The 249,317-nt window shown below is 56.5% G+C and overlaps 11 protein-coding genes across 72 annotated transcripts; 6 read left to right on the top strand and 5 right to left on the bottom strand.

The window, feature by feature from the left end:
- Positions 1-12,418: 12,418 nt before the first annotated feature.
- On the bottom strand, positions 12,419-15,156 carry SLC52A2 (solute carrier family 52 member 2). Of its 5 annotated transcripts, none has more exons than XM_016946336.4 (5): positions 15,081-15,156; positions 14,268-14,507; positions 13,198-14,068; positions 12,978-13,101; positions 12,419-12,888 (listed from the first exon to the last, which is right to left on the bottom strand). In XM_016946336.4, the coding sequence occupies exons 2-5, from the start codon at positions 14,395-14,397 to the stop codon at positions 12,676-12,678; spliced, it is 1,338 nt and encodes a 445-aa protein (XP_016801825.1). In that variant the 5' UTR covers positions 14,398-14,507; positions 15,081-15,156; the 3' UTR covers positions 12,419-12,675. The 5 variants fall into 5 exon arrangements, with proteins under 5 accessions (XP_016801825.1, XP_016801823.1, XP_016801826.1 ...); XM_016946334.4 differs by having other exon boundaries at positions 14,626-15,134; XM_016946337.4 differs by having other exon boundaries at positions 14,268-14,503; positions 15,081-15,133.
- On the top strand, positions 15,138-18,378 carry FBXL6 (F-box and leucine rich repeat protein 6). 3 transcript variants are annotated; one of them, XM_003311962.7, is made up of 9 exons: positions 15,138-15,655; positions 15,901-16,059; positions 16,185-16,230; positions 16,566-16,697; positions 16,772-16,879; positions 16,974-17,087; positions 17,156-17,387; positions 17,595-17,841; positions 18,131-18,378. In XM_003311962.7, the coding sequence occupies exons 1-9, from the start codon at positions 15,138-15,140 to the stop codon at positions 18,276-18,278; spliced, it is 1,704 nt and encodes a 567-aa protein (XP_003312010.2). In that variant the 3' UTR covers positions 18,279-18,378. The 3 variants fall into 3 exon arrangements, with proteins under 3 accessions (XP_003312010.2, XP_063673546.1, XP_528267.2); XM_063817476.1 differs by having other exon boundaries at positions 16,185-16,248; positions 16,974-17,006; XM_528267.9 differs by having other exon boundaries at positions 16,185-16,248.
- Positions 18,379-18,477: 99 nt separating this feature from the next.
- On the top strand, positions 18,478-20,565 carry TMEM249 (transmembrane protein 249). Of its 2 annotated transcripts, XM_016946338.4 has the most exons (6): positions 18,478-18,971; positions 19,046-19,196; positions 19,462-19,556; positions 19,644-19,839; positions 19,930-20,015; positions 20,266-20,565. In XM_016946338.4, exons 2-6 carry the CDS (start codon positions 19,046-19,048, stop codon positions 20,443-20,445), a joined length of 708 nt encoding a protein of 235 aa, XP_016801827.1. In that variant the 5' UTR covers positions 18,478-18,971; the 3' UTR covers positions 20,446-20,565. The 2 variants fall into 2 exon arrangements, with proteins under 2 accessions (XP_016801827.1, XP_054513052.1); XM_054657077.2 differs by lacking the exon at positions 19,462-19,556.
- A 16,680-nt stretch (positions 20,566-37,245) lies between these two features.
- On the top strand, positions 37,246-43,142 carry SCRT1 (scratch family transcriptional repressor 1). Its single transcript, XM_016960112.3, has 2 exons — positions 37,246-37,668; positions 39,608-43,142. Exons 1-2 carry the CDS (start codon positions 37,554-37,556, stop codon positions 40,537-40,539), a joined length of 1,047 nt encoding a protein of 348 aa, XP_016815601.1. The 5' UTR covers positions 37,246-37,553; the 3' UTR covers positions 40,540-43,142.
- A 3,697-nt stretch (positions 43,143-46,839) lies between these two features.
- Positions 46,840-59,196, top strand: DGAT1 (diacylglycerol O-acyltransferase 1). Of its 2 annotated transcripts, XM_016960108.4 has the most exons (17): positions 46,840-47,255; positions 52,267-52,354; positions 54,611-54,651; positions 54,759-54,844; positions 54,929-54,981; positions 55,114-55,219; positions 55,318-55,419; positions 55,511-55,585; positions 55,663-55,766; positions 55,858-55,896; positions 55,968-56,009; positions 56,092-56,136; positions 56,235-56,347; positions 56,428-56,493; positions 56,654-56,741; positions 56,849-56,911; positions 57,055-59,196. In XM_016960108.4, exons 1-17 carry the CDS (start codon positions 47,056-47,058, stop codon positions 57,208-57,210), a joined length of 1,467 nt encoding a protein of 488 aa, XP_016815597.1. In that variant the 5' UTR covers positions 46,840-47,055; the 3' UTR covers positions 57,211-59,196. The 2 variants fall into 2 exon arrangements, with proteins under 2 accessions (XP_016815597.1, XP_016815598.1); XM_016960109.4 differs by lacking the exon at positions 55,318-55,419 and having other exon boundaries at positions 46,931-47,255.
- On the top strand, positions 58,219-58,839 carry LOC104007801 (uncharacterized; the record flags this gene model as incomplete). Its single annotated transcript, XM_009456227.5, is given in 1 exon segment — positions 58,219-58,839. A coding segment is annotated over 1 exon segment (621 nt), but the record flags the coding sequence as incomplete, so codon positions are not given.
- HSF1 (heat shock transcription factor 1) lies at positions 59,062-82,343 on the bottom strand. Of its 8 annotated transcripts, none has more exons than XM_063816080.1 (15): positions 82,008-82,295; positions 81,264-81,400; positions 64,804-64,912; positions 64,227-64,363; positions 63,922-64,046; positions 62,541-62,616; positions 62,408-62,469; positions 62,189-62,285; positions 61,954-62,090; positions 61,546-61,827; positions 61,079-61,162; positions 60,174-60,279; positions 59,869-59,934; positions 59,726-59,795; positions 59,062-59,655 (listed from the first exon to the last, which is right to left on the bottom strand). In XM_063816080.1, exons 3-15 carry the CDS (start codon positions 64,832-64,834, stop codon positions 59,450-59,452), a joined length of 1,479 nt encoding a protein of 492 aa, XP_063672150.1. In that variant the 5' UTR covers positions 64,835-64,912; positions 81,264-81,400; positions 82,008-82,295; the 3' UTR covers positions 59,062-59,449.
- A 64-nt stretch (positions 82,344-82,407) lies between these two features.
- On the top strand, positions 82,408-113,434 carry BOP1 (BOP1 ribosomal biogenesis factor). Of its 2 annotated transcripts, XM_016960107.4 has the most exons (16): positions 82,408-82,610; positions 84,582-84,791; positions 98,816-98,896; positions 110,060-110,214; positions 110,300-110,417; positions 110,515-110,616; positions 110,694-110,906; positions 110,989-111,150; positions 111,219-111,299; positions 111,372-111,441; positions 111,523-111,655; positions 111,732-111,912; positions 111,996-112,284; positions 112,861-112,945; positions 113,030-113,137; positions 113,220-113,434. In XM_016960107.4, the coding sequence occupies exons 1-16, from the start codon at positions 82,512-82,514 to the stop codon at positions 113,371-113,373; spliced, it is 2,241 nt and encodes a 746-aa protein (XP_016815596.3). In that variant the 5' UTR covers positions 82,408-82,511; the 3' UTR covers positions 113,374-113,434. The 2 variants fall into 2 exon arrangements, with proteins under 2 accessions (XP_016815596.3, XP_054513593.2); XM_054657618.2 differs by lacking the exon at positions 84,582-84,791 and having other exon boundaries at positions 82,441-82,610.
- On the bottom strand, positions 106,645-108,672 carry SCX (scleraxis bHLH transcription factor). The gene is made up of 2 exons (XM_024345382.3): positions 107,946-108,672; positions 106,645-107,022 (listed from the first exon to the last, which is right to left on the bottom strand). The coding sequence occupies exons 1-2, from the start codon at positions 108,510-108,512 to the stop codon at positions 106,984-106,986; spliced, it is 606 nt and encodes a 201-aa protein (XP_024201150.2). The 5' UTR covers positions 108,513-108,672; the 3' UTR covers positions 106,645-106,983.
- A 173-nt stretch (positions 113,435-113,607) lies between the features above and the next one.
- On the bottom strand, positions 113,608-227,403 carry MROH1 (maestro heat like repeat family member 1). Of its 46 annotated transcripts, none has more exons than XR_010159351.1 (44): positions 226,671-226,879; positions 214,250-214,343; positions 211,493-211,570; positions 206,625-206,770; positions 195,411-195,542; positions 194,712-194,874; positions 194,529-194,627; positions 184,206-184,357; positions 183,286-183,426; positions 182,740-182,832; positions 177,570-177,648; positions 176,228-176,341; positions 155,980-156,053; positions 153,451-153,573; positions 137,219-137,326; positions 136,903-137,047; positions 136,739-136,779; positions 136,350-136,491; positions 135,952-136,004; positions 135,428-135,535; positions 134,994-135,113; positions 134,597-134,761; positions 133,597-133,743; positions 133,484-133,510; positions 132,505-132,627; positions 132,178-132,257; positions 131,767-131,881; positions 131,564-131,659; positions 130,843-130,947; positions 128,710-128,845; positions 128,467-128,579; positions 127,101-127,253; positions 125,762-125,916; positions 120,594-120,759; positions 119,867-120,063; positions 116,625-116,762; positions 116,185-116,315; positions 115,481-115,627; positions 115,164-115,352; positions 114,706-114,861; positions 114,497-114,631; positions 114,322-114,424; positions 114,189-114,254; positions 113,608-113,883 (listed from the first exon to the last, which is right to left on the bottom strand). XR_010159351.1 is itself a non-coding variant. In XM_063816707.1 (44 exons), the coding sequence occupies exons 3-44, from the start codon at positions 211,512-211,514 to the stop codon at positions 113,798-113,800; spliced, it is 4,926 nt and encodes a 1,641-aa protein (XP_063672777.1). In that variant the 5' UTR covers positions 211,515-211,570; positions 214,250-214,343; positions 227,307-227,402; the 3' UTR covers positions 113,608-113,797. The 46 variants fall into 46 exon arrangements, 38 of the variants coding, with proteins under 38 accessions (XP_063672777.1, XP_063672771.1, XP_054513587.1 ...); XR_010159352.1 differs by having other exon boundaries at positions 114,497-114,623; XR_010159347.1 differs by having other exon boundaries at positions 114,497-114,623; positions 116,185-116,299; positions 226,671-226,878.
- Positions 227,404-234,560: 7,157 nt separating this feature from the next.
- On the bottom strand, positions 234,561-237,555 carry HGH1 (HGH1 homolog). The gene is made up of 6 exons (XM_520011.8): positions 236,839-237,555; positions 236,660-236,760; positions 236,454-236,552; positions 236,197-236,288; positions 235,986-236,108; positions 234,561-235,909 (listed from the first exon to the last, which is right to left on the bottom strand). The coding sequence occupies exons 1-6, from the start codon at positions 237,429-237,431 to the stop codon at positions 235,730-235,732; spliced, it is 1,188 nt and encodes a 395-aa protein (XP_520011.3). The 5' UTR covers positions 237,432-237,555; the 3' UTR covers positions 234,561-235,729.
- Between the last annotated feature and the right edge of the window lie 11,762 nt (positions 237,556-249,317).

Below are 249,317 nucleotides of genomic sequence, written 5' to 3'. Positions count from 1 at the left end.
GGTATCCGCCTCTCTTTAACACTCCGTGCTATAGTGTGATTAGCGTGAATCTCTTTAACCTCAGGACTCCAACTCACCACCTGCCTGTGTGAGGGCCAAGATGACGCCCCTGACTGGGAACTGGAAGACAACCAGGAGAGTGGCCAAAGGGGTCCTGGAGCAGCTCCCGTGCCCATGGGGAGACCTTCCCAGGGCCAGGGCTTCAGATTCTGGGGTTCACTTTGCAGCCACCCTTGGTCCCTGTCACTTAGCTTCTTATGGGAACGTCAGTGACGTCACAGCCTCCTGCAGTGCCCTAGGCTGCTGCTACTCACTCTGTGACAGCCCTGGCTGGGTAGGGGCCCAGGCCCGGGCATGCCACGCAGCCAGCAAGGCTACTGCTGGACTGACGACCTCACCGCTACTAGACTGACCTCACTGCTACTAGACCGACCTCACCGCTGCTGGACTGACCTCACCGTCCCCGAACATGCCAGGGATCCTCCGGTGCCAACACGGGTCCTGGCACTTACTGCCTGGAAGCCCTCCTAGACCCCACTGTGAGCATGAAACAAAACACCATCCTTGTGGAATCCACGAGGGCTCCTGAGTCAGCTTGGCCTAAGGGTGCCACAGTAGCTGAAAGTGGGAGGTTTTCAGGCCTCAAGGCCTTTTCACAACTCTCAGAAGTGGCCCCTCCTCCTCCCACCAATGGCCCCTCCTCCTCCCACCAGTGGCCCCTCCTCTGCCCACAAGTGGCCCCTCCTCCTCCCACAAGTGGCCCCTCCTCCTCCCACATGGCTCCTCCTCCTCCCACCAGTGGCCCCGCCTCCTCCCACCAGTGACCCCTCCTCTGCCCACAAGTGGCCCCTCCTCCTCCCACCAGTGGCCCCTCCTCCTCCCACATGGCTCCTCGTCCTCATCTTCCTACAGTCCTCTTGCTCCTCCCACTGGGACTGAACCCAGAGGCATCTCTTCAGTGGGGTGGTCCCTGCCTAGGGAAAGCCGGTGCCTCCAGCCCTTTAGTGCCCCTTCTGTTATGGCGTGTCTCCTGTGAAGTCTCTGTCATCCCCAAGGTCAAGTTTGCTGGGCTCAATGATTCTGTGTGCCCCGCATCACTTTGCTAGCAGGACAGGGATTGGCCTCCAGTCTTCAGTCCCTCATCCCCAAAGCCCAGACTAGAACTTCACAGATGGACCTGGGGCCCCTCCCGGAGCCGGGCTTTCTGGAGTGTTCTCATTTGCTAACATCTGCCTCCCTCGGCAACCTTTCCTGTGTAATGGAACAGGTCCAGAAGAGCCATGTGGGCTGACACAGTAAGGCCTCCAGGCATCTGTGCCGTGACGTGAGCAAAGTGTGAGCTGCATGGTGGGATATGCCATGCCTTGCCTAGGGGCCCGGGCACTGCCATCACAGGGAGGCTTGGCCACCAACCGACATGGCTGCCCCAGGTGGGAAGGGTCGGGTGGAGGACTCTGCCACCCACTCTTGGGAAACACCCCCAAAATGAACGAAGGGATGACCTCTGTCCTGTTTTAGCATCCCAGGAGACACACTGTGGCCTAGGATCCTGCCCGGCTGCAGGGCTCTGGATGGGGCGTGACATCCTGCCCCCGAGGGTGTGGCGGGGAGTCGATGTCACACAGCTGAGCCACAGGGCCCAGGGATGTGGTGAAAGCTTTCCCCAGGTCCCAAGTGCCCACAGCCCCTGCCCCATCCAAGACCCAGAAATGCAGCTCACTCTAGCCCTTCAGTGCGGGCCCGCTCTCAAGCCTGTCCGTCACCCCCCAGAACTCCCACGTTCCCAAAACCCTGTGTTCCCAGTCTGTTTGGTCTCCAGAACTGTCATTAAAGAAAGAAGGGGCTAGGCACAGTGGCTTCGCGCCTGTCATCCCAGCACTTTGGGAGGCCGAGGCGGGCGGATCACCTGAGGTCAGTTTGAGACCAGCCTGGGCAACATGGTGAAACCCCATCCCTACTAAAAATACAAAAATTAGCTGGGTGTGGTGGCGGGTGCCTGTAATCCCAGCTACTCAGGAGGCTGAGGCAGGAGAATTGCTTGAACCCGGGAGGCAGAGGTTGCAGTGAGCCAAGATCAAGCCATTGCACTCTAGCCCGGACGACAGAACGAGACTGTCTCAAAAAAAAAAAAAAAAAAAAGAAAGAAAGAAAAAGAAAAAAGAGAAGGTTAAATAGGTGTTAAGAAGCGTGGCTCTCACATAGCTATAAAATGAGCACGTGTTCATTTCATGTCTCCTGGGCTGAGCACTGTCCCCCAAAAGAACACTGTCCAGGCCAGGCACGGTGGCTCACGTCTGTAATCCCAGCACTTTGGGAGGCCGAAGCGGGTGGATCAGGAGGTCGGGAGATCAAGACCGTCTTGCCCAACATGGAGAAACCCTGTCTCTACTAAAATACAAAAAATTAGCTGGGTGTGGTGGCGGGCGCCTGTAGTCCCAGCTACTTGGGAGGCTGAGGCAGGAGAATCCAGGAGAATTACTTGAACCCGGGAGGCAGAGGTTGCAGTGAGCCGAGATCACGCCATTGCACTCCAGCCTGGTGACACAGCAAGACACTATCTCAAAAAAAAAAAAAGACACTGTCCTAACCCCTAGAGCCTGGGAATGCAAATTTATTTGGAAATGGGATCATTACAGATGAAATTAAGCCAAGGGTCTTTAGACAAAGTCACTGTGGGTAAGGGCAGGCCCTGAATCCAATGACCGGTGTCCTTACAGGAGAAGAGAGAGGGAGATTTGGGACACAGAGGGAAAGGCCACATGAAGGTGGAGGTAGAAACGGGAGAGGATCACAGCCGAGGCGCCCGGAGCCAGCAGCTCCACAGCAGGAAAGAGAACTGGCAGGTTCTTCCTCAGAGCCTCAGAGAGAACCAACCCTGTTGACACCTTGATTTCAGACCAGTGTTTTTGTTTGTCTGTTTTGTTTACACATACACAGCACTGCAATTTCAGACTTCCGGTTTCTAAAACTGTGAGATAATAAATTTCTGGCTGTTATTTTTTAATTTATTATTATTATTATTATTATTTTGAGACCGAGTGTCACTCTGTTGCCCAGGCTGGAGTGCAATGGCGCAATCTTGGCTCACTGCAACCTTCTCCTCCCGAGTTCAAGCGATTCTCCTGCCTCAGTCTCCTGAGTACCTGGCACGATCTCAGCTCACTGCAGGCTCCGCCTCCTGGGTTCACGTCATTTTCCTGCCTCAGCCTCCCATGTAGCTGGGACTACAGGCGCCCGCCAGCACACCCGGCTAATTTTTTTTTGTATTTTTAATACAGAGTTTCACCGTGTTAGCCAGGATGGTCTCGATCTCCTGACCTCGTGATCCGCCCGCTCAGCCTCCCAAAGTGCTGGGATTGCAGGCGTGAGCCACCGTGCCCAGCCCCTGGCACTATTATTTTTATTTTTTTAAGAGACAGGGTCTCACTCTGTGGCCCAGACTGGGGTGCAGTGAGGCGATCATGGCTTGCAGCAGCCTGGACATCCTGGGATCAAGGGATCCTCCCTTCTCAGCTTCCCAAGTAGCTGGGACTATAGGCATGCACCACCACACCTAGCTAATTTTTAAATTTTTCTGTAGAGACAGTGTTTTTTTTTTTTTTTTTTGAGACAGAGTTTCACTGTTGTTGCCCAGGCTGGAGTGCAATGGCATGATCTCTGCTCACCGCAACCTCCGCCTCCCGGGTTCAAGTGATTCTCGTGCCTCAGTCTCTCAAGTAGCTAAGATTACAGGCATGCACCACCACACCCGGCTAATTTTGTATTTTTAGTAGAGACAGGGTTTCTCCATGTTGGTCAGGCTGGTCTCAAACTCCCGACCTCAGGTGATCCGCCCGCCTCGGCCTCCCAAAGGGCTGGGATGACAGGCGTGAGCCACCGCGCCCAGCCCAAGACAGTGTTGATTGCTTGAGTCCTAGTCTCAAGCAGTCCTCCCCACCTCCGCCTCCCAAAGCGCTGGGATTATAGGCAAGAGCCACTGAACTCAGCCCTGACGTGTTGATAGCGACAGGAGGCAGCCAAATGCATAGGCAGATAGGGCGGGTCCCCGGTGAAACCACACCTCCAAGCCAAAAAGACAGCCTGAAGCCTGAAAGACAGAACTGCTGGTCTGGGATGAAACTCGAGACCCAGAGCGAGAACTTCTGTTCCTGTTTGCCTGCCCTTTCCTGATGGGTTCTTTCTGAATAATGCTTTTAGTTTATATTATTATTATTATTATTATTATTATTATTATTATTATTATTATTATTTTGAGAGAGAGAGCCTCACTCTGTCACCCAGGCTGGAGTGCAGTAGCACGATCCTGGCTTACTGCAACCTCTACCTCCTGGTGCAAGCAATTCTCATGCCTCAACCTCCCCAGTAGCTGGGATTACAGGCGAACGTGAACGCCACCACACCCAGCTATTTTTTGTATTTTAGTAGAGATAAGGTTTCACCATGTTGCCCAGGCTGGTCCCAAACTCCTGATCTCAGATGATGATCTGCCTGCCTCAGCCTCCCAAAGTGTTGGGATTACAGGCATGAGCCACAACACCCAGCCTGAATAATGCTTTTAACCAGTTGAATGTTGCCTTCTCTAATACTACCTATGACCTGCCCCTCCCCAATACTGAGCCCATAAAAGCCCTGGACTCAGCCACATTGAGGGGACTTTCCTGCCTTTAAGTAGGGGGACCACCCCCACATCGCCTCTCTGTTGAAAACTGTTTTATCACTCAATAAACCCCCCACCTATTGTATCACTCAATAAAATCTCCACCCTCACTCTTCGATTGCCAGTGTATCCCCATTCCTTGTGGGTGCAGGACAAGAACTTGGGAACCAGTGCACAAGCCAGACTCGGCCCAGGTGGGGTGAGTGGGCGAGCTGTCTCTGCAGCAGGTATTGTGGCCCAGCGAGGACCAGGTGGGGCATCATCGGCTGGAGGTCCCTGGCTTGCAAAGTGACTGAGAATAAAATTGTTCATCAATTTTAAGTCACTAACTTTGTGGTAATTTGTTCTGGCAGCCCTAGGAAATGAGGACAGTGTGTCAAAGGTTCATTTAACTAATTAATTTAGCTGGGTGTGGTGGCTCAGGCCTGTAATGCCAACACTTTGGGAGGCCCAGGCAGGTCCTGAGGTCAGGAGTTCAAGACCAGCCTGGCCAACATGGCGAAACCCCGTCTCTACTAAAAATACAAAATTAACTGGGCATGGTGGCGCATGCTTGTAGTTCCAGCTACTTGGGAGGCTGAGGCAAGAGAATCACTTGAACCCGGGAGGCAGAGGTTGCAGAGAACCGAGATCTCGCCACTGCACTCCAGCCTGGGCAAAGAGCAAAACTCTATCTCAAAAAAAACAAAACAAAACAAAAAAAACTGACCACAGTGGCTCATGCCTGTAATTCCAGCACTTTGGGAGGCCGAGGCAGGCAGATCACCTGAAGTTGGGAGTTGCAGACCAGCCTAACCAACATGGAAAAACCCTGTCTCTACTAAAAATACAAAATTAGCCAGGCGTGGTGGCCCATGCCTGTAATCCCAGCTACTCGGGAGGCTGAGGCGGGAGAATTGCTTGAGCTCAGGAGGTGGAGGTTGCAGTGAGCCGAGATTGAGCCATTGCACTCCAGCCTGGGCAAAAAAGTGAGACCTTGTCTCAAAATAAAATAAAATAAAATAAAATTAAATTAAAATTAAATAAAATAAAAAATAAATCACACTGGGCCGTAAAATGAAGCTGGTGTCAGCAAGTGTGGTCCAATTCTTTACATAGGTGCAGAAACAGTGCAAATATCCCATATAGGCCACCTTACGTTTGCTTTGCTGGAAGTTTTCATAAGAAACATCAGATTGGGGCTGGGTGCCGTGGCTCACACCTGTAATCCCAGCACTTTGGGAGGCTGAGGCAGGTGGATCACTTGAGGTCGGGAGTTCGCAACCAGCCTGATCAACATGGTGAAACTCTGTCTCTACTAAAAATACAAAAATTGCCGGGCGTGGTGGCTCACGCCTGTAATCCCAGCACTTTGGGAGGCTGAGGCGGGCGGATCACGAGGTCCAGAGATCGAGACCATCTTGGCTAACATGGTGAAACCCCGTCTCTACTAAAAATACAAAAAAAAAAAAAAAAATTAGGTGGGCATGGTAGCACGTGCCTGTAGTCCCAGCTACTCGTGGCTGAGACAGGAGAATCACTTGAACCCGGAAGGTGGAGGTTGCAGTGAGCCAAGATTGCACCACTGTGCCAGCCTGAGTGACAGAGTGAGACTCCGTCTCGAAAAAACAAAACAAAACAAAAATTAGCTGGGGGTGGTGGCAGACGCCTGTAATTTCAGCTACTCGGGAGGCTGAGGCAGAAGAATCGCTTGAACCCAGGAGGCGGAGGTTGCAGTGATCTGAGATCACACCATTGGACTCCAGCCTGGGTGACAAAAGTGAAACAGTCTCAAAGAAAAGAAAGAAATATCAGAGTGGACCTGTATTGTTTGCTTCTTTGCAGAGGCAAGAAACGCAATACCTATAATTTGGGTCAATTTCTATGTTCCTGGTCACCTGCAAGGCCTGGGGTCTGCACCCTCAGGAGGATTTGCAGGCACTCCTTCATAACAGCAACCCAAGGTCCGCAGCAGCGGCTGGTCATCCCCAGTGAAAGAGCAGAGCTCTCCATATGACAACCTGGACAAGGCCTTGGTGACCTAACCAATTCATCCAATTGTCTTCTGTAAAAGGAGAAGAGTCTCTTAACTGAATCTATGTGCTGTGGTTTGAAAGTGTCCCCCAGAGTTCATGGATTGCAAACCTGATCCCCAGTGTGGCAGTATTGGAGGTGGGACCTTTTTATTTTTTTCTGAGATGGAATCTCACTCTGTCATCCCAGGCTGGAGTGCAATGGTGCGATCTTGGCTTGTCACAACCTCTGCCTCCCAGGTTCAAACAATTCTCCCGCCTCAGCCTCCCAAATAGCTGGGATTACAGGCATGTGCCACCACGCCTGGCAAATTTTGTATATTTAGAGAGACGGGGTTTCTCCATGTTGGTCAGGCTGGTCTTGAACTCCTGACCTAGTGATCCGCCCGCCTCCACCTCCCAAAGTGCTGGGATTACAGTCGTGAACCACCACACCCGGCCAGAGGTGGGACCTTTAAGAGGGGATTAGGTCTTGAGGGCTTCGCCCTCATGAAGGGATTAATGCCATTATTTCGGGAATTGATTCCTTATAAAAGGATGAGTTTGGCCCCTTTCCGTCCAGCCACATAATGCCTCCTGGCATGTTATGTGGCAGCAGGAAGGTCCTCATGAGATGTGGCCCCTCCCTCTTGGACCTCCAAATCTCCAGAACCAATAAATCCCAGTTTATTATCAATTACCCAGTCTGTGGCATTATAGCAGCACAAAACGAACTAAGACACTGTAGGGTCCAGCCCTACGGGGCTAAGCGGGTGTTGTCCCCATGTGCAGAGACGAGAGATTGTAGTAAATAAAGACACAAGACAAAGAGATAAAGAGAAAACAGCTGGGCCCAGGCGACCACTACCATCAAGACGCAGAGACTGGTAGTGGCCCCGAATGGCTGGGCGCGCTGATATTTATTGCATACAAGACAAGGGGGGCAGGATAAGGAGGGTGAATCTTCTAAGTGATTGACAAGGTGAAGCAAGTCACATGATCATAGGACAGGGGGCCCTTCCCTCTTAGGTAGCCGAAGCAGAGAGAGAAGGCAGCAAACGTCAGCGTTTTCTTGTATGCACTTACAAGAAAGATCAAAGACTTTAAGACTTTCACTGTTTCTTCTACCGCTATCTACTACAAACTTCAAAGAGGAACTAGGAGTACAGGAGGAGCATGAAAGTGGACAAGGAGCGTGAACATTGAAGCACCACAGGGAGGGGTTTAGGCCTCCAGATGATTGCGGGCAGGCCTGGATAATATCCAGCCTTCCACAAGAAGCTGGTGGAGCAGAGTGTTCCTTGACTCCTCCAAGGAAAGGAGACTCCCTTTCGCAGTCTACTAAGCAACGGGTGACTTCCCAGACACTGGCGTTAGGGCTTGACCAAGGAGCCCTCAAGCAGCCCTTATGCGGGCGTGACAGAGGGCTCACCTCTTGCCTTCTAGGTCACTTCTCACCATGTCCCTTCAGCACCCGACCCTATACCCGCCAGTTATTCCTACGTTTTGTTAGTAATGCAACAAAGAGTAATGGTAAAAGCTAATGATTAATAATGCTTATAATAATGATTGATAATTGTCCATGGTCATCTCTATATCTAATTTGTATTATGACTATTCTTATTCTAACTATTTTCCTTATTATACTGAAACAGTTTCTGCCTTCAGTCTCTTGCCTCGGCACCTAGGTAATCCTCCGCCCACAAGACACCATGCAAATACCTACGTTGCCATGAAAACTGAGGAGGCTCAGTAAGAGCCTTTGAGAATCAAGGGCAGGAGGTGAAAGGACAAATCTCTGGGGAATCTCCAAAATCATGTATTTATTTTATTTAGAGACAGAGTCTCGCTCTGTTACCCAGGCTGAAGTCCGGTGGTACAATCAAGGCTCACTGCAGCCTAGACCTCTTGGGCTCAAGTGATCCTCCTGCCTCAGCCTCCCGAGTAAGTGGGACTGTAGGCTCTCACCACCATGCCCAGCCAATTTTTAATTTTTTGGTAGATATGGGATCTCACTATGTTGCCCAGGCTCAAGTTTTTTTTTTGAGACAGAGTCTTGCTCTGTCATAGCCTAGGCTGGAGTGCAGTGGTGCAATCTCAGCTCACTGCAACCTCCACCTCCCGGGTTCAAGCGATTCTTCTGCCTCAGCCTCCCGAGTAGCCGGGATTACAGGCGCGCGCCACCACGCCCGGCTAATTTTTGTATTTTTAGTAGAGACGGGGTTTCACCATGTTGGCCAAGCTGGTCTCGAACTCCTTAACTCAGGTGATCCGCCCACCTCAGCCTCCCACAGTGCTGAGATGACAGGTGTGAGCCACCGTGCCCGGCTAAGGGTTTCAGTTTCTATCAGGATGTTTTCTCATATCTAAAACCATCTTGGGCCGGGCGCCATGGCTCACACCTGTCATCTCAGCACTGTAGGAGGCCGAGGTGGGCGGATCACCTGAGGTCAGGAGTTCGAGACCAGCCTGGCCAACATGGTGAAATCCCGTCTCTACTAAAAATACAAAAATTAGCTGGGTGTGGTGGTGGGCACCTGTAATCCCGGCTACTCGGGAGGCTGAGGCAGGAGAATCGCTTGAACCCGGGAGGCGGAGGTTGCAGCGAGCTGAGATCGTGCCATTGCACTCCAGCCTGGTGACAGAGTGAGACTCAGTCTCAAAAAAAAAAAAAGATCATTTGAGTCCTCGACCTCACTTGAGCCTCAGGCCTGGGCAAAAGAACGAGACCCTACCTCTAAAAGACAAACAAGACCGGGCGCAGTGTCTCACGCCTGTAATCCCAGAACTTTGGGAGGCCGAGGCGGGCGGATCACAAGGTCAGGAGATCAAGACCATCCTGGCTAACACAGTGAAACCCCATCTCTACCAAAAATACAAAAAAATAGCCGGGCGTGGTGGCGGGCGCCTGTAGTCCCAGCTACTCGGGAGGCTGATGCAGGAGAATGGCGTGAACCCAGGAGGCAGAGCTTGCAGTGAGCCAAGATAGCGCCACTGCACTCCGGCCTGGGCGAAAGAGCGAGACTCCTTCCCAAAAAAAAAAATCAAGGGGTACAACTGTTCCTTAACCCCATAGTCACCTGCACCCATCTAGGGGCTAAGCTGGGCAGAGAACTACAGAACTGAAGGATGGGAAGGCTCTTAGGTCAGCTGCTCAATCACAGCCAGCGAGGCTTGTCCCCACATACAGAGGATCAGCATCACATGGGATGACCACATACCTGGGACAGGCGGCTGCACGTGGTGGCCACGGCCTGGCTGGCCCTTCACTGCTGGTTTTTTTCTTTTTTTGAGATGCAGTTTCGCTCTTGTTGCCCAGGCTGGAGTGCAATGGCGCGATCTCGGCTCACTGCAACCTCTGCCTCCCAGGTTCAAGCAATTCTCCTGCCTCAGCCTCCCGAGTAGCTGGGATTACAGACACCTGCTACCACGCCTGGCATATTTTTGTATTTTTAGTAGAGACGGGGTTTTGCCATGTTTGCCAGGCTGGTCTCGAACTCCTGACCTCAGGTGGTCCACCCGCCTCGGCCTCCCAAAGTGCTGGGATTACACGCATGAGCTACTGCACTTGGCCCCTTCTCTGCTGGTGAGGAGCCCAGGAGACCTTTCCTTGTGGAGGGACAAGGAACAGTGAGTTGCAGGCTTTGCTCCTACTCAGGGGACCACAATCTGGGGACGGTGGGGGGCGTCAGGTCCGGCTCCATTCCTGCCTTCCGGTGGAGGGTGGAGTCTCCTTCAAATTCCTCTTGGGCAGGGTTTCGCGCTTCAGAGCCTCTGGCCACTTGCTGTGCAGCTGGTGGTGGTGGGCATCCTCGCCCCAGCAGGCCCTGCGTGGTGGGCTATCCTGCCTCCCAGGGGCCCAGCTTTGGCCCTGGACTCAGCCCCGGGAAACTGTAAGTGAGCAGTGCTCAAGGCCTCGGCCCTGAGGCACCTTCCTGCCATTATGATTCTGACCCCTGCCCCAGTTCCTACTGGGCATGGGCAGGAAACTCACAGAGACTTCAAAAGGCAGCGGATTCCTCACTCAGGCTTGTGCACCTTGCTCCTCTGCGGCCTGGGGGAGTGTGGCTCATGTGTGGCACAGAGCAGAGCCTCCATGGATGCCTTTGATCGCTGGCCTATGGGAGGGAAGATAGAAGAAGCTGGGAGGTGGCTCCACCAAGCCTGCAGCCCAGGGTGGACAGGAGAGGGCAGGCCCCAAGCACCGGTGCTGATGGGGGTGGTGGCAGAGCGATGAGGGGAAGGGGGCAAGCATGAGACCAGGAGCCCTGTTGCCCACAGCCATGCCACCAAACCACCCACCTTGTCCCATCCTTGTCCTCATCCTCCCTCAGAAGCTTTCTTCTTTTACCAGGCGACTTCTGAAGCTCACACTCAACCTTCAGCCCCCACCCCCTAGAACCCTCAGTACCTGCAACCCCCAAAGGGAAGCAGCCGGGTCAGCTGGGCAGGGGCCCAGCCTCAGGCGGCAGCATCCTGGAAGGCTGGAGCTGGCCGTGGCCTCTGCACTCAGAGTTGGGTGGTCCTGAGCCCCCCTGGGAGCTGGCCTGCCCCCTGATGTTTGATGGGGCCCAGACCAGAGGCTTTCCGGGTCACGGGGGCTCCTTCCTCCTCTGATGGTCCTGCCAAGACAGGAGGGAGCAGAAGTGGGGAGGAAGACCAGGCCTTCAAAGGCCCGTGTGCAGGCCAACTCAAGGACAATCAGAAAGGGCCTCCGGAGAGCGGAACCGTCGCAGAGCTTGGGCAGCAGGAACAGACCCACCATCCCCAGTGCCTGCACGCTCCCTGTAGCTGCAGGGGCCCTTCTGCAGAAGTGGGGCCTCTTGCCTGGGAGAATGGGCCTTGCTGCCAGGCCCGTCATACTGATCACAGTTCGGTGTCCTGCCTCCCTGCGGTGGCGGCCCACGAGGTGAAGAAAGCCAGGCTCCTACCTTGGCGTGGTCTCTCCCAGCACTTTCTTCCAGATCCTTGCTCCCAGGCTCAGGGGCTCCTCTCAGTTAGTTCCTTTGCAGCTCCAGCTCTTTTTGTGGGAGCCCAAGAACCACCCAGCCCAGGATAGACCATGGTCAGTGCTGAGGTCCTGCTCCCTGCAGATGCCAACACATACAGGCCCAGGCTGCTCAGGGCCAGGGGCAGTGTGCCAGCAGCCCAGGGAGAAGACAGCTGTAGCCAAGTCTGCCTGAAGAAAGAGTTTGGGGCCTTTGGGGGTCTGATTGCAGGAGGAGCTGTCACTGAGAGGGTGGAGGCTCAGGGGAGTGGGGTAATGCTCAGGCCAAACGGTCCCGATGGGCTAAAACCTTAAACTCTGACTCTTCTGAGTCCCCCTCACTGAGTACCCTGGTGCCTGCACACCAACCCCCTGGTGTAAATCCCTAGCAGGATACTCCTGGGAAGCTAGCAGGCAAACAGTCACTCTAGGGCTAAGGGTGGACAGGGGGCTCGGCACATCGCAGCCCCATCCGACTGACCCTCAGCCCTTGAGAGGTGCTCGTGGAGCAGTGGCCTTGCCGGGAAGAGGCTCCTCTACTCCTCTGACCACCGAAGCTGGTAGCTCGTGTGGGCCCAGAGAGCCCAGGGCAGTTCCAAGAAGCAATGTGGGGTAGTCTGGGCTCAGAGGGCATGACTGTACAATCCGTGAGACCAGCCTGCGGTGGGTAAGGACCTGCCCAGGGCCTGGGGAGAGGCAGCCTGTTAAACAGGCCAGGCCATGGCTCTAGTTCAGGGAAGCATCCACACAGAGAGATGTGCTCAAAGAATTAATGCCAACTCATTAAATAAAAATGTTTTATTACACAAACCACATGTAGGTCCCAGGCTCAGGGGCTTACCCTACAGCCCCCACTGGTCCCTGGCTCCAAGCCTGCTCCTTGCCCTTGCCCGCCCTGGAGAGCCAGAATCTCCTATGGAGTGCGTAGGTGTCCACGAGTGTACCGGTGCGCGGGCCTCCTGGGCTGCAGGCACTCAGGCATGGTGGCAGCATTGAGGGAAAGACAGGTGTTGGGGAGCGGGGTCCCCACCTGCCCAGGCTCAGGAGTCACAGGGGTCTGCACAGTCCTTTCTGCTGTGGAACACGTGATAGATGCTGGTCGGGGGGAACATAGCAACAGCGCCGAGCAGAGAGCCCACCTGGATGGCCACGCCGGCTGCCAGCAATGCCGGCCGGCCCCCGCCATGCAGCAGGGAGCTGGCTGCCACCTTCACGTAGGAGAACACGCCAAGACACAGCACCCACGACAGCACCTGAGGGGGACACAGCACCAGCTGAGCGTGAGATGTGCCTGCTCCAGGGCAACGCCCCCCCACCCCACTTCATGTCCCCCTGTGCTCACCACGAGGACCACCCCTGCCGAGGTGCCCACCAGGGGCGGGCAGGGGCTCAGGACTGCCAGCGCCATCAGGTAGCCCCCACAGAGCACGCCCAGCAGAGAGAGGCCGCCCAGCCCTGCCAAGGACCTGCAGTGAGTGAGCAGAATGTCAGGGCTGACTGCGCCAGGACCTGGCTCCCAGCCCTGAGTTCCACCCGCACAGGGGCTGGGGGTCCTTGTGTACCTGCACAGCACACCCATGGCCAGGAAGCAGGCCAGGGGATTGGCAGCACTGCCCAGCACCACAGCCAGGTGGTAGGCCAGACGCCCGTAGGGTAAGCAGGAAAAGCTCTGCACAGCAGGCAGCACGCCGTTGGTCAGCGCGTTGGTGGCGGCCAACAGGCCCAGCAGGCAGGCACTGCGGGCTGAGAGAAGCTGATAGGCCTTAGGGTCTGGACCAGGGGTGGTGCCTGCTGCCTGGCTTGGTGGCTCTTGCAGTGGTGAGGACTCTTCCACCTCTTCCTCTGCTCCTGGGGCTCCCACCTGGAGGCCTGATCCTAACTCCCCTGTGGGTACAGATGGTGGTGGCGGCAACAGCAGCAGAAGACCCTGGAAGGCAGCAGCTGAAGCGACCAGAAGGGCAGTCAGTGCCCAGAAGAAGGTGCTGGCGGGAAAACGCTCAAGGAAGTCGAGCGGGGGGCCAGGGGTGCCGTTGATGGGGGCTGGCGGGCACTCGCGGCGGCCCACACCCTGCACTAGGGCCAGCACGCAGGGCAGCAGGGCACTCAGGCCTTGACCCAGGAAGAATGACCGTAAGAAGCGAGGTGGCAGGTGGCTCAAGAAAGGCAGGAAAGTGACATTCGAGGCACAACATGCCAGTGCCAGCACAAAGGCCAGTGCTAAGAAGGCCACAGAATGCAACTGTCCTGCCACTGGGGCCACATGGTGCCACAGAGAGGCCAGCAGGGCTGTGCCCACCATGCCCAGCACCTGCACCACCCGGATGGGGACCTGCTCGTCCTTTCCTGGGGCCAGCCTCCTCCAGAGGGTCACCACCAGCAGACCCAGGTTCCCCAGAGCCACAAGCACAGAGACGTAAGAGGGGAGGCTCCAACCTGCAGGGAAGGGAGGAGGCCATGTCAGGGGCATGATGCCCAAGGGAAGAAGAGTGCCAAAGCCCACCTTCCTGGGCACACCTGCACCTCCTCCCACTCACCCTCTGGAAGCTCTCTGACCACCACAGGTAGCTCCACCCAGATCCCACTGACCGCAGCCCAGGAGTCTTGGGCACACCTGCACCTCCCTCCCACTCACCCTCTGGAAGCTCTTTGACCACCACAGGTAGCTCCACCCAGATCCCATTGACCGCAGCCCAGGAGCCCATGCCGAAGAGAGCCACCAGCAGGTGGGTCAGCACCGGACGGGCGGGCGTGGGTGCTGCCATTCAGCCCAAGGCTGGGCCCTTCCAGGTCAGGGCAAAGGTCACAGCCAGTTCTTTTCCCACCTAGGGCCAGACACGCTTTGGCTCTCCTGGGAACTGAAGACCTCTTCTAGCTTGAAAGAAACAGAGAAACAGATAGGATGCAGAGCCGGAGTCAGAACAGGGTGACACCAGGGGAACTGGGGGAGCCCCGGGCAGGAGCGCAGATGGGGAGGATTGGCTCAAACGTACCCAGCGGGACCGCCGGCAGGCAGGGAAGCAGGAAGCCGGCCCGAGTCGCTGCGGCCCCAGGGGAGGAGGCCGAAGGAGCGAGTGGAGCCCTCCTCTCCAGGGAGAGGCGGGGCTGGAGTCAACGCCACCACCACCCCAAGCCGGACGCCGGGAAAGGGCGTCTACCAGGAGGAGCCACGCACACCCCAGGGCTTCACGGTGCCCGCGACCGCAAGAGCCAAGTCAGATCCCAGGGGAGTGGCCGGGACGGCTCTGCTCGGAGGGGCGCCGCCCTCTCGGTACTGTCAGGTGGGCGACTCGGGAGCCGTCCGGTCCCTGCGCCTCCCGGTCCCGCGCCCAGTGCGCTCCCGCTCCAGTGCCGGCTTCCCGCCACGCCAGGACACCGCCGTCCGGCCCAGGGACGCCACCTCAGTCCAGAGCGCGCAGGACCCGGCAGCAGCCACGACCCGACTCACCCGTGGCGGCTCCGGGCCCGCCCCCGGCATGGCCCGCGACCGGAAGTCCCGCCCCGGATGCTGGTTGGCGGGCGGGCGTTGAGAGGAACCGGGGGTTTGTCGGTCTATAAGCCTCGCCCGTTCCGCTCCCTGGGGCTTCCTCGAACGCCGTCGGTGGTCATGGCTGCCCCAGCCTCCCGGCAGGTCCGACGCAGAGCTCGGGCAGCGCCGCGGCCCCGCTCGGCCGAGGACTGGTGGTGGGACCGGCTGGCGCCGAGGGGCTCGGGGTACCACCTGCTGCAGTCCGACAGCATGCTGCTGGTGCTGTCCGAACCCGGCCCCGCCCGGCCCCGCGCACAGCGGCGCGCTTCCCGCCGCACTCCCCGGCAGGCGCCCCCGGGCCCCAGCGCCGCGGCCAAGCCCAAGGCCGGGCTCAGGCCCGAGGCGGCGGCCGCGCCCGCACCCGCACCGGCACCCACGCCCACGCCCGAGGAAGGACCCGACGCGGGCTGGGGAGACCGCATTCCCTTGGAAATCCTGGTGCAGATTTTCGGGTTGTTGGTGGCGGCGGACGGCCCCATGCCCTTCCTGGGCAGGTAACGCTGGTGCCGGGCCCGCCGCCGAGCGTAGCGGATTGGGCCAGACGTGGTCCGAGCGGTGGCCCGGGCGGGGGCGGAGGGCGAAAGCATCGGAGCGCGCACCCCTCAGTCCGAGAGCGCAGCCCCTTAGGCGCCCAGTTGGAGTCCCAGGAGCCCGGCTTTGAGCCGGGGTGTCTACTGCGCTGCGAGAGGGGGGCATCACCTACGGAGGGGCCGGCACCCTCAGCACGCTGTCCTCCCAGGGCTGCGCGCGTGTGCCGCCGCTGGCAGGAGGCCGCTTCCCAACCCGCGCTCTGGCACACCGTGACCCTGTCGTCCCCGCTGGTCGGCCGGCCTGCCAAGGGCGGGGTCAAGGCGGAGAAGAAGCTCCTTGCTTCCCTGGAGTGGCTTATGCCCAATCGGTGAGGGGTTCCCTCTCTTCCTTACCCCTGGCTCCAGGCTCCTTCCGTCTCCCTGCACCAAGGTGTTGGGTGGGAAGGACTCGTGTGGGAATATTAGTGCAGCTCTGCCTCTGCTGTCGGCCCAGGTTTTCACAGCTCCAGAGGCTGACCCTCATCCACTGGAAGTCTCAGGTACACCCCGTGTTGAAGGTGAGAGCTCCAGGCTGTCCTGCACATCAGCTGTGACACTCTGGGACTGTTCAGTACTCTAGGAAGTGGGTCAGGCACCTTGGGGGCCCAACGCTGCTCCGTGGGGATGTCTGCCTGCCTGCCTGGTTCTCTTTTCCTGCTGTTTCCTCCAGCAGGGAGGTATCAGAGGCAGGGACACCCAAGTAGGCCTGGCATGGGCAGAAAGGAGGTCACAGCTAAGGCGGTAGAGTGGGGTTGGCACCAGCCACTTGTCTGTTTCCCTTGTGGATTTTAGCCTGTCGTCTCCCAACCCCAGCTGCCCCTCTGTCTCCCCGCAGCTGGTAGGTGAGTGCTGTCCTCGGCTCACTTTCCTCAAGCTCTCCGGCTGCCACGGTGTGACTGCTGACGCTCTGGTCATGCTAGCCAAAGCCTGCTGCCAGCTCCATAGCCTGGACCTACAGCACTCCATGGTGAGCCCTGTGTCCCAAGGGGCCCTGAAAAAACCCAGGCCGGGGTGACGGGTGCTCTTGTACTGGGGCCCCAGGTGGAGTCCACAGCTGTGGTGAGCTTCTTGAAGGAGGCAGGGTCCCGAATGCGCAAGTTCTGGCTGACCTACAGCTCCCAGACCACAGCCATCCTGGGCGCACTGCTGGTAAGTTGGCATTGGTGGGAGCAGAGGCAGAGGCTGAGCTGGGGACTGCCAGGCCACTGACCCTGTGACCCACCCCCTCCCCCCATCTCTGCAGGGCAGCTGCTGCCCCCAGCTCCAGGTCCTGGAGGTGAGCACCGGCATCAACCGTAATAGCATTCCCCTTCAGCTGCCTGTCGAGGCTCTGCAGAAAGGCTGCCCTCAGCTCCAGGTACCTGGCGCCCTGCCTCTCCCACCTGTCACACCCTCCCCCATCTATAGCCTGGGCCTTGCCCCCAGGTGCTGCGGCTGCTGAACCTGATGTGGCTGCCCAAGCCTCTGGGACGAGGGGTGGCTCCCGGACCAGGCTTCCCTAGCCTAGAGGAGCTCTGCCTGGCGAGCTCAACCTGCAACTTTGTGAGCAACGAGGTCCTGGGCCGCCTGCTCCACGGCTCTCCCAACCTGCGCTTACTGGATCTTCGTGGCTGTGCGCGCATCACGCCGGCTGGCCTTCAGGATCTGCCGTGTCGGGGTCAGTTGTTCTGGGTTGTGGCCAGGCACGTGAGGTGTGGGGGCCCTTGTGCCGTGCCAGGGTCAGTGGTCCTGGGTGGTGGCCGGGCGGGTGAGGTGTGGGGGCCCTTGTCGCCGTGCCAGGGTCAGCAGCCTGGGTGGTGGCCGGGCGGGTGAGGTGTGGGGGCCCTTGTCACCTTGTAGCTTATGCTCACTCCTTTCACTGCAGAGCTGGAGCAGCTTCATCTGGGCCTGTATGGCACATCAGACCGGCTGACTCTAGCCAAGGAGGGCAGCCCCTTTTTGACCCAGAAGTGGTGCCATACATTGCGAGAACTGGACTTGAGCGGCCAGGGGTTCAGTGAGAAGGACCTGGAGCAGGCCTTGGCTGCCTTCTTAAGCACCCCTGGGGGCTCACACCCAGCCCTGTGCTCTCTTAACCTCAGGGGCACCCGGGTCACACCAAGCACTGTCAGGTCAGCATCCCCTACCCCAGTCCCTGGAGCCAGTGTGGCTGTCACTGTGTCTGCTTGGGGCCTGGAAGTTGTGTCCTGCCTGGCCTGAGACCTCCAGGGGTCAGAGGGGCATGCATACTGTCCAAGCCCCTGCGTGGGGTGGGCCTGAGGACACCAGGGGAACTGGGCTTGGCCTTGGTGGCTATGGGTGGCAGAGCCAGGTGTCGAACACCAGCAGGCACAGCTCCCTAGCCTGGCCCAGCCCTTCTGAGGCAACAGCTTAACTTCCTGTGGTCTGTCCTCTCCACAGCTCTGTGATCAGCAGCTGCCCGGGCCTGCTCTACCTCAACCTGGAGTCCTGCCGCTGCCTTCCCCGGGGTTTGAAGCGGGCCTACCGGGGCCTGGAGGAAGTCCAGTGGTGTCTGGAGCAGCTGCTCACCAGCCCCTCACCCAGCTAGGCAGCCACAGACCTGGGACACCTCAGCCAGCTTGCCCACCCTCCACCTTTGCCCAATTTCAGATATTTGAGCATTTTGTTAAAATAAAACATTTTTAGGAGTTCTGTGTGTGTGGTCCTCAGGGTAGGGTTGGGCAACAGGTTATGCCTGATGGAGCCACTGGGGCTACAGCCGGCCCAGAGCCTGTGTGTTGTGGGGTCAGGGTGGTCCCATGGGCTCTTGAGCCTGCAGGTGGCCATGCCTTTGCCTGCCCACTGCTGGGTCCAGTGTGTGTGTTCCGTCCTCGGGGACACTGGTGAGCTTGTCTGTGGTTGCATGTGGGTGGGGGGTGGGGGGTGGGGGGTGGGGCCCCGCCCAGCTGTGGGGCTCACTGAGTGGTCGCCGCCTGCAAATTTCTCTCCAGCTCAGGCCTGGGGTGTCCACCCATCCACCCTTCACATGGGGACTGTGAACAGGCCAAACAGGGGGCCTCCAGTGGATGGACTGGCCAAGAAGTTAATGCCCACCGCAGGACCTCACCCTGGACTCCCTAAGAGGTGGTCAACAGAGCAGCCCCTTCTAGAACCTGCCCAGAACTTCTAGAACCCATCCGCGGTCCACCCTGGGCCGCTCCCTGGCCTCGCTGCCCTGTCAGTCGCCTGTGAGCTCCTGCTCCTTCCTGGGCCTGCAGCCCTGGAGAATTTGCTCACCGAGGTAGGAGTGCCGCTGTGGGCAGTGGGCGGCGGCAGCGGACGAGCGGCCAGGCTGACCACCTCTGCCTGACTCAGATGCCTAAGGGCCGGGCCGGCAGCCTGCCCACGACCTCCATCGGCTGGCGCTTCCAGCTGTGGTCCCTAGGACTCACCTGCCCAGAGCGCCACCTGGCCAGACGCCTCAAGAACAATAGCTTCTACCCATTCGTGCAGCAGGAGCCAAACGGTGCGCGCGAGGCGGGGCGGGGCGGGGCGGGGCGGGGGAGGAGGGAGACGGGCCCGAGGCCTGAATGGGGCGGAGCCAGGTGGGCAGAGGCAGGGCCAGGGCCCTGGGTGGGGCCGGCCGGTGCTCCTGGGGACGGAGAGGCCGCAGGCGAGACGTCGCCTCCGCGAGCCCTGCGCGGACCCAGCTAGTCCGGGCCAAGCCTTGGCACCGCCACCCCCGGCTGCGGGCAGGGCCGGGGCGTCCTCACGCGCCGCGCCTCCCCCAGTCTTCGTGCTCGAATACTACCTGGACACACTGTGGAAGGGGATGCTGTTCTTCATCATCAGCGTGGTCCCGGTCAGCTTCAGCTCCCTGAGAGAGGTGTGAGCCCCTGGGCCCGACCCCCACCGCCCTCCTCCCCTGAGGGCCGGCCCCGCGCCGCTCAGACGCTCCCCGTGGCGCCCGCAGGTGCAGAAGCAAGAGACCTGGGTCTTCCTCGTGTACGGCGTGGGCGTGGGCCTGTGGCTCGTGATCTCGTCGCTGCCGCGGCGCCGCCTGGTGCTGAACCACACGCGCGGCGTGTACCACTTCTCCATCCAGGGCCGCACCGTGTGCCAGGGCCCCTTGCATCTGGTCTACGTGCGCCTGGCGCTCAGCTCCGACGGTAACGGGCCGGGAGGGTGCGCCAGGGACGGGGAGGCAGCTTGGGAGGTCGGAGGGGCGGCCAGGCTGGCTAAGTCCGCTCTCCCCGCAGCCTACGGAAGGCGCTTCTTCCACCTGGTCCTCGGCGGCCACAGGTTGGAGCCCCTGGTGCTGGTGCAGCTGTCGGAGCACTACGAGGTGGGTCCCGCCCAGACACGCGCCCTCCTCAGGACACGATGACACCGATCACTGTTTAAGGTCTTTGGGTGGGGCCGTTTCCGCACGCAGAGGGTAAATACAACACGGTCTTCGGTGCTGGGGGCCATGGAGAGGGCGCCGGGGCTTCGGGCAGGACTGGGGATGCGGCCTGGTAGGGGAAGGAGACGCCTGGACGGCGACTCGGGTCTGTCCTGTCCCGGCCCCAGTTGAGCACCACCTGCTCCCACAGCAAATGGAGTACTTGGGCCGTTACATCGCCCGGAAACTCAACATCAACTACTTCGACTACCTGGCCACCTCCTATCGGCACGTGGTTCGCCACTGGCCACCCCCTGGCGCTGGCACTGTGATGGGCAAGAGCCCCATGGGTCACAAGCCCAGTTCCTCTCAGTCCAGCCTGGAGGTGTGACTCTGAGGGCCTCCCCCACCTCGGGACTGTGTTCTCGGTAACCTCCCAGCCCCACTCTGGGGCAGATCAAATGTGAGTCCCACTCACTGGCCTTCCTTTCAATAAAGCTGCCTCAGCTTCCACACGGATCATTTTAGGGGGCAGGGGAGGCCCTCTGGTGCCTAGGTCTTCCACTGTTGCGCACTCCTAGGACCTCAGAGAGCCTGTGCCTTCCAGCTGACTGAAGCAAACCCCACAGCTTGTGTTCGAAGACAGGAACAGCTGAGAGCAAGGGATGGCATATAGCCAGGCCTCTGAGGTTCGGCCCATCACTAGAGAGGCTGGGAACTCCGTCCCCTCTTAGCCAGCAGCACTTAACTTGTCCTACCTGACCTCAGAGGTGCTGACCAATGCATGGAATCCAGGAGTCAGAATCTGGCCCATTCTGGACCCGGTGCCTGCTGCTACTCCAACCAGCAATGGGGTGGGCTGCGGCCAGAGAACAAGCCCTGTGCCTGGGGTGCATGCTTGCCCCAGTACCCACAAAGCTGCTGCCGCTTGCCTCCAAGGGGGTGGGCACGAGAGTCCCGGGCCAGGGTGCAGGGCCTCCTAGGAGGGAGGATGTGCAGTGCCCTGACACCCGCTCGCCATGCCCGCTGGAACCCCAGGCCCGCGCCCCTGACACCCACTCGCCGTGCCCATTGGAACCCCAGGCCTGCGCCCCTGACACCCACTTGCTGTGCCCGCTGGAACCCCAGGCCCACACTCTCCTGTCCAGTGGATCCCCCAGCTATCACTGCAGCACCTGAGGCCTCCTGAGTGCTGGGGGCTGTTGTGGAAGCCGAGAAGGCTGTGGGCCATGGGGTCCCAGGGAAAGCAGCACCTGGCTCTCCGGATCTTCAGGCATTATCAGCTGAACGTCCCTGCAACCAGGAGCAGCTACATAATTTGCAGGGTTCCATGCCAAATGAAAATTTGGAGCCCATTGTTAGGAAGTTAATAAGTGGGGTGCAGTGGTGTATACCTGTAGTCTCGGCTGCTCAGGAGGCTGAGGTGGGAGGACAGCTTAAACCCAGGAGTTCAAGGCTAGCCTGGACAACATAGTGAGACCCCCAGTCTCTAATAAAATAAACAATAAAAATAAAAATAAAGTTATTAAGAATTTCAAGATAGACTGGGCATGGTGGCTCACGCCTGTCATCCCAGCACTTTGGGAGGCCGAGGCGGGCGGATCATCTGAGGTCAGGAGTTCAAGACCAGCCCGACCAACATGGTGAAACCCTGTCTCTACTAAAAATATAAAATTAGCTGGGTGTGGTGGTGCATGCCTGCAATCTCAGCTACTCGGGAGGCTGAAGGAATAGAATCGCTTGAACCTGGGAGGCAGAGGTTGCGGCGAGCGGAGATTGAGCCATTGCACTCCAGCCTGGGTGACAGAGTGAGACTCTGTTCCAAAACGACAACGACAACAACAACAGCAACAAAAACCCAAGTATGGGGCCTTTCTGAGCCTGGGGCCCTGTGTGACTGCCCAGGTTGCAGGCTCATGAAGCCAGTTCTGCCTGGAACCATGACTTAGAGTCTCTACTTGACCCCCAATCCCAAGGCTGCTCAAAACTCACTGGGCACACAGGCACCCTGGCCCATCTCTGGGGCAGGATCTGGGGGCTACTGAAGTGGCTTTAGGTAATCCCTGGAAGCAATTGTTATTAACAGCACAAGTGCAGGGACCCCCACTCCCCAGAAGATGGGGCTCAAGGTGTCCTACAGTGGCAGCACCAAACTTAGGTTTGGGTTGAGGGCTCTGTTTCACTCAGGCAGGCAAAGTCCCTCCTCCCTGGAGCTGGTGATCTAAGAGGGACCCAGAATGAAGAGTGGTTGGAGGGGCAGGGTCCCTCTGGCTGGGGAGCTTTGGGGGAAGGGCATCCTGGCAAAGAGTAAACACAACACAAGGGCGTGATATAGGACTGAGCTGGGTGTGCTGGAGAAGCTGCAAGGGGATTGGGCTGGTCAGAGTAGAGAGGACAAGGGAGAAGGAGGCCTGAGATGAAGTGGGAAGGGCAGGCAGCGTCCTTGGAGGCCATAGCTCAGAGCTTTAGTCCTGTGTGCCATGGGAATCTGCTGGAGAGCTGTAAGCAGATATGCACTAAGACCCAGGGAGGGAGTGGTGGGGAAAGGCCAGGAGGCTGCAGGAATTGTGCATGGAGGAAAGGGAGCTGGAGGGGCAGAGGGGAACAGAGAGGAGCAAGGACCACAGGCAGTTCTGAGCTCCGGCTCCGTGGAGGGGATTTGCTGCTGGGCAGGAAGTGGGCCGGGAAGAAAAGTGACTCGGGAGTCCAGAGTTTCTGGCCTGGGCACTGGGGCTGGTGGCTATGGGGAGAGGGGTTGGCAGTCAGGAGTTCTGAATTAGACAAGGCCTGAGGAGCTTACAGGACCTTGTGGGGGAGATTTTGAAAAGGCAGAAAGGCCCTGGGGAGAAAGGAAAGGGAGAAGCACAGACCTGAAACCATCATGCCCTGGGAGGTCCCTAAAGCTAAAGCACTAGATGAGATGTCTCTGGCAACGCAGAAGATGGGGGAGAACAGGAGGAGGGCCAAGGATGGAGCTCTGGCATCAGACACAGAGGCAGACAAGGGGCCACGGGGGAAGAGGACCCAAACAGAGGGAGAAGGAACCCATGTTGAGTAAGATGGGGACTCATAAGAGGCACGAACGCCCCTGCAGGAACAGCCTCAAGAAGGGGCCTCAGCAGCACAGAACTGGGGCAGGGAGGAGGGAGGGAGAGAGGGTGGAAAGAAGAGGAGAGTAAAGCTCACACAGCAAGTTTCACTGTCATGGGCAGAGAAAGCAGGGGGCAGCTTGCAAGAGGAAGGTCTTGCTTGTTGGTGTGCAGGTGCGCATGGCCTAATAGAGATTTTATTTATCTATTTATTTATTGAGACCGAGTCTTGCTCTGTCACCCAGGCTGCAGTGCAGTGGCAATCTCGGCTCACTGCAACCTCTGCTTCCTGAGCTCAAGTAATTCTCCTGCCTCAGCCTCCCGAGTACCTGGGATTACAGGCATGCGCCATCATACCCGCCTAATTTTTGTATTTTTAGTAGAGACGGGGTTTCACCATGTTGGGGCCAGGCTGGTCTTGAACTCCTGACCTCAGGTGATCCACCCGCCTTGGCCTCCCAAAGTGCTGGAATTACTCTGTCTCAAATCAAACAAACAAACAAACAAACCGATAGAATTAGGGAGCTCTATGAGTGTAGAGTTGCCCTACTAGTCCTGCATGGCTTCTAATGGACTCTATTTATGTGAAAGAGACAAATTTCCAGTTTAAGCCACTGTAATTTACATTTGTTGTTGTTGTTGAGATGGAGTTTCGCTCTTTTGCCCAGGCTGCAGTGCAGTGGTATGATCTCGGCTCACTGCAACCTCTGCCTTCCTGTTCCAAGTGATTCTCCTGCCTCAGTGTCCCAAATAGCTGGGATTACAGGTGCCCGCCACCATGCCTGGCTAATTTTTGTATTTTCAGTAGAGACAGAGTTTCACCATGCTGGCCAGGCTGGTCTCAAACGCCTGACCTCGTGATCTGCCTGCCTCAGCCTCCTAAAGTGCTGGGATGACAGGTGTGAGCCACAGCACCCGGCCTATTTGATCCACCTGCCTTGGCCTCCTAAAGTGCTGGGATTGCAGGCATAAGCCACCGCACCCGGCCTATTTGATCCACCTGCCTTGGCCTCCTAAAGTGCTGGGATTGCAGGCATGAGCCACCGCGCCCGGCCTATTTGATCCACCTGCCTTGGCCTCCTAAAGTGCTGGGATTGCAGGCATGAGCCACCGCGCCCGGCCTATTTGGAGTTTTCTAACAGTTGCTGGCAAGTGTGATTCTAACTAATAAGATTATTAGGCTGAACGTTGTGGCTTGCACCTGTGATGCTAGCACTTTGGGAGGCTAAAGCGGGTGGACTGCTTGAACCCAGGAGTTCAAGACCAGTCTGGGTAACATGGTGAACCTTGTCTCTACAGAAAATACAAAAATTAGCCAGATGCGGTTCTGCACACCTGTAGTCTCAACTGCTTGGGAGGCTGGGCTGAGGCAAGAGAATCGCTTGAGCCCAGGAGTTTGAGACCAGGCTAGACAGCATAGTGAGACCCCATCTCTTAAAAAAAATGGTTGGCCGGGTGCAGTGGCTCACGCCTGTAATCCCAGCACTTTGGGAGGCCAAGGCGGGCGGATCACAAGGTCAGGAGATCCTGGCTAACACGGTGAAACCCCGTCTCTACTAAAAATACAAAAAAAAATTAGGCGGGCGTGGTGGTGGGCACCTGTAGTCACAGCTACTCGGGAGGCTTAGGCAGGAGAATGGTGTGAACCCAGGAGGCGGAGCTTGCGGTGAGCCAAGATGGCGCCACTGCACCCCAGCCTGGGCGACAGAGCGAGACTCTGTCTCAAAAAAAAAAAAAAAAAAAAAGGTTATTAGCTTTGAAGGTGGAGGGGATTAGCAGGTTTTAAGTCAAGAAGACGAGGTGTGAAATAGTCTTCCCAGGGAGCAGGAGAGTAACTGGATAGGGAAAGTATAGTAAGATTGTCAGGCAGTGTGGGGTGCTCAGTTGAGATGCGTGTCACACATGTGAAGGGTGAGTGGATGTGGTTGTTTTTCTAGGGCAAAGGTTTGCTGCTTAGATGCAGGTGTGGAGTAGGCAGTTAGTTGGGTCAAACAAGGGTAGGTGGCCGGGCCTGGTGGCTCACGCCTGTAATCCCAGCACTTTGGGGGATCGAGGTGGGCGGATCACCTGAGCTCAGGAGTTCGAGACCAGCTTGGCCAACATGGTGAAACCCCATCTCTACTAAAAATACAAAAATTAGCTGGGCGAGGTGGTGGGCTCCTGTAATCCCAGCCACTTGGGAGGCTGAGGCAGTAGAATCGCTTGAACCCAGGAGGTGGAGGTTGCAGTGAGCCCAGATCACGCCACTGCACTCCAGCTTTGGCAACAAGAGCGAAACTCTGTCTCAAGAAAAGAAAAGAAAAAAGGGCTAGGTGTGGTGGCTCACGCCTATAATCCCAGCAGTTTGGGAGGCCGAGGCAGGTGGATCACAAGGTCGGGAGTTCGAGACCAACCTGGCCAACATGGCAAAACCCCGTCTCTACTAAAAATAGAAAATTAGCCGGGCATGGTGGCAGTTGCCTGTAATCACAGCTACTCAGGAGGCTGAGGGAGGAGAATCGCTTGAACCCGGAAGGCAGAGGTTGCAGTGAGCCGAGATTACACCACTGCACTCCAGCCTGGGAGACAGAGCAAGACTCCGTCTCAAAAAAAAAAAAAAAGAAAAGAAAAGAAAAGAAAAATAGTAACTTGACAGCAGAAGAATCTGGCAGATGCCACGTTAACCAGGTGACTGAGGTCAGCCTCACCAGTGATGTCACAGTGACGTCACAGGAGCCCTGCGATGATGTAATGAGAAGACCACATCGCCTCCGTGGTCTCCTCCCCACACCCCAAACCCTCATCACGAGAGCACATCAGACAAACCCCAACTGAGGGACATGTTACCAAAGACTCATTCAATCTATAAAATTGAGCAGTGCTCCTCAAAACTGTCAAGATCATGAAAAACAGGGAAAGACTGATAAATTGTCACAGACCACAGACTAAAGAGACGTGATAGCTAAATGCAAAGTCGTATCTTGAATTGATTTCTGTAACAGATAGAGGATGTAGATGGAAAAACTAGTGAAATCCAAATAAAGCCTGGAGTTAGCAGTAACGTATCAAGGTTGGTTTCTTTTTTTTTTCTTTTTTTTTTTTTTGCGACGGAGTCTTACTGTGTCACTGAGACTGGAGTGCAGTGGTGCTGTGTCAGCTCATTGCAACCTCCGTCTCCTGAGTTCAAGCAATTCTGCCTCAGCCTCCCGAGTAGCTGGGATTTCAGGCACCCACCACCATGCTAGTTTTTTTATATTTTTAGCAGAGATGGGGTTTCACCATGTTGTCCAGTCTGGTCACAAACTCCTGACCTCAGGGGATCCACCCGCCTCGGCCTCCCAAAATGCTGGGATGACAGGCGTGAGCCACCACGCCCGGCCCAATGTTGGTGTCTTAACTGTGACAAAGGAACCATAAGCATGGAAGACAGGCCGGGCTCAGTGGCTCACAACTGTAATCCCAGCACTTTGACAGGACAAGGCAGGAGGCTCCCTTGAGCCCAGGAGTTCAAGCCCAGCCTGGGCAACATGGTGATACCTCGTCTCTACAAAAAAAAAAAATTTTTTTTTTAAGACGGAGTCTCAATCTGTTACCCAGGCTGGTGGGCGCTGGGTGTGATCCCAGTTCACTGAAATCTCCACCTCCTGGGTTCAAGTGATTCTCCTGCCTCAGTCTCCCCAGTAGCTGGGATTACAGGCATGCATTACCAGGCTGGGCTAATTTTTGTATTATTATTATTATTTTTTAATAGAGACAGAGTTTCACCATGTTGCCCAGGCTGGTCTTGAACTCCTGACCTCAAGCGATCTGCCTGCCTCGGCCTCCCAAAGTGCTGGGATTACAGGCGTGAGCCACCATGCCCAGCCAACTTTTTAAAATTAGCTGGATACAGTGACATGCACCTGTGGCTGAGGTGGCAGGGTCACTTGAGCCCAAGAGGTCAAGGCTGCCGTGAGCTGTGATTGTACCACTGCACTCCAGCCTGGACAACAGGATGAGATCCTGTTTTTTTTTTTTTTTTTTTTTTTTTGAGATGGAGTCCCACTCTATCGCCCAGGCTGGAGTGCAGTGGCACGATCTCGGCTCACTGCAAGCTCCACCTTCCAGGTTCACGCCATTCTCCTGCCTCAGCCTCCCGAGTAGCTGGGACTACAGGCACCCGCCACCACGCCCAGCTAATTTTTTTTGTATTTTTAGTAGAGACGGGGTTTCACCATGTTAGCCAGGATGGTCTTGATCTCCTGACCTTGTGATCCACCTGCCTTGGCTTCCCAAAGTGCTGGGATTCCAGGCGTGAGCCACCAAGCCCAGCCTTTTTGTTTTTGTTTTTTTTTGAGATGGAGTTTCTCTCTTGTTGCCCAGGCTGGAGTGTGATGGTGTGATCTTAGCTCACTGCAACCCCCGCCTCCTGAGTTCATGCATTTCTCCTGCCTCAGCCTCCTGAGTAGCTGGGATTACAGTACAGGCATGAGCCACCACACCTGGCTAATTCTATATTTTTAGTAGAGACGAGGTTTCACTATGTTGACCAGGCTGGTCTCGAACTCCTGACCTCAGGTGATCTGCCCACCTCGGCCTCCCAAAGTGCTAGGATTATAGGCATGAGCCACCTCGCCTGGCCGACCCTGTCTTTAAAAAAAAAAAAAAAAAAAAAAAAAGGCCACCCTACTCCACCATCACTTGAGCTAATGAAATCTGCATGCAATGGGCCTATTTCCCAATATTGTCATATTCTGAGATATTCTGAGACACTGTGGATTAGGGCTTCAACACATTCTTATTTGGTGGCTGGGCATTTCATCCCATACCAGGCCCCTCCACATTTTTGCCTGCATCTCGTGGCCCAGAACCCAGCATCAGGTGCAGCTGTGTCTCCAGGTTGCTGTGGCAACGCCTCTCTGGACTCCTGCTGACAACGGCTCATCTTCCTCCATCCTCCTCGTGGGCTCCTTCATTCCCAGTCTCTGTTGACAGTCTCCTCAGGCCTCTGCTTGCCATGCCACCCAGTCCTGGAGCCAGTGCCACTGATTTTAGGTATTTGGTCCAGCAGCACCCCGCTTCCAGCTGCCAACTTCTATTTCAGTCACCTATCTGCTGTGTAAAATGTAGACGCTAGTAGCAACTTTTTTTTTCTTTTTGAGATGGAGTCTTGCTGTCACCCAGGCTGGAGCACAGTGGTGTGATCTCGGCTCACTGCAACCTCCGCCTTCCTGGTTCAAGCGATTCTCCTGCCTCAGCCTCCCAAGTAGCTGTGATTACAGGCATGTGCCACCATGCCCCACTAATTTTTATTTTGTTTTGTTTTTGAGACAGAGTTTTGCTCTTGTTGCCCAGGCTGGAATGCAATGGCACGATCTCGGTTCACTGAGACCTCTGCCTTCCAGGCTCAAGCGATTCTTCTGCCTCAGCCTCCCTAGTAGCTGGGATTATAGGCATCCACCACCACGTCCAGCTAATTTTTTTGTATTTTTGTAGAGATGGGGTTTCACTATGTTGGCCAGGCTGGTCTCGAACTCCTGATCTCAGGTGATCCACCTCCCTCAGCCTCCCAAAGTTCTGGGATTACAGGTGTGAGCCACTGTGCCCGGCTAATTTTTTTTTTTTTTTTTTTTTTTTTTGAGATGGAGTTTCGCCCTTGTTGCCCAGGCTGGAGTGCGGTGGCCATCTTGGCTCGCCGCAACCTCCGCCCCCCAGGTTCAAGTGATTCTTCTGCCTCAGCCTCCCAAGTAGCTGGGATTACAGGCATGCACTACCACGCCCGGCTAATTTTGTATTTTTAGTAGAGACAGGGCTTCACCATGTTGGTCAGGCTGGTCTCAAACTCCCAACCTCAGGTGATCTGCCCACCTCGGCCTCCCAAAGTGCTGGGATTACAGGTGTGAGCCACTTGCACCTGGCCTAATTTTTGTATGTTTTAGTAGAGACAGGGTTTCACCATATTGGCCAGGCTGCTCTTCAATGCCTGACCTTAGCTGATCTGTCCGCCTCGGCCTCCCACAGTGCTGGGATTACAGGCATGAGCCACCGTGCCCAGCCAGTAGCAACTTATTATTTATCCAATCTTTCAGGCTGACTGGCTCCGTGGGGCAGTTCTACCCCAAGCATTGTAGCTGGGGTTACTTGTGTGACTGCATTTGGCTGGGAGATCTGCTGGGGCTGGACCATCTGTAGCACCTGTCCCACAGAAATGCTCTGCGTGGCCTGTCCTCAACAGCCCCGTCGGAGCTCTTGCCAGCCGTAGCTGCAGGCATCCCAAAGTGAGCGAGAGCTCTGGAGTCACCCCACGGTGTGCGTGGTCACAGCCTTGGTTTGCACCATTCTTGCTGATGCCCACAGCCGGACCCAGGTCAATATCGGAGGGGGCACCTCAAGAGCTATGCCCGGAGGAACAATTCCTGGGGCTCCCTGAGAGCAGCGGCCATAGGCAGAGAGACGTGGTGGGGCTGAAGGCTCTACTAAGTTTGAGGTGTTGGAGTGAGAGTACCAGGGTAGAGGAGCTGAGGGTGGGAGAGGGCAAGGAGATGATGGGGTTCCTGGAAGGAGCCTTGGGCCCCCCTGCAGGGTGAATAGGCATGAGAAGAAGCCCAGGACGGCTGGGCCAGGGTGAGGAGTAGAAACGGTTGTTGCAGAGGCACTGTCCCCAGGGACTTTTCAGCCAACAGGAGAGTGTGGAGAGGACCATCAGGCCCAAATGCCTTCAGGGAACCTGGGGTAGGGGAGCATGGGGGCTAGGGGGTGGAAGTGGGGACAGGAGTGTGAACTTGGCTGGAAAGATCACATTCCATTGGAGGGAGCAGAATAAAGCTCTGGGAAGGGACTCTGAGCCTGAGTTTGGAGCTCCAGGACATTTACAAGACTGCCCTAGGGATGGACGTCTGTGGAGGGAGGGCGAGGAGGTCAGATGAGGCCGAGGGAGGAGTGATGGCCACCCAGGAGCAACAGCCCCTGCTGGCCCCCAAAGGCCTGAGCCGAGATCGCCCATCAAGGTTGTCCTGCCTCAGGCAGGAATGCCAGGGCCTCCATCAGTCACCAGGTGTGGCCACCCCTAGGAGGGTGTGGCCCTGGGCGAGGGGCTCTGCAGCTGCAGCCATCCCTCAAGGCTGCTGGTGACAAGACTCCCAGCAGCTGGGACAGCAGGAAGCCACACCACGGGCAGGTCCAGGAAGGTGAAGGTGGGGAGGCTCATGTTGCATCAGGAATTAGGAGGCTGCATAGGAGGCCGTCGACACTGGGCCTCCACTGTGCAGGCAGGTCAGTGCCCCCCGGCCACTTCCAGAGCCCTCCTCATATCACCCTGCTAGGAAAGAAGTGAGCCCAGCTGCCAGGAATGCTTGCAGTGCTTAGGTGGGGCCCGGCTGCCCTGGTGGAAGCCCTTTCCTCACCCTCCTCTGGAGTCACCTCCTCCGCCCCTGCCTCTTCCTCCCCCACCTCTTTCCTCCTCACATCCCCCGTCTCTGCCTCCTCCCAGGCCTCACTCTCAGGTTCCCCTAGCCTCTTCTCAATGTCTCCTTTATAACTTTATACCTGCCCCGAAGGACCATCCTGTAGGGCATGGAAGTATCCTGTGTCTCTGTAGGTGAGTGGGTTACAAGAGAATATGTGTTTTTAAAGCTGATGGAATTCTACATTTAAGATATTTTACATATGAAAATTGTATCTTCAGTTGGCCGGGCGCGGTGGCTCACGCCTGTAATCCCAGCACTTTGGGAGGCCAAGGCGGGTGGATCACAAGGTCAGGAGATCGAGATCATCCTGGCTAACACGGTGAAACCCCGTCTCTACTAAAAATACAAAAAAATTAGCCAGGCGTGGTGGCGGGCGCCTGTAGTCCCAGCTACTCAGGAAGCTGAGGCAGGAGAATGGTGTGAACCCGAGAGGCGGAGCTTGCAGTGAGCCGAGATTGCACCACTGCGCTGCAGCCTGGGCAAGAGCAAGACTCTGTCTCAAAAAAAAAAAAAAGAAAAGAAAAGAAAAAAAAAAAGAAAATTATATCTCCAGTTTAGAGAAATTAAGTGACCCCTGCCTAAAGCTGAAGGTCTGAGCAGGTCAGGCAGTTGGACCTCTTGGAAGGGGGTGGGATTTGGGCCACTTCAGGGCTGCTGGCCTCTCTGCTATGCAGCCAGGGGGACACAGGAGACTGAGGGGTTGCCCTGCTGAAAGCAAGAAGGAGGCGGGGTCCAATCCTGTCTCCAGGCACCCCCAGCTCAAGCTGGGCTGGGCCCAAGTAGGAGCCTGAGGACCAGCTCTGCAGCTCCTTAGCTGCACCCCCACCCTTGCTCATGTGTACCGCTCATGTCTTTATCAAGAGAAAATGGCCGTGTTGTTTTTTGTTTTTTCTTGAGACAGAGTCTCGCTCTGTTGCCCAGGCTGGAGTGCAGTGGTGCAATCTTGGCTCACTGCAACCTCCGTTGCAGTGAATTCCTCCTGATTTCAAGGAATTCTCTGCCTCAGCCTCCCAAGTTGCTGGGATTACAGGCGCCCGCCACCACACCCGGCTAATTTTTGTATTTTTAGTAGAGACATGGTTTCACCATGTTGGCCAGGCTGGTCTTGAACTCCTGACCTCCTGATCCATCTGCCTTGGCCTCCCAAAGTGCTGGGATTGCAGGCATGAGCACTACACCCGGCTACACCTGGCTAATTGTGTGTGTGTGTGTGTGTGTGTGTGTGTGTGTGTATATATATATATATATGATTTGTTGTTGTTGTTGCTGAGGCAGAGTCTCGTTCTGTTGCCCAGGCTGGAGTGCAGTGGCGCAGTCTCAGCTCACTGCAACCTCTGCCACTCTGGTTCAAACGATTCTCCTGCCTCAGCCTCCCAAGTAGCTGGGATTACAGGCGCTTGCCACCACGCCTGGCTAATTTTTTGTATTTTTAGTAGAGATGGGGTTTCTCCATGTTGGCCAGGCTGGTCTTGAACCCCAGACCTCAGGTGATCCACCCACCTTGGCCTCCCAAAGTGCTGAGATTACAGGCATGAGCCACCACGCCCAGCCAATTTTTGTATTTTTAGTAGAGACGGGGTTTCACCATGTTGGCCAGGCTGGTCTCAAACTCCTGACTTCAAGTGATCCACCCACCTCAGCCCCCCAGAGTGTTGGGATTACAGGTGTGAGCCACTGCGCCCCACCAAAGATGGCGTTTTGTGATGCCATGTCTGGGATTTGCTTCAAAATGATGAGGGAGTCAGGGAGGAAGCAAGATGCCTATAGGCTGTTTTTTTTGTTGTTTTTTGTTTTTTGTTTTTCAGACGGAGTCTCACTCTGTCGCCCAGGCTGGAGTGCAGTGGCGCGATCTTGGCTCACTGCAAGCTCCACCTCCTGGGTTCACGCCATTCTCCTGCCTCAGCCTCCTGAGTAGCTGGGACTATAGGCACCCGCCACGACGCCCGGCTAATTTTCTTTTGTATTTTTAGTAGAGAAGGGGTTTCACCGTGTTAGTCAGGATGGTCTCTATCTCCTGACCTCATGATCTGCCCGCCTCAGCCTCCCAAAGTGCTGGGATTACAGGCGCCCAGCCACCCATAGGCTGGTCTTTAGTGAACATGCTTATTGGGCAAGAGGGGAACCTGCATTAACTGGCTCTCTGCACATCTGTGCATATTTCATATTTTCTGTAATAAAACAAGAAAAAACCCTGAAATTTGCATTTTGTCCTTTAATTTGCATGTCTTTGATTCCTTTTTTTTTTTTTTTTTAAAGACAGAGTCTAGCTCTGTTGCCCAGGCTGGAGTGCAATGGAGGGCAATGGTGCAATCTCAGCTCACTGGAACTTCTGCCTCCCGGGTTCAAGCAATTCTCCTGCTTCAGCCTCCCAAGTAGCTGGGATTACAGGTGTGTGCGCCACCACGCCCAGCTAATTTTTGTATTTTTAGTAGAGACGGGGTTTCACCACGTTGGCCAGGCTGGTCTCGAACTCCTGACCTCAAGTGATCCACCCGTTTTGGCCTCCCAAAGTGCTGGGATTACAGATGAGCCACTGCACCCAGCCAGCATGTGTGTGATTCCTAATAAGATCTCTTATTTCTTCTGTAGTCAATCACCTGCTAAGCCCTTTGGAGTCTCAGCATCTTTGTTCTGTAAAAAGTTCATTTATACCAGTTATTTCTCCCGACAATCAGAATGTTAACCTGTTGTTATGTTTAGTGCAGGTGTTTTCTGGCACTGACACTTGCCCTCGCTCTCTGCTTCTGGTTTTCACACGCACATTTCCAGTTGTGCTGCAACCTTGCTCCTGTGGGTCCTCCAAAGCTCCTGCCCAGCAGGGACCAAGTCTGCCCACCCGGCTTTTCTGGGCCACTCTTCACGCCCTTGTCCCCATGCCTACCCCCCAACCCCACCAGAGCCATTTTGGAATACAGACCCACCCCCCATCCTGAAACCTTCCCCAGGGGCTCCACCCCAGCGACCCCACGTCCTCCCTGCTGAGGGCCCTCCTTCCATGCTGTCCCTCCCCACAGTCCTCTCTGGGGGCTGCTTTCTCTCTCCCCCAAATACTCCTGTGCTCCTGGCTGAGGCCTGCAGACCCCAATTCCCTCCTCTCCTTGAGCGTCCCAGCTGGAGCACGTGTCATTGGCCACCAACCACCCAGCAGCAGCTCTCACTATGGCTTCGCCCCCACCCATCGCTGCCTGAATTCCTGGTGGTCTAATGTTCTCGTGGATGAACCACCGCAGACTGCCTGTCCCCTCCAAGCCTTGATCTCTTCTCCAAGTCAATGTCCTCATCTTCTAACCCAACTGTGCTCCATCACCACCAGTAACTGCATCCCACACCTGTCACCTCCATTCAACACCCTATTCTCTGCCCATCGCTTCTGTCCAGCAGGGTGGACCCTCGGATCTGGGCTGTCCACTGATTTCCTGGGTTGGAGCCTCAATAGGGCAGGGGTGGGTGAGAATGCAACTGCAGGATCTGAGGGTGGGCACACCAGGGGCTCTGGCTTTGCTGAGGGTGGGGTGCTGGAGACACAAGAGCGGGGACCCCTGACCCTTATGGCTGACCTTTCCACAACATGGGGCCTGGGAGGGGCAGGGAGAGGTGCGGCCAGCAGCAGAGGGCACAGAGGGTTCAGAGTCAACACTGCACCCACCCGAAGGGACAAGGGGGCAGAACTGGGGCTTGCATCAGGGCGGCAGGAAGAGACTCCCCAAGAGGGGCTCTGCAGAGAGTGGCTATGGGGACCAGGACTTTAATTGGCTGGGGACCAAGGCAGCCTTGCCTGGGGACCCTGACCATCTCCTCTCCTGCAACAAAGCCTCCCAAGGCCCCAGCTCTCAGTAAGAGACTCGGGGAGGCCTCCCATGCAGGAGGGCTGACACTTTTCCAAAGCGTGAGAATCGTCCACTGTCCTCCTCCAGCCTCTCCTAGCTGGGGCCCAGGACTGGGGCACCACAACGACCTCCTGATGCTGGGGGTGAGGGGGAAGGGGGGGATCAGGATGCTGGTGGAGGGACGGGGCGAGGAGGCCCAAGTAATTGCGCCCGGGTCGCATGTGCGCTCCGCACCCCGGTCGGTGCAGACTGATGGCCAAGGCCTGGACCCAGCTGTCCCTCCCCGCCAGGGGTCCCGGGGGGCTGCGGGCTCCACCCGAGCGAGAGCAAGGGCCGCCCCAATGGTTCCCGCGGGAGCGCCTGGCCACGGGACACATGTGTGCCGCTGTGATGCCTCTTCCGTCAAGGGGGCTGGGGGCAAAAGGGGCGAGGAGCTTGACAGAGAGAGGCAGGTATGTGCACAGAGGCAGGAGAGGAAGGGGCTGAGAGGGTGGATGGAGGGACAAGGAAACGGGGTGAGTGCAGGGCGACAGGAATGGCGCGGGGAGAAGGGACGAAGTGGGAGGAGCAGAGGAGAGAAACGGGGGGTGGGGGGACAGGGCAGACGAACGGAAGAATGGGGGAAGGGGACAGAGTTGGGGGTCGGAGGACCCGGAGGGTGGGGACAGAGAGGCAAGAATACTAGGACGAACGGAGGAGGCCAAGGATGGAGTCGAAGGACAGAGTTGAGGGCGGGGACAGGGTCCGGGAGGAGGCGGTGAGCGCTGGGTGATGAGGGGATCGCGCCTGGCACGTCCCGCCGGCGCCCCGAGGGTCTGCCGGGTAATTAGGCCTCGGTCCAGATGGCCCCCCAGTCCCGCAATCAAAATGTTAATTGGCCCCGCGCCTCCGGCTGTGCCTTGGCCCGGCCCCCCCTGGGAGGGAGCCAGGACCCGCGCGGCGCGGCCGAGGGGGATCCCGCCCCCGCCCCCACCGCGAGCCTAGCCGGCTGCCGCTCGGAGATAAGGGGGCGGCCGCGCCCCGCCCCCACCCCTCGGGAGCGCCTGCCACGCAAGATGAATGTCCCGCCGCTGCCGGGGCCGGGGCGGCTGGCACAAAGCGGGTCCGTGGTCTCCGCCGCACCCCCCGCGCGGGCGGGCCGGGTCACACCCACCCGGGCTCCGCGCGGGGCCGGGCGGCCGGGGGCGGGGCGCTGAGCTCAGCAAGTGCAGCGCGCCCCCGCAGGCCGTCTTCCCCGGGGCCCGCCCGCCGCGCGCTCCCAGCCGCTGTCCGCGGGTCCGCCCCGCGCAAGGTCATTTTGCGCCGCAACGAGCGCGCTCCAGTATCGCACGCGCTCCCGGCACACCCGCGCCCGGACGCTCCCCAGGGCCGCCCCCGCGACCTTGGTCCCCAGCGGCAGCGGGGCGCGTGGGAGCGCGCTCGGAGCCCGTAGGCCCGGACCACCGGGCGGGGCGGGTGAGGGGACAATGGCGGCACCAGGCCCTAATTGGGGACAGAGGCACCCGCGCGCGGCCATTGTGCGGCCCGGAGCCCCGGAGCCCCCGCGCCCGGCGCCCCGCCATTGGCCGCTGAGCCTGACGTCATGGGGGCTGCAAACGCTGGGCGGGCGGCCGAGGAAAGGGTTATCCGCCTGGTTGCGGGGCTGCCGTGGGGAGCTGCAGCCGCGCGGAAGGGCGGAAAACCCCCAAAGCAGCAGAATTTCTGGAGCAGGGTCGTGGCAGCCCCTCTCCAGCTCCACACCCGGCTCGCAGCGACGCCGCTGCGCCGCACACCCGCCCGGGGGGAGAGAGGCGGGGGCGGGTAGGCCCCTCCAGCGTGCACGGGGTCAGCCGGGGTGACCGAGCGGCGGGAGCCACTGCGGCACAGGGCGCGCGCTGCGCTTTCGCTGCCTCAGCACTTGCTCCTTCGGCTCCCGCCTCCCCCGCCTGCCCCCGCAGATCCCGCGCCCCAGGCCCCGAGCGAGGCAGGAGGGACTGGGGTCCTCCCTGCGTTCCTCCCCACAAGACCCCGAGTCCGGGGCGCTTGGGTCCCAGGCCTGGCTCCATTTCTCCCCACCCGCCCGACAATGCTGCTGGCTGCCGGGCCGCGGTTCCCCGAGCCGCGCGGGGGAATTCCCCACTCGCGCAGGCTGAGGCATCCCCGGGACCCCTCCCAGGAGACCCAGGCCGGGGCTCGGCCCAGCGCAGCCATTTCCGCCGGCCTCTCCCCCACCTCCCTCCCCCTCCCCCAGCTCCTGGGCTTTAAAAGCCAGAGGCTGGGCCGGGCCGCAGGGAGAGGCGGCTGCGGGCTCTGGAGGCCGGGCCCAGGAGCAGTCCGAGCGCCGAGCCCCGCCCCCGGAGCCCCTGTCCCTCCCTCCCTCCCTCCCTCGGCCCGCCCTCCCTGCGCACCCCTCCCCCCAGGACCCCCGCCCCCCGCCCGCCGCCGCCGCCGCCGCCGCCGCCGCCGTCGCCACTGCCGCTCGCTCCGGCTGCAGAACAATAAAGCAAGCCTCCCAGAGACCCCCGCCGAGGACCCCTGCCCGGCGGCCAAACCCCCGCGGACCGCCCCTCTCCGCCCGCGCCGGTTGAGCGCGCCCGGGCGCTGGCCGCGGTGCTGCCCAGGCCGGCGCTGGCCGCGGTGCTGAAGCTGCCGGCGCTGCCGCTGCCACCGCGTTCTCCGGGCCCGGCGCCGCCGCCCCCGGGGGCATGGGGGGCCGCTGACTGAGGCTCCGCCGCGGCGGCGGGGGGGGGAGGGGAAGGGGGCCACCGAGCCGGGCCAGCCCTGCACCCACTCGCAGCCTCCAGGCCCGGGACGGAGCCGCTCCCCCCCTCTCCGCCCCCCCAGCCTCCTCCCCCGCCTGTCCAGGGGCGGCACTGCGGGCTGGGAAGCCGGGACCAGAGGAGGGAAGGAAGGAAGAGGAGAGGAGAGGAGAGAAGGAAGGAAGGATTGAAGGAAGGAAGGAAGGATTGAAGGAAGGAGGAAGAAGAGGGATCCGGAGGGGCAACGGAGGAGACGCAGGGCAGCAAGGAGAGAGGACACCACTCGCGCGGCAGCATCCAAAGGCCAGAGTGGGGACCCGCGCTGCCTCCGCCGCTCCTCGGATGGTGACGGGGCCCTGCCGCCGCAGCCCCCCCAAGCCCCGGCTCCGCAGGCCCACAGCGCCGGAGCCCCGCAGGAATCATGCCCAGGTCCTTCCTGGTCAAGAAGGTCAAACTTGACGCGTTCTCTTCGGCCGACCTGGAGAGCGCCTACGGACGCGCCCGCAGCGACCTCGGCGCGCCACTGCACGATAAAGGTGAGCGCTGGTCTGAGACCAGGGCGCGGGGCCTGGGGCTTTGCTGGAAGCGGTGGAGGGCCAGAGTGTGGGGGCGGAGGGCAGGGCCCGGGGAAACAGACTGAAGGGAACCAGAAACGGCAAGAGTCTGTGGCTGGAGCCTGGACAGTAGAGGGGAGGAAGGGGAACACAGAGGCCAAGGCTGGGCAGGGAGAGTGTCGACGTTGGACAGAGGGTGGGGAAGAGGATCAGGAACTGAGGTACCCGAACGCACACATGGACCCACACCCTGACCCACGCTGGGACAGACACAGCCGCATGGACGCTGCCATGACGGGACCCAGCCATGCCGGCACACACAGACCCACACTCAAGAGACCAGGGCCGCCTCGCCACCCTCTCCTCTTCCTTGACTGCACCAGGACACCTGCTAGGGTTAGCTGGGGAATGCAGGGAGCTCCAGGGAGTAGGCAGGGGGTACAACAGGGCCGCCCACCTGTCAGAGCAGAGGGCCAGCAGAGGCAGCAGCAGTCTCTTCCCTGAAGCCTGGGTCAGGGAGAGGAAGCAGGGAGGAGGCTGTGAGCAAGGGACGCCCAAGGTGTGGGAGGCAGGGGGAGGCTCTTTGTGTAAGGGTGCCCAAGTTCAAGGACAACTGTCAGCATGCAGGAGAGGGGGACGGGAGTGCCAGCAGCATGGGGTGGCAGAGCAAGTGTGACCTGCAGGAGTGTGAGCCTGTGTGGGTCCATGTGACTGTGTGTGGCCATGTGACCGTGTGCGCTTGTGTGTGACCCTGTGTGTGTGTGTGCTTGCCTGTGTGCCACTACATGGGACCATGTGACTCTGAGGCCGCTGTGCACCATGTGACTTGAGAGTGTGTCCGAGGTGACTGCATGTGTGACCCTGCGTGAGTGAGGAGGTGGTGAGTTCGGCACATCAGTGTGCAGCCCACCCTGTGAGGGCACACAAGGGCTGATCATGCTGGGAGACTGGGTGTAGCCCTGAAGGAGGCAGAGCGTCGCGAGGGGCGTGCATTTGTGACTTTGAGGTTATGAGATCCATCTTGTGCCTGGGGAGCAACTGCAGCTACCGGTATAAGTGATGCTGCCCTCCTGCAGCTCGTCCCTGTGAAAGTGGACGCCCTGGCCCTCTCTGCACCGTTCAGGGGCTTGGGAAGGCCCTGAAAGGGGTTAGGGTGTGAGCAGGAGAGGGCAATGTTGAACAGGGTAGGACCCAAGGGTGCAGGATGGTGAGAGGGAGTTCGGGGGAGAAGCAGAGTGCATGGAGGAGCAGGGAGGGCAGGGTCAAGTCCAGTGGGTGGCAGGAGAGCTGAGGAAGGTGCTGGTGAGGCCGGAGGGAACTGGGGGAGGGAGACGTCTTCAGGGCTTGTTGGAGGAACCAGAAGGCCAGAGGGGGGTCAACATCAAAATGGAGCGCACGTTCTGCAGGCCAGAGGGAGAGCCGGCCAGGACCCCGGAGAGGTGGGACAGACGGGGTCCCTGGGCCGGCAGTCCTGGCTTTGTGCGCCGCGGGTCTGCAGTGTGTTGCATAATCAGGGAAAACTGCTGAAGTGGGGAGAACCCGAGGGGGAGGGGAGGGTGGGTGGGGGAGGAGGGAGAGGAAAGCGCCGCCCCTCCCCCCTGACCTTGAGGCTCCGCGGAAGGGGGGCAGCCGCGCCCGAAGACGCGCCTCTCTCCTCCTCTCTGCGAGGGTGGGGCGGCGGGGGCGGAGCGTGGCCCGGCCCTGTCTCATCCTCTCCTCCCCTCTCTTCCCCTCCCTGCTGTCTCCATCCTCCCTGCCCCGCGGTCCCTCGGCCTCCTCTCCTTTGTCCTCCTCCCTGTTCGCCTCTCTCCCGGACCCGGGTCTCCCGGTCCGCGTCTGCTGTCTCCCGCCCCCCCACCCCCCGTGTGTGTCCTGCCGCCGCCCCATTCCCTTCCCGCTGTCCGTCCGCCTCGGCCCGCAGGGTACCTCAGCGACTACGTGGGGCCCTCGTCCGTCTACGATGGCGACGCCGAGGCTGCGCTGCTCAAAGGGCCGTCGCCGGAGCCCATGTACGCAGCAGCTGTGCGTGGAGAGCTGGGTCCGGCGGCTGCAGGGTCTGCGCCGCCGCCCACCCCGCGCCCGGAGCTGGCCACCGCTGCGGGCGGCTACATCAACGGTGACGCGGCCGTCAGCGAGGGCTACGCGGCGGACGCCTTCTTCATCACCGACGGGCGCTCGCGGCGTAAGGCTTCCAATGCCGGCGCTGCCGCCGCTCCCTCCACAGCCTCGGCGGCGGCCCCCGACGGCGACGCCGGAGGCGGGGGCGGGGCGGGCGGGCGCAGCTTGGGATCCGGGCCGGGGGGCCGGGGCGGCACGCGCGCGGGGGCAGGCACCGAGGCGCGCGCGGGGCCAGGGGCCGCAGGTGCTGGCGGCCGGCACGCGTGCGGCGAGTGCGGCAAAACATACGCCACGTCGTCGAACCTGAGCCGCCACAAGCAGACGCACCGCAGCCTGGACAGCCAGCTGGCGCGGCGCTGCCCGACGTGCGGCAAGGTGTACGTGTCCATGCCGGCCATGGCCATGCACCTGCTCACGCACGACCTGCGCCACAAGTGCGGCGTGTGCGGCAAAGCCTTCTCGCGGCCCTGGCTGCTGCAGGGCCACATGCGCTCGCACACCGGCGAGAAACCCTTCGGCTGCGCGCACTGCGGCAAGGCCTTCGCCGACCGCTCCAACCTGCGCGCGCACATGCAGACGCATTCGGCCTTCAAGCACTTCCAGTGCAAGCGCTGCAAGAAGAGCTTCGCGCTCAAGTCCTATCTCAACAAGCACTACGAGTCGGCCTGCTTCAAGGGCGGCGCCGGAGGCCCCGCGGCTCCTGCGCCGCCACAGCTCAGCCCTGTGCAGGCCTAGGGCGGCGGGGCCTCCCCCAGCCAGGTCGGCTCTCAGCAATACGGCCCCCCAGGGAAGTCTTCGCTGGCGTCCGGGTGGAGGGGCCGGAGGGCGGGCCCCTCCTCACAGCAATAGGGGGAGGGGGGCCCGGTCCCACCCCGCCCCGCCCGCCAGGGGCCTTGCCGGCCCCTTCAAGCAATAGGGTCCCGAGGGGAGACCCACCCCGAGCCCCCTCCCCTCCCCTCCAGGGTGCCCCCGGCTTTCTCCCAGCAATAGGGTCGACGAGACCTAGAACCGAACCTCATCTCCGAGTTGGGTCTCTGAAGACGGGGGTGAGGTGAGGTAGGGAGCGCCCTCCTTCTCCCGCCTCTGCGCCCCTGGATCGCGTCGCAGGGACTCAGGTCTTCCCCACCCCTTCCCAAGCCTTCTAGCGCAGGGCCTGCGGCCCAGACGTCCAGGGAGCCGGCCCCTCCCCGGCAGCAGGCCGGGGCGGAGCAGGAGCGGGCGGGCCTGCAGGGACGCCCCTGCCTAGTAGTCTTCGCGGAACTCCTGGCAGTGTTAGACGCGTTGTGGGTCGGGGAGAGGGGCGGACGGCGGCACCCCCTCCCTCGGGTTGCTTCTGGGGCCTCAGTCGGAGCCGCCCTCCTACCCTCGCCTCGCATCCTCTGCCAAATCCGAATTCTTCCAGCCCAGCTTCCCGGGCTCTGTCCTCCATATCGAATAATAATGACACATATCGAATCGCATGGACTTATCCGACCTCCTCAGACCCCGCTTCCGCCCTGCCCCGGGCCCCCACCCCCCCGCCCCCGTACCCCAGGCATTCGTGTTGGAGGACGGATTCCCGGGGCCGGCAGGCAGGCCTGGGCGCTGCCCTCTACACACCTCTGTCTTCGCTTTGCGGGTAAAGCCCCCTGGGGGGGTTGCGGACGCGTCGGGTTTCTTTCTTTCTGTATTTGTACGTTTTATTTATGAACGGATTGCACTCGGGTCAGGGAGGGGGCGCTGAACCCCCATCTTGCCCGCCGACGCCGGGGGCTTGGGATGTCCGGGATTACTTTCCACGCCCCGAGGCCCGCCCCTAGCTGGGAGCCTCTAGGGAGCCTCAGGCCCCGCCTCTCCGAGGCAGGCCCCTCCCCTGAGACCCAGGCCCCGCCCCCACTCGGTTGCCAACTTTCGCCCGTCTATGCCAAAGCCTCGGCGGCGACCCCGCCCCAAGGGCCCGCCCCATTGGCCGCCGCCTTTGTGACGTCACTGCATGCAGCCCCACCCCTCCTCCCGATCCTACCCGGGGCTGCCCGCTCCCCCTCCCTCTTAGGTAGTCCGAAGCCGACTATAGAGCAATAATGCGCACTGCATGCGAAGCTGCCGCCGCCTCTAGAGTTACTGAGAATCAGGTATCCCCTCGCCCTACCCACCCCATAGGCCCCTAGATCAGGGACGCTGCGCGGGGCCGGCCGCGCAGACTTTCTCCCCACCCCTCCCCGACCCCCACGGCAGAGCCCGGCGGCTGTAATGGTTCCATGGGCGGGGGTGGGGTGGTTGCACCCAAGACCCCTCCTTCAGGCATTAATCATTCACTGACCGTTCATTGAGCACCTACTATGTGCCAGGCCAATTGCTGAGTCCGCCAGGAGCGCAGCCACCTGCTGGGAGGTGTGTTTGCAGGACAGGGGTCCAACCGGCTTGGGTGGGCCAGGGAAGAACGGCAGATGCAGAGAGACCAGGTCCCTAGGCTCAGATGCCCCCTACACTCCTCCCCACCTCAGCCAGTCCCTGCTGGGCACAACTGGGCTCTACCTTTGAGTTAGGCCTTTTGACTCCAGCTGAGGGGGACAGATCCAGGGCTCCTGGGCCCCCACACAGGTGGCCACTTCTCTGATCCTCTGGCCAACACACATCTGCCATGTCCAGCCAGGGGCAGAGCCATGGCTGGAGAAGAAGGTGCCAGCTGTAGCCTATGGTGTGGCCAGCCTCACCCCCAGCAGCAAGCGTGGCTGCCCCCACAGGGATGACCCACCGCTCTGCACAGCAGTGCCCACATCCAAACACCCTACACAACCAGGCGTGGTGCCTGCACAGCTCCCAAGCTGGGGCCTGCCCACCTGTGCCGCATGCACACGCACACACAGGCGCCCCCACCTCACCCCACCCCATACTCCTGTCTACCTACCTAAGGAGAAAGCTGGAGGGCTGTGGGCCCGTCAGGGTCTCCTGCTTCCCCCTACACCCCGCCGCCGTGGAAAGCCATGGGCCCCCTCCCGCCCCCATAACTAAGCAGCACAATAACCGACTTAGCGAATTCAGGTAGAAGGAACGTTTAGGTAGCACCTATTTTGTACTGATTCTACAAGTAGGGCCCGAGGTGCGGGGGCCCTCGGGTGGGGGCTGCAGCCGCCGGCCCGCCCGCCCCCACCCCCGCCTGTGCCCCGCCGCCTTGTACATATTCCCACCCGGAATAGGCCGGGATTTTTACTCGGGCCGTGCCCCTCTTCCGCCCCCATTTGGGGCCAGGCCGGCCGGACAGACGGACGGACGGACAGACCTCCTTCCTAAGCACAATAGCACCAGCTCCCCGGAGCACCGCACCTCCACAAGGAGAATAAATGCCACTCTTGATAGAATTTGGAGTGTCGGGCTGATGTGTCCTGGGCTGGGCCCACGCTGTTGGGTGGCTGGGAGGGTCTTCCCAGTCTGGCAGTACCTCAGAGGCTGGTGCTGCAAGGGTCAGCCTGAGGCCTTTCACAAGGCGGCCCTCTTCTTCCACTGGGGAGGGCAGGCTTGGCAGGCCCAACCACAGGAGCATCAGGTCTGAAGGCAAAGTAGTTGGTATCTCCCCTGGGGTAGGTGGATCTGCTCCGCACCGGGAACAGGAGCACTAAGGGGCTCCAGTCTAAAGTCAGGCCAAGCCCACGGTTGGAGCAGAGTGGGCAGGGTAGGTATAGCAGGAGCTGCCGTTCCCCAGCCTGGGTGCCTTCGCTCTTCTCTCCCTGAAGGAGCTTTATGCTGTGATGGAAGGCCTGATAGCCGCCTCAAGCCCTCTGAGATGCTGTTGCAGGAAATGGGGACAGTGGAGAGTTCGAGGTCTGGCCCTTTTCCTGTGGCCTGTTGCCCACATTCTGACCCCCAGGCTTCCCAGATATGCTCCCCTAGTGTCTGCGGATGCCTCCATGGATAGCTGGGTTGGACCGGTTCCAGGGAGGAGGTGCCCAGGGGGCAGAGAGGCTTCTGCAACCATCGCCCAAGGGCTCTAGACAGAATGAGTAGTGGGGGAGATAAGGGACAGAAACCCTTTGCCCAGCAATGTCCCCTGGTAACCAGGTAGGCAGGCATGAGCCGAGAGGCCCAAAGTCTTCGGGCACATACATTCAAACCAGGTCAGTCCTAGATCCAGGGCCAGCAAAGCTGCCCACACCCTGGCAGGGACAGGGGACAGACCTGCCCAGACTCCACTAGGGTGGAGAACAGGGGAACCAGGTCTGCAGCATGTCATGGCCTGTGTGCCTGGCACTTGGAGGGGCTGTGGTGCAGGTGGGAGAGCACTACCAGCAATGACAATGGCAGACAGCAATGGCCAGGAGGAAGGCTCCTAGCCTCACTCCTTCCAAAGGACTCCAACAGCGACTGGCTGTTTCTACTTCTCCAGGATTCTGATGTGTAGAGTGGGTGGAAGGATGGAGGTGGCCTCCCTGAGGCCTGGGATGAGCTCGACCCCCCAGTTCCTCCCAGCCACAGACACAAGTTTCCCTCTGAATGAGCAGCACGGGCCACAGACCACCACTGGCTGTGAACTCTCCTGGGACCCTTGCTTCTCACAGGTCTCCTTGGCCCACCCATGGCCCCTAGGCCCTGGAGTCAGCCTGAGGCCCCAACCCACTTCCAGCCCTTTATTCCACTAGCCCTGGAAGGCAACTCGCTTCGGGCTTGGGCCACCTCATTTGTTGCTGCCCCCAGCAGGGTGATCTGCATCATGCTTTCCTCGATGACCCAGCCATACACACCCTTGTCCCCAACCAACCTCACCTACCCTGACCATTCCCCTCACCCTAGATCCCAGGGTATAGGGCCTGTCTGGGCAGGGCTTCACCCACCTCTGGAGCTGCTGCCCCGCCACGCCCCCACCCCCGGTGGCAAAGCCCTTCCTTAATGGCCTGCCCACAGCCAGTGCTTTCCCCATTGGCTCCAAGCCTGGCTCTGCTCACCAGGCCCGACCCATCCTCCCTGGTGGTCCAGTCCACCCTCCCATTGTCTTTCTCCTGTGGCCACTTGCCGGCTTTGAGTTGGGACGCGACCACAGGTTGAGTCGTTGATCTCCTCTTCCTAGCATGAGGTGCTCCGTGGCCAGGTCCAGACCTCTCTGAGCTTGGTGTCAGTCCATACTCAGACAGGTCTGGGCCTACCTGGCCACAGAGTGTGTCTGCCAGCGACTGCATTCAACAAATGAATATTCTGAGAGACTGGGTAGGAGATGGGGCTGGTCCTCACCGACCAAGGCCCATGTGTGAGGGGCTCTTGGGTCCAGTGAGGGCGGCCCCACTCGGCAGGCTACACAAAGGGCATCTGCCAGGTAGCTCCAGCCTGCCTGATACCTGGTTGGCAGCAACCCACAGCGGCCTGTGGTGACAAGAATATGTCACCAGGGGGGCAACCAAGGGGGCAGCCCTACTGGCCACTGTTGGTGGAGGTGGTGGAAGAGGACGGAGCTCAGAGGCGAGGCTGTGACCAGCCCACAGGAGAGGACCCCACCTCAGGAGGAGCACCTGTTTGCTTCCAGAGAAGTGCTGCTTGCCCCTGCTCACCCCAGAGGAATGAAACTGTTTCTAGAGTCAGAGTCCTCAGTGAACCCTGGCATCCTGAGATCCAGGATGTTCTCACTCCATGCCCTGTGCAATATGCACACCAAGCCAAGGTGGGCTGCAACTGTGGCTGTTACAATTGATTAGTTGCTTCATTTAACATACAAGATGTCTGGGGCAGTGGCTCATACCTGTAATCCCAGCACCTTCAGAGACCGAGGTGGGAGGATTGCGTGAGGCCAGGAGTTCGAGACCAGCCTGGGCAGAATAGCGAGACCCCCATCTTTAGAAAAAATAACAACAGGCCAGGAGCGGTGGTTTGCGCCTATAATCCCAGCACTTTGGGAGGCCGAGGTGGGCGGATCACGAGGTCAGGAGATCGAGACCAGCCTGGCCAATATGGTGAAAGCCCGTCTCTACTAAAAACAGAAAAATTAGCTGGGCGTGGTGGCATGCGCCTGTAGTCCCGGCTACTCGGGAGGCTGAGGCAGGAGAATCGCTTGAACCCAGGAGGTGGAGGTTGCAGTGAGACGAGATCGCGCTACGGCACTCCAGCCTGGCGACAGAGTGAGACTGTCTCAAAAAAAAGAAAAAAGAAAACAACAAAAAACAACAGGGCGGTTGCACAGGCCGTGCAAATGCACAGAAGCCTCTTGAGTCCCGGCGATCCAGCGGCCCAGACTTCTGACATCCTGGAGAGGCTGGCCCACGTTGGAAACTGGGAGGCCCTGAGAGTTGAGGGACGTGGAGCTCCTTGTGGAGAGAGTGGGTGGGCTGAGAAGACACCACCAAGGGGCCTGCGCCCTCGCCCTCGCCCTCCTCTCGCCGGGCTCTGCAGGCGGGGAGGTGGAGAGCCTGGGAGTCGCGGGCAAGGCAGGCGTCCCGGTGACGCAGGGCCTGGTGCATTTCTCCAGCTTGGTCTTCTGACCTGGCCCTTGTCTGACGTCCCCCTAAGGCGAAGAAAAGGAGGTTCCTGCCGGGGTAACCAGAGGGCTCGCGGAGCAGAAGCGCGCCAGGGACGTTACTGTAAGCTGCGCGCGCAGAAACCAACGCGCTGGGTGGCGGGCGACGCGAGCCGCCGCGGACACCGGCCCGGACAGCTGGACCGTGGCGCACTAGGCGCTTCCTAAATGATTGCCCGGAGTGACTCGCCGAGACCCCGTGTGTACACAAGTGGGACGAGGGGCGGGCGCACAGCGGCCAGGAAGTCGGGGCCCAGCGCACCCCTCAGCGGACCATCCCGCTCCATGGGGCCGGACAGGACCCCGGGACCACGCGGGAGCGATGCAAGGTCCCTTCCCGCTGCGCGCACTTGCGGCCCGCAGCCCCGGCCCTGGGAGCTACCACGGCTCCCAGGGTGCTCTGCGCCGGTGCGGCCGCGGCGACTACGACTCCCAGGGTGCTCTGCGCCGGCGCGCCCGCGGCGACTACGACTCCCAGGGTGCTCTGCGCCCCATCAGCCTCTCCAGGCCCCGCCTCAGGTCGGCCGCGGACTACAAATAGACGTGAGAGGCGGCCGTCCATTAGTTAGCGGCTCCGGAGCAACGCAGCCGTTGTCCTTGAGGCCGACGGGCTCGACGCGGGCGGGTTGAACGCGCTGGTGAGGCGGTCACCCGGGCTACGGCGGCCGGCAGGGGGCAGTGGCGGCCGTTGTCTAGGGCCCGGAGGTGGGGCCGCGCGCCTCGGGCGCTACGAACCCGGCGGGCCCACGCTTGGCTGCGGCCGGGTGCGGGCTGAGGCCATGGGCGACCGCGGCAGCTCCCGGCGCCGGAGGACAGGGTCGCGGCCCTCGAGCCACGGCGGCGGCGGGCCTGCGGCGGCGGAAGAGGAGGTGCGGGACGCCGCTGCGGGCCCCGACGTGGGAGCCGCGGGGGACGCGCCAGCCCCGGCCCCCAACAAGGACGGAGACGCCGGCGTGGGCAGCGGCCACTGGGAGCTGAGGTAGCGGAGCGCCTGACCCCCTAACCTCTGACCCAAGGGCCCCGCGACTTTCCGGGGTTGGCCGAAGCGCGAGCTCCGAGTCCGAGAACATGGGCCCTGGGCTAAGCGGGGATCGGTGTGCCCTATGGGCCCTGTGGGGAAACTGAGGCTTGGGGAGAGTCACCTGACAAGGTCACTGGGTAGGGGCTCTGGAGCTGGCCTTGGCCAGGCAGAGGGGAGCCGGCAGGTGTCCCGCATCCAGATCCTCTTGGGTCTGTGCATCCTCAGGGGCTCCTGAGGAGCTTTTCGAGGGGCGGGCTGGTGGGGGCCCGGCCCTGTGCAGTGTCCCCTTATATGGAAGGAGTCAGATAAGATCTGGGCAGTTTGTGGTGATGGGTTCCTTCTTGGTGCTATGAGCGGTGCCTTGCGGGTAGGAAAGGCTCCCAGGGGAGGGCTGGCCTGCCAGGGAGGGGGCCAGAGGAGCCCAGGCCTGTCCGAGGACAGGGGAATCAGCAGCTGCCCCGGACAAGGGGCAGTGTTAGAGGCGTTCTTGTCCTTGCAGACCCTCCTGAGAGTGGCTGCGTGGCCCATTCATTTCTCCAGTGGTTAGGCTGGCCTGGAGCCCTGCCGATGTTGCCAGAGCCAGCGTCTGTTGTAGGGACAGAGAGTTGGGTTCTGTGTTGGGACTTCCATCCTCCAGGTGGGGAGTGGGGTATGGGGGTGGTGGACACATCTGCAGGCGTGTGCCTTAGCTAGATGACTGACAGAGAGGGGTGGAGGGAGAGAACCATGACCGATGGGAAGGACTTGGCCAGCCTGGGCATTGGCTTCCTCCACCAAGCTGGCCTTGAGCAATCCCCTTGCCACCCTCCATCCCCCCTTTATGGCCTTTACCCTGGCCCAGGGGCCCTCAGGGCTTTGTTTTAGAGAGCAGCTGAGGGCCTAGAGGTTATCAAGGCAGAAGTGGGCTGATTTTGGACATGTAGTTGGCAATGATTTGCTCTCTCAGTGAGCAAGAACAGAGCTTTCCTTCACGGGGCACCATGGGGAGGGGGTTGGGGGAGGGCAGGCACTGTCGTGGCCCTCAGGGTGCTCAGTTCATCTGGGAGATAAGATAACCTCAGCAAGAGTCAGGCATGGAGCAACGTGGACAAAGGTCGGGCACGGAGGCCTTGAAGGGGCCATGGGGAGGAGGGTGGCCCTCCTGAGAGGGGTGCTTGCCTGCTGTGGGCCTGGGGTGCTGGTGAGGGAGGCTGGCCTAGGCACCTCCTACCTGAAAAGGAGGTGTGGCTCCTGGAGTTACCCTCTCTCCAGGAGGCAGGGGGATGGCTACGTGACCTGTGGAGGACGTGGGAATTGAGATTTCTCTTTTTTTCTTTTTTTTTGAGACTATTTTTGCTCTTGTTGCCCAGGCTGGAGTAAAATGGCACATTCTTGGCTCACTGCAACCTCTGCCTCCCAGGTTCAAGTGATTCTCCTGCCTCAGCCTCCAGAGTAGCTGGGATTAGAGGCACCCACCACACCTGGCTAATTTTGTATTTTTAGTAGAGATGGGGTTTCTCCATGTTGGTCAGGCTGGTCTCGAACTCCTGAACTCAGGTGATCCACCTGCCTTGGCCTCCCAAAGTGCTGGGATTACAGGTGTGAGCCACCGCGCCCGACCGGGAATTGAGATTTTTTTTAGTGTGAGATGAGGGTAGTCCCAGCTTTGGGCCAAGCCGCCACCTGGGGGTAGGCAGGGGAGAGCAGTCACCTTCCTGCTTTGCAAACCAGCAAGGCTTTCCTGTACTTCTGCTGGTGTGGGATGGGTGCAGAGCTCGTGGGAGAGGCCTGGTGAGTCCCTGTCCCTGCCGTGGAGGTCGGGTCTCCTTGGGAAGAGGGGCAGTAGATGGAGAGGTGAGGCCTTCATGGGGCTGGAGGCTGAGACCGAAAGTCTATCTGCTCCTGGGTCTCCAGGACTTGCAGGCTACGTGTGCTTGTCCCTCAGACCTAGGGATGCAGCAGGGCTCGGCCACTGGCTGTGGACACTGGGCTCTTCTCCCTGCTGTCTGCGTCAGGCCTTGCTCTGCCTGCCCTCCTGGGACTTGGCCTCTAGCGCACCCCCTTGTCAGCCTCACATGCTCCCCTCCCTCCAGCTTCCTGCTGCTCTTGGCCCAGCCCAGCCTTTCCTCTCCCGCTTCCTCATTACTCCTTGAGCTCGGGCCTCCTCCCCTCACGGACACTTCCTGCTCACCTAGGGCTGGGCTCTGGGTGTGAGCTCCTTTCTTCCGGCCCCGTGGCAAGGTGAGGCTGTGAGGCAGGCAGGGGAGGGCACCCCTTTCTGCTCTGCTTGTGGCTCACTCCCGCCAGGCTCTTTGCACACACCCACCAGCCCTCTGCTCACAGGCACCCCAGTGGGGCCATCCGGTTTCTGGCTTCTCCCAGGGTGTTTTGTCCCTGAGGTGTCCTCTCTGACTCTCCCTTTCTCTCTCCAGCAGGGTCTGCGAGGTGCAGGGAGCCTGCCCCAACCATCTTGAACCCAGGCCCAGCCCAGAGGCCAGAGTGGAGGAGGCGGCAGCGAGCAGAGCTGGACTCTGCCCCCTCCTCATTGTGCTTGGCCCTGGAGCTGCACTGTGTGGGCCCCAAGTGTGGGACTCACTGGGACCTGTGCCTTTGGGCACACTTTGAACCTGGAGACAGGGTGGCGGGTGGGCATGTGCCAAGGTCTCAGTGTTGCCGTGAGACTGAGAGGATCCTGCTGGCTGGGTGGGCCTGGGGGCTGCAGGAGGGAGGGCAGGCTGCTCCGAGTCTTCTTGGACTAGGGAGTGGGTATAGGGGCAGCTGGAAGGTGCAGAGGCTTGGGCAGATCCTCCAGTCAGTGAGAGGGTGATAAAGGTGCTCTAGGCACAGGGGCAGATCCCGCCTCCCCATGCCGCTCCATGCAGCCTGCCCTGTAGCCCACATGCCACTGGCCGCACTGGCTGCTTGGAGCTCTGTGGGCACTGGTGGAACGGGGCTTCCTCCTCATGGGGGCCTGTGAGGGGTAGCGCAGTGGGGGTGCTGCCTCTGGGTGGGGCTGGTCAGGCCTGTGAAGGGCCTGAGGTGAGGCTGTGGCTGGGTTGAGGAAGGCCTTGGAAGCCTGTCAAGGGGCCCCTGAGAAAGCTTGTGTAGGATTGTCTGCAGTGAGCTTTGGGAAGCACCACCCTTTCCCGACTCCTGTTTTCATCTTGGAGATGGGCATGGATAAAGCCAGCATGGTGTCCTTGGTGGCTCAAAGGGGGCAGGGGTCACACTGTTGTGAAACAGCTGTGGTTGGTAGGTCGTGGTACAAGAAGGCCAACCCTGAGGCTTGGGATTGTTCTGCTGAAAACAAATGGGCTCGAACTTGGGGAAGAGGGGGCAGTGGAGAGGCCCCCAGACAGACAGCCCAGAGAGGCTGCTGGGCAGTTGGGCCTCGTGCCCCTGCTGCCGTCACGGTGCTGGGGCTCTGGCGGTGTCCACACCCAGCCTCCTGGTTGTGGGCAGGCAGTGAGTGGAGTAGGCTGGGGAGATGAGCCAAGGGCCGTGGTCAGTTGGGAAGACAGCTGCCAACTTGGGGAGGAGGGAGGCTCAGGTGGAGACCACAGCCTCACTGCATGGCCCAGGATGGACCTGGTGGGCGGATGCAGGGCGCTCAGGCTGGAGCTGGGAGAGGCAGGGGCTGGGTGGAGCTGCCTGCCCCTGTGTTCCAGTCTAGATGGGCAGAGGGAAAGGTGTGAGCATCCTCTCTGCCTGGGGGTCTTGGGGACTAGTGTAGACTTGTCCAGGAACTGTGTAGGTGTAGATGGGGCATGTGTTGCACCAACCTTGGTCTTGGGGGGCAAAGGTTGGGCTTGTTGGCATTGCCTCTCGGCCTCCCTGGCCCTTTGCCTCCTGGGCAGGGCCGTCTGACTGCCGACCCCAATCCTAGCCAGCTTGCCTTGGGTGCCCTGAGGGCGTCTGCCTCATGGGGCTCCTGCCATCGCTCTCAGGCCCACTCTCCCTGCCTAGGGGCTCTGAGGGGCAGATGTGTGTGTGCGGGAAGGAAAGGGAGGCTCTGGCCTCTCCTCTTACAAAGTTGAGGACTTGCTCAATGCTGTGTGTGGTGTCCCAGTGGCACGGCAGATGGGGGGTGAGGCGGGCCTGCAGCTAGTGTATATGAGCCAGCACTGCTTCCTAGGATGTGTGGGGCCTGGCCAAGCTCTTGCTGTCCTTGTCCTAGCTATATGGCAGTCCCTCTATTGGGCTGGGTGCCCTCTTCCACCTGTGCAGTATGCTGAGGACCAGGCAAGGTCTGCCTGTGCCCCTCCAGCGCTGGTTGGGAGATCATGGGTGGGTGCCTGCCTCTGTTGGAAGCCTCTCGGCCAGCAGGCACCTAGCCCCGGGTGGGTTCCTTTCAGCCCCCTCAGCCTGGGCACACATCACAAACAAGTGGAGGCTACACCGGCACACGAGGGCTGGATCCCTGCCTCTGGGAAAGTGCATGTCAGGCTGGTGTGTGGCTGGCGCTTGGCCTGCCTTTGCCAGTTTGAGCCTGCACGTCCAAGTGTGGGGACCCCTTAGCTCCCGGGTGCTGGGATGGGCCAACTGAATAGGGTGGACTCAACCCTCACCACTTGGTCCCCACAGTGCTGGGCAGCGCCCCCTGGTCCATCCCCAGGTTGGACCCTGCTTGTGGCCCCAGTGCTAGTCCACAGCCAGAGTACATGGCAGTGGCCAGAGGCCTCTGGAGAGTGAGGCCTGGAGTGTCCAAGCTCCATGTAGGTCCAGTCCGGGCAGGGCCAGCTGGGCTTGCTTCTGACCCTGACGTGCTCGTCCCGCTGCCTGGAGGTGCAGGCTCGGGGGGTCCGGAGAGCTTTGCCCACTGTAGGTCTTGAGGCCACAGTGTGGCTCTGCCTGGCTTCTCCTCCTGGTTGTAAATAAGGAGTGGGGCCTGAGGGCAGACGAGGACACTGGGGTGGGGGCCTGGATCCTGTGGGGGTGGCGCTGCCCTGCTGGTGCCCACTCAGGGGGTGCTTGTGTTGTGCTCTGTCAGGTGCCATCGCCTGCAGGATTCTTTGTTCAGCTCTGACAGTGGCTTCAGCAACTACCGTGGCATCCTGAACTGGTGTGTGGTGATGCTGGTGAGTGGGACATGGTGTCGGGAGCGGGTCTAGGTCCAGGTGGGGCTCTGTCCCAGGCTGGCCTTTGCCTGAGAACAGGCTCTGTCACCCAGGGTGTCCGGGCTGGAGCCCCTGTGGGCTGGGGTGTGTGGAGCAGGCTGCACCTCCATGTGGCTGCCAGCACTGGACTGTTGGGGAGGGGAGTGGCAGTGGCTGCCCCTGCTGTGGTCACTTGGGCGCCCATGCACCACATACTTGCTGCTTCCCATTGGATCCCAGGAGAGCCCTGCAGATGTGGTGTGGGCGTGGGGAGGCCGAACAGTGCCTGGCTGGAGCCTGTGTGTTGTGAGCTGGGCCTGAGGGGTGCAGGGCCTCCATGGAGGGCAGGGTGGAGGGGGTCTTGCCCTGGGCTGGTGGGAGAGTGGACTGCATGCTCTGTGCACACAAGGCCTCTCTGGCAGGGGATGTGAGAAGAGCTTCCTGTGCTACACCACATGGCCTGTGTGGGTATGGAGCCCTGCAGGCCTGGCCACCGCTCTGCAGTCCTCCTGGCCCCTTCCCTCAGCTGTGGGTCCTAGGAGCCCCCCAGGAAGGTGATTAGATGGAGCCCTGTGCCACGTCCAAGGCCTGCTGCCTCTGGGCCTGGTTCCCACTGGCACTTTGTGGGGTGGGGCTGCCAGCCCCACCCCAGAAGTAGTTGGAGTCTAGGGCTCAAAGGGGCACCTGCAGGGCAGGTCGGGGACAAGGGCTATCTGGGCCCAGCCTCCCCAACTCAGGGCTGATGTGGCTCGAGGCCTTTGACCTTCACCCAGGCGTGTCTGTCTCTGGCCTTGGGTGCTGCTCCTGTGGCTACCCACGTGGAAGGGGCTCCACGCACATCCACATCCCCCACCGCCCATGGTCCTAGAAGGTTCCCTGGGGGTGGTCAGCTGTGGAGGCCCACGAGTCCTGGTGGCTGAGAAGCTGGCCAGGCAGGAGGACAGTGGGCCCAGCGCCAGCCCAGCACTCAGGAGACGCAGCCCATTCCTGGCCCAGGTTGGGCCTTGTCCAGCCCAGGCAGCACTGTGTGTTCTCCCCAACCCCTTGGGCCTGCCTGGCCCTTTGGCCCAGCCCTGAAGCCTTTTCCCTGCTTTGGCTCCCCCATGCCCCCACCCCGGGCATGTGTCCCGCTCTGGGCTGCTTGTTGCATTCCTTCTGTGGCCTGGGCCTGGAGGTGGGTACCGTCCGTCCATTGGCAGCTTTGGCTTCTGCCTGCTGTCAGCCCTCAGGAGAGGCCAGTGACAGTGTGGGCCACGTGTCCGTGCAGAAGGCCTGTGTGTCAGCCCTGCGGCCGGGGGAGGCGGGGCAGTAGCCCTTGTGTCTCTGAAGCAGTCTTCTCTCTCATGAAGCCTTCCCTGACCACCCAGGCAAGACACCCTCAGTGTTCCCTTGCCAGCGACCCTTTTCCCCAGCACCAGTTCACTACCGCATGAGGCCCGAGCTCCGGGTGGTCGGCCAGGTCTGCGGCATTGGGGCCCAGCTTAATGGAGGTGTTGGTAGTGCTTGTAAGATGGAGGAGGAGGTTCCTGTCCTTGCAGAGGGAGGCCAAGCACCCAACTCTAGGCTAGTCCCAAGAGCCTTATTCCATGGGGGCTCAGTCCTGGGAAGTTGCTTTGGAGCCAAGTGTCCAAGGCTTAGAGGGCTGCAGGAAGCAGAAGAGGCAGGCGGGGCACAAGCCCTGGGAAGCACTCCAGGCCCAGCCCCCCTTGCGACACAGCTGGACACTGCTCCTGCAGAGAAAGAGTAGACAACTCCCCCTCTTCAGCCTGGGCCACCAGTAGGGACTGGTTCCTTGGGGCTCAGCCGTGGGCAGGCCTCCCTGGGCAGGCCTGTATTCTGGGGCTGTCTCTGTGGTGTGGTTGGCTGTGGGAGCCTTGGGTCCCTCACTGGCTCGGCTCAGCAGGAGGGATGTGAGCAGATCAGCAGCTGGTCTTTCTGCTCCTGAAGACCCAGGCGTCTGGCAGGGTTGGTTGGTCTGGCCGGTTGGTTCCCTCCATGTGGGACCGTCTGGTGTGATGGGGACAGGGAGGGACTTCCCCTTACCCAGCACTGGTGTTGGCTGAGGTGGGTGCTGAGTCTCGGAGCTTGGCATGGAGACCAGACAGGGCTGGGTCTGCAAGCCTGAGGCTGCCGCCCTGAGCTCGGGCTGGGACGTGCCCAGAGGTGTTGGGAGGATCTGGGGTGAGTACCCTGTGGCCAGGACTAAAGGGGCTGCACCCTCCTGTCCATCCCTCGCAGATCTTGAGCAATGCCCGGTTATTTCTGGAGAACCTCATCAAGTGAGTGCCTTTGCCAGGTCCCACCCCTGCCCCACCCATGGCCTGTCCAGGCCCTGCCCCACAGCCCCACCTGCCACCCACTCAGACCCCCATCCCTCCACCCCCAGGTATGGCATCCTGGTGGACCCCATCCAGGTGGTTTCTCTGTTCCTGAAGGATCCCTATAGCTGGCCCGCCCCATGCCTGGTTATTGGTGAGCTGGGCTCTGAGGAGGGCCTCGGGTGGGGATCAGGCTTGACGTGGCCCTAAACCTGCCTCTTGGTGCTTCTGTCCACAGCGGCCAATGTCTTTGCTGTGGCTGCATTCCAGGTTGAGAAGCGCCTGGCGGTGGTAAGCAGTGCCCCTCACCTCTGTGTGTGCTCACCCTGCTGTGTGCGCTCCTGGGAGGAGCTGCTCCCCAGGCCTGGCAGCCCTCTCCCAGGCAATGGGAGCCCTGGTTGAGTGCTCTGCTCCCCACTCCAGGGTGCCCTGACGGAGCAGGCGGGACTGCTGTTGCACGTGGCCAACCTGGCCACCATTCTGTGTTTCCCAGCGGCTGTGGTCTTACTGGTTGAGTCTATCACTCCAGGTGCGCCCCCATCCCACCCTGCCCATCTGTCTCGGGCCAGCCATGGGCATGGCCTCCGGCTGTGGCACTGTGGAGGCCTGAGTCCACCTCTCCTGCAGTGGGCTCCCTGCTGGCGCTGATGGCGCACACCATCCTCTTCCTCAAGCTCTTCTCCTACCGCGACGTCAACTCGTGGTGCCGCAGGGCCAGGGCCAAGGCTGGTGAGGGGCTGCCAGGGGCTGGGGCTGCCCGCTGGGGGGCTGGGCAGCAGCAGGGCCCCACCAGCCCCCTCCCACTCTGCTGTGCTCGTAGCCTCTGCAGGGAAGAAGGCCAGCAGTGCTGCTGCCCCGCACACCGTGAGCTACCCGGACAATCTGACCTACCGCGGTGAGGACCTCTGTGGGCCTGAGGTGCGGGGGACAGGCTAGGCCTGTTCTGGCACCAACCCCCCATTCCCATTCCAGATCTCTACTACTTCCTCTTCGCCCCCACCTTGTGCTACGAGCTCAACTTTCCCCGCTCTCCCCGCATCCGGAAGCGCTTTCTGCTGCGACGGATCCTTGAGATGGTGAGGTTGGGGGCTGGGGGCAGCCACTGGAGGCTAGGGGGCCTTCTGGCTAGCCAGGGCCTCAGCTGGCTGCTCTCTGTTTCCCCCCCAGCTGTTCTTCACCCAGCTCCAGGTGGGGCTGATCCAGCAGGTAAGTGGGGTAGGGCAGGGTTGGGTGCAGCTGGGCATGGCTGGGAGCTGACGTGGTGCCCTCCTTTGCAGTGGATGGTCCCCACCATCCAGAACTCCATGAAGCCCTTCAAGGTGAGTGGCTCAGGTGCTCTTACAGCTGGGGTGGCTGGGGAGTGACCAGGAGCATGGCTAGCTGAAGGGCTTGTTTCTGCAGGACATGGACTACTCACGCATCATCGAGCGCCTCCTGAAGCTGGCGGTGAGTGCGGACAGGTGGCGCATGTGCAGGACAGGAGGGGACAGTGGCATGTGGGGGAAGGTTCTAGAACTTGGTGCCCACCCCCACCTCCCTGCCAGGTCCCCAATCACCTCATCTGGCTCATCTTCTTCTACTGGCTCTTCCACTCCTGCCTGAATGCCGTGGCTGAGCTCATGCAGTTTGGAGACCGGGAGTTCTACCGGGACTGGTGGTGAGTGTCCCTGGGGTGTCCCTGGGGGCTGGGATGGGCCATGGTGTGCTCTGATCCCCCTGTGGTCTCTTGGCCCCTAGGAACTCCGAGTCTGTCACCTACTTCTGGCAGAACTGGAACATCCCTGTGCACAAGTGGTGCATCAGGTAGGTGGGGTGTGTGTGTGTGTGATGTGGAAGATGGCTGTGAACCTGAACCACTTTTCACACTCCCCCTCTGCAGAAACCAGGTGGTGTGTTGTGTGTGTGTGTGTGATGTAGAACATGGCTGTGAACCTGAACCACTTTTCATACTCCCCCTCTGCAGACACTTCTACAAGCCCATGCTTCGACGGGGCAGCAGCAAGTGGATGGCCAGGACAGGGGTGTTCCTGGCCTCGGCCTTCTTCCACGAGGTCAGTGCTCTTGGGGGGCATCTTGCCTCATCCCTGGGCAGGGGTATGCCCACAGCAGGGACGGCTGACGCCCCACTCCCTGGCATCCTCTCTCCCTCCCATCTCAGTACCTGGTGAGCGTCCCTCTGCGAATGTTCCGCCTCTGGGCGTTCACAGGCATGATGGCTCAGGTGAGCGACCCCCACGTGGCCTCCTCACTCGCCCAGTTACCCCGCGCCTGAACCCCTCGGCTGACCTTCCCCATGCCCAGGGACCCTGAAGCCCCCAGCCCTGTGGTCACCATGGCCGACTGACTTGGCCCCTCACTCCCTAGATCCCACTGGCCTGGTTCGTGGGCCGCTTTTTCCAGGGCAACTATGGCAACGCAGCTGTGTGGCTGTCGCTCATCATCGGACAGCCAATAGCCGTCCTCATGTACGTCCACGACTACTACGTGCTCAACTATGAGGCCCCAGCGGCAGAGGCCTGAGCTGCACCTGAGGGCCTGGCTTCTCACTGCCACCTCACACCCGCTGCCAGAGCCCACCTCTCCTCCTAGGCCTCGAGTGCTGGGGATGGGCCTGGCTGCACAGCATCCTCCTCTGGTCCCAGGGAGGCCTCTCTGCCCCTATGGGGCTCTGTCCTGCACCCCTCAGGGATGGCGACAGCAGGCCAGACACAGTCTGATGCCAGCTGGGAGTCTTGCTGACCCTGCCCCGGGTCCGAGGGTGTCAATAAAGTGCTGTCCAGTGACCTCTTCAGCCTGCCAGGGGCCTGGGGCCTGGTGGGGGGTATGGCCACACCCACAAGGGCGAGTGCCAGAGCTGTGTGGACAGCTGTTCCAGGGGCCAGGAGGCCTGAGGGTCCCAGGACCTGCCGGGGAGCAGCAGCTCCACTGCAGCAGGGCGGGCATGGCCGGTAGGGGGAGTGCAAGGCCAGGCAGACGCCCCCATTCCCCACACTCCCCTACTCAGAAAAGCTCAGCTCAGGCGTCCTCTCCTGGTGCTACTCCTGCTGGGTGTGCGGGAATCGGCACTCTGGCCCTCAGTGCAGGACGGTCAACTTGCACCCACCGTGCTCAGCTTCAGCTTGGGAAGAGGTCGGCCCTGAGTTTGCGGGAAGTGGGCTCCAGCCAGGATGGCCCAGGGATGGGCAGTCCACAGGGCCTTTCTGGTGTGGGTCTGGTGAGCCGAGGGGCTACGGTACACAATGGCTATGTCCATGGCTATTCGCCTTGGGGCAGGGCTCGGTTTGGCAGCCTCTTTCCTTCACTTGGAATCTGGGCAGCCAGGTGGGCTGGTGGCTCTCAGCTGCCCTCCACGAGGTTGGGGCACCCCTGATCCCCAGGCCTGCCTTGCCCTCTGCTCTTCTGGCACCAGGCTGGGCAGTGCAGACAGTGCAGCCCTGCAGCCTTCAGGACACCTTGTTCCCAGGCCCTGTAATCCACCAAGCTGGATAGATGGGGCCCCCCTTGATGGTAGCGGGAGGTCAGGGGTAACCCCAGGGCCCTGCTGCTGCCTTACCTTGCTGGGGTGACTGCTTGATTAAAGACCCCAAGACTGGACCAGACCCTGGTGTCCCCAGACCTGCAGCTATGGCCCAACAAGGCAGGTGTTTGAGGAGGCCCTGCACAGGGTCCCAGGACTGCACCAGGGGCCTCATCAGCAAGCTGCTGAACTGGTGGTGTGAGGGGAGGGTGGGCTCCCTTGGTGGTATCCTCCCTCTACCCCAGTGGGGGCTGGTGGGCCCTGAGATGGAGGCATCTCCTTGGGCCCTGCTGAGGATGGCAGTAGTGGGTGAGCTCCTGATGGGGGGATGGGTGTGGGGCCGACTCCTCCATCCCACATGCGCTCCTGTGCCTCTCCCTATCAGTTGGCCAATGGAGCTCCAGAACAAACTGTTGCTGCCAGATAAAGCAGCAAAGCCTGCTCCACTGCCCACCACAGGCCCCCTTCCCTTCCTCCACCAGGCCGAGTGGAGAACCCTGAAGCTACGGGACAGGCTCCCGTTCCCCGTGCCTACGTAGGGTGCTGGCTCTGGCAGAAAGACAGTGTGCCTGCCCCGCATCACCTGTCTGAGTGCGAACACCTTGGGAAGGGGGTTCCTGGTGGTCTTGTGACAACCAGAGACCCCCAGGGCCAAGGTGCCCACCCCTGGTCCCTCAATGAAGAACTGCAAGCAAACGCTGGTCCTGGGGAGTTGGGCAGGCACGGGGCTAGCTGCAAGCATCTGTCTTCCCCCAGGAGGCCACTGCAGCCTGGCCCTTCTGTGCCCTGGGCCCCTCCTCATTGCACCACCACCCACCGCACCACCCTGGGACAGAGGAAACACATGGAAGCCATAGCATAGAGCCTGTTTATAGATCTCTGCCTGTCTTGTCCGTCCATCCACTGTGTGTATATATCTGTATATCTCTGTGGAGCGGGGAACGGGACAGTTGTGTAAAAATCCAAAATACAATTCTGACTATGAACAACCTGCAGGGTCAGTCCAGGTGTGGCTGTGAAGCCCCAACCAAACCACAGGACACGGGGTTGGGGGAAGGCAGACTGGCAGGCCAGGGTGACCCTCCTGACCAGAGGTGCTGCCCAGACCCGAGCCCGTTTGTCCTACTGGGGCTATGGCGGCCGACCCACCAGTGCCCAAGACCGCGAGGCTGCCCTGCCTCCCCAAGACCAGCCCTGCACTGGGGCTGGGGGTGGGCGGCTGGCCCAGCTCCTCCAGGGCCTCTAGGAGACAGTGGGGTCCTTGGCTTTGGGAGGCTCCGAGCTTGTCAGCAGGGAGATGGTGGGGTCCTCGGCGAAGCCGTCCCCTTCGGAGAAGTAGGAGCCCTCTCCCAGCTCAAACAGCACCGGCAGGTCGTTGCTCCCGGTGTCCACGGAGCCGGGGTCCAGCAGGAACAGCGGCTGCGCTGTGTAGTGCACCAGCTGCTTCCCTGCGGGGGTGGGGGTGTCAAGGCGGTGGGGGGTTGGGGGCAGAGATGGGGCTGGTGGGACTTGGCTCACCTGAATCCGGGCTGCTGTTCTCTGCCTCGGGAGGCCTGGGGGGCTCCTGGGGAGACAGGAGCTCTTGGATCTGTGGGGTGGAGACGGTATTGTGAGCACTCCCGCTGGTCTCGTTCCCCCTCACCCCCCGCCCGCCTACGCACACTGGCCAGGCTGCTGTCAAGGTCAGGCAGGCTCATGTCGGGCACGGTCACCGAGGGGCTGAACAGCTGCGGAGGAGGGAGGGAAGTCAGAACAGCACCCGGGGGTGGGGCGGGGCTGCGCGGGGAGGCGGGGCTGCGCGGGGAGGCGGGGCTGCGCGGGGAGGCGGGGCTGCGCGGGGAGGCGGGGCTGCGCGGGGAGGCGGGGCTGCGCGGGGAGGCGGGGCTGCGCGGGGAGGCGGGGCTGCGCGGGGAGGCGGGGCTGCGCGGGGAGGCGGGGCTGCGCGGGGAGGCGGGGCTCCACTCACGTCCAGCAGGGCACTGGTGTCCACGCTGAAGCCGTGGCTGCTCAGCATGGTCTGCAGGTTATCCAGGTTGGAGTCCATAGCATCCAAGTGGTCACTGAGCTCATTCCTGGCCCGGGATAAGGGGGTAGCTGAACCAGTGCCCCAGGCCCCACACCCCAATGCCCTCCTGTGGGAGAAGGGCTCCCCTTGACTGTACCCCCCAGGCTGCACCCCCGTGTACGCCTGCACAGGCTGGAGGGGGCAGCGCATTCGAGGACGGCCTGGAAGGCAGTGGAGGCTCTGTGCCCTGCAGGGGTGTGGCTGGGCCTATGCTGGGCATCCCTTTGCCATGAGGGCCTGGAGGCCTTGGTGGCAGTGGACCCAGGAGACAAGGGGCGTATTCAGCTCCAGCACAAGGATCAGGGATTTCAGTTTTCAGGGTTGGTGAGGTTTCCCGTTGCACTGGGAAAACGGGTGGGGCTGTGCTCAGTGTGTGGGTGGCTCAGTCCCTGTCCTGGTGCTGCTGTGGGGATGAGACCCACGGTCTGGTGGCTGTGACCAAGAAAGCCCTAGGCCACAGGGCACACCTGGGCTATGGGACAGACAGCCAGGCTGGGTCCTGGAGGTGCCCTGGAGACCCTGCCTGACAGGAAGTGCAGTCAGCACCGCAGTCTGGATCCTGCCAGCACCAGAGGCCGTGCCAGAGCAGGGAGGCCTGTCCCTGTCATCCCTGTCACAGGCAATGACCACAGGCCCGTGGCCAGGGGAGCCATGACGACACTGAGCCCCCGCCACAGAGGGGTCTCGGCTGCTGCCGCCCAGGCCCGACGCTCATGCCCGGCCAGGCTGGGTCTGGTCCACGGCTGTGTGGGAGGGCCCGAGCTCTGGCAGAGCCCTCCTCCCTCCCCAGTGGGGTCAGCGCTAACCCTGGCTGGACTTGGCCATGCGGAGAGGAAGAGGGGCAGGGGAAGAGGCGGGCGACCCTAGACATCTGTGGAGTGCGAGCCAAACTGCAAGATACAAAAACAAGAGCCCCCATTGCAGGCAGGGGCTGGGGGTGTGGAGGCCGGCCCTGCTCACCATCTCCTGCCATGTGTCTGGGCAGCACGACCTGCCAGGACCCGTGGCCTGTGGCGAGGGTGGCGGCAGCAGGAGGGGTGGCTGAGAGCAGGGCCGAGCAGCCTGTCCGGACATGCCCGTGGCTTCTGTGGCGTTTGGGACTGTGGGGTGATCTGGCTGGCACCTGTCTCCCTCCCCAGCCCCGAGCTCCGAGGTTGGGGGTAGGGTCCTGCCTCGCCAGCTGCCCTGCTCAGTCCACTGGGACAGTCGGAGCTGAAGCCCAGGGCTGTGCGTCCAGGCGCTGTGGGTGGGGCCAGGGGTGGGCGGCACTCACTTGTCCAGGCAGGCTACGCTGAGGCACTTTTCAGGGGTGGAGGTGGGCGGGGGGGAGGGAGGCCGGCCCTCGGTGTCTGTGTGGCCCCTGGCGTCCGTGAGGGCTGTGGCGGAGGCGGGGGCAGGTTCACTCTCCCGCAGGATGGAGTCAATGAGGGCGGTCGGGGACAAGAGGGTGTCCACGGAAGATGGGCGCCCGGGACTCGCCTCCTCTACCCGGGGGCTCTGAGGCGGGCTGGGGGGCTCCTCCTTGACACGCACCAGGGGGCTGCTGGATAGGGGCCTGCACACGAGGGGGGCCAGGTGAGCTGGCGTCTTGGCCAGCCCCACCTCATCCCCAACTCTGCCCTGGGCCCACAGAGGCTCGCCTCATTGGGGGACAGGATGGCTGGGGTGATGCGGCCCCCACCTCTCGTCTATGCTCCCGCCGGGGGAGGCCACGGGGCTGGCAGGAGCCAGCTCGGTGATGTCGGAGATGATGGGTCCAGAGCTGGCCACAGCATCAGGGCCGTAGAGGCTGGAGCTGCTGTAGGCTGGGGAGGGGGCCTGCAATCAAAGGCAGGAGGTCCATGCAGTGCTGGCAGGGGCAACCCACCCCACTGCCGCCTGCATGCCTGGGCGGGTGCCCTGTCTCCGGCACTCACCGAGTAGGGGCCCGAGCCGTGGACGTGCTCCAGGGAGAACTGCCGGCCGTACTTGGGCATGGAATGTGCTGAGCCACTGTCGTTCAGCATCAGGGGGCTGTGGGGAAGGGTGCAGGTCAGCCACCACCCCCCACCTCGGGGTACCCGGGGCACAGCTGACAGAGAAGGGGGACAGCCCTGGGCCCCGGGTGGTGGATGCAGGCATCCCCAAAACCTCACATCTTTCTCTTCACCCCCAGGATCCGGTTTGACTGCACCAGTGAGATCAGGAACTGAATGAGCTGTGGAGAGAGAGGACACAGTTACCCCGGCCCTTGTGGGGCCCCCGCCGGCCCTCTGGCCCTGCCCCCACCTTGTTGACGACTTTCTGTTGCTGGGCATGCTTCTGCCGAAGGCTGGCCACCTCCCGCCACAGAGCCTCATTCTCACTGCAACAGACCAGGCTGGGTCAGTGGGGCCCAATCCCATGAGCCCCAGGGCTGAGGGAGCCCCACAGACCCTCCCTGTCCCCCATGCAGGAGCAGGGGTAAGTGTGACCATGTCTGGCCTGGCCCACCCCAGGATGAGAACTTGTGTGTGGAGGGACTGGGGGCCAGGGCCAGGGCTTGCTGGTCCCACTGCCCCTCCCTGCCGGGGACACCTGGTGTCAGGTAGGGTGTTGGGGATGGATCCATGCGAGCCAGGTGCACCCGGATCCTGGCATCCATCCTGGCAAACACCTGGAGGGCTGCCTTGGACACAGGCCAGGAGCAGACCCTTGGGCCGCCCTTCCAAGGCCTGAGCAGCCAGGTTAAGGGAGGACGGTTCTTCAGGCTGCGACACTGGCTGTCCCACGTCCTGTAGGTGCTCAGGGCCCTCGCCAGGCCTGGAAGTGGCTCAGAGGTGGCCCCAGGCCTGGAAGTGGCTCAGGGGTGGGGAAGAGCTGTCCCCAGCCAGGTGAGCAGGGCCATGACCGCGCTCCTGCTCTCTGGGAGGCTGGGCCCTGTCAAGCCTGTGAGTCTTCTTGGTAGGCCAGGTCCACATGGCCGGACTCCAGCAATCACAAAGCCGGTGGCTCCTGCTAGACCCCATGCAGGAGAGTCTGAGGCCAAGGCCTCCTCCATGACGTGGGGGCCAAGAGCGCCTGCTGCACGGAGCCGAGGAAGCCGTACTGGCATTGGGGTTCCCGCATGCCTGGAGCCCCAAAGTGGACGTGAGACCTGAGCTGGCCTTCCGAGGTGGGCTTGCTTCAGTTTCTCAGGTGCCACTGTGTGTTAGGCTCCTACTAAGGTTTCCCCAGAGCCGCAGGGTCCCGGTGAGGAGGGGCTGGGGGCTAGCTCCATGGGCCCAGGCGAGTGTGGGGCAGCGGTTCCAGGAAGGGCCTGAGGTGGGTCTGACCCCAGGCCCGAGGCGGGTGGGACGGGTCTGCTGTGCAAGGCTTGTCCTCAAAAGTAGGCTGGTGGGTCCCGCCAAGCTCGGAGCCAGGCAGAAGCCAATGGCCCAGAGGGCGCTGGGGATGTGCAGAGCAGGGGACCCTCCCAACCCCCTTCTGCACGTGGAAAACGGCTGGCCCCAGAGCTGTTGCATCAGCCACGGGCGGTGGGGCTGGGGCAGAGGCCCAGGGTAGATCTGCGTGGAGCGGGAGGGTGGAGCTGAGCACCTGGCCCCGGTCAGGGCCCTGCCCCCACAGCACCCGGGGCCTCTTGGTGGGCGCCAGGACCCGCTGTGGCCCACAGTGCTGGTGTGGGACCTACTGCTTCATGGCCAGGAGCTTGGAGTCCATGCACTCCTGCTTCCCCTTCATCAGCTGCACGTCCGTCAGCAGCTTGGTGACGCTGTCCTGGCGGATCTTTATGTCTTCACTCTTCAGGGTGGACACCTGGATTCCCGAGAGGGACAGGAGTCACTGGAGCAGCCTAGGAGCTTGGCAGGCTCAGGCTCGTCCACTGCAGCCAGGTCCCTCAGGAAGGGGCAGGCTGGGGTGGGAGCCCTCAGGGAGGGGCGGGCGGGGAGAGCTGTGGCAGGTGAGACCGGGCAAGGGTGCGGGGCCGGCACTCACACTGGTCACTTTCCTCTTGATGTTCTCAAGGAGCTGCTCCTGGCCACGCAGGAAGCATGGGTGCTGGAACTCCGTGTCGTCTCTCTCTGGCTTGACCAGGCCGCCCTGCTCGATGTGGACCACTTTCCGGAAGCCATCTGCACATAACAGGGAAGGGGGCAGCTCTGCCTCAGGGCGGGACCAGAACCCCTGAAGAGCGGCCACTGCTCCAGGAGGCTGCTGCGGGGCTTGGCCACGGTCAGACCCTGCCCTGCCCCTTCAGTGCCCATGCCTGGGTGGCCGGGTGGCCTTGGTCTAAGGGAGACCCTGTGTCCCCACAGGGCTCCCTGTGCCCGACATACGTGGAGTACAGCTCCGGCTTCACGGTTCTTCCCTGGGGACCCCAGGTTCATACCCACAAGGGCCCTCCCCCATGGAAGAGGCGGCTGCTCCCCGGCCCCCAGGCTTGCGGGGTCCCACGCCATGCCCTTGGCCAGCACAGGACGCCCCGTCCTTCATCACAGGGTCCTCCTGCTGGGGTCCCGCCATCTGCAGGTCTGCCTCCTGCACCCCTGCGCTGCCTGGAGGCAGCACTCACACATGTTGAGCTGCCGCACGAAGCTGGCCATGTTGTTGTGCTTGAAGTACTTGGGCAGCACCTCCTTGGCAAACTGGCCCTGGTCGAACACGTGGAAGCTGTTCCCGCTCTGAAAGGGAGACACATGGGTGGGTCACGCGTGGTGGTGAGGGGCAGCGTGCCCAAGCCGCCCCTTCCCCAGGCCGCCCCTTCTGGAACGCAGGTAGTGCACGTTCCACCTGATGGGGCTGGGGCCATGGGAGGCCCAGGGGGCTGGCGGGAGGCGAGTTCGTTCCTGGGACCACCTGCCACACGGGCCTCATCTGTGCAGCGTGACCTGCATCCTCACTGTGAGGCCCAGGACTGGGCGGTGGGCAGATGCGGGGCCTTCCTCTCAGTCGGAAAGCCCCTCCCCAGGGGTTCCAGAGAAGGCCACGTTTCCACTCACAAAGCACCTGCCGCACTCTGGCCACGTTTCCACTCACAAAGCACCCGCCGCACTCTGGCCACATTTCCACTCACAAAGCACCTGTTTAAGCAGGACATTTCCCTTGGGAACAGCGAAGGAAATGGAGCCCTAATTTCATTACTCCCGAGGAAAACACAGTCGCGTTCAGAAATCCAAATTCAGTCTTGTTTTGTGACGTGAGACAAGAAACAGAGACAGTCAAACACTGCATATACCTTCCTCTTCCATTTCTCTACCGAGCTCAGGCCCAGAGCTATCAGGAGGCGCTGGTGAGGGAGGCATCCCTGTTGGCCGTGGCCGCGGTGGCTCAGAGGGGACAGCGAGAAGCCCACACGGCGGGGAAGGGGGGCCTGAAGCAGGGCCAGAGAGGGGTGAGGGGTGTCTGCGTAGGAAGGGGCGGCTGACTCAGTGAAGAAACTGGTGAAGGGCAGTGGGGCAGGTTTCTCCCTGCCAGGGAAGGGAGCTGCAGATGCAAACAGGGAAAAAGCCAGAAAGACCCCCGTGGTGTGGCACTAGAAGTGGAGAACCTCTTTCCAACACAGAGAGATGTGAAATACACAGGGATGTACACGTGTCAGGGAGGGAAACGGTCACGGAAAGGACCCCAAGGCAGCAGGAGAGAGACGGCGAAAAGCGCCAAGCCAACTTTCCAGAACTCTGAAAGTTAACCAAAGAATTACAGTAGCACGGGGAGCATTTATTCAAGAAAAACAGCTGAATCTTAGTAAGAACAGTGGGCTTTGTGAACTTTTTTTTTTTTCTGAGACAAGGTCTTGCTCAGGCTGCAGTGCACCAGCACCAACATGGCTCACTGCAGCCTCTGCCTCCCAGTCCAAGCGATTCTCGTGCCTCAGCCTCCCAGTTCAAGCGATTCTCGTGCCTCAGCCTCCCAGTTCAAGCGATTCTCGTGCCTCAGCCTCCCGAGTTCAAGCGATTCTCCTGCCTCAGCCTCCCGAGTAGCTGACTATAGGTGCCACCACGCCCGGCTAATTTCTGTATTTTTAGGAGAGGTGGGGTTTCACCATGTTGCCCAGACTGGTCTCGAATTCCTGACCTCAATCAATCCGCCCACCTTGGCCTCCTGCAGTGCTGGGATTACAGGCGTGAGCCACTGTGCCTGGCCAGGCTTTGTGGCATTTTACATGCCCTATTCCCACTCCATCTGCAGCCTTAAAAACCAACAGCTGCAGTCCCCGTGGGAACAGCGTCCTGGCAGCCGCTGCGGGGTGGGCCAGGGCTTGGGCTCCTCCAGGGCCCCATTCCCAGAGGACTGTCAGCATCTGACCTAAGAGTCCACTCCCAAGGCTGTCTCTGATTTGACTTGAAGCTCTCCTGAATAAAAAAGCTGTTTGCCGAGGTGTGCCTGTTGAAACCTTTACAGGTGATTTTTGAACGCTGTGGCTGCCTGAGGCAGTGCCTGGCAGCTGGGGAGAAGGAGGTGCCACTAGGGGCTCTGAAAAGCTCTGAGATATTCCAGGACATCTCGCAGCCGTGTACACGTGTGAGCCGTGCCCATGCTCAGGAAAGACCTGAGCCAGCCCCGAGCTCTCACTTCTGGCTGACCTTGAGGCTCTGTGTAAGCAGGAAGTCAGGCATACAGTTGGGTTGTCCACTGCCTGGCCGAGTGCTGAAGGCGTCCCCAACACACACACACACACAGCCCCCGGAAAAGATGGGAGACTCACTGGCCCCAGGCATTCAAGAACATTTCTGCCCCATCACCACCTATCTCAGTTAACTGAACAGAGACGGCAGTGGCCATAAACAAGAAAGAACGCAACCTTTACAGAATTAGTGCCGAAAAGCTACCTGACAGATAACCATGACAAACAGCAGCAATGACAAATCCTGGGGAGGTGGGGGAGTCCGAGCCCCAGAGCTGCCACTCTCAACCGATGAGAGTTCCAGTTTTCCAGCCGGCTGCGCTGGCTCACGCCTGCGGTCCCAGCACTTTGGGAAGCCGAGGCGGGTGGGTTGCTCGAGCTCAGGAGTTGGAGACTGGCCTGGGCAACATGGCAAAACCCCGTCTCTAGAAGAAATACAAAAATTAAATGGGCGTGGTGGCGCACACCTATCATCCCAGCTACTCAGGAGGCTGAGGAGGGAGGATCCCTTGAGCTCCGGAGGTGAAGGCTGCAGTGAGCTGTGATCAAACTACTGCGCTCCAGCCTGGGTAACAGACTCAAAAACAAACAAACAAACAAACAAAAAACTCTAGTTAAAAAAAAAAAAATTGAGATATGCAAAGAAACAAGAAGCTAGGACCCATACCCCATACACAGGAAAAAAAAAAAAAAAGGCAATCAATAGAAACTGTCCCCAAAGAAGCCAAAACATTGGACACTGGACTTACAAGGCAAAGATTTTAAGTCAATCATTTCAAATATGTTCAAACAACTAAAGGAAACCACATCTGAAGAACTAAAGTATGAGAATGACATCTTATCAGAGAGTATCAATAAAGAGATAAAAATTGTAAAGAAGCACGAAATCAAAATTATGGAGCTGAAGAGTATAATAACTCAGATTAAAAGTCAACCAGAGGGGCCGGGCGCGGTGGCTCACGCCTGTAATCCCAGCAGTTTGAGAGGCCAAGGCAGGCGGATCACCTGAGGTCAGGAGTTGGAGACCAACCTGACCAACATGGAGAAACCCCGTCTCTACTAAAAATACAAAATTAGCCAGGCGTGGTGGCTCATGCCTGTAATCCCGGCTACTCAGGAGGCTGAGGCAGGAGAATTGTTTGAACCCGGGAGGCGGAGGTTGCAGTGAGCCGAGATCGCGCCATTGCACTCCAGCCTGGGCTACAGAGTGAGACTCCGTCTCAAAAAAAAAAAAAAAAAAAAAAAAATTAACCAGAGGGGCTTAAGAGCAGACCTGACTAGGAGAAGAAGGAGTCAGCAAACATGAAGATCAGTCAATTGAGGTGCTCCAGTAGGAGAAAAAAAGACAGAAGGAATAAGAAGGAGGAGCCGGCCAGGCGCAGTGGCTCACGCCTGTAATCTCAGCACTTTGGGAGGCCAAGGTGGTTGGATCACGAGGTCAAGAGATCGAGACCATCCTGGCCAACATGGTCAAACCCCATCTCTACTAAAAATACAAAAAAAATTAGTTGGGCATGGTGGCATGTGCCTGTAATCCCAGCTACTTGGGAGGCTGAGGCAAGAGAATCGCTTGAACTCTGGAGGCAGAGGTTGCAGTGAGCCGAGATTGCACCACTGCACTCCAGTCTAGTGACAGAAAGAGACTCTGTCTCAAAAAAATAAAAACAAAAACAAAAATGAGCAGAGCCTCAGAGACCTGTGAGACACCACAAAAAGTGTAACACAGCCGGGCATGGTGGCTCACACCTGTAATCCCAGCATGTTGGGAGGCTGAGCCAGGCGGATCACCTGAGGTTAGGAATTCGAGACCAGCCTGGCCAACATGGGGAAACCCCGTCTCTACTAAAAATATAAAAATTAGCCGGGCACAGTGGCGGGCGCCTGTAGTCCCAGCTACTCGGGAGGCTGAGGCAGGAGAATCGCTTGAACCCAGGAGGCGGAGGTTGTAGTGAGCCGAGATCACCCCACTGCACTCCAGCCTGGGGGACAGAGTGAGACTCTGTCTCAATAAAAAAAAAAAAAAAAAAAAAAAAAAAAAGGATTAAAATGCCTGGTGTGGTGGCTCATGCCTGTAATCCCAACACTTTGGGAGGCTGAGGTGTGTGGATCGTTTGAGGTCAGGAGTTCCAGCCTGGCCAGCATGGTGAAACCCCGCCTCTACTAAAAATGGAAAAATTTTAGTGTGGTGGCTCATGCCTGTAATCCCAGCTACTTGGGAGGTTGAGGCAGAAGAATTGCTTGAACCCGGGAGGTAGAAGTTGTAATGAGCACAGATCGTGCCACTGCCCTCTAGCCTGGGTGACAGAGCGAGACTCCATCTCCAAAAAAACAGAAACAAAAACAAACCAAAACAAATAAAATAAAAGCATTAAAATAAAAGACCCTGCCACTCAATCTTTGTATATTGGCCGGGTGTAGTGACTCATGCCTGTAATCCCAGCACTTTGGGAGGCCAAGGCAGGAGGATCCCTTGAGCCCAGGAGTTGGAGACCAGCCTGGGCAACATAGCGAGACCCCATCTCCACAAAACATAAAAATTCAATATCCGGCAAAGCTATGCTTTGAAAATGGAGAGATTTCCACTTCTGGAACAGCAATGTGAGGAAGTTCATGGAAGTACTTCCTGTGAAACAAGCAAAGCTTAAACCATTTAAAGTCTCAAAACTGTCCTAAACGCATATAACAGGTGAACACTTACGGAGTAAAATCTACTGACACCTGGTACGAACATTGAGCCTGGTGGCATCTGAGCCTCAGCCTCCTCTTTCCCTCTCACCCCAGCTCGCCATGATGGGTACTACACTCAGGGAGAGGGGAGCAGGAAGATGGGGACCCTTCTCCCCTCAATTCCCAAATAAGGTTTCCTGGATCTCATGGGCTGGGCACACCACCAGAGTTTCACATCCTCACCAACTCCAAGTTGAAGAGACTAAGATCCTGGTGCACGTGGCCAAGAAGCCAGGGGCTCCCTTCCTCCACCTTGCCCACGCCTCAGAGAGGAGACTACCCCCGGCCACAGCAGGCTGAGGACACCCAGGCCTCTGATCACCCTCCTCACAGCTCCCACCTAATTAAAGCATTTTCAAAACCACAATTTTTTTTTAAATTTTTTATATGGAGTCTCGCTGTCGCCCAGGCTGGAGTGCAGTGGTGCCATCTTGGCTCACTGCAACCTCCGCCTCCTGGGTTCAAGCAATTCTCCTGCCTCAGCTTCCTGGGTAGCTGGTATTACAGGCATGTGCCACCACACCCGGCTAATTTTTATATTTTTAGTAGAGACAGGCTTTCACCAGGTTGGTCAGGCTGGTCTTGAACTCCTGACCATAAGTGATCCACCCACCTTGGCTTCCCAAGGTGCTGGGATTACAGGCATGAGCCACTGTGCCTGGCCTTAAAAACCACAAGTTTTAAATACAGTTCAGGCGTTCTAGGTTAAAACAGTAGGGTAGAGCACCCATGCTGGGAAAGCCAGGCCAAGAAGATCAGAGGCTGCTGTCTTACCCAGTGCCCAGAGGGGTGGTGCAGAGAAATCAGCCTGGGGAGAGAGGCCGTCCATAAGGAAAGAGCTCTGAAGCTCCCCGAGGAAACTCATTTTATTTGAAAGTTCAGCCCAAGACTGCTCTTGGGAACAACAGCTCCTCTAAGTTAAGAGAAACAAGTGAAACCGCAGGCTTGTTCACCTGCACAGGGAAAGCTACGAAGAGCCCTGCTGGGGCCAGAACAACCCTGACTGACCTCAGACACTACCACTACTCAAAAACCCCAAACACGCCTGCAACAATAATCCAAATAGCGAGACCCCCATCTATACCAAAAAAATGATAGAAGAGACGAAATCATAAAGGACCCCCAGTGGAAACTCTGGAGTAGAATAACCAAAGCAGAACTGCTGGCCGTGTGGTAAATGCTGAATTTCACATGCAACTCCCAAGCTGCTTTCCAAAGCGGATGCAGCATTTGTGTTCTCAGCAGCACGGGTGAGTTCCAGGGGCTCCGCACCCTCCTCAGCACCTGGCTGTTCTAGTCGCTGTCGCTGCGGTTTTCGTGTGCATTCCTCTGACAATGAACGATGCTGAGCACCTGTTCAAGTGCTTATTTGCTATTTGTCTATCTTTTTTTTGATGTATCTGTTCAAATCTTCTGCCTTTTTCAATATATGTTTTTTCGAGACAGAGTCTTGCTTTGTCACCCAGGCTGGAGTGCAGTGGTGCGATCTGGGCTCACTGCAACCTCAGCCTCCTGGGATCAAGAGATCCTCTCACCTCAGCCTCCCGCGTAGCTGGGCCCACAGGAGCACACCACCACATCAGGCTCATTTTTTTTTGTAGAGATGGGTCTCCCTATGTTGCCCAGGCTGGTCTCGAACTCCTGAGTGGAAGCAATCTACCCGCGCTGGCCTCCCAAAGTGTTGGGATTACAGGTGTCAGCTACCATGCTCAGCCACTTGCGTTTTATTTATTATTATTATTATCTTTTTTTTTAGATGGAGTCTCGCTCCACTGCCCAGGCTAGAGTGCAATGGCGCGCTCTCGGCTCATTGCAACCTCTGCCTCCCAGGTTCATGCAATTCTCCCACCTCAGCCTCCTGAGTAGCTGGGACTACAGGCACCTGCCATCACGCCCAGCTAATTTTTGTATTTTCAGTAGAGACGGGGTTTCACCATATCGGCCAGGCTGGTTTTGAATTCCTGACCTTGTGATCCGCCTGCCTCGGTCTCCCAAAGTGCTGGGATTACAGGCATGAGCCACAGCGCCCGGCCTGCCTTTTATTTTTTTTAAATGGTTGTCTTCCTGAGTTGCAAAAAAAAATTTTTTTTTTTGGAGACGGAGTCTCGCTGTGTCGCCCAGGCTGGAGTGCAATGGTGCAGTTTCGGCTCACTGCAGCCTCTGCCTCCTGGGTTCCAGAGATTCTCCCTCCTCAGCCTCCCGAGTAGCGGGGATTACAGGGACCTGCCACCACGCCCAGCTAGTTTTTGTATTTTTAGTAGAGACAAGGTTTCACCATGTTGGCCAAGCTATGTTGCCCTATCTGGAAGCAATCCTTCCACCCGAGCCTCTGAGTAGCTGGCACCACAGGCGCCACCACCGTGCACGGCTCTTCTGGATGCTCGTTATTTTTTTTGAGATGGAGTCTTGCTCTGTCTCCCAGGCTGGAGAGCAGTGGTGCGATCTCGGCTCACTGCAAGCTCCGCTTCCCGGGTTCACACCATTCTCTTGCCTCAGCCTCCCAAGTAGCTAGGACTACAGGCACCCGCCACCACGACCAGCTAATTTTTGTATTTTCAGTAGAGACGGGGTTTCACTGTATTAGCCAGGATGGTCTCGACCTCCTGACCTGGTGATCCGCCCGCCTTGGCCTCCCAGAGTGCTGGGATTACAGGCGTGAGCCACCGCGCCCGGCCTCTTCTGGATGCTTTTAAGATTTTCTCTTCACCAGCCTGTTCCAGCACTTTGATTATATAATGTACCTTGATATGGTTTTGGTTTTATCCTGCTTAAGACTGATATTCTTGGATTTGTGAGCTTACAGCTTTTCAAAAATTTGGGAAAAATTTTGGCCATAATTTTTTTTTTGAGACAGGGCTCTGTTGCCCAGGCTGGAGTGCAGTGGTACGATCATGGCTCACGGCAGCCTCCACCTCCTGCGCTCAGGTGATCCTCCCACCTCAGCCTCCTGAGTAGTTGGGACCACAGGCAGGCACTACCACGCCCGGCTAATTTTTGTATTATTTATAGAGACAGGGTCTCGCTATGTTGCCCAGGCTGGTCTTGAACTCCTGGGCTCAAGCGATCCACCCACGTCAGCCTCCCCAAGTGCTGGGATTTCGGGCAGGAGCCACCGTGTCCGGCCTTTTGGTCATATTTCTGTATTCTCTTCCCCACTGTTTTCTGGAACCTCAAATACGTTAGACCACATGATATTATGTCCTTGAAGCTCGGCTGAATTTTTGCAGTCCTTTTTCTCTCTGTACATCACTGTGGACAGTTTCCATTGCTTTTAGTTCAGGAATCTTTTCTTCTGAAGTTTCTAATGTTTTGTTAAACCACTCCGGTGACTGAAGAACCACCTTTTTACTTTAGAATACATGCCCTACACCAGTGTCCCCCATCATTAACATCCTGCCTTTGTGCGGTACAGTTGTCTCAAGAACATCAGACACATTGTTAACTAGGACCCACATTCTAATTAGATTCCTTAGCTTTTAACCCAGTCCTTCCTCTGCTCCAGGACATCATCCAAAATCCATCCAGTTGTCACATCTTCTTCAGTCCCACTGACTCTGACACCTTTCAGACTTGCCTAGTTTTTGAGAACCTTGACAATTTTGAGGACTCGTCAAACAGTTTGTGGAATGTCTCTCAATTTGGATTTGTTTGATGTTTTTTCATCATTAGCTGGGGTTACGTATGTTTTTGGGAGGAAGATCAAAGAGGTAGAGTGCTGTTCTCATCATCCTGTCAAGAGTACACAACAGGCCGGGCGCGGTGGCTGACGCCTGTAATCCCAACACTTTGGGAGGCCAAGGTGGGCGGATCACGAGGTCAGGAGATTGAGACCATCCTGGCTAACACGGTGAAACCCCATGTCTACTAAAAATACAACAAAATTAGCTGGGCGAGGTGGCGGGCGCCTGTAGTCCCAGCTACGTGGGAGGCTGAGGCAGGAGAATTGCTTGGACCTGGGAGGTGGAGGTTGCAGTGAGCCGAGATTGTGCCACTGCACTCCAGCCTGGCAACAGAGCGAGACTCCATCTCAAAAAAAAAAAAAAAAAAAAAGAGTACACAACAGTGATACGCATGTCACTGCTGATGGTGAGCATGGTCCCTGGTGGGGCTGTGTTGCTGGAGGTCTCCACTGGAAAGCTGCTCCTCCTGCTTCTGTGCTCTGCTCTTTGGAAGGGGGTCACTAGGTAAAGCCCAGGCTTCTGGAGTGAGGAGTTAAGCCTCACCTCCTCGAAGGCGAACTATCTCAGTAAACAATGTGGAATTCTTCTACTTGGGAGATTAGTTCCAGTGACATTTTGTCCAACTTGCTTCTTTTCTGTATCTTCCATTTCTCAGTCATGTTTTCTTATTTTTTGAGACGGAGTCTCGCTCTGTCACCCAGGCTGGAGTGCAGTGGCACGATCTTGGCTCACTGCAAGCTCCACCTCCCGGGTCCAAGCAATTCTCCTGCCTCAGCCTCTGGAGGAGCTGGGACTACAGGTGCCCGCCACCACGCCCGGCCAATTTTTTGTATTTTTAGTAGAGACGGGGTTTCACCATGTTAGCCAGGATGGTCTTGATCTCCTGACCTCGTGATCCGCCCACCTCAGCCTCCCAAAGTGCTGGGATTACAGGCGTGAGCCACCACGCCCAGCCCTCAGTCACATTTTTGTGTTATTTCTTTGAGCACAGGGAACATTTTTATAATTGTTTACTGTCTTTGTCGGCTAATCCTATCAAAACCGGGCCTGCTACTGGACCCCCTCCAGTGACAAGTCCATTTTTCTGCCTTGGCTTGTCTGCCCGTGACTGATTAGATTCTGGACGTGAATTTTTTTTTTTTTTTTAGACGGAGTCTTGCTCTGTTGCCCAGGCTGAAGTGCAGTGATGCGATCTCGGCTCACTGCAACCTCTGCCTCCCGGGCTCATGTGGTTCTCTTGCCTCAGCCTCCCAAGAAGCTGGGACTACAGGCGCCCATCACCACACATGGCTAATTTTTTGTAGTAGAGACGGCGTTTCACCATATTGGCCAGGCTGGTCTTGAACTCCTGACTTCAGATGATCCGCCTGCTTCGGCCTCCCAAAGTGCTGGGATTACAGGTGTGAGCCACTTCGCCTGGCTTCTGTCTTCCTCTCAAGAGTGCTGTGTGTACTCCGTGCTAGCAGGCAGCGGTGTTTCCAGGGCTTGCCTTGCACTTGTTTCCGCGGCATTGGAGTGGCCTTTCCTCTCCAGCTTATTCTGCGCCACTTCCAAGCTGTGTTTCCTCTAAGGTGTCATGAAAGCTCCTTGTATTTCAAGTGGCTTCTATACTCTGGCTGGTGGGAACTGAAATAACCACGGCCCTGTGTGAGTCCTGCTCATCTGTCCCCTCACACTTACTCTTCCCCTTCACGTTGCTCTTGGTCCAGCTCCACGAGGTTTCACTGTGTGCACCGGCAAATCGGATCCAACCCGAGATGCAAGCGGGCTCATGCGCAGATTGCCGGAGCTCTTTGTTTTGGGCGTAACTCCTTCCTTTCTGGTACCACACCCCACACATTCTAGCTGCCTCAGCTGCCCCAAAGTCTGGGTTTGTTGGGTTCTCTGCACGTGAGTCTGCAAATTCCCTCCACATAGAAAGCCTGGACAATTTTGTGGTTTACCTCAGTCCTCGCCGGTTTTCTTTTTCTTTTCTTTCTTTCTTTTTTTTTTGAGACAGTTTCTCGCTCTGTGGCTGGAGCGCAGCGGCGCAATCTCGGCTCACTGCAACCTCCGTATCCCAGGTTCAAGTGATTCTCCTGCCTCAGCCTCCCGAGTAGCTGGGATTACAGGCACACACCACCACGCCTGGCTAATTTTTTTTTTTTTTTTTGTATTTTTAGTAGAGACGGGGTTTCACCATGTTGGTCAGGCTGGTCTTGAACTGCTGACCTCAGGTGATCCAACCGCCTCAGCCTCCTGAAGTGCTGGGATTACAGCCGTGAGCCACCGTGCCCGGCCCTAGTTTTCTAACGTCTGAACATTTTCAGTGGCTTCTTATGCCTTAAGGGTTAAATCCAAGTTGAACACGTCAGGCAACCCCTACCTTAGGGGCCATTATGAATTTCACAGGGTCTGCTGGTGAACCCATCAGAGAACCCAGTGTCTCTCTCATCTTCCTGCCTCAGTGGAACAAGGTCCCTCCTCTGCTGACCACAGGCACCTCTTGGAGGAGTCACCGGTCATAACTGGATATCACGAAAACCTGCCACTGGAAATGGGAGGCCCCTGGCTGGTGCGAGATGCCACATGCTGAGAAGTGTAGGTGTCAGCAAACCCCGCAGCTTGCAGTAAACTTGGAGCCTGTGGCCTCATTTTCCGCAGCACTGTGAAGGACCTGAAATGTGTGTGAGATCCTGCCTGTAGGGACACCTTACATAGAAAGTGTCTGTGTCTCTGAGTATCTTCTCAAAGGGCTCCCTGGCCCAAAATGTGAACAGTGCCGTATTCTACAAGGTGGCCCCACAGCCCAGGCCACAAGCCTCTTGTTCCAGCCTCCTGCCAAGTCAAAGCTGTATCTGCTGACAGGTGATCTGGGCTCCTGGGCTCGGCTGGCCAGCTGTTCCCTCTCCGGGTCCCGGGAGTATTGGCTTTAGGAGCAAAGGGAGCGCGTGTGTGAGTAGCTGCAGCCCACGTGTGGGGAGCGGGGACCACCGGAGTCAGGGCATGGAAGCAGTGAGGCAGGCAGGAAGCGCGAGCAGGTGCAGAGAAAGTGGCTTACTTTGTGGCCCCGTTCCCTGGTCTGGTTCTGTCCACATCTGAGCCACCTGCACCTTTCTCATAAACACTCTTCTTGTTTCCGCTCTGGAGGAGCTTCCAGCGTGTTCTCGCCACACAAGGACCAAGAGCAGCACAATCGCCCTCATCTCTCATCACATCTCGTCACTGGCTGCCGTGCACAAGTGTGGTGGCTACTGCTGCTCACCATGGCCCACAGGGTCACAGGGAGGAGGCTGAGGCAGCAGCAGCCTGTGCCGCCAGGTGCCTTGAGACATTTGGGACCACCTCCTTTCCTTAGCCTCCCCTCCACCTGCCAGACCTTGAGGAGACCCTGGAGCCAATGGCCCTCAATATACCCTATGGGAGCTGCTTGCTTCCTCTGGGAAGGCACTGTGAGCCCCACTGACCCCTCTCCAGCTCGCCCTCCACACAGGCTGACTCCTCCAAAACTGAGAGACTTTCAGGGCCAGGCTGTCCATCCCTGGTCCCTCAATAAAGGACTGAGCAAACACTAGCCTGTGGAGTTGGGTGGGCATGGGGCACTGGAGGCATCTGCCTCCCCCCAGGAGGCCACTGCAGCTCAGCCCTTCTGTGCCCTGGGCCCCTCGTCACCGCACCCGCCCCCCCACCACACCATCCGGGGCAGAGGAAACACAGGAGGCTACAGCACAGAGCCTTTTTAATTTTTTCTGTGCTATGCACAGAAGCTGTATGAGGACAGATGTGTGCCTTCTTTTTTTTTTTTTTTGAGATGGAGTCCCGCTCTGTCACCCAGGCTGGAGTGCAATGGCGCGATCTCGGCTCACTGCAAGCCCCGCCTCCTGGGTTCACGCCGTTCTCCTGCCTCAGCCTCGCAAGTAGCTGGGACTACAGGCACCCACCACCACGTCCAGCTAGTTTTTTGTATTTTTTAATATAGACGGGGTTTCACCGTGTTAGCCAGGATGGTCTCAATCTCCTGACCTCCTGATCTCGTGATCCGCCCACCTCAGCCTCCCAAAGTGCTGGGATTACAGGCGTGAGCCACCACGACCAGCCCCAGCTGTGTGCCTTCTTATGGCCACAGCAGGAGGTACTCTGATCCGGGCACACATCAGGCCCTCCAGACCCTGTAGCACTTCTCACAGCTGCTGCTGTGGGGCCTCCAGCATCTTGGGCCAAATACCAGATCTTCCAGGGTGGGGCCAGTGGGCCTGCTGGGTCTTGGCGGCTCTCAGAACCAGGGAAGCAGGGGTGGCCCTGCCTGCCGTGGGAGCTCCGGACACGATCTGTGGCCAGGGTCTGAGTGACTGAGCGTGGCCAGGTCGGCTCTGCTTCTGCAACTCCTCGTGTGCTTATGAGTGGACGCCCTGCCCTGCCTTACTTCAGGGACCCCTCACGCCCTGCCCCCTGCCTCACTGCAGGGACCACTCTGCTCCCAATTGTCCACCCAGAGACCCTCCACAGCGGCCATCTGACCACTGGCTTTCAATGGACCTCTCTCCCGCGATAGGCCGAGGGCCTTGGTGACCTCCAGCTCACTCAGTCTCAGGGAGCCCCAGGGTTTCAGCACATCCTTCTAGAGTCTTTCCTGCTGCCATAGAGAAGGGAGCTGCACCCGTGAGGCTGGGGCCAGGTGAAGACAGAGAAGCATCCAGGAGCCCACATCTAAGGAGGCCCCCACTCTCAGCGCCATCCAGATGCAGGTGGGTCTTAAAAAGGAACGCCTCAGGGCCAGGCGCGGTGGCTCAAGCCTGTAATGCCAGCACTGCGGGAGGCTGAGATGGGAGGATGGCTTGAGCCTGTGAGTTCCAGACTAGCTTGGGCAATACGGCGAGACCCTGTCTCTACTAAAACCTTAAAAAAAAAAAAAAAAAAAAAAAAAAGCCAGGTCTGGTGGTGCAAGCCTGTAGTCCCAGTGACTCAGCTGAGGTGACTGGATCACTTGAGCCTGGGAGGCAGAGGCTGCAGCGAGCTGCAATCATAGCCCTGCACTCCAGCCTGGGCAACGGAGCGAGACTTTATCTAAAAAAAAAAAAGTGCTTCCTTAAATTTTGCACCCAGGTGCCCCCTCTGGCCTCACCCTGATCCTGAGGCCTCCGTCTACCTGGGTTCGTTCTAACCTGCGTGACCATCATTCTAGCATTTGTCTGGCACAGGTCATGTGGCTGTGCCTTGTTCTCAGGCTCCTCAGCCAGCTGGGTGGCTCCTGGGGCTGTAATCTCACCATCTCAGATGTCGAGATTACTTTTCATACCTCCTTATCTTGTTAATAAAGATGGGACAAAATCATAGCTTGTAAAAAACTGGGATGATGGTGAACCCAGTTCTGAGGCTTCACTTTCTGCTTTTGTTTGGTTCTCCATGCTGTCAAATTCTCTGAAGAGGCTGTTGCCCTCCTGAGTCAGCTGCAGCCCAGCAAGGCCCTAGAAGAGCCTCCGCTGGTGGAGAGAGGAGCTGCTGCATGCAGACGAGGAAGCTGGGCTGAGGGCCGGCACCAGGGCACGGGGCAGGGAGGCTGCGGGTCCTGGGTCTCATGGGTCTCAGTTCTATGGAGCTGCCTGTCAGTCCAGGTATTCAGTCCCCCAACCCCGTCTTTGGGTCTCAGTGGTACTGGATCCAGGTGCACCTTTGGGAGAAGCTGTTGAGAAGCTGGCTGAGGGAGGACCACCCACATGCACGCCCATGCTCTTATGTGGATCCCCGGGATCATAACCTTGTGGCTGACACATTTCCTCTCCAAGGCTGTGCTGTCCTCCACAACTTGCTGGGTCCCCTCAAGGCCCTTGCCTGTGTGGGTGGGGTGCTCATGGGAATGAGGGTCTTGGGAGGCGGGGGTGGGAAATCAAACAACACAGGGATGGGGCAGCTGCCACAGTCCCCACCAATGGGGTCTCCTGGGCAGTGACCCGGCATTCTGCCTCCAGTGGCCGCAGTGGGAGTCCCGATCTCAGGCCAGGGAGGGGACGTGCAATGGTTGTCCAGACCTGGTCCCATTCCTGGCCAGGCTCAGTAAAGTTACTGGCCAGTTTCTGGGCCTCGGTCTCCCCCAGGTTATTCAGCCTTGAGAGTTAGTCACCATGCCTGTGATTCTGCCTCATCTTCTTGTGTCAAATAGGGAGGGTTTTTCTTGGCAGAATGGTGGTAAGACTCTGAGCCAGAAGGAGACTCTCCCAGAGAAGGCAGCAGAGAGCAAGAGCACCAGGGCCTTCTCAAGGCCTCCGAGAGCCAGCTGGGCCTGGGCAGTAGATTTGTGGGAGGGTGCCCTGTTGGGACTCTGCTGACAGGGAGTCCTCAGGGCTTGTGTGAGTGCTCTCAAAGTCACAGGATGGGATGATCAACTCCTTTCTCCAGGCCAGGCAGCCAGCGCCAGAAAGCTCTGCAGCCCCCTGCGCGGCCTGGAGAAGGGCTTCCTTCCAGTTTTAAGTCAGTGTTTCTGTCTCATTGCCATGCTCGCCCCCAGTGCTACGTCCTGCACCAACCATTGCCACTTCATACTGACCAGGTGGAACCAAACACTCACATTCCAGTTGGCTCCCCATCCCTCCCCAGGGAGAACAGATCCACAGGTGGTGCACCTGTGAGTGGAGTGGAGGCTGGCCACGGGCCTCATCACACCTGCCTTCCTTGCTCAAAAGCCCTGCCCAGAACATGCCTCGGTCCCAAAAAAGGGTACACTGGGCCCTAACCCACATGCCTCATAATCTTTAAGCAGAAACAGCAAGCAGATTACGGGACAGGACAGATCACGCTAGTAGGATTAAGCTTAGAATATCCCAGATAATCTCGGATGCCCCTCCCCCAATGGGGGAGTTATTCCCCATAACTTCTGAGGATTAAGGGGAATAAGAAAAAGAAGAAGGGCTGGGTGCAGTGGCTCACACCAGTAATCCCAGCACTTTGGGAGGCCAAGGCGGGTGGATAACTTGAGGTCAGGAGTTCCAGACCAGCCTGTCCAATGTGGTGAAACCCCGTCTCTACTAAAAATACAACAATCAGCCGGGTGTGGCAGCATGCACCTGTAGTCCTGGCTACTCGGGAGGCTGAGGCAGAATTGCTTGAACCCAGGAGGTGGAGGTCGCAGTGAGCCGAGATCGCACCACTGCACTCCAACCTGGGTGACAGAGCAAGACTCGGTCTCAAAAAAAAAAAAAAAGAAAAAAGAAAGAGACGGATAAAAGAAGACAGAAACGTGGGAGTATTTCCTTTGCACAAGAATCCAAGGTCTAGAATGAAGAGATGGTGAAATGAAGCCAGCCTCCAGGAAGGTGCACTGTGCCTTAATGGGACCTGGGGATGGGAAGGCCAACACAGAGGTGTCAGCAGGACAAACACAAAGTGTTTCTAACAAGAGCAAAGATTTCCAGTCTTCTCTTTATTCCCAAACACTCTGTAGGTAAAGCAGAGCCTCAGTAAACCCAAGAAGCAGAAAACCTGGCCTCCTGCCTGGGGCAGCTTCAGTTTAGACTTTTCTTCATTCCTAACAGCATAAAGAGGCTGTGCAAATGGGAGGCACTCAGCAGAGCCTGAAGAACTCTGGGGTCTTAGCTCCTGGGAGGCCACACATGCTTGGTGGCACCCTGCCTGTCACGGTGCCTCCAAAAGCTCCCAATGATCAGTGGCCTTTCTTTCTTCTTTTTTTTTTTCTTAGACAGGGTCTCACTCTTTGCCAGGCTGCAGTGGCGGGATCTCGGTTCAGTGCAACCTCTGCCTCCCAGGTCCAGGGAGTCCTCCTATCTCAGCCTCCCAAGTAGCTAAGACCACAGGCAAGCACCACCACGCCCGGCAAATTTTTTGTATTTTTAGTAGACTTGGGGTTTTGCCATATTGTCCGGGCTGGTCTCGAACTCCTGGCCTCAAGTGATCCACCCGCCTCCACCTCCCAAAGTGCTGGGATTACAAGCAAGAGTCACCCCACTCGGCCAGTGTGGCCCTTCTTCAGGTCATCACTTGCCAGCCGCAGGCGGTGGCTCTGCCCCTCACCGGACACGACGTCACAGCCGGGATGTGAACAGCAGATTCTGATCTCCAACTCCAGACAATCACTGATTTACTTCTGCAAACCGGAGCTGTCCGGTCTTGCAGGGTCGGACCATGTAAACAAGCCTGCTGCCAGGCAACTGAAGACAGAAACACGAATAAAGATGCCCCATAAGGAATGAAAAACAAAACTCCTCTTGGGAAACCCAGATTTGGGACTCGGAAACGGGCTTGAGATCAACCTGAAGCTTCATGACGTCTTACTGTTTCCACTGCCTTTCCTGTTCCACTACAGCAACGCCCTCCACTTCACGTGCCAAGTCCTGACTTTCTCCTAATAGTTGCCGACCCAGCACCCCGTAGGCTGTCCCCTGGGGACGCCGATGTCCTCTGGGGCATAGCGTCCGCTGGCGAAGCCGGGTGCTTGCCCTAAGCGCGGACACTTCCGCAACCGCCCAACAGTTGCAGAAGCCCAATTCAAGAGACGCCCCATTCTCCCCATCCCAGGGAAACTTCGCTGGGGCAGGGGTTGAACCGAGTGTGGGTCTCGTAGCCGCTTTCCCAACTTAAGGCTCTGGGTCTGAGCAGGCTCGGGACCCGCCGCCCTTCTCTGGTGGGGGCAGGGCAGGCTCACCGCGCGTAAGCTGAAGTGCGGCAGGGCCCCTCCCGGCAGCCCTCCCGCGCCGTCCGCCGCGGCCCTGCTCCCTCCCGGTCACCACGGGCCCCGCGCCCGCGCGCTGCCCTCACCGGGCTCCAGCAGATGAGGGCGTCGGTGTCCGGGTCGCTCACGAGGGTCCACAGCTTGGTCAGGAAGGCCGGGACGTTGCTGGGCCCCGCCGCGCCGGGGCCCACGGGCAGATCCATCTCGGGCAAGGAGGGAAGAGGCGGAGGGAGCGGCCGCAAAGAGGGGCCGAGGGCCGGGCTAACGCCGTCGCCGCGCCAGCCTTCCGGGCCGTGCCGCCGCCCGCTGCGCACACACAGCCCCGGGGCCCAGCATGGCCGCCGCCATCTTGCAACGGGCGCGCTCCCGCCGCCGCCGCTGCCGCCCTCCCGCGTCACCCCCGGCGCGAGCACGCAGGCCCCGATCCCGCCCTGGTCCCCGGCCCAGCCGCGCGCCTGCGCGCGTTGGTCCCGCCCCCTTCACTCCGCCCGCCAATCGGGGCCGGGCTGGGCGGGGCGCGTCCTCCTGCGCACGCGGCCCGGTCGCTGTCGGAAGCGGCTGTGCGGGTGGCGGCCGGCGCGCGGTGGGGCATGGCGGGTTCGCAGGGTGCGGGGCGCACGGCGGCGCCGAGCGTGCGGCCGGAGAAGCGGCGGTCGGAGCCCGAAATGGAGCCTGAGCCCGAGCCGGAGGTGACTGTGGCGATGCGGGGCGGTGGGGCGCGTCCCTAGAGGGCCCGGCGGGCACGTGGCCGCGCTGGGGCGGGTGGGCCCGGCTTCTGTCACCTGGGCGCCCGCGCCCAGTGAATCGGTCTTGGGCGTGGGCGCAGCTCCTCTATCGGGGGGTCTCAGGCAGAGCGGACTGCGGGGTAAAGGACGGCGTCCGGGAAGCAAAGAAACGGGGGAGCGGGGAGTGGGGACGGGGCGCCCCTTGCAGCAGCCTCTCCAGCCGTTCCATTTGTGCATCCTGCCAATAAAAGGGCTCGGCTTGCGCTCCCAGTAAATGCTTAACCTACGTATGCGCTAGTTAATTGCGTTTTTATGCTCATGGGATAGACTTGAGAATAAGAAAACCTGAATAGAACCCAGTGCCTGCTGCATTTGCTGTATTAGAACTCACTGTTGCTCTCTGCTAGCTCAGCCCTGTCTTGGTTGTGGGGATCATCAAATTGGGTGGTGGAGGGGATGGACAGCCAGCCCCTCACAGCCCCCTCGGCCGCGGCCGCGCTGGGTTGTTGAAACTGCCCCATTGCTTTGTGAAGCGAACTCAACTCATCCTGGCTCCCATGGGCTGAATGGCCCGCAGGCCACTCTAGGCGCCAGGTTCTGCGACTTCCACCCTTGGACTAAACGGTCCTCAGGAGCCAGTTGTTTGCGCCCAGGCCATGGATGCCATTTCCACTAGTTATTGTGATTGTGTAGCCGACTGAATACCAAGACACATCATGACTCTGTGTGAGAGAGGCATTGTGTGAACACTCGGTATGCAATAGCTAATACATGCAGGTCGTACCTTAAGTGAGACTTGTAAACTATTAGGAAAACAGTAAAATCTAGAATTCTGCATTCAACTGCTTCCTTTTTCTTTTCTTTTCCTTTTCTTTCTTTTTTCTTTTCTTTTTTTTTTTTTGAGACAGAGCCTTGCTCTGTTGCCCAGGCTAGAGTGCAGTGGTGCAGTCTTGGCTCACTGCAGCTTCCACCTCCTGGCTAACTCAGCCTCCTGAGTAGCTGGGATTACAGGTGCCTGCCACCACCAGCTAATTTTTGTATTTTTAGTAGAGATGGTTTCACCATGTTGGCCAGGCTGGTCTTGAACTCCTGACCTCAGGTGATCCACCCGCCTCAGCCTCCCAAAGTGTTGGGATTACAGGAGTGAGCCACTGTGCCTGGCCTTCAACTGCTTCCTAAGAGTCTAAGTTCTTGTTCCACCCTTTAAGGCCAGTGAAGGACCCAAACACTGTGTGTGCCGGTGTCACACAGCCAGCAGGGCTCTGCTCAGAGGCAGCTGTGGTCCTGCTCAGAGAGAGGAGTGGGTGGGTTGGTGCGTGGTTGCGGTTAGAGTCTGTATCATTCCTGTGACTCGTCAGCCAATCCTTTCAATTTACCGATCAATCGTTGGTCCCAATCTGGTTAAATGAGGAGGCGTCTGCTTCAGGTGGTAAAAGCCCTTTGGGGACCCATTTCTCTTCCAGCCCCCAGCCCCTTTTCTAGTGACCTCTTGGCTCTGGGGCCTTGGATGCCAGGGTGAGGTGTGGAGAGGGCTCAGGCAGGCTGTCTGAGGGACCCAGTGGAGTCCAGCCCGGCCTGACCGCACAGGGCCTCCGGAGTGTCAGCGGGTGGTAGAGAGCAGTGTTAGTTTTGCGATGAGAGCTGAGCTCTGAGAGCAGGAGGTTGTCTTTGAAAAGCCCCTTCCCTGTGAGGTGCTAGGAATTAAAATGTCGATGGCAAAGGCAAGAGGCTGTCTTGTCAGTGGAGGTAGAAGATGAGGAAGGCTCAGGTTGGGTGGATGCTTTTGGTGGAAGTTTGTGACTGGAGGGGTGTGGTCCTGGAGGCCACATGGAGCTGCTGGTGGGTGCCTGGAGGGGCGAGAGGCAGCACTCCCTGCAGTGTTCAGTGCCCCGTGCCTGGAGGGGCAGTTGTCACCAACCCAGTGTTTCCTTGCAGCCCCCCCTCCTCTGCACCTCTCCTCTCAGCCACAGCACCGGCAGCGATTCTGGCGTCTCCGACAGCGAGGAGAGTGTGTTCTCAGGCCTGGAAGATTCCGGCAGTGACGGCAGTGAGGATGATGACGAAGGCGACGAGGAGGGAGAGGCCGGAGCCCTTGATGACGAGGGCCACAGTGGGATGGAAAAGACCACTGAGGAGCAGGTGCAGGTGGGTGAGCGAGGAGCCCCCTTGAGGGCTGTCCCCCATGTGCAGGTGGCCTTGGGCTTTCTGAGACTGCCACTGTACTGCCTTCTCCACCGTCCCTCAGAACCCCAAGGCCGGCGTCCCTCCTTCACTGCACCTGGGGCACGCTTGGGCTCTAGGACGCTGGTTTCCATCCCCAGTTGCGTGCCGTTCCCAGGAACTCTGAAAATCCACATGCCTAGGCCCTTCCCCGTCAGACGATGCTCGGGCAACCCTCCTGGCAACAGGCTGGGTTTCCTCGAGGTGGGGATTTTACTGCTTGGAATCCAGTGGCAGGACCCAGCTGAGGAGGGAGCTGAGCAGCATGGCAGGGCTCAAGCAGGCGGCATGGGGGCCCCAACGGAACCCAGCCGGGCCTGACCCCACAGGGCTTCAGGGTCCTGAGCAGCCGACGGGTAGAGGGTTTAACATTGTACCTGTTGCAGCGATGGTGGGGGAGGATGCACCCTACTCTTATTGAGAACAACAGGAGAAAAGCATAATTTAACTAAAACACAGCATTTGTTATTTTTTTTTATTTTTTATTTTTTTGAGACAGAGTCTCACTCTGTCGCCCAGGCTGGAGTGCAGTGGTGTGATCTTGGCTCACTGCAACCTCCGTCCCCTGGGTTCAAGCAATTCTCCTGCCTCAGCCTCTCTAGTAGCTGGGATTACAGGTACATGCCATCACGCCCGGCTAATTTTTGTACTTTTAGTAGAGACAGGGTTTTGCCATGTTGGCCAGGCTGGTCTCGATTTCCTGACCTCAGGTGAGCCACCACGCCCGGCCTATTTTTTTTTTTTTTTTCTAAGACAGAGTCTTGCTCTGTTGCCCAGGCTGGAGTGCAGTGGGGCGATCTTGGCTCACTGCATCTTCCACCTCCTGGGTTCAAACAATTCTCCTGTCTCAGCCTCCTGAGTAGCTGGGATTACAGGTGCCCACTACCAGGCTCGGCTAATTTTTTTTTGTATGTTTAGTAGTGACGGGGTTTCACCATGTTGGCCAGGCTGGTCTCGAACACCTGACCTCAAGTGATCTGCCTGCCTTGGCCTCCCAAAGTGCTGGGATTACAGGTGTGAGCCACCGCGCCCAGCCCAGCATTTGTTACTCTAAACATTCTGGAAATCGTTTGTAAGGATTTACTCTCCCAGTAGTTTCGGTGTTCTGGAAGTTACGGCCTTGGCAGAGGTCCCCGTGATAGAAGCCAAGGAACCATGGCTTGTTCATTGCGTGCTAGCTGTGTTGGGTTGGCTTGTTTGCTGGGAAGAAAAGATTTAAAATCACACTTAATTCAGGCTTTAATTATACCACTAACATACACAGAGAAAAAATGATGTGCTGTGTTGGCAGTGGTTTGTAAGATTATGGACAACTACGTTACCCCTTCTTGAGTTTTTAAAATGATACAATACCGGGCCAGGCACAGTGGCTCATACCTGTAATCCCAGCAGCTCGAGAGGCCAAAGTGGGAGGATCTCCTGAGCCCAGGAATCCAGGTCGCAGTGAGCTATGATAGAGCCACTGCACTCCAGCCTGGGTGACAAGCAAGACCCTGTTTCAAAAAAAAATTATGAGATATAACATCCTGGAAAATAATGTAGATATTGTAGCAGCACCATTCAGTAGGGTGGAAGCTCCCACTCAGGGCCCTCACACCTAACCCGTGAGCACAGTTAGTGGTCTGATGTACATCTTTCTGGGTCTTCTATCCCTTTTTAAATTAAGGATTTACACATTTACATGTTAACGATTTTTTTATTAAATTCTTTAAGCGGGCGTGGTGGCTCACGCCTGTAATCCCAGCACTTTGGGAGGCCAAGGTGGATGGATCACCTGAGCTCAGGAGTTCAAGACCAGCCTGGCTAACATGGTGAAACCCTGTCTCTACTAAAAATACAAAAATTAGCTGGGCGTGGTGGTGCGTGTCTGTAATCCCAGCTACTTGGGAGGCTGAGGCGTTAGAATCACTTGAACCCGGGAGGCGGAGGTTGCAGTGAGCCGAGATCTCCCCACTGCACTCCAGCCTGGGTGACAGAGTGAGGCTCTGCCTCAAAAACCAAAACAATGTTTTCTCATAATAACATATCCAAGTACTTGAAAGGTACTAGAGGTGTCTGTGGAGTCTGGGGAGGCGCCATCTTCTCTTCTCGCTGCTTGTCTCCTGGCCCCTGGAGCACCAGGTCCTCTGCACTGCTGAGTGTGTGCTTGCCCTGCCCATTGCCCTGCTCGGGTTTCTGTGACCGCGTAACTGGCTGCCCCATGCAGGGTGTTTTCCAAAGCACCGCTGTCTGTGGTCTATGTGCTCCGTCATCCAGCAGGGCCTGAGGCGGCAAGGCCGGCCGGGCTGGTGGGCCGGTCCTCAGAGTTCCCCACGCTGCTGGCTGGCCCAAGGCCCTGCCTGAGGCCCCGCCCTGTTGTGGCGCCCGTGCACCTGCCTGCGTGTCCTGTGCTTTAGCTGAGGGGCCGAGGCCCTGCCCTGCCGTGGCGCCCATGCACCTGCCCTCATGTCCTGTGCTTTAGCTGAGGGGCACCTTGGGCTCTGTCAGGGTGTTTTCAGTTCTAAAGTGTGATCCTCATGACTGGGTTTAAATTCTTCCAGGTCAGGAGAATGAATTGATGAGGTGGGGGTGCTTTCAGCTTCTTAGTGGGAACCCCTCCCTTTTCCCCCCTGTTCATCAGAAGCCACCCAGGCACCTTGGCCTGCTGAGCGGCCACTCCCTCCCGCCTGCCCTCCGCGCCCCTCTTGAATGGTGGGAGTCCTTTCCCATCGTGCAGCCCTGCAGGTGGAAACTCAGCCGGCAGCCCAGTGCTGCTTCCTGCATGTTCTCTTGGCTTCCATGAGCGTGGCCACGTGAGGCCTCCCAGGGTGCCGCCAAGATGGCCCCGTCATGCCCAGTTAGTGGCCTCAGGTTAGGCCTGTTTCTGTGTCATCCTGAAGGCAGTCCAGGACTCCTTACGCCTGTATCTCCGCCACCTCCCACTCGCATCGTGGGTCCACGGGGCCGGGCCACCGGGGGCTCTGCCAGACACCCTCGCCCGCCACAGCCATCTGGAGGATTCTGCCCCTGATGCCCCTGCCAGTGGTTTTGGGTCCTCAACCCAAGAGCCCTTCCGTTGAGCGGCTTCTAGAATCAGTGCCCCTTGGTTCTGGGAATTCACCCCACAGCGACACAGCAGCTTCTCCTGCTGCTGAGTGTCCTTGCCCTGCACTGGGCGCACTTGGGATTCCGTGGTCCTGGCCACGGCCACTCGTGTGGTCTTGCAGATAGTTCATGGGCCTCGGTGGGCTACTTGGTAAGTGAAGGTAATGTCTGCCTGGCAGCCCCTGAAGGACGAGATGATGTTTTTGCTAATTTCTCTTCTGCCACGTGCTTCTGCCTGTCCCCCCACTCCCTCCTGTCGCTGTTTCCTCCACAGTAGTTGGCAAGACGTGGCCCCTGTGGCCTCTGCCTCATGCGTCTGAAGGACATCCCAGCCACAGCATCACATCAGACTGGAACAGTGGCGGGATGGGGCTGGGCATCAGGCAGCATGCGTGTGTCATGTCACGGACACCTCAGGGACACACGAAGTCAGGCAGGGCGAGGGCCTCACTCCCCAGGCCGCCTAGCCCTCGGTGCATATACCCGGCCCCGATGGTGCTGTGAAGAAGGGGCTGTGTGACTGGCATGGGAGGGAGCTGCGGCTTTTGTTCATCTCTGCCATCCTGGCAGCGATGTGGCTGATGGGTCACCTTCAGAGAGCCTCCTCCATAAATCTGATTCCAAGTGTGTGCCCCAAACCAACCCAGACAGGCCAGGGGCGTCCTGCTGAGAGCCCCACAGTGGGAGGCCCTTGTAGCAGGGAGCCCGGTGACTGCTGGGGGTCAGCTGCTGGCGGCCCCTGTGGAGACCTGCCAAGGGCTCCGGACCTGTCTGGGTGGACCCAGGGTGGGCGTGCTTCTGGCTTCAGGGCCGGGCCACAGGCTTCCCTCTGGCTTTCTGCCCTCAGGCCTTTAGCATTGACATGCACACGACCCTGCCTCCTTTCTAAGGACTGTGTGGAATTACGTGGCATTCAGTGAGCAGCTGCACGTGGTGTTCTAGGGCACCTTTGGATGCTCAGGTGCTCCTGAGGGGTGTGCCAGGGAACGAGTCTCCTACCCTTGCCTCCTGGCTCCTGTTGCTGCATTCAGGCAACTACTGTTTCCAGTGCTGAAGTCTCTTTCCAGGATGTTCTAGACATATCCAAACTCGCACAGAGTTTTTGAATGGTGGTTTCTTAAGAGAAGGGGCAGCCGTGCGCTGTCTCAGGATGGTTCTGTCAGGGAGGCCATGGCTCTGGTTTGTACAGTGCTTGGTGCCCGCAGAGTGCCTGGCAGCTCGGCCTCAACAGCTCCAGTGGGTGGGCAGTTGCAGGCTTTTGCTCTTACAGTTGACCTGACAGTAACGTGCTGTTTCTCACATGTGCACACCATTCTTGGGGAAAATTCCAAGAGAATTTCTAGGTCAAAGGATAAATGCTTTTTTTTGTTTGAGACAGGGTCTCACTCTGTCACTCAGGCTGGAGGGCAGTGGTGCGATGTTGGCTCACCAAAACCTCAACTTCCTGGGCTCAAGGGATCCTCCTACCTCAGCCTCCCTGGTAGCTGGGACTACAGGCTCCCGCCACCATGCCTGGCTAGTTTTGTTTTGTTTTGTTTTGTTTTGTTTTTTGAGACAGAGTCTCGCTCTGTCGCCCAGGCTGGAGTACGGTGGTGCAATCTCGGCTCACTGCAACCTCCACCTCGTGGGTTCAAGTGATTCTCCCGCCTCAGCCTCCTGAGTAGCTGGGATTACAGACGCCCGTCATCACGCCCAGCTAATGTCTGTATTTTTAGGAGAGACGGGTTTCACCATGTTGGCTGAGCTGGTCTCGAACTCCTGACCTCAGGTGATCCACCTGCCTTGGCCTCCCAAAGTGCTGGGATGACAGGCGTGAGCCGCTGCACCTGGCCGTCAATGCATTTAATTGTGAAGGTGCTTGGAGCGTCCCTCCGCTAGGCGGTGATGCCATGCACTACTGCAGCCGCCCCTCAGCTGCTTTCCTGCCACCAGCCTCCCTCATGGTGTTGCTGCTTCATCTTTTTCTCTTGTTTAGTGATGTTTTTCTTTCTTTAAGAATGAGGCTTGCACAGCTGGGCTTAACTGAAAAAATAAAAATAAAAAGAATGAGTCACAGGCTGGGCCCAGTGGCTCACACCTGTAATCCCAGCACTTCGGTGAGGCCAAGGCAGGTGGATCTCTTGAGCCCAGAAGTTCAAGACCAGCCTGTGCCATGTAATGAGACCCCCATTTTTACAGAAAATTTAAAAAATGAGCCAGGCGTGGCGGTGCGTGCCTGTGGTCCCAGTCCCAGAAGCCCTTCTGTCTCTTCCCTGTGGCGGCATCATCCATGCACTTAGCTGGCTGGAAACCCTCATGGCTGTTGCCCAAGGGCAGGACAGCTAGCTGGTTCTTGTCATTTTGGTCTGAGCTCCCTGGGCCAGGAGCCCTTTGCTGTTTTCTCTCTGTTTGTTTTGTTATCTGGCACCATAACAAACTGCCCCAAACCATGGAGCCTTTCTTTTTTTTTTTTTTTTTTTGAGATGGAGTTTTTTTGCTCTTATCGCCCAGGCTGGAGTGCAGTGGCACGATCTCGGCTCACTGCAACTTCCGCCTCCTGGGTTCAAGCGATTCTCGTGCCTCAGCCTCCTGAGTAGCTGGGATTACAGATGCCAGCCATCACGCTCGGGTAATTTTTTTTTTTTTTTGTATTTTTAGTAGAGAGGGAGTGTCACCATGTTGGCCAGGCTGGTCTTGAACTCCTGACCTCAGGTAATCCACCTGCCTTGGCCTCCCAAAGTGCTGGGATTACAGGCGTGAGCCACCGCACCTGGCCACCATAGTGCCTTTCAACAACGAGCATTTGCTGTCTGTGTTTCTGGGGTCAGGAGTCCTGGTGTTTTGTGAGGTGCACTCAAGGAGCAGGGTCTGGCTGTGCCCTTTGCAGCTCCTCCCCTGACTGTTGGCACAAGGAGCTCAGGAGTGAAGGTGAAGAAGGGTACTCTGTGTCTGGGGGGTGGTCAGAGGATAGGGATGAGGACAGGGACAGGGCCCAAGAAGATGGGGTGGGTGCTGTACCTCCCTCTTCCTTCCCTGGGGTATCTGGTCTTGGCCACGGCAGGGCCCACAGCTGTTGCTAGTAGCCTGCTTGGGGCCAGTGGGTTTGATTTATTTTTGTGTTTGTGTGGTTTGAGGGCAGGCATCCCTTCCCCACCCTTCGCGTCCCTGCTACAGTGACCCCTCTTTCTGGGTCCACCTGCTCTGGCAGGAGCTTGGTGGGCCAGCCTCACCCCAGGGCCCACCCCATCTCCAGCCTCCCTGCCTCGGGCCTGGCAGTCCTGCCTCTTAATTGTGTTCTGTGCCACCTGATGACCCACGAGTTCTGTCTCCTGGCCTGGTTCCTACTCCCTGGGACCTTCTGCAGCCCCTGCCCTTCCAGCTGTTGACTGTGTCTGCGAGCCATCCCACTGGAGGGGCGCCCTGGGCTGTGTGCTCCCTGCCCTGCAGCACCCCTGACACGGGTGCTCCCAGCCCTCCACTGACCAGCCAGGGAGGAAGCTGCCTCCTGCCGGCCTGTGCCTCGCTCCCTGTCCCCTCTCCAGCAGCACACGGCAGCGCAGGCCGCGGGCTCACCGGAGTGAGGACTGGTTGCAGGGCCTTCTCTTTATCGCTGGTGTCTAGTGGATCTGTGGGGTCTGTGCGCTCAGAGCTGTTTTTTCCTTTCTGTGCTCATTTAGATTCATTTTTTTCCCAGCTTTGCTTGGTTTTGTCTTTTCATTTATGTGAGTTTTTTCTTTTTATTATTTTGTGCAGAAGTTTCTGTTTTTATCAGTTTAATCTGCTTGTCACAGTCAAGAATGTGAGAAAAGACTGGGTGTGGTGAGCCAAACCTGTAATCCCAGCACTTTGGGAGGCCGAGGTGGGCGGATCACTTGAGGAGTTCGAGACCAGCCCGGCCAACATGGTGAAACCTCATGTGAATTGCTTGAGCCTGGGAGGTGGAAGTTAGAGTAAGCTGAGATCATGCCACGGCCTCCATCCTGGGTGACAGAGTGAGTGGGACTCTGTCTTAAAAGAAAAAAGCACTAGTAAGAGAAGGCCTAAGACCTGGTATTAAAGTGAGAGAAGGCCAAAGACCTGGTATGAAAGTGAGGGAAGGCCGAAGACCTGGTATGAAAGTGAGAGAAGGCCTAAGACCTGGTATTAAAGTGAGAGAAGGCCTAAGACCTGGTATGAAACTGAGAGAAGGCCGAAGACCTGGTATGAAAGTGAGAGAAGGCCTAAGACCTGGTATGAAAGTGAGAGAAGGCCTAAGACCTGGTATGAAAGTGAGAGAAGGCCTAAGACCTGGTATGAAAGTGAGAGAAGGCCGAAGACCTGGTATGAAAGTGAGAGAAGGCCGAAGACCTGGTATTAAAGTGAGAGAAGGCCTAAGACCTGGTATGAAAGTGAGAGAAGGCCTAAGACCTGGTATGAAAGTGAGAGAAGGCCTAAGACCTGGTATGAAAGTGAGAGAAGGCCTAAGACCTGGTATGAAAGTGAGAGGAGGCCTAAGACCTGGCATTAAAGTGAGAGAAGGCCTAAGACCTGGTATGAAAGTGAGAGAAGGCCGAAGACCTGGTATGAAAGTGAGAGAAGGCCGAAGACCTGGTATTAAAGTGAGAGAAGGCCTAAGACCTGGTATGAAAGTGAGAGAAGGCCTAAGACCTGGTATGAAAGTGAGAGAAGGCCTAAGACCTGGTATGAAAGTGAGAGGAGGCCTAAGACCTGGCATTAAAGTGAGAGAAGGCCTAAGACCTGGTATGAAAGTGAGAGAAGGCCTAAGACCTGGTATGAAAGTGAGAGGAGGCCTAAGACCTGGTATTAAAGTGAGAGAAGGCCTAAGACCTGGTATGAAAGTGAGAGAAGGCCTAAGACCTGGTATGAAAGTGAGAGAAGGCCTAAGACCTGGTATGAAAGTGAGAGAAGGCCGAAGACCTGGTATGAAAGTGAGAGAAGGCCGAAGACCTGGTATTAAAGTGAGAGAAGGCCTAAGACCTGGTATGAAAGTGAGAGAAGGCCTAAGACCTGGTATGAAAGTGAGAGAAGGCCTAAGACCTGGTATGAAAGTGAGAGAAGGCCTAAGACCTGGTATGAAAGTGAGAGAAGGCCTAAGACCTGGTATGAAAGTGAGAGAAGGCCTAAGACCTGGTATGAAAGTGAGAGAAGGCCTAAGACCTGGTATGAAAGTGAGAGAAGGCCTAAGACCTGGTATGAAAGTGAGAGAAGGCCTAAGACCTGGTATTAAAGTGAGAGAAGGCCTAAGACCTGGTATGAAAGTGAGAGAAGGCCAAAGACCTGGTATGAAAGTGAGAGAAGGCCTAAGACCTGGTATGAAAGTGAGAGAAGGCCTAAGACCTGGTATTAAAGTGAGAGAAGGCCTAAGACCTGGTATTAAAGTGAGAGAAGGCCTAAGACCTGGTATGAAAGTGAGAGAAGGCCTAAGACCTGGTATGAAAGTGAGAGAAGGCCTAAGACCTGGTATGAAAGTGAGAGAAGGCCTAAGACCTGGTATGAAAGTGAGAGAAGGCCTAAGACCTGGTATGAAAGTGAGAGAAGGCCTAAGACCTGGTATGAAAGTGAGAGAAGGCCTAAGACCTGGTATGAAAGTGAGAGAAGGCCTAAGACCTGGTATTAAAGTGAGAGAAGGCCTAAGACCTGGTATGAAAGTGAGAGAAGGCCAAAGACCTGGTATGAAAGTGAGAGAAGGCCTAAGACCTGGTATTAAAGTGAGAGAAGGCCTAAGACCTGGTATTAAAGTGAGAGAAGGCCTAAGACCTGGTATTAAAGTGAGAGAAGGCCTAAGACCTGGTATTAAAGTGAGAGAAGGCCTAAGACCTGGTATTAAAGTGAGAGAAGGCCTAAGACCTGGTATTAAACTGAGAGAAGGCCGAAGACCTGGTATGAAAGTGAGAGAAGGCCTAAGACCTGGTATTAAAGTGAGAGAAGGCCTAAGACCTGGTATTAAACTGAGAGAAGGCCGAAGACCTGGTATGAAAGTGAGAGAAGGCCTAAGACCTGGTATTAAAGTGAGAGAAGGCCTAAGACCTGGTATGAAAGTGAGAGGAGGCCTAAGACCTGGCATTAAAGTGAGAGAAGGCCTAAGACCTGGTATGAAAGTGAGAGAAGGCCTAAGACCTGGTATTAAAGTGAGAGAAGGCCTAAGACCTGGTATGAAAGTGAGAGGAGGCCTAAGACCTGGCATTAAAGTGAGAGAAGGCCTAAGACCTGGTATGAAAGTGAGAGAAGGCCTAAGACCTGGTATGAAAGTGAGAGAAGGCAGAAGACCTGGTATGAAAGTGAGAGAAGGCCGAAGACCTGGTATTAAAGTGATGATTCCAGATGTTTTTTTTTTTTCTGAGACAAGAGTCTGTCTGTCACCCGGGCTGGAGTGCAATAGCCTGATCTCAGCTCACTGCAGTCTCCACCCCCCAGATTCAAGCAGTTCTCCTGCCTCAGCCTCCCACTGTGATTACAGGTGAGCGCCACCAAGCCCAGCTAATTTTTTGTATTTTTAGTAGAGACAGGGTTTTCCATGTAGGCCAGTCTGGTCTCGAACTCTTAACCTCAACTGATCCGCCTGCCTCGGTCTCCCAAAGTGCTGGGATGACAGGTGTGAGCCACTGGGCCCGGCCTTCCCAGATAATTTAAGGAGAGTTTGGCCTGTGCCGGAGCATAATGCAGACTCTTGGGCAGGGGATCCCGCCAGCGTCTCAGCGAAGGCTCTGGGAATGGCAGGTGGCAGGGCGTGTTGCTGCAGCGTGGGAACCCTGGGCTCGGGCCCCCTGTCGCTGTGGTTCTGGGGTCTGGGTGCTGGTGCCGTCTGCTGGAGAGTGGTCTGGAGCTGCAGCTCTGTGGAGTCTGGAAAGGGGCTGCCCAGTGATTCTCACCAGCTGGTCAGTGGTGAAGAAGTTGCCTGGGTGTGGACCACAGAGCTGGGGATGGAACCAGGGGCCAGGGCTGGTGGTAAACTCCGCTCTTGCCTCTGCCTGTGGCCTTGCTTTGGGTTCTTTTGAAGACTGCCAGCTCCAAGCTTCTTGGCCCCCATGGGGGAGTCAGGCAGCTGTTCTGCCACCTGCCCTGGCACTTTGCAGCATCAAACAGATATTTTGTAGCATTCTGGATTCGAGGGGTCAGAGTTCAGGCCGAAAGCAGCAGGGTCAGTACACCCTGAGTACAGTGTCATGCTGAGGGGCCGGGGAGCCCCAGAGGGTTCTGGTACATTCCACCTGAGGAAGATTGACACTCAGCTCACATCCTGTGCTCTGGGACTTGGGTGAGGATCTCGGGTGAGCACAGCCGGGCCTCTTGTGTGTCCAGACCACCCCTGACAGCCATGTTCACAAAGGGTACCCCTGTCCAGCTGTCCCCTCTCCCAGGGCTCGGGGCTGCAAGGACGTGGTCTCCCGTGCCAGGCAGAGCCACACGGCCTTCATGACCTCAGCCCAGAATCCTGTGGTGTCAGTGTGGGCTGCCTCCCTTGGGTGGGTAAAGCAGCCACAAGCCCACCCAGATTTGCGGCGGGGGGGACATAGACTCTGTCTCTTGATGCGATGAAAATCAGAGGTTTGTGGCCGTGTTTTAAAGTGGGCACAGTCACCCTTACGCTTGCCAAATAGTCTCTTCCCCCAGCGCTCCCCAGAACCTCATTCCACTGCCAGGGTCTCATCTACACCAGGCCTGGCAGATGGGGGTCCTTGGGCCCCTCTCTGCACAGCTGTCTGCAGTGGGGCACCGAGTCACAGTGCTGTGGAGTGGTCTCTGGTCTGTGGTGGTCCTAAGGTGGCTGAGCACATGGCTGGTGGTGGTCTTGGCCATGGTGGTCTTGGCCCGTGGTGGTCTTGGGGCCTGTGGTGGTCGTGGCCCATGGTGGTTGTGGCCTGTGATTGTCAGGGCCCATGGTGGTATAGGGGGCCTGTGGCAGTTGTGGCCTGTGGCGGTCGTGGCACGCAGTGGTCTTGGGGCCTGTCCTTGAGACCCATGATGGTCTTGAGACCCGTGGTGGTCGTGGCCTGTGGTGGTCTTGAGGCCCATGGGGGTCATGGCCCATGGCGGTCGTGGCCCGTGGTGGTCTTGGGGCCTCTGGTGGCAGCACACATGGCCAGTGCCTCATGCAGGGTTGGCCTCCATGCCTGGGAACGACCCTGCCACTCTTGGGCTCCTCCCCCGAGTTACCTTCCTTTTCCCTGAGTAAAAAGGGATGTTTTTCGGCTGTATTTTCTCTGGGCTTTTCAGTTCCTGCTGAAGTACTTTCTTTAAAACAAAATGTGGGTTTCCTAGGTACCTGTTGATGAGTCGTTGCTGTCACACGAGCCATCGGCACAGAGCTCTTGGATACCAGCCTGTCTCTGTGCTGGGCACCCTGCGGCTAGCGTGGGCAGGGCCCTGGGGAGCCTTGGCCGTGCTGAGGTGCTGGGTGTGGGGTCTTGGTGCAGCGCTGGGTTCTCTTGGCGTCCTTGGCACCCCGACAGCGATGTTCTGGCTCTGGTCTCCGGGCAAGTTAGGACTGCTTCCCTCCTGCTGTCCACGTCTCCAGCAGAACCCTCCTGTGGGCAGCCCTGGGAGCAGAGTTCTCTTCCCACCGAACCAGGACACCGCAGCTCTGTCACCATCCTCTCCCAGGAGGTGAGGGCAGAGCCCGTGTCTCATGCCTGGTTGGTGGCAGTGGGGCACGGCCTGGCTGGCCTGATGCTGGGGAGGGGAGGCTCTGGTGTGGTCACAGTAGGGGGCTCATGTGCTTGGACACCATTTCTGGCTGGCTGAGCCCACTGTGGGTTTCTCCCTTTGGTCCTCATGGTGACATTCTAGCCCTGGGGCTGGGCAGAGGCCACACAGGGTTCAGGGACTGCAGCAGCCTTTCCTTGGCCCCAGTGGCCCCGCCTCCTGCTGGCACTGCCGAGCTCCTGGCACCTCGTCCTTGCGCTCCCCCTCGGCGGCTCCCTGCCCACCCGTTGGTCCTTCAGACCCGCCTGCCTCTGCCCAGTGGCGCTTGCCTGCCCATCTCTCAGCTTTTACTTCACCCTCACACAACTCTCGCGCTCCATCAGGCCCGACCCCTCCTCAGGGACCCCTGCACGTGGACCCCGCATCCCTTGTGTCCCCCCAGCAGCGGAGGTCCTCGGTCAGGCCACGCACACTGCGGGTGGTGCTGGAGACCCTGGAGAATCTGGGCTGACTCCAGGCATGGGCGTGGCGGGAGGAGGTCCTGTCCCCAGGAGTCCGGAGCGTGGCGTGGGCTCGTGTTCTGTTGTCTGTGTCGTTAGGGTTTTAGTGGCCTTTTCCTCTGATTTTTAAATTAAAAAAAATACGTTCAATGCCCCACAGCATCTGCCTCCAAAATCTGAAGGGGCCTTCTAGGTCAGGCAGTTTCCAGCAGTGGCCGCCCCTGCCCACGTCGCCCCTGCCTGCACCGCCCCTGCCCTTCGGGCGCTGGGCCTGGCTGAGCGCTGTCGCCCCCTGGTGGACTCTGTGCCCCACAGCTGTCCCACGGGGATGCTGCACCCCTGGGAACCCAGCACCTCTGAAGGCCACCTCTGCCCCCTGCCCAGAGCCTGCCTGTGCCGTGGCCTGTCCACATCCAGCACAGGGGCCACGGGGCACAGAGCGCTGGGTGACAAGTCTTTTGTCACCTGCCAGGACCCTGGGACTGCGGCCCATGAGCAGTGAGGCTGGGACTCCAGGTTGCGGTGCTTCAGCCCTGGCCACTGTGAGGGGTCAGGAGCCCAGCCCGGTACCCATCCGCAGAGGCCAGGCGGGGGCAGCCGACCGCAGCTGGGTGTGGAACTGCCCTTGTGCACGTCTGTGGCTTGGGGCTGGGGTCACGGATCTGCTGCGGCTGTGGGGGCTCATGTGCTCCAGGCAGGGGCAAGAGCTCCGTGTCACTGAGCGCCCCAGGCCACTGTCAGCAGCAGGGGGAGACGTGGAAACTGAATCCTTCCTTGTTCCTGGCCTGGGAAAAAACTTAGTCTCCCATCTCTCTTTATATTGAAGGAAAAAACAGGCAGGGGAGGAGCCCGGGCCGGAGAGAAGAGGGGCTCGGGGCGGGGGTGGGGGTGTGCCCGCCCTCGCTCTGGGGTTCCTGCGCCCGAGCACTTTACTGCCCCCACGGGTGAGAGGTGGGCCTGTTTTCCCCATCAGCCTTGGTTCCGCCAGTAAACCCGATCCGGTTGGAGCCATCCTCACCTCCGCAGTCGAGGGCAGAATCTGTTTTCCAGGTTGGGATGTGAATTCTCAGTGGCGCCCACTCTGTGACCCGGCGGGATGGGGTCAGCCTGGGCTGTGGACGTGGTGGGTGGGAGAATGCTGGGCAGGCCTTCTGAGTGTTCGGGGCCCTCTCTGGGCCCTCTGCTTGCTGGACTGGCCTGTTCGTGGCCCCCGGGATGGGTGGACAATGTGTGTCCCCCACCCCTTCAAGAGCATTGGCCCCAGTGACCCTGCTGCGACGGCTGTGTCTCCTTCTTCCCCCTGACCATGTTGCCCCCGTCCCAGGAGGGGCTTGGCAGGAGCGCCATGTGGGGCCTCTGGGAGGAGTCCTGTGGCTTTGACATGAATGGGGGTACGGGGTGGTTGGCGGTGGATCTTAGTTCTCAGCTGGCGGCTTTGCTCCTGACTGCCCCAGTGGCCTCCGTGTCTAGCCTGACACCCGTGTCAGCCCAGGGACAGAGGCCCCGGGAGGCTGCAGTCCAGCCCTCACAGAGGACAGGGCCGTGGGCAGGACCTGCGGCGCCAGGTGCCAGCCACAGCCCCCAGAGGCCCCCTTAGAGCTGGGTGTTTTCGGCCTTGTGCTGAGGCCTGGGCCAGGCTGGAGCTGCTCGGAGATTTCGGGGTGGTGGGCTTCCTGGGATCCCCCCAAGGTCAAAGGGTACCCTGTATCCCCTGAAGTAACCATTTTCTCTCTCTCTCTGCAGGCCAGCACCCCTTGCCCGAGGACAGAGATGGCGAGCGCCCGGATTGGGGATGAGTATGCGGAGGACAGCTCTGATGAGGAGGTAGGACTGGGGCTGCTTCCCACTGGGCAGGGTGGGGCGGCTTCCATCACAGCCTAGCAGGTGCTGGGGGTTGGGGCCGGGGTTGCCCTGGGGGTGCTGGGACCTGCCGCAGGTGGGCCGCACTGTTGGAGCCGAGGCCCACGTGGGCGTCCTGCTTCCCCATCTGCAAGAGCAATTTCGGGGTCTGGGACACAAGACTGCAATGTATGTGTGTCATCATGGCTTGTGAAGGGGAAGGACCTGGGTGTGGCTCCGTGCCCCTGTGTCTGGCCTGTGGACGGGCTCTGGGGGCTCCTGTGGCGTCTGCAGGGTGGCCGTGGGCTCCCTGGGCGTGGCGTGCATGGTCTGGGTGGGGGTCATGGTCGGGGTGGGGGTCACGGGCATGGGTGGTGCCCCTGTTGTGTGTGCTGTGGGGTGGGCCACAGGTTGGCTGTGGGCCAGGCGGGCAGAACAGGGCCAGGGCCACCTCCTAATGTCCTGATGTTCTGGGCAGCGGTGGCCCTTCCCTTCCCCTGGGGTCCCCCTGCCCCCTACCCCTGGTGGTGGCTGATGTGGGCTGGGGCCGTTGCCTCTGGACCTCTGACTGGGTCCCAGGAGCACATCTCAGGAGGGGCAGGAGGTCGGCTGTTTCTCATAAGGAGCTTGCAGGCGAAGGGGGATGCGTGCTGCTGGGCTGGGCTCCACCAGCGTGGAGAGGCTGGCACCGGGCTGGGCTCCGCCAGCGTGGAGAGGCTGGCACCGGGCTGGGCTCCGCCAGCGTGGAGAGGCTGGCACTGGGCTGGGTTCCGCTGGCGTGGAGAGGCTGGCACTGGGCTGTGTCCAAGAGCAGATTTGGCTGCGGGGGGCTGCCCTCATTTGGGAGGGGCTGGAAGCTCTGAGAAGCTCTGAAGCCAGAGGCAGTGCCTGCCTATACCCTCCTCAGTGTGGCCTGGCCCCAGGGTAGGACTGTGGTCCCAGTGGAGCACCTGGGTGTGAGGCGGAGTCCCCTTTGGGCCCTGGGGGCTGCGGGGGAAGGAGAAGGCTTTGGTGTAGGGCCTTCCCGAAGGAGCTCTTCCTGCCTGCCTGTCAGGAACTGTCCCCGGGGGGCCTGGGGGAGACACGCGCCCCCCTCCCCCCAGGTTCTTCCCCCATCCTTCGGCTCTCTTGGCTGTGGCTGCAGGAGCCTTGGCCGCCCGCCCGATCCGGTCTCTGCTGCGCGTTCAGAGAACAGAGACAAAACAAAATAAATTGGTTTCCTGGCCGGAGCAGCGGGCTCACTCAGAGCGGGGGGGCCACGCCGCGTACTCCCTGCCTGTCTCCCCTCCCCCTCCCAGGGGCTCTGGCTGTCGGCAGCCACATCCTGTCGGCTACTTTTTTATATTTGGTATTTTGAGAAATCGATGATGATTGTAAACGGAGTGCGGAGGCCGGGGGAGGGGCCTCGGCTGGGCCTGTGGGACCCTGCTGCCCCTGGGGGTGCTTTGCCAGGCCTGTCCAGTGCCACCGCCGCCTGCCGGGTGGGCAGCCCCCTGCTGTGCTGGGAGGAAGCCGGCCAGGGATGTGGGGGCTGCTTCCTCCAGTGATGACTATCCCATATGTTGGTCTGAGTGACAGCGAGGGAGCCCGGGTGCTGCCCGGTGCTCCTGCCAGCACAGCCGGCCAGCGGCTCGAGGGGGCGGCAGAGCTCAGCTTTCAGGAGCCAGGCCAGGCCCGGACAGATGCCTCCCGTCCAGAGAAGTCCGCATCTGCCTGGGCCTCTGTTCCCTTGGAGCAAAGTGGGGTGGCCCTAGGGGAGTGATTTGGGGCCACAGGTGGGCAGGAAAGAGGCTTGGGAGGTGGGAGACAGCCTGCAGCTCTCCCATGAGACAGTGGGGTGAGGAGAGCAGGGCCCGTCAGGCAGCCCCGTGTCCTTGGAGGTGGCCGTGGCACCAGGACCATGGTCCTCCTCGGCACTGGGCAGAGCTGGCTTAGAGAGGGCCGACCTCACTGCCGAGGCCCTTCAGGGCTGTGGAGAGGGCCCCTGGTAGCAGGGCAGGGAGGGCACCGCTGGGGCGTGTGCTCCTGCGAGCGTCGATCTCAGCTGGAGCGCGTGGGTGGCAGTGGCTGTGATGCTGAGAAGGTCTCGGGCCAAGCTCCTGCTGGTGGGAGGTGCCTCCCTGCCACCCCCTGCCCACCTACCTCCCCTTCTCCTCAGGCCACTTCCCTGCCCTTCCTGGGTCTGGATCCAGGGCCTGGACCTGGATGACACTGGGGCTTCAGGGCCTCTCACCGCTTCAGGGACCCCCTGCTGGACGCTGACTTTTGAAGACCTGAGCAGCCCCTCACAGGAGAGCTGTACTCCAGCTCTTGGTGTCTTATTCCCCTCCCCCAGGTGCGCAGGCAGCAGCGAGCAGGCGGAGGGAGGCGGGCGGAGCCCCTGGAGGAGGCGCTGGGCCTGGCTGGGGTCCTGCCGCCGGCAGTGGGGGGCCCCCAGGAGCCGGCTGAGCTGCGGCTGCCCCGCCCCCGCATGGCCACCTCACCCCTCTCCCACCGCGCCTGGAGCTTCACAGACGTGATCTCATCCAGCCGCTGGGACCCCCGGGGAGGTGGGCCGGGGTGGAGGGGCGGGGCAAGGGGGCTGCTCGGCCTTTGCAGAAGCAGCCCCTCCGCTTCGATTTGAGCGGTTGGGAGAAACTGAGGCCGGGTGGCCGCTCAGGCAGAGGATGCAGTCACCCACCCTCCCCCTGCCTGTGGCCGTGTTTGTCAGGAAAGCGTAGCAGGCTGAGGGATCTGGGTGGCCGTCAACTCTGGCCGGAGGAGCCGCCCTCTGCTGTCCCTTTCCTGTGCCCCGTGGTGCTGGCCTGGGGCCGTCCCCCACAAGGGCCTCCACTGGGGTCTGGAGTCTGGGGCTGGGGTGCAGCCTTGGCGGCTCCCCGGTGCCCCTGACCCTGCCTGGGCTGTGAGTCAGGTTCCCGCAGGGATGCAGCCGGGCCTGTCTGCGTCCAGAGCCCGTGGTCCCCTCTGCTCTCGCGCCAAGCGCCGTTAATGGCTTCTCCCAGCTACTGAACCAGCAGCTGCCTCCAGTGCTGGCGGCCTCCGCTCCTCCGGGCCGCCCCCGCCCCCGCGTCCTGGCCCCGCGCACTCAGGCTTGCGTCGCTGCTGGCAGCGCGGCCTCGGCTCAGGTTTCCCGGCGAGCGAACGGCCCTCCCCACGCTGCTTGTGGAGGGCGCCCGGGCCTGCAGACCGCCCCAATCTCCCTGGCGGCCATCCACCCCCGCGGCCGCCTGCATGCCTGCCTCCGAGGGGGCTGCTGACTGGGCTGGGGCTGGCCCTCGGGTCTGGTCCCTTTCCACTGAGGAGGGAAACGGGCACGCCCTGCTACCCAGGCTGTGGGTGGGTGTGTGTAGCCTGACTGCCGCATGCCCCTTGGCCGGCTTGAAGGCCCTCCTAGGCCTGGCCTGCTGCACTCAGTTGTCCGGTTTGGGAGAGGAGAGACCCTGGGGTCAGTGATGAGGGGCAGGGAAGCCAGGGCCCTCATGGGGGTACCCTGGGCTCTCCAATGAAGCAGGGCCGGGCAGTGGCTGGCAGGTGGGAGTGGCCTCTTCAGAGCCGCGTCCTCCTGCTTGTGGGCTGCAAGGGTGGTGGGGGCCCTGGCCTGCTGTGCCCACTCGGGGCCAGTGTCCTTGGCAGCTGGAACCCGGGTGGGCAGTGGGGGGTGCTCTACAGGGCTCTTGAGCGGAGGCTTTGCCCTGGGGCTGGCAGAGCAGCCTGTGGAGTGGAGCTGGGGAAGGCATTGGAGGGCAAGGTCTGTCGGGCAGGTGGTGACGGCTGCAGGCTCTGGGCCCTCTGGGGAGGCCGGCTGGGGAGAGCTGGGTCTGGGTGTGCGTCCCAAGGCCGGGGCTGTTCTGCAGGGGACGGGAGTCCCAGATACGTGTGTGTGCACGGATCAGGACTGGGGGAAAAGTCTCCAGAATGAGATTTTGGAGGTGTCCGGAGTTGGGGGCTGAGCGGGTGTGGACCTCTAGAGCCCTGTCCCCACCCCACCTGGAAGTTGTAGCTCTGAGTTGTGGGGCTCAGAGCAGGCCGAGGAGGGGTGAGCACTGGTGGGTGTCGGTGGGGGGTGTTTGGGGTGTCATGCCCCAAGCCTGTGCCCCACCCCCAGCATCCTGGAGTTTCTGGGAGCCCCTGCTTATGAGATGCCAGGCGTTGGGGTGCTCTGCCTGGGAACAGCTATTGTCCCTGGGCCATCCCCAGCAGAGACCGAGGCAGGCCAGGTCTGGAGGAACCCCTGGGTCGGTAGTGGCTTCTCTCCAGCCTGCAGACCCCCAGGAGATGACTTGCTGCCCTCCCAGCTGTGGAGGTGCAAGGACCCCTGGGTCAGTAGTGGCTTCTCTCCAGTGGTGGAGGTGCCGGGAGAAGGCCGAGCTGTGTGCCCAGCCTCTAGAAGGGCAGATGCGTGGTTGGCGGGAGCCGGGCCGGAGCTGAGGGCGTCTGGGCTGGTGGCTCCTCCTGCCTGGGGCCCCCCCTTGGGCTGGGGTCCGCTCAGCTGGTTTGGACTTTGAGGAGGAGGAGACTAAGCAGGACCTGGCTTTCTCCCCTCTGGCCCTGGCGCCGGGGCCCAGCACCCCTGCTGGAACCTTCAGTAGGGTGAGATGCAGCAGGTGAGCCTCCCGCCCTGGCCTTGCCCTGAGCACTTCGACAGATAAAACCCTGAGGAAGAGGAGGAGGCGGCGGCCTCACGTCGCACAGGAAGGCCGTGTGGCGCTCCGAGACAGGCGGGCGTTTTGTGCAGGGGAGCGGCGCGAACGCTGAACACTACCCGCATTGTAATCGGAGAGGGGCTGGGGAAGAGAGAGACGGAGCGAGGGCGGCTGACCCCACGCTCCCGGGGGACAGGTGGGAGAGGCGGAACGAGGAGAGAGTGAAGGATTCCAGAGGTGGGCCGGCTTCCTCTCTCGCAGACAGACACGGGAGGAGGCGGGCAGCGGGCCAGCCCCATACCTGCAGTTCCAATCTGTGGTCCTGACAGCTGCAGCCACTTTGGGGAGGGGGAGGGAAGGGGGCTCATCGAGAGCGGAAAAATCCCAGCCGACACATCAGCCGGTTGCAGCCTGTGTCCGGTGCAGTCTGGGCTGGGGGCCTGTCCTTGGGGCTGGGCGGCCCCCAGGAGAGCCCTGATGCTGGGTCTGTGTGTGCCCCGGGCCGGCCGGGGCTCTCCGTGCGGGGCCTGACCCGGAGGGGTCACATGTGTTTCCTGGCAGCCCGCAGGTGCTGCGCAGGGCGGGGCGGGTGGTGGGCGCAGGCGGCCGTGATGAATCATGTGTCCCGCCAGCAGCTCGTTCCCCAGGCTGGGGACAGGAGCTGACAGCTGAGGCCCAGCAGAGCGTTTCCAGCCCAGCTCGGCTCGCAGGGGCGGCTGCTGGCCCAGGGTGCAGGCTGGGGCCCTTTCCGTCCCAGCTGCCTCTGTGGGGCACAGGCGGAGGGAGCCCTGGGTCTCTGTGGAGGTGAGGCCAGCACTCTGGGAAGGGAGCCAGGGGCTGTGGTGGGCAGGGAGCACCTGCCACTCGTCTGCCCGGCGGCTGTGAGCTACGAGTGGATTCGGGTGGGCTGCCGCAGGCCTGGGGGTCAGCCCACGCCACCCCCGGTCTGGTTTGAATTTCTGGAGCAGTGGAGGGTGACGGAGTGTTCCTCCCCCGCCCCTCCCCTCTTGCTGGCTGGCGGGCCGGGCCCTCGGCCGCTGCTACCGGTGCAGCTCAGGGAGCGGCTGGGCTGGCTGCCCAGGCCTGAGGCTGGCCAAGCTGCAGCCGCGGTCGGAGTCAGGCCCGCAGCGGAGGGCTTGGCTGTGAGTGCTGCACCCCAACCAGCAGGGCCCTGGGGATCCTTTCAGCTCCGAGGCCTCCAGGTCGTTGTTCCCTGTTCACTTTCTTCTAGCCTCGTTAGACACCCCAAACTCTGACCCCAGTCCACGGGGGGCTCTGACGTCTCTTTCCCCTGCACTCCCTCTTGACCCTGCCCAGACCTCCCCATCCTGGCCCGCACCTTCCCACCTGCTCCTGTCTGGCCTCCTGCATTCCCGCTCCGAGCTGGCTCTGCCCTGTCCTTGGTGCCGGCTGCCGACGCCCCGCACCTGCCCGCTCAGGCCAGCAGCCCCTGGTGTCCCTGCCCTGGAGACTTTCACTATCTTCCATCCCATTTGTCCCCAACGCTGACCGGCCACTGAGGTTGGGGGTTCATGTGGAGGTTTGCAACCCCCACCAGGCCCAGGTCTGGAAATGGGAGGCCTGGAGGTGAGGGGTAGGTGGGCTATGGACCCTCCCTACAGAACTACACCCAGTGCTCAGTGGAGGGAGGGCTGGCGTGGGCGCCGTGGGCCTTAGGGTGCTATGCAGAGTGCCCGGCCTGGCCATGCTCCTGGGTCCACCCTGCTCCTCACTCACCAGCGCCTTGGTGCCTGGGAGGGTGGTGGGGCGGGGGTGTGAGGAAAGCTCCCAAGAAGGGAAGGGGCTGCGTCAGCCCCTAGCTGCATGTCCGTGTCCCCTGGGCCCTGGCTTCCCGGCGGGCGGAGGCTTCTGCAGTGACTGAGCTTGTCCTCTCCTCCCCTCCCTCTGGCCAGCTGTGGGCTCCTGCAGGATTAGGGAGAGGAAATTTGGGGTTGGGTTTCTCTCTGAACGAAACCTGCCGTTGTGACTTTTTATCCTGTTATATTTCTATCAGATTGGACTCAGCCCCCCTCTAGCCCTTAATGGCTCTGGCTTTGAGAATTTCCTCCAAAATTACACCACTGCTTCCTGCTCCGCCATTCCCTGGAGCCTGTCTTTGCAGAGGCGGGGCAGTCCTGGGCCAGCCCTGCACCGATGCCCACGTGGGCCACAGCACCTGGTCTCCCCCCGAGGGTGCGTCCCTGCCTGTGCTAGCGGGGAACTGGGGCTGGCCGCCGCCCTGACGCCCGCACCTGGCACCATCAGCCATTGTCCACCCAGCCGGAAGTTAGGCTGTGGCCTGGCAGGGTTGGGGGGACGTGGTCCACACAGCACCACCCTTCTTCTCTGTGCCTACTGATCTCACACCACTCGACGGTAATTGTCACCTGCAGGGTTTTAATGGCCAGCCAGCTGTGCACAGAGCACTGTGGGGGCTAAACCCACCTCCTGTGGTGGGCGGGGTCTTCAGGGGGCTGGATGGGATGTGGTGGTGGGAGGAGGGTGGCCAGGGGTCCTCCTTCCCACGTGGGCAGTGCTTCCAGGGGCCAAGTGGCACTGGTGCATGAGGAGATGCCCCTCTCTCCAGTCAAGGCTCGTGGAGGCAGGACACCCACTGCCCTCGCTGGGGCTGGGAGCCCCCCCCCCCTCCGCCGGGCAGCACAGCTCGCTCCACTCCTTGTGGCCACATGGAGCGCCCTCCTCACCCTCAGGGCCCCCGGGTGCCCGACAGGCCTGAGTCGGGGGCACCCTTGCCCTGCTGCTGCCTCTGTCCCTGCCTTACAGCGTCCCTGCCTTGTGCCTCGCCCTCCCCATCTTCTGCCACGCAGCTCCTCCCCCACCCTCTCTCCCGGCGTGGCTCCCTTGTCCCCACCCCACAGCTTCCCGATATGAGGCTCTGTGGGTGAGCCAAGCCCATCCTCACCGCCTCAGCCCAGGGAGGGGTGGCCCTTAGCCTGGAAAGTGGGGGCTTCCCAGGGAGCCGGGGTACTTGGCCCAAGGAGGATGGGACCACCAAGGGTGGGAATGGAGGCTCAGGCTGGGGGCTGGGGGTGGATTCTGAACCTTTCATGAGGACAGTTGGCCTCCATATTTGGAAGATACTGTTTTGTTTTTAATTATACAAAATTTTCAGACTTTATATTATCATATCAAAAACACAAGATGCCATCACACAGTGGCCGGAAGAAAACCCAGCGCAGAAAGTTCCAGTGGGCCCGGGCAGGTGCTGGGGCCAGCGCAGAGTCCCGCTGCCGGCGCCTGTCTGTACGTCCGTCTGTCTCTCGGCCCCGCTCGCAGCCAGGGCTGGCCTGGGGGCATGCTTGCGGTGGGCCTTGCCCAGCTCAGGTCCAAGGTGGGGGCTGTCTGCAGTCACCCCGGGCGTCCACCTCCCCCAGCAGCGTCTGCCTCCTGGCTGCTGCCGGCCACCTCCTAACTGCGAATCGCTGTCTTTCTGTCGCGGTCCTTGCTCTGCAGAGGGGAGGGAGGAGTGTCAGGCCCCGGCAGAGCCCAGCGCCAGTCTGCGCCTCTTTGGCCTCCCTGCTGGGTGCCATCTCAGGTGGCCAGCGCCAAGGCACCTCCTTCCCGGCTCTCCCCAGCTTCCCTCAAGCGTTTTGGGGAGGGGAGCATACTGCTGCACAGCCGAAATTGTAAAATTAAATTTCCCAGATGTTCAGGCCCCAGGAGCTCGCGCGTGCTGTCTGGAGAGGAAATGGGGATTGGGAAAAGCCGTGCCGTATTTTCTCCCTGCTCACCCTGCTTTTCCGGTGCCACCAAGCACAGCAGGAGCTGTAAATCACAGCTGGCCAGCGTCTCCTGCAGGGGCCCTCACCCCCAGCCCCCACATCTCCTGCCAGCCTCTGCCTTCGTGTCCCATGGCCCACGTCTCGGGCAGCCCTACAGGACCTGGTGTCTTGGTGTGCGGCCTAGGTGGGGGACGGACAGCAGGTGCCCAAGATGGCTTAGGCCAGTGCTGGGCCGCAGGGGCTGAGAACCCGGGGTCCTTCCTCTCTTGCCTTGCAGCCTCTTACTTTCTGAACTCAGCTGTTTTCACTCCGCCTTTCAACTTACTGAAAAGGGAAGCTTGCAGCGGCCTGGTCCAGCTCCCCAGCCTCCCCGCCCTGGGTGGGCCCCTTTGGCCATCCCTAGCTCTTAACCCTCATGCAGCTCCCTGCAGGGGACTCCACACTCCACTGGGAGCTGAGTGTCCTAGGGACGCCCTGGAGAGGAGCCCCAGGAGAAGGCCCCAGCCCCCCGGCAGGCCTGTGTTACAGGTGTGCCTGCCTGTGCCCTGTTGGGGAGCCCTGCCCGTGTGGCCTTGCCTCCTCTGCCTGGCAGGTGTGGGCTGAGGGGCGCGTTGGAGGCCCCCTCGGCGCCCCACGGCCCGTGCTCACCAACTTTCTCTGGTTGCTGAGGCAGAAGGTGCAGATCTGTTTGGGCTGGGTGTTCTCGCCGTCGCGGGCGGGAGGCGGCGGGGGCGGCGGTGGGGGGCTGCCGGCGCGCGCCGCGTGGAAGAAGGCGGGCCCGGAGTGGCAGGGCTGTCCGTCGCCGCAGGCCTCGCCCGCCAGCAGCACGTTGCCCAGGTGCGAGATGTAGCTGGAGGCCAGGCGCAGCGTCTCAATCTTGGAGAGCTTGCGGTCGGCGGGCTCGGTGGGGATCAGCGTGCGCAGCGCCGTGAAGGCCGTGTTCACGCTGTTGGTGCGGTCTCGCTCGCGCGCGTTCGCCGTGTGCCGCTGCCGGGGCTCACGGCCTGGCCGGCCCCCTGGCCCCCCGCCCCCGGCCCGCCGGCCCCCCGCCCTCCGCCGGGCGCCCTGGAGGCCGCAGCGCGCCGCGTGCACGCGACAGGGTTTCTCGTCGGAGCCGGAGCTGTCGCTGCCGCGGTCCTCGTCCTCCGACAGCGGGCTCACCTCGGGGTACAGGTAGCGGCCCGGCGGCGCCGGGCGCAGCGTGGCGAAGGACATGGGGCCGGCGGGGGCGCGGCGTCAGCTCTGTCGCGCGCTGCTCATGCCGCCTCCTGCGGCCGCCGCGGGCCTCGCGGGCCGGCCGGGGCGAGGCGCGGGGTCTTGGCTGCGCCCCGCGGTGGCAGCTGCCGGGCGCCGCGCGCACATGTGCGTCCCGGGCTGGAGCGGGGCCCCGAGCTGCGCCTTTATAGCCGCGTCCCGGCCCCTCCCCCGCGCACGCCCCGCCCCTCTCAGCCCGGAGGCTCCTCGAGCAGCGCCCGCCGCGTCCCTCGGCCTTCTGTGGCCACGCTTTGGCGGTGGGCGGGGGGGGGCCGGGGGGCTGGTCTTTGGGGGCATCGTTCCGTCTCTGGGGATGCAGAGGAAGTGGGAGGTCGCTTCTGGGCTGTAGTTACTCAGGGCCCCAAAACTGCAGTGCCCCCCGTCCCCGGGAGAGAGGAGGAAGATCAGCGGGACCCACCACCCCGTTTTCTCCCGTGGCACAACTGAGTTAACCCAGCCGCCCTGGCCCTGCTGCCTGACCGCACCCTGTCTGTCTTTGCCTCCCATGTGCGCCAGCGCCTGCCCTGTGCCAGGCCGTGTGCAGGGGGCGGGCACAGGCGAGTATTCAGGGGCCTAGAGCTCAGTCTCTCCTGCACCTGCCTCTCCAGGCTTGGCACAGACCGTGCCTCCTGCTAGCTGGCCAGGTCCCCTGTTCTTGAGCTGTGTGGACCTCTCACCCCGTCGGTCTCCTTGCCCCTTCCTCCTTCCCCCGTTCCTCTCCAGGGCCACCAGGTCCCTCAGGAAGCACACACATACCCCCATTATCCAATTTGGGGATGGCCCCCTATCTCCATGGGGAGGAGAGGGAAGGACCTTCAGCAGGGGGCAGGGCCCAAGGGGTCCCTCCTGCAGCAGGGGGCCCGGCAGGCTCCCAGCTGTGCTCTGTCTTGTCTGGGCCCCTCCCCGTGGCTACTGTTGCAGGAAGCAGCCGCCTGGGCAGCGGTCCCCAGGCTGGAAGGAGCGAGGGTGGCGGCTGGCAGGGGCTGCAACCAGGAATGTACGTCCAGGAACGTGGCTGTTCTGCCTGGGGAGGGGCCGAGGGCAGACGGTGGGGGGTCCCCCACAGAGAGGTCTTGGCTTCTGCCTCTCTGTGGAATGGGTCAGTTGGGGTCTTCCCCGAGTCCCCGTCTTACAGCTGCCCACTTCTGCCTAAGGCCCCTGCCAGGGGAGGGAGCCCGTGGGTGATGAGGTCATCCCTGTCTGTGGCTGCCCAGAGCCCTGGCCAAGGAATCCAGTGAGGGGGGAGCTCTGGGGTTGGCACCACTTCAGTGGAAAATGTGAAGGTGCAGCTCCGGCGCCTCCGAGGGCGGGGGTGGGGGCAGCGTGGCCGCCATGCCACGTCAGACCCCAGGGCTGGGGAACGGGCGTAGGTCAGGGCCAGTGACCTCAGGGCACTTGAGGCTGGGCCTGCACTCACCCTGCAACCCCCTCACCTGCTCCCCTGGGCGGCCCGAAGCGGGGGTGGGCCTTGTAGGATCAGATGCCGACATGGTGGCCCCCGGCTGCAGGACATCCGGAACACGGTGGGCAACGTGCCCTTGGAGTGGTACGATGACTTCCCCCACGTGGGCTACGACCTGGACGGCAGGCGCATCTACAAGCCCCTGCGGACCCGGGATGAGCTGGACCAGTTCCTGGACAAGATGGACGATCCTGACTACTGGTGAGGGCTGGTGGGGTGGGGCCAGCAGCCAGGGTGGGCCCGAGGGGTGGGGCAGGGCTGGCGGGGTCTGACTGGCGGTCTCCAGGCGCACCGTGCAGGACCCGATGACAGGGCGGGACCTGAGACTGACGGATGAGCAGGTGGCCCTGGTGCGGCGGCTGCAGAGTGGCCAGTTTGGGGATGTGGGCTTCAACCCCTATGAGGTAGGTGGCAGGGGCTGGCCCCTGGGGGGCGGGGGTCCTGGAGACACCAGCAGGGCCTCAGCCACTCTGGCCCACACGTCCACATCTTCTCCCCCAGCCGGCTGTCGACTTCTTCAGCGGGGACGTCATGATCCACCCGGTGACCAACCGCCCGGCCGACAAGCGCAGCTTCATCCCCTCCCTGGTGGAGAAGGAGAAGGTGGGGCACACGGCCCCTGGGGCTTGGCCTGGGCTGACCGCCCCGCACTGCGCGTCCTGACCCGGCTGTCTATGCAGGTCTCTCGCATGGTGCACGCCATCAAGATGGGCTGGATCCAGCCTCGCCGGCCCCGAGACCCCACCCCCAGCTTCTATGACCTGTGGGCCCAGGAGGACCCCAACGCCGTGCTCGGGCGCCACAAGATGCACGTGCCTGCTCCCAAGCTGGCCCTGCCAGGCCACGCCGAGTCGTACAACCCACCCCCTGAATACCTGCTCAGCGAGGAGGAGGTGGGCCTGCATCCTGGGGGCCGGGACCCTGTCCCCATGCTCCCCTGTGACCCTCCCCACCCCTGTGTCTTGGTCTCCACAGCGCCTGGCGTGGGAACAGCAGGAGCCGGGCGAGAGGAAGCTGAGCTTTTTGCCACGCAAGTTCCCGAGCCTGCGGGCCGTGCCTGCCTACGGACGCTTCATCCAGGAACGCTTCGAGCGCTGCCTTGACCTGTACCTGTGCCCACGGCAGCGCAAAATGAGGGTGTGTGGGGGCGGCACACCGGGGGGTGGCACGGGGGGCAAGGCTGACCCGGCGCTCTCCCGCCCCAGGTGAATGTACAGCCTGAGGACCTCATCCCCAAGCTGCCGCGGCCGAGGGACCTGCAGCCCTTCCCCACGTGCCAGGCCCTGGTAAGTGGAGACTAAGGGGCTGGGGTGGCACCCTCCCGGTCTGACTCCTCACTGCCACCGCCTCCTCCTCAGGTCTACAGGGGCCACAGTGACCTTGTCCGGTGCCTCAGTGTCTCTCCTGGGGGCCAGTGGCTGGTTTCAGGTGGGTCCGAGCTGGGGGCAGCCTTGAGCTGGGGGGCAGGTGGGATGGCCAGGTGTTGAGAGCTGTCTCTGCCGCATCCAGGCTCTGACGATGGCTCCCTGCGGCTCTGGGAGGTGGCCACTGCCCGCTGTGTGAGGACTGTTCCCGTGGGGGGCGTGGTGAAGAGCGTGGCCTGGAACCCCAGCCCCGCTGTCTGCCTGGTGGCTGCGGCCGTGTAAGTGGAGGCCCTGGGGACTGGGGAGCCAGGGGTGGCACTGTGCTTAGGGGCTGTGTCTGGGCCTGGCTCACAGGGAGGACTCGGTGCTGCTGCTGAACCCAGCTCTGGGGGACCGGCTGGTGGCGGGCAGCACAGATCAGCTGTTGAGCGCCTTCGTCCCGCCTGAGGAGCCCCCCTTGCAGCCGGCCCGCTGGCTGGAGGCCTCAGAGGAGGAGCGCCAAGCAGGCCTGCGGCTGCGCATCTGCCACGGGAAGGTACGTGGGGCGCCTTGGGGGTGAGTGAGGCTGCAGTGGGAGGGGCCCGGCTCAGCCACTCAGCCAGCCTTGCTCTTCTGCAGCCAGTGACGCAGGTGACCTGGCACGGGCGTGGGGACTACCTGGCCGTGGTGCTGGCCACCCAAGGCCACACCCAGGTGCTGATTCACCAGCTGAGCCGTCGCCGCAGCCAGAGTCCGTTCCGCCGCAGCCACGGACAGGTGCAGCGAGTGGCCTTCCACCCTGCCCGACCCTTCCTGTTGGTGGCGTCCCAGCGCAGCGTCCGCCTCTACCACCTGCTGCGCCAGGAGCTCACCAAGAAGCTGATGCCCAACTGCAAGTGGGTGTCCAGCCTGGCGGTGCACCCTGCAGGTGAGGGGTGGGGGCGGTGCACCCTGCAGATGAGGGGTGGGGGGGCTGGTGCACCCTGCAGGTGAGGGGTGGGGGGGCTGGTGCACCCTGCAGGTGAGGGGTGGGGGTAGGGGCAGTGCACCCTGCAGGTGAGGGGTGGGGGTAGGGGCAGTGCACCCTGCAGGTGAGGGGTGGGGGTAGGGGTGGTGCACCCTGCAGGTGAGGGGTGGGTGGGGGTGGTGCACCCTGCAGGTGAGGGGTGGGGGGGCGGTGCACCCTGCAGGTGAGGGGTGGGGGGGCTGTGCACCCTGCAGGTGAGGGGTGGGGGGGCTGGTGCACCCTGCAGGTGAGGGGTGGGGGTAGGGGCAGTGCACCCTGCAGGTGAGGGGTGGGGGTAGGGGCAGTGCACCCTGCAGGTGAGGGGTGGGGGTAGGGGCAGTGCACCCTACAGGTGAGGGGTGGGGGGGCTGGTGCACCCTGCAGGTGAGGGGTGGGGGGGGGCGGTGCACCCTGCAGGAGAGGGGTGTAGGTGACGGGCGGGGCAGTGCACCCTGCAGGTGAGAGCGGGAACACCTGCATCACAGCCTTTGGCCCTAGGTGACAACGTCATCTGTGGGAGCTACGATAGCAAGCTGGTGTGGTTTGACCTGGATCTTTCCACCAAGCCATACAGGATGCTGAGGTGAGGAGAGCTGGGGGTGGAGGCGGCCAGCAGAGCCCCTCCCTTCAGCCCGAGCCTGCCTTCAACCTGGTTCCCTCCCCCCAGACACCACAAGAAGGCTCTGCGGGCTGTGGCCTTCCACCCGCGGTACCCACTCTTCGCGTCAGGCTCGGACGACGGCAGTGTCATCGTCTGCCATGGCATGGTGTACAAGTGAGTGCTGACCTTGCCTGGCCCCCTCCCCAGGGCAGTGGTGTCTGTCTGGCCGTGTCCTGAGCCCTCCTCGTCCCCACAGTGACCTTCTGCAGAACCCCTTGCTGGTGCCCGTCAAGGTGCTGAAGGGACATGTGCTGACCCAAGATCTGGGAGTGCTGGACGTCATCTTCCACCCCACCCAGCCGTGGGTCTTCTCCTCGGGGGCAGACGGGACCGTCCGCCTCTTCACCTAGCTGTTCTGCCTGCCTGGGGCTGGGGTGGTCGTGCTGAAGTCAACAGAGCCTTTACCCTGTGCTGCCTGGTACTCTCACCTTCTTGAATTGGGGTTGCCAACAAAGCCGCCCCCACCATAGCGCCGAGCCTTCCCCTCACTCAATTTTGCAAAAACAGTGGGGACAACACAGCCAGTCCAGGGCACCCTCTGGCCCATCCCCTAAGAGGCTGCAGCATCGCACCCTGTCAGTCACTTGCTGGGAGCAGATGAGTTTATTGGGCACATCCCTCACTGAAGGGCTTGGGTTTGGTCCCCAGCAGTGCCTCTTCTGGGGCCAGGCCCCTCCGGTCGTGTGCCCAGGCTGTGGTCCTCAGGAGGCCCTGTCTTGGAGCTCAGGCACAGGTCTGGGTGCATACTCCTCGCTGGGGGTGCTGGCCGGAGCCTTAGGCGAGCTTCACCAGGCGGCCCAGGGCCTCAGCAGCCCTCGTCCGCACCTCGGGGGCCGGGTCCTTCAGCAGGATCTGGAGCGCTGGGGGTAGAGAAGGGGGGCTGCCTGCGGGCTGTGACCTCGGCATGCCCATGCCTGCGCGTGGGCCACGCTCTCCTGACAGCCTCTGCTGGGAGGCTCAGGAGCCAACGGAAAGATCGTTTTTCCTTTTTTAGTGTTTTTTAAGCTCTTTTGGAACAGTTAAGAAGTTTCCGTGAATTACTAGAGACGATGAGGTCACCAGTGACAGGGAAAAAGTCCTGAAATCCAGGAAAATCACTTAGTCTCTGCGGGTGCCTACAGGGTCAGCAGGGCCCAGCGGAGGGGCCCCGTGGAGGGGTGCTCACCCGCAATGAGCTGGTCCAGGTCCACCTGCGGCTGCTGCCTGGGCTCCGAGTGCAGCACCAGGAACCCTGTGAAGTGGGGGCATCAGGCGGGGCTGCCGGGCGGCATGGGGGCGGGGCAGGGGGTGGTGCTCACCGGTGAACAGGGGTGCAGCAGCTCGGACGTTCTCCCAGCTGCTCTTGAAGTAGAACAGGCAGGTGGTCAGGAGACGGCCCAGCAGGTCTGGGAAATGGTGCATCTGGGGAGAGGCCTGGTCAGCGCCGCCTGGCCCCGCCCCACCCACCACGCCCTGCCTGGCCCCACCCCTCACCAGGTGCTTGCAGGTGGTGTTGAGGAACTCCCCGAAGTGCAGGGCTCGGCCCTCCTGCAGGTGTTTCTGGAAAGCAGCTGAGAGCTCCTCACACGCCAGGTTGGGGCCACACATGCGCAGGGCAAACCTGCAGGCCTAAGGGATGCGGCACTGGGGCCAAGTCCAATTGAGGCCACCCACCCCATCCCACCCACCCCCTGGCTACTCACGCTGGCCACGGTGGCCTGAGGGTCCTGCAGGTGCAGCAGCAGGGGCGCCAGCCCGCCCACCACCTGGTCCAGGAAGACGTCCTCACAGTCTCCGTGGCAGACCTTGTTAAGGTGCCCAAAGAGGCGGATGGATGCCGTCCGGAACTCCATCTTCTCCTGGGAAGGACATGCAGCATACGTCTCCTCACAGGCTGTGCCCCTGCAGGCCTGCCTGCCTAGCCCCCTGCCATTGATGGGTGCCCTTGCCTGACCCGGGCCAGGAAACACCCCGATGGGTGGGGGCCTTACGGGTGGGGGCTGCCAGGCCCAGCAAAGCAGCAGCCCTGCCAGTCCGCGCTCTCCACGGTCACCTGGCCGCGGTGGGAGACAGGGAGGAGGGTGGAGCTGGGGCTAAAGCTCAGAGTAAGAGGCAGGAAGGGCTGGGGCCCTCTTCCCTCCCCCCACCCCAGCCAGCCTACACTGTCGAAGAAAGGCCGGATGCGGATGGCCACGTGCAGCAGCCCTGAGCGCAGGTCCCAGGACTCCACCAGGTGCACCAGCCTCGCAAGGCCCAGCATGGCCTCCAGGGCCACTGGGCTGTGAGGGTTGTCCCCGTCGTCCAGCCCGCCAATCATGGCTGTGAGGAGCTGGGGGCCGTGGGTTCGCACCTGAGGATAGCTTACACTCAGCCTGGGTCCCAGAGTCATCGTCTGCTACCCCACAAGACAGGGTGGCCTCCACGCACAGCCCCCCACCCATGCTGCCTGGGCCCCAGAGGGGCTAGTGGCCACCCCACCTTGTCAGGGCAGCCGGAGGCCAGGTTGGCCAGGCCGCGAAGCACCAGCCTCCGCACGCTGGCGCATGTGTCCTTCTGGCGAGCCGCCAGGCTCTCCAGCAGCGAGTCCAAGAGCATAAGGTCGTTGGCCACGTTGCTGTTCAGCAGCTGCAGGCAGAGGTGCTGTGACTTCCCCCTCCCCGCTGACCCCAGGGCCCAACCCACCAGCCCAGGCCCAGAACACCAGAGGCTGCCCCCACGCCGGTGTGGCAGACAGAGGTGGAGCACCTACTCCCTGGGTCTCCGATCAGTGACGACCCCTCCCTGTTGTGCCGCTGAGGCCTGCTCTGACGCCCGCTGTGCTCTGCTGCACGGCCTTGGGCAAGATTTTGGCATCTTTGGCCACAAAGGCCAAGACCACAGCACCAAGGGCACCTGGGGTCCCAGGGGCCAGCCCTGTCCAGCTACAAATGTACCCAGCAGGACTTGGGGAGAGTACAGGCTGCAGGGAGCCTCGGTCCTCCTCTCACCAGGCACAGAGGGGGTGTCCCTGGGTGGGACTGAGTGAGTTCTGGCATGGGGGAGGAGGTAGCTAGCATCCACATAACCTCCCTCACAGACCACGGTCGAGGGGGGCCTTTTAGGGGTAAGAAAAGGGCATCCCGTGCCTGTCCTGAGCAGGAGCCCCACCCTGGTGCCCAGCATCTGTCCCTGGAAGGCCCTACCTCGGCTAGGAAGGCGGTGGTGGTCACCCTCTGGTTCTCATACGCACTGCTGTGTGTGCATGCCAGCGTCTTCAGCACCAGGGGGAGTCGGGGCCCTGCGTGCTCAGCCATGGCCCTGGGAAAGGGGGCCGCTGAGGGTGCAGGGGCTGTTGCTGTGCTGAACCCTACCCAGGCACCTTCCACCCTGCACAGCCCTGGTCCGCTCCACCGCCAGCTGCCAGGTTCTGGGAGTTCTACGTCTCAGAGATGCCTCCCAGCTTGCCTCGCCAGGCCTCTGCAGGGGTGCCTCCCTACCCCTGCCCCAGAGAGCGAACAGGCAGGAGCCCAGGGCACCATTGGCCTGACACGCATGGGCCCCCGCCTGATCCTGTCATGTCCTGGGCTCGAGATCCGGTGGAGCCCAGCCAGTGCTGGAGCTGCAGTGGGCTGGGCCCGCTCACCTGGCCAACCTGGTGGCCCCCTCCTCATGCCCCGCCGAGGTCCTGAGCAGTTCCCAGCCTCCCTCTAGGTCCATGCGCTGTACCACATCCTCGCTGCCACTGCGGAGTAGCATGGACCGCAGGGTGTCCACTGCAGAGCTGCAGGATTGCCAGGGTGCTCAGCTGGTGGGGCACACAAGCCCACCTCCCTTCCTGATTAACTCCTCAGGTCTGCACCCAATGCGTGTTGCCCACCTGGTGGCTAGCCCTATCCCTGCCAGAGCCACTCTCCAGGAAGCAGGCTCTGGGCCATCTGCTAGAGGCCCCCCGTTTCCCCACCCAAGGCAAGGACGCAGATGTTGGCTTGGAGGTGAGCTAGTAGCAAGGTCAGCCTGTGGCCACCTGGCCACCAGCCTGAGAGCTGGACACAGACAAAGCCCTCTGGCTGCACCAGCCTTCCTTTCCGGACACCCAGACGCTGCTGGGCACCCACACCACAGGTGCCCCCCACCCCCGGCCTGTTCCTGCCTGGCACCTCAGGTTCTCACACCTGTACCCCAGGAGACTCCACAGCCCTCTGGGAGGCGGGCAGGCCCCTGATCCACTCCCAGTGTCGGCTGAGGCTGGCTGGCAAGTGAGCGGGAGGATGGTGCCGAGAGCTGGAGGGGCTGCTGGCGTGCTGAAGAGCAGGCACCCTGGGCGTGCAATGGGGGCCACCTTGGCCAACTCTGACTCCCCAGACCCCCACCAGGCAAGCACCTTGCCCTCTGGTCTCCCTGGCAGTGGCTGGGCCAGAAACTGGCAGGGAGAGTCTGATGTTGAAGCCTCTACAGGGCCCAGCTTGAGCCTGGCATCGACCATCGGCTCAGATGAGCCCTTCCCTGCTGAGGCTGCTCCACTCCTGGCTGCCAGTGGGCGGGGCGTAGTGTGTGACCCAACAGGCACGGTCTGGGGCAGAGGATGCCCTGCACCAGCGTCCCCACCCAGCAGGACCCTCCATTTCAACTCCACAGCCCCTGCCATGTGGCTTTCCGCTGCCCTCAAGCACCTCACACTTAGGCCCCCGCCGCCTTTGGACCTCTGTCCCCACAAGGCTTCGTCCTCAGGAGCACCTGGCCCAAAAGCAGACAACCCCCGAGCGGCATGGGCCGTGTGGTGACCGCTGGTGGTGGTGACAGTGCCACTGCCCTGGTCACCTCCTGCCAGGTGTCCCACAGGGCCCCTGGTGTGCTGGGACGTGGAGTGGGCCTAGCAGGGAACAAGTGGCCCCGCCAAGCTGGGGGCCAGGCCCTACTCGCCTGGATGGTGTGTGAGGCCCTCATGCAGGTGGGATCTAGGAGGAGGGTGTGGTGGGCACAGGAGCATGAGACAAGCTTGTCAGAGATCTGGTGATGGGCCCCATGAGGCTTCTGGACAGTTGGGTACACAGGGCCGGTGATGCCGGCAGGAATGAGGCGGCCTGAGAGCTGGACAGGGGCTGTAGGAGCTGAGGGCCACGGGGGTCTCGGCAGCCCAGGAAGGAGGTGCTGGGGGCCTGCTTCCAGTATACCACTGTCCCCTTGGGGTGTGCCTGGGTGGTCTGGTGCTGACCAACAGCAGGGCCAGCCCCTCACATGGCCCTTGATGAGTGTCCCCAGGCTCCTCTCTCTCACGGGTTCCCTCCCCAAGGTAGGAAGTGCAAGAAGGCAGCTCTGGGAAAGCCAGGAGTCCCATGGTTCCAGTGTTGGGGTCTGATCTTTGAGCCCAGGTAGCCTGGGTGCCAAGGGGGCTTCCAGCCCTGGGAACAGGACAGCCAGCACTGACCACAGGCAGAGGACAGAGCCACACCAGTCACTGTAGTTCCTGGGAGATGCCCTTGACACATACAGGCCAGGCCAGCCGCAGGCGGAGGGAGGACCCACAGGGCCACAGTCAGTTCAGCTGGGCCTCATGGTCTGAGCCAGGGCCCGGCTTGAGTGCAGCTCTGCCTCCAGCTCCACACCCTGCTCCAGGCCTCGAGCCCTGCAAGGCCCCATCTGGACCAGGGGCTGCGCTCCAGGCTGCAAATGGCGCAGGCACAGCAACTCACAACCAGCTTCGACAAATCTAACGGGAAGCGTGTGTTTGGCTCACGAATGTGTTAGTGATTTGGATGAGGGTGCCTCCCTTGCTTGTGTGCCCAGGACATTTAAGAATGTGGCACCCACAAGGGTCCGACCCACTGGCGAACGGCCTGTACACCAGGCTCTGCAATCGTCCCAGTGAAGGGGCACCTGGGGGTGGGCGTGGGGCCCGCAGCCCTACCGCTCGGGGCGGAGGCACTGATTCGCAGCAGGCCAGGCCTAGGGGCTGGTGGCTGCCCCATCCCATTCACATTTTCCACTCAGTTTGCTAGGGGCAGAGCAACGCTGGCAGCCGGCCCCACTGGGCTTTACGAGCTGGCCTGGGTCTGAGCAGCCTGTGGTGCTGGGGCAGGGGGAGGGGCTGAAGTGAGGCTGTCCCCCTGGTGTGTCCTGGCCAAGGGGGGCAGGGGGAGGGGGCTGAAGTGCGCCTGTCCCCCTGGTGTGTCCTGGCCAAGGGGGACAGGGGGAGGGGCTGAAGTGAGGCTGTCCCCCTGGTGTGTCCTGGCCAAGGTGCACACCCAAACCTGGGCGCCTGGGTGGGACGGAACGAGAGCCCTCCGGGGCAGGTGGGGCATGGCGGCCCTGTGTTCACATGGGCTCGTGGTCCTGGGGTCAGGCCACACAGCCACGCCTGCCCAGGGTGTCAGCCTCCTCTGTCTGTGCTATGGCCCCGGGCAGGTGTGTAGGACCTGAAATGCTTCATGTCAGGCACCTGGGCAGCTCTTACGTGTGGGGCTGTGAACACGTGCCAAAGGCCGCTCTGCTGGGGCAGTTTCAGGGACAAAGCTGGTCCTGCCATGGTTGACCCCAGCCTATACCCCAAAGACTCCGCACAACTCCACTCCCAGGAGAAGGCACCACCCTGATCCTGCCTGAGCTGCCACGCGAAGCCCCCACCAGCCGCCTGTGTTCAGCACCACTGCGCAGACCGCCGGCAGAGGCAAGGAGGGAGGCCTTCACAGCCAGTGTGAGAAGGGTGGCCATGGATGTCACCACTGACAGCTCAGCCCTGCACCTGGGTGAGGCGCCAGCTCCCTGGGAGCAAAGTCACTCCCACACTCCCCATGGTTCAGATCTGCCGTCCGCCCCCACCACGCGTGTGCACACGCATGCCTGTGCTTCCGAATCAGTACTGGAGGTGGGAAGTGGGGACCCAGATACCTGCAGGGTTCCAGGTTCCTGGTGGCTAGGGCTGGACTGGCACCCCTCCTTTCCTGGGCCTGCAGGTTCCGGGGCAGCTGGACACCCACGGTGCAGCTGACGCGCAGCAGAAGCACCACAAACAGCTGGGGGTAGAGCTCTAGCACCGCGGGCCCCGCTGCAGGCGTGGACATGACCTCAAACAGTGCACAGGTAGCCTGGGGGAGAAGTCATCACAGGGCCATGCCTCCCTCCAGGCCGCACGAGATCTGAGCCCTGCACCCAATGAGCCTGCGTCCCCCTTCGCCTGCATCGTGTGCTCGGAGGTCTCAGATCCCAGCTGCAGCGCAGGAAGGGCGAGGCGCACCACTGCATGGCTTGGCCCTCAGGGGTAGAGGCAGGAGACAGGGACAGAGGGGCAGTCAGCCTTCACAGGACAGACCTCAGGCCATCTGTTCTCAGCTCCTCAGGAAGGAGGAGGAGGGAATTCTCACAGCTGCTTTACTGCTTAAAACACTGCCAAGCTGGGTTTATTTTTTTTCCGCAGGATAAAACATGAAGTGGCCTCCCCTGGGGGCCCACACCTGTGAGGCCTTTACGAGCCTGAGCTCAGAGCCCCCAGCCCGGTGCTGCCTCCAGGTGCCTGTGGGGTGGCGTCCGGGCCACCTCATCAAAAGGCCTGCCCCCGGGCACCCAGGCAAGCGGGGCAGGGACAGCGTGTCAAGGTGGCCCCGAGAGCCCGACTCACCGAGAGAGGCAGCAGCGTGGCCACGCGGTCTGGGGTGCGGCCCAGCAGGAAGGCCCGGCTCTCCTTGAACGGGACGTCCTTACTCATCTTCTCCAGCAGCAGCCCCAGGACCTGGGCAGCTAGGCGAGGCTCCACCGCCAGCGCCCGCCACAGCATGCAGGTGTGGCTGGAGCAGAGCAGGAGAGTCACTTTGAGGCCGTGGCTGGTCAGGGCGCTGCCGGCACCTGGGCCGGGCATCCCTGTCCCCCGCCACCTGGGTGCTGTGGACCCGGGCTCCACGACGCTCAGACACGGCCACCAGCCTCAGCTGCAGCCAGCTGGGAAATGGCCTCTTGGCCTCAGATCTGAGCTCACCCCTTCCCCTGACTCCAGGGATCTGTAAACAGAGCTGGTAATAAAGGACACAGAGAAAAATCTGGGCCTATACACACAGAGCCCAGGGCAGTGGTGTGGGAGGTCCCTGGGGAGCTACTGGGAGGGAGAACAAATCTTCCCTGGAGGAAGCAGCATCTGGCCCAGGCCTCAGGACGGCACAGGGTCAAAGAGCGCAGCCCCCAGGGAGACCTGGCAGTGCTGCCAAGAACACTCAGACGGCGCCGCAGACGCACCGTGAGGCAGCTACGCTCAGCGTTTGCAGAAATGAACAACAAACTCTGAATATGACGGGAACTGAAAATTCTAAAAACAGATACAGCAAATTTGAAAGAAAACCAAACAGCTCTTTTAGAAATGAAACACTAATGTACTCAGTGGACATATTTGGTGCCAGTCTAGATACAGTAGAAGAGAGAAACAGTGAATAGGAAGATTAAGAACTTACCTAGTGAATAGGAAGATAAAAAAATTTCAGATAAATTATTACAGAGAATAACGTGGGAAGGGAGAGGACAGAATAAGGGACGCGGAAGATGGAATGAGGGCTAACGTACATTTGATGGATGTCCCAGAGGCAGAGGAAACAATGGCTGACAAGGAGTAGGTTGGGTTTTTCAGAACTGATGAAATATACTGACCTACAGACAGGGAGCCCTGAAGCCGCCTGGCAGAACAAAGGAAAAGCAACCCCCACCTGCAAACTGCAGATGAGCAACAAGCAGGCAGTGGCTTCCTGGACAGATGCGGTGCTAGGAGACTTCACCTGGCTCTCAGGAGCAACGACAGAAGCCAGAAACAGTGATGTGCTGTCACACACCTGAGCAAACTCCACTGAGCTAGGTGGAAAGCCACCTAGCTCCACTAAGCCACAGAAAGAACAGTCACAAAGGATGGCCAAATAAAGACATTCTCAAGTCAACAAAGGCGGACAGTGTGTCACTGATCCTCGTGGTGGGAATTCCAGGAGTGTCCTTCAAGCAGAAGGCAAGCAGCAGAGGGCTGGGTGTGAGCGTGGGGAGCAAATGACCTGGCAGGAAACGTGGACAAATGCACAGGAGGGCAGGCACACAGCACGTGCCAGCAAGGACGCGGTGGCCGTCGCTGAGGCGCCAGGAGGCCACAGACTCAGCCACTGTGGGCCCCCATGAGGCTGCATACGACAGCCAAGCCAACCTGTGCCCAGGGAAGGGCTGGCAAGCTTCTGACCAGGACAGACAGTGGCTCAGGCCTTGGGGGCCGGGTGGCCTCTGGCAGCTCATCAAGCCTGCCGCTGTAGTGCGAGAGCAGCCACAGACAGCATGGAAGTGGATGGAGCGGCTGCTTCCGGAAGCTTTAACTCATGGACACTGGAATCAGGATTTCCTATCATTTTCACGTGTCATGAAATATTCTTTTTGTCTTTTTCTGACCATTTATGAATGTAGAACCCATCTACCCTTAGCTCACGGGGTGGCAGGGTAGAGATGGCCACAGTGACTCCACTTCTTTTTTTTTTGAGACAGAGTCTTGCTCTGTTGCCCAGGCTGGAGTGCAACGGCGCGATCTCAGCTCACTGTAACCTCCACCTCCCAGGTTCAAGCGATTCTCCTGCCTTGGCCTCCTGAGTAGCTGGGATTACAGACACGTGCTGCCACGCCTAGCTAATTTATATATATATATATATGAAATAAATTTTATTTATTTTTTGAGACGGAGTTTCGCTCTCGTTGCCCAGGCTGGAGTGCAATGGCCCAATCATGGCTCACTGCATCTTCCGCCTCCTGGGTTCAAGTGATTCTCCTGCCTCAGCCTCCCGAGTAGCTGTGATTACAGGCAGGCACCACCACGCCTGGCTAATTTTGTATTTTTAGTAGAGATGAAGTTTCACCATGGTGGTCAGGCTGGTCTCGAACTCCCAACCTCAGGTGGTCCGCCTCCGAAAGTGTTGGGATTATAGGCATGAGCCACCGTGCCTGGCCAATTTTTTTTTTTTTTTTTTTTTTTTTTTTTTGAGAGAGAGAGTTCTCGCTGTGTCGCCCAGGCTGGAGTGCAGTGGTGCAATCTCGGCTCACTGCAAGCTCCGCCTCCTGGGTTCACACCATTCTCCTGCCTCAGCCTCCCGAGTAGCTGGGACTACAGGCGCCCGCCACCTCGCCTGGCTAATTTTTTGTATTTTTAGTAGAGATGGGGTTTTACCGTGTTAGCCAGGATGGTCTCGATCTCCTGACCTCGTGATCCACCCGCCTCGGCCTCCCAAAGTGCTGGGATTACAGGGGTGAGCCACTGCGCCTGGCCATGCCTGTCCAATTTTTATATTTTTAGTAGAGACGGGGTTTTGCCATGTTGGCCAGGCTGGTCGCAAACTTCTGACCTCAGGTAATCCTCCTGCCTCAGCCTCCCTGCTGGGATTACAGGTATGAGCCACAGTGCCCGGCCTTGATTCCACTCCTATATACACATGAAAGAGAAATGCATGCTCTACCCACCAACAGACACTCCCAGGAACATTCAAAGCATCGCCATCCCCAGCAGCCCCAAACCAAAAACAATCTGAATGTCCATCACCTAGAAACAGACACACAGTGCAGCCCACACGGCACCCAGCACTGCCCGGCAAGGAGAAAGGATGGGCAGCAGCACCCAGCACTGTCCGGCAAGTAGGAAGGATGGGCAGCAGCACCCGGCACTGCCCGGCAAGAAGGAAGGATGGGCAGCAGCACCCGGCACTGCCCGGCAAGGAGGAAGGATGGGCAGCAGCACCCGGCACTGCCCGGCAAGGAGGAAGGATGGGCAGCAGCACCCGGCACTGCCCGGCAAGGAGGAAGGATGGGCAGCAGCACCCGGCACTGCCCGGCAAGGAGGAAGGATGGGCAGCAGCACCCGGCACTACCCGGCAAGGAGGAAGGATGGGCAGCAGCACCCGGCACTACCCGGCAAGGAGGAAGGATGGGCAGCAGCACCCGGCACTACCCGGCAAGGAGGAAGGATGGGCAGCAGCACCCGGCACTACCCGGCAAGGAGGAAGGATGGGCAGCAGCACCCGGCACTACCCGGCAAGGAGGAAGGATGGGCAGCAGCACCCGGCACTGTCCGGCAAGGAGGAAGGATGGGCAGCAGCACCCGGCACTACCTGGCAAGGAGGAAGGATGGGCAGCAGCACCCGGCACTACCCGGCAAGGAGGAAGGATGGGCAGCGGCACCCGGCACTGCCCGGCAGAGGAAGGATGGGCAGCGGCACCCGGCACTACCTGGCAAGGAGGAAGGATGGGCAGCAGCACCGCTGTGCTAAGCAGAGGCCGGGAAGACCCACCACACAGCACAATCGCCAAAACCTCTAGTGGTGGCGGTCAGGTGGCCGTGACCCTCTAGGGGACTGAGGGGCACACAGGAGCCTGCTGGGGACCGGACACCTCCTCTGCCTTGACCTGGAAAGTCCTGTGGGGCCCAGTGACTCCGTGCTTGCCCTTTGTGTGAGCCACGCCTCCACGGAAAACGAAAACAGTGATTGATGAGCCAGATGGTAATCACAGAGGAAATACAAGTCAACGCCGGCTGTGCCCAAGAACAACGGTCATGACGACTCGGGCGCCCAGCAGCCCAGCCAGACCCAGACCTCAGCCTGCATTTGGGGCCCATGCTGGACTTCAGTGAGGACGCATGCAGCCACCTTTAGGGCAAACACTAAAAGAAAAGCAACAGACTGCAGGATTACAAACTGAGTGGAGAAAGTGAGGTAAGAGGGATACTGTCAATCTAAAAAAGGACAAGAAAGAAGATTTTTAAAAAACAAAACGTGTAACAAAGACGCAAAAGATATGACAGTGGATTTAAACTCACTCTTATCAGTAACAAAATGCAGCTATTTACCATGCAAGAGATTTAAAACAAACACACAGAAAGGTCAACAGTACCAGGAAGGAGCAGGGCCACCAGACAAGTGCACCTCTGAGCAGAAGGTGCCTGCGGGTCCCCCCTGCCAGGAGGAAGTGGGCATTGCAGCTTGGATGCACCTAATGGGAGGGCCTCAGAGCATATGAAAAAAAGCAAAGCTGACAGGGTAAAGGGCCAGGTGCAAGGAAACCTGTGTTCCCCACGGCAGCCTCACGCCCCCGCCTGCCAGGGGAAGGGTCACTCTGCCTTGCCCAGCATGGAGTCTCCCGGAGGTCACAGGAAGCCAGGTGCCCCTGGGCCAGCCTCTGTCCATGATTAAGATGGCAAAGAAAGGAAGGGCCAGCAGACCCATGCTCCGGAGGCCTCAGCGAGGAAGGGGGACCCCAGTGGGCTGGTGGGTGGTAGACACGCCTTGCCCTTTGCTGGGAGCTGGGAGGTGTGAGCTTGGGAAGACATAGTGATGTATGGTACAGACAAGGTTGTCCTTGAGCTCCTGAGGGGGCTCAGATCAGGCAGTTCCCAGGGGTCTGCTCACAGGCAGCAGTGGATGCCCTGCAAAGGACAAGGCTTGGGGCAGCCGGAACCAAGACACAGGGTGAGGGGCAGCCTCCAGTGTGTGCTGGAGCCTGGGGCCGACAGAGCAGCCAGGCAGTTTTGGGACCTTAGAGGAAGGCAGAAACAGCAGCTTCCCTGTGGGGGTGCTGTGCAGGGCCCACCGGAGCCAGTGAGGATCCCAAAACGCCTGGAGAGGAGAGGTCTCCGTGGGTACCTGAGAGACTGGGGCCTGGCTCCATGTCACTTTCTGTCCCACGTGGCCTACAGCCATGGGAACTCATGCAGAAAGTCGGGGTGCAGAGCCGGGTGGAGGGCTCGGGGAGCATCATTCCAGAGGAACCCCTAAGCCTGGAGTCTGAGCTAGGTACCTGTCCAAGGGCAAGGGGCTGCCCAGGAGGCTGGACACCACGGCTGCGCAGTGCTGGGTGGCCAGGAGGTACACGCTGTGCTGGGCGGCCGGCAGGATGTGCTCTCCCTGGGCCTCCTGAAGCTTGGAGCGCAGCACGCTCACGATCTCGGGCACCTGTAGATGGGCGGGACACGGTGGTCAGGCCACGCGTGGGGGACAGCTGTGGGCACACCTACGCCAGCCCAAGGGGGTGGGGCCATGAGGGAGCCCCATGAGATGCAGAGCTCCATAATGCTGGTGCCAGCCTGAGGTAGGGCCAGGATCCCCCGTGGGCCATGGACAGCCCAGAAGCCAAGGAACTGTAGCCACGACCTGGATTCCGCGTGCAAAGTGGCCAGTGCCCCGGGCGGTAGAGGAAGCGCCAAGGGCACATGTGGCCCAGAGGCTGGTTCGGAGCTGGGCAGGCATCCAACAGAGCCAGCGGCCCCATGCCCTCACAGCACGCCTGCTGGGTGCAACTCTCAGGCTCCCCTGGCAGGCCCACCGGAGGCAGGACCCACACAGCTGCCAACAGCACTCCTGCGGGAGCTGGGCTGGGGACGTGGCGGGAAGGGAGAAGGAGACAGATTCCCAGACCGAGGATGGAGCTGGGCCTGAGATGGAAGGATGGGACTTGGGGGGCTGTGAGTTTGCGACTGTCCTGCTGCTCCAGAAAGCAGGTGAACGGAATGCGGGGGAAACATGGGCAGGAGGACGCTGGCCCTGGGACCCCCAGGCCCACCACAAGTCCAGCAGCAGCATAGCATGAGCCTCACTCTGGGGGCCTTGTCACGAGGGGGCTCCCTGCTCATGGTGGGTATTGGCCTGGGAGTCTCCTCTCCACCCTCAGCCATGGTGACCCCTACTGCCAAATGCTTACTGCACAGCTGGAAAATACCACCATGTTGGGTGAAAACAAACAAAGCAATGGGCCATGAGGTCAGGCTTGCCTCGCCCTAGGGGACGGCTGACACACTGTGGGCTAAGGGAAACATGAGTGCTTTCACCCGCCTTTTCACTTCCTTTTCCCCCTTTATTCTCTCAGCACTTGTTTTTGCCAAATTCTAACCCCTGTCTTCAGACATAAGAGAAAGATTTCTCCATGGTAGTCCTGTAGGGAGAGGGGGCACAGCAGTGAGGGTCACACCCGAGGAGGGCTGGGCAGGGTGGTCCAGGACAGGCCAGGGCCAGCCTCACTGTTTTCTCCCGCAGTGCCACCTCTCCAAGAGCCACTACCCCACTCCTGCCCTGCCCGCCCCACCGCGCCCTCTCCCACCTTCTCCTGGAGCCCCCCCCCCCCGCGCCCCACCCTCTCCCACCTTCTCCTGGAGCACGCCGCCCCGCTCCTGCAGCAGGCAGTTGATCATGACGGTAGCTGCTCGGGAGCAGTTCTTTTCGGGGTCTCCCAGGGCCTCAAACATGGTTAGCAAGAGGCTGATGAGCTGGTCTGGGGGGAGGCGCTTGGCAATAATCTAGGAGGAAGGCGATGCCAGAGGTTGAGGGAAGGGGGCCACCCCCAACGCCACTTCTCCGAGGCATCGGGTCTCAGGGGCTCGCGTTAGGGCGGGAAGCCACGCCCCTTCTTGCAGCCCGGCCCCAGCCGCTGGGCCCTGCGCCTTCAATGAGCTCGCTGCACGGGGGTGGGGTCTCCTTCTCCAGAACCTGCCAGGGCCTGCTGGAATCTGGGCGGGCTCCTGGAAGGTGGTGCCTGGGCAGCTGCAGGGCTGGGGTCACAGTACCCTCCTCAGGCTCCTTCTGACCAGTGAAGTGGGCTGGGAGCAGCCCTGTGGTGCGGTCGCCCTGGAGCTCTCTAGAACACGGGGTCAAGGGCACATGAGCCTTAGCTCACACCTGTGATCCCAGCACCAGAAAGGGCCCTGGTGACCTACCCCTCCTTCCTCTGCAGGAGACACAGTCTCTGGACCTGGAAGGCCATTCCTAAGCACCAAATGGAGACAGGCCGTGTTCCAGCTTGGGGACCCACATGAGAGCACGGAGGGAGGGGCAGCTTTCTCATCCCCTTGGAAGGACTTTTTTTTTTTTTTTTCCCCTGTAATGCAATACTTTAATAATACTCAAGCTTGTGTTGTGAGCTGAGCCTCAGAGTAGACCAGGCAGGCATGGGTCGGGGAGGGGACGCAGTGCCCAGGGTCATCCTCCCTTCAGATGGCAGTGGACAAAGCACCTTGACCAGCTGGAACCAAGGGCAGGGCCCGTCCCCGGCCCCTTGGCAAGAGGGCTAGAGCCCGCTGCACCCTGCAGGCGATGATCCTAGCCCCCCACGTGGCTCTTGGGTAGCCTTTGGGGACAACACCACACAGGGCAGCCGCTGAAGATTCTGTTCCAGAAACCTGCATCTTCATGAGCAGGCCAGGGTATCAGTGGCAGGCAGAGGACGGCTGTGCCTCATGGCACCCCATTCTCTCCTCGGCCTCTGCCAGGTCTCAAGACAAATAGCACCTTCCTCTCGTATGGACTGCACTGCCCCAGCGTAGGCAGGTGTGGGTGATGGGGCCAGTGCAGGGCAGCGCCGGCAACTAATGCAAACACCCAGGCCCTGCTCATGTCCACTGGCCATGGGTGGCACTTACAGAGGCTAGGGGAGGCCAGGTGCTACCTCGGAAGTCCCTGTTAGCCCCAGACAGTGCCAGCCTGCCTTCCGGCCGCAGAGCTCCCAGCTGGTACCTGGCCTACACTGTGGCAGGTGTGGAAGAGAATGGCGGGGTCAGGGTGCACGAGGCCGTCCTTGAGGCTGAGGAGCCGCTCCGCCACGTCATCGCGGTAGTCCCGGGAGAAGCCTGAGAGGCGGCAGGAACGAGCAGTCGGGCCCAGGCCCTCCCTGGCGATCCCCCAGCCTGGACTTTGCACCTCATCCCTCCAAGCACCCCTGCACGACCACTGGCCCCCACACTCCTGACGAGGGCTCACCCTCATAGCCGAGCTGGAGGTACAGCAGGGAGTAGACACAGTCCACGGCCTCCTGGCGGGTGGCAGGCCACAGGTCCGCACACCGTGGGGAGAAGAGGCCGATGAGAAGGCCCAGGTTGTGGAAGGGCACCAGGGCCTGGAGGAGGAGATGCCTGGGCTATTAGAATGCTGGGGGTGGGTGGATGCCACCTATGCCACCTGTACCCAGAGGAGGGCTGGAGTGTGGCCAGGAGTGCTGCTGGTGTCCACGAAGCCCTGGGCCCTCAGTGTGGCCAACACAGCTCCCAGTGAGTTCCTCCCTCCCCTCCTGCTGCAGCGTGGGCGCTGCTCAGCTCGTCTACACCAGGGCCACACAGGCTCCCAGGCCGGGCCCCTACAAGAAGGAGGGCCAGGCCATGCTGACGTGGGCACGCAGGCGTGTGCAGGCGGACGGACAACTGGGGTGAGGAGGGGGCCCCAAATGGGAGGAGTGCACGGGCTCTGCCAATTTGGGTGAGGGGCAGGACTGTACAAGACCCCCTCACACCCTGACTGTCCTGGTCCTGCCTTCCAGAGCCTTTCTGCTCTCCTCAGTCCTGCTCCTCCCATGCTCCTATAGGCAGACAGCTTCCTCCTACTTCCACACCTCCTCCCCGGCAGACGCACCTGTCCCCCTCCCACCACCTGCTCCCTTCTCAGCCCCAACGTGCGAGGCCTTCCTGGGAGGTGCTCCCACCCTGCCCTTGCACAGGATCCTGGGCTCAGATGGAAACCTGGTATCTACTTGGGCGCCACTGATGAGAAAGAATTTCAAGTCAGAAGGGAAAGGCTGGAATGTTAGAGAAAGACTGCAGGGTGACCAGCCATTGTTCTTAGGCTGGGCATCCATCACACCATGCACCAAGGTAAGCTTCAGCCAGACCAGGGTTATGTGATGAACAGGCCATGAAAGCATGAGGTGGGAAGAGCCCTGAACACACGAGATTTGGCCACATAAAGAATGAAAGTTTTGGCAGGGCGCGGTGGTTCATGCCTGTAATCCCAGCACTTTGGGAGGCTGAGGTGGGCAGATCACTTGAGGTCAGGAGTTCAAGACCAGCCTGGGAGTTCAAGACCAGTTCAAGGCCAACAGGATGAAACCCCGTCTCTACTAAAAATACAAAAATTAGCCGGCAGTGGTGGTGGGCGCCTGTAATCCCAGCTACTCGGGAGGCTGGGGCAGGAGAATCGCTTCAACCCAGGAGGCGGAGGTTGCTGTGAGCCAAGATTGCGCCACTGCACTCCAGCCTGGGTGAGAGCGAAAGACTCGGTCTCAGAAAGGAAAGAAAGAAGGAAGGGAAGGAGGGAGGGAGGGAGGGAGGGAGGGGAGGAGGGGAGGAAGGGAGGGAGGGAGGGAAAGAAAAAAGAAAAGAAAAGATAGTTTTGGTGCATTAACAAAAGGCCAGGTGCAGTGGCTCACATCTGTAACCCCAGCATCTGTCATCCCAGCACTTTGGGAGGCCGAGACAGGAGGATCACTTGAGCCCAAGAGTTCAAGACCAGCCTGGGCAATGTAGCAAGACCCATCTCTACAAAAAATAAAAGAAAATCAGCTGGGTGTGGTGGCATGCACCTGTAGTCTCAGCTACTCGGGAGGCCAAGGCGGGAGGATCACTTGAGCCCAGGAGTTCCAGGCTGCAGTGAGCTGTGTTTGCACCATTGCACTCCAGCCTGGGCAACAGAGTGAGACCCTGTCTCAGGGGAAAAAAGAGAGAGAAAAGAAAGCCTAGAATAATCCTGACAGATGACAAAAAGATATTTAGCAAAATCTAATATCTGTTCCTGATAAAAGTTCTCATTAAAACAAATAGATGCTTCTGGAACATGATAAAAATATCGCCAACCAAATCCAGCACCGCGCTCAACAGTGAAGCCCTGGAGACCAGAGGTGCATGTTCCTTCCGGCTAACAGTGGGCCCCTGATGACAACGGACTCTATTCTGAGCAGCCATCCCTGACAACTCCTTGCCTTGACAGGCCCTCAATCCAGGTCTCAAGGAAGAGGACTGTGGCCTGAGCTGGGGCGGCGGCCAGAGGAAGCCAGGAAGGCAGCTCACACTCTGGGTCATGAGTGCCACAGGCATCAGCACCTGGGCCAGGGACCCAGGTACTCACGCTGACACGCAGGTGCTCCAGGAAGTAGCGCAGCAGGAGGGCGCTCAGGCCCAGGGCCCGCGCCCGCTCGTGACCTCTTGGGGACTTGATCCATGGGCTCAGGTGCTGAGGAAGAGGGGCGTCACACAGGTACTGCTCAGAGGGCAGCCCTGGGGGCAGGAGCCTTGTGCATCGTAGGCCAGCTCAGTGTCCCTGCCAGGCCATCCTTCCCGGGCTACAGGGGGCCAAGCCGGGGACCCAGAGTGGTGCCAGCCTTAGGCCACCATAGCTCCTCTGGCCCTGCCACTCTGTCCTCCAGTCTGGTCACAGACACAACCCAGCCCAGGTGGACCCAGGGCCAGCCAGGACTGTGGAGGGACAGGGTGGAGGCCACCTTGGTCCTAGAAGAACACACTCCGAGCATGGGGGTCGGCCCCACCCTAGCGCCACCCTGGTAGCGGCCCCCAGTCAGGAGCCATGGGTACCCGTGGGCCCCCCCATCCCTGTGCCATGCAGTGGCGGGAGAGGACAGGCTCCAGAGGTCCCACCTGGGTCAGGGCCTCCCCAACTGCTTGCCAGCCCAGATGGGAGAGGGTGCACCTGCCTGTTCATAAACCACCCCCAAGTGCAGAGAGCACCAAACTGTCCCTGTGGTGCCCACATGTGGAGAGAGGGCCAGCAGCCAGGTGGAGTGCCCTCTGTGCCCCCATCCCCATCCCCATGACAGTTCCCCCCTGCACACCTCAATCATGATCTGCAGGCCTTGGGGGGTCATGTTCCGCTGCAGGAGGCTCGTCAGCAGATCCTCAAGGGCGTGCAGTGTCTCCAGATACAGGGACTGGAAGGAGAGCCAGGCCGTCCAGCCCCACCAGTGACCCCGCAGCCTACAGTGGCCTCCCACCCCTCTCACGGATGTGGACACAGGCAAGGGAAACACAGGGATACCTTCTGGCAGCCTCCGTCCTCCTCCTTGGGCTCAGGCAGCAGGGCCATGATGCTGTGCAGGCAGCCATGGATCACATCCGCCCGGGCCTGCTCGTCCAGCGCTGGCTCCACGGAGCTGAGAGGCAAGTTAAGGGCCCCAGACAATGATCCTAAGGCTGAGACTCAGACACCCAGTAACCTCCAGGCCTGTGCGGGCAGCACAGCCACTGCCATGTTTACTCTGCTCCAGACCATGGCGGCACCCCACGCAGCATGCGCACACACAAGGCGTGCACACACGCGCATACACGCACACGCGCGCACGTGCACACACACGCATACACGTGTGCACACACAGGCATGCACACACGTGCACACACATGCACGCACACACGCAGCTGCACGGGCCTGTGCAGAGGCAGGAAAGGATACACCAAGTAAGTGCAGGTGAGCATGGCTTTCTTCCGAATAGGTGTCCTCAGGGAGTCCGGGGGCTCTGCCCTGATGAACTCCTGGGTGAGGCAGGTGCATGACTCAGCCCTTGGAGGAAACGCCAGCTCTCCTCCCTGGTCAAGCTCTGTCCCCCAGCCTAAGTGACAGGCAGGGCCCGAGGAGCAGAGCCCCATGTGTCCCTACCTGGCCCCTCCCATGTTCCCAGGCTGTCTTCACATTATCACCCTCAGTGCCCCCAGTCCCCACCTCTGGCCTCAGTCTCCCAGGAACCTGCCTGAGGACCTGCCAGGCCACGGCCACGCTCACCATCATCTGTGCCACCAGCTCTGCTTTCCGGGTGAAGTGGAAGGAGCCAGCCTGGGTGCTGCTGCAGATGGCGCGGCTGACCATGCACACACTCTGGACAAGGCACAGCTTCAGGGCTGGGTCCTGCAGGGACGCAGGGCTACAGGAGACGCCCACGCCCACCCTCCAGGGCTGAACCCGCACACACCCCCTTTTCTTTCCTCCGAAGCCAGAAGCACTCTGCTCTCAAAGGAGCTCTCTAGCCAGCCCTTTTGCTTATCAAAGTCCGTGTGGAAGAAGCGGGGGGCCACGCAGGGGTTCCCCCGTGTCACACTCCAGAGAAGACAGGCCACAGAGCAGACACTGTGTGGTGTGACCAGAGGGCCCCCCACAGCAGGAGCAGAGTCCTCCGGGGAGCGCTGAAGGGCTGGGAAAAGAACCTCTCAGAACAGCCCCGCCCTCCCAGCCACCGCAGGAGAACCAGAGGGCCTATTCTTCCAGGAGGGGCTGACTGTCCTGAGAGAGGGGCTTGTCAGGTTAGTGCCAGGGAGGCCAGAAGGGAAACTTGTGAGGCTGGGGTGAGGCCTTGGGGGCCAGTGGAGCCTCCACTGCCACTTCCACTGGCTTTGGGCCTTGCCCCCTCTCCTAGTTGCTCACTGGGGTCCGGGGAGGTACAGCCCCCACGAGCACTGGGGAGCAGAGCCAGAGGAGGTTCCAGCTGTCCTGGGACGGGTGGGGCTGGCTGAACTCCCTGGGGGGCGACAGCCCACGACCCGGCCCCTCGGAGGCGCAGACGCCTCCCTTCTTCCCACTGCCGTCCAGGGCCCAGGCCAGGGAAGGAGCCCTGGTGATGCTCTCGAATGCCTCCTGGGGACGGAGACCAGGAAGCCCCAGCAAGCTCCAAGCTCCCCCTCCGGCCTCTGCCTATGAAGCTCAACCCGCCCAGAGGAGAGCCGAGAGGAGAGAAGCCAGTCCAGCACTTAATTCCTACACACTGTACCTTGGTTTCTACCTTTATTCCTAGAACCTGAACAACAAAAAGTGAAATGAGTTAAGACGTGACTCCCCGGCAGCCCCAGCTCCCCTGCGTGGCAGGCCCACCGCAGCGCCCACCTTGGTGCTGAAGTGCTGGCTGATGTTCCGGAGGATGTCTGACTCCGCCTTGGCCAGCACCAGCTCCCGGGGGGCCCGGGCCGCCACGTGCCCATAGCACAGGATCAGAGCACTCTTCACCTTCTCCACTTCATTCTCACTTCGATCCTGAGAGGCCAGAGGAACCAGCGGGACTTCAGTTACACAATTACACTCCCCGACGGGAATCCTCGGCCTCAGAAACTCCTGAAATCTTCCCAGAAGAAGGGCCAGAGCCAGTCAGTGACAGCAGAGGTGTGACCCAGCCATGCAGGGCACCACCTGAATCTGGGGATGGGGAGAGCCTCTTTGCAAGGGGCAGGAGCACAGGCAGCCAGCCAGGCATGGGCCCACTGGGTACTGAGTAACAGAGGGCCAAGGGCCGAGGTAGCAGAGGGCCGAGGGTCAAGGCAGCGCAGCCACGTGAGAGAGTCAGGCAGGAGGCAGCTGAGAAGAGCTCAAGGCCCCACTCTTGCTGCGCTGCAGATCAGCCTCCATCCGCACAGCAAGGGCTGGGAAGCCCTGCATGCTTGGTCCAGCCCTGAGATGCTGTAACTGGGACAGTTACGGGAGACAGAAAACAGAGGGACCACAGCCGGGTTGGGGGCCTGCAGCAGGGGCCCACTCCTTCCTTAAACCAGGCTTAGGCTCCGCCAGCACAGCTGGTGGTTTGGCAAGAACGCAGAATCTGCCAGCCACCAGGGGGCAGAGGCCTGCCCCAGCCGCGAACCCCTCTCATCACCCACACCTGGCAGAGACGTGGCCCTGGCCACAGCTATGTTTGCCTCCGGGAGGCCATTCTGCCGCCCTCCCCACTGGGAGCACCCACGCACAGGTCCTGCCCATGGAAGGAATGCAGGAGCAAAAATTGCTCCAGGGACGCAACCAGCTTCCTGCCCAACTCCAGCCCGCAGGGCACCCCCTGAGCCTCAAACTTGTGGATAGACAGCTGTCCCCAGCCCTGCACCGGTGTCACCCTAACCTTAAAAATGTTGAGAATGCCAATGGATTTTCTGAAGACCTCTGACCTCACGAAGTCCTCCAGCTGGGCCAGCGTGTCCTCGAGGTGGGAGATGGCACAGATTCCGAAGCAGCAGGCGAGGCCCTGGGGGGCAGCACACTTACCCCGGGCAGGGAAGAGCACGCACTGCCACACATGCACGCACACTGTCACGTGTGGACATGGGCACACCCACATGTACACACATGCGCACACTTGCACACACAACACATGCACACACCCTCTCTCTGCATATACGCACACCACGTGTGTATGCACACACAGGCATGCAGGCTAGCCAGCTGCCTCAGAGAACAGCAGGTGCCACCGTCCTCCAGCCCTGGGGTGTCTGGGGCTTCTGCAGGGAAAGTGGCCCCACCTCGCGTTCTGCCTCCTCCTGGTATCTGGCCGTCTCCAGCAGCTCTTGAAGGTGCTTCCTCACCACCTCCTTACTTGAAGCAGCACCCAGGGTGGTTCCTATGCATTTGTACAGGAAGTTCTGAAACAAAACCAGAGAACACGGCTCTGCCTGACTCCTGAGTACAGGGAGACCCAGCGCTGCCGTGGGGCTGCCCCTGGGGTGCACCTCCTGCCCACAAGCTGATGAGAACTGCAGGGTGAGTCCGGGGCAACATCTGAGGAATAAGGGGTGGGGCCGGTGGGCTCTCGCACTCCTGGCCCTCAGCCACCACGAGGAGGCTCTGCCAGGCCACCAGGGCCATGGGAGACAGGGCCCAGACAGCAAGTGACAGACACGAGACCCAGGAACTCGGAGCCCAAGTACCACACCAAGAACGCCAGCAGGTGCCCCACCTTCTCCTGGGGTGCCTCATCGTAGCAGGGCAGCTGCCTGCACAGCTCCAGGCTCAGCTGGCAGATCCACGCGTTGTCAGAAATGATGGCCAGGGTGTCTCGCAGGAACTGCAGGCCAAGATGCCACTGAGGGGCTGGGAGCCCGACCCCTCACAGGGCTGGCTGGAGCCTGGGCACATCCCCATGTGCTGTGGCTGCAGGGGCTGCAGACCGCCTTCCAGCGGAGGCCGGGGGCGGCAGAGCCAACCCTCAGGGGACAGCCATGCCACAGTTGGCTCACCAGGCAGGGTGAGAGGTGGCCCCCGACGCTTGGGGCTGCGACTGCTAGAGGGCCGGTGCCTTGTCACAGCAAGGCCCCCGCCGCAAGGCTGCTGGGGTCTTCAGCCTTGACGCTGCCTGATCCTTGGCTCCCCAGCCAAACCACGAGGTGAGGTCGAGGCAGGTGGCCCAGCCTCTGCCACCCCAGCACCCCCCAGGCCAGACAACACCTTAAGGCCCAGGATGGGCCGTACCCCAGCCCTCACCATCAACAGCTTCTCCTCCCACTCCTCCTGTGGCAGGGTCTCTTCTGTGTGCTCTGAAACGACAGCCGCGCAGGCCAGCCCATCCCAACACGCACCAGTGGGGCTCAGAGCCCAGCACCTGCCCTGGAGCTGGGGATGCTCAGCACAGACAGGCCCCACCGCCCCGCTGCCCCCCACCTGCTCCCAGGAAGCACCCAGCGGGAGTGCTTTTCAAGCCCCAGGTCATCTGGGGCCTTTCTTGGATGACAGGGGAGACTGTTTTTTCCAATTATACAACCCTAGTCCCCATTGGCCACCCTAGTGCCACTTGGCAAAGGTGGGGTCAGAGCTAGCACCCTCCTACTCTGAGACCTGCCCTCCCCACAGGGCTATGCACCCCATCCTGACCCTGGCCTCACCATCCAGGTACCCCAGCAGCAGCGGGACAGTCGTCTCCCAATGCTGACCCAGCAAAGGGTGAATGTTTGGGTGCAGAACACTGAGGAGGCGCAGCGCCGCCGCCCCACGTCCGTCCCCTAGGTAGGGGCTGGAAGACACAACCTGAAAAGAGGCGTGGGAGCCGGGTCTGAGCAGGGAGCACTGGTCATGCCCACAACCTGCACCTGCAGGGCCACATCACCCGACGGGGAGCCTGGCTCTTCCCAAAGCTGGGCCGCCCACGTAGAGGAAAACCACACCTGAGCCCTGACCGCGGCTGCCCACTGAGAAGGTAACCCCTTCCAAGCCTGGGTGGAGCACAGGGACACAGAGTGGGGCGCTGGGCACGCTGTGAAAGGGCGAGGCTCACCAACAGTCTTCCGGTTACAGCATAGGGAGACGGGAGGCTCGCTGGAGATGAGAGGTGGAAATAGTCAGTGGGGGGCTGCCTGTAGCCCTGGGGCGGGTGTCAGGAACTGGAGGATGGGGAAGTGGGGGCAGGAGTGGGGAGGTGGAGTACGGCACGGTACGCACCATGGGCGTCGTACTGGATGAGGAAGGCGTCGGCCCCGGCCTCCTGCCTCTTCTGTGCCAGATGCACGAGGCTCCTGCAGAGCGGAGTCAGGGCCCCAGTGAAGCGCACAGGGGTGAGGAACTGGAGCAGGTATGGCCAGAGGACCTAGGGGAGCAGAGGGCCTGGTCTGCATCCGCCCAGAGGGAGGTCCCATGCAGATAGGGCCCTGCCAGAGCTCCAAGGTGGAGACAGACCCTTTGCTGGGCCTGAGCACCCTGGGCCACTGCCCTGGAGAGCTCTGTTGTCACCAGGCAGGGACGGGTGCCGTGCACTCACGTGACTCATCCTGTCCACAGTGGTGCTGACCAGGTAGAGGGTGCGCACGCTGATGGCCCGCACACTGTCGGCCTTGGGGTCCTTGCTGCCGGGGCCTGGCTTCTCAGGCTGGAGGAAGGCAAAAGGCGAAGGCGTGCGTGGGCGGCCATGGCTCTGGACCTGAGGACATGGCCTGCCCGGAAGCAGGGCAGACCCTGAGCCTCGCCGCAGGTCATGCAGACATGTGCACCACCTGCCACAGACAGGAAAGGCACTCTCCGCTAAGATCACCCAAGAAAGCAGGCTTACCTGCCTCAGTTCTCATCTTCAAAACAAACAAAACCTTGAGCATTTGCTAAGCTACTGACTCCATAAAAAATCACTGCTCGTGACGTTGCAATGCCTGCAGGGGAGGAACGGGATAGCCTCTGTGGGAACGTTAACCATGTCAGAAAACCTGGTTCCCACCAGGATGCCACCCAGCCTCGGCAGCCATGGTGGGCTGGATGTCTGCTGTCCTCTCTGTACGCTCAGCTCCCCAGAAGGCGTCCCTGTAAGCAGACGACTTCTGTTTCCCACACGTTCCATTCAGGTTTTGAAATACCAAAAAGTAAAAGCTCAACCACAAAGCGGCATATTTGGAAAAATGGCAACACTGCAGGGACTTCTAATCCCTCTCTTTCAGAAGCTCAAAGTCACACAGAAAAAAAAATAGTGATATTTAGGCCTTGAACTTCAATTTTTACAGTAGGCGCTAAAAATATAGATAGAACTTCATACCAAACATACACTTTGAAATCCTGACCATTAGGCCAAAAATAATATTGCAACCAACACTTAAAAGCAGAAATCAACCTGGCCAGATTCAATATAACAATAAATCCACAACACCCATGAAAACCTATCGACCTGGAGATTTTAAAGATCATAAAAGAATCATTTGTGTTAATAAAGAAACCAAATAGAAACTGCAAAATACCCGATAACGAACAGTGACGACATACTCCATCAGAAACACGAACATTAGGACACAGACTGGGGACAATGCCTGTGCGAAAAAATGCACCAAAAGTACCACAACAGGGAGACAAGGAACCACAACGGGGAAATGAGGAGCCAAGAACAAGGAAAATCCCAGCGACAGGGGGTGAAAAAGTATAACCATGAAATAAAGAATTCAATTCAGGAAACAAATAATGTAACGATTCACTGAGGAAGAAATTACTAACTTGGAAGAACAGGCTGCCGAAGACTTCAAGGAAGAAGAAATTTAAAAAGAATGGAAGAAGAAAAAGCTAAAAGATGTGAAGACAGCAGTGCTAGCCTTCGGATAACAGATACACCAAAGTCAGTGAGACACAAAAACAGGGGCAAGAAATACTCAAGAAATAAAGGAGCGAGCTTCCCAGAAACAAGAGACCAATAGCTCATGGAAGGGTCCGCAGAGCAGAGGCACGGGCAGCCCCAGGTGAGCTGGGACACCGTCCTGCGCCAGAAAGGGCAACGGGGCCTCAGGACAGGGGCCTGCGCGCTCGAAGGGTGCTACCGACCAAGTGTGGGACAGTTTGAACACCAAGGCCAGCAACAGGGACTGCGCATGGACCCCTGCGTCAAACAGCAAACCACGAGTCCACGTGGAGAGAGATGCATGCACATAAGAATAGGAGAGGCTCTGGCCAGGCGTGGTGGCTCATGCCTATAATCCCAGCACTTTTGGAGGCCGAGGCGGGCGGATCACAAGGTCAGGAGATCGAGACCATCCTGGCCAACACGGTGAAACCCCGTCTCTACTAAAAATACAAAAAATTAGCCGGGCGTGGTGGCGGGCGCCTGTAGTCCCAGCTACTCGGGAGGCTGAGGCAGAAGAACGGCGTGAACCCGGCAGGCAGAGCTTGCAGTGAGTCGAGATCACCCCACTGCACTCCAGCCTGGGCGACAGAGCGAGACTCCATCTCAAAGAAAAAAAAAAAAAAAAGAATAGGAGAGGCTCTGTCACAACAGAGGCCAAAGAACTAAGTACAGCAATATAACTGGAGTTAGAAAACCATCCATGGATAATTAAAAACAATTGATGTTGACTAAGTGTTTATTTACTTATTTTATTTTGTTTTATTTTATTTTATTTTTTGAGATGGAGTCTCACTCTGTCACCCAGGCTGGAGTGCAGTGGGGTGATCTCAGCTCACTGCAACCTCTGCCTCCCGGGTTCAAGCAATTCTCCTCCCTCAGCCTCCCGAGTAGCTGAGATTACAGGCGCCCACCACCATACCTGGCTAATTTTTTTGTATTTTTAGTAGAGATGGGGTTTCACCATGTTGGCCAGGCTGGTCTTGAACTCCCGACTTCAAGTGATCCAACCACCTCGGCCTCCCAAAGTGCTGGGATTACAGGCGTGAGCCACCGCACCCGGCCTGATGCTGACTAAAAGTTTAATCACAAGAAGATGTTTACTTAATCCCAAAGATCTCCCTACAAACTACTTATTTATTACAAGGCGGAAACAGCAACTTTTCAGTGCAGAAACCGAGCATAGACAAGTGATCAGAACTAACAAGATCAACACTGAAACAAACCAACACTAGGACCCCCGATATGATACACTGGTGGGGACATGCACGATTCCATGAGATTCCTCCCAAAACTGCATCACCTGGATCAAATCATGAGGAAACACCACCATACCTGAGCTATTCAACAAAATAACTGGTCTCAATTCTTTGAAAGTATCCAGGTCAACAAACACAAGGGCAGGAGGCTAACAGGGCACAGCAGCCACATAATGTATGTGTCTGGGCTGTACCCTATGCCAGAAAGCAGCTAAAGGGACAGAACTGGGATGACCGAGGAAGTGCATGGATCAGGTGACATTATGGCCTCCATGTAGAATTTCCTGATTCCAACATCTGGACTATGGTTGTGTAGAACAATGTCCTTATTCTTAGGAAATAAACAAGGTATTTAGTAGTCAGTGATAAAGGGACACGATGTCTCAATTTTCTCTCAAATGAGTTGGAAAAAAATTGTGCATGTATGTACCTATGTGTGTGTGTACAGATTACAAATATCATACAAAGGCATAAGAAAAGCATATACCATGATCTCTTACATAGACATGAAAATCCTCAACAAAATACCAGCAAACTGAACACAACAATGTATAGAAATGATTATACCCCATGACCAAGTGGGATTTATCCCAGGAATGCAGGTTTAACATCGGAAAATCACTTAATGAAATGCACCATATCACTAAAATAAAGAACAAAAACGACAAGCTCATCTTAGACACAGTAAACAGCACATCAAATGTAGTACTTCTTCATAACAAAACCGTTCAGCAAAGCAGGACTAGAAGGTGGTACCTGTGACCTGATGAAGCCCCACAGCAGGAATCATACCCGATGGTGCCGGCCTAAATGCTTCTACACAAAGAGAAGGAACAAGACAAGGCTGTCTGCTCGCACCGATTTTATTCAACAGTATTGGACGTTCTAGCTGGGACAACTAAGCAAGAAAATTAAATAAAAGGCATCCAGACTGAAAAAAAAGAAGTAAAACTATAGTTGTAGATGACACAATCCTTATAGAAATCCTAAGAAATCCAATAAAAACTATTAAAATAAGCAAGTTCAACAAGGTTGCAATATACAAGATCGATATGAAAGAATAATTGTAGGCCAGGCACAGTGGCTTATGCCTGTAATCCTTGCACTTTGGGAGGCCGAGATGGGCAGATTGCCCAAGCTCAGGAGTTTGAGACCAGCCTGGCCAACATGGTGAAACCCTGTCTCTACTAAAATACAAAAACAAATCAGCTGGGCATGGTGGCGCACGCCTGTAATCCCAGCTACGCGGGAGGCTGAGGCATGAGAACTGCTTGAACCCAGGAGGCGGAGGTCACAGTGAGCCGAGAGGGTGCCATTGCACTGCAGCCTGGGCAACAAAGTGAAACTCTGTCTCAAAAAAAAAAAAAAAAAAGAAAAAGAATAATTGTATTTCTATACAGTAGCAAATAATAAACTGAAAATGAAATTAAGAAAATAATTCAGACTAGGTGCAGTGGCTCACACCTGTGGTCCCAGCACTTAAGGAGGCCAAGGTGGGTAGATGGCTTGAGGTCAGGAGTTCAAGACCAGCCTGGCCAACATGGTGAAACCCCATCTCTACCAAAAAAAAAAAAAAAAAAATTAGCCAGACATGGTGGTGGGCGCCTGTAATTCCAGCTACTCAGGAGACTAAGGCAGGAGAATTGCTTGAACTCAGGAAGTGGAGATTGCAGTGAGCCGAGATTGTGCCACTGCACTCCAGCCTGGGAGACAGAGCAAGACTCTTTCTGAAAAAAAAAAAAAAAAAAAAAAAAAAAAAAACGAAAAAGAAAGAAAATAATTCCATTTACAATAGCATCAAAAAGAATAAAATATTTATGAATAAATCTAACGAAAAACGTGCAAAACGTATACTCTGAAAACTACAAAATGTTAAAATAAATTAAAGACCTAAATAATAGAAATACATCCCATGTTCATAGATACACAAAGATTTTGATATTGTTAAAATGGAACTACAGCCGGGCGCGGTGGCTCACGTCTTAATTCCAGCACTTTGGGAGGCCGAGGCCGGCGGATCACGAGGTCAGGAGATCGAGACCGTCCTGGCTAACACGGTGAAACCCCGTCTCTACTAAAAATACAAAAAATTAGCGGGGCGTGGTTGCAGGCGCCTGTAGTCCCAGCTACTCGGGAGGCTGAGGCAGGAGAATGGCGTGAACCCGGGAGGCGGAGCTTGCAGTGAGCCGAGATCGCGCCACTGCACTCCAGCCCGGGCGACAGAGCGAGACTCCGTCTCAAAAATAAATGCATAAATAAAAAGATGGAACTACTCCCCAAACATATACAGATTCAGTGCAATCCCTATAAAAATTCCGGGTGACTTCTGTGCAAGAATTGACAAGCGGATGCTAAAATAAATTCACATGGGAATTCAAGGGACCCAAAATAGCCAAATGATCTTGAAAAAGAACAAAGTTGGAGAACTTGTATTTCCCAATTTCAGAATTTGCTACAAAGCAACAATGTTCACAGCAGCATTATTCACAGGAGCCAGAAGGTGGCAGCACCCCGAGTGTCCATGAAGGGACGAATGGGGTAAGCACTTCGCCATCTCCACACAGGGACTATCGAGTCCTGAAGGAGCGAAATTCTGGCAGCGCCACACCATGGGAGAACATTCAGGACCTTATGCTGAGTGGGAGAAGCCAGACACAAAAGGACAAACGCTGTTTACGTCCACTTACACGAAGTGCCTCGAGCAGTGAAATTCGTAGAGAGAGAAGGTGGATGGTGGGTGCAGGAGCTGCGGGGGAGAGAAGGTGGATGGTGGGTGCAGGAGCTGCGGGGGAGGGAAGGTGGATGGTGGGTGCAGGAGCTGCGGGGGAGGGAAGGTGGATGGTGGGTGCAGGAGCTGCGGGGGAGGGAAGGTGGATGGTGGGTGCAGGAGCTGCGGGGGAGGGAAGGTGGATGGTGGGTGCAGGAGCTGCGGGGGAGGGAAGGTGGATGGTGGATGCAGGAGCTGCGGGGGAGGGAAGGTGGATGGTGGGTGCAGGAGCTGCGGGGGAGGGAAGGTGGATGGTGGGTGCAGGAGCTGCGGGGGAGGGAAGGTGGATGGTGGGTGCAGGAGCTGCGGGGGAGGGAAGGTGGATGGTGGGTGCAGGAGCTGCGGGGGAGGGAAGGTGGATGGTGGGGTGCAGGAGCTGCGGGGGAGAGAAGGTCGATGGTGGGTGCAGGAGCTGCGGGGGAGAGAAGGTGGATGGTGGGTGCAGGAGCTGCGGGGGAGGGAAGGTGGATGGTGGGTGCAGGAGCTGCGGGGGAGGGAAGGTGGATGGTGGGTGCAGGAGCTGCGGGGGAGGGAAGGTGGATGGTGGGTGCAGGAGCTGCGGGGGAGGGAAGGTGGATGGTGGGTGCAGGAGCTGCGGGGGAGGGAAGGTGGATGGTGGGTGCAGGAGCTGCGGGGGAGAGAAGGTGGATGGTGGGTGCAGGAGCTGTGGGGGAGGGAAGGTGGATGGTGGGGTGCAGGAGCTGCGGGGGAGAGAAGGTGGATGGTGGGTGCAGGAGCTGCGGGGGAGGGAAGGTGGATGGTGGGTGCAGGAGCTGCGGGGGAGAGAAGGTGGATGGTGGGTGCAGGAGCTGCGGGAGAGAGAAGGTGGATGGTGGGGTGCAGGAGCTGCGGGGGAGGGAAGGTGGATGGTGGGTGCAGGAGCTGCGGGGGAGGGAATGGGAGTTAGCATTCAATGAGGACAGAGTTTCTGTTTGGGAACATGGACAAGCTCTGGAGCTGGAAGGTGGTGATGGCTCCACAACAATGTGAATGAGCTTAAAGTCGCTGAAGTGTGCACTTAAAATGGGTTGAGACAGTCAAGTTTATGATATTTTACCATCATAAAAATGTTTTACTGAAAAAGCAATCATGGCCAGGTGCTGTGGCTCTTGCTTGTAATCCCAGCCCTTTGGGAGGCCAAGGCAGAAAGACTGCTTGAGCCCAGGAGCTCTAGACTGGCCTGGGCAACACAGAGAGACCCCATCCCTACAAAAACACAACTTAATATTAGCCAGGTGTGGTGGTGCCCACCTGTGGTCCCAGCTACTTGGGAGACTGAGGCAGGAGGACTGCTTGAGCCTGCGAGGTTGAGGCTGCAGTAAGCCATGATTGCATCACTATACTCCAACCTGGGTAACAAAGCAAGACCCTGTCTCATAAAATAAATAAATAAATAAATAAATAAATAAATAAATAGGCCAGGTGCGGTGGCTCACGCCTGTAATCCCAGCACTTTGGGAGGCCAAGGTGGGCAGATCACGAGGTCAGGAGATCGAGACCATCCTGGCTAACACGGTGAAACCCCATCTCTACTGAAAATACAAAAAATTAGCCAAGCATGGCGGTGTGCGCATGTAGTCCCAGCTACTCAGGAGGCTGAGGCAGGAGAATGGCATGAACCCGGGAGGCGGAGGTTGCCATGAGCCGAGATTGCGCCACTGCACTCCAGCCCGGGGGACAGAGCAAGACTCTGTCTCAAAAATAAATAAATAAATAAATAAATAAACAAACAAACAAACACAAAGCACTCAATCTAATCTACCATACTAACAGTCAAAAGAAGAAAAAATACATAATTTCACCAATAGATGCACAAAAATGTTTCAATTTTGACATCAATCCATAAAATCCATAATAAAGTCTCAGAAAACTAGAAATAGAAAGGAATTTCTTCAAGCTGATAAAGGGCATCAATGAAAACCTATTACAGGTGGGAGCAAAAACAGTGCCTCTCATGGAGACAGAGATTAGGCTGGTGGTTACCAGAGGCCGGGAAGGGTAGAAGGTGGGAGTATGAAGAGAGGCTGATTAATGGGTACAAATATATATTCAGAAAAAAGATCTAGTATCCTATAGATCAGTAGGGTGACTATAGTTTACCCTACTATAGATTATGGATTATAGTATAATCTATTGTACATTTCCAAATCGCTAGAAAGGAATAATTAGAATGCTTCTAGCATAAAGAAAGAACCAACATGCAAGGTGGTGGCTATCCCAGTTACCCGGATTTGATCTCTACACATAATATGAATGTATTAAGTTATCACAGGTACCCTGAGTATACGTACATCTATTATGTGTCAATAAAAACAAGCAAGCAAGCCCATTTCGGGCGTGACCTTGTTTCACTGGGCTTCGCTTTACTGTACGTCACAGGGGCTGCATTTTAACCAAGTGGAAGGTCTGACCTTGTTTCACTGGGCTTTGCTTTACCGTACGTCACAGGGGCTGCATTTTAACCAAGTGGAAGGTCTGGGGCAGCCCTGTGTCCAGCGAGTCTACGGCGGCCTTTTTCAACAGCCTGTGCTTGGTGTGTGTCTCTGTGTCACATTTTGCTCATTCTTGGAATATTTCAAACTGCTTCATTAATATTATATCTGTGATGGTGATTTGTGATTAGAGATCTCTGATGTCACTATAATTGTTTTGGGGTGCTATGAACTGCAGTATATAAAACTGCAAGCTTAATCAATGAATGTTGGGTGTCCTGACCCACTGGCCAGCCACTCCCCACCTCTCGCCCTCTGCTAGGGTCTCCCTGCTCCCTGAAAGACAACAATAATGAAATCGGTCCAATTAAAACCCTACAATCACCTCTATGTGTTCATGTGAGAGGAAGAGCCGCACACCTCTCACTTTAAATCAAAGGCCAGAAATGATTAAGCTTAGTGAGGAAGGCATGTCAAAAGCTGAGGCGGGCTAAAGGCCAGACCTCTTGTGCTAGTCAGCCATGTTGTGAATACAAAGGAAAAGCTCTTGAAGGAAATTAAAAGTGTTACTCCAGTGAACACACGAATGATAAGAAAACAAAACAGCCTTATTGCTGACACTGAGAAAGTCTGAATGGTCTGCATAGGGAATCAGACCGGCCAAACATTCCCTTAAGCCGAAGCCTAATCCAGAGCAACTCTTTTCAACTCTGTGAAGGCTGAGAGCAGAGAGGAAGCTGCAAAAGAAAAGCTGGAAGCTGGCAGAGGTTGGTTCATGAGGGTTAAGGAAAGAAGCCATCTCCATAACAAAAATACCAAGGTGCAGCAGAAACTGCTGATGGAGAAACCGCAACAAGTTGTCCAGGAGATTAGCAAAGAGCATTATCATTATTATTATTTTTTTTTTTTGAGACAGAGTGTAGCTCTGTCGCCCAGGCTAGAGTGCAGTGGCGCCATCTCAGCTCACTGTAGCCTCTGCCTCCCAGGTTCAAGTGATTCTCCTGCCTCAGCTTCCCGAGTAGCTGGGAATACAGGTGTGGTCCACCACGCTTAGCTAATTTTTGTATTTTTAGTAGAGACGGGGTTTCACCATGTTGGCCAGGCTGGTCTCGAAGTCCTGACCTCAAGTGATCCGCTGGCCTCAGCTTCCCAAAGTGCTGGGATTACAGGCATGAGCTGTAATGACTGCAAAGGAAAAGCTAAGAGAAAACAAAAAAGCCTTATTGCTGGCATGGAGACATTTTAAGAGCATTTTATTATTTCTTTGTTTTTGTTTGAGACACAGTCTTGCTGTGTCACCCAGGTGGGCAGATCGCTTGAGCTCAGGAGTTTAAGACCAACCTGGGCAACACAGCAAAACCTATCTTTAAAAAAACAAGACAAAACAAAACAAAAATTAGCTGGGCGTGTTGGTGTGTGCCTGTAGTCCCAGCTACTCAGGAGGGTGAGGTGGGAGGATTGAGCCCAGGAGGCTGAGGCTGCAGTGAGCTGTGATGGAGCCACTGAACTCCAGCCTGGGTCACAGAGTGAGACCCTATTCCAAAAAAAAAAAAAAAAAAAATTCATAAGGTGATTAATCGATTGCTGCCATAGACAGTGATTTCTCTCAGTGAGCTGTGATGGAGCCACTGAACTCCAGCCTGGGCCACAGAGTGAGACCCTATTCCAAAAAAAAAAATTCATAAGGTGATTAATCGATTGCTGCCATAGACAGTGATTTCTCTCAGTGAGCTGTGATGGAGCCACTGAACTCCAGCCTGGGCCACAGAGTGAGACCCTATTCCAAAAAAAAAAAAAAAAAAATTCATAAGGTGATTAATCGATTGCTGCCATAGACGGTGATTTCTCTCAGTGAGCTGTGATGGAGCCACTGAACTCCAGCCTGGGCCACAGAGTGAGACCCTATTCCAAAAAAAAAAAAAAAAAAAATTCATAAGGTGATTAATCGATTGCTGCCATAGACGGTGATTTCTCTCAGTGAGCTGTGATGGAGCCACTGAACTCCAGCCTGGGTCACAGAGTGAGACCCTATTCCAAAAAAAAAAAAAAAAAAAATTCATAAGGTGATTAATCGATTGCTGCCATAGACGGTGATTTCTCTCAGTGAGCTGTGATGGAGCCACTGAACTCCAGCCTGGGCCACAGAGTGAGACCCTATTCCAAAAAAAAAAAAAAAAAAAAAATTCATAAGGTGATTAATCGATTGCTGCCATAGACGGTGATTTCTCTCAGTGAGCTGTGATGGAGCCACTGAACTCCAGCCTGGGTCACAGAGTGAGACCCTATTCCAAAAAAAAAAAAAAAAAAATTCATAAGGTGATTAATCGATTGCTGCCATAGACAGTGATTTCTCTCACAGATCTGGGCAACAAAAACTGAAAACCTTCTGGGAAGGACTCACTATAGTAGATACCATGAAGAGCATTTGTGATTCATGGGAAGAGGTCAACAAAATCGACATGAACAAGAGTTTGGAAGAAGTTGATTCCAAACCTCATGGATAACTTTGACAGGGTCAAGACATCAGTGGAGGAAGTCACTGCAAATGTAGTGGAAACAGTAAGAGAATTAGAATTGGAAACGGAGCCTGAAGATGGAACTGAATTGCTGCGATCTCATGATCAAACCAGAATGGATGAGGTAGTGTTTCTTTTGGATGGGCAAAGAAAGTGGTTTTTTGAGATTGAATCTGCTCCTGGTGAAGATGCTGTGAATGTTGTTGAAACGACAACAAAGGATTCAGACTATTCCATAAACTTAGTTGATAAAGCAGTGGCAGGGTTTGAGAGGAAAGATCTACTGTGGGTAAAATGCTATCAAATAGCAGTGCATAAGACATAGAAAAGTTTTGTGAACAGAAGAGTCAATCAATGCAGCAAACTTCATCATTGTCCTATTTTAAGAAATTGTTGGCCAGGTGCAGTGGCTTACGCCTGTAATCCCAGCACTTTGGGAGGCCGAGGCGGGTGGATCATGAGGTCAGGAGATTGCGACCATCTTGGCTAACATGGTGAAAACCCGTCTCTTCTAAAATACAAACAATTAGCTGGGTGTGGTGGCGTGTGGCTGTAATCCCAACTACTTGGGAGGCTGAGGCAGGGAAATTGCTTGAACCCGGGAGGTGGAGGTTGCTGTGAGCTGATATTGCGCCACTGCACTCCAGCCTGGCAACAGAGCAAGACTCTCCATCTCAAAAAAAAAAAAAAAAAAAGAAATTGTCACAGCCACCCTAACCTTCAGCAACCACCGCCCTGATCAGTCCAGCAGCTATCAATATCAAGGCAAGACCCTCCACCAACAAGAAGATTATGACTGGTGATGGCTCAGATGATCCTTAGCAATTTTTTTAGCAATAAAGTGTTTGTAAGTTAAGGCATGTACATTGCTTTTTAGACATAATGCTATTGCACATTTAATGTACTACAGTATAGTGTAAACATAACTTTTCTTTTTGAGAGGTTCTCGTTCTGTTGCCCAGGCTGGAGCATAATAGTGTGATCACAGCTCACTGCAGCTTCAGCCTCCTGTGCTCAAGCAATCCTCCCACCTCAGCCTCTTGAGCAGCTGGGACCACCGGCATATGCCACCATACCCAGCTAATGTTTTTAAATTTTTTTGTAGAGATGAGGTCTGGTTACATTGTCCAGGCTGGTCTCAAATTCCTGGACTTAAACGATTTTCCTGCCCCAGCCTCCTAAAGTGCTTCCCCAAACAACATTCTGTTTTCTTTTTTCAGGTAGGGTGTCACTATGTCACCCAGGCGGGAGTGCAGTGGTGTGATCACAGCTCACTGCAGCCTCGACTCCCTGGGCTCAAATGATCCTCCCACCTCAGCCTCCCGAGTGGCTGGGACCTGAGGCGTGAGCCGTCAGGCCCAGCTAATTTTTTTTTAATTATTTGTAGAGATAAGGTCTCGCTATGTTGCCCAGGCTGGTCTCAAACTCCCAGGCTCAAGCGATCCTCCTGCCTTGGCCTCCCAAAGTGCTGGGATTACAGGTGTGAGCCACTGCGCTGGCCCAGCATTCAACTTTTTGTGTGTGTGTGACAGGGTCTCGTTCTGTCACCCAGGCTGGAGTATAATGGCATGATCTTGGCTCACTGCAACCTCTGCCTCCCAGGCTCCAGTGATCTTCCTGCCTCAGCCTCCAGAGTAGCTGGGACTACAGGTATGTGCCACCATACCCAGCTAATTTTTGTATTTTTTGTGGAGATGGGGTTTCGCCAGATTGTCCAGGCTGGTTTTGAACTCCTGAACTCAAGGAGATTGAATGATCTGCCCGCCTCAGCCTCCCAAAGTGCTGGGATTACAGGCATGAGCCACTGCGCCCAGCCCCCAGTATTCTTAATAGTAAAAGGCAGTATGTTCCCCTTATGGGAACAAAGCAGGGGTGGCTGCTCTCACCACTTCTATTCATTCAGCAGCATGCTAGAGACTTCACCAATGTAGTAAGTCAAGAAAACAAAAAAAGCTAACCCAGATTTACAAATAAAAGTGCCTATATGAAGAAGACATGATGCTCTATGTAGAAAATCCCAAAGAATCTATAGAAAAGCAAAGCCACAGGATACATGGTCAATATCTAAAAATTAATTGTATATTCTGTACGCTAACGATGAACAGTTAGAAATTGAAATGAACAAAATTGTACCATTACAATGGCAGTAAAAACATAGCTTTTACAAATCTAACAAAATACCAGAATATACAGAATTGACATGCTGAGAATTACAAAATACTGGTGAACAAAATCGAAGATCTAAATAAGTGTAGAAATGTGCTGCTTTCATGGATTGGAAGACGGAATATTATCAACAAGATGACTCTAAAATTTACAGGGAAAAACAAAGGAACTAAAATAGCCAAAACATGATCGAAAAAGACCAAAGATGGAAGACTCACATTACCTGACTCCAGAACTTACTATAAAGCATCTGGGCACGGTGGCTCACGCCTGTAATCCCAGCACTTTGGGAGGCCGAGGCGGGTGGATCACTTGAGGCCAGGAGTTTGAGACCAGCCTGGCCAACACAGTGAAACTGCATCTCTACTGAAAATACAAAACTTAGACGGGTGTGGTGGTACACGCCTATAATCCCAGCTACTCAGGAGGCTGAGGCACGAGAATTGCTTGAACCTGGGAGGTGGAGGCTGCAGTGAGCCGGCATGGCACCATTTTACTCCAGCCTGAGTAACAGAGCAAGACTCCGTCTCAAAAAAAAGAACTTAACGTAAAGCCATGGAAAGACAGTGTGGTACTGCTGACAGATGATGACAGATTCCGCAGATGAGTGGAGCTGGAGCGTTAGAGAGAATCCATACAGTTGCCTGATTTTCGACGAAGATGCAAGGCAATTTGTCAACGTACAGAGAAGAGTGTTCTCAACACGTGGTGCTGGGACAACTGGACATTCACATGCAAAAAAACGAGCCTCAAACACACCTCACATTTAACAAAAATTAACTCAAAAGGCCGGGCACAGTGGCTCATGCCTGTAATCCCAGCACTTTGGGAGGCCGAGGCGGGAGGATCACCTGAGGTCAGGAGTTTGAGACCAGCCTGTCCAACATGGTGAAACCCTGTCTCTACTAAAAATACAAAAATTAGCCTGGCGTGGTGGTGCACGTCTGTAATCCCAGCTACCCGGGAGGCTGAGGCATGAGAATTGCTTGAACCCAGGAGGTGGAAGTTGCAGTGAGCTGAGATCACGCCATTGCACTCCAGCCTGGGCAATAGGGTGAGACGCCATCTAAAAAAACAAAAAACTAAAAATGAATCATAGGCCTATATGTGAATCCTAAAACTTAAAACTTTTAGGCCAGGTGCAGTGGCTCACACCTGTAATCCCAGCACTTTGGGAGGCCGGGGCAGGCAGATCACCTGAGGTCAGGAGTTCAAGACCAGCCTGGCCAACATGGTAAAACTCTGTGTCTACTAAAAATTTAAAAAATAAAAAATTAGCCAGGCATGGTGGTGCATGCCTGTGATCCCAGCTACTCGGGAGACTGAGGCAGGAGAATCGCCTGAACCTGGGAGGCGGAGGTTGCAGTGAGCCAAGATTGCACCACTGCACACTCCAGCCTGGGCAACAGAGTGAGACTCCGTCTCAAGTAAACTGGCCATTAAAAAAAAATTAAAACTTCTGCTCTCTGAAAGACAGTGTTAAGAAAGTAAAAAGACAAGCAACAGACCTGTAAGAAAATGTCTATGGGCAGGAGCAGAGACCCATACCTATAATCCCAGCACTTTGGGAGGCTGAGGCAAGCGAATCACTCAAGGCCAAGAGTTAAAGATCAGCCTGGGTAACACAGGCTGTCTCTATTCAAGAACAAAACAATATGTATTAAAAGTTAAAAAAATACATATTTATAAGCCATAAATCCAACAAAGGACTTGTGCCCAGAATATAGAAAGATCTCTCAAAATTCTATAACAAGAAAACAACCCAATTTGAAAATGGGCACAAGAAGTGCCACCCATGGTGGCTGGCGCATGCCTGTGGTCCCACCTACTCGGGAGGCTGAGGCAGGAAGATCACTTGAGCCCAGGAGTTTGAACCTGCAATGGGCCATTATCGTGCCACTGCACTCTAGCCTTGGCAACAGAGTGAGACCTTGTCTCTAAAAAATTAAAAAAACAAACATAATTTAAATGGAAAAAAAAATAAAGTTAGGTGGGGTAATATAGATAAAACAGTACAATAATAACTAATTCTAATCTTTAACTCATGTTTCTCCAAAAACCTTAAAGGGGAATCTACATCCAGGCGAGGCTCCCTGATTTGTCTTCTCCTCCCCAGTGGCCCTGCACCTGCCTGCTCCAGAATCATCCGGCCACCCCTTGGGCTGAACCACAGAGCCCAGCACCCAGTGGCACCACAGGGCCTGCCGCTGACGCTCACCCCCTCTGCAGTGTGTCTGGCGAACACCCCAAGGCCCACTTGTCTCAGAGCAACATGTCCTGCTTTGCTTTTTGAACATTTGATCACGAATAATTTGAAACATGCAAAAGTAGAAAGGTCGATACACTGAACCCCACACATCAAGCAATGGAGACTGAGTGAGAGGCTCCACAGAAACAGCAAGGTGCTGTGGTTAAAACACATTTGAGTGCTGGGTGTGGTGGCACACACCTGTAATCCTAGCACTTTTTCAGGCCGAGGTGGGAGGGTTGCTTGACCTCAGGAGTTCGAAAGCAACCTGGGCAACATAGTGTGATCTCGTCTCTACAAAAAATAAAAAATTAGCCAGGTGTGGTGGCATGAGCCTGTAGTCCCAGCTACTCAGGAGGCTGAGGTAGGATGATCGCTTCAGCACAGTTCAAGGCTGCAGTGAGCTGTGATCTCGCCAATGCACTCCAGTCTGGCTGGCAGAGCGAGACCCTGTCTCAAAAATAATAATAATTATTATTACTTAGGTATAAATATCTGAGTGTTAGATTCCATCCTATTCAAAATGGTTTTTCTTTTGGTTTTAGAAAACCTTAATAACGTTTTCTAATATTCAAAGAAACCTCCAACTCCCAAACTCTTGGGAACTGAAAGACTAAAACAGAGGCCTTGGCTCTCCAGTTCATGCCTAACGACCCGTGGAGCTGCCATGAAGACGCTGAGGTCAGAATCAGCTGAGCTGGTGGCGGCCCACCTGCTGGGGCCTGCAGAACAGGCATGTGTGCGGCTTCCTCACTGACGACCACGCACTTAGAAGCAACATCACAGCATGCTGTCACTGAGCTCAGATGTTTCCAGTTAAATTCACGTATCCCACTTGGGGCACAGCGGGCACCACAGTGATGGTCACGAGAACACAAGGAGGGCGGCGTGTCTGTTCTGAGCTGGCCTTGGTGGACAGACCAGCTTTGCCAACTTGAAGAACCAGACCCAGAGCTGCAGGGACTCAAGCACTGATGCGCTCAGCAGCCAGCAGGCTGCAGCTCAGGGTGACAGAGGGCTGTCTAGACCATCTGTGGGTTATTTCACCACGTTCTACCTTGCTCTCCTTCAAGAAATTGGCATTTGTACAGTAACTTCTTAAATAGAAAAGCCCCAAATAGGACAAACTCTCCATTTCCTGCTTCTGCGTTCTGAGTCCTGGGAGCTGCTGAGAGGACTGGCTCAATGCAGAGGCTCTGACTCAGAAACCAGAGGGAGCCAGGCACAGTGGCATGTGCCTGTAGTCTTGGGGGGCTGAGGCGGGAGGGTCTCTTGATCCCAGGAGTTCCAGGCTGCAGTGTGCTATGATCACACCTGAGAACAGCCACTGCACTCCAGCCTGGGCCACAGAAGCAAGACCCTGTCTCTATTAAACAAAAGACAGCAGAGGGCACCTCCGCACGCAGACTGCAGCCCACACATCCACCATCTGCTGGGCCAGTGGCTCCTGATGCCAGTGCCTAACACAGGCCAGGGGCAGCGTGGGCCTAGGAGGCAGGCAAGGTGGCAGCCCCTTACCTCCTGCTCGGGGGGCAGCGCGCACTGCTGCACGATGTACTCGATCATCGCCTCACCTCCAGGCTGCTCCAGGTAGCCGTGGTGGGCCATGGCGCTAATCACCTGCACCACTGCCCGCTTCACCTGCCCAGAGAACAAATGGGAGATCAGGAAGGGGACGCAGAGACTGCCATGCCAGTCCAGCCAGCAGAGAGGAACCTCAGTCTTCCTCCCACCCACATCCACACATGTGCCCACAACTGCAGCTACACTGACACCTGTACCTGCACCCACACCTGTACCTGGACCTACCCCCACATCTGTACCTGGATCTACCTGCACCCACATCTGGGCCTGCACCTGTACCCACACCTGTACCTACCTGTATCCACACCTGGGCCTGTACCCACATACCTGTGCCAACGCCCACACCTATACCCACACCTATGCCTGCACCCACACTTGCACCTGTGCCTGCACCCACACTTGCACCTGTGCCTGCATCCATACCTGCACCTGTACCTACCTGCACCCACATCCACACCTATGCCTGCTCCCACACCTGTACCTGAACCTACCTTCCTCCACACCTGTGCCAGCACCAACACCCATACCTATAATTACCTGCATCCACACCTAAGCCTGCACTCACACCCATATCTATACATACCTACCTGGGTCTGCACCCACACCTGTACCTGGATGTACCTGTACCTGCACCTGCACCTGTGCCTGTGTCTGCCTTTTTCTCTGTCCCTAAGCTGTGTGAAGGCCCCTTTGCCCCTGGAAGGCAGCCTTCCCGCCAGCTTGTGGATGGGCTCAGGTCCGTAGGGAAGGATTCTTTTCCTCCAGTTCCCTTTGCCTCCCTCCCCTGCTGCCAGAGGAGAGCATCTCACTTACTTTCCCTCCTCCATCCACTTCCATCAAGCTGCACCCCAACTCCAAGAGAGCTGCTCTGCTGAGGGCTCCACCCAAAGCCACCCTGCCCCCAACCCCCAGCCTCCTGGGCACTGGCAGCTGCCCTTCCCAGGCTCCAAATACACGCATCCCTCCGTCCGGGGCTCACCCTGGCCTCGGGGTGGGGCTGCTGTCTTTCTGAGCTAGCTTCTCTCTTGTGATCCCCATGTTTCCTGGGGTGTACCATAAATCTGGTCCCTGAATCTGCAGTTGTCACCCAAGCAATCCTAGGAGTTGAGCCTGCATGTCCAGCCTCGCCCAGTAACCATGCCTGGTGACTCGGAGGCACAGCCAGGCCAATGTGGCGCAACCAGCCCTTCCCCTGAGCCATGGCTTCTGCCCATGCTGCCCTCCCTGGGGATCCTTTTCTCCAGCATCGCGACCACGCCTCTGCCCCTTCAGCTCTCACGTCCAGCATCCCCACCCCGAGGAGGCTTCTCCAAGCACTTCCTCCTTGTGCTATCTCAGAGAACAGGGTGGGTGTGGAGGAGCGAGCCGGTTGGTCTCAGACTGCTCAGACTGTGTGCGTTTAGCCACCTGGCATTGCAGGTGGTGTCCAAAAGGACCAAAAGACCCTGTCAGGGGTACGTTGGGGAGAAGAGCTCTGAACGCTGGGGAGTGTGTGGAACACGTAAGGAGCACTGCAACAGATGTGGCATGGGGTCCGTTTCAGTAGCTTCTGGGGAAACAACAAGAGTCTCACAGAAGGACCCCAAGAGGAGGCCCAGCACAAAGGCTGGAGCAGCCCCCGAGAGGGCTAAGGGTCTCTGCTCCCCCTGTAGCAAGCAGGTCCTACCCAAGACAGCAGCCCCTGGGTAACCTGGGTGCAAACCTGGGTGCAGTCCTAACTTTCGCAAAGATCCACCCGCCCAAAGCTAGGCCTGGCCTCTGCCCTGGGTTCCTGGGAGGTCATCACTAAGCCCCAAACATCTGGCCTGGTAAGAATGTTCTTGTCCACCTGGGGTCTTAGGCCACACCAGATGGTCTCATGTGACAGGTGGAGGCTACGGGCCACGTGGCATCAGCTCCACCTCCAGAGGGGCTGGAGATAGCTCAGCCACGAGGGCGCCAACCGGGTCCACATGACAGACCCCAAGGCAGGAGCTTCCCTGGTTGTGGTGCTCTGTGACCCACATTGCTGCTGTGAGGAGGGGCGGGGGGTCTAACCCTGTCCGCGACCCCAGGGGAGGATGGCTGGGAGCCCTGTGTGTGGGCCCTCCCGGATTCTGTCCCAGGCACCCCAACCATGGCTGACGTGGACCTGCATCCTTTTGCTGCAATCACCGCGAGCAGAGCAGCACTGTGAGTTCCAGGTCCTTCTAGAGAACAACTGAGCCTGAAGGAGGGGCTAGGGACCCGCGGGCCTATAACTGGTGCCAGTGTAGGGTGGCCTTGGGGACTGTTTCCTGAGTGAGATGTGGGAAAAGCACCAGCCACACACTGAATGGCACACTGTCATCCTTTGTTCCCAAGCTCAGTCCAGCCAAGGGTGGTGGCCGCCTGGTTGGTGGGTGATCTCACAGCACAGCCTGGCCACACCCTGCAGCTGCCTGTGGTGTGGTGGTGCAGCCTGGGCTGGCCCATGTGGTTTACCTTGCTGTTGGTGTCCAGGAGAGGAAGCCTCATGGAAGACAGGATAAAGGGCTTTTTATCTTCCATCTGAGCAGCTGCAAGAAACAGACAGGACAGCTCAGCCTACCACTGAGATGAGGACCTCAAGGTCCATTCCACATCACCAGGGGCCTGGCTTCCCCGTGGTCCCCGTGTAGGAGGAAGAGGGAGCATAAGGAAAGCATACCCACTTTTCTTCAGGGGACAAATGATTTACTTTCCTCAAATAACATCATTCTACCTAATCCAAAAGCTAAGCGGCTGGTAGTTTAGGGCGGTCGGTCGTAGAAGAATGGGCCTGAGTCAGGTACACCCAGGTTCCAACGCCGGGGAAGTTCCTTCAGTGGTTCTCGAGCGCTACAGCATCAGAATCACTGAAGGCGGATTAAGCACCGGGGGCAGGGTCCTCTCCTGCTCCCCCTCCAGGCGCTGACTCAGCAGGTCTTGGGGGGCTCAGGTGTGCATTTCTCATACGTTCCAAGGTGAGCTAATGCTGCTGGTCTGGGGACCCCCTTGAGAACCATCAACAGGGCCTTCATTTCCGGATATTTAAATGGGGATAAAAAGTGGATATCTAAGAGTGGCTGAGAGACTATAAAAATGAAGGACACTGGGGACAGTGCAAGTGCCCTCTGAGGTCCACTGCACAGGACAGGACTGCTCTCCCACACGACAGTCCTTGGAGAGAAGGGTCACGACAACCCAATGTCACAGATGAGGAACTGGAGGCCCCAGGGACTGCGGAGCAGCAAATGGCAGAGCTAGACACAGCCTCTTCATGCCTGGAACCCAGTGCCTTAAAGCTGCTCATACACCCCATACCCCGGCTCCTCAATGCGGGCACACCCGGGTAGAACACCTTGTCTCTCACTGTCGGTTTCGAGGCCAGCTGCAGCTCTCTATGCCAATGTTCCCCTAATTAATGCTCTGAGCTGGCATTTAGTGCTTCTTTGGGATCCCAATTGGTCCCTTCTCTGAGGGTTTGGGACACTCCCTTGTGGGAACTCCCCTGTCACGTCTGGGGCGACTCCAGCCCTGGGTTAGGAGGATGAAACAGACGTGTGCCATAGAAGCTCAGAAAAGACAGGTTCCAGATCTAACCATGAGACACACCATACTGCTTTTAGAAGATGCTGTAGAAGGATCTTCATAGCCTCAGAACTGGGAAGTATGGAAGGCAATAAGAAAAGATGTAAGGGGTTAGGCGTGGTGGCTCATGGCTGTAAACCCAGCACTTTGGGAGGCCAAGGTGGGCAGATCACTTGAGCCCAGGAGTTTAAGACCAGCCTGGACAACATGGCCAAACCCCTTCTGTACTAAAAAATACAAAAATTGGTCGGGTGTGGTGGCTCACGCCTGTAATCCCAGCACTCTGGGAGGCCGAGACGGGCGGATCACGAGGTCAGGAGATCGAGACCATCCTGGCTAACACGGTGAAACCTTGTCTCTACTAAAAATACAAAAAATTAGCCGGGCATGGTGGTGGATGCCTGTAGTCCCAGCTACTTGGGAGGCTGAGGCAGGAGAATGGCGTGAACCCGGGAGGCAGAGCTTGCAGTGAGCTGAGATCGCGCCACTGCACTCCAGCCTGGGCAACAGAGCGAGACTCTGTCTCAAAAACAAACAACAACAACAAAAAAAAAACCCCACAAAAATTAGCTAAGGGTAGTAGTGCACACCTATAGTCCCAGCTACTTGGGAGGCCAAGGCACAAGAATCACTTGAGCCCAGGAGGCGGAGGTTGCAGTGAGCTTAGATCACACCACTACACTCTAGCCTGAGTGACAGAGCAAGATCCTGTCAAAACAGGAGAGGGGAAGGGAGGGGAAGGGAGGGGAAGGGAGGGGAAGGGAGGGGAGGGGAGGAGGAGGGGAGGGGAGAGGAGGGGAGGGGAGGAGGGGGGAGGAGGGGAGGGGGGAGGGGAGGAGGGAGGAGGGGAGGAGGGGGGAGGGGAGGAGGGGGGAGGGGAGGAGGGGAGGAGGGGGGAGGGGAGGAGGGGGGAGGGGAGGAGGGGGGAGGGGAGGAGGGGGGAGGGGAGGAGGGGGGAGGGGAGGAGGGGGGAGGGGAGGAGGGGGGAGGGGAGGAGGGGAGGGGAGAGGAGGACGGGAGGGGAGAGGAGGAGGGGAGGGGAGAGGAGGAGGGGAGGGGAGAGGAGGAGGGGAGGGGAGAGGAGGAGGGGAGGGGAGAGGAGGAGGGGAGGGGAGAGGAGGAGGGGAGGGGAGAGGAGGAGGGGAGGGGAGAGGAGGAGGGGAGGGGAGAGGGAGAGGAGGAGGGGAGAGGAGAGGAGGAGGGGAGGGGAGGAGGGGAGGGGAGAGGAGGAGGGGAGGGGAGAGGAGGAAGGGAGGGGAGGGGAGAGGAGGGGAGAGGAGGGGAGGGGAGGGGAGAGGAGGGGAGGGGAGGGGAGAGGAGGGGAGAAGGGAGGGGAGAGGAGGGGAGAAGGGAGGGGAGAGGGGAAGGGAGGGGAGTGGAGAGGGGAGAGGGGAAGGGAGGGGAGTGGAGAGGGGAGGGGGGAGGGGAGGGGAGGGGAGGGGAGAGGGGAGGGGAGAGGGGAGGGGAGGGGAGGGAAGAGGGGAGGGGAGGGGAGGGGAGAGGGGAGGGAAGAGGGGAGGGGAGGGGAGACGGGAGGGAAGAGGGGAGGGGAGAGGAGAGGGGAGGGAAGAGGGGAGGGGAGGGGAGAGGGGAGGGGAGAGGGGAGAGGGGAGGGGAGAGGGGAGGGGGGAGTGGAGAGGGGAGGGGGGAGGGGAGGGGGGAGTGGAGAGGGGAGGGGGAGGGGAGGGGGGAGTGGAGAGGGGAGGGAAGAGGGGAGGGGAGGGGAGAGGGGAGGGAAGAGGGGAGGGGAGGGAAGAGGGGAGGGGAGGGAAGAGGGGAGGGAAGAGGGGAGGGGAGGGAAGAGGGGAGGGGAGAGGGGAGGGGAGAGGGGAGGGGAGAGGGGAGGGGAGGGGAGAGGGGAGGGGAGAGGGGAGGGGAGGGGAGAGGGGAGGGGAGGGGAGAGGGGAGGGGAGAGGGGAGGGGAGGGGAGAGGGGAGGGGAGGGGAGAGGGGAGGGGAGAGGGGAGGGGAGAGGGGAGGGGAGAGGGGAGGGGAGAGGAGAGGGGAGGGGAGAGGGGAGAGGAGAGGGGAGGGGGGAGGGGAGGGGAGAGGGGAGGGGGGAGTGGAGGGGGGAGTGGAGAGGGGAGGGGAGAGGGGAGGGGAGGGGAGAGGGGAGGGGAGGGGAGGGGAGAGGGGAGGGAAGAGGGGAGGGGAGGGGAGAGGGGAGGGGAGAGGGGAGGGAAGAGGGGAGGGGAGGGGAGAGGGGAGGGGAGAGGGGAGGGGAGAGGGGAGGGAAGAGGGGAGGGGAGGGGAGAGGGGAGGGGAGAGGGGAGGGGAGAGGGGAGGGGAGAGGGGAGGGGAGAGGGGAGGGGAGAGGGGAGGGGAGGGGAGAGGGGAGGGGAGGGGAGGGGAGAGGGGAGGGGAGGGGAGAGGGGAGGGGAGAGGGGAGGGAAGAGGGGAGGGAAGAGGGGAGGGGAGAGGGGAGGGGAGGGGAGAGGGGAGGGGAGAGGGGAGGGGAGGGAAGAGGGGAGGGGAGAGCGGAGGGGAGAGGGGAGGGGAGGGGAGAGAGGAGGGGAGGGGGGACAGGAGGGGAGGGGAGGGAAGAGGGGAGGGGAGGGGGGACAGGAGGGGAGAGGGGAGGAGAGAGGGGAGGGGAGGGAAGAGGGGAGGGGAGGGGAGAGGGGAGGGAAGAGGGGAGGGGAGAGGGGAGGGGAGAGGGGAGGGAAGAGGGGAGGGAAGAGGGGAGGGGAGAGGGGAGGGGAGGGGAGGGGAGGGGAGAGGGGAGGGGAGAGGGGAGGGGAGAGGGGAGGGAAGAGGGGAGGGAAGATGGGAGGGAAGAGGGGAGGGGAGGGGAGAGGGGAGGGGGGAGTGGAGAGGGGAGTGGAGAGGGGAGGGGAGAGGGGAGGGGAGAGGGGAGGGGAGGGGAGGGGAGAGGGGAGGGAAGAGGGGAGGGGAGGGAAGAGGGGAGGGGAGGGAAGAGGGGAGGGGAGGGGAGAGGGGAGGGGAGAGGGGAGGGAAGAGGGGAGGGGAGGGAAGAGGGGAGGGGAGAGGGGAGGGGAGGGGAGAGGGGAGGGGAGAGGGGAGGGGAGAGGGGAGGGGAGGGGAGAGGGGAGGGGAGAGGGGAGGGAAGAGGGGAGGGAAGAGGGGAGGGAAGAGGGGAGGGGAGGGGAGAGGGGAGGGGAGAGGGGAGGGAAGAGGGGAGGGGAGGGAAGAGGGGAGGGGAGAGCGGAGGGGAGGGGAGAGAGGAGGGGAGGGAAGAGGGGAGGCGAGAGGGGAGGGGAGGGAAGAGGGGAGGGGAGGGGGGACAGGAGGGGACAGGAGGGGAGAGGGGAGGGGAGAGGGGACGGGAGGGGAGAGGAGGGGAGGATGGTAAAGGACCACTGAGTTTCAGTGAAGTTCAGAATTTCTGTTAATCAAAATAGTATGAATTGAGCTGGAAGGGCAGCCACTGTGGTGGACACAGCAAAGGGTGCAGGGAATTCCAACAAGTTGATGAGAACAAGACTCATCAACAGAAAGACGAAAGATGTGAAAAAAAATCTCAAGGGCCAACACCCACGCAACGCCACTGGGCTTCCCCGCTGGCCAGAGAGACACAGAATGACGGCCTGACTGGAATAGGCGCAGGAGTCCGGTGCAAAACCTCATGGGAGTAAGGATGCTGGAACAGGTAGAATGCTTGGAGGCTGCTGGAGAAACTGGCATGGGGACTTTGGAAAACACCTCGGCATCATCTAAAAGGCAGAGGATACACACACCTGAGACCCAGCAAGTCCATCTCGGGTAATGTTCCTGCACCAGAGGAGCTCTGACATATGCAGGGGGGCCTGTTTATGACAGCACACTGCCAAGAGCCCGAGCGCACACCACACTAGGACAGGGGCTGACGGGGCGCTGGCTTCCAAGCCATGGGGCAAGACACAGCAATGGAATTGAGTAGACGGGCACTAACACAGCCACCCAGAGGGATCCCGGGCCGTTAACGCAGCCACCAGAGGGATCCCGGGCCGCTAACGCAGCCACCCAGAGGGATCCCGGGCCGCTAACGCAGCCACCCAGAGGGATCCCGGGCCGCTAACGCAGCCACCCAGAGGGATCCCGGGCCGCTAACGCAGCCACCCAGAGGGATCCCGGGCCGCTAACGCAGCCACCCAGAGGGATCCCGGGCCGCTAACGCAGCCACCCAGAGGGATCCCGGGCCTCTAACGCAGCCGCCCGAGGGATCCCGGGCCGCTAACGCAGCCACCCAGAGGGATCCCGGGCCGCTAACGCAGCCACCCAGAGGGATCCCGGGCCGCTAACGCAGCCACCCAGAGGGATCTTGGGCCGCTAACGCAGCCACCCAGAGGGATCCCGGGCCACTAACGCAGCCACCCAGAGGGATCTTGGGCCGCTAACGCAGCCACCCGAGGGATCCCGGGCCTCTAACGCAGCCGCCCGAGGGATACTGGGCCACTAACGCAGCCGCCTGAGGGATACTGGGCCACTAACGCAGCCGCCCGAGGGATACTGGGCCACTAACACAGCCACCCAGAGGGATCCTGGCAACGACCTGCTGGATAAAGAGGTAAAACAGAGAAGAATACAGCAGTATGATCCTATGTTTATAAAGTTCAGAAACGGGCAAGACCACATTATGTTACTTAGGGACTCACACAATAGCGGCAAAACTAAAACAATAAGGTCTGGTCCCACAAAAATTAGGCAGGTGTGGTCACGCACACTTGTCATCCCAGCTCCTCGGGAGGCTGAGGTGCAAGAATCGCTTGAACCCGGGAGGCAGAGGCTGTAGTGAGCCGAGATCGTGCCACTGCACTCCAGCCTGGGTGACAGAGTGAGACCCTGTCTCAAAAGAAAAGAAAAGAAAAGAAAAAAACAACAACAACCAACAATAAGGTTTGGTCCCTGTGAGAGTCAGTGACTGCCATGGAGGGGCTGATGGGCCGTGTGTTCTGAGAACTTTCAGCTTGAATAGATTGAGCATTCCCTTATCTGAAATGCTTGGGACCCGATGTGTTTCAGATTTTGGGGTCTTTCAGAGCTTGGAATATTTGCATATACATAATGAGAGTTCCTGGAAACAGAATCCAAGTCCAAACACAAAATTCATTTATGGTTCATATACACCTTACACATATAGCCTGGAGGTATTTCATACAGGATTTCTAAAATTTTGTGCACAAAGTTTGTGTACACTGAACTGTTAGAAAGCACAAGTGTCACCTTTTAGCACCCATGTGGACAATCTGTGGTTGTCTGCCACCCCTGTCACTCCTGACTAAATTTATATGCTACCAATAAGCAATCATTTTGTTTCGTTTTTTTAAGTGATGAGATCCCACTATGTTGCCCAGGCTGGTCTCCAACTCCTGGACTCAATCCTCCTACCTTGGCCTCCGAAAACGCAGGGATTACTGGCATGAGCCACCACACCCAGCTCAATAAGCAATCATTTCTTACACTTATTCACACATAAGAACTTAGCAATAGGCCAGGTGCGATGGCTCACATCTGTAATCCCAGCACTTTGGGAGGACAAGGCGGATGGATCAGGAGGTCAGGAGTTTGAGACCAGCCTGACCAACATGGTGAAACCCCGTCTCTACTAAAGATACCAAAATTAGCCGGATGTGGTGGCAGGTGCCTGTAATCCCAGCTACTCGGGAAGCTGAGGCAGGAGAATCGCTTGAACCCAGGAGGTGGAAGTTGCAGCGAGCTGAGATCATGACACTGTACTCTAGCCTGGGCGACACAGCGAGACTCCATTTCAAAAAAAAAAAAAAAAAAAAAGCAGTAAAAAATATGACATACCATTAATACAATGAAGACATCATGTGTTCAGGGTAACCAAGTGAACAGTGGGACCACCAGAACACCTGGAGCAGCCATTAAACAGCTGCAGCAGCAATCAACAGCAGCTTCCAGTCTCCACTCACAAACAAGACTGTTGAGTACTGATGGCAAAGACACTGGACACTGTGTTTCTTCTTCTTATTTTTTTGAGACGGAGTCTTGCTCTGTTGCCCAGGATGGAATGGAGTGGTGTGATCTCAGCTCACTGCAAGCTCTGCCTCCTGGGTTCACGCCATTCTCCTGCCTCAGCCTCCCGAGTAGCTGGAATTACAGGTGCCCGCCACCACGCCCAGCTAATTTTTTGTATTTTTAGTAGAGATGGGGTTTCACTGTGTTAACCAGGATGGTCTCGCTCTCCTGACCTCGTAATCTGCCCACCGCAGCCTCCAAAAGTGCTGGGATTACAGGCGTGAGCCACTGCGCCAGGCTCTTTGTTTTTTTTGAGACAGGGTTTCACTCTTGCTGCCCAGGCTGGAGTGCAATGGTGCAATCTCGGCTCACTGCAACCTCCGCCTCCCAGGTTCAAGTGATTCTCCTGCCTCCCAAGTAGCTGTGATTACAGGCATGTGCCACCACGCCCAGCTAATTTTGTATTTTTAGTAGAGATGGGGGTTTCACCATGTTGGCCAGGCTGGTCTTGAACTCCTGACCGCAGGTGATCCGCCTGCCTCGGCCTCCCAAAGTGCTGGGATTACAGGCGTGAGCCACCGCACCCAGCCCGTGTTTCATTATTTTTCTTTCTTTTTTTTTTGCGACAGAGTCTCGCTCTATCACCCAGGCTGGAGTGCAGTGGCACAATCTTGGCTCACTGCAAGCTCTGCCACCCAGGTTCATGCCATTCTCCTGCCTCAGCCTCCCGAGTAGCTGGGACTACAGGTGCCCGCCACCACGCCCGGCTACTTTTCATTGTATTTTTAGTAGAGATGGGGTTTCACCGTGTTAGCCAGGATGGTCTCGATCTCCTGACCTCGTGATCTGCCGGTCTCGGCCTCCCAAAGTGCTGGGATTACAGGCGTGAGCCACCATGCCCGGCCTGTGTTTCATTTTTTAGGTGAGAAGAAACCTCAGATGCAGCTGAGGGACCAGGAAGTGGTCCTCTAGGGAGGAGGGGCATTCTGCCAGATGCTTTTTAAAGTGATTCCTCCAGGGTCATCTGCCTCACTAACAATGGTTTTTGTCTTAGACATCACTCTGATTTTGTACACTGCCATGGTTTCTTGCTCTGTTACGTGTCCTGCTGCTCCAGCTCTTCAGTAAGCCCATCGCACACTCACCACGGTGTTTCTGTACATTTCCTGTAGTGTTAAGGTCATCTTCATCATGATGTCAGTGTTCAAAAAGTTTCGAACTTTGGAACATTTGTGATTTCTAATTTTTAGATTACAGACAATCAACCTGTATTTGTATTTCCCAATAAAAGATTAAAAAGTTTGATGGTTAATAGTTGAGTGTCAACTTAATTAGATTGAAGGATGCAAAGTATTGTTCCTGGATGTGTCTGTGAGGGTGTCACCAAAGGAGATTAACATTTGAGTCAGTGGACTGGGAAAGGCAGACCCATCCTCAATCTTGGTGGGCACCATCTAATCAGATGCCAGCATGGCCAGAATAAATGCGGGAAGAAGAATGTGGAAAGACTAGACTGGCTTAGCCTCCCAGCCTGCATCTTTCTCCCGTGCTGGATGCTTCCTGCCCTCCAACATCAGACTCCAGGTTCTTCAGCTGTGGGACTGGGACTGGCTTCCTTGCTCCTTAGCTTGCAGACCACCTATTGTGGGACCCTGTGATCGTGAAATTCCCCTTCATATACACATGTATCCTATTAGTTCTGTCCCTCTAGAGAACCCTAATACAAAAAGTTAAAGAATATAAACGAACAACCCAATAGAAAAATGGACATGAGCCATGAGCAGTTGCCTCCCAGAAGAGGAGACAAAGGGAACGAACAATGGCTGGGGTGGCCGCGGCCCCACATGAGAATGCAGAACACAAGCAAGCCAGGGTGTGGCTGAGGATTTGGGCCCATTCAGGCCCATGTCCCTGAGATTCAAGACAACAAACAAACTAAAAAGCACCAAGGAAAAACCAAAAGTTACGGTCACCGATAACATTTCACATGCACCGGGGTTTACCTGCAATATTTTATTCACTCCTCAAGTTTATGGGGAGGCCAACTCCCTGCTAGGCCCTTTATAAGGCAGATGGGGCTTGCCCTCAAGTAGCTTATGTCCTAATGGAAAAGACACAAAGACAACTGGACAGTAAATAAGATCACCACACACTGTGGCAGCATCAGGAGAGGTGCAGACGAGAGGCTGAGAAACATATTCATGGGGGTGTTGCATTGGAAGAAGGGGGTCAACACCAAGGGCTATTCTGAAAAGTGACCCTGAAGCTAAGACTCAAAGGAAGAGAGCTGGCTATGTGGGAGCCACAGAAAGATGATTCCAGGCTGGAAGAGCCTCCAACATCAGGCAGCCGAGTGTGGCCAAGGAGGGATCCCTGGTGGGAGCTTGGCCCAGGGAGCTGGTGGGAGCAGAAAGACCGTGGTGAGGAGCAGGGCTCTGTCCCAACTGCAGGGCACTGCAGGACCAACATCAGGATATTCTATGAAATTACTGTGTTTTAAAGAGAAAGAAGAACATCTTTTGGACATCAGAAAACAAAACCAAAACAAAGAAACAAAAAAAAAACCCCACGGCATCTAAGAGGATAGAAAATTAGATTATCATCAGACTTCGATAACAATGCTTTATGCCGGAATAGGGTTGCCAGATAAAATATGAGATGCTCAGTTAAATTTGATTTTCAGATAAACAATAAATAATTTTTTTTTTTTTGAGACGGAGTCTTGCTCTGCTGCCCAGGCTGGAGTGCAGTGTGTGATCTTGGCTCACTGCAACCTCTGCTTCCCAGGCTCAAGTGATCCTCCTGCCTCAGCCTCCTGAGTAGCTGGGATTATAGGCACACGCCACCACGCCCAGCTAATTTTTGTATTTTTAGCAGAAACGGGGTTTCACCATGTTACCCAGGCTGTTCTTGAACTCCTGACCTCAAATGATCTGCCCGCCTTGGCCTCCCAAAGTACTGGGATTACAGACGCGAACCACTGCTCCCAGCCCAGCAAATCATGTTTTCAGTACAAAAATGTCCCACACAATATTTGGGGCATCCTGTTTATTTGTTTTTGCTAAATCTGGCAACTCTCTGCCAGAAGAATATGGAATAACTTAAGACACTCAAGGAAATGTCAGCCAAGAATCCTATAACCAGCAAAACCATCAACTATAAAAGGCACAATAAACTATGATCAGCAAGCATGAGGTCGAGGATCATGTTCCCATGAGCTTTTCCCATGGAACCTACAGAGAAAGAGCTTTGGACAACAAGAGTGGCAGAGAGCCATGAACAGAGGATGAGGCTGAGGGCCACATGGGCAGTCGCCTGCAGAACCAACACCAAGAAGGCAGAGAAGGGAGAGCACGGGATGTAACAGCCATGGTGACTCAAACAACAGACGCAGGGCACGGCTGTTAGATCAGCAGGCTGTGGAGCAGCACGTGCAGGGCAGTCCTCATGTTTCAGTCATGTGACTGGTGATGGCAACATCAGTGTTATTCTGGTGTTAGTGCTGCCTGTGTAACGAGATCAAACAAATGGTAATTATGGGATAGTCCAATTCTATTAACCTTGAGAACTGGATTCCTGAGAACAGAGATAGAGATGTAACAGAAAAGAGGTTAGATGCGGTGGCTCATGCCTGTAATCCCAACACTTTGGGAGGCCGAGGCAGGTGGATCACTTGAGATCAGGAGCTCAAGATCAGTCTGGCCAACATGGTGAAACCCCATCTGTACTAAAAAATACAAAAATTAACTGGGTGTCGTGGCACATGCCTGTAGTCCCAGCTAGTAGGGAGGCTGGGGCATGAGAATCGCTTGAACCTGGAAAACAGAGGTTACAGTAAGCCATGATCCCACCACTGCACTCCAGCCTGGGGAACAAAGCAAGACTGTCTCAAAAAAAAATATATATATATGTAACAGAAGAGAGGTAAAAATCTCTGAGGTCCATATGTTGAACTGGAAGTATCAACATGAACTCATAAGGTATTTTATCTATCTACTGATAGAGATATTTCCTAGCTCTGTCTACTGAAAAGGCCCAGGAATAGTAACCATCCAGAAGTAACGAGCCCTCCAGAAACAGACTACTGTCTTAAAAGGTAACTTCTTGGCTAGGTGCAGTGACTCATACCTGTAATGCCAGTACTTTGGGAGGCCGAGGCAAGTGGATCACTTGAGCCCAGGAATCCAGGACCAGCCTGGGCAACATAGTGAGACCCCATCTCTACAAAAAATAGAAAAATTAGCCAGGTGTGGTGGTGTGCACCTGCAAGTCCCAGCTACTTAGGAGGCTGAGACAGGAGGATCCCTTAAGCCCAGGAGGTTAGGGTTGCAGTGAGCCGTGTTTGAGCTGCTACACTCCACCCTGGGCGACAGAGTGAGACTCCATCTCAAAAACAAACAAACAAACAAACAAACAAAAAAACAAGACAGCTTCTCACTAAAAGGAACCAGGGCTATTTTTGTAGAAATGGCCAATTCCAGGTCTAAAGCAAGAAACAGATGAAAGAAGCCTAAAACATGAGCTGCCAAAGACCAGCAGGGCCATATCAGAGGGATTCAGATCTCAAGAGGCTGCCGCTTGCCAAAGACGAGATGATCTGAGCTTCGGTGATGGTGATGACTGCTCTGTATTGAAGCCATCAAATGCGTCCTTCCAAACCACCTCTGGAGGGTGATAGGAAACCAATCCACTACCTTGAAAACTGATAAATAAAAACACAAAAGAATCAAGGGCTGAACCTACCTTTTTCTTTTTTTTTTTTTTTTGAGACGGAATTTCACTCTTGTCGCACAGGCTGGAGTGCAGTGTCGCAATCTTGGCTCACTGCAACCTCTGTCTCCTGGGTTTAAGCGATTCTCTGCCTCAGCCTCCTGGATTAGCTGGGATTACAGGCCCGCGTCACCATGCCTGGCTAATTTTTGTATTTTTTAGTAGGGAGGGGGGGGTTTCACCATGTTGGTCAGGCTGGTCTTGAACTCCTGACCTCGTGATCCACCTGCCTCCGCCTCCCAAAGTGCTGGGATTACAGGCGTGAGCCACTGTGCCCGGCCAACCCTGCCTTTCTTATATGAACCATACCCCTGGGTAAGCAAATGGTACCTGGGGCAAGTATCTCTTTGTCAAGGTGTTCCACTTAATGAAAAATAAATGATAGAATTATAGTATCATCCTCCCACCAATTAATTAATTAATGGATACAGGCATTCAGCATCAATGCTGCTAAGACTGACGTTCAAAGGAGAGAATACCACATATCACACGACCCCTATCGTCTTGCCCAAGGGACTGAGCTTGAGTCTGAATCTGTTTCTGAATCCAGCTACCAATGTGCTAGAAATTCAGACGGCAGAGAAACATGTTGACTTGCACCTTGACAATGCAGTCAGCAAAACTCAACGATGAGCAAATCCACAGAATAAACAGCCAGGTTCTTCTACAGATAAATTATAAGAGAAAGAGAAGAACGGAGGGGAACCTGTAGCTTATGAGGGACTTAAATATGGGGAGTTGCTGTTTCACAGGCACGGAGTTTCAGTTTTGCAAGATGAAAAGAGTTGTGGAGGCAGATGGTGGTGACAGTTGCCTGACAATGAGAATGTACTTAACACTACTGAAGCATTTGCTTAAAAACGATTAAGATGCTAAATTTTATATTACATGTATTTTACCACACTAAAACAAAATCATCAATGGTCAAGCCTCCAAAAAAAGACTTAAATCTATGTAAAAAATATATTTATACATTATTATCTCTATATAAATTTGAATGTATATATATATATATAGAGAGAGAGAGAGAGAGAGAGAGACACAGAGACAGAGAGAGACAGAGTCTCCATCTGTCACCCAGGCTGGAGTGCAGTGGCACGATCTTGGCTCACTGCAACCTCTGCCACCTGGGCTCAAGCGATTCTCATGTCTTAGCCTCCTGAGTAGCTGGGACAGGTGTGCGCCACTATACCCAGCTAATTTTTGCATTTTTAGTAGAGACGGGGTTTCATCATGTTGCCCAGGCTGGTTTCGAACTCCTGGCCTCAAGTAATCTGCCTGCCTTGGCCTCCCAAAGTGCTGGGATTACAGGTGTGAGCCACCTCACAGGGCCTGTTTATGCAGTGGTGTAATCTCGGCTCACTGCAACCTCCCCCTCCCAGGTTCAAGCAATTCTCCTGCCTCAGCCTCCCAAGTAGCTGGGATTACAGGCACCTGCCACCACGCTGGCTAATTTTTGTATTTTTAGTAGAGACAGGGTTTCCCTGTATTGGCCAGGCTGGTCTCAAATTCCTGACCTCAAGTGATCCGCCCCTCTCAGGCTCCCAAAGTGCTAGGATTACAGGTGTGAGCCACCGCACCCGGCCATAGGTAGGCTTTTAAAGTGGACACAGCTAATCATAAGGGAGTGATTACTATAAAAATCAGGATAGCTGTTACTTGTTGGGGAGTGAAGAACTGTGACTGGAATAGGATGCAAGGAGGGGCGTCTCGGTGGCAACTTCAATCCAAAAGACCTGGTGGTAGATCTGATGTTGTTGTCTTAGAATGATATGTAATAAGTCACACATTTGTTTTATGTGGTTTCTACATTTCCTTCCCTTTTTTTTTTTTTTTTTTTTTTGAGACAGGGTCTCACTCTGTAGCCAAGGCTGAAATGCAGTGGCACCGTCACAGCTCACTGCAGCCTCGACCTCCTGGGCTCAGGTGATCCTCTCACCTCAGTCCCCAGAGTAGCTGGGACTACAGATGCATGCTACCACACCTGGCTTTTTTTATTTTTAGTAGAGACAGGGTTTCACCATGTTTTTCAGCCTAGTCTGAAGCTCCTAGGATAAAGCGATCTGCCTGCTGCGGGATCCCAAAGTGCTAGGATTACAGGTGTGAGCCACTGTGCCCTTCCATGATTTCTTTTATACTAACAATTTTTCTTTTTTCTTTTTTTTTTTTTTTTGAGACGGAGTCTCACTCTGTCGCCCAGGCTGGAGTGCAGTGGCACCATCTCAGCTCACTGCAAGCTCTGCCTCCTGGGTTCACACCATTCTCTGCCTCAGCCTCCCAAGTAGCTGGAACTACAGGCGCCCGCCACCACGCCCGGCTAATTTTTTGTATTTTTTGTAGAGACGGGGTTTCACCGTGTTAGCCAGGATGATCTCAATCTCCTAACCTCGTGATCCGCCTGCCTCGGCCTCCCAAAGTGCTGGGATTACAGGCGTTTGAGCCACCGTGCCCGGCCTATACTAACGATTTTTCAATGGGGATGAACAATCTTGAAGAAGAATAAAGTTGAAGGACATCCTCTACCAGATTTAAAGCCTTAGGATAAAACTAAAACAACTGAGAAACTGTGATATTGGCGTATAATCCCAGCACTTTGGGAGGCTGAGGCGGGCAGATCACTTGAGTCCAGGAGTTTGAGACCAGCCTGACCAACATGGCGAAACTCCGTCTCCACTAAACACACACACACACACACACACACACACACACACACAAAATGGCCGAGTGCATTGGCTCATGCCTGTAATCCCAGCACTTTGGGAGGCTGAGGCAGGTGGATCACCTGAGATCAGGAGTTCAAGACCAGCCTGGCCAACACGGTGAAACCCTGTCTCTACTAAAAACACAAAAATTAGCCGGACGTGGTGGTGCATGCCTGTAATCCCAGCTACTCAGGAGCCTGAGGCAGGAGAATCGCTTGAACCCAGGAGACAGAGGCTGCAGTAAGCCAAGGTCGCGCCACTGTACTCCAGCCTGGGTGACACAGTGAGACTTTGTCTCAAAAAAGAAAAAAGAAAAAAAAAAGTGTGATATTGGTGTAAGGAAAGAATAGAGTCCTGAAATATACCCACTAACATATGATGCTATAAGTTGAATTGTGGCCTCAAAATTCGTATGTGCAAATCCCAACCCCTGTACCTCGGAATGTGACCTTATTTGGAAATAGTTACTGCAGAATTAATAAGTTGAGAGGGGGTCACACTGGAGTAGGGTGGGCCCTTCATCCAATATGGCTGGTACCCTTATAAAAGGGGGATACAGGGATACAGACAGGCACACAGGAAAAATGCACATGAAGATAAAACAGAGATCAGGGTAATAGAAAAAAAAAAAACCCACCCACCAGTCGGTGGTACTTTGTTACTGCAGCTGTTACATTAATACATAAGGTTACCTGACCTTGTACCAAGGCACAGAAGCAATTCAATGGAGAAAGTAAAGTCTTTTCAACAAGTGAGACTGGAACAACTGGACATCCATATAAAAATAACCTTGCAGGCCGGGTGTGGTGGCTCATGCCTGTAATCCCAACATTTTGGGAGGCCAAGGCGGGCGGATCACCTGAGGTCAGGAGTTTGAGACCAGCCTGACCAACATGGCAAAATCCTGTCTCTACTAAAAATACAAAATTAGCCGGTGTGATGGCATGTGCCTGTAATCCCAGATACTCGGGAGGCTGAGGCAGGAGCATCACTTGAACCTAGGAGGTGGAGGCTTCAGCGAGCTGAGATCGCGCCACTGCACTCCAGCCTGGGCAACAACAGCAAAACTCTGTCTCAAAAAAAAAAAAAAAAAAGTAATTAAAAAAAAAAACACACCTTGCCCCCTACATTTCACCCACACCCAAACATTAGTAAAAGATGAATCACAGACATAAATTTGCAAGCTCAAACAATAAAGCATCTAAAAGAAAATATAGAAGAATATCTTCATGACTTCTGAGCAGGTAAAGGTTTCTTAAACATAAAGGTACTAATCATAAAAACATATATTTATGTCTCTATGTATCCAATAAAGAACACTACAAAATAATCATAATAAAACGACAAACAACCCAGTTGTTAAATGAACAACAGCTGGGCATGGTAGTGCACTCCTGTAACCCAGGCTACTCTGGAGGCTGGGGCAGAAGGATCGCTTGAGCCCAGGAGGCCGAGGATGTGGTAAGCTATGATCACAGCACTGCACTCTAGCCTGGGTAACGTAGTGAGACCCTCTCTCTATAAATCAATCAAAATGGGCAAAAGACCTGAACAGGGGTCGGGCGTGGTGGCACACGCCTGTAATCCCAGCACTTTGGGAGGCCAAGGTGGGTAGATCACGAGGTCAGAAGATCAAGACCATCCTGGCCAACATGGTGAAACCCTGTCTCTACTAAAAATACAAAAATTAGCTGGGCATGGTGGTGAGCACCTGTAGTCCTAGCTACTTGGAAGGCTGAGGCAGGAGAATTGCTTGAACCCAGGAGGCGGAGGTTGCAGTGAGCCAAGATCGCACCACTGCACTCCGGCTTGGTGACAGAGCACGACTCCATCTCAAAAAAACAACAACCGGCCCCCCCCAACCCCCCAAAAAAAGACTTGAAAAGGAACTTCAACATATATACGCAAATATATCTGAAGGTCAATAAGCATATGAAAAGGTGCTTCATCAATTTACTCACCAGGGAACTTCCTTTTTTTTTTTTTTAATTTCTTTTCTCTCTCTTTTAATTGAGACAGAATCTCGCTCTGTCGCCCAGGCTGGAGCGCAGTGATGCAATCTTGGCTCACTGCAACCTCTGCCGCCCGGGTTCAAGCAATTCTCCTGCCTCAGCCTCCAGAGTAGCTGGAACTACAGGCGTGTGCCACCACACCTGGCATTTTTTTGTATTTTTAGTAGAGAGAGGGTTTCACAATGTTGGCCAGGCTAGTCTCAAACTCCTGACCTCAGGTGATCCACCTGCCTCGGCCTCGCAAAGTTCTGGGATTACAGGCGTGAGCCACCGTGTCTGGCAAAGAGGACAATTTAAAATGAGAAAAAAGGCCAGGCACGGTGGCTCATGCCTATAATCCCAGCACTTTGGGAGACCGAGGCGGGTGGATCACCTGAGGTCAGGAGTTCGAGACCAGCCTGGCCAACATGGCGAAACCCCATCTCTATTAAAAATACAAAAATTAGCCGGGTGTGGTGGTGTTCGCCTGTAATCCCAGCTACTCAGGAAGCTGAGGCAGGAGAATCGCTTGAACCCGGGAGGTGGAGGTTGCAGTGAGCCGAGATCGTGCCACTACCTTCCAGCCTGGGCAACAAGAGCGAAACTCTGTCTCAAAAAAAAAAAAAAAAGAACATGAACAACCCAAGTGTCTATTAACAGGAAAACAAATAACTTTTAAATTCAGAAAATGTAACAGAATACAACTTAGCAGTAAAGAAGAGTGCACTGACAGCAGCACCGTGCTCAGTGAATGCCTATGCTCACGAAGGGTCCTCCTACAACTAGCCCATCTACATGGAACTCAACAGCAGGCAGAATTAATTATGGTGACAGAAGTCATAACGGTGGGCCGGGTACACTCCTGCAGTCCCAGCCACTCAGGAGGCCGAGGCAGGAAGATCCCTTGAACCCGTGAGGTCAAGGCTGCAGTGAGCTGTGAGCGTGCCACCGCACTCCAGCCTGGGCGACAGAGCACAAGCCTGCGCTGTGACCTCATAAAAGAGGTCACTTCTTAACAGTAGGTGTAGGTGTTAGCTGAAAATAAATACAAGGAAAACTTTTTGGGTTTTAGAAAAATGTTCCACATTTTGATTTGAGTGGTAGTCATATGGGTGAACAATGTGTAAAATGTCACCAAGTATACAGTTAAGATTTATGCATTTTACTGCATTTCTATTGAAGATTATGTTCAATTTTAGAAAATAAAATTCTGGAAGAAAATATGACTGGAGGCCAAAAGCCTTTCAAAAATTTGATTTATAAAAGTATCTAAGATAGGCAACAATGACACAACACACATGTAACAGGGAATCCCAGAGAAGGCTTCCGAAGTCATGGGGTACTGAAATGCTATGACTGAAAAACAAGGTCTCTTGAGATAAAACAGAATTGACGCAAATGCTGAATGCGCACTCTATGGACCTGGGGGGGAAATCAACTCAGAATAGCCAACACTGAGACACAGTAAAATTTCCGGTTTTAAGATATAAAACAGCCTGTAATCCTGGCATGCATGCGTGTGTGTGTGTGTGTGTCTATATATATGCAAAGAATTTATATATATATATAAATCCTTTGGGCATCTAGGCAGAAAAGACCAAATCATGTATAAGGAAAATCACAGTCAAATCAGATAGTCATCAATGAGTTATCAATAGCAGTAACAGATTCTAGAAGACAAGAAAGCAACATATTAAGATACCTCAGACTTTTATACCCAGCCACTTAAACTGAGATGGCCCGGTGTCTAACACAAGAAACAGCTCTCTGGACCATGGACTGAAAGAATGACATGCAGGGACCAACCACGGCCTCAACTTGCAATCATGTTCCAATATTTTCATTGAAAACTTGATGACTTCTGGCTGGGTGCAATGGCTCACGCCTGTAATCCCAGTACTTTGGGAGGCCAAGGTGGGAGGATTGCTTGAGCCCAGGAGTTGGAGACCAGCCTGGGCAACAAAGCAGGACCTCATAACATACCCACAAAAATGGCTAAAATTAAAGACCAACCAATGTTGGTGAGGACATGAAGCAATAATGCTCATAAGCCACTTGTGAGACATAAGGTGTGGGGTATAAATTGGGGTATAAACAGCTACTTTGGAAAAACAGAAGGGTTTATCTATGCAACTTGAACACATACATACTTTATAACCCAAAATTCTACATCTAGGTAAACACTAACTGTGTAAAGGACAAATGTTAATAGTGGCTTATGCATTAACAGTTAAATACTGGATATAGCCATTTACCCATCACAGGCAAAATGAATCACTCTAGTAGATAATTCACTGGAATCCTTCACGGGAGTGAAAATAAATAAGCTGTACTATATGTATAAATTTCACCAAGAGAATACTGAGGAAAAGAAGCCAGATACAAAATTATTTACACCATACAATTCTCTTTGTACAACATCCTGAAACAGCAACACTATCTTCTATTGTTAGAAGTCACCCCTTCTGAGGGACTTGAGAGTGCCACCCCTGGGTGTTGTCAATGTCCCATTTCTTCACCTGGTTGGTGAATAAATACATAGGCTTACTGTGTGATTATTCATGAAGCTGAACAGTTAACGTGTACATTTTTCTGTATGTGTATTATACTTCAAAATAAAAACAATTAAAAATGACATAGACGGCATAGGTGCCCATCTCACTTCTGTAATCCCAGCACTTTGGGAGGCCAAGGAAGGAGGATCACTTGAATCCAGGAGTTCGAGACCAGCCTGGGCAACATAAGTAGACCCCATTTCTACAAAAATACAAAAAAACTGGCAGAGTGTGGTGGTGCACACCCGCAGTCCCAGCTGCTTGGGAGGCTGAGGTGGGAGAATTGCTTGAGCACAGGAGCTCAAGGCTACAATAAGCTATGACTGCACCACTGCATTCCAACCTGGGTGAAAGAACGAGACCCTGTCTCAAAACAAAACAAAAAATGACACAGATGTATATGTGCTGATGTTAAAAGTCCTCTAAGATATACTAGCAAGTGAAAAAAGCATGTTTTGAAGTATGTCATTTGGTTAAAATATTTCCTTGCGTACATGCATTTGTACATACGTAAATGCACAGAGAAAGAACTTCAAGGAAAAAATGAAATATGGGGAAAACAAAGTGAACGCTGAAAAGCATAAATGTGATTGATGAATTAACAAAGGGAAGTTGAGCATGGTTAATCCCATGAAATGTTGAACTTCTGAATGGAAAAACCCATCTCTAACAAGAGCATGGGCACTAAGAATTCCACTTCAGATGCCAACCTCATCAGGTAAATGGGGAGAAGAGCGCCTGCCTCAAGGGTTACTTCTACCACCAGAGGCTGAGTGCATGCTGCTGACGCAGATGCTTTACTTTCTGTGGGGCTGCCACACGCCCCATGCCTCTGAGGCTCCCTTCCCCAAGGACCACTGACCAGAGCAGCCCCTCTGTGTGGAAGCTGCAGGCGCTCTCCTCTCAGGCCCTCCACAGAGAGCCTGCACTTCCCTCTCTTCCCCTCCAGAGAGCGGGCGCTCCTCTCCTGCAGCCAGCTGTCAAAGCAAGTGTGAGCCACCAACATATGGCGAAGGGTAGAAAGGTACCACCCTTGCAACTTTTCAAAAAGTTTAGAATTTTGCAAAATAGTAAGTAGGGAAATCTTTCTAGAGAATTCAAAGCAGGATGGTGTTTTCACTTAGAGGGACACAATCTGCCAGGACCTGCTCCATCCTGGACATGGCCAGGGGTGGCGGCCAGGCTAGCATGGAGGCACTCACCAGCCGAGTTGATGACATGTCTGACCACCTGCAGGGTGCCCACGCGGGTCCTCTCATTGCTGGTGTCCAGCCTGGGCAGCAGGAAGGCCAGTAGGCGGTCAGGCGAGCTGCAGGCTACAGGGCAACGGGTACAGATTAGGCTCCATGTCATCTTGTTCATCCCTATACACAGCGTCCACCTACTCTCCAGCACAGGGGAGGAGCCAGAGGAGAGTTGCTGTGTGAAGGTGAGAAGCTGGGGCCACCTAATCACTGGGCCTGGCTCCGATGCCCTTGTCTAAGGCAGGGTTGGAGCACATGTAGCCCTTATCCCACGGCGCCAGCACCACCCAGAGCATGCCGGGACTTAGATCTTGGCCCACCCAGCACACCGGTGCTTGTTTCAGCATCTCCAGCTCAAAAGGGGGCCCACAAGAGGGCCATCAGTAGCCCCTCTTGACTCTCTTGGCTCTAGGCCAGTCTAAGGCTCAAGGGGACTTGAGCTGTCAAGCACACAGACCCCCAGCCCAAGCAGGGCTAATGCAGCCCAAGCTCCAGGAGCCCTCTGGCAACGACTGCAGCAGTTCCCTTACCAGTACTTCACGGACCAGAGCCATCCCCATTCCAGGTGGGCTCTGGAGGCCTGCTCTGCCTGGGTATCAGACCTGTGGTCCATCTGCCCACCACAACCCTGCCCCCAGCCTGGCTGCAGTCAGTCTCCCCACACCCCTCCTGCGGATCTTGTGTAAGGGTAGATGCTCATGTAGGTGGGGGACCTGAGGCCCCGCCTGCCTGATCAGCTTCAGGGAGATGTTGATGCTGTGGCCCCAGCAGGGTGACAGCCCCAAGTGCAAGCAGGGCCCCTCCTCACACCATCTGCTGCCCCTCCAGGATGGCTATGAGGGCCTGTGCAGGGCATAGGGACAGCATCCAGTGGGGGTGGTGACAGGATGCATGGCACCTCCAGGTGGGTCATGGGAGGCTGGCAGGTGACCAGGGCTAGCAGCCATAGGCCCCCTGGGGGAGCAGAGAGCAGGCCATGGAGCCAGAGATTGGGTGTGGAGAAACAGGTAGGCGGGGGGCAGGTAGGGAATGTGCAGACTGGACCGTGAGTGGAGGCCCCCAAGGATTTGGGCAGGTCAGCAGCACGCTCCTCGGAGGTGAACGACGTTCCAGGCTGCAGCCACTGCCCAGGCCCTGGTTCAGAGGCCTCTGGAGCCACAGGTAGGCCCAGGAGAGGTGGAAACAGGGTCCTCCTCATCCCCGACCAGTACCCCAGCCACCACCATCCTCCACATACAGCAGGCGGTGACCCTATGAGTGTCCACAGATGCCCATGGGCAAAGCTGGGCCCACCACTCACCCAGCACAGTGAAGCAGCGCAGCACCTCCTTCTGGTTACTCATCACCAGGGGGCTTGAGGACTCCACAGGCACACAGATCTGCTCCAGGAATGGGGCAGAGGTTATAGACCAGAGAGGCCAGAAGGAAGGATTCCCGCCCTCTGACAATTCTGGGCCTGGGCAGCTGGGCAGAGGGCTCTGGGTTTCCACCCCATGCCTACAGCATGCAGCGGGCGCTCCAGGCTCTTTCTCACCCAAGCCCTGGATGCAGGACAGTCTCATCCCCTGTAATCAGAGGCCCTCCAGGGACCAGCCCCATCTCCTTAGGTGGGGGAGAGGAGGGAGACAGGCAGCAACAGGCAGACACACAGCTACTGTCAAGTCTCCAGGGACACATCCTGCTCCTGCCACCCTCCACCTCTCCTACCAGCAGCAGGAAAAGAGATTCCCAAGAAATATTTCTTGACTAGAGAGGAGAGTCTCCCATGCCCCAGGCATGATGCCCAGGACCCAGGCTGGAAAGCACGAATCTCTAGGACACATAAAGCACTGGAACCCAAAACTTCTGGAGTCCACTTGTTCAAAGTTATAAGGAAAAAAAAAGTCTTATTGGTAAAAAGCAAAAACTAAGGCTGTTGGCTCGGCATGGTGGTGCATGCCTGTGGTCCCAGCTACTCAGGAGGCTGAAGTGAGAGGACTGCCTGAGCCCGGGAGGTTGAGGCTACAGTGAGCTGTAATGGTGCCACCGCACTCCAGCCCGAGTACAGAGCAAGACCCTGTCTCAAACAAATGAACAAACAACAATAAAAAACTAAGGATGCTGGCAGATGCATCTCTGGGCTCCATGGTACCTTAGTGGGTGATATAGAAGCACACCCCCACTAATTCAGGTGTGACATCCTAGGTCCCCACTCGCAGGTGTCACAGCAAAGGGCACTGACAGGGTCTCTCTGCACAAAGAGCTCCAAAGCAATTCTTCAGCAGAGCCCTCTTATGAGCCAGAAGAGGTAACCACAGCAAAGGCCCCAGGCCCACAGGGCCACACCCCAACCTGGGTTCCTAGAGAACTGTCAGAAAGCACTGCGAGGTGGAGGAGCTGGCCCCAGGGCTCGGCTCTAGGTTCCCAGGTAGCTCCTTGTTATTTCTTTTTCTTTCTTTTTTTTTTTTTTTTGAAACAGTTTTGCTCTTGTTGCCCAGGCTGGAGTGCAATGGCGTGACCTTGGCTCACTGCAACCTCCGCCTCCCGGGTTCAAGCAATTCTCAGCCTCAGGTGTGTGCCACCACACCTGGCTAATTTTTGTATTTTTAATAGAGACGGGGTTTCTCCATGTTGGTCTGGATGGTCTCTAACTCCTGACCTCAGGTGATCCGCCCGCCTCGGCCTCCCAAAGTGCTGGGATTACAGGCGTGAGTCACCGCCCCCGGTGTGCTCCTTGTTATTTCTACTGTAAAGACCAAATATGATCATAAAAGATGCTGCAGTTGGCTGGGCGCAGTGGCTCACGCCTGTAATCCCAGCACTTTGGGAGGCCGAGGTGGGCGGATCCCAAGGTCAAGAGATGGAGACCGTCCTGGCTAACACGGTGAAACCCCATCTCTAGTAAAAATACAAAAAATTAGCCAGGCGTGGTTGCAGGCGCCTGTAGTCCCAGCTACTCGGGAGGCTGAGGCAGGAGAATGGCGTGAACCGGGGAGGCAGAGCTTGCAGTGAGCCAAGATCGCGCCACTGCACTCCAGCCTGGGTGACAGAGCGAGATTCCGTCTCAAAAAAAAAAAAAAAAAAAAGATGCTGCAGCTTCCTGCGCACTCTTTCAGATCACTCACCCTGCAGGAAGCTAGCCACCATGTTGTGGGAACACTCAAGCGGCCTTATGGAGAGATCAATGTGGTGAGGAACTGGGGCCTCCAGCCAACAGCCACATGAATGAACAGCCTTGGAAGCAGATCCTCCAACCCCAGTAGAGCCTTCAGATGGCACGGCCCAGGCAGACCACATGAATGGGTGTAAACTAACAAGGGACCCTGAGTTGGAGCGACCCCCTGAGCTGCTCTCACCTTCTGGACCCACTGTGAGATAACAGATGTTGTTGTTGTTGTTTTTTGAGACAGAGTCTTGCTCTGTTTCCCAGGCTGGAGTGCAATGGCGCGATCTTGGCTCACTGCAACCTCCGCCTCCTGGGTTCAAGTGATTCTCCTGCCTCAGCCTCCTGAGTAGCTGGGATTACAAGTGTGTGCCACCACGCCTGGCTAATATTTGTATTTTTGGTAGAGACAGGGTTTCACCATGTTGGTCTGGATGGTCTCGATCTCCTGACCTCGTGATCCGCCTGCCTTCGCCTCCCAAAGTGCTGGGATTACAGGCATGAGCCACGGCGCTCGGCCTTTTTTTTTTTTTTTAAAGACACAGTCTCGCACTGTCACCCAGGCTGGAATGCACTGGCGTGATCACAGCTCTCTGCAGCCTCAGCCTCCTGGGCTCAAGCGATCCTCCCACCTCAGCCTCTCGAGTAGCTGGAACCACAGGCATGCGCCATGACACCTGGCTGTTAATAAGTTTCTGTTGCTATTGTAGATAGTGTTTTCATATACTTTCTAGCTGGTCAGTGCTGGTGTAGAAAAATGTTCTTGGCTTTTGTAGGTTGGTCTTGTAACTGGCAAATTTGCAGAACTTTTTTTTTCTTTTTTGAGACAAGGTCTTGCTCTGTCACCCAGGCTGGAGTACAGTGGCATGATCATGGCTCACTGCAGCCTCAACTTCCTGGGCTCAAGTGATCCTCCAACCTCAGCCTCCTGAATAGCTGGGATTACAGATCTGTGCCACTGTACTCAGCTACATTTTTTCTGTAGAGATGGGGTCTCCCTATGTTGCCCAGGTTGTCTCGAATTCCTGGGCTCAAGCAGTTCTTCCTCCTCAGCCTCCCAAAGTGCTGGGATTACAGATGTGAGCCACCACGCCTTGCAGGAACTTCTGATTAGTCCTAATAGCTTGGCCAGAAAGGTGGACAGGTGATGAATAATGACCATCTTCCCTTCCCTCCTGGTTCTTTTGTTTCCCTATAGAACCAGCAGAGGATCCGATCTGCATTGAGAGGCAGGTCCTTCCTGTTACTGACCTTACAGGGAATTGCCTAACACTTCCCATCAGTTATGATGCAGACTGAGGGTTCGGGTATCCAAACTTTGTTAACTTAGGGAAGTTCCTTTCCAATCTTAGTTGTTAAGAATTTTAGGCCAGGCACAGTGGCTCACGCCTGTAATCCCAATACTTTGGAAGGCTGAAGCAGGGGGATCACTTGAGGTCAGGAGTTTGTGACCAGCCTGGCCAACATGGTGAAACCCCATCTCTATTAAAAATACAAAAATTAGCCAGGCGTGGTGGTGCGTGCCTGTAACCACAGCTACTTGGGAGGCTGAGGCAAGAGAATTGCTTAAACCCAGGAGGCGGAGGTTGCAGTGAGCCAAGATCGCACCATTGCACTCCAGCCTGGGCAACAAGAGCGAAACTCCATCTCAGGGGAAAAGAAAAAATCATCAAAAGTTTTTTCTGCATTGATTGAACTCAGACACTATTTTTCTTTAGTCTATTACTGTGATGAAGTGCACTGACAGCTCCTGCATGCTGGATAGGCCTTGCAATATGAGCTAAGCCCTCCCGCATAAGGTGTTTTGAAAAGCACGGTCTTGGCTGGGCTCTGTGGCTCATGCCTGGAATCCCAACACTTTGGGAGGCCGAGGCAGGTGGATCACTTGAGGTCAGGAGTTCGAGGTCAGCCTGGCCAACACGGTGAAACCCCATCTCTACTAAAAATACAAAAAACTAGCCAGGTGTGGCGGTGGGCACCTGTAATCCCAGCTACTCAGGAGGCTGAGGCAGGAGATCGCTTGTACCCGAGAGGCAGAGGTTGCAGTGAGCCGAGATCATGCCACAGCACTCCAGCCAGGGCATCAAGAGCGAAACTCCATCTCAAAATAAATAAATAATAAATAAATAAATGAATAAATAATAAATAAAAGTATGGTCTTGGGTTCAGTAACCTGCTACTTTATGCAAAACCTCACGTCTGTGCTCATCGTTACACATCTGCATTTCCTTATACAGCTCTGACTGGGATTTGACCAAGGCCTCACAGAATGAAAGAGGTAGCTCTGGATCTTTTTCTATTTCCAAATGTACTTGTACTGGACAGGAATTAATTGTTCCTCAAAAGTTTGGTAGAACTCAGTCGTGAAACCATTTGGGTCCCAGGCTTGTTTTAAGGAAGAAAGGTCTTAGAATATTATTTCTGTTGCTTTATTGGCTTATTCAATTCTCTGTTGTTTTTCATACCAATGTTGACATTTTTATCTTTCTAAGAACCTAACCATTTCATACAGTTTTAACAGTTTGTTACCATGTAACTGTTCACAGCACTTACATTATGTTTACTAGCTCTGTGGCTGCCGTCCCCTCTTCCCCTTTGTTTCTGGGATGCAGCCAGGACCATCCAGGCGGTGGAGAGTGGGGCCCAGCTGGAGTGGGCCAGGTGAGGGGCAGAGCCAAGCAGTAAACCCACCTCCACACTTCTTTTCAGAAAGTTTCCTTGCAGACTTCACCACACCACCCTCTCTAGCTCCCTGCCCCTCTCCTCTCTCATCCAGAAAGTCCCATGGACAGATGACCCCCAGTGCCAAGGTCACGGGTGACCCGGCACCTGCGTCCCTCAGTCGTTCTCAGCCTCATTCACCCGACCTGGGGAGGGGTCCCAGCTGCCCCAGCTGCTCAGCCTCCTCCCCACATCGCTTCCTCTCCAGCAGGGCCTTCAAGACCCCCGTCCTGCAGCCCAGGGCCTCTCCTCTGCTCCTCTGAGCTCAGTCCCCAGAAACTCAGGGCAGTCTCCCCCAACTGGCGCTTCAGCTGCGCTGACCTTTCTCTGGGACCACCTGTACTGGGCCTGCACTGGGCCTGGGCACCCACTCCTGCCACCTCCATCCTGGGGGCTGCTATGTCATCTGCATGTGCCACTGCTGGGCAGGGCAAGAGCATCGCCACATCGCTAAGAAGTCACCTGAGTGACCTTCAGGGAATGCCCAGTCCTCAGCCCCACGTGGCTGAGCCGTCCACCCCAACTTGCTTTCTGCACCCCTTGTCCAGCAACTTCCCACGGAAGGGTGTGTAGAACCTGGACCCGCCGCCTGACGCCCGCCTCCTACCTGGGAGTGCAGTGCAGCCAAGAGGGCATCCAGCTGGGTCTCCAGTGTGCGGCTGCCCACACTCACAGCTGCCTCGAGGATCTGGCCCAGGCTCTGCTCCGGGTAGGGAGAAGAGGCCGTCAGTCCTACCTCCAGCCCCCCGAACTGACTAAGGTCAATCAGAGCCTCCCAGTTGGGCCACAGGAAGACATGGGCCAGGAGGACATGCGCCCCACCTTGGGGCTCAAATGAGGAGGCCCTTCGTCTACTTCTAGAACTCAGAGCCAGGGAGGAGGGTGGGGAGGGCCCAGGAAGGGGGCTCCCTAAGCCACAGGTGCCATGGACCAAGAGGTCCAGGTTCCTGGCACCGTCCAGGGCAGAGCGATGGGAAAACTAAGCTGGTCCCCACGAGGGCCCTGTCCTTCACAGCCCACCACTGAGCCTTAGCAGAGAACTCAGGGCCACCCCCACCCACCACTGAGCCCTAGCCGAGGACTCACGGCCACCCCCGGGGAGTCTGATTGGAGGGGTCCTCGGGGACAGTAGACCTGCCCTGCCTGCAGATACCTTGGACAAGTAGAAGGTCTCTGCGTGCTTCTTGTAGAGGGCGAGAATCCCAGGGAGGAGCTTGGGCAGCTGCTCTTCCAGCCTCTCACTGGGCAGCAGATGGCTCATAGGCCCCAGAGCCTCCACCACGGCAAGACGGAGCTGAGAGGGGACAGTGGGCAGGAAGCTTACGCTGCTCAGTCAACACCGACTGCTCAGAGCATGTCCAGCAAGCACCCGTGACGGACGTGAACGAACACTGGGCTACCAGTGGGTGCTACGGGGGCTGGGACGTGAGCCCAGCACCCAGAGGTCAGCTGTGGGGAGACCACAGCAAGCCAGATGCTGGCCAGGCCCAGGGGGTTTGTAGGAGATGCTCAGTGCCCCGCCAGCAGCACTGGGCCTCTGGGCAGAAGGAAAAACCCACAGTGACTAGGTCCCTCTGGCAGAAGTCACAAGTATGGGGACTGCAGAGGGGGCCCTGTGCAGGTGTGGCAGCCTAAAGGTGGCCAGGCACGGTGGCTCACACCTGTAATCCCAGAGCTTTGGGAGGCCAAGGCGGGTGGATCGCCTGAGGTCAGGAGTTCGAGACCAGCCTGGCCAACATGGCGAAACCTCATCTCTACTAAAAATACAAAAATAAGCCGGGAGTGGTGGCAGGCGCCTGTAATCCCACCTACTCAGGAGGCTGAGGCATGAGAATCGCTTGAAGCAGGGAGGCAGAGGCTGCAGTGAGCCAAGGTCATGCCACTGCACTCCAGCCTGGGTGACAGAGTGAGACTCTGTCTCAAAAAAATAAATAAAGGTGAGCCACCTCCCATTGGGCACCTCTGCTCGCCAATGCAACACCACCACCCTCTGATCAATTTGCCACGGGCAGGGAATGTGGGGAGGAGAGCGCCCTGGCATCAGGCGTGGACTGATGCAGCCACGGGGCATACCTTGGCTTCTCGACTCTGCAGCCACTGATGGAAGAGAACATCGTAGGCGCTGAAGATGTCGGTGGCAAAGGCGTCCTTCCTGACCGTGGGGTCTGGGGCTCGGTCCAGGTTGGCTAGGTACTCCAGGGCACCCTCGCTGAAGCGCTGCAGAGCTACAAAACCGGCCAGTGGTAAGTGGCTGCAGGCCATGGGTTTGTGACAATCCTCAGCACCTATGTCTGCCTCCTGCCCCTTCCAGAAATCCCATGGCCTGCAAGATGCCCTCCCTAGAACACCAGCCAAGCACACAACTCCAGGACTACACAGGATGAAAAGTGTCCCTCCAAATTCATGGCCTTATTGGAAACAGGGTTTTTGCAGATGTGACTTTTTTTGAGACAGAGTCTTGCTCGGTCTGTCACTCAGGCTGGTGTGTTGTGACACAGTCTTGCTGTGTCACCCAGGCTGGAATGCAGTGGCTTGATCTCAGCTCATTACAACCTTTGCCTCCCAGGTTCAAGCAATTCTCCTGCCTTAGCCTCCTGACTAGCTGGAACTACAGGGGTGTACCATCATACTTGGCTAATTTTTAGAAGAGACAGGGTTTCACCATGTTGGCCAGGCTGGTTTCAAACTGCTGACCTCAAGTGATCTGCCCACCTTGGCCTCCCAAAGTGCTGAGATTACAGGCATCAGCCACCGCGCCCGGCCAGATGTGACTGTTAAAATGGGGTCATAGCAAAGTAGGGTGGGCTGTAACTCCAACATGACAACATCCTTATAAGAAGAGATGCAGAGGCAGGAGGAAGATGGCCATGTGACATGGAGGCACAGACTGGGGCGAGGCAGCCTCAGGCCAAGGACACCCAGAATCCATGGCCCCACCAGAAGCTGGGGAGCCTGAAATGAATTCTTTCTCTGGGCTCCCAAGAAGGAACCAATCCTGCCAACATCTTGAGCTTGGACTTCCAGTCTCCAAAACTGTGAGAAAATACATTTCTGTTGTTTGAAGCCACCTAATTTGCACTTGGTGCTTGTCACCAAAGAAAACTGGTGCAAGTACCAACCTCCTCCCCAAAATGCCCTCTGCCCACAAGTTCCTGCCCACTCCAGTCTGCCACAGAGACAAGAGGAGCAGTGCCACGCCCACCCATCCTCACAGACAGACTTGTGCCACACATTCTGCCCAAGGCTGCCGTGCTGGGCACAGTGTGGGTGGAAGGAGCCACAGGGAGAACAATGGCAGGGCAGAGGGGCACCAGGATGCCAGGGTCAGCATGAGGCCCTCCCACGGGTGCGCGGCTCCTGACAGTGCGCCAGTGACTGTGGATGTGACTCAGCGGTGGCCTTGGGCTGACCCTGAGGGCAGAGCTGGGAGCGGGCAGAGCTGGGAGCAGGCAGAGGCTGGGCAGGTGGCCACCCAGGCTTCGAGTGGTATGGACATCTGGGTGGAGAGTCAGAAAACACTGGCTGTAAGGCCTGGAGCCCAGGACATGGGCCGAACTCAGGTGATGTGCGAGTGGTCAGTGGGGCTGGGCCCCGGGTGAAGGGGGAACATGGGGGCACAGGGAGATAAACTGAGGCCAGCACCTTTCACACAGCCCTGCTGAGGACCAGGCGGAGACACAGAAACTGGAGGAGGAAACACAAAGGGACCATGAGCTTCAGGGCAAAGTCCAGAGCCCCGAAAGGATGCACCCACCGCACGGGGAGGGGCTGCACAAGGCACAAGACCAAGGGGGCGCTGCTGGGACCACCTCAGCTGCCCCAATCTTGAGTTCTTCTGATGGGCCCACTCTCTCCAGAGTGGCTGCCAAGTGCCATCCCAATAGCTCGCTGCTACAGGCCCTGCTCCAAAGCACAATCTAAACTTGATATTTTCAAACAATTACTTTTAATTTTCTCCAAACTGCTTAATGTGAGATAACACCGCTTTGCAGATAGTGGGCTAATCACCTTTCTGTGTGTATGTTGGCTGGCTGTGTGGTTCTGGCCTTTTCTTGCCCCATTTTTCTGAGCTGTAGTCTCCCCTTCTGATTTCCTAGCAGTTCTTCCCACATCTGCTTTAAAAGGCAGCTCAGAGGTGCAGGCTGGCCTAGTCCTGGCTCTCCCACTCCCCAGGTGTATGGCCTGGGACGAGTTATTCAGCCTCTTTGTGCCTCAGTTTCCTCACTTATAAAATGAAGCAGTGGCCAGGCGCGGTGGCTCATGCCTGTAATCCCAGAACTTTGGGAGGCTGAGGCGGGTGAATCATGAGGTCAGGAGTTCGAGACCATCCTGGGCAACATGTTGACACCCCGTCTGTAGTAAAAATACAAAAAATTAGCTGGGTGTGGTGGCACGCACCTGTAATCCCAGCTACTTGGGAGGCTGAAGCAGGAGAATCACTCGAATCCGGGAGGCAGAGGTTGCAGTGAGCTGAGATCATGCCACTGCACTCCAGCCTGGGCGACAGTGTGAGATTGTCTCAAAAAAAAAAAAAAAAAAAAAAAAAAAAAAAATTGGGCAGTGGTAGCACCTGACCCAGGGCTGCTGTGAGGCCCCCCTGGGCTGAAGCACATGTGGTGCAGAGGGCCAGGTTGGGGTGTGAGTGCAGTTCCCACTGGCCTTAGGCCCCATCCACTGCTGCTCCCAGGGCCATGGGTGAGCCTTTCCACTTCTTATAAAGTAGAGAAAACTATTTATAGTATCTTCTTTGGTAATTCTTTTTCTTGGTGATGTTCATCTGCAGTTCTGTACATTTTTTCAGATCTTCTGATGAACAAATTCCTTTAATTTGTCATGTCAAACTTGTTAATATTTTCCTTTGTGATTTATACTTTTTTGTATCTTAAGAAATCACTTTAAACCCAGCCTGTAAGAATCAAAGGGTGCAGGTGCTCCCGACAGTCCTGCGAGGCTCGCCGGCCCCTGGCTTTCCATGCTTGGGCAACTGTTTTGCACCCTTTTCTCGCCACAAACCCCTCCTCACAATGGGCTGACAACCTCATGGAAGAGGACCCTGAGACCACTGGAACCCGCACCTATGCGCTGTGCTTCCTACATCCCCACCTGGCTCCCGTGTAGCCATCGGTCCCCATAAAGCCTCCCTCTGACACAGACCCTGCAGCAACCCTGCAAGAGCAAAGGCCCTGAGAAGCACCACCCAGACAAAAAATCTCTACCTGTACCCCTCGCCCCCTTCATGGGGCCACTGGCCACCTTCTAGCACTGCCTTCAGGGTCACCAGCACCTCCAGGCGTAAACCCAATGGTCGACTCAGGCCCTGCGGGACTCTCATCAGAAGCTCACCAGAATCTGTGATGATAGATTCACAGAGGAGCTGGCACCTCTGAGTCTAGTACACAGGAATGCAGATAAGCTTCAGCTGCTGATCCTCCAACAGCATCCTGCTAAATTCTTGTCACCTCTAATAATTTGTGGGAATGTGTTGGGATTTTATATAAACAATTTTATTAAGTGAAGACCAAAAACCTTTGGTTTCTTCCATTCTTTGTCTGTGTGGGTGATTGTAGGATTTTGGTTTTTTTTCTTTTTTTTTTTTTTTAAGACACGGTCTTGGTCTGTCACTCAGGCTGGAGTGTAGTGACACCAACTTAGCTCACTGCAGCCTCGACCTCCTGGGCTCAAGTGATCCTCCCACCTCAGCCTCTCAAGTAGCTAGGACTACAGGTGCGTGACACTGTACCTGGCTAATTTTATATTTTTTTAGAAACAGAGGTCTCACTATGATGCCCAGATTGGTGTCAAACTCCTGGGTTCAAGCGATCCAACCACCTCGGCCTCCCAAAGTGCTGGGATTACAGGCGTAGGCCACCATGCCCAGCCTGAGTTTTGTTTTGTTTTGTTTTTTTTTTTTGGAGACAGTCTCACTCTGTCACTGAGGCTGGAATGCAGTGGCGTGATCTTGGCTCACTGCAACCTCTGCCTCCCGGGTTCAAGCAATTCTCCTGCCTCAGCCTCCTGAGTAGCTGGGACTATAGGCACACACTGCCACACCCAGCTAATTTAATTTTTTGTATTTTAGTTGAGACGGGGTTTCACCGTGTTGCCCAGGCTGGTCTCAAACTCCTGAGCTCAGGCAATCCGCCCGCCTCAGCCTCCCAAAGTGCTAGGATTATAGGCGTGAGCCACCGCGCCCGGCCTAGCCTGAGTTTTTAATAAGAATCAACAAGGGCAGTGGCCATGTGGTTTCCCTTCTTATGTCAATCAGTGTGAGGGCCCACCCTCCCAATGTGGAGCTGGCCTCTCACTCCTGGGGTGACCCCCCCCGTCAGGACAGAGCCAGCCCCTATGCCAGGCAATATGGATTTTGTTCCTAGGGTCAGCGATCACAGCGGGGTATGTGAGGTGACAGGAATCTGCTTCGTTCCAAGTTCTGGGATATCAAGGGTCACTGTATCCCAGCAAAGGCACCTGAAACCATCTCTGACTTGGGTTCAGCAGCAGGGGCATGGACGGGGAGGGCAGACCCTGAGTGAGGCTGGTCCCTGGATCTCTTTTGTGGTGATGCTCAGGTCACAAAAAGAATTTGGGGCCGGGCACAGTGGCTCATGCCTGTAATCCCAGCACTTTGGGAGGCCGAGGTGGACAGATCACCTGAGGTCAGGAGTTCGAGACCAGCCTGGCCAACATGGGGAAACCCCGTCTCTACTAAAAATACAAAAATTAGCTGGGTGTGGTGGCGGGCACCTCTGGTCGCAGCTACTCTGGGAGCTGAGGTGGGAGGATCACTTCAGCCTGGGAGGCAAGAGGTTGCAGTGAGCCAAGATCACACCACTGCACTCCAGCCTGGGTGACAGAGTGAGACCCTGTCTCCAAAAAAAAAAAAAAAAAAAAAATTGGAAACTGTCCTTTTTGCTTCATTTCCCCAGGGTGACACAGCCCTGAGGACTGGGAGAGAGCCCACTGCGGAGCCCATGGAGCACTGCCTGGGAACTGGCGCTCTCCTGGAGCACTCGCTGCTGGGCTTTCAGAGGTGGCTGCACTGGGCACGCGGTCCCCTCGGCGGCCCTTGCTGGTCCCTTGTGGTCCCCACATCGCCCCTCACCGCCCCCCCCGCCACCCCTCACCGCCCCCCCGCGGTTCCCACACTGCCCCTCACCGCCCCCCCGCGGTTCCCACACTGCCCCTCACGTCCCCTCGAGGTCCCCGCGCCACCCCTCACCCTCCCCCCACGGTCCCCGCACTGCCCCTCACGTCCCCTCAAGGTCCCCCCCCCGCCCCTCACCGCCCCCCGCGGTCCCCACACTGCCCCTCACGTCCCCTCGAGGTCCCTGCGCCGCCCCTCACCATCCCCCCCGCCCCTCACCGCCCCCCGTGGTCCCCACACTGCCTCTCACATCCCCTCAAGGCCCCTGCGCCGCCCCTCTCACGGTCCCCACGCCACCCCTCACATCTCCCCGCGGTCCCCGCGCCACCCCTCGCTGTCCTCACATCTATTCACCTCCTGTTTACCACTTGGCTTGTTTCTCTCTTTTCTCTTGATGAGGCAGCAGCTTAAGTATTTAATTCACTTATTTCAAAGAACTAGGTATAAAACATAACGTTTTGCCAACTGCTTATTTTCTAAAGCATTAGTTTCTGTGTTTTCTGCCTTGCTCAGGTCTGGGTAGGTGAGACCACAGTAACGACAAAACTTGCAACGGCCTGACACATACAGTGAGATGGGAGGGCTCAACTCCCACTTCCCACCCTGCAGAGACCACAGAGGCCAGGGAGGGTCAGGCGGCACAGCACGAGGATTCCAGTGGAACCGGCAGGCTGCCTGCAGGAGCGACACACTGCACAGAAATCCTGGGACTGCAACACTGCAGTGGTTTCCCTAAAGCTACAAGACACTTCCCTCCCCGACAGAGAAAAGGGCAAGAGGCTGCCTGCCTCCCCCTCCTCCTCAGCTCCTTTCTTGCTGGCGTGGGGATCCCCTGCACACCTGTCACTCACCAGCAGCACCCAGGGCGTCCACACCCTCTCCAGTGCAGGGGGTGGGGACTCCTGCTCTGCCCCAGCCCCATAGCGTCCTTCTGCCCTGGGTGGAGGTGACAGGGCTCCAGGGAACAGGTCTGGAACTGGCTGTGAAAGTCAGCAGCTCCTGGTGGCCCCTCCACAGTGTCTCCCTTTGATGATGCCGGTGAGCCTGGGCCTCTTCTCACCTCTTCTGGACTCGTGCTCTGTAGCCGGCAGTGCTCGGCCAGCTCACCTGACGCCTTCTCTCTGCCAGCTCAGGGCTGCCCTCCGGGTTGTCCCCAGACCCCTGTCCAGCTGGTGCACTCTCTTCAGTGTCTGCAACCGGCTGCCACACCCACCTCCTTATTCTTTAATGGAAATGGTTACAGTTTTATTTCTAGACTGTATTTGGTTCTCTTTTCACACTGGCTCTGTCCTCGTAGGACCCTGTCCTTTCTCCCTTTCGCCTCTTTACCTTGCTATTTTTATCCTGTATCTCATCAATCCAAATTATGTGACTTTCTGCTCTAATGCTCCTTTTTTTGTGTGCTGACGTGTGTGCTTTGTGACTGTAACTGATACTGCTGGTCCTGGGTCCGTGGAGAGCTGCTGGCCCCACACCAGAGCCGAGACCCTGCGCTCCAGGGAAGCGCTGCTTCCCACAGCCACACCCCCCGGCCAGAGCCACTGCCATGCAGCCTGACTGGGACGCAAACATTCAGTAGGACACTGGTCACCCCACCCAGGACACTTCAGCCCGGCCCATTTACACGGCTAACGTCTCAGCTTAAGGGCTTCCCAGTCCAACACAAAGAACAACTTTGAACCCTACAACTACATCAGGACAGACCATGGTTACAAATTCTCAGGAGAGAGGATTTAAAAGAAATTCTAAAAGAAAACAGACTACCTCCCAGGGTGCACAGTGGAAGCTTCCTCATCAGTCACTTTTTGCTGAGGAGGGGCCTTGAAGGGTCTGGTACAGGTGGGCTCTGACCCAGTGCAAAGAAAGGCCTTGTCTGGCCAGGCGCGGTGGTCCATGCCTGTAATCCCAGCACTTTGGGAGGCCGAGGTGGGCGGATCACAAGGTCAGGAGATCGAGACCATCTTGGCTAACATGGTGAAACCCCGTCTCCACTAAAAATACAAAAAATTAGCCAGGCGTGGTGGTGGGCGCCTGTAGTCCCAGCTACTCGGAGAGGCTGAGGCAGGCGAATGGCGTGAACCTGGGAGGCGGAGCTTGCAGTGAGCCGAGATTGCGCCACTGCACTCCAGCCTGGGCAACAGAGCGAGACTCCATCTCAAAAAAAAAAAAAAGAAAAAAGAAAAAGAAAGGCCTTGTCTCCCATGTGAAATCAAGGCAGGCAGGTGCCCAGGGGCCACTGGAGAGCTCTAACCTCTCACCTCCCCTCTTGGCCTCTGTGGGCCTAGGTTTCTCCTTCTGATTGATCAGAAGGATGCTGGTCAACTCATCAGCATTCCAGGTATTCGGCAGTGGGAAGGTTTTTCAGAATAACAGACCACCATAATGCCACAAGCAGAAGCCCACCCCTGTTGTGTTATTAGGATTTTTTTTTTTTTTTTTTTTTTTTTTTGAGACAGAGTCTTGCTCTGTCACCCAGGCTGGAGTTCAGTAGCTTGAGCTTGGTTCACTGCAGCCTCGACTTCCCAGGGTCAAGCAATCCTCCTGCCTCAGCCTTCCAAGGAGCTGGAATACAGGCATGTGCTACCATGCCTGGCAAATTTTTAAAAATATTTTTTCTAACGATGGGGTCTCACCATGCTGCCCAGCCTGGTCTCGAATTCCTGGGCTCAAGTGATCCTCCCATTTTGGCCTCCCAAAGTACTGGGATTACAGGCGTAAGCTACCATGCCCAGCTAGTTTTGATTTGTTTGTTTTGAGACAGAGTCTCACTCTGTCACCCAGGCTGGAGTACAGTGGTGCAATCTTGGCTCACTGTAGCCTCCGCCTCCGAGGTTCAAGCAATCCTCCTGTCTCATCCACAGTATCAGGGATTACAGACATGCGCCACCACACCCGGCTAATTTTTTTGTATTTTTAGTAGAGACGGGGTTTTGCCATGTTGGCCAGACTGGTCTTGAACTCCTGACCTCAAGTGATCAGCCCGCTTCGGCTTTCCAAAGTGCTGGGATTACAGGCATGAGCCACCGCGCCCAGCCACTAGGGCATGCCTTTGCGTCATCTCTTGACCTCCCATCTCTGTCCATTCTTTCTAGGGTGCCTCTGATTGGAATGCTGGCTTCAGGGTTCAGCCTGCTAGTTCATTCTTCTCTTTCTCTCCTACTTTCCATATTTTTGCCTTTTTCTTCTATTTTCTGGAAATTTCCACAACTTTCTCTTCCAATTCTTCTATTATTTTTCCCATTTCTATTATGGCATCTTTAATTCACAGAAGGTCAGTTTTATTCTCTGAATGTGGCTTCTCCATGGTGACAGCTCTTGTCCCGTGAATGCATGATGCCCACTTATTTTCCTGAGGATATTAATCAGAGATTTTCTTTCTCTGTTATTTTCTTCTCCCTGAACCATCTACATCTCCAATTAGTGTCTGCTTCTTTTGTTGCCACCTTTCCTACTGGAGGGGTTCCTTGGCCGGGAGGAACTACTGGATGCCTGCCCTGCCGGACGGCGTGGCCAGGCCAGCCGTGCCTCCACCACTGGGAGTCTTCCCTGAGGCTCCTCGCCTCCTGGCTGCAGTGCCCTGAGGGCACTCCTGTCCTTGGCACACTGCCTGTCCTGGCTGGACCTGCACCCTCCCGCAGTGGACGCAGGCCTGCCACCGCCCCCACCACTAGGCCTCACCCGGTTGATACGGCTTCCTCTGGCCCCAGGCTGCTCCAGCCAGCAGGACCACCAACCCCTCCAGATGCAAACAGGGAACATTCCATTTGTGGTGGGGAGCACACGTCCCACACGAGGAGGTCCCATGGAATCTTCGCTGGCTGAACCCATGTGTTTGACACATGGAGGAAAATGCCAGCATGGTAGGGCCCAGAGGAGCTGCAGGTCCCCTATGAAGGGGAAGGTGAGCAAGAGGTGTCAGAACTGCAAGTCCGTTTCTGCTTAGAGCCTCAGCAGCTGCAGGGATCAGGCCACTTCCCAGAGGAGTGGCGGGAAGGGGCGATGTGCGTGCAGCACAGAGACAGGCGCCCTGTTCTGTCTCCGCCCTGCAGCCTGGATGGCACGTCCTGCGCCCCAGGCACCTTAGCTGAGTCCACACCCACACCCACTTCCACTCTCTGCTCCTTCACACCTGGCTCAGTATGCAGCTGCCCCCATCCTGTCACCAATCCCATTTTTAGCCAAAACTGGGTCACATGGGGTTACTATCCCTTCTACCCAAGGGGCCCTGCCCTCATCCACAGGTGAGAAAGAGCCTGTGAAGGAGTGCCCCAAAGATGAAGGCATTTATCAAAGAGCAGGGCCAGGAGAGACGGAGCGCAGGGGCTGAGGAGAGGGAGGCAGGAGCCCTGTGATCTGAACCCAAAGTCACCAGGAGCAGAGCAGGTGGGTCCAAATGCTCCAAACCAACCCTGCAGTCTTCAGAGCCCAGCCCAGCCCTGTAACCACTCCCTCCATGCTTCGAAAACATGCCCTGCCCGGGCCCCACCAGGCCCCTCCCCCGTCACCGGACCCTCCCACACCTGCTGCCTGGGGAGGAGGCCCCAGAGGGCTGGGTCTTTACAAGGGCTGGTCCCCTGGGCACGAGGGTCCTGTTCTCCTCCCGGCCAGCTACCAGGGCTGGCCGTCTTCCTGACATGGGACACTGGGAGCACGAGGCCGTGGGCTGTGAGGGCACTAAGGGTAGCTCAGGATCTCCAATCTCCACACCCCCTTCTAACAGAAATGCCCTCCAATCCCACCAACCACTCCCCCACTGTCAGTGGCAGGGGAAACCAAGGTCCAGGCCCATGACATGCCTGCAGTCCCCTGCCAGGCACACAGAGGGCTGTGGGCACTGCTGCCAGGAACGGGGCTCCTGGCAGAGGGTGGGGGTGAATGAATGTGCCCCCATCCCCTGGGTCCTGGGATGCCCAGAGAGTGGACACTTTTCTAGCCTGGAGTGGGGAGGAAAACAAAAAGTCATGGCTTCGAGGAAGTCTCTTCCTACCCCCCAGGCACGTCCAGCCCTCAGTGGACCCACAGTGTAAGGTGGGGGGCTCTCCAGGAGTAGAGAGAAACAAGAGACAGAGGCTGTGTCAGCCCCACATGGGCCCCCCAACCAGCCAGCAGCCTCAGCCAGGGGGCCCCTCCCTCCAACAGCCCCCCTTCCTGCAGCCTAAAGTGCCCACCTGTCCCCCCTAAAACAGGCATGCCCGGGAACAGCCCCCCACAAAGGGGCACTTGAGACAGAAGGTGACGAGGCCGCCTCTTACCGGAGCAGAACGCCACGCGCACCGTGTCCTGCTTGGCCACGCCCAGCACGGGCAGCAGGGAGCTCAGGACGGATGGCAGGAAGGGGACTACGCCGAACGCTGTGAGAGAGGACACCGTCAAAGGCCTCCGCCAAGGCTTCCAGCGCCCAGTGCTCCTCCTGGGGCAGGCCGCGCGTCACCTACCGTTGGCCACCGAGAGGCTGGCGAGGGTGTGCAGCACGGCGCAGTGTGGCAGGGTCCCAGGGTGCAGCCTGCGCAGCAGCTCCTCCATCACCTTGCTGATGAACTGTCTTCCCACGGCCACCAGGACGCCACTCGCCGCCTGCTGCCAGTCCCAGACCAGGTCCTGAACCCAAGACACCGGCAGGTAGACCAAAAGGCAAGACCAAGACATTCTGCCCTCAGTCGCTGCCAGCCTCGGACAAGCGCACGCTGTTTTCAGTGTCCCCAGAAAGTGCAGGTCAGGGAAGGTGGTGGGCACAGCCTCCTCTGCTGAGGGGCTGCTGAGGAGACCCCACACGCAGGAGCAGCAGAGCCCTGGTGAGAGGGGGCTGCACTCAGTGCCCCAAGAGTTAGGCCCACCAGAGCCCTGCACCAACCCCACTGCCGGGCACAGCCTTTGGCCCCAGCTGCACGCACACCACGGTCCTGCGTGTGCTGAGTTCTGGCAACTTGCTCTCTGCTTCAGTTGCTGCCTCTGAAAATCACAGGGGACCACCCCCCACCCCTGCAGGGTGGTGCATGAGACCGAAGGGCATCTGCCAGCCCAAGGCAGCCAAACACCACCCTATACTCTCAAGGCTGCTGGGTAGAAAGGCCAAGAAGCAGCTTCCCTTCCCAAGCTAGGCCTGAGTCTGCGAGGCCAGAGGGCCTGCTGAATACCTTCGTCTTGGTCATCTCGCTGGAGGCCAGGAGGATGATGGTGCTGGCTGTGTCCTTGTCCAGCTCACTGGCGTGACTGCTCAGGACCCTCTCCATGGCCCTCAGGACCGCTGCTCGGTATGGGTGCGCCAGCTGCGGAGAGACACCGTCCGGGTCGGTCCCAGGTGAGCCCCACACCCAGACACTCTGAGTGCCTGTCACTGTCTCTACAAGATGATACCGCACAAATCTCTCTGCCTCAAGTGCAGGAGGGGAGGGGTACACCTGATCACTCCTCACGCCCTAAAAGCCGGCCTGCAAGCCTCACACTCACGGCCCATCTCCAGAAGGGTGGAGCGTTATCCTGCGCCAGACAACCAACATGCAGAGGGCGAGGCGGGGGGCTCCTCTCCTCCAGGGGTAGTCAGTAGGGTCTCCCAGTCACATGACACTCCCAGGACCCTTCCACCTCCTTGCCCTGCCCTCCCCTGTCAGAGGAGGAGCACACTCCTGTCCCCAGCTCAGTGGTCATGGCCTCAGTCTCTGCCGCTAGGCTAGTGCTTGTATCCAACGGCCCCTCCCCAAGGCTGCTAAGGAAAAACGCCACCCACCACACCACCTTCCGCGCGCCCCCAAGCCACCTCCACCTCCCAGGTTAACCCTCCGCAGTCCAACCACCTGCCTTCATCCTGCCCCTAAGCAGCTCTCCTGTCGACCACCACCTCCACTGTAAATCCAAAGAGCACACACTGGCCTTGCCTCAACTGGGGACACACCAAGGACTGGGACTGAAAGCTGGGACCCGCGGGGGCACACAGCAGAGTAGGCTACTGCCCAACCCAGGAAAGGAACCTGGGGCACCCGGCCACCCTGTGTTGACAGCCCCTCCCCAATGATGCACCCACCATGGCCCCTCCCTCCACCACCCTGAGAGCAACCTGCACCAGGCAACATGGCCGGCACAGGGCGGCCCAGAGGCCCACAGGCTCTGTCGTCCATTCTCACATGGCTATAAAGAGGTGACCTGCAAAAACCCGAACAGGCGCGGTGGCTCACGCCTGTAATCTCAACACTTAGGGAGGCCGAGGCGGGCGGATCACCTGATGTCAGGGGTTCAAGACCAGCCTGGCCAACATGGTGAAACCCTGTCTCTACTAAAAAAAAAAAGTACAGGCCATGCGTGGTGGCTCACGCCTGTAATCCCAACACTTAGGGAGGCCGAGGCGGGCGGATCACCTGATGTCAGGGGTTCGAGACCAGCCTGGCCAATATGGTGAAACCCTGTCTCTACTAAAAATACAAAAATTAGCCGTGTGTGGTGGCGCACACCTGTAGTCCCAGCTACTCGGGAGGCTGAGGCAGAAGAATCGCTTGAACCCGGGAGGCAGAGGTTGCAGTGAGCCGAGATCGCGCCACTGCACTCCAGCCTGGGCCACAGAGCAAGACTCTGTCTCAAAAAAAAAAAAAAAAAAAAAACACAAAAATTACCCGGTCACGGTGGCCGGCACCTGTAATCCCAGCTACTTGGGAGGCTGAGGCAGGAGAAAAGCTTGAACCCGGGAGGTGGAGGTTGCAGTGAGCCGAGATCACACCACTCCAGCCTGGGCGACAGAGCAAGACTGTCTCAAAGGAAAAAAAAAAAAAGAAGAAGAAATACCTGAGACTGGGTAACTTACAAAGAAAAAAGGTCTAATTAGCTCAAAGCTGCAGGCTGTACAGGAAGCATGGCTGGGGAGGCCTCAGGAAAACACAATCGTTGTGGAAAATGAAGCAGAAGCAGGCACATCTCACATAGCCTGAGCAGGAGGAAGACAGAGGAGGAGGAGGAGGAGGAGAAGGAGCCACATGCTTTCAAACAACCAGATCTCCTGAGAACTCTATCATGAGAACAGCATCAAAGGGGGAAGTCGCCCCCAGGATCCAGTCACCTCCCACCAGGCCCCACCTCCAGCACTGGGGATTACATTTCAACATGAGATTTGGGTGGGGACACAGATTCAAACCAGATCAGACACTGATGGTCACAGGGTCTGCACTCCCCTCATCCACTCTGACAGCTATGGCCGCCACGGCAGGTGGAGGTGGGCCCACATAGGAGAAATGCTACCGGCTCAGTGAAGACAGCCACGCAGGACATTTGAAGGAAAGCGTGACAAGGTCGTTTGGAGGAGAAACAATAGTAGGAAGGATTGGGAGCTTCGTGAAAGTCTTGGTTTTGTTCAGAAACTATTTGAAGTTGACACCCAGCCACTTGACACGCACTTGGCCCTGGCATGCAGCAGTGCCAGTGACGGGGCAGCGCCAGGCAGCTCCCAGGCCCACATACACGTGCCACATACACGCTGTGGCATACATGTTCAGAATCACGCAACTATCTCAAACATTGAGAGTCCCAGCATCAGTAGCAGCAGACAGGCTTGCTCACTGCCACTCTGCGAAACGAGTTACAAACTATCATGGTTTAGCCCCAGGCCCACGAGTGGGAGTGATTTTTGTTCTTCAAAATAGCCAATGTAGGTCACAAGCCTCAGCATGGTACACTAAGTTCACGTGGAACCTGCCAATTCTCCAGGGGAAGAGCTTCAGCTGGGGTTGATTTTCACTATTAGATTTCCCATCCTTGAGTGTTGGTGCCGCAGTGAGGCAAGAGTGACGCAGGTGGGGAATCAGTCTCACTGTACCAGCCACCTCCACCCACCGGCTACACATGACTCCCTTTCCTTTAAGGCTTCTGCAGGCAGACTGTATTTAAATTCTGTATTAGAGAATCATTTCTTTTTTTTTTTTTTGAGACAGAGTCTCACTCTGTCGCCCAGGCTGGAGTGCAGTGGCACAATCTCAGCTCACTGCAACCTCCGCCTTCCGAGTTCAAGTGATTCTCCTGCCTCAGCCTCCCGAGTAGCTGGGACTACAGGTGTGCACCACCATGCCTGGCTACTTTTTGTATTTTTAGTAGAGACAGGGTTTCACTGTGTTGGCCAGGCTCCTGACCTTGTGATCCGCTTGCCTCAGCCTCCCAAAGTGCTGAGATTGTAGGCATGAGCCATCATACTGGGCCAAATTTCTTTTTTTTTTTTTTTCTGAGTCAGGGTCTCACTCCATCACCCAGGCTAGAGTGCAGTTGTGCAATCATAACTCACTGCACCTTGAACTTGCAGGCTCAAGAGACCCTCCTGCCACAACCTCTCAAGTAGCTGGGACTACAGGCACACACCACCACACTCAGCTTTTTTTTTTTTTTTTTTTTTTTTGAGATGCAGTCTCGCTCTGTCACCCAGGCTGGAGTGCTGTGGCACGATCTCAGCTCACTGCAACCTCTGCATCCCAGGTTCAAGTGATGATCATGCCTCAGCCTCCCGAGTACCTGGGACTACACGTATGCACCACCACTCCTGGCTAATTTTTTTTTTTTTGTATTTTCAGTAGAAATGAGGTTTCGCCACGTTGGCCAGGCAGGCTGGTCTTGAACTCCTGGCCTCAAGGTATCCACCCGCCTCTGCCTCCCAAAGTTTTGGGATTACAGGCATGAGCCGCTGCACCCAGCCCTCGATAGTGATTTTTATTTATTTATTTTTTTTTTGAGACAGAGTCTCGCCCTGTCACCCAGGTTGGAGTGCAGTGTTTTGATCTCGGCTCACTGCAACCTCCGCCTCCCAGGTTCAAGCAATTCTTCTGCCTCAGTCTCCTGAGCAGCTGGAACTACAGGCGCGTGCCACCACGCCTGGATAATTTTTGTATCTTTAGTAGAGACAGGGTTTCACCATGTTGGCCAGGATGGTCTCAAACTCCTGACCTCGTGATCTGCCCGCCTTGGCCTCCCAAAGTGCTGGGATTACAGGCGTGAGCCACTGAGCCCGGCATATTTTATTTTTTTAGAGATGGTGTCTGTGTTGCCCAGGCTGGTCTCAAACCCCTGGCCTCAAGCGATCCTCTTGTCTCAGGCTCCCAAAGTGCTGGGATTACAGGCGTGTGCCCTGGCACCCAGCCTATTGTTTCTGACTTTCATAATCTAGACGCTCTTCCCAGGTAGGAGACAATGTAGTCCTTGAGAAGCCCATCCCCACCTGGGACGTCGCAGAGCTGAGGCTCTAAGTGGGTGGATTAACTGCCGGGGCAGCACGGCTGGTATAGTGCAGGAACTGGGGGGGAAAGAATTGAAAATCAGTGTAAATTGGTCTGGTTCTATCTAGTCAGAGCATGGCTGAGCTGGGAGCAGCAGCTTGGGTACAGCAAGTGGGCATTTATACCCATCCGACCAGACCTGTTGCTGGGAGGGGCAGCTCAGGTGTAGCAGGGCATTTATACCCATCCAACCGGACCCGATGCTGGGAGGGGCAGCTTGGGTGCAGCAGGGCATTTATACTCATCCAACCGGACCCGCTACTGGGAGGAGCAGCTTGGGTGCAGCAGGGCATTTATACCCACCCGACCAGACCCGCTGCTGGGAGGGGCAGCTTGGGTGCAGCAGGGCATTTATACCCACTCGACCAGATCTGCTGCTGGGAGGAGAAGTTCAGGTGCAGCAGGGCATTACTACCCACCTGACCAGACCCACAGCTGCCATCTCCTCTGGTTCTTGATCTTGGAAACACATCTCAAGTTGCATTATGCTTCCATCTTTAGCTACTAATTCTCTTCATGTATATGAGGAAGTTTGAGGGAAATCTTTGCTTTTTTCCAGAGGAAAACAATAGGGAGAAGTGAGTCCTGGGACTGAGTTCTCCAGATTCCACTCACAACTGTGGCATCTCCATCTGTCACTCTGTGTCCTGGTGATTGAGTGCTCAGTGCAGGGTGACAGGCTGACTCAGCAAGTCTACAATGGGTTATGCAACTGGAAAACATAGGAACCCATGAAAAAGGCATAGGAATCTACATTTTACAAAAAATGGATAGGGGCCAGCCACAGTGGCTCACACCTGTAACCCCAGCACTTTGGGAGGCCAAGGTGGGAGGATCACTTGAGCCTAGGAGTTCAAGACCAGCCTGGGTAACATAGTAAGGCCCTGTTTCTACAAAAAATAAAAACAATTAGCCAGGTGTGGTGGTGCGCCTGTGGTCCCAGCTACTTCGGAGGCTGAAGCAGGAGGATCACTTGTGTACGGGAGATCAAGGCTGCAGTAAGCCAAAATTGCACCACTGCACTCCAGCCTAGGCAACAGAGGGAGTCCATCCCTGAATTTAAAAAAAAAAAAAAAAAAAAAAAAGGTTATATATTACTTGTGTTCCAGGGTTGGTTTGAATTGTTTGATTTTATGGTATAAGTACCATACTTTTGGCCGGGCATGGTGGTTCATGCCTGTAATCCCCATGATAGTGACAGGAGGCAGCCAAATGCCTAGGCAGAGAGGGGTGGGTCCCCTGAGAAACCCCACCTCCAAGCCAAAAACAGTTTAAAGCCTGAAAGCCAAGCTACAAGTAAAATCCTGGGACCAGATTGAGAGCCTGTCTTCCTGTCTGGTGTGCTTTCCTCTGATTGATCCCCACCCTTCACCTATTTCACATATACCTACCCTTTTCTAATTGGCTTTCTATACCATCACGCCCACCTTTGAGTGGTGTCTTCACTTTAACCTCTTTTGCAGACTTACAAACCAATCAGCATACACTCCTCATTCTGTGCCTATAAAGACCCCAGACTCAGTTGGCAGAGGGGAGGTGGCCTAACTTGGGCGAAGAGACAGCCTGACTTTGGGGAACATGACCTGTCCTTCCCGTCCCCTCTCCACTAAGAGCCATTTTCATCGCTCAGTAAAATTCTTCTCTGCCCTCCTCACACTTCAATGTCCATTGTATCCTCATTCTTCTTGGGTGTGGTGTAAGAGCTCAGGAACCGCCAAACACAGTTACAAGCTATAATGTAGGCAAGCTGAGGCACGCCAGCATGGCTGGGCAAGGCCCAGGTGGGGCATCGCTAGGGCTTGCAAAGGGACCAAGAAGAAGAATCCTATGGCTGGGCGCAGTGGCTCAGGCCTGTCATCCCAGCACTTTGGGAGGCCGAGGTGGGTGGATCATCAGGTCAGGAGTTTGAGACCAGCCTGACCAACATGGTGAAACCCCACCTGTACTAAAAATACAAAAAAATGAGACAGGTGTGGTGGCGTGCACCTGTAATCCCAGCTACTCAGGAGGCTGAGGCAGGAGAACTGCTTGAACCCAGGAGGCAGAGGTTGCAGTGAGCCGGTTTGCGCCATTGTACTCCAGCCCAGCCTGGGCAAGAGTGAGACTCTGTCTCAAAAAAAAATAAAATAATAAAAAATAAATAAATAAATAAATAAATAAATAAAAAAGAAGAATCCTACATCACCAGCACTTTGGGAAGCCAAGGCAGGTGGATTGCTTGAGGTCAGGAGTTCATGACCAAACTGGCCAACGTGGCGAAACCCAATCTCTACTAAAACTACAAAAAAAAATTAGCCAGGAGTGGTGGCATGTGCCTGTAGTCCCAGCTACTTGTGAGGCTGAGGCACAAGAATTGCTTGACCCAGGAGGTAGAGGTTGCAGTGAGCTGAGATCACACCACCGCACTCAAGCCTGGGCAACAGAGCGAGACTCTGCCTCAGGAAAAAAAAAAAAAAAAAGTACCATAACTTTCACAGCCCTGCCTCCATTCACAGTTGGAAAAGGCCCACTTAGGAAAGTTCTTCAAGGAAAGCAAACACATAATAAGCCCCTTTAAATAAAAATACTGTTGACAAAAAAGCTAAACTCTAAAATACCTAACAAGGTTTATTCTGTGCCACTATGACTGACCACGGCCCAGGGAACATCTGAGAAAGTACACCCAAGATGGTCAGGTTAGTTTGGTTTTATACATTTTAGGGGACAGAATTACAGGCAAAGACATAAATCAATACATGGAAGGTGTACACTAGTTCAGCCTAGAAATGTGGGACATCTCAGGGAGTGCTTATAGGGCATAGGTGGATTCAGAGATTTTCTGATTGGCAACTGGTTAAAAGAGTTAAACTGGCCAGGCATGTTGGCTCGCACCTGTAATCCCAGCACCTTGGGAGGCCAAGGTGGGCAGATCACAAGGTCAGGAGTTCGAGACCTGCCTGACCAACACGGTGAAACCCGGTCTCTACTAAAAATACAAAAATTAGCTGGTGTGGTGGCACGCGTCTGTAATCCCAGCTACTCAGGAGGCTGAGGCAGGAGAATCGCTTGAACCCAGGAGGCGGAGGTTGCAGTGAGCCGAGATCGCGCCATTGCCCTCCAGCTTGGGCGACAGAGCAAGACTCCCTCTCGGGGGGAAAAAAAGAAAGAAAAAAAAAAAGAGTTAAATGTTGCCTAAGGACTTAAAGTCAGCAGAAAGAAACGCCTGAATTAAAGGGGCTTGTGAAAGCCAAGGTTCTTGTTACGTAGATGAAGCCTCCAGATAGCAGCCTTCAGAGATAATAGATAGTAAATGTCTCTTTTCAGACCTTAAAGGTGTGAGACTCTTAGTTAAATCTCTTCTGGATCAGAAAAAGACCTGGAAATGGAAGGAGATTCTCCACAGATGCAATTTTCCTCCACAAAATATGGTTTTGCAGGGCCATTTCAAAATATGTCAAGAATAGATTTTGGGGTAAAATACTTTTATTTCCTTCAGGGCCCACTATCTATCATGTGATGCTATGCCAGAGTCCAGTCTGGAATTTTATTGCTACAAGGAGTCTGTTTTGTCAGACTTACGATCTCTGTTTTAACCTAATGTTCGCTGGTTGTCCAAACTCCAAAAGGGAGCAGGTATAACGAGGTGTGTCCAATCTCCCTTTCTGTCTGTCATAGCCTGGAAGGTAGTTTTCCACGTCGCTCCCGGGTCTCCTTGGACAAGAGGATGTTAGAGTAGGCTGCTAGGCAGACATGAACAGGGCAGGAGAGGCCCCCAACTAGGAATGTCAGGCGGTCATCAGGTGATGGTCAGGCGGTTGTTTAGGCGTCTCTCTAAAATAATAATTGGTCACTGCCAGCACCAGGGAAAGACAGTCTCACAACAGATGGAAAACACCTAAAGCTTCTGCATGGTGGAATAAGGAAAAGAAAGAAAACACCTAAGGCTGGTGACAGCAGCTTCCTTAGAGGATCTCAGGAGTTGGGTGAATGGGCTCCAGCAAGCACACTGAGGTGAAATGGTGGTGTTTAACCGGTATATGGCCTTCCTCTAGAAACACTTGGCTGGTAAGGGAAGAATGCCTCAAGTGAGCATGCGCGCAACTGAGCACAAACCCTCAAAACGAGCTTCCGGTAGCGGAACCCATGCAGGTGCCTGGAGGTGGTTCCCAGGAGGGCCCGGGAGCTCCGCGCCCCTCCCCATTCCTGCCCAAGCATCTCCTCCACCCGCTGTGCACCCGCACCCTTCGTCACAGCCTGTGTCATAAATGGGTAAACGCAGGCCACTCTGTCCCTGCATTCTGTGAGCCACTGCTGCAATTCATCAAGCCTGAGGAGGGGGTCGTGAAAACCCTGATTCATGGCAGGTCGGTCAGAAGCACAGGCCACACCTGGAGCTTGCGACTGGCATCAGAAGCAGGGCTGTTGTGTGGGACTGAGCCCTCCACCTGCCGGATCTGACGCGACCTCCAGGTGGATGGTGTTGGAATTGAATTGAGGACACCCAGCTGGTGTCCACTGCACAACTGACTGCTGCTTACTGGTGGAGAGAAATCCCCCCAATTTGGTCACAGAAGTCTTCTGTGTTGATTGTTGCGTGGTGTAAGAGCAGAGAAAACAATGTGAGTTTGAGTTTTCCTACTCACAGAATTTGAAAATCCAGTTTTACTATTCTTGCTTCTCTTCCCCAAATCCCGTCCCTCCCCATGGCCTGACGGCCCCTGAGGAGTCTGTCTGTCCTGTGCAGAACCCTGGCTGACGTGTACAAGACTGGATGTGTCTAAAACCGTGAGGCCCAGCACCCCTCGGTGGCACAGGTGGCATGCTACAAAGTCATGGGCCTCTGGGTTCATAAAAACAGAACCACAGATACAGACACCAGACAGGAGCTGAAACCTGTAAAGCTCCAGGAGTACCCCAGGACACTGTGCTGACACCTGAGGCCCGGAGGGGGATGTGGCATTGCTTTTCCCTATTGTTCCACATCTTTCTGGAGAGACTCAGTGGGCTTTGAACCATGCCTGCTATCTAGGCAAGACGCAATCAAGCGAAGTGCAAATGCGGTGAGATCCACAAACAAATGGCAGAAACTGGAGGCTGTGACCCAAACCTCCTGGAGGCGGTCTGCAGGAGGAGACGACAGAAGAGGACTAGGGCAGGGGAGGTCCCTGGGAAGGGTCACAGCCCGCAGGGTCAGTGCTTCCAGCTCAGCATGTGTATAATATGTAAACACGCAACTGTGAAGGCAGACTTTTAAAAAATTCAGTTAAAAAAATGTAAAGGTTAGAAAAGGGGTAAAATCAGAAACAAAGTAGGACAAGCATGGAGTGGCTGGGGCTCAGAGGAGGACACCCCAGAACGGAGGCTCAGGAGCAAAGTCCCTCTCAGATCTGCTCTGCCCTCCTCTCTCTCCTCCTCATTCTACCCCAAGGCAGCCATAAAACCTGTAAATATTGGCCAGGTAGTGGCTCACGCCTGTAATCCCAGCACTCTGGGAGGCCGAGGCTGGCAGATCACTTGAGGTCAGGAGTTCGAGACCAACATGGGCAACATGGTGAAACCCCATCTCTACTAAAACACAAAAATTAGCCGGGCGTGGTGGCAGGCACCTGTAATCCCAGCTACTCAGGAGGCTGAGACAGGAGAATCGCTTGAACCCGGGAGGTGGAGGTTGCAGTGAGCTGAGATCACGCCACTGCACTCCAGCCTGGGTGACAGAGCCAAATTCCATCTCAAAAAACATATATAAATAAATAATAAAAATAAAAATACAAAATTAGCCGTGTGTGGTGGTGCACACCTGTAGTCCCAGCTACTCAGGAGGCTGAGACAGGAGAATCGCTTGAACCCGGGAGGTGGAGGTTGCAGTGAGCTGAGATCACGCCACTGCACTCCAGCCTGGGTGACAGAGCCAAATTCCATCTCAAAAAACATATATAAATAAATAATAAAAATAAAAATACAAAATTAGCCGTGTGTGGTGGTGCACACCTGTAGTCCCAGCTACTCAGGAGGCTGAGACAGGAGAATCGCTTGAACCCGGGAGGTGGACGTTGCAGTGAGCCGAGATGGTCCACTGCACTCCAGCCTGGGCAACAGAGTGAGACTCCATCTCAAAAAAAAAAATAACAATAATGAATAAATAAATTTATTAAAAATAAAAATAAACAGCTAAGACAGCTGACAGAGGAAGAAAGGAGAGATCCTGCCCCAGGAAGTGCCGCCAGGCCACGGCAGTGGGCAGGTATTTTCATGGAACTGGGTCATCTTCCCCAGGAGATGGTAGCTGATAAGAAATACACTGTATAGAGGTCCCTTTTTACATACCAAAATGTTAAATAAAACAAAAAGAATAATGGCCTTTTGATACTGCAAAAGCCTCTTCCCCTTCCCAGAACAGCCCAAACCACACACACAGAGAAAAACTAGAAAGCGTACATAACAGTTTCAAACAATGCAGTGCTAACGCTGTCAGCGGTGACAGAGAACCACTGAACCAAGATCAGGCGAGGCCGAAATCCTGGGAGGCGAGAGCCAGCCGGGCCACGTCTGTCCTAGGGTTTGGATCACTGATTTGGCATCCCTGTGGGGCTGAAGAGAGAGTTCCCAAGAGGCTCTTGTAGCTCTCCTGAGTGAGAGCACAGGACATTCCAGCACAGCAAGGCAAGGCCCTGGCCCCTCCTGGGCAGCCCCTCCCTGAGGGTGCAGGAAGACCAGCAGCGCCGGGCCCTTGGGGACTCTCTGAGCACTTATCAGTGTTTCTGGCCCCTTGGGTTGATGAGATTCTCTCAGAAACAACCTTCTGTCCTTCAGGCAGGGAACATGGTCTGTCCCTCAGGCACTAGGCACACAGCCCAGCCATTAGGCCTCCACTTAGTGAGTAAAAGGGGCAGCAAAGAGCCTCGGCCAGGAGGGTTGAACAGTGCCATGGTGGGGGGATGCGGCCATACCCCACACATGATGAGACAAGGCAGGTTACCCATCCTGACATAGGCACGTGTGGGGGGGTTAGACATGTGGCCACCCCTGTGTAACACCCGACCCACTGCTCCTGGCTGGACTGTCTCTTCCCAAACCAAGTAAGCCCCAACCGACCATGGCCCTGACAACATCATCCCCACCAAGGAGCACACATACCTTGTCATGCTGCCGCAGGTACTCCTCGCAGGCACGGAGCGTCTCCACCGGCCGCACCTCCCCGAGGGAGCACAGGGCACTGCAGACCTGCTCCTGCACCAGGGGGTCCTTATCGGTGATGGCGTCCAGCAGGGTGGAGGCCAGCTCTGCAGTGACAAAGCCTGGTTAGCATGCTCAGGCCCAAGCGCCCTCTCCTATCACACCTCAGCTGCCACTCCTGCAGTGGACACACCTGTAGCCTCTGAGGATCACAGACACAGAGCAGGAGAGGGCATAGCTGCTTTCTCTCTTGTATAACCTCCCTCCACCTGAGCTGCTGCAGGGCAGGTGCACTGCGGTGACAGGCTGTGGAGCTGTAGGGCTCACATTCCAGCTGCCCCTGAGGAGCTGCCTGGCCAGGACACACTATTTAGCCCATCAGGGTTGAGCGACACAGAGGACATAGCCTGCCTCCCACACAGGCAGGCATGAGGCTGTTCTGGTCCTGATCACATGGCCTGAGCTTCCTTGAAGACATTGGCTCACTCACCAGCCGGACCCTTCAGGAAGGCTCCCCAAGGGTCTATGCCCAGGCAGCCTGGGGTTCCCCATGGCCCCATTGCCCACACATAGCCCTTGACAGGCAGGTACTGGGCAGAGGGTCCAAGACCCCAGCAGTGAGAAATACATGAAGGAATAAAGACATAGCCTCATCCTATGGCTCTTAGTCCCCATGGACCACAGCTGAATCAAGAAAATCATTGAATAAATGTAGTGCTCTACAGGCAAGGCCAGGTGGTTCCCTGTACATGGGAAAGGGCAGGCCAAGCATCCCAGGGACTTGTGCCAACTGGCCACTCCACCCCGACAACCAGCCACTCCACCCCAACAACCAGTCACTCCACCCAACAACCGGCCACTCCACCCCACAACTGGCCACTCCACCCCAACAACCGGCCACTCCACCCAACAACCGGCCACTCCACCCCAACAACCGGCCACTCCACCCAACAACCGGCCACTCCACCCCAACAACCGGCCACTCCACCCAACAACCGGCCACTCCACCCAACAACCGGCCACTCCACCCCAACAACCGGCCACTCCACCCCAACAACCGGCCACTCCACCCAACAACCGGCCACTCCACCCCACAAGTGGCCACTCCACCCCAACAACCGGCCACTCCACCCAACAACCGGCCACTCCACCCCAACAACCGGCCACTCCACCCCAACAACCGGCCACTCCACCCCACAAGTGGCCACTCCACCCCAACAACCGGCCACTCCACCCCACATCTGGCCACTCCACCCCACAACCGGCCACTCCACCCCAACAACCGGCCACTCCACCCCACAACCGGCCACTCCACCCCAACAACCGGCCACTCCACCCCAACAAGACCCTCCAGGCTGGTTTGTGGATGTCCCCTCTCTTTTGCTCCAGCAGCACCACACCCAGGCTGCCAACGAGGACATCCCAGGAGGCACCTGCTGGGGCAGAGGAACACACAGGCATCAGTGCATGACTCAGTCTCCCTCTGGGAAGATATTCCTTCCTGAGCAGGAAGCTGGACTTTTAACAGCCCTCCATTTCCAAAGTCCAGTAGTTAGACAAACAGGCTGATCCAAATCAATGAGATCTGACTGTACCTAAGGCCACATTCAGCCAGTAAAGCAAACCCGGCCCGTACTGAACTGGGTCTGCATCTGCTTTTCCAGCTGTGGCCATTCATGTGTGGAAGCACCAGGTCTCACGTGCTCTGGGAGCCTGCCCTCTGAGGGCAGTGAGGCTAGTCCCCCCTCCCTCGACCCCACCTCCTCACTGCTTTGCAGTGCCCTGGCTGGGCGGCACCCCAGCCCCACTTGTACTCACAGACGCTTCTCACCACCCCACCTCCACCCATCAACACCCCAGTGCCATTCCGGGCCTCTCGGTGTCCCTCAAGCTCAAGACATGGCACCCAACAGTGGCACTTATAGAGCCCTGAGGCGTGGCTCATCCCTTGGACAGAGCTCTAGGGAGCAGGGACAAGTGGGCAGAGCTTCACCCATCCTGGCCCCGCACACAGTCAGCCTTAAGGGAGCCACAGCCTCAGCTGGGGACACGGGGGCAGCCCGAGCGGACCCCAGACCTGAACTGGGGCCTGCGTGCTCAGGTGCAGAGGCTCGGCCACCCAGGGAGCCTCCCGCTCCGAGTGGACCCCAGACCTGAACCGGGGCCTGCGTGCACAGGTGCAGAGGCTCGGCCACCCAGGGAGCCTCCCGCTCCGAGCAGACCCCAGAGCTGAACCGGGGCCTGCGTGCTCAGATGCAGAGGCTTGGCCACCCAGGGAGCCTCCCGCTCCGAGCAGGCTGAACTGAGCCTCTGGGCAAATCTGTGCTCCCTACTACACCGGCAATGCTGCTACAACTTCCATGCCACGTCCCTCCAAAATCCATATGTTGGAACTTAACCCCCAATGTGATGGCATTAAGAGTGGGGCTTTTGGGCTGCACCTTCATGGATGGGATCAGTGCCTTATAAAAATGCTTGATGGGGTCGGGTGCAGTGGCTCACGCCTGTAATCCTAGCACTTTGGGAGACCAAGGTGGGTGGATCCCCTGAGGTCAGGAGTTCAAGACCAGTCTGGCCAACATGGTGAAACCATATCTCTACTAAAAATATAAAAATTAGCCAGGTGTGATGGCAGGTACCTATAGTCCCAGCTACTCAGGAGGCTGAGGCAGGAGAATTGCTTGAACCTCAGAGGCAGAGACTGCATGAGGCAAGATCACGCCACTGCACTCCAGCCTGGGTAACAGACAGAGACTCCATCTCGATGGGGAAAAAATAAATGCCTGATGGCCGGGCACAGTGGCTCCTGCTGATAATCCCAGCACTTTGGGAGGCCGATCACTTAAGTCCAGGAGTTTGAGACCAGCCTGGCCAACATGGTGAAACCCCATCTCTACCAAAACAAAACAAAACAAAACAAAAAAACAAAAATTACGGCGTAGTGGCATGCACCTATAGTCCCAGCTACTCAGGAGGCTGAGGTGGGAGGATCCCTTGAGGACAGGAGGCAGAGGTTGCAATGAGCTGAGAGAGCACCACCACACTCCAGCATAAGCGACACAACAAGACCTAGTCTCAAAAACACACACAAAAAAGATTGAGGCCCTGCATAGTGGCTCACGCTGTAGTCCCAGTGCTTTGTGAAGCCGAGGTAGGAGGATCATTTGAAGGCAAGCATTCAAGACCACCCTGAGCAACACAGCGAGACCTTATCTCTACAAAAACTAATTTTAAAAAATAGGCTGGGTGTGGGCTGCGCACAGTGGCTCACGCCTGTAATCTCAGCACTTTAGGAGGCCGAGGTAGATGGATCACCTGAGGTCAGGAGTCTGAGACCAGCCTAGCAAACCTGGTGAAACCCCATCTCTACTAAAAATACAAAAATTAGTCGGACATGGTGGCGGGCACCTGTAATCCCAGCTGCTCTGGAGGCTGAGGCAGGGAGAATCGCTTGAATCCAGGAGGTGGAGGTTGCAGTGAGCTGAGATCCACTGCACTCCAGCCTCTGCGACAGAGTGAGACTCCATCTCAAAAAAAAAAAAAAAAATTAGCTGGGTGTGATGGCACATGCCTGTAATCTCAGCTACTTGGGAGGCTGATGTGGGAGGATGGCTTGAGCCCAGGAGGTCACTGCACTCTAGCCTGGACAGCAGAGTGAGACCTTGCCTTAAAAAACAAACAAACAAAGGCTTGAAGGACATCCTAGTCCCTTCAGCCCCTCCAGTTATGAAATGACACAGCAAGAGACTCCATCTATGAGTCAGAAAACAGCCCTTACAGACATTGAATGTGCCGGTGCCTTTATCTGGGACTTCCCAACTGCCAGTACTGTGAGAAATACATTTCTATTATTCATTAATTACCCAATCTAAGATATTTTGTTACAGCAGCCTGAACAGCCCTTGAAAACTGCTAATTTTTTTTTCTGATGAAAACCTGGAGAGAGCATGTTCATTCAACAGTCACTCCAGGCCGGGCGCAGTGGCTCACGCCTATAATCCCAGCACTTTGGGAGGCTGAGGAGGGTGGATCACTTGAGCCCAGGAGTTCAAGAGCAGCCTGGGCAACATGACAAAATCTCATCTCTATGAAAAATACTTCTGGGCATAGTGGCGTGCACCTGTAGGCCCAGCTACTTGGGAGGCTGAGGTAGGAGGATCACCTGAGCTCAGGAGTTTGAGGCTGCAGTGAGCCATGATTGCACCACTGCACTCCACCCTGGGTGATAGTGGGAGACCCTGTCTTTTTTTTTTTTTTTTTTGGGGGGGGGGGACCGAGTCTCACTCCATCGCCCAGACTGGAGAGCAGTGGCACAATCTCGGCTCACTGCAACCTCCGCCTCCCGAGTTCAAGCGATTCTCCTGTCTCAGCCTCCCGAGTAGCTGGGACTACAGGCAACTGCCACCACATCTGGCTAATTTTTGTATTTTTAGGAGAGACGGGGTTTCACCATGTTGGTCAGGCTGGTCTCAAACTCCTGACCTCAAGTGATCTGCCTGCCTTGGCCTCCCAAAGTGCTGGGATTACAGGCGTGAGCCACTGTGCCCAGCCGACCCTGTCATTAAAAAAAAAAAAAAAAAAAAAGTAAAACAAACCTTCAAATCACATCCTGGATGCCATGTGCTTTTCTGGAGTCCCAAACTGAAGGCTCGTGTGGGAGAAGTCTACACCTGCCACATCACCCAACCTGCCCAGAACCCACTCAGGCTCCCGAGTATAGGGTGGAAACTCTAGGCACCATTGGAGCTGGTAAGAGCCTTGGCCTGCCCTGACCACCCAGAGGCAAGAGAGGCCTCACACCCGGCCACCCCCAATCCCCACGCACTCACTCTTCATGGAGGACTCAGTCATGTCTGTGGTTTCAGCTTCCTTCACCCAGTGTGAACATGGACAACTTCTTCTCCCATCTGGAATAACCAAAATCACAAGATTTAATTCATAAGCCTCTACGATATCTGAGTTCACAGGCAATTACCATTTCCGTGTAAAATACACAATTTAAATGAATTTGTTCTGGGGAAAATATCTCTGTCACATTTTCTTTGAGCCACTCAGGGAGGGCAAAAGGCATCATGATCCTCAACAGTTTCCAGCTCTCCTCCATCCCTGAGCACCCATCAGTCCCTACCAGCACCTCACTGGCCTGCATAGGCTTGTCCACAGCTGGCCCACAGTGGCACCTCGTCACCATCAGCCCCAGCAGGAGTGGATGCACCTCCACCTACAGCATCCTCCTCCACACTGTGAGGAACTGAGCACGGGCACCACAGCTTTCACACATCACATGCCATGCGCCACTGCATGCAACAATGGTCCCTAAGAATCGAGTCCAGGAAGCGTCCAAGTTCCCTCTGCCTCTTCACCATGGACACACATTCAAGTCTTGTGTCACGCTTTCTGAGGACCTACGTCATCAGAGGGGCCGCAGGCCCACCATGAGCATGGCAGCCAGCATCCTAACACTCACATTCTCTGTTCTCTGAGTCTCCCACCAGCCCCTTAATTCCCTTGATCACCTCCCATCCACCATTCCTTCCTAACATACTCCAGAGAAAAATGAAGGAGAGACATCATGACCCATCCCTGACCAGCCAGGACACCTCCCTGTGCTGTGTACACATGGGTTGGAGGCGAAGTAAGAAATCATAGAAATCTTGGCCAAGAGCAATGGCTCATGCCTGTAATCCAGCACTTTGGGAGGCCAAGGTGGGTGGATTGTTTGAGGTCAGGAGTTCGAGACCAGCCTGGCCAATATGATGAAACTCTGTCTCTACTAAAAACACAAAAATTAGCCGGTCGTGGTGGCAGGCACCTTTAGTCCTAGCTACTCAGGGAGCTGAGGCATGAGAATCGCTTGAACCTGGGAAGCAGAGGTTGTAGTGAGCCAAGGACACACCACTGCACTGCAGCCTGAGCGACAGAGTGAGACTCTGTCTCAGAGAAAAAAAAAAAAAACAGAAGAAAGAAAGAAAAAAGACATCATGGGCCGGGTGCAGTGGCTCATGCCTGTAATTCCAGCACTTTGGGAGGCTGAGGCAGGTGGACCACTTGAGGCCAGGAGTTTGAGACTAGCCTGGCCAACATGGTGACACACCATCTCTACTAAAAATACAAAAAAATTAGCCAGTCTGGTGGCTCATGCCTGTAATCCCAGCTACTCAGGAGGCTGAGGTGGGAGAATTGCTTGAACCTGGGAGGCGGAGGTTACAGTGAACCGAGATTGCACCACTGCACTACACTCCAGCCTGGGCAACAGAGCGAGCCCTGTCTCAAAAAAAAAGAAAAGAAAAACAGGGCCGGGCGCAGTGGCTCATATCTGTAATCCCAGCACTTTGGGATGCTGAGGCGGGCGGATCATCTGAGGTCAGGATTTCAAGACCAGCCTGGCTAACATGGTAAAATCCAGTCTGTACTAAAAAAATACAAAAATTAGCTGGGTGTGGTGGCGCATGCCTGTAATCCCAGCTACTCGGGAGGCTGAGGCAGAAGAATCACTTGAACCCGGGAGGTGGAGGTCGCAGTGAGCTGAGATTGTGCCACTGCACTCCAGCCTGGGCGACAGAGTGAGACTCTGTCTTAAAAAAAAAAAAAAAGAAAAGAAAAACAAAAAAACATATTCCATAAAGATCCCAAGCTGTGGAAGAGTTAAGAGCTGAAGAGGGCAGTGGCTCCCAGGCAGGGCAGAAAACCTGTGAAAGCGCCCACAGCACACACTTCCCAGAGACAAGGGCACGCCTGACGTGGAGCATCACAAGCCAGAGTTCCCAGGCCTGAGCTGAGCTGGGAGGCGGAGAAGCTGGGCTGAGTGGCCGGGCTCTGGGACCAGAGGCTGTGCCCTGCGGGTAGCCAGCACTGCCCAGCTCCGTCGTCCAGGAAGAAACGGGCGGAACCAACGCCAGTCCACGACCGTGCAGCACCCCTTCCAGTGCAGCAGCCACGCTCGCCCAACTCAAACAGGAGCTACCAAAACAAATGGGCACACGGACTTGGACTTGCCTGCTCCCGGCCCAGGCGAGAATCACAGGACAACTAAAAAACTGGACGAGACACAAGAAACCACTGTTTCTCAGGACAATGGACATCAGAAAATGAAGGACTGTGCGGCCTGAGAGGTAGGAAATGAGGCGGAGCCCTAAGAGCCCAGCTCACTGCCTGGAGAGGACCCAGTCCTAGGGCCCAGCAAAACACCTAAGCTGATGAGACAGAACGGGGAGTGCCAGCCGATACCAAGGCGGCCGGAGTCTGCAGTCTCTCATACCAGAGAAAGCGCTGCCCAGAGAGAACTTTAGAGACCTGCAGCGGGTTCCCTGGGCACTCAGCAAGTTACTGGTCAGCAGAATAATAGCCCCAAAGCTGCCCACACCCTAATCCCCAGAACCTGTGTGTATGAACCCTTACACAGCAAAGGGGATTCAGTAGATGAGATTAAGGGTACAGGCCCTGAGACAGGGAGATTATCCTGGATTACCTGGGTGAGACCAAACTAATCACATGAGTCCTTAAAAGCACAGAACCTTTCCCAGGTGCGTCAAAGAGAAGAGACGGAAGAGGGGGGAGGAGAAATTTGAAGCGTGAGAAGGACTCACCCCACAACTGCTGGCTTGGAGGATGCAGGAGGGAGGCTCTGAGACAAGGAATGCAGGTGGCCTGGAGAAGCTGCGAATGGCCCTCAGCTGGCGGCTGACAAGAAAACAGGAGCTTCCGTCCTACAGATGCAAAGAACCAAATTCTGCCAGGAACCTGAGACAGCAGAAGCAATCCTTCCCAGGGGCACCAGGAAGGGAAGCAGCCCCCGGCGCCTGGGTTCTGGCTGGTGAGACTTGGTAGACTTCTGACTCCAAAAACTTTATGGTAATAAATTTGTCTGGTGCCTGGGTTCTAGCTGGTGAGACTTGGTAGACTTCTGACTCCAAAAACTTTATGGTAATAAATTTGTCTGGTGCCTGGGTTCTAGCTGGTGGGACCCTTGGTAGACTTCTGACTCCAAGAACTTTATGGTAATAAATTTGTCTGGTGCCTGGGTTCTAGCCGGTGGGACCCTTGGTAGACTTCTGACTCCAAGAACTTTATGGTAATAAATTTGTCTGGTGCCTGGGTTCTAGCCGGTGGGACCCTTGGTAGACTTCTGACTCCAAGAACTTTATGGTAATAAATTTGTGTTGCTTAAGGCACTAAGTTTGTGATAATGCATTGCATCAGCATTAGAAAACTAAGACAAATGCCTTGTAGGAGAACAAACTGTCCAAGGCTGCAGAAAGAGCCACACAAAGGGATTAGGAGAAGCAACATCCAGGGCTTCCACAGGTCCAGGAATGGGGCCTGCTCCCAGAAGCCGGAGTGGAAAGTGTGGAAAGCGTCATGACTCATGGGGCACCAGGCAGAGCTCAGGATTCCACCTCAGTAAACAACCAAATCAGTCCTAGACTAAACGTCATTCTGGTCTCACCTAACAAAGCTAAAAGAAAGGTCTGACAAGATCAAACTGTTCCCTAGTAACTTAGCCAGCTCCCAGCACAAAGCTCATGAATACTAACAGAAACACAAAAATATCCAGCAACACCAAGCAAAAGCAACGCCTGGCATCCAATCAAAAATTACCAGGCGTGGGCCGGGCGCGGTGGCTCACGCCTGTAATCCCAGCACTTTGGGAGGCCGAGGCGGGTGGATCATGAGCTCAGGAGATCAAGACCATCCTGGCTAACACGGTGAAACCCTGTCTCTACTAAAAAATACAATAAATTAGACGGGGTGTGGTGGCGGGCCCCTGTAGTCCCAGCTACTCAGGAGGCTGAGGCAGGAGAATGGCGTGAACCCGGGAGGCGGAGCTTGCAGTGAGCCAAGATCGCACCACTGCACTCCAGCCTGGGCGACAAAGCGAGACTCCGTCTCAAAAAAAAAAAAAAATTACCAGGCGTGCAAAGAAGCAAGAAAATCCAACCCATTGTGAGGATGAACCAACCAATACAAACTGACCCAGAAATAACACAAAGGAAAGAGTTCAGAGACACAGACATTAGTTATTAAAACTATTTCATATGTTTGAGAAACTACAGGAAAGATTAAATATGTTAACACTACGAGGTTAAAAGCAAAAGGATGGGCAAAGAAAAACACGGCTGGCATTAGTTACAAGAAAGCTGGAGTCACATTAGACAAACTAGATTTCAGAAATATTAAGTATCCTAAACATTTTTACCTGGTAACAGAGCTTCAAAATACACAAAGCCAAAACTAATAAAAATGCAAGGAACAATAGACCAATCTAAATTGCAGTATAGATTTCAACATCTCTCTCTCTCTCCTTTCTTTTTGACACGGAGTTTCGCTTTTGTCGCCCAGGCTGGAGTACAATGGCAGGATCTCGGCTCACTACAACCTCCGCCTTCCGGGTTTAAGTGATTCTCCTGCCTCAGCCTCCCCAGGAGCTGGGACTACAGAAACGGGCCACCATACCTGGCTAATTTTTGTATTTTTAGTAGAGATGGGGTTTCACCACGTTGGCCTGGCTGGTCTCGAACTCCTGACCTCAGGTGATCCACCCACCTCGGCCTCCCAAAGTGCTGGGATTACAGGCGTGAGCCACTGTGCCCGGCCCTCTGTCTCTGTTAGAACAAGTGAACAGAAAATTCGGCCAGGCAGAGTGGCTCATACCTGTAATCTTGGCACTTTGGGAGGCTACGAGGCAGTTTGAATGCTTGAGCTCAGGAGTTCAAAACCAGCCTGGGTAACACAGCGAAGCCCTGTCTCTACAAAAAATACAAAAACTAGCTGGGCGTGGTGGCGCGCGCCTGTAGTCCCAGCTACTCGGGAGGCGGGAGGATCACTTGAGCCCAGGAGGTCAATGCTGCAGTGAGCAGAGATCACACCACTGCGCTCCAGCCTCAGCGACAGGAGTGAGACCCTGTTGCTAAAAATTAAAAAAAAAAAAAGTGTAAAAGAATTCAATGCATACAAAGTATGTTCTCTGACCACAGTGGAATTAAATATATCAATAAGAGAAAGGTATCTGAGAAATCCCCAGGAGTTTCAAAACTATTTAATATGCTTTGAAATAACGCATGGGTCTAAAAAGGAATCAAAAGTGAAATTACAAAGCACACTGAAGTGAATGAAAATGAAAAGACATATCAAAATTTGTGGAAACTTATAGCACTAAATGTCTTTTTAGAAAAGAAGAATGATTAAAGTATACAGAGAATGTGCAGGAAAAAAATAATGAGTTCAACTTCTACCTTAAGAAACTAGAGGCCAGGTGAGGTGGCTCATGCCTGTAATCCTAGCACTTTGGGAGCCCAAGGTGGGTGGATCACTTGAGGTCAGTTCGAGACCAGCCTGACCAACACAGTGAAACCCCATCTCTACTAAAAATAGAAAAATTGGCCAGGCGTGGTGGCTCACATCTGTAATCCCAGCACTTTGGGAGGCTGAAGTACGTGGATCACCTGAGTTCAGGAGTTCGAGACCAGCCCGGCCAGTATGGTGAAACCCGAACTCTACTAAAAATACAAAAATTAGCTGGGCATGGTGGTATGCACCTGTAGTCCCAGCTACTTGGGAGGCTGAGACAGGAGAATTGCTTGAACCCAGGGGGCGGAGTTTGCAGTGAGCCAAGATAGCACCACTGCACTCCAACCTGGGCGACAGAGCCAGACTCCATCTCAAAAAAAAAAAAAAAAAAAGAAAGAAATAGATGGCCAGGCGCAGTGGCTCATGCCTGTAATCCCAGCACTTTGGGAGGCCAAGGCAGGTGGATCACTCAAGCTCAGGAGTTCAAGACCACCTGGGCAACATGGCGAAACCCCATCTCTACCAAAAGTACAAAAATCAGCTGGGCATGGTGGCACGCACCTGTAGTCCCAGCTACTCAGGAGGCTGAGGTGGAAGGACCACGTGAGCCTGGGAAACAGAGGTAGCAGTGAGCCAAGACTGCACCACTGCACTCCAGCCTGGGTGACAGAGCAACCCCTTCTCAAAAAAAAAAAAAAAAAAAAAAAAAAGAAAGAAAGAAAGAAAGAAAGAAAAAGAAATAGGCAAATCCCTTAGACACAAGCTACAAGCTATCAAACCTCACTCACAAAGAGATAACCTAAATAGTCCCATATCTAAAAAGAAATCGAACTCATAGTAAAAAACCTTCCCATAAAACCTAGATGGTTTCCCTGGGGAATTCTACCAAACATGGAAGGAAGAAATAATACCAACTATACACAAATTCTTCCTGAAAAAATTAAAAAGAAAAGACTACTTCCCAACTAATTTTCTGAGCATTACTCTCATAACAAAACCAAAGACCTTGTAAGAAAGCTATACAGACTCACGCCTGTAATCCCAGCACTTTGGGAGGCCAAGGCGGGTGGATAACTTGAGGTCAGGAGTTTGAGACCAGCCTGGCCAACATGGTGAAGCCCTGTCTATACTAAAAATACAAAAATTAGCTGTACATGGTGGCTCAAGCCAGCACTTTGGGAGGCTGAGGCAGGCGGATCATAAGGTCAGGAGTTCGAGACCAGCCTGACCAACATGGTGAAACCCCTTCTCTACTAAAAATACAAAAAAATTAGCTGGACGTGGTGGCACATGCCTGTAATCCCGGCTACTCAGGAGGCTGAGGCAGTAGAATCCCTTGAATGCGGGAGGCGGAGGTTGCAGTGAGCCGAGATCACGCCACTGCGCTCCAGCCTGGGCAACACAGTGAGACTCTGTCTAAAAATAATAATACTAATACAAAAATTAGCCAGGCGTGGTGGTGTGCGCCTGTAATCCCAGCTACTCAGGAGGCTGAGGCAAGAGAATTGCTTGAACCCAGGAAGCAGAGTTTGCAATGAGCCGAGATAGCACCATTGCACTCAAGCCTGGGGACAGAATGAGACTCTGTCTCAAGAAAAAAAAAAAAAAAGAAATTAAACTACAAAGCAATATTCCTCATGGACACAGATGTGCAAATTCTTTTTTTTTTTTTTTTTTTTTTTTTGAGACAGAGTCTTGCTCTGTCACCCAGGCTGGAGTGCAATGGTGCAATCTCGGCTCACTGCAACCTCTGCCTCCCACGTTCAAGCGATTCTTCTGCCTCAGCCTCCTGAGTAGATGGGACTACAGGCACACACCATCACGCCTGGCTAATTTTTGTATTTTTTTTAGGAGAGATGGTGTTTCACCACGTTGGGCCAGGCTGGTCTCAAACCCCTGAGCTCAGGCAATCCGCCGGCCTCGGCCTCCCAAAGTGCTGGGATTATAGGTGTGAGCCACCGTGCCCAGCTGGTTTTAATATTTTTAAATTCAGCTGATATAATTCACATCACGATCATCTCAATAAATGCAGAAAAAGCATTTGTCACAATCCAACGTTCACTTATGATAAAAATTCTCAAGAAGAGAAGGGAACTACCTTAACTAGGAAGAGAAGGAAACCTGCTCAACTTTTTTTTTTTTTTTTTTTTTGAGACGGAGTTTCACTCTTGTTGCCCAGGCTGGAGTGCAATGGCGCAGTCTCGGCTCACCACAACCTCCACCTCCCGGGTTCAAGCGGTTCTCCTGCCTCAGCCTCCAGAGTAGCTGGGATTACAGACATGCACCCCACACCCAGCTAATTTTGTATTTTTAGTACAGGCGGAGTTTCTCCATGTTGGTCAGGCTGGTTGCAAACTCCCAACCTCAGGTGATCCGCCCGCCTCGGCCTCCCAACGTGTTGGGATTACAGGCGTGAGCCACCGCGCCCGGCCTCAACTTGTTACTTAAGAAAAACTGGCTGGGTGCAGTGGCTCAGGCCTGTAATCCCAGCACTCCGGGAGGCTGAGGCAGATGGATCACTTGAGGTCACGAGTTCGAGACCAGTGTGGCCAACATGTTGAAACCCTGTCTCTACTAAAAATACAAAAATTAGCCTGAGTGGTGGTGGGCGCCTGTAGTCCCAGCTACTCAGGAGGCTGAGGCAGGAGAATCACTTGAACCCAGGAAGCAGGGGTTGCAGTGAGCTGAGATCGTGCATTCTGGCCTGGGTGACAAAGCAAGACTCCATCTCAAAAAAAAAAAAAAAAAAAAAAGAAAAAAGAAAAACACCTAAGAAAAACCTGTAATTAACATCATACAGTTGGTCCTTGAACAACACAAGTTTCAACTGCATGGGTTCACTTATACACAGTTTTGTGTCAATAAATATATTGGAAAACTTTTTGGAGATTTGTGACACGTTGAAAAAACTTATGGACAAACGTAGTCTAGAGATATCAAAAAAATTTAAGAAAATGTGAAATATGTCATGAATGCATAAAATATATGTAGACACTAGTCTATTTTATCATTTACTACCATGAAATATACACAAATCTGTTGTAAGAAGTTAAAATTTATCAAAATATATATGCACACTTACAGACCCTACATGCTGCCATCTGCAGTCAAGAAAAATCTAAACAAACATAAAGATGCAGTATTGAGAGGCCGGGTGCGGTGGCTCACACCTGTAATCCCAGCACTTTGGGAGGCTGAAGCAGGCGGATTAACTGAGGTCAGGAGTTCGAGACCAGCCTGACCAACATGGAGGAACCCCGTCTCTACTAAAAATACAAAATTAGGCCGGGCGTGGTGGCTCATGCCTGTAATCCCAGCACTTTAGGACGCCGAGGTGGGTGGATCACGAGGTCAGGAGTTCCAGAGCAGCCTGGCCAGCATGGTGAAACCCCATCTCTGCTAAAAATACAAAAATTAGCCAGGCATGGTGGCGGGTGCCTGCAATCCCAGCTACTCGGGAGGCTGAGGCACAGAATTGCTTGAACCCAGGAGGCAGAGGTTGCAGTGAGCTGAGATTGCACCCCTGCGCTCCAGCCTGGGCCACAGAGCAAGCCATCTTAAAAAAAAAAAAAAAAAAAAAAAAAAAGTAGCTGGGCGTGGTAGCGCATGCCTGTAATCCCAGCTACTTGGGAGGCTGAGGCAGAATTGCTTGAACCCAGGAGGCGGAGGTTGCAGTAAGCTGAGATCATGCCATTGTACACCAGCCTGGGTGACAAGAGTGAAACTCTGTCTCAAAAAAAAAAAAAAAAAAAAAAAAGATGCAGTATTGAATCACAGCTACACAGAATTAAGTGTAGCACATACTGAACTACTGTGATAATGCCAAAGCACCTCTCATTGCTACTGCAGTGAGCTCAGGCAGTGAGTGTATCTGCTTAACACACCGTGGGACGCCATCACCCCCACATGAGCAGTTTGCAGTAAAACCAGTCGCCCATGGTTCTCCCACATTCTTCATCAGGTTTAGTCAGTGCCTTGAATGACACCATGGGACCCATACAAAGTGCCAGTAGTGGTGCTGGAAGTGCTCCCCAGAAGCAGAAGAAAGCCATGACTTTATAAGAACAAGTTGAGCTGCCTAGTTTGTACCATAGACTGAGGTCTACAGCTGCGAATCACTTGAGGTCAAGAGTTTGAGACCAGCCTGACCAACATGGTAAAACCTTGTCTCTACTAAAAAAATTTTTAAAAATTAGCCGGCGTTGTGGCACGTGCCTGTAATCCCAGCTACTTGGAAGGCTGAGGCAGGAGAATGGCTTGAACCCAGGAGGTGGAGATTACAGTGAGCCGAGATCTTGCCACTGCACTCCAGCCTGGGCAACAGAGCCAGGCTCCATCTCAAAAAAAATAAAAATAAAAATAGGGTGGACGCTTTGGCTCACGCCCGTAGTCCCAGCACTTGGGGAGGCCGAGGCGGGCGGATCACGAGGTCAAGAGATCGAGACCATCCTGGCTAACACGGTGAAACCCCATCTCTACTAAAAATACAAAATATTAGCCAGGTGTGGTGGTGGGCACCTGTAGTCCTGGCTACTCGGGAAGCTGAGGGAGAAGAACCGCTTGAATCCAGGAGGCGGAGGTTGCAGTGAGCCAAGATCGTGCCACTGCGCTCCAGCCTGGGCGATGGAGCAAAACTCTGTCTCAAAAAATAAAAAATAAAATAAAAACAGAACTGCCATATCATCCAATGATCCTGAGTACGCATCCAGAGGAAATGAAATTAGGATATCAAAAAAGACATCTGCACTGCCATGGCTACTGCAGCACCATTCACAAAAGCCAAGATATGGAATTAGCATTAAGTGTGCACCAATGGATGAATGAATAAAGAAAATGTGGCATATATTTAAAGAAAGAACAAAATAAAAATAAAACAAAGAAAATGTGGTATATCACAATGGAGTATTATTCAGTCTTAAAAAAGGAGGCTGGGCGCAGTGGCTCACACCTGTAATCCCAGCACTTTGGGAGGCCGAAGCAGGTGGATCACCTGAGGTCAGGAGTTCGAGACCAGACTGGCCAACATGGTGAAACCCCATCTCTACTAAAAATACAAAAATTAGCTGGGTGTGGTGGTGGGTGCCTGTAATCCCAACTACTCGGGAGGCTGAAGCAAGTGAATTGCTTGAACCCAGGAGGCGGAGGTTGCAGTGAGCCGAGATCGAGCCATTACACTTCAGCCTGGGCAACAAGAGTGAAACTCCATCTCAAAAAAAAAAAAAGAAGGAATTCCTGTCATTTGCAAGAAATGGGATGTACTGAAGGACATTACGTAAAGTAAAATAAGCCAGGAACAGAAAGACGACCACGTGATCTCACACGTGGAATCCCAACTTCTATGAAGAGTTGAACTCCTAGAAGCAGAGTAGAACGGTGGTTACCGGGGCTGGCAGAGGTGGAGGACTGGGGAGATGTTGGTCACAGGGTCAATGCTTCAGTTAGACAGGAAGAATAAATTCAAGAGATCAATTGCACAACATAGATGACTAGAGTTAACAGCAACGGTTACTTGAAAATTGCTGAGAGTAGATTTTAAGTGTTCTCAGCACGAGAAGAAAGTATATGAGGTCATGGCCAGGCGCAGTGGCTCATGCCTGTAATCCCAGAACTTTGGGAGGCCGAGGTGGGCAGATCACAAGGTCAGGAGATGGAGACCATCCTGGCCAACACAGTAAAACCCCGTCTCTACTAAAAAATACAAAAAATTAGCCGGGTGTGGTGGCGGGCGCCTGTAGTCCCAGCTACTCGGGAGGCTGAGGCAGGAGAATGGCGTGAACCCAGGAGACGGAGCTTCCAGTGAGCCGAGATCGCACCACTGCACTCCAGCCTGGGCGACAGAGCGAGACTGTCTCAAAAATAAATAAATAAATAAATAAATAATAATAATAATTTTTCACATGCCTGTAGTCCCAGCTACTCAGGAGGCTGAGGCAGGAGAATGGCTTGAACCCAGTAGGCAGAGGTTGCAATGAGCCGAAATCGTGCCACTGCACTCCAGCCTGGCGACAGAGCAAGACTCCGTCTCAAAAAAAAAAAATTTTTTTTAAATAAAAAAACAAGGCAGTTATGATAAACCAATCATAATATATATGAGAAAATGACTTGCCTAATATTAACATAGTAGTCCCCTCTTATCCTGTTTTACTTTCCTTGGTTTCAGTTACCCACAATCAAACATAGTCCAAAAATATTAAATAGAAAAATTCCAGAAATGAACTCATGTTTTAAATTGCAGGCTGTCTTGAGTATTGTCATAAACTGTTCTATTTTATTATTCGTTGCTGTCAATCTCTTACTGTGCTTCATTTATAGTTAAACTTTATCATAGGTATATAGGTATGAGACATATCCCTGTGGACAGGGAAGGACTACTGTATGCAAAGGAGCTTGGGCACATCCCTGAGATAAACAGGAAAGAGAGCAAAGGATGTGCAAGAATTCTCAGAAGAGAGAGAGATCGCCGGCAGACATATGGGGACTGTGCTGACTGCCCCTAGGTTGAACAGAGACACTCAGCCACCCTTCCAGAGCCGACGGCAGTGCGGCACAGTGCTGCGGAAAGGTCCCCTTGTCCCTGTCGCAGGGCGTGTGATGTTGGTGCGAATTGCTTCTTCAGTGCCCCGCTGCCCAAACCTCTAGGGGAGCACAGAGACGGGAGGCTGTATCTAGGGATGAATGTTTACAGCTGAAGCCCCAGTGGGCGTGTGTTCCAGGGTGCTCTTTTAGTTTGCCGTCTATAGGCAGCTTGTGCTAAACAGCTCAATTAGACCCTCCACTTGTCGCAAGGACAGAGGGCTTTTTGTATCCCGGGTTCTTGCCCTTTGGTGTACCAGAAGAATCGGATCACACCTGGGCTTGGAGAATGAGTATAAAGTTCTATTGAGTGGAAGCAGCTCTCAGCCAATGTGGGAGCCAGAAGGGAGATGGTCTTCCTCTGGAGTTGGGCTGCTTGGCGGCCCCAGCTCTCCTCCGACTGCCCTGGCCAAACTCCACCTTGTCCAGCCAGTCGATGGCCTGCCAGAGTGCTGGCATCTGTTGGTGTGGTCTTCCACTGGCGTGTTCCCCTCGAGGTCCAGTTGCTTGTGTCTTCTTCCGCCAATCTGCTCCTCTCTATGTCCAGCTGCCTGTGTCCCTGCCTTGCTAGCGTCTTGGAGGTTTTTTTTTTTTTTTTTTTTTTTTTTTTTTGAGACAGAATATTGCTCTGTCACCCAGGCTGGAATGCAATGGCGCAATCTCGGCTCACTGCAACCTCCGCCTCCCAGGTTCAAGCGATTCTCCTGCCTTGGCCTCCTGAGTAGGTGGGATTACAGGCGCCCACCGCCACACTCGACGAATTTTTGTATTTTTAGTGGAGACGGGGTTTCACCATGTTGGCCAGGCTGGTCTCGAACTCCTGACCTCAAGTGATCCGCCTGCCTGGGCCTCCCAAAGTGCTGGGATTACAGGCATGAGCCATCACGCCTGGCCTGGGTCTCAGGTTTATATAGGCACAGGAGCCAGGTATGGCAGGCCAGGGTGGTCTTGGGAAATGTAACATTTGGGCAGGAAGGCAGGCGTGCCTGTCCTCATCCAGGTCCATGGCGGTGGAGCCCTAGCCAGGGACCATGCTCTACTTTACCCAGCACTTCCCTTCCCCTATTCCATAAGGGACCACACTCTTCTCTTCCCAGCACTCCTGCATCAGTGGCTGGATAAGGGCTCAGTGGCAGAGCCAGTAAGCCATGAGCAGGCATGGAAAATCCCTGTGCCCTGTCCCACCACCTACAAATGGTGACGATCAGTGATGACTAGCTCCTCTATTTGTAGGCTACATGGCAAAAAGTGTCACCAGTCAAAGACTTGCAGTGAGGCCAGCACACAGTTGAACACCAAGAGCATCTGACGTGCTGAGGACAGGGGCTACTCGGTGCTGGTGCCAGTAGCAGAACCTGAAGAACGGCCCCAACAAGCCTCAGTGGCTAAACATCCACTTTTCCACATCTATCTACAGATGCTCTCGTACTAGTACACACACATGTATGTAATGGGGATGTCAGAAAAAAACACAAATGCCAATCAGGGCTTTGGTTAAATTAACAAAAAGCAAACGAATGGGAGAAGGTGGCAGGCAGGGTTGATAGGGTCTTATCTCCCTACATAGCACACATTTCTGTGTGAATGAAAGAGCTGCTTCCTTTTCATTTAATTCAACCACATTTAGTAAACACCCGCCAGTCACCATCCCAGGTCCAGAGTTCCTGTCTTGAAAGCCCTCCGGCCACAAAAAGTATATGGCTGCCACACCTGTGCCCACAACAGAGGTGCTGCACTGGGTCCAAAAGCGTTAGGAGGGGGTGTGCGAGGCTGTGCAGGCCACAGGAATCAATAGCCCAGAAGCAGTGGTGAGCCAGCCTGCAGGGCTGGGTGTGTGCAGGGAGACTGGGAGGTCACAGAATGCCCCACCCACGCGTCAGGTCCAAGGAACCTTCTCTCCCAGCACAGCAGCCACAGAATCAACTTCCAAAGTCACCAATAAGGCTGATGACCCTGGGAAATGCAATCCCACATCCCACTGCTCACAGTCCACCGAGAACATGGTTCCTCAATACAGGCCACACCAAGCTGTGTCACTGGTGCTCGTGCAAACCCCCAAAACCAGGTGGCCCCTCAAGCTCAGTGAAGAAAGCACATTTCTCATGATGGGCAGCAGTCCGTGTTCTCTGCACACTGGCTAGGAGCTCCCAAGAGCCACGGGAGCCTTTCCTGGTGCTCCTACCCCAAAGAAACCAAGCTGGGTGGACCGGCACAGACAGAGGATCTCTACCCCAAATAACCCAGCTCTGTGAAAGGGGGGTTACGAGACAGAGGGCAGCAACCAGGCTTCTCTCCTGGGCCTCTGTGGACCCTGGGAAAGAAAACTAAGCACGAGCACCTGTTTCCTGACACAGGAGACAGCCACGAACTCAGGCAAGCACATGCCCCACAGCCTCCACCTCTGACCCCCTGGAGTCCCTCAGCAGTCAGCAATCAACCCCAGCCAGTGGGAAATGACGAGGTGCAGGTCTCCACAAGCCACAGCGGCCTGCACGTCAGTTTCAAGTTAACAAAAACACCTTAGCCTCAGGTCATTCCACTCTGACATCAAAGAGAGACCAGAGACACCTGTTCACGGGGACCCTGAGAGCCTGAGACTGAGCACTGAAGATCCTGCTGACGGCAGCACCCTAGGGTGCCCAGACTGTCCATGCAGCCACGTCACAAACACGTACCACCGATGAAACATGCCGCAAACAACGATTCCCACACGCATCTCCAGCCCTCGCCTCCCCGGGACCCGAGGTCTTCGGGACATCTCCATCCATGGTCATCGCACTGAGACCCAACAGCTCTAAACTCAACTCACCACCCTCACCTGACTTATCACCGGCCCTACCCTGCCTGCCTCTTACCGCATCGTGTGCGTTCACCACCATCCCCTTCCAAAGTGGTCCCTGCCTACAGGGCTGTCCCCGACCCAACTCTGCTCACATCCCTAAGTTCGGCCACACCCCCGTACCCCTTTTCTGCCTACCTCACTGCACTTGAGTTTATGAGTCTGTCCCTTCCCCAACTGAGCAGGCAAAGGAGCCCCTCCCCAGAGTGTGTAGGACCGAGCCACCAGCGCCCGCAGAGTGGTTTCCTCTGACCCTAACACTGCAGCTGCACTGACGCTGCCCGAAAATCCGACCCCCTAAGTCTCACCTTGGCTGAGTGAGGGCTGGCTCCCGGCGGCCCTGCCAGCGCTATGCCCGGCACGCTATGACCAGTCATCCTCGTGACTAGGGACAAATCACCTTCCTGCTCGCGATCGTCAGAGAATACGGAAGGCATACGGAGGCCCGGGGCACGCCGGCTTTGCAGGCTCCGGGCGTATGCTTGGCTTCCCGGAGAGAGGACCCCCGGTGGCCCCGCTTGGGGGGAGAAGGGCCGGGGACCACCGCGCTCCCGGGGAGGGCCGGGCACTGGGGACCACCGGGCTCACAGGAGGGGCGGGCACCGGGGACCACCGGGCTCCCGCGGAGGGGCGGGCACCGGGGACCACCAAGCTCCCCGAAGAGGGGTGGTCGCGCGGCCGAGACGACTTAGCGGCGCAGAGGAGGAGCACAGCCGCACAGCTCCGGCCTCTCTTCCGGGCTGTGGCGCGGCGCACACCTGAGCCGAGGTCCCCGCGACACCCAGGACCCTCCCAGCGTTCGCCCTGTGACCTTGGGGAGGCGCCTCCTGACTCGGCTTCCTCCGCGGCCCCGCCAAGGGAGCCGCCCCAGGCTCTTCAGCCCAGACTTCCCCGAGGGGCTCTTCCCCAGCGCCGCCGAAGGCTCATCCCCACCCGCCGTTTACCTGAGGAGCCGCCGCCACCTCGGCCGGGGCGCCGCCTTCCCGCCCAGCAGGGGCCCGGAGTGGGCGGAGCCGCGCGCGCCGAGCCCGCCCCCGCTGCCTTCTGGCCAACCGCAGCCTGGAGCGCGGCAGCAGGTCCCCGCCCCCGAGCGATCTCTGCACTTATTGGTCGGGGGCACGTCTCTCACGCTCGCTCCACCCCGCCCACCTTCATTTGCAAAGCAGCAGTGCGCAGACTCCGCCTCACGCTCGGCCCCGCCCGTCTGTTCAGCGCCAGTTCGGCCGCCACGGCGCAGGCGCGGCCTTCAGGCTCGCGACAGCTACGCCAGCCCCGGGGTGCTGCAGTCCCCGTGTCCCCGTCGGACGCATACAGCCCTGACAACCTCCGCTCCCAGACGCCGGGGACGCGGGCTCGGCGCGGCGTTGCGGCCGCTCGCAAGCACACGCCCGCCCTGGACTCGCGCGGCCTCGCCCGCCCTCTGTCTGCCCCGGAAGCGCCAGCTGGAGGCCGCGGCACCCGGAGGGGGGCAGGACTCGCAGGGCCCTGCGCTCGTTGGGAAAGAGGCGACCAGCGGGGTCCCGGGAGCTCAGGACGCGATAAGAGCGATGTGAGGAAGGAAAGCGCCCGCCGCGCGTCCAGGCTGGGCGTCGGCAGAGGCGGAGGCGGCGGGAGCAGCGCGGGCAGGATGTCCACTCCTGGCTGGAGGGACGGCGCCCGGGAGAGCGCAGTAGCCTTTGCGGATGCGGGCGCGGCCCCTGCGGCGGCTTCCCGCGCGCCTGTGGCCTTGTCCCCTCCCGGTCTCGGTGCCGCCGCCGCCTCACGCACACCAGCTGCCGCGCGCAGCACAGCCCCACTTTCACTCCGATCACAAACGAACGCCAGCCTCTCCGCCAGGGGGCAGGCCTGAGTCTGTATTTTGCTCCCGAGGGCTGCTTACAAAGCCCAGCACGGGACGGCTGCCCAATGAAGCCCCCCGGGAATGGATTCAGGTGCAGGCAACGACGCGGATAATCGAGACTGCAAAGGGAGGGTGGACAGAGCCAATGGCCGTTCTGATCCTGCAGTCATCACTTGGCTTGACACTCGCGGGCTTCCAGCTGTGTCCTGCCACTGGTGGGAGCGGAGGTGTGCCGCAGGCTCCCAGGCTCCGCAGCAGAGCCCAGAGGCTCAGCCACCCTGGGTCGGGACCACCTTGCTCTGGTTCTAGAGTGGCCGCTTCTTGCAGCCCCCACCTTCGACGAACTCCACCCTGCCCCCGTGCCTCTCAAGCCCTTCTAACACTTAAGCAACCAATCCCACCTGCTTAAATTGCCTGGCGCAGTTTCTATTTTTTTCCTAATGAAGGGGTGGCCTGTCCCTCCACACCTGTGGGTATTTCTAGTCGGGTGGGACGAGAGACTGAGAAAAGAAATAAGACACAGAGACAAAGTATAGAGAAACAACAGTGGGCCCAGGGGACCAGCACCAGCACCGGCCTCTGAGTTCCCTCAGTTTTTATTATTATTTTCATTATTTCAGCAAAAAGGAATGTAGTAGGAGAGCAGGGTGATAATAAGGAGAAGGTCAGCAAAAAACATGTGAGCGAAAGAATCTATGTCATAATTAAGTTCAAGGGAAGGTACTATGACTGGACGTGCACGTAAGCCAGATTTGTTTCTCTCCACCCAAACATCTCAGTGGAGTAAAGAATAACAAAGCAGCATTACTGCAAACATGTCTCACCTCCCACCATAGGGCGGTTTTTCTCCTAGCTCAGAACTGAATGTACAATCGGGTTTTATACCAAGACATTCAGTTCCCAGGGGCAGGCAGGAGACAGTGGCCTTCCTCTATCTCAACTGCAAGAGGCTTTTCTCTTTTACTAATCCACCTCAGCACAGACCCTTTACGGGTGTCAGTTTGGGGGACAGTCAGGTCTTTCTCATCCCACGAGGCCATATTTCAGACTATCACATGGGGAGAAACCTTGGACAATACCCTGCTTTCAAGGGCAGAGGTCCCTGTGGCTTTCCGCAGTGCATTGTGCCCCTGGTTTATCGAGACTAGAGAATGGTGATGACTTTTACCAAGTATACTGCTTGTAAACATTTTGTTAATAAAGCACGTCCTGCACAGCCCTAGATCCCTTAAACCTTGATTTCATACAACACACGTTTTTGTGCGCTCCAGGTTGGATCAAAGTGGCTGGGGCAAAGCTACAAATTAACAACATCTCAGCAAAGCAATTGTTTAAAGTACAGGTCTTTTTCAAAATGGAGTCTCTTATGTCTTCCCTTTCTACATATACACAGTGACAGTCTGATCTCTCTTTCTTTTCCCTACACCTAACCCCCAGGTCAACCACAAACCAGTTTTCTTCTGAGGTCTAACTGTCCCCTAGGCTGGAGTGCAGTGGCGCGATCTCGGCTCACTGCAACCTCTGCCTCCCGGGTTCACGCCATTCTTCCGCCTCAGCCTCCCGAGTAGCTGGGACTACAGGTGCCCACCACCATGCCCGGCTAATTTTTTTTTTGTATTTTTAGTAGAGACAGGGTTTCACTGTGTTAACCAGGATGGTCTCGATCTCCTGACCTCGTGATCTGCCCGTCTTGGCCTCCCAAAGTGCTGGGATTACAGGCATGAGCCACCGCGCCCGGCCCAAGCTGGGTTTTATTGTTGAAATGAGGCCTCTCACTGTTACCCAGGCTGGAGTGCAGTGGCACAATCATAGCTCACAGCAGCCTTACATTCCTGCGCTCAAGTGATCCTCTCGCCTCAGCCTCCCAAATAGCTGGGATTACAAGTGGGCACCACCAAGTCTGGCTAATTTTTAAATTTTGTTGCAGAGACAAGGTCTCACTATGTTACCCAGGCTGGTCTGCAACTCCTGGCCTCAAGAGATCCTCCTGCCTTGGTCACCCAAAGTGCTGGGATTACAGGCATAAGCCACTACACCCAAACCTTGTCCTTATTTTCTGTATCCCAGGCAATTTGCCAAACAAGGCCTGAGGGTGAGCAAAGGAATATCAAACACATGCTTTGCTCTTCAGAAGCTCGTGGTCCAAAATGGATGAGAAAGTGTGTCTTTCCAGTTCAAGCCAGCCCATTCTGGGGCCTTTTCTGCAGCAAACATGCCAAGTGCACCCACAGATCTCGGTGGAGGAGACCCCAATTCCCCAGACTCACTGGTCTGTACCAAGCACCAGACCCTTGCAGACATTCCCAGGATGGCTGCCCATCAGGCAGCCCTGCCCTCCAGGCCCACAGCCACTGTGCTGTCCAGCTCACAGCAGAGATGACACATTTGGGTTGGGCTTCCCCACCATGGGGGCTCAATTTCATCATCTGTAAAGCGAGGATTGCTTGGTTGTGTTAGGACTTGAGATCCCAGATGTGAAATGCCCCCACGGGCTGGGCACCTGAATGTCTTCTGTGAACGGGGGCAGGACTGCAACAGGTGGTAGTTGTAGCTGGTGCGACTGCCCAGAATGGCACCGGGCACAGAGCTAGCACTCAAACGTTAGCAGTAATAGGGCCCACAGGGCACTCTGGGGTCCAGAAGGGAGGGGCAAGGTTGGCTTTTGTCTCTTGGAACTGTCGGATCAGAGGTAGGCTCAGGAGTGGGGCCCTTGCTTGCCCTGGGGTGTGTGGTCAAGTCTGCAGAGGTCTCTAGGTGGGACGCTTCCCGCACCTTGCTGGCCTGGGCAGGAGGTGCTTCAGGCTCCAGTGGAGAAGGCCGGGAGACAGAGCTCCTGCCTGCCTTCCTCTGGCTCAGCCCACCTTAGGGCCCAGCTGAGTGTGGCCATGGCATCCTCTCGAAGGAGGGGGTGCAGTTGAAATGGTGGTTGACACGTATGTGTCCCTTTTCCTGTCTTTATGCCCCAGAAATCCCCACCCTTATTTCTTTAACAGCTTTCTGTGGCCAGCCACATCCATAGGGGTCCACAGAGGCCTCACCCTGGCTGCAGCCCTTGAAATGGGTTTTCACCTCACAGAGAGTGGGCCCCATGTGGGCAGGACTGGTCCCACAAGATGTCCTCAGAGTGGGCAGGTCCTCAAAACAAGACGCACCCTTTGAGGGCACAATGCAGGTACAGCTCTAGAATTCTCCACTCTAGAACCTGCCCCTCCTCTCCCAGAGCTGGCCCTCCCCCTGCCCAGTCCAGAGCTGTGCCAGCCCCCGCCCTGAGCTTGCAGCCCCATCACTCCCTGCCTCTGCCACAGTCCCAGCAAGTCTTCAGAAGTGTGGCTGCTGCCTCAAGAGGGACGCAGTTCCCACCCAGCATCCCCTACCACCCTGGCCCCTGCCCTCTGACACAAGTCAGGTCTCAGCTGTGCCCCCCAAGACTGGTGAAACTGGACCACCACACCCCCTTCCATGCACTGCCCTCCGTGAAGGGCAGCAGCAGGCAGAAGCTGGATCAGAGAACCTTCACGGAGCAGGTGCGTGAGTGCAAGGACAATGGCTACCTGCTCTCCTCCAAGAAGATCAGTTCTGGGGCCTTCTCCAAGGTGCCACCCACGAGTGCATGCACCACAACCCCAAGCTGTCCTCCCACCTGCAGGGCAAGCGCCATGGTAAGACAGGCTTACTTCCCTCCCCAAAGGGCTCCAGTGCCCCCCAGCAGGCCCCTCCGTGTCCCAAACCCACTCAGGCACCATCCAGCTGCTCCAGCTTCCTCCGCCTGATACTCTCCCCAGTCCCATTTCCTCCCCAGAGGCCTCCCTGGGCTCCTGCAGGCTGACCATCCCCTGTTCCCAAACCCCTTGAACACAAAGTACTTGGCACAGGAGGGAGCAGGGAGGTCATCACTGCCCTCCAAGGGCACTGCTCACCCAGCGTCCCCCCTGAGGATTCCAGCAAAGTGTATAAAGGACAGGGGCCTGCCCTACCACAGCCAGCCCCTCAAGGGCCAAATCTCACACAGCAAGCGCCCTTCACCCTACAGATAGCTATCACGATCGTCTCTACAACCGAGGCCCCGGTGGAGTTCTCCCGCAAGCTCCTACCCCGTGGGATCTCTGTCACTCAACGCTACCTACAAGCACCTGAACATGTGGGCAGAAGCCTGGACACAGCCTGTCCCCACCCTCCGCCTCCCCAAGGGTAGCTCTCCCCAGCCAGCTGCTTGCCCCAGGCCTACTATCGCCCCCTCCCACCTTGGACCTCCCTTTCACCCCAGGGCTGGAGCCCAACCCCATCCTGGAACCTGGATCTGGTACCCTTGACAGTTCCAGCATACCCTTGGCCCTGCCTCTGGGTGATGGCAGGTGCGTGGGCTGCAGGTGCAGCTGTATGAGACCTATCAGAGCAGCTGGCTCGTGCTGGAGCTGGTGCCCTGGGGTGACCTGCTGGAGCACATCCAGGCTGCACTGGATCACCTCTGCCGCCCAGGGCTGGAGGAGAAGGAAGCCCTCGGACTCTTCTGGCAGCCAGTTAGTGCCACGGCACACTGCCACAGTGTGGGCATCGTGCACCAGTGAGGGCGGCACCTGGGCCAATCGTCTGCCCACATGCACAGAGAGGCCCACTTGAGCCCAGGTCAGCCCCACCTCCTGCCTCCCCTCTCCCATGCAGGGACCTGAAGTGCGAGAACATCCTGCTGGACAACCATGGCCTTCTCAAGCTGACCGGTGGGCCCACAGCCCCCACCCTGGGGTTGAATGCCTCCACCTGCAGGGGCCCACACCCCACACTTGTCCCAGCCAGGCCCCTGCATTCAGCCCTCCCAGAAGGCCTGCAGGCCACCCTTACCCTCGGGCCTGAGGTCACTGGCCTAACCCCCACGTGTGCCCCCAGACCAGGCCCACCTCATCCACACCCACACTCTTGCTGTCGGCCACACACTGCATGCAACCCCGCAAACCTCCACAGCCATCCCTGCAGACTGGCATCCTCAAGTCCCTCTCCCTGCACCCCTGCCCCTCACGCATAGTGCCACCCTCCCCACACACCTCGTACAGACTTTGGCTTCGCAGGCTGCATAGGGCCCAGGAACTCACCGCTCAGCACTTTCGGCGGCTCCCCAGCCTACAGAGATCCTCATGAGCAGCAAGTATAGCGGGGAGTGGGCCGACCTGTGGAGTCTGAGTGCCCCCAGGGCCCACGGGAGGGCTGGGGAAGGGCCACACCCTTAGGAGCTCGTGCCCCCAGAGGTCTCACCTTCTATGCCATGGTGAGTGGGAAGCTGCCCTTCAAGGAGCGCCAGCCCCACTGCATGCTGCACCTCATGCACCGCGGTCCCACCTTCTGGCCAGGTCTGTTCCCAGGTGAGCACCACCCCATGACCCTCCCACACCTAGCTCAGGCCTAGAGAGCAACAGTGAGGGAGACCTGGACTCCCAGGAGGGTAGTCCCGCGTGGTGGAAGAGACTGAACCTGGCATCCTCCCCGCTTAGGCTGGGAAGCGTTTGGTCCACGCAAGGCAGTGACAAGTGCTGGGGAAGCTGGGCTGCTGGAGGACCTGACTCAGAATGCAATTCAGGAAAGGCAGTGGCTGTGAACCTAAGCTCTGCACTAGCCCAGGGCACACTGCCTTGCCCCTCTATGCCTCAGTCTCCCCACTGGTAACAGAACTGACCCCTCTAAGCTGCTGGCACTGTTGGCAGTGATGTGCATGGGGTGAGGGTGGGTGCTGGAGGTGATGAGAGGCTGCAGCCGTGAGCCCTTGCCCACAGTGCCAGGACTTGATTCGGGGGCTGCTGCAGCTGCACCCAAACGCATGCCTGGGCCTGCAGCAGGTGGCTACACACTGCTGGATGCTGCCTGCAGCGAACACGCTCTTCCTCAGTGCTGTGCCAGGTGTAGTGTGGCCCTGTGGGTGAGCAACTGAGCAGCACGTGGTCCCTCTGCACTCCACCTGACCCCACTGTGGCCCCTTGCAGAGAAGCAGGTGCAGTCCCAACTCCCAGCATCCGTGGATGACCTGGAGGCTGGCACAGACTTAGAGCGCCAACAGCCAGTCCTGCAGCTGCACTGCCCCAGCAGCAGGGCATCCCCAAGGAGAATACGGGCCCTGAGCTCAGGCCTCCGGAAGTGCACCCCAGAAGAGGGGTGGGTTCTGCCCAGCTGGTCCTCTAGAGCTCGTAGCAGCCAGCCTGGGAGTGAGCGCCTCCAGGAGGCGCTCCAGTAAACTGAGGGTGGGTGGGTGGGGCAAGGCCAGATAAAGCATTTATTCTGTGAAGACAGTGCTGATGTCTGAGTGCTAAGAGGGCAAGTGGGCTCCAGTGGCAGGTGGGGGATCTGGCCAGGAGAAAACATGGTCCACACATGCCTGCATGAGTGGCAGAGCTTTAATGGGGGCAGGTGAGAGGAGATCCTGGAGGCGGGAGACGCCCGGCACCCAAGCCACAGCAGGAGACCACAGGGGACGCTCCAGTTTTAGGGTGTGGAGTGAGGCATTGTGAATTGCCAAGAAGACAAGCTAAGCTCCTTCACCAGGGCTCGAGGGACCTGGGAGGGCCCATCAGTGAGCAGGGGCCAGCCCTCAGGATCCCAATGCAGGAGGTGGCAGTGAGGTCAGGTCAGCTCAGGAAGGGAAGAGTGTGGCAAGAGCCACCATGACAGCCTGTGGGGCTTGGCAGCCACATAACTATCAGGTGAGGGATGCACATAGGTCCAGGGGAGAAGCACGTAAGGCGCCTGGGCCTATAGTGGGCTCTACCACAGGGGCAGAGGGTGGCTGGGGGAGAAGCTTGGGCAGGGACCAGGCTGCAGGCACATCTGGAGGCTCTTGGCAGAGGTAAGAAGGCCAGGGAGGAGTGGCCCAGGCTCAAGGAAGCTGACCAGGGAGATGGCCTAGCTAGAGAGGCCAATGAGAGCACCCACTCAATCTGAGACTGGGAAACAGGAAGACTTAGGAAGCTGACAAGGGTTGAGGGCAGGGTCCTGGAGCATAGGTCAAGCAGGGAGGCACAGTCCTAGAAAAACCCCAGGATCTACGTATGGCTGGGTCAGCCCTTTGAGGCCAGGTCTCAGGGAACAGGGAGCTGAGAGCTGCAGGGAGTGAGGCTGACAAAGCAGCACTTGTACCTATGTGCCCACCTCTGCCCAGACTCTGCAGTGCCCTGGGGATTGGGAGGCTTCAGCTGGCTCCTTGGGGCTTGCGGTGGTTTTCTGTCCAGTCCCCACGCCGTGCCCAGGAAGAGTCTTCTCATGGCTCCCTGGCCATCCGCCTGCCACCTCCACCTTCTGCACAGGCAGCCGAGTCACGGTGCCTACCTCACAGTACTGCTCTGCACAACCTTCATTCTTGCTGGTAGCAACACTGCACAGGGCTGGGACGTGCCTCCAATCCTTACTGGAGCCTAAGCGTAACTCTGCTTCTCAGAAGAGCACAGTCTCTGAACAAGGGGACCCAGGGGGCCTGTAGACAGCTGCAGGAAGGCCTGGTCTGAGGAAGCCTGGCAAAGGGGACCCTGGAGCTGGTGTCCGGCTGCAGGGGCCTCAGGTGGGTGTGGCCCTCTCCACCCATGGCTCTGGGGCCAGCTCCCGCTCCAACTGCTCCTGCTCCAACTGCTCCTGCTCCCGGCAATCCAGCTGCTGCAGCTGCTGCTCCACATCCTCAGGCACCTGCACCTCCAACAGGTTTTCCATGCCACGTTCGGGCTCGTCCCCAATAAGCACCTGCCAGACGGGAGGCAGGTGAGCAGCTGGCCAGCTACAGACACCCCTTCCCCAGCCTCTCCAACCCTGCACCAACCTGGATGAGCTTCTCACAAGCCGTCCGCACGTCGGGCTCCGGCTCCCAGCTGTGCAGCTCTCGAAGGATCAGGTAGGCTCCCTGGTCCCGCACCTGCTGCCGACCTGGTGCTGTGGCTGTCAGCTGAGGAGGTGGAAGAGGTTACCCAGATGTCAGCATGCTCATGTGTGTGTGTCGGGGTGGTGCTTATTGCAGCAGGGCTCCTGCTCACCAGCATGATGGCTTCAACAAGCATCTTGCGGATGTCTGCATCAGGTTCTCGCTGCTTGTCTGGTGGCAGGTACTGCAGGTCGACAGGCAGCCCTAGGGGTGAGTGTGTGGGAGCCACTGTGTCCCTGGGCTGGGCAGCCTGTGCTCAGCAACTCACTGCTGCAAAGTTTCAGGAGCCTGGGGCCTGGACACCTCTCTCTCCCTCCACTGGCCTCCCTCCTCTCCGGCCAACTCTGAGGCTCCACACTAGCCACTCACGTTCCATCTCTTCCTCGGAGAAATCTTCAGGCCCAGCCAAGGGCAGGAGCAAAAAGGGGAGAATGTCCACCTCAGGTCCAAGCAACCACTCGTGATGTCCTGAGGGATGGTGAGGGTGGGGAGACGGGAATGGAAACTGGTCCAGAGCAGCCCCGGAGTCCAGTCCCCACACCTGGCAACGCGCCCCCGCCACACCCACCACTCACGGTGCTCGAAGCAGCAATTCCGCAGCGTCCCCACCACCCCGCCCCTGCGTACAGAGGAGTCGGGGTACTGGGTAAGGGGCAGCAGCCGCTGGACCACGCACCTGTTGGGAGGTGTCACTTAGCGCCGTCCCCGCTAACTTCCGTCCCCTCCCCACCCGCGCGGGCGCCTTGGGCTTCACCTGTCGGGGTCCAGTAGGAAGGCCCGCGCCGCAGGGCGTTGGCTGAGGTTGGAGAGCAGCGGCGCTAGGTAGTGCAGGGGCGCGCGGGCGTTGTAGCCGGGCGTGCACAGCGCGCGCACCAGCCGCTCCAGGCCCGAGTCTGCCGGCTCCGCGGCCGCCAGCGCCGCCATCAGCGCTGCACACGGCGCCGGCTCGCGACTGAGGTTGGCTAGCGCGGCGGCCGCCTCCTCGGCCCAGGGCCACTGCGGGTCCAACGCGCGGCCCAGCAGGCGCGCTGGCAGCCCGGGGTCGGCCGCCAGCAATGTCTCGTGCAGGCCGGGGTCGGCGGCCAAGTTCACGAGCGCGCGGGCGGTGTCGCGGGCCGGGGCAGAGGCCGGCGCCAGCTCCATCAGCGCCTGCAGCAGCGCCGCCTGCCCCGCCAACAGCGCGCGGCCGGGCCCGCAGCCAGTCAGCGCCAGCACGTGCCGCACCGCCGCCGCCTGCAGGTCCGCCCGCGCGCCCGGCGCCAGGAAGGGCAGCAGCTTCACCACCTCCGCCTCCGGGCTTGCCTCCGGCCCTCCCGGGGCGCCAGCGCCAGCCCCGGCCTCCCCCATGTCGAGCGACACTCTGCTGCCACCCGACCGGTGCCAGCGGTCCGCTTAGGGGTCCGCCGTGTGGCCCGCAACCCCGCCCACCAGAGGAGCGAAAGCCGCCCTGGCCAATCCGAGGCTGCGCACTGGGCTCAAGGGGCGGGACCGGCGTGCGGAGGGGACGGGCCAGGCCGCGCGCGGGGCGTTATGGGTCTCGGCGTCTGGCCGGAAGCTGCGGAGGTTGGAGACTGAGCGCTGTGGTGTCCCGAGCCATGGGGGCTGAGGGCCGGCGCGATTTGTCCGCCTCCCGCGTCCACACTCGCTGGAAACGTCCATGTAGTCTCGGCTAGGTCGGCCAGTGCTTCCCACTGGGCGCTGGCCACGCTGAACCTGGTCAGCCGGCCCTGGCTTCTCGTGGGCCCTGAGGGTCTGAGGCCCGCGCCCCGGCTCCTAGACTAGGCTGTCGGGTCAGACAAGGGCTGAATGGGGGAGTGGCCACGGGCCTCTCGGAAGGAAGGCCTGCTCTTGTCCAGGCTGGCACGGCCACCGAGAAGCTCAGGCCGTCCAGGGACAGGACAACACAGGGCCCCAGTGGGGACCTGAGGAGGCAGCTTTGGAGAGGCCTCTGGGCATCTCTGAGCTGGTAGCTTTGGGGCATTTGTCAGGACGTCTTCAGTCGCAAGTGACAAACCCAACTCAAACTGACTTGCACGAAAAGAAAATTTGTAAATGAAGGTTTGGAGGGAGCCAGCTTCTGGCACTGCTTTATCCAGGAGCTCTCTGGAGCCTTGTACTGTCTACCCTACCATCGCTCTCCCTCTCTGCTGCCCTGCTGCTCTGTGGCTCCATATCATTTCCACCTGCCACTGGCCGATTTTCTCAGAGCAGTTAGGAAAGAAAGACACTGGGACCTCCCAGTTCCATGGTCGTGGCAGAAGAGTTTCTCTGTCCCAGTATTGGAGTCTGCCCCAGGAAAGGACTCCAGTTCTTCACGTGTCCTCCACTGTGGGCGGAGCAGCAACGTTCTAGAGACACACAGACTGGGAGGAAGGGAGGGCAAAAGAAGGGCATTCCCTCACTCCAGCATTTTTTGGGCACCAGCCATCTGCCAAGCTGGTAGCTCAGGACACGGAACCAAACAACTTTGGTGGCCTTTCTGGCCTTGGGGTCTTTGCACTTGCTGTCTCTTCTGCCTGGAATGCTCTTTTCTCAGCTGTACACAAGGCTGGCAACTTCTGATTATTTGTCAGAGCTATCTTCCCTGGGCAACTTACAGAGACTCAGCCCACCCGCCACCCATGACTGCTTGGTTTCTGTCTGCCTCCTTCAAGATAGCAGTACTTAGGCCAGGTGCGGTAGCTTATGCCTATAATCCCAGCGTTTTGGGAGGCCAAGGCGGGTAGATCACCTGAGGTCAGCAGTTTGAGACCAGCCTGGCCAACATGGTGAAACCCCCCTCTGCTAAAAAAAATACAAAAGGTAACCGGGGGTGGTGGCACACTCCTCTAGTCCCGCCTACTCGAGAGGCTGAAGCAGGAGAATTGCTTGAACCCGGGAGGAAGAAGTTGCATTGAGCCAAGATAGCGCCACTGCACCCCAGCCTGGGCAACAGAGGGAGACTCCATCTCAAAAATAAAATAAATAACAGTAAATTAGGCCGGGTGCGGTGGCTCACACCTGCAGTCTCAGCACTCTGGGAGGCCAAGGCATGTGGATCACTTGAGGCCAGGAGTTCGAGACCAGCCTGGCCAACATGGTGAAACCCATTTCTACTAAAAATATAAAAATTAGCCGGGCATGGTGGCGTGTGCCTGTAGTCCTAGCTACTTGGGAAGCTGAGGCAGGAGAATTGCTTGAACCTGGTAGGAGGAGGTTGTAGTGAGTGGAGATTGTGCCACTGCACTCCATCCTGGGTGACAGAGTGAGACTGTCTCAAAAAAAAAAAAAAAAGATAACAGTACTTAAAGGAAGGTAATAAAATTTAAGCTTCATGGTCCCTTGCTTGGACGGGTCCTTTCCAAAGCTTCCCTGAGAGCAAACCTTGCATAGTGTTCATATATATAGTCATAATGGTTTTGCAAAGTAGGGTGTAGCAGACATTATTGGTGCAAAACCCACTAGGATGGCTATGATCAAAAACACAGAATTTTTTTTTTTTTTTGAGATGGAGTTTTGCTCTTGTTGCCCAGGCTGGAGTTCAATGGCACGATCTCAGCTCACTGGAACCTCCACTCCCAGGTTCAAGCAATTCTCCTGCCTCAGCCTCCCGAGTAGCTGGGATTATAGGCATGCACCACCACGCCTGGCTAATTTTTTTTTGTAGTTTTAGTAGAGACGGGGTTTCTCCATGTTGGTCAGGCTGGTCTCGAACTCCTGACCTCAGATGATCCGCCCACCTTGGCCTCCCAAAGTGCTGGGATTACAGGCGTGAGCCACTGCACCCGGCCAAAAACACAGATTAAACAACTGTTGATGAGGATGTGGAGAAATTGGAACCCACATACACTGCTGGTGAGACTGTAAAATGGAGCCGCCACTGTGGAAAACATTTTGTCAGCTCCTCAAAAAGTCAGACATTTGCCGGGCGTGGTGGCTCGCGCCTGTAACCCCAGCACTTTGGGAAGCCAAGGCTGGTCGATCACAAGGTTAGGAGTTCGAGACCAGAGTGACCAGCATGATGAAACCCCATCTCTACTAAAAATACAAAAATTAGCCGGGCACGATGGCACGCGCCTGTAATCCCAGCTATTCAGGAAGCTAAGGCAGGAGACTCGCTTGACCCCAGGAGGCAGAGGTTGCAGTGAGCGAAGACAGTGCCACTGCACTCCAGCCTGGATGACAGAGCCAGACTCCATCTCAAAAAAAAAAAAAAAAAAAAATCAAAAAAACGTAAACAGAGTTATCATATAACCCAGCAATTCCACTCCCAAGCATATAGTCAAGAGAAATGAAAACTGAAAACCACACAGAAACGTGAACGTGTACAAGCAGCATTATTCACAGTGGTCAAAAGGTGGAAACAATCCAAATGTCCATCAACTGACGAATGGAAAAATAAACAGATAAATCCATGCAAAGGGATATTATTCAGCCATAAAAAGGAGCAAAGTACTGACATATGCTGCAACACATATGAACTCCAAAATCTTAGGTTAAGTGAAAGAAAGAAATCACAAGAGATCACATATTTTATGATCCCATTTATAAGACACGTCCGGAATAGACAGTTCATAGAGACAGAAAGTAAATTAGCAGTTGTCAAGGGAAGGGTAGGGTAAGGGGAGTAGGAGTGACTGTTAGTGGGTGCTATGGACTGAACAGTGTCCCTCCAAAAAATGCATATGCTGAAGTCCTAACCCCAGTGTGACTGTGTTTAGAGATGGGGCCTCTAAGGAAGTGGAAGGGCACTCACCAAAAGCCAAATCTGTCAGTACTTTGATCTTGGACTTCTTCCTAGTCTCCAAAAATGTGAGAAAATACATTTCTATTGTTTAAACCACCTAGTCTATGGTATTTTGTTATGGCAACCTGAGCTGACTGAGACAATGGATTTGGACTTTCTTTTTTGGATGTTGAAAATGTTCTAAAATTAGATTATGCTGGTAGTTGCACAACTGTGAATATTTAAATTGTAAATATTCTAAACATTTAAATTGTACTAAAACATTTAAATTGTACACTTTAAATGGGTTGATTGTATTTAAACTATATATCAAAGCTGTTAAGAGGGCACCCATGTAACATTTGGGACACGTTGATACCAAAAAGTATTTGTTGTTTGTCTGAAATTCAAATTTAACTGTATCCTGGACAGTAAATTTTGAATTTCAGACAAACAGTAAATACCGTATCCTCTATTCGAATTTAACTGGGTATCCTGTATTTTATCTGGCAACCTTATTTGCAGCCTGTTGGCTTTCTGGCACTCACCCATGAGCCTACAGACAAGTCTCTGTTTAGGAGAGAAAAATACCTTCCTGAATACTGAGGAAACCCATGATGTCACCCAAACTGATCAACTGATGTCACTAATGAATGTGAACGAAAACCAAGAATCACTAGATATTAAGTAAACCAAAGGCATATACCTATTTACAGAGGTAACACAGTATGTGAAGCAGAAGGGAACTTTTTTTTTTTTTTTGAGATGGAGTCTGGCTCTGTCGCCCAGGCTGGAGTGCAGTGGTGCGATCTTGGCTCACCCAAGCTCCGCCTCCTGGGTTCACACCATTCTCCCGCCTCAGCCTCCCGAGTAGTTGGGACTACAAGCGCCTGCCAGCACGCCCGGCTAATTTTGTTTTGTGTTTTGTTGTTGTTGTTGTATTTTTAGTAGAGACAGGGTTTCACTGTGTTAGCCACGATGGTCTCGATCTCCTGACCTTGTGATCCACCCTCCTCGGCCCCCCCTGGGATTACAGGCATGAGCCACCACACCTGGCCGGGAACTTTTATTTATTTATTTATTTATTTATTTTTTGAGGTGGAGTCTCGCTCTATCGTCCAGGCTGGAGTGCAGTGGCGCGATCTCGGCTCACTGCAGCCTCCACCTCTCAGGCTCAAGTGATCCTCCCACCTCAGCCTCCTGAGTAGCTGGGACCACAGATGTGTGCCACCATACCTGGCTAATTTTTTTTTTTTTAGATGGAGCCTCTCTCTTTCACCAGGCTGGAGTGCAGTGGCATGATCTTGGCTCACTGTAACCTCCACCTCCCGGGTTCAAGCGGATTCTCCTGCCTCAGCCTCCAGAGTAGCTGGGATTATAGGCACCCACCACCATGCCCAGCTAATTTTTGTATTTTTTTTCTTTTTTTTTGAGGCAGAGTCTCGCTTTGTTGCCCAGGCTGGAGTGCAGTGGCGCAGTCTCGGCTCACTGCAAGCTCCGCCTCCCACGTTCACGCCATTCTCCTGCCTCAGCCTCCCGAGTAGCTGGGACTACAGGCGCCTGCCACCATGCCCAGCTAATTTTTTGTATTTTTTTTAGTAGAGGCAGGTTTTCACCATGTTGGCCAGGATAGTCTTAATCTCCTGAGTTCGTGATCTGCCTGTCTTGGTCTCCCAAAGTGCTGGGATTACAGGCGTGAGCCACGGCGCCTAGCCTAATTTTTGTATTTTTTTTTTTAATAGAGACGGGGTTTCACCACGTTGGCCAGGATGATCTGGATCTCTTGACCTCGTGATCTGCTCACCTCGGCCTCCCAAAATGCTGAGATTACAGGCGTGAGCTACCTCGCCCGGCCAATTTTTTGTATTTTTTGCTGAGACAGGGTTTCACCATGTTACCCAGACTGGTCTTGAACTCTTGAGCTCAAGTGGTCTGCCTGCCTTGGCCTCCCAAAGTGCTGGGATTACAGGTGTGTGCCACCATGCCTGGCCAGAACTTTTAAATAATTCTAGTTACTATGCTCTGAAAATTCAGGAAAATACTGCAGCCATAAAACAAGAACAGATGTCATGATAAAGGAGCAATCAAAGAACAAAGATATATTGAACACTGAAATCATGATTGCTGAATTTAAAACCAATGGGAGAGCTGGGCCCAGTGGCTCATGCCTGTAATCACAGCACTTTGGGAGGCTGAGGCGGGCAGAGCACGATGTCAGGAGTTCAAGACCAGCCTGGCCAACATGGTGAAACCCTGTCTCTACTAAAAATACAAGAAATTAGCCAGGCACAGTGTTGCGTGCCTGTAATCCCAGCTACTTGGGAGGCTGAGGCAGGGGAATTGTTTGAACCTCGAAAGCGGTGGAGGTTGCAGTGAACCAAGATGGTACCACTGCACTGCAACCTGGGGGCAGAGTGAAACTCTGTCTCAAAATAAACAAATATAATGCAATATAATACAATATAACACAACAAAACCAGTGGAAGATTGAATATGGCTGAAGATTGAATTAGTGTTTGACAAGTTAAAGTTGAGAGTATATCCAAAATGAAAGACAAAATAGGGCTGGGCACAGTGGCTCACACCTATAATCCCAGCGCTCTGGGAGGCCAGGGTGGGCAGACCACTTGAGGTCAGGAGTTTGAGACCAGCCTGGCCAACATGGTGAAACCCTGTCTTTACTAAAAATACAAAAGTTAGATGGGCGTGGTGACGTATGCTGTAATCCCAGCTATTTGGGAGGCTGAGGCAGGAGAATCGCTTCAACCTGGGAGGCGGAGGTTGCAATGAGCCAAGATCGTGCCACTGCACTCCAGCCTGGGTGACACAGTGAGACTCCATCTCTAAATAAATAAATAAAAGGACAAAGAGGAAAAACATGAGAGGAAAATTAGAAGTTACAAGAAATCTAATATGTCTGTAATAGACAAGAAAAAACTCAACATATGGAAACAAATAATTAGGAGAGGCTTTTCTCCTCTAGCCATATAGTAGACCAAATACTCTAAAAAACCTTCTTACCACAATCTAGAAATGCAAGAGAAGATACAAGAAACATCCTTTAAAATATAAACTGAGCTTATAAGGGAGTCAAGGAAACCTTCAAGAGCTCAAAATGAATGGGAAGTGTAGTGAATTGCAATTTTGCCTTGGCATCTATTTTGAATATAAGTTGGATTTTCTCATTCCAAAATCAAGGCTCAGTCACCCTTGTCACAGTTTCCAGTTCTCCACCTCCTCCAGTTCTTCAGTGGGATTGACCCAGGCATCTGCCTCATTCAACCACCTCCTGGTTGAATAAGGGACATCTACATACAACCTAGTTGACTTGCCCCAGAGACCCCTACACCCTGTATAGACTGCGCAGATATGCTGCTGCAATGACCACCTCTCAGTCACAACACAAATCCACAGAACTCATTCCTGCTTGCTCTGAGAACACTGATTAGAACTCCCCATGGAGGCCGGGTGCGGTGGCTCCCGCCTGTAATCCCAGCACTCTGGGTGGCCGGACGGGCAGATCACGAGGTCAGGAGTTTGAGACCAGCCTGGCCAACATAGTGAAACCCAGTCTCTACTAAAAATACAAAAATTAGCCAGGTGTGGTGGCACACGCCTGTAGTCCCAGCTACTTGGGAGGCTGAGGCGGGAGAATCTCTTGAACCTGGGAGGCAAAGGTTGCAGTGAGCTGACTGTGCTATTGCACTCCAGCCTGGGTGGACAGAGTGGACTCCGTCTCAGAAAAAAAGGACTCACCATGGAAACCTGCCTGGGTAAGTAACACCTGGGCTCCAGGAAAGGCTTCGGCCCACGGGCCCCTCTCTTTCCTTCCTTCCTTCCTTCTTTCTTTTTTTTTTTAATGGCGTCTCACTCCATTGCCCAGACTGGAGTACAGTGGCGCAATCTTGGCTCACTGCAACCTCCGCCCTCTGGGTTCAAGCAATTCTCTTGCCTCAGCCTCTGGAGTAGCTGGGATTACAGGTGACTGCCCTCACGCCCGGCTAATTTTTGTATTTTTAGTAGAGACAGGGTTTCGCTATGTTGGTTAGGCTGGTCTCGAACTCCTGACTTCAGGTCATCCACCTGCCTCGGCCTCCCAAAGTGCTGAGATTACAGGCGTGAGCCACTGCACCTGGCCAAAGGTACAGGCTTATAATGACCTACTTTCACTCATTATTATGTTTGTGGGAGTCATGATTTTCATTGCTGTGCAGTATTCCATTGTGTGAGTATCTCAGGATGTATACATCCATTTTCGTGTTTCTGGACATTAGGATTATTTCCAATTTTTGCTATTATGAAAAATGCTGCTAAGAACCTTATTTAACGTCTCCAGGTGTACATGGGCAAGAGTGTCTCTAGGATCAGGGCTACGCACATATTCACTTTTACGTGCTTATGCCAGACAACTTTCCAAAAGGGTCGTGGCAATTTACCTTCTGCAGCGACTTCTGATACTAACTACCTAGAGTTAGGCCCCACTTCACAAGTTGAGGGAACAGTCTTCCACAAAACTGTTCTCACTTCAGACACCAGCCACAAGTTTGGGGATTTCCAGGGCCACCCTAACCTCCAACCAACTGGCTACAAATTCAGAGGTCCCCATTACCCACTGGGGCTTGATAAGTTATAGAACAGCTCATAAAACTCAAAGAAGGGTCGCAGCCTGGGCAACACAGTACGACCCCCATCTCTACAAAAACATTTAAAAAAATTAGCCAAGGGCCAGGTGCAGTGTCTCACACCTGTAATCCCAGCACTTTGGGAGGCCAAGGCAGACAGATCACTTGAGGCCAGGAGTTTGAGACCAGCCTGGCCAACATGATGAAACCCCCTCTCTATTAAAAATACAAAAATTAGCCGGGCATGGTGGTGTGTGCCTGTAATTCCAGCTACTCAGGAGACTGAGGCATAAGAATCACTGAAACATGGGAGGCAGAGTTTGCTGTGAGCTGGGATCGTACCACTGCACTCCAGCCTGAACAATAGAGTGAGACTCTGTCTCAAAAAAAAAAAAAAAAAAAAAAAGAAAAGAAAAGAAGAACAAAAAGAAAAAAGAAAAAAAAAATTAACCAGGCATGGTGGTGTACACCTGTAGTTCCAGGTATTCCGGAGGCTGAGGTGTGAGGATCGCTTGAGCCCAGGAGGTCGAGGCTGCAGAGAGCCATGTACTCCAGCCCAGGCGACAGAGTGAGACCTTGAATCAAAAAATAGATAGGTTGATAGGTAGAGAGTTATATGATAGATAGATAGATGATAGATAGATAGATAGATAGATAGATAACATAAATTTCAAAAATTAAAAAAATTCTCTAAGGCTGGGTGCCTTTTAATTTTTATATATAGTTGTATTCATTTGCTAAGATTTTGTTTAGAATTTTCGCATCTATGTCCACAAGGAATATTTTGTCTGTGGTTTTCCTTTTTTGGTAATGTCTTTTTCTGGTTTTGGTATCAGGGAAATGTTGACCTCAGAAGGATTGGGAAAATATTTTCTCCTCTTAAATTTTCTGGAAGAGCTTGTGTAGAACTCTTATTATTTTTTCCCTAAACATTTGGTGGAACTCTCCAGCAAAGCCACCTGGGCTGAAATTTTCTTTCTGGGAATATTTTCTACTAAAAATTCAATTCCTTTAATAGATATATGGCTATTCAGGTTTTTTTTCCTTAGGTGACTTTTGCTAGTTTTTGTGTTTCAAGGAATTGGTCCATTTCAACTAAATTGTCAAATTAATTGGCATAAAGTTGTTCATAACATCATTGCCTTATTATCCTTTTAGTATCTATAGAATCTGTAGTGATGGCCGGGCGCGGTGGCTCACGCCTGTGATCCCAGCACTTTGGGAGGCCGAGGCGGGGGGATCACGAGGTCAGGAGTTTGAGACCATCCTGGCTAACACGGTGAAACCCCGTCTCTACTAAAAATACAAAAAAAAAATTAGCTGGGCGTGGTGGTTGGCACCTGTAGTCCCAGCTACTTGGGAGGCTGAGGCAGGAGAATGGCGTGAACCCGGGAGGCGGAGCTTGCAGTGAGCTGAGATTGCGCCACTGCACTCCAGTCTGGGCAACAGAGGAGACTCTGTCTCAAAAAAAAAAAAAAAAAGAATCTGTAGTGATGTCACCCTCTCGTTTGTAGTGATCGCACCCTCTCATTACTGATATTGGTAATTTGTGTCTTCTTTCTTGTCAGTTTCACCAGAGGTTTGTCAATTTGTTGGTCTTTTGAAAGAACCAGCTTTTGGATCCATTTATGTTTCTCCATTGTGTTCTTTTTCTTTTTCTTTCCTTTTCTTTTTTTTTTTTTTTTTGAGACAGAGTCTCACTCTGTCACCCATGCTGGAGTGCAATGGCGTAATCTCAGCTCACTGCAACCTCTGCCTCCCGGGTTCAAGTGATTCTCCTGCCCTCAGCCTCCCGAGTAGCTGGGATTACAGGTACCCACCACCATCCCCGGCTGATTTTTTGTATTTTTGGTAGAGACGGCGTTTTGCCATGTTGGCCAGGCTCGTCTTGAAGTCCTGACCTCAGGTGATCCACCCGCCTCAGCCTCCCAAAGTGCTGGCATTACAGGAGCGAACCACTGTCCCCGGCCTGTGTTCTTTTTCTATTTCACTGATTACCACCTTGACCTTACTATTATTTCCTTTCTTCTTCTTACTTTGGGTTTAGTTTGCCTCTTTCTTTCTTTTTTTAGATGGAGTTTCACTCTTGTTGCCCAGGCTGGAGTGCAATTTCATGATCTCGGCTCACTGCAACCTCCGCCTCCTGGGTTCAAGCCATTCTCCTGCCTCAGCCTCCCGAGTAGCTGGGATTACAGGCGCCCACCACCACGCCCGGCTAATTTTGTATTTTTAGTAGAGACAGGGTTTCTCCACGTTGGTCAGGCTGGTCTCGAACTCCCGACCTCAGGTGATCCACCCACCTCGGCCTCCCAAAGTGCTGGGATTACAGGCATGAGCCACCACGCCGGCCATTCTCTTTGTAGTTTCTTTTTTTTTTTTTTTGAGACGGAGTCTCGCTCCATCACCTAGGCTGCAGTGCAGTGGCGCTATCTCAGCTCACTGCAAGCTCCGCCTCCCGGGTTCACGCCATTCTCCTGCCTCAGCCTCCCGAGTAGCTGGAACTACAGGTGCCCGCCATCATGCTCTGCTATTTTTTTTTTTTTGTATTTTTTAGTAAAGACAGGGTTTCACTGTGTTAGCCAGGATGGTCTCAATCTCCTGACCTCATGATCTGCCCGCCTTGGCTCCCCAAAGTGCTGGGATTACAGGCGTGAGCCACTGCAGCCGGCCTCTATTTTCTTGAAGTAGAAGCTGAAGTCACAGATTTGAGACCTTCCTTCTATTCTAATGTAGGCTTGTTATTTTTATCCATTTATTCCTTGATTTATGGGTTATTTGTTGTACTTTACTTTTACATAGGTTATAATCCCCTTACCAGCTTGATGTTATTTTTTACTTTTTGAGACAGAGTCTTGCTCTGTCACCCAGGCTGGAGTACAGTGGCGTGATCTCGGCCCACTGCAACCTCTGCCTCCCAGGTTCAAGCAATTCTCCTGTCTCAGGCTTCCGACTAGCTGGGACTACAGGAGTGTGCCACACCTGGCTAATCACCTCAGGTGATCCGCCCGCCTTGGCCTCCCAACGCGCTGGGATTACAGGCATGAGCCACGGTGCCCGGCCTGATGTTATTTGTATTTCACACGAAAGACTGGGAGGAAGCCACTCACAGAGCAGCACATCATACAGTCCAAGAGCTGGGACTCACCCCTGGGGAAGACCGAGGAAGGGCACCTCATCATCTCAATCCCAATTTAAATTTGCATGAAAACCCCATGGAAACTGAGGAAGAGGGTCTGAGTCCAAGGCAGTGTCCATCCTCCAAAGGAAAGCACAGGCTTGAGACACACAGACCCAGGGAATATGTATCATGGATAATTAGCTAAATCATGCCCTCTGGTGGCTACTTTTGACTGAGACAAAAGTGTGCACCTTCAGGGCCCGCTGGTGTCCAACAGCTGATGAGCAAGCCCTGGCTTTGATGGTGTCAGGAGTGTCCACAATCACCACCAGGTGGGGAGCCTAAACAATTCCCGAGATACATGGAAAGATCCAAACTTTGCGGAACTAATTTCAAAGTTACAGGCTGGGCATAGTGGCCCGTGCCAGTAGTCTCAGCTACTCAGGAGGCTGAGGCAGGGAGGATCGCTTCAGCCCGGGAGGTCGAGGTGGCAGTAGCTGTGGTTGTACCACTGCTCTCCAGCCTGGACAACTGAGCGAGACCCCGTTAAAAAAAAAAGTTACAGAATAGTTACAAGAACTGTACAAAGACCTCCCATATACCCTTGGCCCAGAGACCTCAATGAAGTTCCCAAATCACACCTGTTGCCATGACGATGACCTTTCCGCAAAAGGTGTGTCTGAGTCTCTTCCGTCTCCTTCAGTAAGGAACAGTTCTTCAGCCTTTGCCTTCATTCTCTGGACTCTTAACGACCAGCTACCAGCTGCTGGTAGAATATTCCCCCACTG

The sequence above is a fragment of the Pan troglodytes genome, chromosome 7 (genome assembly GCF_028858775.2).
Source record: "Pan troglodytes isolate AG18354 chromosome 7, NHGRI_mPanTro3-v2.0_pri, whole genome shotgun sequence".
NCBI lineage: Eukaryota > Metazoa > Chordata > Mammalia > Primates > Hominidae > Pan > Pan troglodytes.
This window is presented reverse-complemented; position numbering and strand designations above follow the sequence as displayed.

Coding starts and splice junctions, on each gene's coding strand:
- SLC52A2 (XM_016946336.4), bottom strand. CDS start 14,397: ATGGCAGCACCCACGCCCGCCCGTCCGGTGCTGACCCACCTGCTGGTG. Junction 14,069..14,267: donor GGTCAAAGAGCTTCCAGAGG/GTGAGTGGGAGG, acceptor CCTTCCCTGCAG/GTTGGAGCCTCCCCTCTTAC. Junction 12,889..12,977: donor CGGCAGGGGTGGTCCTCGTG/GTGAGCACAGGG, acceptor TGTCCCCCTCAG/GTGCTGTCGTGGGTGCTGTG.
- FBXL6 (XM_528267.9), top strand. CDS start 15,138: ATGCTGGTTGGCGGGCGGGCGTTGAGAGGAACCGGGGGTTTGTCGGTC. Junction 16,880..16,973: donor CCATCCTGGGCGCACTGCTG/GTAAGTTGGCAT, acceptor CCATCTCTGCAG/GGCAGCTGCTGCCCCCAGCT. Junction 17,388..17,594: donor TCAGGATCTGCCGTGTCGGG/GTCAGTTGTTCT, acceptor CTTTCACTGCAG/AGCTGGAGCAGCTTCATCTG.
- TMEM249 (XM_016946338.4), top strand. CDS start 19,046: ATGCCTAAGGGCCGGGCCGGCAGCCTGCCCACGACCTCCATCGGCTGG. Junction 19,197..19,461: donor CGTGCAGCAGGAGCCAAACG/GTGCGCGCGAGG, acceptor CGCCTCCCCCAG/TCTTCGTGCTCGAATACTAC. Junction 20,016..20,265: donor AGCTGTCGGAGCACTACGAG/GTGGGTCCCGCC, acceptor CTGCTCCCACAG/CAAATGGAGTACTTGGGCCG.
- SCRT1 (XM_016960112.3), top strand. CDS start 37,554: ATGCCCAGGTCCTTCCTGGTCAAGAAGGTCAAACTTGACGCGTTCTCT. Junction 37,669..39,607: donor CGCGCCACTGCACGATAAAG/GTGAGCGCTGGT, acceptor CTCGGCCCGCAG/GGTACCTCAGCGACTACGTG.
- DGAT1 (XM_016960108.4), top strand. CDS start 47,056: ATGGGCGACCGCGGCAGCTCCCGGCGCCGGAGGACAGGGTCGCGGCCC. Junction 54,982..55,113: donor TTGAGAAGCGCCTGGCGGTG/GTAAGCAGTGCC, acceptor TCCCCACTCCAG/GGTGCCCTGACGGAGCAGGC. Junction 56,010..56,091: donor ACTCCATGAAGCCCTTCAAG/GTGAGTGGCTCA, acceptor TTGTTTCTGCAG/GACATGGACTACTCACGCAT.
- HSF1 (XM_016958965.4), bottom strand. CDS start 82,124: ATGGATCTGCCCGTGGGCCCCGGCGCGGCGGGGCCCAGCAACGTCCCG. Junction 64,047..64,226: donor TCAAGAGGAAAGTGACCAGT/GTGAGTGCCGGC, acceptor TCGGGAATCCAG/GTGTCCACCCTGAAGAGTGA. Junction 62,286..62,407: donor CTGGGGGTGAAGAGAAAGAT/GTGAGGTTTTGG, acceptor CCTTCCCCACAG/CCCCCTGATGCTGAACGACA.
- BOP1 (XM_016960107.4), top strand. CDS start 82,512: ATGGCGGGTTCGCAGGGTGCGGGGCGCACGGCGGCGCCGAGCGTGCGG. Junction 84,792..98,815: donor CCACTGAGGAGCAGGTGCAG/GTGGGTGAGCGA, acceptor CTCTCTCTGCAG/GCCAGCACCCCTTGCCCGAG. Junction 111,151..111,218: donor CACGGCAGCGCAAAATGAGG/GTGTGTGGGGGC, acceptor CTCCCGCCCCAG/GTGAATGTACAGCCTGAGGA.
- SCX (XM_024345382.3), bottom strand. CDS start 108,512: ATGTCCTTCGCCACGCTGCGCCCGGCGCCGCCGGGCCGCTACCTGTAC. Junction 107,023..107,945: donor TCAGCAACCAGAGAAAGTTG/GTGAGCACGGGC, acceptor TCCCCTCTGCAG/AGCAAGGACCGCGACAGAAA.
- MROH1 (XM_063816711.1), bottom strand. CDS start 226,799: ATGCCTTCCGTATTCTCTGACGATCGCGAGCAGGAAGGTGATTTGTCC. Junction 132,628..133,483: donor GAATAAAGGTAGAAACCAAG/GTACAGTGTGTA, acceptor GCGTCCCTGCAG/GACCCAGCCCTGAAGCTGTG. Junction 128,846..130,842: donor TGGAGCACCTGCGTGTCAGC/GTGAGTACCTGG, acceptor CTCCTCCTCCAG/GCCCTGGTGCCCTTCCACAA.
- HGH1 (XM_520011.8), bottom strand. CDS start 237,431: ATGGGGGAGGCCGGGGCTGGCGCTGGCGCCCCGGGAGGGCCGGAGGCA. Junction 236,761..236,838: donor TTCCTACTGGACCCCGACAG/GTGAAGCCCAAG, acceptor ACCTCCCAACAG/GTGCGTGGTCCAGCGGCTGC. Junction 236,553..236,659: donor GAATTGCTGCTTCGAGCACC/GTGAGTGGTGGG, acceptor ACCATCCCTCAG/GACATCACGAGTGGTTGCTT.